At 40.6% G+C, this 269,240-nt stretch overlaps 1 protein-coding gene, 2 non-coding genes and 4 pseudogenes across 10 annotated transcripts; 2 read left to right on the top strand and 5 right to left on the bottom strand.

Moving 5' to 3' along the window:
- Nucleotides 1–8,893: 8,893 nt before the first annotated feature.
- Nucleotides 8,894–9,802, bottom strand: LOC101137846 (calponin-2-like; annotated as a pseudogene).
- Nucleotides 9,803–11,783: 1,981 nt separating this feature from the next.
- On the bottom strand, nt 11,784–11,890 carry LOC115935091 (U6 spliceosomal RNA). The gene has a single exon (XR_004070803.1). It is a non-coding gene; the product is annotated as a U6 spliceosomal RNA (small nuclear RNA).
- Nucleotides 11,891–21,434: 9,544 nt separating this feature from the next.
- On the bottom strand, nt 21,435–21,562 carry LOC115935167 (small nucleolar RNA SNORA40). Its single transcript, XR_004070867.1, has one exon. It is a non-coding gene; the product is annotated as a small nucleolar RNA SNORA40 (small nucleolar RNA).
- Nucleotides 21,563–55,116: 33,554 nt separating this feature from the next.
- On the top strand, nt 55,117–261,473 carry CDK19 (cyclin dependent kinase 19). Of its 8 annotated transcripts, XM_063707192.1 has the most exons (16): nt 55,559–55,648; nt 85,064–85,155; nt 96,748–96,809; nt 98,376–98,480; nt 124,499–124,574; nt 200,676–200,786; nt 203,641–203,781; nt 232,804–232,861; nt 239,354–239,485; nt 244,390–244,533; nt 244,690–244,759; nt 248,097–248,169; nt 248,546–248,643; nt 249,288–249,366; nt 250,084–250,350; nt 256,776–261,473. In XM_063707192.1, the coding sequence occupies exons 5-16, from the start codon at nt 124,551–124,553 to the stop codon at nt 256,905–256,907; spliced, it is 1,329 nt and encodes a 442-aa protein (XP_063563262.1). In that variant the 5' UTR covers nt 55,559–55,648; nt 85,064–85,155; nt 96,748–96,809; nt 98,376–98,480; nt 124,499–124,550; the 3' UTR covers nt 256,908–261,473. The 8 variants fall into 8 exon arrangements, with proteins under 8 accessions (XP_055247483.1, XP_030868265.1, XP_055247484.1 ...); XM_063707194.1 differs by lacking the exon at nt 85,064–85,155 and having other exon boundaries at nt 55,548–55,648; XM_055391510.1 differs by lacking the exon at nt 98,376–98,480.
- On the bottom strand, nt 147,502–147,604 carry LOC115935039 (uncharacterized; annotated as a pseudogene).
- LOC115935086 (uncharacterized) lies at nt 149,084–149,181 on the top strand (annotated as a pseudogene).
- On the bottom strand, nt 224,950–225,826 carry LOC101136641 (phosphoethanolamine/phosphocholine phosphatase-like; annotated as a pseudogene).
- Nucleotides 261,474–269,240: the final 7,767 nt, after the last annotated feature.

Below are 269,240 nucleotides of genomic sequence, written 5' to 3'. Positions count from 1 at the left end.
AGCCTGGTCAACATAGCCAGAACCATCTCTACAAACAATAAATAAATAAGAAAAGATGAACAATGAACTTAATGGAAATGGACAAGGCCATTTATAAGCAATGTGGTTGACCATTGTCCTAGCAAAATATGCCAATGTAATTTTCCATTAGTAATTACTCATTTTCATCAGTAATTAAATATTCAGTAAACAAAGAATTTGTAATGTGCTGTTTGCAGATTTTATGTGGTTCATGAACACTTTCATTATTTCAGTTTTAAAATATTTAACCAGACAGCCTCTATGAATGTTTTTAAATTTATTTTTTCTTTTGAAATTTTTTTAACTGTTTTTGAATTCTGCTTTTGTATTTACTTTTTGTTTTGTTTTGTTTTGAGTGAGAGTCTCACTCTGTTGCCCAGGCTGGAGTGCAGTAGCACGATCCTGGCTCACTGCAACCTCCACCTCCCTGGTTCAAGCAATTCTGGAGCTTCAGCTTCTGGAGTAGCTGGGACTGCAGGCACCTGCCAACATGCCTGGCTAATTTTTGTATTTTTAGTAGAGATGGGGTTTTGCCATGTTGACCAGGCTGGTCTCTAACTCCTGACCTCAAGTGATCCCCCCTCTCAGCCTCCCAAAGTGCTGGGATTACAGGTGTGAGCCACCACACTTGGCCTGTATTTACTTTTTATGTTATAATCTCAACTATACTTATTCTGTTATTTAAATGATTAAAAAACTAATTGGGCTAGCACAGTGGCTCATGCTTGTAGTCCCAGCTATTTGGGAAGCTGAGGCAGGAGGATTGCTCGGAACCCAGGAATTTGAGGTTACAGTGAGCTATGATTGAGCCACTGTACTCCAGCCTAGGCAAGAGAGCGAGAGAGTCTCTAAAAAAAAAAGAAAAAAAGAAAAGAAAAAGTAATTGTTTAGAAAGTGTTGTTGGGCCAGGCCCGGTGGCTCACGCCTGTAATCCCAGCACTTTGGGAGTCCGAGGTGGGCGGATCACGAGGTCAGGAGATCGAGACCATCCTGGCTAACATGGTGAAACCCCGTCTCTATTAAAAATACAAAAAATTAGCTGGGCATGATGTTGGGCGCGTGTAATCCCAGCTACTCGGGAGGCTGAGGCAGGAGAATAGCTTGAACCGGGGAGGAGGAGGTTGCAGTGAGCCAAGATTGCGCCATTGCACTCCAGCCTGGGCAACAAGAGCGAAACTCTGTCTCAAAAAAAAAAAAAAGAAAGTGTTGTTGGAGCTCAGAAACCGATACCACCATATATGGCTTGGTGAACTGAGGAAGTCTCAAAGTCTCTCTGACTTACACCCCTCCCTTCCCCCACCCTCTGAAAAACAGGAGTTCCTCTATCTTCCTAAGATCCAGACCATCAAAAAAAATTAATTTTTTTCTCCTCCCTGGAAGACCAGGAATGTAACTACACCTGAACATAGCTTTTCACAGGATCATGTACAGTTTAATCCCTGTTCCCTAATCCATTCATTCTCCCTAGTACCAGAATTATTTTCCCTACTTCCACAACCTGTTTTGCTAGCGTGGTCTGTAAACTTCTGAATCACAATGGGGGTGGGCGATGACTTGTGATTTTCCTCTTGTGCTCGTTGTGTACTTGTTAAATAAATTTGTATGCCTGCTCTTCCATTAAACTGCCTCATGACAGTGATTTTCAGTGAACCTTCAGAGGGCCAAGGGGAAAGCCCTCTTTTGATCCCTACAGTGTATAAAATATGAATTAAGGTGCATGTTAAAAAACCTTTACATTTCCATTTTATATTACATTTCCATTATTTTATGGAAATTGTAAAATAATCAGGAAATTATTTTCAGATATTTCCAAAAGCTGTATTTCCTGTAACCTTGATTATCTATTAAAACTTTAAAACAATCAATAAATGAACTAAAATTAATAAAACTTAAAATTAAAATTATGTAGATAAGGCTGAAGTTTTTTAATTTAATTTTTTGAAAATTTAATGAAGACCAGGCACGGTGGGTCACACCTGTAATCCCAGCACTTTGAGAGGCCGAGGCGGGCAGATCACCTGAGGTCAGGAGTTCGAGACCAGCCTGGCCAACATGGTGAAACCTCATCTCTACTGAAAATTCAAAAATTAGCTGGGCGTGGTGGCAGGCACCTGTAATCCCAGCTATTCAGGAGGCTGAGGCAGAGGAATTGTTTGAACCCAGGAGGTAGAGGTTGCAGTGAGCCGAGATTGCACCACTGCACTCTAGCCTGGGCAACAGAGTGAGACTCTATCTCAAACAAAAAAAAAAAAAAGAAAAAAAGAAAATTTAATGAAAGCTTATTAAACATTTTAATAGAATTAAACTATCTGCAATTCAGGCCAGGCTGAGTGGCTCACGCCTGTGATCCCAGCACTTTGGGAGGCTGAGGTGGATAGATCACCTGAGGTCAGGAGTTCAAGACCAGACTGGCCAACATGGTGAAACCCTGTGTCTGCTAAAAAAATCCAAAAATTAGCCAGGCATGGTGGCATACGCCTGTAATCCGAGCTACTCGGGAGGCTGAGGCAGGAGAATTGCTTGAACCTGGGAGGTGGAGGTTGCAGTGAGCCAAGATCACGCCACTGTGCTTCAGACTGGGTGACAGAGTGAGACTCAAGAAAATAAACAAACAAAAAAAACTATCTGCAATTCTAACATTCCATGTCCCTTTTGCTACAAATGTGAAGAATCAGTATCATACTTTGTTACATCTATACAAACATTTAAGAATAATATAAAATTGCTCAGTTTTGCAAAATGTTCCTCAGCTACCCATCTGAAATTTCATCCTAATTTGTGAGTATCTCTGGTGTCCTAAGAAAAGCAAGAAAATGCTTGACACTAGGAAAAGATACTCTATTAAGCCAAAAGCTATTGCATTCACACTGAGAGGAAGAACTTATTTGACAAGCTAATTATTTTGTCTTTTATCTGTTTCTGCTGTTTGGAATCCTCCCCACATTCCAAAGCAAGGTCTTTCTCCTACTTTAACAGCTGCAGAAACCATAAAGCTTTATGGCATTTGTATTCGGTTGCCTTTTGTTTTGTAGACATAGAGCAAGTGATGTGAAGTGTTTCCCTGGGGTCTAATAGGTGTTATTTCCAGGAGTGGATGTTTAAGTTTGTAAGTCATACAATGCCAGCCTGTATGCTGGATTCCAAGTAACAAAGGTATCTGTGTGTTATTTAATAAATGCATTTTGGCATTTATTTGTGACATGCAGGGTTAAGGGCAGGGGCCCCTCTTGCTAGGTCTAGGGGTGATGCTAGTCAGAGTTTACAAAATGAAGTCACAAAAACTCCCAACACTTCCCTAGTCTTTCTAGGCCACTGGTAGACAAAGTTAGAAAGTTAAGGGGTCCCATTAATCACTATTGTTGGGGTCCGACCCCATGATTGGGGTTTCACCAATCACTATCTCAAAACATCTGTCAGATTGAAATTTAAAAGCCCATGTTTTCTAAGGACAAATATTTATACAAATTCAATTACTGAGTTTACTGCTCATAGTAAGATTTTTTTGTATAAAACATTTATAATTTATTGGTGTTTTGGGGGAATTAGATGCTTCACCACTGTATTACAACTGAGCCATTATTTGTAGCTTCATCAACATTAACTGGTTCACTTTAATGACGCACTGAGGAATTAGTTCTTCCTGCAGAGATTTTTTTAAAAAGGACTTTTGAGAAGTGTGCAGGTTCCTTTTGTATATTTACAAAAGCTTTATTTACTCTTAATTTTTTTGTCATTTATAATGTTTATCTTCTTAAAATTAGTGGTAACTCAGGCTGGGTGTGGTGGCTCACACCTGTAATCCCAGCACTTTGGGAGGCCAAGGCGGGCGGATCACCTGAGATCAGGAGTTCAAGACCAGCCTGGCCCGTCTCTAATAAAAATACAAAATTAGCTGGACGTGGTGGCGCACACCTGTAATCCCACCTACTTGGGGGGCTGAGGCAGGAGAATCACCTGAACCCAGGAGGCGAAGGTTGCAGTGAGCAGAGATCACGCCATTGCACTCCAGCCTGGGCAACAAGAGCGAAACTCCGTCTCAAAAAAGAAAGATTAGTGGTAACTGGTTTTGCTTTGTTTTTGGCCTTCATGTTTTTTTGGTTGGCTATGTGAAATACATTCCTGGACTTCTGCCCTCTTTATTTGTTCTTGGCTATTGTCTCTCACCAGGCCTTCAATGAACTTCTTAAGCTCCAGGTGATGCCATTTGTTTCATGGTAAGTTTTTAAGTCAAGTGTTATGGGAAATAAGTTCTTTAGAATATGTAATTTATAAATTCTTGGAGAAATCAGCCCTACACACCCTACCTTCTCAAAGTCTAATGTGTAATTATAGAAAGCAGAATCAGGCTGGGCGCGGTGGCTCATGCCTGTAATCTCAGCACTTTGGAAGGCCGAGGCGGATGGATCACCTGAGGTCAGGAGTTCAAGACCAGCCTGGCCAATATGGTGAAACCCTGTCTCTACTAAAAATACAAAAATTGGCCAGGTGTGGTGGCAGGCGCCTGTGATCCCAGATACTCAGGAGGCTGAGACAGGAGAATTGCTTGAGCCCAGGAGGTGGAGGTTGTAATGAGCTGAGATGGTGCCTCTTCACTCCAGCCTGGGAGACAGAGCGAGACTCTGTCTGAAAAAAAAAAAAAAAAAAAGCAAGCAGAATCAGGTTTATGTTTCCCAGAGTTAGGAAGCTTCTACTTTGTAGAAGTGAAGTAGCCCTAAGTAAAAGACGTGTATCTACAATTGAGACTCATTCCAACTTAAAAAAACGAACTTGGGGGCCAGGCGTGGTGGCTCATGCCTGTAATCCCAGCACTTTGGGAGGCCAAGGCGGGCGGATCACGAGATCAGGAGATCGAGACCATCCTGGCTAACATAGTGAAACCCCGTCTCTACTAAAAATACAAAAAATTAGCCGGGCGTGGTGGTGGGTGCCTGTAGTCCCAGCTACTCCGGAGGCTGAGGCAGGAGAATGGCGTGAACGCGGGAGGCAGAGCTTGCAGTGAGCCGAGATCACGCCACTGCACTCCAGCCTGGGTGACAGAGTGAGACTATGTCTAAAAACAAACAAACAAAAACAAACAAAACAAAAACAAACAAACAAACAAAAACAAACAAACAAAAAACTGAACTTGGTTTTCCTATCGTGAGGACCACAAGTCCACAAGCCAAGAGTTTGCAATCAGTTTGTAATGCTTCAAGCTTAAATACTAATGTCAGATATTTGAGGAGAGCCTTCAACATTAAAGAGAGAGAAAGATAAATCAAAGTAAATAGGCCAAGTGCAGTGGCTCACGCCTGTAATCCGAGCAGTTTGGGAGGCCGAGGCAGGCAGATCACTTGAGGCCAGGTGTTCAAGACCAGGCTGGCCAACTTGGTGAAACCTCACCATCTCTACTAAAAATACAAAAATTAGCCAGGCGTGGTGATGCAAGCTGGTAATCCCAGCTACTTGGGAGGCTGAGGCATAAGAATTGCTTGAACCCAGGAGGTAGAGGTTGCAGTGAGCTCAGATCTCAACAGTGCACTCCAATCTGGGCAACAAAGCAAAACTCTGTCTCAAAAAAAAAAAAAAAAATAAGTAAATAGGCAAAAAAGGAAACCAGAGGAAACAGAAATAATGCAGGAAGTAGAAGGAAACTTCCAAGGATAAAAGACCATTATTATACCCCATACAAATAAGAGAAAGCACTCTATCCATTAAAAAAAAAAACAAAAACAGAACAATCACACAAAACCAGAACACTATGAATAAGGAGAATTCAGAGAACAAAAAAGAATGCTAGGAAATTAAAGCTAGGATTGCTGAGATTTTTTAAAAATTGGAGACTGGGCAACATAATGAGACTCTATCTCTACAATATAATAAAAAAATTAGTGAAGCATGGTGGCACCTGCCTGTAGTCTCAGCTACTCCTGGGAGAATCACTTGAACCTGGGAGGTGGAGGTTGCAGTGAGCCAAGATCATGCCACTGCACTCCAGCCGAGGTAACAAAGTGAGACTCCATCTCAAAAAAAAAAAAAAAAAAAAAAAAAAGATTTTAAATCTTTAATAGGTCACAATCAAAGAACAAAGAATCAGAATGCATTGAACTTCTCAACAGCAACATTGGAAGATTAAAGACAATGGAGCAACACCTTTAACATTTTGAGTAAAAATTATTACTTTATTTTTCATTTTGTTTTATTTAATCTTTTTTGTGTGTGTGTGATGGAGTCTTGCTCTGTTGCAAGAGCAAGTGGCTGGAGTGCAGTGGCACAGTCTTGGCTCACTGCAACCTCAGCCTCCCAGGTTCAAGCAATTCTCCTGCCTCAGCCTCCTGAGTAGCTGGGATCACAGGCATGTACCACCACGCCTGGTTATTTTTGGATTTTTAGTAAAGATGGGGTTTCACTGTGTTGGCCAGGCTGGTCTCGAGCTCCTCACCTCAGGTGATCCATCCACTTTGGCCCCCCCAAAGTGCTGGGATTACAGGCATGAGCCACCGTGCCTGGCCTATTTTATTGTATTTTATTTTATTATTTTATTTTTTGAGATGGAGTCTCACTCTGTTGCCCAGGCTGGAGTGCAGTGGCATGATCTCGGCTCAGTGCAACCTCTGCCTCCTGGGTTCAAGTGATCCTCCCACCTCAGCCTCCTGAGTAGCTGGGACCACAGGCACACACCACTACATCTGGCTAATTTTTTTTTTTTTTTTTTTGAGATGGAGTCTCACTCTGTCACCCAGGCTGGAGTGCAGTGGCATGATCTCGGCTCACTGCAAGCTCTGCCTCCCGGGTTCATGCCATTCTCCTGCCTCAGCCTCCCAAGTAGCTGGGACTACAGGCGCCCGCCACTACACCCGGCTAATTTTTTGTGTTTTTAGTAGAGACGAGGTTTCACCATGTTAGCCAGGATGGTCTCGATCTCCTGACCTTGTGATCCGCCCACCTTGGCCTCCCAAAGTGCTGAGATTACAGGTGTGAGCCAGCGCGCCCAACCCATCTGGCTAATTTTTGTGTTTTGTGTAGAGACTGGGTTTCACCATGTTGCATGAACTCCTGACCTCAAGTGATCCACCCGCCTTGACCTCCCAAAGTGCTGAGATTACAGGCCTGAGCCACTGTACCCGACCAGCCAATTAATAAAAGCAAGGGATCACCACAAATTTAAAAATCAGAAGTAAAATGTGATTGTTTTCTGTGTGTGTGTGTGTGTGTGTTTTGTTTTGTTTTTGTTTTTTTTCTGAGACGGAGTCTCGCTTTGTCACCCAGGCTGGAGTGCAGTGGCATGATCTTGGCTCACTGCAACCTCCACCTCCCGTGTTCAAGGGATTCTACTACCTCAGCCTCCCAAATAGCTGGGACTTACGGGCACACGCCACCAAGCCTGGCTCATTTTTGTATTTTTAGTAGAGACGGGGTTTCACCATGTTGGGCAGGTTGGTCGCGAACTCCTGACCTCGGGTGATCCTCCCACCTTGGCTTCCCAAAGTGCTGGGATTACAGGCGTGAGTCACCTTGCCCATTGTGTGTGTGTGTGTTTTTAATCACATAGAATGGTATTATAATTAGGGCAATAGAATGAAAATATTAAAGAATTATTTAACTTCTGTTTATGGCTTATTCTGCGCTCTTCTTATTTGAGAAAGATAAAAGCTGGAATAATTGGAACAATAAACTATGAGTATAAATATATTATCTCTCAGGATATATATATATCTTTTTCTTCTTACCAACAGAGGTTTTACTGCGTTTGGTCCACAGTCGTATTTCACATTATCTCATGGGGTAGGGCCCCTGGGTGGGGGTCCCTGTGCAGTACTCGGTGGGGCGTGTGGCCAGGGGAGATGGAGCAGTATAGCTGGTCAGGCCCAGAAGGGGAGAAGGAGGGCTGGAGGCTCCTTAAAACCTACTGAGGGGCTGGGCATGGTGGCTCATGCCTGTAATTCCAGCACTTGGGGAGGCCAAGGTGGGCGGATCACCGGAGGCCGGGAGTTTGAGACCAGCCTGGCCAACATGGTGAAACCCCATCTCTAATAAAAATACAAAAATTAGCCAGGCATGGTGGAGCACCTATAATCCCAGCTATTTGGGAGGCTGAAGCAGGAGAATCCCTTGAGCCAGGGAAGTGGAGGTGCAGTGAGCCAAGATCGCACCACTGCACTCCAGCCTGGGCAACAACAACAACAACATCAACAACAACAAAACCTACTGAGGCCACAGTGGAGGGGGTGGTTAGCATGGAGAAGGAGTCAGGCTTAGCCCCAACAACGCAGAATTCCACTTCCTTCTACGGGCCTCACTTTCCCCACCGGGCCCCAGGGCAGGTCTGAGGGTCTGAGGTCTGTTGGTTCTAGGGAAATGCAGCCACTTGGGAGCCTAAGATATTTAGCACTGTGGCCAGGCACCCTTTCCCAGGGCACTCATTTCCCAGCACCCTCTACACTGTCCCCGCCCCATTCCTCAGGAAAAAAAAAAAGTATTTTTCTTTTGTTAATACTTCCTGAAACTTTTGCGGGTACAGAAACCACAAACTGATTGGCTGACAAAATGGGGAAGAGACAAGGGAACCGGAAACCTTCGGGGACTGGGTCCCTCCAAACCCAGGTCTCTCGGCCCAGCACAGCTCGGCCCACAGCCTGGACGTGCCAGCAGGGACCTTTACCCTACACGTATGGGGATACGGCTTTGACCCCTTACCCCACAGCCTGGTAGCTCAGTCCTGCGAAGGACCAAGGCAAGGGGGAAAAAAGACCTCCCTGATGCCACACCGCCACTCACAGATCCTGCGTTGATTGGCAGCACTGAACAGGTTAAGAAAAAAAAAGATGAAAACACAGAAAAACCCAAAAACTCAGACGGGGAGACGATATGGGGAGAAAGCGTGCTGGGAGCCTCAGTAGCCAGCCTCCTCCTGGTTGTAAGGGGGATATTCAGGGACCTCCCCCGAGCCTGCGCGCCCGAGAGAGCCCTGTCGGCCACTGTGCCTTCTGGGCAGAACTTGGGGTCATATATCTGCCGGCCCAGGCCAAAGACCTGGCCGCTTTGCTTGGTGCCCTGCGTGTAGCCCATCTGCAGCGACATGGAGGAGTTATCACACTTGTCGGTTCCCAGCTTGGTGCCAACCGGGTCCGGGGAGCCGTCATGCCCACCTGGCTGGCACACTTGTTTGTACCCATCTGGAGGCTGATGGTTAAGTGGTCCATAGGGGGCAGGATGTGGTTCTTGGGGTCGTAGAGATGCCTCCTTGTGCTGTACGCGGTCATGCCCGACTGGCTGGTGCATTTGTTGGTGCCCATCTGCAGCCCGATGGTGCACTGGCCAGCCTTCATGGTGGCGTCGTCGAAGTTCGGCTCCTGCTTCTCCGAGTACTTAAGGCCGATGTCCACCCCGCTCTGCAGCCCCTTAGTCTTGGCCTTACTCACCAGGGCGAGAAGAGACACCTGCAGCTGCGTCATGTTCCCACTCTCAAACAGGTCGTTGGCATCGAACAGGTCCACGGTGTTCATGCCGTAGCTGACCATGGCCTTGATGAAATTGGAGAGGTTTTCTAGTTGGTGCCAGTTCTGCATGGAACGGTTGATCTTGGTGACTGAGCCCGGCTGTAGCTTGTTCATGAGTGTCCATAAGCTAATCCCGTCCTTCAGGCCCTTCTGGAAGTCGGGGCCGATGGAGAGGCTGGTGAGTCCCTCGATCCAGCTGCGGAGCTCTACCTCCTTCTGGGGGTTATATTTGCACAGGAGCCGGTTCTTGATCTCGGCTGACAGCCGTACGAGGGGTCCTTGTTGAACTGCGTGGAGCTCATGGCTGGCGCGCGCTGCGGCGGGATGGGATGGGACGGAACAGGACGGCCTGGCCGGCGCGGGGCTGGTACGCACTCCTCTCGGGATATTTTTATGTGGTCTGGGCATGGTGGCTCACAGTTGTAATCCCAGCACGTTGGGAGGCCAAGATGGGAGGATCACTAGAGTCCAGGAGTTTGAGACCAGCCTGGGCAACATAGCAAAACCATGTCTCTACCAAAAAGAAAAAAAATAATAAGTTATTGGGGCCTGGTGGCAAGCGCCTGTAGTCCCAGCTACTTGGGAGGCTGAGGGGGAAGGACAGCTTGAGTTCAGAAGTTCTAGGCTATAGTAAACTATGATCAGTCTACTGCATTCCAGCCTGGGTGACAGAGCGAGACCCTGTCTCCAATTCAATCAATCAATCTATAGTGATATATATGTATATATATACCATCTATATATATATACATCGTCTATATATATATACCATCTATATATATATACATCATCTATATATATACCATCTATATATATATACACCATCTATATATATATACCATCTGTATATATGTACCATCTCTATATATATGCCATCTATATATACCATCTATATAGATATACCATCTATATATATATACCATCTATATATAGATGGTATATATATAGCCATCAATATATATATCATCTATATATATATACCATCTATATATATACCATCTATATATATATACCATCTATATATATACCATCTATATATATATACCATCTCTATATATACCATCTATATATATATACCATCTATATATATATACCATCTATATATATATACCATCTATATATATACCATCTATATATATATACCATCTATATATATACCATCTATATATATATACCATCTATATATATATACCATCTATATATATATACCATCTATATATATATACCATCTATATATATATATATACCATCTATATATATATAACTTTTTTTTTGAGACAGAGTTTCACTCGTTGCCCAGGCTGGAGTGCAATGGCACAATCTCGGCTCTCCACAATCTCCACCTCCCCAGGTTCAAGCGATTTTCCTGTCTCAACCTCCCGAGTAGCTGGGATTATAGGCATGCACCACCACGCCCAGCTAATTTTGTATTTTTAGTAGAGACGGGGTTTATTCATGTTGGTCAGGCTGGTCTAGAACTCCCAACCTCAGGTGATCTGCCCCCTTGGCCTCCCAAAGTGTTGGGATTACAGGCATGAGCCACTGTGCCCGGCTATAGTGATATTTTTATGTGGAGCTGAAGAACAAAAGCTATTCTGTTATCTGGACATAGGTTTTAGTTGGTTATTTATTTATTTTTTTGAGACAGAGTCTCTCTTTGTTGCCCAGGCTGAAGTGCGGTGGCAACAATCTGTGCTCACCGCAACCTCCGCCTCCCAGGTTCAAGTGATTATCCTGCCTCAGCCTCCCGAGTAGCTGGGATTACAGGCGCCCGCCACTACACCCAACTAATTTTTGTATTTTTAGTAGAGATGGGGTTTCTCCATATTGGCCAGGCTGGTCTTGAACTCCTGACCTCAAGTGATCCACCTGCCTTGGCCTCCCAAAGTGCTAGGATTACAGGTGTGAGCCACTGTACCTGGCCAGACCACTCAAATTTTTAATAAACCAAGCTATATGTGCCACACACAAATCCTGCCTTTTTTGGAATAAGGAAAATTAGCTGATATGATCTGACCCTTCTTCCCTCCAGAGCCTGAATCTCCAACTTGAGAGATAGAGACTGAAAAAGTCCAACTTAGAAAGTCCATTTCAGCCTATTTGGTGTCGAGAAATTTGAGATACTAATTGTCTTCTCCCTACCCACTTCCCCATCTCAGAAAATCTTCCCTGCCACAGAGTCCTTGGCAGGGGCAGCTATGCTACTTACCGTTAGACCTTGTCTCCCTAGCCACAGCTGATGGGATCAGAGAACACCTAATCCATTCAGATGCTTTTCCCTCCCTTGACATGGGATGCCTCACAAATCTGGGTGTCATCCTTGCGTAGTGACTATGCTTATCTTCTCTGTATTGGTCCAGTTTTAGTATATGTGCTGCTTATACGAGCACCAATCCAATTATTTTGCTTGCTAATTTGAACCCAGAGACTTTGACTTTGAGTAACTAGCTCAGTGGAGGACACCAGAGCTGGAAAGTCAGGTAGTGTGAGGAGTGGCAGCCATTTTTTTGATGTATGCATGCTCATAAATGAGGAAATCCAGTCATCAGAGATAAGCCATAGCCTGGATGTGTCAACAGATGCAGCAACTGTACAATCCCAGAGAAAGGTGGAGAGAGTAGTGGTCTGACAACTTTGACATCTGTGACTTCTACTTGGGATCTGTGATCTTCCCCTCTGGATTTCTGATCATCCCCTTTTAATTAATTAATTTTTATTTATTTTTTGAGACAAGGTCTCGCTCTGTTGCCCAGGCTGGAGTGCAGTGGTGTAAGCATGGCTCAGTGCAACCTCAACCTCCCAGGCTCAATTAATCCTCCTACCGCAGCCTCTGGAGTAGCTGGGGCTACAGGCATGTGCCACCATGCTTGACTAATTTTTAATTATTTTTGGAGTTGGGGGTCTCGCTATGTTGCCAGGGCTGGTCTCCAACTCCTGGACTCAAGTGATCCACCCTCCTTGGCCTCTCAAAGTGTTGGGATTACAGGCATGCATCACTGCGCCTGGCTGATCATCCCCTTTTAAGTTGGGTTAGGATACCTTTCTTTTACTTGTAACCAAAGAATACCTGATGGAACAGTTTTTAAAAGTCCATTTTTGTCACTCTACCTTTTTGCACCTTTCTCTCAGCCTCCAGATCCTATGGATTCCCTGTAATCTGTATAAACTGGTCGGGAGCAGGGAAATAGGGAGAAGACATTTACTTGAAATGTCCTAGACAAGAGACACCTGCATCCTTCTAGATGCAGGAATTCAGGGGTTCTTCAAGCCACAGCCTGGCTTGCAGCAGTTTTGGCAGCCTTTGGAAGGCACCAGATGGTCAGCCAAGTGATACATAATCTATGTAACTTAATGCCATTTATTACTTTATAATTGTATCAAACTATAATTTGTAAGCAGATTTTGTTTAAAAGCTATTAACTATGTTTTTCTAATTGTTTTGGTATACTTTTATAAAACAAGGCTATTAAATCCTGGTTGCAGGTTCTTAACCATCAATTTTTTGGTAGATTTAATATATAGTATATAGTTACAGAATTTTAAGTACATGTCGAAATTTTCAGAAATTTCTCATTTATTTCTTTGATCTCAAGGTTCTTAAAAAGCTGACATAGGCCAGGCATGGTGGCTCATGCTTGTAATCCTAGCACTTGGGGAGACCAAGGCCAGAGGATCCAACAAGGCCAGGAGTTCAAGAACAGCCTGGACAATTCTCTCAAAAAAAAAAAAAAAGAGAGAGAGAACTTTAAGCCATGCAATTAGAGAATGTGAAGATAATCTACCCAAGTAGATATTTATAAATAAACCTAACCTTCTCATTTTCCACATAACTAGTTTAGCATTATTTATTTGAAATCCACAATTGTAGTTTTCAACTCGGCAAAATCTCATATATACTGTGTATTTAGCACTATGTAATAAGAAAGCAAAAAATCAGGATCCTTCAAATATTACATACATAAAATTTATGAAACTAGGAGTTGCTACATTTCAATATAAACTCAATTAACGAATTTTATTCCAGAGAATGTAAGAATTACAAACATTCGGCCGGGTGCGGTGGCTCACACCTGTAATTCCAGCACTTTGGGAGGCAGAGGCGGGTGGATCACCTGAGGTCAGGAGTTTGAGACCAGCCTGGCCAGCATAGTGAAACCCCGTCTCTACTAAAAATACAAAAATTAGCCGGGTGTGGTGGGGTGGGGGGGCGCCTATAATCCCAGCTACCTGGGAGGCTGAGGCAGGAGAATCACTTGGACCTGGGAGTCGGAGGTTGCAGTGAGCTGAGATTGCACCATTGCACTCCAGCCTGGGTGACAGAGCAAGACTCTGTCTCAAAAAAAAACAAAAAACAAAAAAAAGAATTACAGACATTTAAAGAGGATATTCTATTGTCACCAGTGTAAAAGTGATACCTTTTTTTTAATGGGCACATATCAGATATTTATGGGTACTTTGGTATCTGTTCATATTACAACACGTATACTTTTTGTTTTTTTTTTGGAGACAGAGTCTTGCTCTGTCACCCAGGCTGGAATGCAATGGCATGATCTTGGCTCACTGCAACCTCTGCATCCCAGGTTCAGGTGATTCTCCTGCCTCAGCCTCCCGAGTAGCTGGGATTACAGGCGCCCACCACCACGCCTGGCTAATTTTTAAATTTTTAGTAGAGACGGGGGTTTCACCATGTTGGCCAGGCTGGTCTCGAACTCCTGACCTCAGGTGATCCACCCACCTCGGCCTCCCAAAGTGCTGGGATTACAGATGTGAGCCACCGTGCCCAGCCACAACACATATACTTTTAAAGTAGCTTTTTAAAAATGACTTTATTCTGTGAAGTATGAAAAAAGAAAAAAAGAAAACATGATGTTTAATTCAATTCTGACATCATAAAAACATGCATTTATTTATAAGTATTGGTTATACTGTTTACAATTATTAAATACTTATAAAAGAAAGGTAGATGAAAAATAAAAATCATCATTTTGGATGAAAGGAAATAAATTATTTCTGCCTTGAGTGGTTAAAAATTCAAGTATGGGGGGGAGGGGGGAGGGATAGCATTAGGAGATATACCTAATGTAAATGACTAGTTAATGGGTGCAGCACACCAACATGGCACATGTATACATATGTAACAAACCTGCACGTTGTATACATGTACCCTAGAACTTAAAGTATAATAAAAAATATATATATATATATAAAAATTCAAGTATTGACCAGGCACGGTGGCTCACACCTGTAATCCCAGCACTTTGGGAGGCCAAGGCGGGTGGATCACCTGAGGTCAAGGGTTTGAGACCAGCCTGACCAGCGTGGTAAAACCCCGTCTCTACTAAAAATACAAAAATTAGCCAGGTGTGGTGGTGGGCTCTTGTAATGTCAGCTACTCCAGAGTCTGAGGCAGGAAAATCACTTGAACCCAGGAGGCGGAGGTTGCAGTGAGCCGAGATCACGCCATTGCACTTCAGCCTGGGCAACAAGAGCAAAACTCAGTCTCAAAAAAAAAAAAATTAAGTATTTTACTATGAATTTAATTACATATGACTATTTAATTATTATAATTACTACTTTAATTGATTAACCAATAGATATTTTGCAGCTTAATTTTTTAAAGAAAGCAATTATGTGAACAAGGTTTTGCAGTAATTTTAGCTTAGCTTTGTCCATATAGGCTAGTGTTTATGTATTTGCTTTATCCCCTCAGAATTATAATTATACCAAGGTGTTATATAGAAAGGAGTGATTCTCGCTTCAACCTGGGAGGCAGAGGTTGCAGTGAGCTGAGATCGCGCCACCGCACTCCAGCCTTGGCAAAAGAGCGAGACTCTGACTCAAAAAAGAAAGAAAGGGCTGAGCCTGGTGGCTCACTCCTGTAATCCCAGCACTTTGGGAGGCCGAGGCTGGTGGATCACCTGAGGTCAGGAGTTCAAGACCAGCCTGGCCAACATGGTGAAATCCCATCTCTACAAAAATACAAAAATTAGCTGGGCATAATGGCAGGTGCCTATAATCCCAGTTACTTGGGAGGCTGAGGCAGGAGAATCGTTTGAACCCGGGAGGCAGAGGTTGCAGTGAGCCAAGATCGTACCACTGCACTCCGGCCTTGGCGACAGAATGAGACTCCGTCTCAAAAAAAAAAAAAAAAAAAAAAAAAAGAAAGAAAGAAAGAAAAGAAAGGAGTGATTCTTTTATCCTTTGTACTCATTTGTTTTCCTTTTCATGCACCTTGCTGCCCTACATAAAAGTTAGTTGTAACTCATTTAAATTAAGGTCTTCAGTGTGAAGTAGTGTATTGCTTAACTGGGCAGGGCTGTAACCTGAAGTGTAAGAAGGGGAGTGTCCCCATTTCCCAACACAGGTCTTTAGCAATAAAGGTGTGGTACCACCAGTGATAAAGAATACTATTCTAGTTAAACGTGTTTGTGTTCTGCATCTTCCATTGTGCAGTATACTCTATTATTTATAAATTCTAATCCTTCAGTAAAGAAAAAAGTAAGAAAGAAAAACAAAAACCACCACCCAAAACCAAAAGCCATCTACAGGCTTTGAAAATTCCTGGACATAAAGCATCAGTCACTGGATTTTCCTTCACCCCTGCCAAGTTCCACCATCTCAGAGCAGGCTTCCCAACAAGAGCTGGGAGAGCAGGGCAGGGAAATGTTGCTAAGTGACATAGGGTTTAGTCGTGCGATGGAGTATTAGAGGACACTTGACATTGAGCCTTGTGCTACTTCACAGCCATTCCACAATATAATGGAAGAGCTGCAACATTACGTAGATAATGGAGGATTGTAGACAGAGTGGCAAAATAGAGAATTCCTAGCTTCAACTGTTAGTTCCGAAAGGTCAGGTAGTTTAAGAATGATGTGTTTAGGCTGGGCGCAGTTGCTGACACCTGTAAGCTGAGCACTTTGGGAGGCTGAGGCGAGAGGATCGCTTGAGATGAGGAGTTCAAGACCAGCCTGGCCAACATGGTGAAACCCTATCTCTACTAAAAATACAAAAATGGCCAGGTGCGGTGGCTCACGCCTGTAATCCCAGCCCTTTGGGAGGCCGAGGCAGGTGGATCATGAGGTCAAGAGATCCAGACCATTCTGGTCAACATGGTGAAACCCTGTCTCTACTAAAAAATACAAAAATTAGCTGGGCATGGTGGCTCGCGCCTGTAGTCCCAGCTACTCAGGAGGCTGAGGCAGGAGGGTCGCTTGAACCCGGGAAGTGGAGGTTGCAGCGAGCTGAGATTGCGCTACTGCACTCCAGCCTGGGCAACAGAGCGAGATTCCGTCTCAAAATAAAAAAAAAAAAACCTACAAACCCCAAAATTCGCTGCACGTGGTAGTGCACACCTGTAGTCTCAGCTATTCATGAGGCTGACGCAGGAGAATTGCTCGAACCCTAGACGTGGAGGTTGCAGGGAGCCAAGATGACACCACTGCACTCCAGCCTGAGCGACAGAGTGAGACTCTGTCTCAAAAAAAAAGAAAAAAAGAAAGAAAAGAAAAAATAGAAATGCTGTTGTATGCAGGCATACCTCAAATATATTGCAGAGTCAATTTCAGACCACTCCACAATAAAATGAATATTGCAATAAAGTGAGTCACACACACTAAAAAAAAAAAAAAAAAAAAAAAAAAAAAGATGTGTTTAATTAGCCAATGATGCAAGTTCAAAAAAAAGGGAAAGACTGATATGGCTGCTTATATCTCTAAATTTTTCATGTTAGTTCCTTCCGCACCCCAGAATTATCTTAGGTTTAGAACTACTTAATTAACTAATTAATGAATTAAAATGTTTGTTCATTCAGAAAAATATTCATTGAGTACCTATAAGGTAGAGTGTTGGGTCAAAGTATGAAAATTGACTCTTACACTGATATTGTGAGGTTTGCATACGAAGTTTGTTGTAAAAATGAAAAAGTATGGAGACCAAAGAGAGCAATTCTTTGTATTGATTATTGTTTTATTTTATTTCTAAGACAAGGCAAGAGAATGTGCCTTTATTAGATATGACTATGGGTTCCAAAACTGATGTTTCCCAGTTGTTGAAGGAGGTGACCAGGAAGTCTTAACATGAATAGCTACATAATATTAAGAATTCATATGGGCCGGGTGCAGTGGCTCACGCCTGTAATCCCAGCACTTTAAGAGGCTGAAACGGGTGGATCCTGAGGTCAGGAGTTCGAGAACAGCCTGGGCAACAAGGTGAAACCCTGTATCTACTAAAATACAAAAAATTAGCCGGACTTGGTGGCGTGTGCCTGTAGTCCCAGCTACTCGGGAGACTGAGGCAGGAGAATTGCTTGAACCCAGGAGGCAGAGGTTGCAGTGAGCCAAAATCGTGCCACTGCACTCCAGCCTGGGCGACAGAGAGAGACTCCTCAAAAAAAAAAAAAAAAAATTAGCCAGGCGTGGAGGTGCATGCCTATAGTCAGTAGGGAGGATCACCTGAGGCTGGGAGGTTGAGGATGCAGTGAGCCATGTTCCCACAACTGCACTCCAGCCTGGGTAACAAAGAGAGACTCTTTCGCAAAAAAAAAAAAAAAATCTCGTTATGTTACAGAAGATTGCTAGAGTTCTGTTTTAAACCAAAGCTCTTGATTTTACTTTAAATAATTCAATTTATGCACATTTTAAAAAGCGTATTGTTAAAGTGAGCTGCACTTGTTACTTATTTTTTGCATATGCATTCACTATTCTGTGTCTAGGATATCCTTTATTTTTCTCCTGGCAAATAATGTGTCTAAGATAAATGAACAATGATCTTTATTAAGCACTTAATTTATGCAAGCTGGGGTGATGTTAAACACTATGTGATTAGAACCAATTTTGAGGGCCAGGTGCAGTGGCTCACACTTGTAATCCCAGCACTTTGGGAGGCCAAGGTGGGCAAATCGCCTGAGGTCAGGAGTTTGAGACCAGCCTGGCCAACATGGAGAAAACCTGTCTCTACTAAAAATATAAAATTAGCGGGGCATGGTGGTGCATGCCTGTAATCCCAGCCACTCAGGAGGCTGAGTCAGGAGAATCGCTTGAACCCGGGAGGTGGAGGTTGCCGTGGGTGGAGATTGTGCCAATGGACTCCAGCCTGGGCGACAGAGTAACATTCCATATCAAAACGACAACAACAACAACAATGAAAACAACAACAACAAAAACAAACAAACAAAAAACCCCATAACTTTTCAAAAAAGTACTTATGGCTTGGCATGGTGGCTCACACCTGTAATCCCAATATTTTGGGAGGCCAAGTCAGGGCGATTGCTTGAGCCCAAGAGTTCAAGACCTGCCTGGGCAACACAATGAGACCCCTTCTTTATTAAAAAAGAAAAGAAAAGGCCGGGCGTGGTGGCTCATGCCTGTAATCTCAGCACTTTGGGAGGCCGAGGCAGATGGATCACCTGAGGTCAGGAGTTCAAGACCACCCTGGCCAACATGCTGAAACCTCGTCTCTACTAAAAAAATACAAAAATTAGCCGAGCATGGTGGCACACGCCTATAGTCCCAGCTACTCGGGAAGCTGAGGCAGGAGAATTGCTTGAACCCGGGAGGTGGAGGTTGCAGTGAACCAAGATTGCACCACTGCACTCCAGCCTGGGCGACAGAGCTGGACTCCATCTCAAAAAATAAAATAAAATAACTTCTAAATATTATATAACCTTTTATTAGTTATAATGATCATATATTACCTCTGTATTTCAAAAATCATTTCTGAATATTTAAATAATTAATCTCAAATAGAACTAGAACCAAGATGCCTTCTTTCCAAGTAATCACCACGCTCAGTCCTCAGTCTAGGCTTCAGTGAACTAATCAAGCAAATACTTAGAGCTACCTCCAGCTGCTCCGCTTTGAACATTAAACTCAGAATCTCTAGTCAAAGCCTTGTATTGGTAAAATTTGCCCAATTCAGTGTTACATTGCGTATTCCTTTAACACTTCAGTGCATTCCCACAAATTTCCTAGGTTCCTATTAATAACAACTTGCAAGATTTTGCAATTATTTTGGTATGTAAAGCCTTATCTACTTGGAACACATATTTTAATTTTCTCCCCAAGGCACTCTGGGAGTGAACTGGTTTATGGAGGCAGGCAGGGATGGTTGGGGTGGGTCTTCAGGAGAACAGGCATCCTCTTGCAAGGTTACTGCCTTTGGAAAGGTTTAAACAGGGAAGCCAGTTTTCTGAGACAGTGAAGGAGTTCTGTTTTCACTGGCAAGGGAGGGTCAAGGGAATTTGGGGGTATAAGATTCCCAGCTTCGCCTGAGTCCACCCAAATATTCCCAACGTCTAAGAGTTTACTTCCTTCCCAAAACCCTCATCTTAACATGAAAGACTTGATGAAGTTGTATGTTATGTTTTAATTCTATAATCTGCAAAATTAAATTTGGGGCTTTGTCTGTCAGGAAGTTGCAAGAAATCCGTTCTTTTTTTAGTTTAATTTTATTGTAAATTAATGATTTATGGTTGTATATATGAAGAGATAGGCTCTTTTAACGTTATTGTGGAACTTCTCTGGGTCTCTATTCTTTGAACTGAGAGTTCAACTCCCTGTCATTTTCTTATTCTTTTTTTTTTTTTTTTGACAGTGTTTTGCTCTGTCACCAGGCTAAAGTTCAGTGGCAAGATCACAGCTCACTGCAGCCTCAATCTCCCAGGCTCAAGCGATTCCCCCCGCCCCCCCTCAGTTTCCCAAGTAGCTGGGACTACAGGTGCACCACCATGCCTGGCTAATATTTTAAATTTTTTGTAGAGATAGGGTCTTGCCATGTTGCTCAGGCTGGTCTTGAACTCACGGGCTCAAGCAATCTTCTTGCCTTGGCCTCCCAAAGTGCTAGGATTGCAGGAGTTAGCCACTATGTTTGGCAACATTTTCTTATTCTTACTGAAATATTCTTCTATTCTCCAGTGCTCCTAGAAGAAATCATCTTGTCTTTTTGTTTGTTTGTTTTAGAAACAGTGTAAAGAGGTTTTTTTTAAAAAAAATTGTGTAAATGTAACATTAGGCTAAATTATTTAAAGTCAATAAATTTTTATTCAAGGAATTCCATGTTGTGATTTGTTCCACTGTCCATCAAGGTGACTTTAGATCCTCTAAAGAGCTGGATTCAAAAGATTGATCTTCAAGTTAGCCCTTTTTAATGAAACTAATGCTAATTTTAATTCAGTTGTCCTGTCAGCCCATAATTCTTTTATTTTGGTTTCTGACATCTTTTAATATGGATATACTGATGAAGACTTCAAAATTCACCAAGAATCTTTGGGATCTAATTTCTTCAGCCAATTTAAGGTCCTTTTTACTGTAGGTGGTGGATCTGCCTGGTTCTCAATTTGACACCCTCTCTTAACATGAATGAGTTCAAATCATATTTATTCCTAAGCGATCACACTCAAGAATAGTACAGATGTGTGGAATACGCCAATACCTTTAACTCCAGACACCATGTTCTCAAGATAAAAGCCTTTAAAACAAAAAGTCATTGTCTGTATCACGTCAACATGAAATTGGAATGCAAAATTAATACTGCTGAGGATATCCCTCATATCCCATGCTGTTTAACTATCTCTTCTACAGTTCTAGAATCAATCTTTTTTTATTAAGAGACAGGGTCTGTCTTTGTTACGCAGGCTGGAGTACAGTGGTGCCATCAAAGCTCAGTGCAGCCACCAACTCCTGGCTCAATCCTCTTGCCTTAGCCTCCCCTTCCTGAGTAGCTGCAACTACAGGTACATGCCCCAATATCCAGCTAATTTTTAAATTTTTGTGGAGATGAGGTGTTTGTTATGTTCTTGCCCAGGCTCGTCTTGAACTCCTGGCTTCAAGCAATACTCCCACTTTGGTGTGGAGATTGCAGGCTTTAGCCATTGTGCCTGGCCTGGGACCAACCTTTATGGCTATCAATACTCCATCAGTTAACTGTCTCAGGTATCATAATATCCATTCTGATATGTATCAAAACTCATACTGAGCAACGAGTTCTGGGTTGCAAAAGAGGATTTATTTTTTGCACCTTTCCATAAGTCTTTGTCCACAAATTAAACAAAAACATACGTAAGTGCAGTTTTGTTGTTGTTGTTGTTTTTTGCTAACACGGAGTCTCGCTCTGTCACCCAAGGTGGAGTGCAGTGGCATGATAGCTCACCGCAACCTCCGCCTCCCAGGTTCAACTGATTCTCCTGCCTCAGCCTTCCGAATAGCTGGGATTACAGGTGCTTGCCATCACACATGGCTAATTTTTGTATTTTTAGTAGAGACAGGATTTCACCATGTTGGCCAGGCTGGTCTCAAACCCCTGACCTCAAGTGACCCGCCTGCCTCAGCCTCCCAAAGTACTGGGATTATAGGCATGAGCCACCGAGCCCAGCTGAAATCATCTTGTCTTTGGCTATCTTTATTATCACATTAGACAAGTTCTTGAATTCTCAAAGCCTTGTCCTTTTCAAGCTCTTCATTCCAAACAAACACAGCTCATGTTTTCAGGAATCATAATGTCATCATCCCATGATGTAATGGTTACTTGTGTTGACTTCACAAGGCTATAGTACCCAGTTAATCAAAAACTAATTAAGGTGTGGCTGGAAGGAAATTTGCTGGCCGGGTGCGGTGGCTCATGCCTGTAATCCCAGCACTTTGGGAGGCTGAGGCAGGTGGATCACAAGGTCAGGAGTTTGAGGCCAGCCTGGCCAACATGGTGAAACCCTGTCTCTACTAAAAAAAAAATACAAAAATTAGCTGGGCATGGTGGTGTGCACCTGTAATCCCAGCTACTCAGGAGGCTAAGGCAGGAGAATTGCTCCAGACGGGGAGGTGGAGGTTGCAGTGAGCCAAGATTGTGCCACTGCACTCCAGCCTAGGTGACAGAGCAAGACTTCATCTCAAAAAAAAAAAAAAAAAAAAAAACAAAGGAAATTCGCTGAAGGAATTTTGTAGATAGGATAAGCATCTACAGTTGACTTTAAGTAAAGGAGATTATCATCCATTAATTATCTGGGTGGACCTTATTCAATCAGTTAAATAGCCTAAGAGCAAAATGGAAGTTTCCCTAAGAAAGAAGAAATTCTTTTTTTTTTTTGAGACGCAGTCTCGCTCTGTCACCCAGGCTGGAGTGCTGTGGCGCGATCTCGGCTCACTGCAAGCTCCGCCTCCCGGGTTCATGCCATTCTCCTGCCTCAGCCTCCCGAGTAGCTGGGACTACAGGTACCCACCACCATGCCCGGCTAATTTTTTCTATTTTTAGTAGAGAAGGGGTTTCACCGTGTTAGCCAGGATGGTCTCAATCTCCTGACCTTGTGATCCGCCTGCCTCGGCCTCCCAAAGTGCTGGGATTACAGGCGTGAGCCACTGTGCCCGATCTTTAGAAAGAAGAAATTCTAACCTTGGGCTACAGTTTTAGCTTCTGCCTGAGTTTCCAGCCTAAGAGCCTGCCCAAGATTTCAGACTTGCTTAGCCAGCCCCCACAATTATGAAAGGTAACAAACAATTCCTTGCAATAAATTTATAAACTTATACACACACACACACACACCACACACACACACACACACACACACTTCTAGTTCTTTTTCTGGTAGAATCCTAATTGATATGCATACCATGCATTCAGAGATAGCTACATAACTTGCTTGGTGCATTGCAAAGTGAAAAATGTAAGGACCTTGTATAAAAAGCAGAAAAAAATGCAATTAAGATACTAAAATATAAAGCATTGTTCTTTTTTTTTTTTTTTTTTTTTGAGACAGAGTCTTGCTCTGTTGCCCAGGCTGGAGTGCAGTGGCGCGATCTCAGCTCACTGTGACCTCTGCCTACTGAGTTCAAGCAATCCTCCTGCCTCAGCCTCCCAAGTAGCTGGGACTACAGGCACACGCCACCACACCCACCTAGTTTTTGTATTTTTAGTAGAGACGAGGTTTCACCATGTTGGCCAGGCCGGTCTTGAACTCTTGACCTTGTGATCCACCTGCCTCAGGCTTCCAAAGTGCTGGGATTACAGGTGTGAGCCACCACACCAAGCCTACTTGAGATAATTTTTCTAAAAAGATTTAACTGTACATTTACATCATTTCATGTAAGTCTGAATTTAATCATAAATGTTAATTTATACAATGGCATTTAATGTTTCCTCTGATAGTTTCTGTAACTTGTAGATGTCAGTCATATAAGAAATTAAAAGTGGCTTCATGTATATAATTCAGGATAGCTATTTATGCATTCTACTATATATTCAATTAAAAGGAAAAAATTAATTTTAGATTTGTCTTCCTCATTAATGTTTTTTTCACCTGAGTTCCACATGAAAAGTGTTCTTTTCTGTTAAATGTGACAATCTTTAAATTCAGTTTTTGTTGTTGTTGTTGTTGTTTGAGACAGTCTCACTCTGTCACCCAGGCTGGAGTGCAGTGGCGTGATCTCAGCTCACTGAAACCTCTGCCTCCTAGGTTCAAGTGATTCTCCTACCTCAGCCTCCCAAGTAGCTGGGATTACATGCGTGCACCACCACGCCGGCTAATTTTTGTATTTTTAGTAGAGATGGGGTTTCACCATGTTGGCCAGGCTGGTCTCGAACATCTGACCTTGTGATCCACCCTCCTTGGCCTCCCAAAGTGCTGGGATTACAGGCGTGAGCCATCATGCCCGGCCTAAAATCTGTTTTTATTTGTATGCCTGTGAATATTTTCTTTCAAATGTTGCAGCAGGTTTCAAAACTGGTGTATTAGTCAAGGTTCTCTATAGGGACAGAACTAATAGGATAAATGTATATATGAATAGGAGTTTATTAAGGAGTATTGACTCACACGATCACAAGGTGAAGTCCCACAGTAGGCTGTCTGCAAGCTGAGGAGCAAAGAAGCCCGCCCGAGTCCCAAAACCTGAAAAGTATGGAAGCCAACAGTGCAGCCTTCAGTCTCTGGCCTAAGGCCTGAGAACCCCTGGCAAATCGCTGGTGTAAGTCCAAGAGCTTAAATAGAGAAAATTATTAGGAGTTTAATGACCCAACAGCAGGGTATTAAACTCAGTATGAGTCCCTTTTGAGACTAAGGCCTGGTCTGTATGCCCATGAAGCCAGCCCTGCATGAATTGCTAATATACTCATTTCACCATGTTTATGCTATGTTAGGTAAGCAACTCAATCTCCAAATTCCCTTTTTGATAGTCTGTTTACTATGTAATTGGGTCATGGGAGCAGATCTCTCATGAATGGTCTAGCACCATTCCCTTAGTGATAGGCAAGTTCTGGTTGTTTAAATGTCTGTGGCATCGGGCCAGGTGTGGTGGCTCATGTCTGTAATCCCAACACTTTGAGAAGCCAAGACAGGTGGGTCGGTTGAGGTCAGGAGTTGGAGACCAGCCTGGCCAACATGGTGAAACCCCGTCTCTACTAAAAATACAAAAATTAGCCGGGCGTGGTGGCTCACGCCTGTAATCCCAGCTACTTGGGGGGCTGAGGCAGGAGACTCTCTTGAACCTGGGAGGCAGAAGTTGCAGTGAGCTGAGATCATGCCATTGCACTCCAGCCTGGGCGACAGAGTGAGACACCATATCAAAAAAAAAAAAAAAAAGGTCTGTGGCACCTCCCTCCTCACTGTCTCGTGCTTGCGCTTGCTCTCTCTCTCTCTCTCCATGTGATTTGCTGGCTTCCCATTTCACCTTCTGTGATGACTAGAAGCTTCGTGAAGCTCACCAGAAGCAGATGCAGGCACCACATTTCTTGTACTGTCTGCAGAACCTTGAGACAATGAAACATCTTTTCTTTATAAATTACCCAGCCTCAGGTATTTCTTTTTTCTTTCTTTCTTTCTTTTTTTTTTTTTTTTTTTTTTTTTTCTGAAATGCAGTTTTGCTCTTGTTGCCCAGGCTGCAGTGCAATGGTGTGATCTTGGCCTACTGCAACCTCTGCCTCCTGGGTTCAAGCCATTCTCCTGCCTCAGCCTCCTGAGTAGGTGGGATTACAGGCGCCTGCCACCATGCCCGGCTAATTTTTTATTTTTAGTAGAGACGGGGTTTCGCCATGTTGGCCAGGCTGGTCTCCAACTCCTAACCTCAGGTGATCCACCCGCTTTGGCCTCTATAGGCGTGAGCCACTGCGCCTGGCCTACGAATTTCTTTATAGCAATGCCAAAATGGCCTAACACAGTCAGTTGGGTGAAGATCGGGTTATCCAGAAAGTAGCTGTCAAGGACTTAGTAGTAAAGTAGACTTTTTTGGTGACAATGCTTGTGAAAGATGAGTGGTGAAACAGGAGTAGACAGGGACAGCCTTCAGATTTTGTCATTCTTTGAGAGACGAAGTAGCTTTCTTTTCTTTTTTTTTTTTTTGAGACAGAGTCTCACTCTGTCACTCAGGTGGTGCAATGGCGCGATCTCGGCTCACTGCAAGCTCCGCCTCCCGGGTTCACGCCATTCTCCAGCCTCAGCCTCCGGAGTAGCTGGTACTACAGGAGCCCACCACCATGCCCGGCTAATTTTTTGTGTTTTTAGTAGAGATGGGGTTTCACCGTGTTAGCCACGATGGTCTCGATCTCCTGACCTTGTGATCCGCCCACCTCGGCCTCCCAAAGTGCTGGGATTACAGGCGTGAGCCACCACACCCAGCCCAAAAGAAGCCTTCATCTAGATATCATAAAAATACTAAACTTGGCCAGGCAAGGTGGCTCATGCCTATAATCCCAGCACTTTAGGAGGCCAAGGCGGCAGGATCACCTGAGGTCAGAAGTTTGAGACCAGCGAGACCAACATGACAAAACCCCGTCTCTACTAAAAATACAAAAACTAGCCAGGCACTGTGGCACATGCCTGTAATCCCAGCTACTCAGTCAAAAAAAAAAAAAAAGAGAGATTATAATTCTCTTTCTTTCTTTCTTTCTTTTTTTTTGAAGTAGGGACAGGATCTTGCTGTGTTGGCTACACTGGTCTCAACCTCCTGGGCTCAAGTGATCCAACTTGGCCTCCTAAAGTGCTGGGATTACAGGCGTGAGCCACTGCACCTGGGATTCTTGTATAGGTGGATTACTGCTTATAGGAGGCAGGATAATGAATCCTTAAACATATCAATGTCCTAATCTTCAGAATCTGTAAATGTTAGGTTACACAGCTAAGGAGGATTTAGATTGCAGATGGAACTAAGAATGCTAATCAGCTGATTTTAGGGAGATTATCCTAGATTATCTGGGGAGGCCCAATATAATCCCAAAGGTCCTTAAAAGTGGAAAAGGGGCCGAGCTCTGTGGCTCACACCTGTAATCGCAACACTTTGGGAGGCCGAGGCAGGCAAATCGCTTGAGCTCATGAGTTTGAGACCAGCATGGCAACATGGCAAGACCCCATTGCTACAAAAAAAACTACAAAAATTAGCCAGGTGTGGTGGTGCACGCCTGTAGTCTGCTACTCAGGAGGCTGAGGTGGAAGGATCCACCTGAGCCCGGTAGGTGGAGGCTACAGTGAGCCAAGATGGCGCCACTGCACTCCAGCCTGGGTAATAGTGAGACCCTGTCTCAAAATAAATGAATAAATAAATATATTAAACATATTTATTTTATATTCTGTATCTAAAATTCTAGCATCTGAAGTTTTTGAAGCTGCTTCCAACTCATAGTACTTTATTTTCTTGTGTGTTTTTTGACTTTTTTTTTTTTTCAAGATGGAGTTTCACTCTTATCGCCCGGGCTGGAGTGCAGTGGGGCCATCTCAGCTCACTACAACCTCTGCCTCCTCGGTTCTAGCAATTCTCCTGCCTCAGCCTCCCGTGTAGCTGGGATTATAGGCCTGCACCACTGTGCCCAGCTAATTTTTTTGTATTTTTAGTAGAGGCGGGTTTCTCCATGTTGGCCAGGCTAGTCTCCAACTCCTGACCTCAGGGGATCCGCCCGCCCAGGCCTTCCAAAGTGCTGCGATTTCAGGCGTGAGCCACCATGCCCCAGCCATTTTTTGACCTTTGACTAAAAGCATATGTTTTTTAGACTTTTTTTTTTTTTTTGAGAGGGAGTCTCGCTTTGTCGCCCAGGCTGGAGTGCAGTGGCCTGATCTCGGCTCACTGCAACCTCTACCTCCCAGGTAGAAGCAATTCTCCTGCCTCAGCCTTCCGAGTAGCTGGGACTACAGGTGCCCACCACCATGCCCGGCTAATTTTTGTATTTTTAGTAGAGACGGGGTTTCACGATATTGTCCAGGCTGGTCTTGAACTCCTGACCTTGTGATCCATCCCCCTCAGCCTCCCAAATTGCTGGGATTACAGGTGTGAACCACCGCGCCCGGTGGTTTTTTGACTTTTGACTAAAAGTTTTGGTTCAATATCTGTGGGAATTGTTTGAGGTCTAGGTTGAAGGGTGTTCTTCCAGAGAGGATTTTCTTTTCCTTATACTAGCTGTCTAGGGCACTACCAACCTAACACCAACTTAATTTTCATCACAAAGTGTTTGGGACCACATAGACATTAAAAACTATGAAGGGTCTGAGATTCTACTCTGCCATGGTTAGCCTGCCACAGTTGCTTGAATGTTGGCAGAAAACTACTACTACTACTATTACTACTAAGCTACTCTTTGGTCAGAGACAAATGACAGTTTATTACTCAAAGCAATAGCAGTAGTCAGAGTGTCAGCATTTGTGTTGGTTCTCCAAGTCCCAAACACAAAGTGGGGCAGGTGACATCTGTATATGCAGAGGGTTGTGTTATAGGAAAGGATCCCCAAATTTAGGGAACAAGAATGTTTTATAATGGACATTAAGCCTGCTGCCTTTTTCTCCCCAGCATAGGTAGTCATTATCCCTGTCTTCCAATGCTGTAAGCATATCTGCCCCCTGGTCTGGAGGGATATACCATCTTTATCTTCCAAGCCTGCTTACTACACAACTTGGTAAAAACATAGTGTGGAACAAAGGCAGTTAGTGCTGCTGCTCACCAGATGGGCAGAAATGTGAGAGACTCATGAACACTCTCTTGTCTCCTATCAATAGGTAGTTTGAGTCTGGGCTATGAACCCAGGCTTGTATTTAAGCAAATGTTTTGCCGGGCTAGATGGCTCATGCATATAATCCCAGCACTTTGGGAGGCTGAGGCGGGAGGATCACTTGAGGTTAGAATTTCGAGACCAGCCTGGCCAACATGGTGAAAACCCATCTCTACTACAAATGCAAAAATTAGCCAGGCATGGTGGTGCACACCTGTAGTCCCAGCTACCTGGGAGGCCGAGGCAGGAGAATTGCTCAATCCCAGGAGGCAGAGGTTGCAGTGAGTTGAGATCATGCCACTGCACTCCAGCCTGGGGAACAGAGTGAGTCTCCATCTAAAAAATAAATAAATAAATACATACAATAAAACAAATAAATGTTTCATGTATTCTATCCAGCATTTTAATTTTCCTTTTTTTTTTTTTAATGGGGGCATGGGAAGTTTATTCTTTGTATCTAACACACCTGAATAAAGGAGGGAAGCAATTTTTATCCCTTACGCAGCTTGTCCCTGCTACTGTGTCTTGTCTCCATTGGCTGGAGCCAGACTGCACAATCTAAACTTAACTCGACTGGCCAGAAATTTAAAATTTTCTTAAATAGGTAGAGGCAATGGAGAACAAAGGAAAAGAGGAAATTGCTTACGAAAAGATTTAGAAAAGTAATAAAAATTCCCAAATAAGGAAGGGGCATAGGCTGCGAGCTGGGACATGCCCGTGAGCACGCCCAGCACAGACATCTTGGTTAAAGTACAAGGACATTGAATGTACTTATTCCCTTATATCTAACAGCTACATAGGTTAGGGCTTAACAAAGAATTATTAGCACAAAGCAAGGAGGCTTGAAGGAAGTTAGTCTTTAAAAGAAACTATCATTTATAACACTTAAGATTTATTATTTAACAAGAAGGGAAACTTTGAGGAGGAACTTTTTGCTTTCCACAGTGGAGAAACCCCGTCTCTACTAAAAATACAAAATTAGCTAGGCATGGTGGCAGATGCCTGTAATCCCAGCTACTTGGGAGGCTAAGGTAGGAGAATCACTTGAACCCAGGAGGTGGAGGTTGCGGTGAGCTGAGATCGTGCCATTGCACTCCAGCCTGGGCAATAAGAGTGAAACTCTGTCTCAAAAAATAAAAAAGTAGGATTCTTATTTTGCAGGATTGTTAAGGGAATAAAAGGAAACATTATAAAAGAGTGCCTATGACAGTGCCTGTGGTATAATGATATATAATAGATATTGGTTTTTATCCCACAGTCCCTGGTTCATAACTCCCATATTCCTTGTTATAGTTTTTGTTATAATGTTGAGTGTGTTGGGCAGGCCTCAGGAAATGGAATCTCTCTGCCCTCCTGCCCTCCTTTCACTTGCCCCCTGAAGTGGGACTCTAATCTCCCTCCACCCTCCCAACCCTTTCTGACTGTGGGTCTTAAGACCCTCACCAGAGAGGGCCCTGCTCTATACCCTGGGAGAGTGAATACTGACATCATGAAGTTTCCATAAAAACCCGAGAGGACTGGTTTCCTAGAGCTTCCCAGAGCTGAACTCCTGAATGTTCCTGAAGGGTGGCAGGCCTAGGGTGAGCATGGAAGCTCTGAGCCCCTTCCCCCACACCTAGCCCTATGCATCTCTTCATCTGTATCTTTTGGAATATCCTATATTTTATAATAAACCGGTAAACGTAAGTGTTCTGTGAGCTGCTCCAGCAAATTAATTGAACCCAAAGAGTGGGTTGTTGGAACCCCACCTTGAAGCCAGTCGATCAGAAGTTCCAAAGGCCTGGACTTGGGACTGGTGTGTGAAGGAGGTGGTGGTCTTGGGGACTGAGCCCCCAACCCCTGGGATCTGACACTATCTCCAGGTAGACAGTGTCGGAATTGAATTGGAGGACACCCAACTGGTTAATAAAATAAAATTGCCAAGAAAAAAGCAAATGTAACTCTGGAACTATTATGAACAACTTAGAGAATCCTGAGAACGGCCAGGTCAGTGGCTCACACCTGTAATCCCAGCTACTCGGGCGGCTGAGGCAGGAGATCACTTGAACCCAGGAGGTGGAGGTTGCAGTGAGCCGAGATTGCACCATTGCACTTCAGACTGGGCAACAAGAGGGAAACTCCATCTCAAAAAAAAAAAGAGAATCCTGAGAACTTACTTCCCATGTATAACAGCCTTATATGGGGGTGATATTAATTAATCCCAAAGCAGGCACATTTTTGTGGAAATGTCCCAGTTAACTGAAAAACCTCATTTCCCAGCCATGTTGGCTAAGTACATTCTTTTCCGAACCTGATAGCCTCCTTGATAAAGAACAAAAGGTTGAACAGTCCTCAGCATTTATTCAGGTGGCTCACCATAGCCTAAGCTCCAATTATAATTGTCTTCCTGCATTTCAGCCACTCTGGCAGCATGGCAGATTAGATACAAGGAATAAACTTCCCATGCCCCCACTAAAAAAAAGGAAAACTAAAATACTGGATAGAATACATAAAACATTTGTTTATTTTATTTATTTATTTATTTTTTAGATGGAGGCTCACTCTGTTCCCCAGGCTGGAGTGCAGTGGCATGATCTCGACTGACTGCAACCTCTGCCTCCTGGGATTGAGCGATTCTCCTGCCTTGGCCTCCCAGGTAGCTGGGACTACAGGTTCACACCACCACACCTGGCTAATTTTTGCATTTGTAGTAGAGACAGGTTTTCACCATGCTTGGTTTATGGGGAAAAGCACCTACACCTTTGGTCAGAAACGTGTGTTATTGTGGTATGAGAGTAAAGAAAAAACACGGATTGAAGGTTTTTCTTAAGCAATGCCTATCACATAGTAGGTAGGCAACAAATGTTAGTTGACTTTCTTTTCCCTTTTCACTCCTTGCCTAGAGAGAATAACTTTTTTTTCCTATCATTCAGTGTGTAGAAAACAGTGTTTTATAAATCCATGAGAAATGTCAGATATTAACATGGTTAACATTTGCACATGAATAGAAAATATACAAATCATAAGTTTCCTTGAAGGATGAAATACAGTTTATAATACTAGAGATATACAAAAAAAGTTTAAATTAAAACAGAAGTTAGGGGCCAGGCACGGTGGCTCATGCCTGTAATCCCAGCACTTTGGGAGGCTGAGGCTCGTGGATCACCTGAGGTCAAGAATTTGAGACCAGCCTGGCCAACGTGCTGAAACCCCATCTCTACTAAAATACAAAATTATCTGGGTGTGGTGGCAAGCACCTATAATCCCAGCTGCTTGGGAGGCTGAGGCAGAAGAATCCCTTGAACCCAGTAGACGGAGGTTTTGCTGTTTCACTCAGGCTGGAGTGCAATGATGCGACCTCAGCTCACTGCACCCTCAGCCCTCCAAGTTTAAGCGATTCTCCTGCCTCAGCCTCTTGAGTTGCTGGGATTACAGGCACCTGCCACCATGCCAGACCAATTTTTGTGTTTTCAGTAGAGTCAGGGTTTCACCATGTTGGCCAGGGTGGTCTGAAACTCCTGACCTCAGGTGACCCACCCACCTCAGCCTCCCAAAGTGCCAGGATTACAGGCGTGACCCACTGCTCCCCGCTGGAAAGTAGTTGTTAACATAATAAAAATACAACTTTTAAGAGGTCCCTGGTGCTTCATACTAGCAGACTTAATATAGATGGAAAACAGTTTGATTTGTTTTCTTCTTCTTTCATTACTAAAACCCAGAGTTTGATAAGCTCTATAGAAGTGGATTATCTCTAATTCTTAAAAACTTTTGGTTTTTTTTTTGAGATGGAGTCTCACTCTTGCCCAAGCTGGAATGCAGTGGCACAATCTCAGCTCACTGCAACCTCTACCTCCTGGGTTCAAGCGATTCTCCTGCCTCAGCCTCCCGCGTAGCTGGGACTATAGGCGCATGCCACCACACCCGGCTAATTTTTGTACTTTTAGTAGAGGCAGGGTTTCACCATGTTGGCCAGGCTGGTCTCGAACTCCTGACCTCAGGTAATCCACCCACCTCGGCCTCCCAAAGTGCTAGGATTACAGGTGTTAGCCACTGTGCCTGGCCAGAAAACTTTCATGTATCAGAGGATTTTTTTTTTTTTTTTTTTTTTGAGACGGAGTGTCGCTCTTGTTGCCCAGGTTTGGAGTGCAATGATACAATCTCTGCTCACTGCCACCTCTGCCTCCCAGGTTCAAGTTATTCTCCTGCCTCAGCCTCCTGAGTAGCTGGGATTACTGGTGTGTGCCACCACACCTAGCTAATTTTGTAGTTTTAGTAGAGACGGGGCTTCACCTTGTTGGTCAGGCTGGTCTTGAACTCCTGACCTCAAGTCATCCACCCACCTCTGCCTCCCAAAGTGCTGGGATTAGAGGTGTGAGCCAACGCCCCTAACCCAGAGGAATATATATATATATATATATATTTTTTTTTTTTTTCTGAGATGGAGTTTCGCTCTTGTCACCACGGCTGGAGTGCAATGGCACACACTTGGCTCACTGCAACCTCCGCCTCCTGAGTTCAAGTGATTTTCCTGCCTCAGACTCCTGAATAGTTGGGATTACAGGCACCTGCCATCACACTTGGCTAATTTTTGTATTTTTAATAGAGACAAGGTTTCATCATGTTGGCCAGGCTGGTCTTGAACTCCTGACCTCAGGTGATCCATCTGCCTCGGCCTCCCAAAGTACTGGGATTACAGGCATGAGCCACTGTGTCCATCCAAGAATATTTTATGTATCAATTATGAACCTGGTAAAACTTCAGCCAGAATTATTGTAACCTGTATAGAAAGCATGTAGACAACTGAAAGAAAATACTTTTCCTTTTTTTTTTTTTTTATTTTTTATTTTTAAATAGAGATGGGACTCTATGTTGCCCAGACTGATCTCGATCTCCTGGGCTCAAGTCATCCTCCTGCCTAGACCTCCCAAAGTGCTAGGATGACAGGTGTGAGTCTTTTTTTTTTTTTTTTTTTTTTTTTGAGACACTCTTGCTCTGTTTCTCAGACTGTACTGCAGTGGTGGTATCGACTGTAGTGCAGTGGTGGTATCACAGCTCACTGCAGCATCAAACTCCTGGGCTCAGGCAATCCTCTCATCTCAGCCTCTCAAGTAGTTAGGACTACAGGCACTTGCCACCACACCTGGCTAATTTTTTAGAAAAAATTTGTAGAGACAAGGTCTCATTATGTTGCCCAGGTTGGTCTCGAACTCTTGACCTCCAGCCATGTTCCCTTCTCAGCCTCTCAAAACATTGGGATTACAGGTGTGAGTCAAGGTGCCTAGCCTGAAAACATTATTTCATATCTATCAACAGAGACCAGCTCTTCACCAGCCTATAAATAATCTCAACTTGCTATTCCCACTAGGTTCATTTCCAGTAAAATAAATAAATACAAGTACATTAAAAAACCTAACAAAACAAACAACCTTGGTCAGGACAGAGAAAAGTACAAAAAGGTTTTCTTAACTAAAAACAAAAACAAAAACAAAAACAAAAAACAAAAAAACAAAACTTAAGCCAATTGTGTCTTACTTATGTTTTATTAAGATTTTAGAAAGAAAATATTAGCATAGAAGTTTCCTGTGAATTTCCTAAGAGCTTGAAACAAAAATAAATGATCAGAAATGTTTGGGAAATACTCTAAATGAAAATATTTTGTCAAATTTTTTATATTCCAGTATTTAGTGACTCTGTTATCTATATACTGTTGTGTAGTATTTTTTTTAACTTCACAATATAAATGAACATCTTTTTCCATCAACACAAACTAGATCTACAACATTCTGTTACATGGCTCCAGTGTAGCCCACTGAAAGGTTATATTATTATTTATTTATTTCTATTTTTTATGATAAAAACAGTCATAGCCAACATCATACATAAATTTTTTTAACACCTCCAAAGATGAGCATTGATTTTTTGTTGTTGTTCATGTATCTTTGCACACTTGTCTAATTACTTTCTTAAGACTTATCAAAGTGGAACTGTTAAGTCAAAAGGGGTATTTTTGTATTCCTATTGCCAGATTGCCTTCAGGAAAGATTATATTGGTTTATCTTCCCTTTGAGAATATATAACATTGTTCAATTTCCCAATCTTTAGTGAAAACCGAGCTAGCTTCAGTGATTCTTTTTTTTTTTTTGAGTCAAGGTCTTGGTCTGTTGCCCAGGCTGGAGTGCAGTGGTGCAATCACGGCTCCCTGCAGCCTCAGCCTTTCTGGGCTCAAGTGATCCTCCTGCCTCAGCCTCCCAAGTAGCTGGGACTGATTTTTTTTGGGGGGTGGGGTGGGGGGATGGAGTCTTGCTCTTGTTGCCCAGGCTGGAGTACAGTGGGATGATCTCGGCTCACTGCAACCTCTGCCTCCTGGGTTCAAGCGATTGTCCTGCCTCAGCCTCTTGAGTAGCTGGGATTACAGGTGCCTGCCACCATGCCCAGCTAATTTTTGTACTTTAATAGAGACATAATTTCACCATGTTGGCCAGGCTGGTCTCGAAGTCCTGACCTCAGGTGATCTGCCCGCCTTGGCCTCCCAAAGTGCTGGGATTACAAGCGTGAACCACTGTGCCCGGCCTGATTTTTTAAATAATAGAATTTGCCAAGATTTGGAAGATCTGCATGACTCAGTGAAACACAATATTTTCCAATGACAAATGTCTGATGTCTGATGCTACAAATTAAGAAAAAGATTCATTCAAAGTGTAGGATAGACCAACGGATTTTAAAGTAACTAAATATAAAAACTTCATTACTATAGTTTCAGATTCCACATTATAACTAACTTTTGGGAAACATAGCACTTGTTGAGTTTTTATGTAGTATCATATAATAGTATCCACAGGCCGGGTGCGGTGGCTCATGCCTGTAATCCCAGCACTTTGGGAGGCTGAGGCGGGCGGATCACGAGGTCAGGAGATTGAGACCATCCTGGCTAATACGGTGAAACCCCGTCTCTACTAAAAATACAAAAAATTAGCCGGGCATGGTGGCGGGCGCCTGTAGTCCCAGCTACTTGGGAGGCTGAGGCAGGAGAATGGTGTGAACCCAGGAGGCAGAACTTGCAGTGAGCCAAGATCGTGCCACTGCACTCCAGCCTGGGCGACAGAGTGAGACTCCATCTCAAAAAAAAAAAAAAATAGTATCCGCATAATTATCTGAAAAGGCTATTAAAATGCCCTTCCCTTTTCTAACTATAGATTTTTTTTTTTTTTTTGGACGGAGTCTCTCTCTGTCACCAGGCTGGAGTGCAGTGGGGCGATCTTGGCTCACTGCAACCTCCACCTCCTGGGTTGAAGTGATTCTCCTGCTTCAGCCTCCCAAGTAGCTGGGATTACAGGCACGCACCACCACACCCAGCTAATTTTTGTATTAGCTGGGGTTTCACCACGTTGGCCAGGATGGTCTTGATCTCTTGACCTTGTGATCTGCCCTCCTCGGCTTCCCAAAGTGCTAGGATTACAGACGTCTTGATCTCTTGACCTTGTGATCTCCCCTCCTCGGCCTCCCAAAGTGCTGGGATTACAGACGTGAGCCACAGTGCCTGGCCGCCAGATATTTTTTTGGTGGATACAGGGATCTCACTATGTTGCCCAAACTGATCTTGAACTCCTGAGCTCAAGCAATCTTCCTGCCTTGGCCTTCCAAAGTGCTGGGAATACAGGCATAAGCCCCCACACTCAGTGAGATTTAAAAAAATATATACTTAACCAAAACAACATATTCCAATAGAATGACTGCAGAAGCAGATAAGGAAATCTACCTGTAGTCTATACATTTGATATAGAGATGTAAAACAATGACACATTTCTTACTATTTTTATTTCTGTTTTGGAAAGCACAATTATTTTCATATAAACATGCTAGAATATTATTATTATTTTTTAGGAGATGAGGTTTTACTCTGTCACTCAGGCTGGAGTGCAGTGGCGTGATCATAGTTCACTGCAGCCTGGGACTCTGGGGCACAAGTGATCCTCCCACTTCAGCCTCCCAAAGTGCTGAGATTATAGGCATGAGTTATCATGTCTGGCCTTGTTATTTCTGAATAATTAATAATTAACAAAAAAGTTATCAACCAGCCTAGGCAACAAAGTGAGACTTCGTCTCTACAAAAAACCAGACAAATTGGCTGGGCATGGTGGCTGGCGCCTGTGGTCCCAGCTACACAGGAGGATTACTGAGCCCGGGAAGTCCAGGCTGCAGTAAGCCATGTTTGCATCACTGCACTCCAGCCTGGGTGACAGTCTAAAAAAAAAAAAAAATTGTTTTTCCTCGTACACGAAATACTGATAACTATAACCCACATAAGCAAGAGTTCTTACATTCCACAAGTCTTTGATATTTTATTTTTATTTATTATCATTATTTCTTTTCGTAGAGACAGGATCTCACTATGTTGCCCAGGCTGGTCTCGAACTCCTGAGCTCAAACAATCCTCCTCCCTCAGCCTCCCAAAGTGCTGGGATTATAGGCGTGAGCCTCTGTGCCCTGCCTTTATTCTTCAGCTTTTAAGAGGGTAAAGAAAAGCAAAGGCCAAAGAGTTTGAGAGGAGTTAGTCTACTATGTGAGTTTTGTTTTAAAAAACAATTTTAATTAATCAAATTAATTTTTATAAAAGTATATAGGTATATATGCTGAGTTATACTTATAGAGAAATAAATAATAAAGTCACTGAGAAGATTTTAAACTAAACTATTCCTGAGAATATTTAATAGGCACATTGCAATTCTTTCTCCAGACTTACTGATCATGGCTCCTAGTTTCCATTTCAGTTTAACTGGCTCTTGGAATTAGTCTACCTGAAGTGTTCTTTTTTTCCCCCTGGTACATACAATCATTTTTGTTTAATTTTTCTGGATGTATTTGCATCATCAAAACTAGTGCTATATCCCAATTCTATCACCACATTCTCTTGGCCATTGTAGAAGGTAAATCAAACAGAGGAGGAAAACACTCTGGACAACTGAAGCATTCTTTTATTTCACAAATTATGAATGTCTATGGAGTACTATAAATTGCTAGGCACTATGTATTTCTTGGTGAATGAAATAGACATAGCCTTTGCCTTTATACTGTGATTCTTGCTTCTGGTTAAAAATAGGTGGATCAGCCGGGCACGGTGGCTCACGCCTATAATCCCAGCACTTTGGGAGGACGAGGCAGGTGGATCACCTGAGGCCAGGAGTTTGAGACCAGCCTGGTCAACATGGCGAAACCCCATCTCTACTGAAAATACAAAAATTGGCCAGGCGTGGTGGTGGGCGCCTGTAATCCCAGCTACTTTGGAGGCTGAGGCAGGAGAATCACTTGAACCTGGGAGGCAGAAGTTGCAGTGAGCCGACATCGTGCCACTGCTCTCCAGCCTGGGTGACAGAGTGAGTCTCTGTCTCAAAAACAAAACAAAACCTAAAAAACAAAAAGTGGATGGAACAAACATTTCCTGTGTTTCTCAAGGTATCACTGAAATAGATTCAGAATTACAAAGAGGGGTAACCTAAGAGTGAGAACACTAGAGGATGAGCTTTTAAAAATTACTATTCTGACTGGTGATAAGTTAAAATTTAAAAAGTAAATAAAAAATAAAGACAAATTATGTCTATAACACTGCTGATAGGTTTGTAGTAGCGTATAGGCAGCTATAGGTCTTGTCTACAAGGTTGGAGAGATGCAGGTGGTTTGTCACAGGCCTCTGAGTTCTGGGGCTATCAGAGTTGGCACAGGAGGGAGTGCAGGAATAGACTTCAGAGTTGGGACATCAATTGAAGAATTGCATGTAGGCCAGGTGTGGTGGCTCATGCCTGTTATCTCAGCACAGTGGGAGGCTAAGGTGGGAGGATTACTTGAGTCCAGGAGTTTGAGACCAGCTTTGGAAACATAGTGAGACTTCATCTCTACAAAAAATTAAAAAATTAGCCAGGCATGGGCTGGGCACGGTGGCTCATGCCTGTAATCCCAGCACTTTGGGGAGCTAAAGCAGGTGGATCATGCGGTCAGGAGTTCAAGACCAGCCTGGCCAATATGGTAAAACCCTTTCTCTACTAAAAATACAAAAAAATTAGCCAGGTGTGGTGGCATGCGCCTGTAGTTCAGGAGGCTGAGGCAGAAGAATCACTTGAACCTGGGGAGGCGGAGGTTGCAGTGAGCCGAGATCCTGCCACTGCACTCCAGCCTGGGCGACAGAGAGAAACTCCATCTCAAAAAAAAAAAAAAAAAAAAAAAAAAAAAAAATTAGCCAGCCATGGTGGCTTGCACCTGTAGTCCCAGCTACTTGGGAGGCTGAGGTGGGAGGATCGCTTGAGCCTGGGAGTTTGAGGTTGCAGTCAGCTGTGATAATGCCATTGCACTTCAGCCTGGGTGACAAACTGTGACCCTGTCTAAAAAAAAATTAAATTAAATTAAAAAAAGAATTGCATATAAAACAGTTGATTTTCTCTTATCCACTCCATTTCCCCTATGGGAAAAGTGTTGTCAAAGCAAAGCCATTAGACATTTAGCATCAAGCTGAAAACAGGAGTGGTGTTGTAAGACGAGAAATGCTAAGGTTCCCAATGCAAACATTGGCTCCTCAGAGGAAAGTGAAAGATGGAACTGACAAGAGGCCTTAAGAATCAAAGAGGTCCAACCTTTGACTAATGAGAGTCCTCAAGGCTGGGCGTGGTGGTTCATGCCTATAATCCCGGCACTTCGGAAGGTGAAAGTGGGAGGATTGCTTGAGCCCAAGAGTTAGAGACCAGTCTGGGCAACATAGTGAGACCCTGTGTCTATAAACAAAAAATAATAAAAATACTTTTTTTTTTTTTTGAGACAGAGTCTTGCACTGTCGCCCAGGTTGGAGTACAATGCCACGATCTCCGCTCACTGCAATCTCTGCCTCCCTAGTTCAAGCCATTCTCCTGCCTCAGCCTCCTGAGTAGCTGGGATTACAGGTGCCTGCCACCACGCCTGGCTAATTTTTTGTATTTTTAGTAGAGATGGGGTTTCACTATGTTGGCCAGACTGGTCTTGAACTCCTGACCTCGTGATCTCCCCGCCTTGGCCTCCTGAAGTGTTGGGATTACAGGCGTGAACCACTGCACCTGGCCATAAAAATACATTTCAAAAAATAAAAATGACAGTCCTCAAAAGAGTTGCAAAATTGAGTAGTAAAGTAATGATCATGGAGAGAAAGAAAGTAAATATCAGAGAAAATAACAGAGCAAAACGAATTAAAAATACCCACACCCAGACACATGCTTGTGAAACATTAAGTCTCCAAGATTAAAGAATCCTCAGCCTGGGCAACATAGTGAAATGCCATCTCTACAAAAAAATTAAAAATAAAAATTAGCCAGGCATGGTGGTATGTGCCTGTACTCCCAGCTACTGGGGAGTCTGAGGTGGGAGAATTGCTTGAGCCCAAGAGGTCAAGGCTGCAACGAACTACCATCAGGCATTGATGACGCAGAGCAGATGAGCCCCAAACTGGGGCTTAGCCTGGGAGACTTCTTGTCTTTGCCCAGGAAAGAATTCGAGGGCAAGCTGGTGGTGTTAGACAGCAGCTTTTACTGAAGCGGTAGTGTATAGCAGCAGCAGAGGTACTGCTCCTTGCGGAACAGGGCTACCCCATAGACAGTGTGCCCAGAGTAGCAGCTCAGGGGCAGTTTTGCAGTCATATTTATACCCAGTTTTAATCACATGCAAATTAAGGGGCAGGTTATTTAGAAATTTTCAGAAAAGCAGTGGTAACTTCTGGGTATTGCCATGGCAATGGTAAACTGCCATTGTGCTGGTAGGCATGTCTTATGGAGGAATGCTTTTGGTACTTCTTCCCTGTTTCAGCCAGTCTTCCATCTGGTCTGGAGTTGAGTCCTGCCTCCGACCTGAGTGGCACTCCAGCTTGGGCAGCAAAGTGAGATCCTGTCTCGAAACAAACAAAAAATAGATCCTGGCCGGGCATGGTGGCTCATGCCTGTAATCCCAGCACTTTGGGAGGCTGAGGTGGGCGGATCATGAGGTCAGGCCACAAGACCATCCTGGCCAACATGGTGAAACCCCGTCTCTAATAAAAATATGAAAAAATTAGCTGGGTGTGGTGGCATGCCCCTGTAGTCCCAGCTACTCAGGAGGCTGAGGCAGGAGAATCACTTGAATCCAGGAGGTGGAGGTTGCAGTGAGCCGAGATCGCGCCACTGCACTCCAGCCTGGTGACAGAGCCAGACTCTGTCTCAAACAAACAAACAAACAAAAACAAAGATCCTTAACATTTCTATGGGAAAAATAGGACACTTAAAGTGAGGTTAAACAATTTACAACACGTCTGAGCCACTGAATGTTAGAAAATACTGGATTAAAGCCTTCAGCGTTCTGAGAAAAATTCATTTATTTTTTATTATTTATTTATTTATTTATTTATTTATTTATTTATTTATTTTTGAGACAGGGTCTCACTCTGTCATGCAGGCTAGAGTGCAGTGGCGCAATCATGACTCACCGTAGCCTCAACCTCCCAGGCTCAAGTGATTCTCCTACCTCAGCCTCTCAAGTAGCTGGGACTACAGGCTTGCGCCACCATGCCTGGTTAATTTTTAATTATTATTATTATTATTTTTTGAGACAGAGTCTCCCTCTGTCGCCCAGGCTGGAGTGCAGTGGCACAATCTCAGCTCACTGCAAGCTCTGCCTCCTGGGTTCACGCCATTCTCCTGCCTCAGCCTCCCGAGTAGCTGGGACTACAGGCACCTGCCACCGCGCCTGGCTAATTTTTTTGTATTTTTAGTAGAGACGTGTTAGCCAGGATGGTCTCGATCTCCTGACCTCGTGATCTGCCTGCCTCGGCCTCCCAAAGTGCTGGGATTACAGGCATGAGCCACCATGCCCGGCCGATGTCCGGTTAATTTTTTTTTTTTTGGTAGAGATAGAGTTTTGTCATGTTGCCCAGGCTGTTCTCGAAGTCCTGGGCTCAAGGGATCCACCTGCCTCAGCCTCCCAAAGTGTTGGGATTGCAGGTGTGAGCCACTGCACTCAGCTGAAAATTCATTTTTCACTTAGGATTCTATACTCAGGCCCGGCACAACTGTAAAGAGGTCGGCACAGGGGTTGTTTGTTTGAAACGGAGTTTTGCTCTTGTCGCCCAGGCTGGAGTGCAATGGTGTGATCTCGGCTCACTGCAACCTCCGCCTGTCAGGTTCAAATGATTCTCCTGCCTCAGCCTCCCAAGTAGCTGGGATTACAGGCACCTGCCACCATGCCTGGCTAATTTTTGTATTTTTAGTAGAGACAGGGTTTCACCATGTTGGCCAGGGTGGTCTCAAACTCCTGACTTTGTTATCTGCACGCCTTGGCCTCCCAAAGTGCTGGGATTACAGGCGTGAACCACCGCGCCCGGCCAGCACAGGGCTTTAACAGCAGGACAGATGAAAGGCACCCAACCTAGTTGAGGGGAGGTAAGAGAAGACTTCCTGAAGGAGATGATCCTGAGCTCACCTTAGACCATGAGCAAACAGCTTGGTAAATCTCTTCAGTAAATTTCCCTGATCTAGATTAGACTGTGGTAAGAGAAATTTTACCTCCAGATTCAAATTTGACTTCCACATTGCTCATAAACTTATGATGAAGGGCATAAGCATTTAAATATAGTCATAATTTTGCTTAGTATTCCCATCACATATGCAGTGAACCTGACTTGCAAGATTTGCAGCTCAGTTCTCCTCATGACTAATCCGTTGATGCTGGGCACACCCACCTTTCCTTTAGACTTGGACAAACTGTTAAAACCATCACATTTTTCTTTTATTGCAGGTTTCTTTTTCTTTTTCTTTTCTTTTCTTTCTTTCTTTATTTTTTTGAGACAGAGTTCCACTCTTGTTGGAGTGCAATGGCGTGATCTTAGCTCACTGCAACCTCTGCCTCTGGGTTGAAGCAATTCTCTCCTGCCTCAGCCTCCCGAGTAGGTGGAATTACAGGTGCCTGCCACCCATACCCGGCTAATTTTTGTATTTTTAGCAGAGACGGGGTTTCGCCATGTTGGCCAGGCTGGTCTTGAACTACTGGCCTCAAGTGATCTGCCCACCTTGGCCTCCCAAAGTTTTGGAATTATAGACGTGAGCCACCGGGCCTGGCCAGCCTCTCTTTTTTAAAATCATCCCATAGTTCACTTCAAAATCTCTTTTCTGAATAAAAATTAAAATGTCCAAGCTCTGTGAAATTAGCATCAGCTTGATAGTGGGTTAATCAACTTTGCTTTTGTTTTGTAGCTTATTGTGTTACTGTGTGTATTATACATTTGAAGACATTCAATATTTTTCCACACAGGATTTAGGAAAAAAATGACAGTAAAAACAATAAAAGTTCTTATAATCTGTTGACAGAAAACACTAACCTAATGTTTAAGAATGAAATTTGTCTAACATGTTATGCTTTCACCATCAGAGTAGAGTAATACCACTAAAAGATGGAGAGGGTGTATTTTAGCAACATTCTCGTAGTATTTTTTTTTTTTTTGAGATGGAGTTTTGCTTTTGTGGCCCAGGCTGGAGTGCAGTGGCACGATCTCAGCTCACTGCAACTTCCTCCTCCCAGGTTCAAGCGATTCTCCTGCCTCAACCTCCCAAGTAGCTGGGACTACAGGTGCCCCTCACCACGCCTGACTAGTTTTTGCATTTTTAGTAGAGACGGGGTTTCACCATGTTGGCCAGGCTGGTCTCAAACTCCTGACGCCAGGTGATCCACCCACCTCTGCCTCCCAAAGTGCTGGCATTACAGGCGTGAGCCACCACACCCGGCCTCTTGTAGTTAGACTCTCCTTTATAGAAAGAAAACATGAGGTCCCAGTGAAGTGGCTCATGCCTGTAATCTTAGCACTTTGGGAGGCTGAGGTGGGAGGATTGCTTGAGCCCAGGAGTTAGAAACAAGCTTGGGCAACACAGTGAAACCCACCTTAAAAAACAAACAAACAAAAAAACTGAAAAAAAAGAAAGAAAAATATGAATAAGAAAGTCCTGTCCATGGATATCAAAGATGCCCTCCAATTCCCACTGAATGGCTTTTTCAGGATGGCCCCTCATTCAGTAACAGAGTCAAAGTTTGGACACAGCTTTGGGTTAAATGCTGTTCCCGTAAAATTTATGTTTACCTGGAACCTGTGAATGTGACCTTTATTTTGAAATAGGCTATTTGCAGATGTACTCAAGTTAAAATGAGGTTATGCTGGACTAGTGAGGGCCCGAAATCCATTATGACTAGTGTCTGTGGAATGAGAAGAGGGAAGTTTGGGCCTGGTGCAGTGGCTCACGCCTGTAATCCCAGCACTCTGGGAGGCCGAGTCAGGTGGATCATCTGAGGTCAGGAGTTAGAGACAAGCCTGGCCAACATGGTGAAACCCTGTCGCTACAAAGAATACAAAAATTAGCCAGGTCTGGTGGTGGCAGGCACCTGTAATCCCAGCTACACAGGAGGCTGAGGCAGGAGAATCGCTTGAACCTGGGAGGTGGGGGTTGCAGTGAGCCGGGATTTCGCCACTGCACTCCAGCCTGGGCCAACAAGAGTGAAACTCCGTCTCACAAAAAAAAAAAAAAAAAAAAAAAAGAAAGAAAAGAAAAGGGAAGTTTGTTTACACAAATACAGAGGGAAGACGGCCATGTGGAGACAGAGATTTGAGTTATGCTGCCATAAAGCAAGGACTGCCGAGGCTTGCAGGCAACACCAGAACCTGGGAATCTGCACAGAAGGATTCTCCCCTGTGGGCTTCAGAGAGATCATGGCCCTCCAGACATCTTGATTTCAGACTTCTGGCCTCCAGGACTGTGAGTTAATCAGTTCCTGTTGTTTAAAGCCACCCAGTTTGTGGCAATTTGTCACAGCAGCCTGAGGAAACTGACACAGGCATCAATCAAGCTCTTCTCATACCCTATCAGAAGGAGGTGGGCAACCCTTCCTTAGTCTGGGCTGCATCCTCATCCTACAGAGAGAAGTTTGATTCTTTTTTTGGATGGTGTCTCCCTCTGTTGCCCAGGCTGGAGTGCAGTGGTGCAATCTCAGCTCACTGCAACCTCCACCTCCCGGGTTCAAGCGATTTTTTTTTTTTTTTTTTAATGAGACAGGGTCTCTGTTGCCCAGGCTGGAGTGCAGTAGTGTGATCATAGCTCCCTGCAGCCTCGAACTCCTAGGCTAAAGTGATCCTCCTACCTCAGCCTCCTGAGTAACTAGGATCACAGGGCCATTCACCATGCCTGTCTAATTTTATAATTTTTTTGTAGAGACGGGGTCTTACTGTGTTGCCCAGGCTGGTCTCAAACTCCCGTCTCAAGCAATTCTTCCACCTTAGTCTCCCAAAATGTTGGGATTACAGATGTGAGCCACTGTGCCTGTCTAGATGTCTGATTTTTAATCCCACTGCCTCCCAGTCCTACTCCTCAGCTGTCCTGACAGCAGCTCTGTACTAAGTAGACTAGAATCTGTTTTCTGAACACTCTTCAAGCCTAAATCATCCTTATTTAATGGAGCTTTGTTCTCAGACTTTTAATCAATGTTTAAGTAGTCTGAATATCACTCCTGGAAGAGTAACAGGTTTTTACTTGGCAGCAAATGCTCTGAAATCTGATTGACTAGATAACTGTTACTGGCAGATTAGAAAGCGCAAAGGCAAGGAAGCCCTCTTATACTTACTGAGGCAATGAACATGTCAATGGCAGTGGCAGTGGTACCTACACGTTCTCTGCATTTCATAAGCCCCGTGACTCTTGCATACATGGAGAAGGGGTAAAAATGACTATCAATCAAATATGGAAAAAAGAAAGCAGAGGTGGTTTAACATATACAAAGTAAGATTTAAGACAAAGAGGATGGAATGTTTCAGTGGGATCATTTGATCTTGATAAATGGCAAAATCGATACAATAGTCTCCTCTTATCCACAGCTTTGATTTCCATGGTTTCAATTAGTTACTAGTTACCCATAATACAGAACAATAAGATGTTAAGACAAAGAGAGAGATGAAGAGAAAGAGGACCACATTCATATAATTTCTGTTATACGACATTGTGATAATTGTATTTTATTATCAGTTACTGTTGTTTTTCTCTTAACTGTTCCTAATTTATCAATTAAACCTTATAATCATAGGTATGCATGTATAGGAAAAAGCAGTGTGTGTATATGTATTTGAAGTTCAGTACTATCTGGGCTTCAGGGGGTCTTGGTGTGTATCCCCCAAGGACAAGGGGGGACTACTATACTGGGCATTGCAGTCTTTGCCCTCTATAGTCTTACAGACCTGAGGTTAAATCCTATCACTGTCTAACCGTAAAACTACAAAATTATCCTCCTGGAGCCTCAGTTTTCATATAGGTAAAAAGGAGATAAAACATACCTTCCTCATAGGGCAGCTATGAGGCTTGTATTAGCTAACGTATGCCTAGGATTCAATAAAAGTTAGCTCTCATGTTCACTCTACTTACTTTCCAAGAAACATACCAAAGCCATTGTTTCTTTCCTCAAGCCCTTTGCCCTTACCTTCAGTGCTTTTTTTTGTTACCAAATCTTTATGCTCTTTATAAAATTTAATTTTTATTTTTTTGCCTTAAGCTATGATGTTTGAATGTTACCAAAAACTTTAAATCTATCATTTACTGAAATAATTTGGTTTCATTAAATAACTTTTTTAAAAACATACATTTTAAAAATTTCAATAGTTTTTAGGATACAAGTGGCTTTTGGTTACATTGGTGAATAGTATAGTGGAGATGTCTGAGATTTTAGTGCACTGGTCACCCAAGTAGTATGCATTGTACCCAATATGTCATTTTTTATCTCTTAATCCTCTCTCACCCTCCCTTTTCTGAGTCTCCAGTGTCCATTATATCACTCTGTATGCCTTTGTGTACCCATAGCTTAGCCCTACTTTTAAGTGGGAACATACAGTATTTTGATTTTCCATTCCTGAGTTACTTCACTTAGAATAATGGCCTCCAGCCCCATCCAAGTTTCCTCAAAAGACAGTATTTCATTCTTTTTTATGACTGAGTGGTATTCCATGGCGTATATATACCACCTTTTCCTTATCTATTCATTGGTTGGTTGATGGGCACTTAGGTTGGTTCCATATCTTTGTAATTGTGAATTGTGCTGTGATAGACATAGGCATGCAGGTGTCTTTTTGATATAATAACTTATTTTCCTTTGGATAGATACTCAGTACAGGAATCGTTGGATTGAATGGTACATCTACTTTTAGTTCTTTGAGAATTCTCCATACTGTTTTCCATAGAGGTTGTACTAATTTACATTCCCACCAGCAGTGTATAAGCATTCCCTTTTCACCACATTATTTTCATTATCTTGATTCTTCTAATCTGTGAGCATGAGATGTATTTCCATTTGTTTGTGTCATCTATGATTTATTTCAGCAATGTTTTGTAGTTCTGTTGTTGAGATCTCTCACTTCCTTGGTTAAATATATTCCTAGTTATTTTATTTTTTTCAGATATTGTAAAAGGGATTGAGTTCTTCTAGAAAAGAACTCAATAGGGAAAAGACACCCTATTAAATAGTTTAGTTTAGGCATTGAGTTCTTTTCTAAAACACATCTCTAGCTCTCAAGGAACTAGAGATACAAGAATAAACCAAACCTAAAGGTAACAGAAGAAAATTCTTTTTCTTGAGTTCTTGATTTGTTCTCAGCTTGATCATTGTTGCTGTATAGGACTGCTACTGATTTGTGTACATTTATTTTGTAGCCTGAGACTTCACTGAATTCATTTATCAAACTAGGAGTCTTTTGGAGTTTTCTAGGTATACAATCATATCAATAGCAAACAGAGATAGTCTGACTTTCTCTTTTCCAATTCGGATGCCTTTCATTCCTTTGTCTTGCCTGATGGATCTGGTTAGCACTTCCAGTACTACATTGAGTAGAAGAAGTGAAAGTGGGCATTCTTGTCTTGTTCCAGCTCTCAGGGGAAATGCTTTCAACTCTTCCCCATTCAGTGTGATGTTGGCTGTGGGTTTATCATATATGGCTTTTATTATTTTGAGGTATGTTCCTTCTATGCCTAGTTTTTTGAGGGTTTTTATCATAAAGGGATGTTGGATTTTAGAAAATGCTTCTTCTGCATCTATTGAGATAATTGTATGTTTTTTTTTTGAGACAGAGTTTTGCTCTTGTTGCCCAGGCTGGAGTGCAATGGTACAATCTCGGCTCGCCACAACCTCCACCTCCTGGGTTCAAGTGATTTTCCTGCCTCAGCCTCCTGAGTACTGGGATTACAGGCATGCGCCACTACGCCCAGCTAACTTTTGTATTTTTAGTAGAGACAGGGTTTCTCCATATTGGTCAGGCCGGTCTTGAACTCCCGACCTCCAGGTGATCTGCCTGCCTCAGCCTCCCAAAGTTCTGGGATTACAGGCATGAGCCACTGTGCCCAGTCTGGTTTTTGTTTTTAATTCTGTTTCTGTGGTGAATCACATCTATTGACTTGTGTATATTGAACCATTCCTGCATCCCTGGGCTGAAACCCACTTGGTCATGGAGAATTATCTTTTTGATGTGCTATTAGATTTAGTTTGCTATATGTTGTTGAGGATTTTTGCATCTATGTTCATCAGGGATATTTGTCTATAGATTTCATTTTTTTTTAAGTAGGATAAGATTTCTTTTTTTTTAAATGTCCTTTCCTGGCTTTGGTATCAGAGTGATACTGGCTTCATAGAATGAGTTGGGGAAGATTCCTCCTTTCACAATCTTTTGGAATTGGTTCAGTAGGATTGGTACCAAAAATGTCTGCTAGAGTTTGGCTGTGAATCTTTCTGGCCTGGGCTTTTTTTTTCTTGGCAATCTCACTGCTTTTATTGGTCTGTTCAGGATTTCTATTTCTTTCTCATTCAAGCTAGGAGTGTTGTATATTTCCAGGAATTTATCTATTTCCTCTAGGCTTTCTAGTTTGTGTGCACAGAGTTGTTCATAGTAGTCTCAAATGATCTTTTGTATTTCGGTGGTGTTAGTTGTAATGTCTCCATTTTCATTTCTAATTGAGCTTATTTGAATCTTCTATTTTCCTGGTTTTTTTTCTTTCTGCCCAGGCTACAGTGTAGTGGTGTGATCTCGGCTCACTGCCACCTTGGCCTCCCAAAGTGCTGGGATTACAGGAGTGAGCCACTGTGCCGGGCCTTCTCTCTTATTTTCTTGGTTATTCTAGCTAATGGAATATTGATTTTGTTTATGTTTTCAAGGAAACACCTTTCTGTTTCATTGATCTTTTGTATTTTTCTTTCAATTTCATTTAGTTCTGCTCTGATCTTTGTTATTTCTTCTCTTCTGCTAGCTTCGGGTTTGGTTTATTCTTGTATCTCTATTTCCTGGAGGTATGACGTTAGGTTGTCAATTTGTGACCTTTCAGACTTTTTGATGTAGGCATTTAGCACTAAAAACTTTCCTCTCAGAACTGCTTTTGCTGTATCCCAAAGGTTTTGATATTTGATAACTTATGTCACTATTATTCATTTCAAATAATTTTATTTTATTTTATTTTGAGACAAGGTCTCATTCCATTGCCCACACCCACCTTTCCTTTTAACTTGAACAAACTGTTAAAAGCATTACATTTTTCTTTTATTGCAGATTTTTTCTTTTCTTTCTTCTTCTTCTTTTTTTAGATGGAGTTTTGCTCGTCTCCCAGGCTGGAGTGCAACGGCATGATCTTGGCTCACTGCAACCTCTGCCTCCTGGGTTCAAGTGATTCTCCCGCCTCAGCCTCCCAAGTAGCTGGGATTACAGGTGCCCGCCACCACACTCGGCTAATTTTTGTGTTTTTAGTAGAGATGGCGTTTCACCATGTTGGCTAGGGTGGTCTCTTGGCCAGGCTGGTCTTGAACTCTTGACCTAGTGATCCACCCGCCTCGGCCTCCCAAAGTGCTGGGATTACAGGCGTGAGCCACTGTGCCCGGCTTGTCTCAGTGTGTTTATATGTAAATGGGAAAAATAGAACACGTTGGGTCTCAGAAAACAGAACTCCAAAATATGGCACTTTGGCATGTTGAACTAAAGAAGCAGCCTCCAGCTGCTGCCTCCATGCCGCCACCATTTCTCAATCCTCTGTTCCTCCCAAAGCACAGGATGAGGCTATTCTCTGAAGTTCTCTTATCTACATAGAAACTGAAACTGCTGTAGAAGAACACAACTTTTAATTCTCTCCCTGGAATTTCATTAACCAGCGAAGATTAAAACTCATATCACAAAGGAAGACACCGAAAATTAAACACCACAGTAGAGACCAGATGAACTTTGTCCCACACTATGTTCTGTTGTCTGGTCCCATTTAGTTTCTTATTTTATTTATTTATTTTTGAGACGGAGTCTTGCCCTGTTGCCCAGGCTGGAGTGCTGTGGCACGATCTCAGCTAACTGTAACCTCTGCCTCCCGGGTTCAAGTGATTCTCCTGCCTCAGCCTCCCAAGTAGTTGGGATTATAGGCATGCACCACCATGCCCTGCTAATTTTTGTATTTTTAGTAAAGATGGGGGTTTCACCGTGTTGGCCAGGCTGGTCTCCAGCTCTTGACTTCAAGTGATCTGCCCACCTTGGCATCCCAAAGTGCTGGGATTACAGGCATGAGCCACCACGCTTGGCCCATTTAGTTTCTAATGATAATCATTTACTAACCATTTTGTGAGCATTGGGCCCACTCATTTCCCCTAAAAACGATTTACTACCAGCCGGGTGTGGTAGCTCATGCCTGTAATCCCAGCACTTTGGGAGGCCAAGGCAGGCAGCTCACCTGGAGGTCGGGAGTTGGAGACCAGCCTGATGAACATGGAGAAACCCCATCTCTACTAAAAATACAAAATTAGGCGGGCATGCTAGTGCATGCCTATAATCCCAGCTACTTGGGAGGCTGAGGCAGGAGAATCGCTTGAACCTGGGAGGTGGAGGTTGTGGTGAGCCAAGATCGCACCATTGCACTCCAGCCTGGGCAACAAGAGCAAAAGTCCATCTCAAAAAAAAAAAAAAGAAAGAAAGAAAGAAAGAATTTGGGGTGCGTCCATAGAGTAAAGTGAAAGCAAGTTTACTGGAGAAGTAAACAAAAGAATGGCTACTCCATAGGCAGAGCAGAGGTTTGGGCTGCTCCACTGAGTATACTTATAGTTATTCTTGATTTCATGATAAACAAAGGGTGGATTATTCACAAGTTTTCTGGGAAAGACATGGGGATTTCCCAGAATTGAGGGCTTCTCCCCTTTTTAGACTCTACAGGGTAACTTCTCAAGTTGCTATGGCATTTGTAAACTGTCATGGCACTGGTAGGATGTCTACTATAATGCATGCTAATGCATTATAACTAACATATAATGGGCAACAAGGAGACCAGGGGTCAGTGAGTAGACCAGAGGTCACCATCCTGGTTTTGGTGGGTTTTGTCTAGCTTCTTTACTGCATCTTATCAGTGGAGTCTTTATGATCTGTATCTTGTGCAGGCTTCCTGTTTCACCATGTGACTAAAAACACCTAGCTTCCTGGGAATGCAGCACAGCAGGTCTCAGCCTTATTCTACCCTATTCAAGATGGAGTCACTGTGGTTCAAATGCCTGACAGTTATTTCTATCTTGATGCCCCCATAGGTACTTCCAATTCGACATGCCCCAACCAAGCATATCTTTCTCTCAAAAATTGCTCCCATTCCTGTGTTTCCTAACTTTCTGAAATTTCTACCATATTGCTGAAGTCAAAATTCTCAAAGTTATCTTGGATTCTTCCCTCTCCTTTAGTCCCACATTTAATTAATTACTAAGTCTTGTTAAATTTTACTCCTAAATAATTATAGTATGTGCTTTTTTCTTATAGTGCTGCTCTTCCGTGGTTCAGATCCTTGTTTTTTGTTTGTTAGTTTGTTTTGAAACAGAGTTTCGATCTTGTTGCCCAGGCTGGAATGCAATGGTGCAATCTTGGCTCACTGCAACCTCTGCCTCCCAGGTTCAAGTGATTCTCCTGCCTCAGCCTCCTGAGTAGATGGGATTACAGGCATGCGCCACCACGCCTGCCTCATTTTGTATTTGTAGTAGAGACGGGGTTTCTCCATGTTGGTTAGGCTGGTCTCAAACTCCTAGACTGAGGTGATCCGCCCACCTCGGCCTCCCAAAGTGGTGGGATTACAGCCATGAGCCACTGCACCCGGCCCAGATCCTTGTTTTTACCGTACTATTGCAATATCTTCTTTGCTAGTCTCACCTTCCTCCAATTGAACCTGAACACTTTTGTCAGAGAATTTGCTTAATACTCAGGGCTGATTATAGTTCTCCTTAGCTCAAAAGTGTGTAATAGCTTCCTATTGCCTACAGAATTGAGAAAAGAAAAAAACTTTCATTTGAGGAATGTGAGGCCTTTTAAATTATAAGGCACAGAGAGACATTAAAATAATACAGGAATTAGGCTCATGCCTATAATCCCAACACTTTGCGAGGCCGAGGTGGGCAGATCACTTGATGCCAGGAGTTCAAGACCAGCCTGGACAACATGGCAAAACCCTGTCTCTACTAAAAATACAATTAGTTAGGCTTGGTGGCGCATGCCTGTAATCCCAGCTACACAGGAGGCTGAGACAGGAGAATCACTAGAACCCAGGAGGCAGAGACTGCAGTGAGGTGAGATCGTGCCACAGCATTCCAGCCTGGGTGACAGAGCAAGACTCTGTCTCAAAATAAATAAATAAATAAATAAATAAATAAATAAATAAATAAATAAGATACTGGAATCAGGTGGTACTTTCCCCTTGAGCTATGTATTCATCTCCTGAAACTGCTTGCTATTGCCACAAGTAGCTACAAATTAATCCAATAATGCTGCACCAGATGCTATAACCCACACCCTATATCTTAACAATGTATAGATCATTCATTAATCAATGTTATTCCTGTAAACCAATGAGAATTCCTCACAAACAACTTTGAGCCCACTTCCTATCCCCCTTTTTTTGCCTTTAAAAATCTACTTGCAACTCCTCCTGATTGGAGTGTACATTCAGGGCAACTTGTATCTATACTCCTGGGTTGCAATTCTAAAGCTTGGCTCAAATAAACTCTCTACTTATATTAATTTTACCCCAGCTTTTTCCTTTTAGGTGGACAGAATAATGAAACCTAAAACCTCTCCTTGACATAAATAGCTTTTCATAATTTGACCTCTGCTTATCTGTTTAGTATTTTCTTATCCATTACTTTTTCCTGTCTTAATCTGTAATATTCAAACTAGTTGCATTTGTCAGAATATACGATGTTCTCTCATGATTTATGTACATGCTGTTCTGCCTGAAATAATTCCTTGTTTCTTGCTCTTCGACTTGTCCTTCAAGTAAAGTCTTACTCATGCTTTAAATTTTGGCTCTCACTCAGCAGATGGGGCTGGAGTGAAAAAAAAAATTTGGCTCAAACCTACCTACTTCATGAAGTCTACCCTGACTCACTTAGAACCCCGCCTATTCTATCAGTGCTCTTTTAAACCACAGTTTATTTTTAATTTGCTTGCATATTTGTTTTTTCAGGTTTACTTCCCCAATGGAAAAAGACTAATTTTTTTTCCTGCTATCTCCAGCAGTTATTATAGTGCATGGCAACAAGAGCAACTGAGATTTTTCTTGATTAAAGATACCATTTTTTTTTGAGTCGGGGTCTTGCTCTGTTGCCCAGGCTGGAGTGCAGTGGCGTGGTCTCAGCTCACTGCAACTTCTGCCTCCCGGGTTCAAGGGATTCTCCTGCCTCAGCCTCCCGAGTAAATGGGACTACAGACACATGCTACCACACCTGGCTAATTTTTGCGTTTTTAATAAGAGGCAGGGTTTCACTGTCTTGGCCAGGCTGGTCTTGAACTCCAGACCTCGTGATCCACCCGCCTCGGACTCCCAAAGTGCTGGGATTACAGGTGTGAGCCACTGCACCCAGCCTGAAGAGACTCTTAAGGTCTAAGGAAGTTTTCCAGGAGTGGGTGATGTAGCAAATAAGGTAAATCATTCCCCCTCCCACTAGTTTTCCAAGTTTCTTTCAAAACCTAGCAGGCAGTTCACTATTCTTTCCTTATCTACCACTTTGGGTAGAATTGACAATTCCCTTCTTTGTCCTCCTAATGAATGTGTTATGTCCTATCCTAGCACCAATCATGTTTAAGTGTGTATCCCAAGCATTTGGGACATTAGGCTCACCATTACAGGGGAGGAAACCCTCCTAGGTTCTTCAGCTGGTGTATAAACTAAATTGATACCAGTCAGGTTAACAGGAGAAAAAGTTTTAATTACGTATGTATGAACAAGAGTCCCACAAAATATGAGACTCAAAGAAGGGCCAGATGTTTGACACTTATATTACATCCTGACCTCAGAAAGGAAGTGGGGCCCGGCATGGCGGCACGGACCTGTAATCCCAGCTACTCAGGAGTCTGAGGCAGGAGGATCCTTGAGCTCAGGAGTTGGACGCCAGCCTGGGCAACACAGCAAGACCAGTCTCTTCAAAATAAAAGTGGGGTTTGGGGCTTCCAGGAGTGGTGGAGACAAGTTAAGAGACGATAAGAGGAGAAAATATAAGGTGAATAAAGGTTGACTTTTATGCAGATAAAAGTATCTCAGATGATACAAGTTGACTAGCAGCAGCTCTCTTTCTGGTAAGATTCCTTTAATTATGAAAATTTCCTTTAGAAATGTAAATTTCTCTTTACAAAGGAAGAGTTATTCTTTATTTTAGGCAGTAGTGGGATAAGTGAAGCATTTTCCTGTGGTGGCTGGATCTTAATTTATTTTGCTAAAAGACATCAATATGCCAGAGTGGCGTATTTTGGGGTGGCATATTCTGGACTCCTTCAGTTATAATCTGGGGTAGTGTGTCCTGAGCCCCAACACAATGAAATCAATCAACGTTCATCCTAACTAAAGGGGCTTTCTTAAACATTCTAGAACCTCACCATCATGCACAGACCATAAAAAATCCTTTACAATTCAACCCAAAGGATCGTAAACGCGGCTTCCTCCAGGCACTTTTAATTGTCCTTAGACAGATGGCCAAAGCCTGGTTATGGGAACCGCATATGCTAAGAGAAAGCTGACTACAGCGCCAAGAAAATGATGATTGGCTGCTGGGGCTCAGAAGTTGCATGTTCTCCTCTGGCCAAGGCAGGCTCTAGGAAACTGCTGAAGGTTCAGTTTTTGAAATACGGTTTTTGCATCGTAAAGAAAAAAGATCAACCTATCAGGAAGAACCGAGCACATCCAATCACCAATCAAGAGCGGGAAAGAAGCCAAAGCCTGGGGATACCCACGCACCAACGAGGACGTCATTCTCCAGCCCCCGCCAATGAGCAGCGGGACAGGGGGCGGGGCAATAGGCGGACCCATTGCCCTAGAAAACAAACAAGCTGCGGTACAACTGTCCTCACCAGCCCTCGGCTTCCGAGTCACTGCAGCCAACCCCTCAGCAAGGTGCTGATTTAATGCTTTCCATGCTCTCTGCGTGGGGCTAGTTACAGTGAAGTATCCCCTTCCCACTAGAGTAAGGCACTTCTTTCCAGTGCCTTCCCGAGAACCGCAGAAAGCACACTGGAACTTCGAGCTTTCTATCTTCACAGGAACCGGGAGCCGCGCGCTACCTGAGGGGGAGGGGCGGCCCTGGTACGCAGGCGCGCATGCTTGGCGGGGGGGGGGGGCGAGGCTGTGGCGGCCCGAGGTAACCTGGGAGCTGTATTTCTTACGCCGGCAAAACCGCCCAGGCCGCTGAGGCCTTCGTGACTTCATTTCCCAGGAGCCTCCGCGACCATGGGGCGGGCCAGTGAGTTCGCTAATGAGCTCGAGGAAGCCACGGCGCGGCCCACCAGGTTCCAAAACAAGGAAATGAAGGGGGGAGGCGGGACTGGGGGTGCCTGCGGGAGCCGCCGCCGCCGTCGCGGAGGAGGAGGAGGAAGAGGTGGAGGAGGTGGCTGCTGCGGCCGCCGAGGAGTCCCTTGCTGAAGGCGGACCGCGGAGCGGCGGGCGGCGGGCGGCGCGCGCGCGCGCTAGAGGCGGCTGTTGGAGAAGTGGAGCGGCGGTCGCGGGGGGAGGAGGAGGAGGGACTGAGCGGCGGCGGCCCCCGCGTCCCGTGCCTCTATGGGGGAAGCAGACAATGGATTATGATTTCAAGGCGAAGCTGGCGGCGGAGCGGGAGCGGGTGGAGGATTTGTTTGAGTACGAAGGGTGCAAAGTGGGACGCGGCACCTACGGTCACGTCTACAAGGCGAGGCGGAAAGATGGGTAAGAGCAGGGGCGGGAGGAGTAGGCTCGCTCGGCTCCTCGCCCTACCCGCGACCCGGCGGGATGGGTGGGTCGGATCCCAGTCGGGCCGTGCCCGAGGGGCGAGGCGGAGGGGGTCGCGGGGTTGCGTCCGGACACCGACTCCGAGGGGCGCCCGTTCCGCCCGCCTCCGCCGCGCGGCCCCGTCGCGTCCCTCGAACTCCCGCGGCGCAGCCCGGTCCGAGGCGTCGGTCCCGTCCCAGAGGGGCGCCCTCCGAGTGCTCGGAGACGGCGGGGGGACTCGAGTTGGGACCGTGGTGGAGGAGGAGTTTGTGGGGTCTGGTCTTTTGGGGGAACGCAGCGGGCAGGCAGAGCTCCGCTGCGGAGTTGCCGCTCCGGCCCTGGGTAGTGACGGTCGTTGTGGAACTTCCAATCGGCTGAGCGCCTCGCGGGGGCGGCGGTTTGAAACCTCGCCGGGGAGCCTGTCGGGCGAACGCGGCCTGGGGTCCTCGCCAGCCCCGCGGCTCTGACCCGCTGGGCACCGCCGCCCCCAGCAGCGATCTCCGCCCTTCGGGCTGGCCGGCCCGTTGGCCCCTCTATGCAGTCCTCCCATCCCTGTTGTATGCCCGGCGTCCCGGGTTTCTCATTCTCACATTCTGAATTGCGTACCTTCCCCCTTCGAAGGAGACCTGATGGGCTAGCTGCGTTTCGCAAGCGGCAACTTAAGAGTTGGCTAAATTCTCTGCTACCCACCCTTTACCTCGCAGCCCCTTGGGTATCTTGGGTATTATGTCCTCCACTCCATCCTCTGCCAGATGACTGTGGGCTGGGGCTTATGGAGTACCTATATTATCAAGAAGGGAATACGGAGTGACAGAGCTGGGCCTGAACCTTTGTTTTCCTAGGAGTTGAGGGAGAACTGTAGGAACACCTTGAGAAGCCTTTACTGGTTGTCCTCTTAAGAAGAGCTGGATAATGTACTGAGAATACCTGTCCTTCCTTGGTCCTGGAGGGCAGACAGCAGCTACAGCAGGACTGGTGGAACCAGCTTCCTGGCAGGAATTACCCTCCCCCAAAGCTAGGGACCCAGGAAGATGCCATGTCCAGCATAGACTTTAAAGAGAGTCAAACTCTACGGAAGAGGATTGTAACGGACCATTTCTGAATAAAGTGATGATCAGCCACAATGACATTAGTAAAATTTGAAGTGCCGCTTATCTTTGTGCGCGCTGTTATAATTTGATGTGGTTGGTATATGAACTCTAGGACTAAAGTACGTTGTGTGCGTATGCACTAACTTCATAAAACAACTCTATAAAGTTTTGTCATAAGGTATCGTGAAAATTGCAAAGTGCTGTCCAAGTGTAAAGGATTATTATTATTGCAGAATTTTTTTTTCTCTTGTAACTGAACAGGCCTTAAGGTACTCAGTTGTTTCTCATAATTCCTTTAATTACCAGGTGTCCTTGAATGCTTATCATGGAATGTGAGATACTATAATTAACATATTTTGGTTTTGGAATATCCACTCCACCTGTTATACTAGTGTTCTTGTGGGAATTTTATCAGATATATTTGGGGAAAGCACATCCAGTTTTCCTGTTTGGACATTGTTAATAAATCTGAGGTGGGTTTTTCCCATACTCCTCATGCTAACTTTGTGGTATACTTTTGGTTTTAAAAAATGTATCTTAGTGTTTTTTTTGTTAAAATAGCTTTCTTTTATTAGGGAACTTTTGAGAAGTTAAAAATTATGCTTCTGAATTGTATTTGAATAGTATGGGCTTACAACAAAAAACCAGATAATTCCTGCTTCTATTCTTTTTGAATATTTTTCCCCTCTAATAAAGTACTTCATTCGAATACACTTCCTTTTTGAGTGAAATTTGTTAATTAGAATTAATAAAGCTTCTTTACTAGAGTAAGATTAGTTTGTGTGTCTTCAAAATATAATGCTCTTTTTTTCTAAAAAAAACCTCAGGATCTGAAAGCATTAGTTTAAATCACTGTATTACGTATAAGAAAAACCGTAATAAAGGCTTTTTTCCTGGATGAAAGATCTGGTTGAGATTTGCAACTTTACAGTAAACACCCACGTCTCTTGTGGGTTGGTAGTGGGATTAGTTTTATGTTCATCGATACCAGCAATTTGAAAGAACATCTGTGTCCTTTGGGTTCATGTTAAATTTTTTTTTTTTTTTTTTACTGTTTTAAACTGTGGGCAGATTTGCATAGTAAAGGATTTTACACTCCGATCATGGTAGATTACAGTTTAGCTCTTTCTAGATTTTATTTTGGTTAACTCAGAAAATGCATAATGCTATTTTAGGGAGCCAGAAATCACATAGGTTACATTAAAGAGAAATGATTCTGGTATATATAATGTAGTATATAACCGAAACGTTGTTCAGGTCTTTAGAAGAAACATTAGAAGAAATAAAATATCATTAGAAAAGTTTAATACTACAGTTTGCAAAATGTTATTTCCCTTGAAGTATGACTTTAGGCAATATTAATTATATCACATAAATTTATAAGAGGCTGGAAATGCAAGATTTACATCTGAGTTTTTCACCTTTAATTAAAAATGTTCTCTGGGTCGGGTGCGGTGGCTCACGCCTGTAATCCCAGCACTTTGGGGGGCTGAGGCGGGCGGATCACGAGGTCAGGAGATCGAGACCATCCTGGTGAACATGGTGAAACCCCGTCTCTATTAAAAATACAAAGGAAGTTAGCCGGGCGTGGTGGCGGGTGCTTGCAGTCCCAGCTACTCGGGAGGCTGAGGCAGGACAATGGCGTGAACCCGGGAGGTGGAGCTTGCAGTGAGCCGAGATCCCGCCACTGCACTCCAGCCAGGGCGACAGAGCGAGACTCTGTCTCAAAAAAAAAAAAAAAAAAAAAAAGTTCTTTGTTCACCTTTTTGTTTTGCAGGAAGAGGCTTTTGACCCAACTCTCCTTTTTATTTAATATTTATACTTTTGAATATTTTTTGTAGAGACAGGGTCTTGCTCTGTTGCCAGAGCTAGTCTTGAACTACTGGGCTCAAGTGATCTTCCTGTCTCAGCCTCCCAAAATGCTGGGATTACAAGTGTGAGCCACCATGCTGGACCTCCAACTCTCTTTTACTTAAAAAAAAAAAAAATCCGATTTAAAAGTTGTTCTTTTTTTGTTTTTTCGTTTTACAGACAGGGTCTTGCTGTGTTGTTCAGGTTGGTCTTGAACTCCTGGCTTCCCAAAGTGCTGGCATTACAGGCTCATGCCACCGCACCCAGCCAAATGTTACTCTTCAAGAGAAACAAGTTCAGAATATTTCTGAACTTTTTAATACAAGCAAGAATTCATAAAATAAATTTTCTTCATTATTAAGAAGTCGCACATGACAATTTATGGTTACAAATTTCAAGACTGCATTTTTCCAGTTAGAAACATTTAAAAATTTGATCGACAAAGGAATATTGTTAAAAAGTTCTTTTGTTGGCCGGGTGCCGTGGCTCACACCTTTAATCCCAGCACTTTGGGAAGCCGAGGCAGGTGGATCACCTAAGACCAGGAGACCAGCCTGGCCAACAAGACGAAACCCCGTCTCTTCTAAAAATACAAAAATTAGCCGAGCGTGGTGCCGCGCATGGCTGACACAGCTTACAGAGTTTGTTTTGTCAGGGTTTCAAATGAGTGGTTGATGACTACATAACTTAATGTATGTCATGAAATTCTTCACAATGAGTACATGTAGATGCATATAGCTAATAGGTACAATGGTATTTGCCTGTGTTTGATGGGTTTTTCACTATCGGTTTGTAGTTAGATTATTGTATTTGCATTTTTGTTGGACACTTACAGAAGATTAAAGATTTGTCAGTATCATCAGAGGATTAGAACTTTCCAAAGTTTTAGATCATCTAGTTCAATTTCCTCTTTTTACAAATGAGAAACCTAGAGCTTTGAGAAGTTAACTGTCATGCTCATAGTGTCACAGCAGAGATAGCCTGTAATCCACATCTAACTCAAGAGTTCTTGCATTTTCCTTCCTAATACCATGGGAGGAAAAACAAAAAAAGGCCATCTTACCTCCAGTCTTGATAACTTACTGTATAAACTTTTTTCCATGCCAAAAGTGTATTTATACAAAAAAAAATATGGAAAAGGGAAATTATCACATATACAGGACATTTACAAAGTGGGAGTGCAGGACTGTAGATTCTACTACATGTAGCTGCTGCTTTTCTTTTTTCTTTTTTTTTTTTTTGAGATGGAGTTTGCTCTTGTTGCCCAGGCTGGAGTGCAATTGTGCGATCTCAGCTCACTGCAACCTCTGCCTCTTGGGTTCCAGCGATTGTCCTGCCTCAGCCTCCCGAGTAGCTGGGATTACAGGCATGCGCCACCACGCCTGGCTGATTTTGTATTTTTAATAGAGATGGGGTTTCTCCATGTTGGTTAGGCTGGTCTCGAACTCCCAACCTCAGGTGATCCACCTGCCTCGGCCTCCCAAAGTGCTGGGATTATAGGCGTGAGCCAACTTACCCGGCCATGCTGCTGCTTTTCATCTGTTTTTTTCTTCATCCTCACTGTCAACACTTTTGGCCATTATTTCTGATTTGGATAGTAGCTGATTGGTCTCTCACTATAGTCCAAGATCCAAATTGCTGCTAGTGTCATTTTCCTATAAAATCAATCATGTCATATCTCTTTTTGGAAAGCTATACGTTTGCTATGGCTTATACTATCAGATCCAATCTCATCTCTTTCTCTCCTCTCCTTGCATGATTCATACTTGAGACTTAGATCCAATTTTAATTCCGTAGTTTGTCATGTAAAGACATTTGCATTCAGACCCTGAAGTCTGTAGTCTTTATACCTGCCACCATTTCTTTTTTCCAGTTGCATTTAAGCTATATACTTCTGTAGCATTGAACTCGTATTTTCTGGTACTTAAGTCCTTTCATGTCTCATTTTCTTTGTTCTACATTCGCTCTAGAATGGTGTTGCTGTGCCATTCTTCCCTCCCCCTTTTCCCTTACCCTTACAAACCTGTCAAACTCATACTTCAATACCCAACTCAAATAGCTTTCCTCCTTGAAGCCTTCTCTTAATCACTTGGTGTACTCCTCAGCTGTGTTTCTACCCCTTTGTTCTTACATATGTAAAGTCACTGTAAGTGATACTAATATGCCTCATAAATTACTAGCTGCAAAAGGATCATCATTCTATGTCCAGTGCCTTGTACAGAGTTGGTCACATAATACACAAAATTATATTCAATTAAAAATGCCTTTAATTGGTAAAGATGCTCCACTGATTTTAAAAGCAGACCAAATTCCTTTAAAAACACAAGTTTATTTACTTTTCTTAAAAAACTATGTTTTCAGTAATTGCTTTGAAAGCCTGAAATACAGTAATGTTATATGAAATAGGTGGTTAGATGTAAATACTTCTAATGTATTTTTTCTAAGAAATGTACTGCTTTTCCAAACAGTTGATAAATTTCGTTTTTCATTTTTTTCCCTTGAGACTGTCTCACTCTATCACCAAGGCTGGAGTGCTGTTGTGTAGTCGTAGCTGACTGTAGCCTTGAACTCCTGGGCTCAAGTGATCCTCCTGCCTCAGGCCCCTGCGTAGCTAGGACCACAGATGCACGTGCTGGCTAATTTTTGTTGTCGTTTTGTAGAGACGAGGTCTCACTGTGTTCACTGTGTTGCCCAGGCTGGTCTCGAACTCCTGGGCTCCAGTGATCCTTATGCTTCAGCCTCCCAAAGTGCTGGGATTACAGACATGAGTCACGGTGCCCGGCCCATTTCTTTTTTTTTTTTGAGATGGATGGAGTTTTGCTGTCTCCCAGGCTGGAGTGCAGTGGCGCAATCTCGGCTCACTGCAAGCTGCGCCTCCTGGGTTCATGCCATTCTCCTGCCTCAGCCTCCCTAGTAGCTGGGACTACAGGCGCCCACCACCATGCCCGGCTAATTTTTTTTTTTTTGTATTTTTAGTAGAGATGGGGTTTCCCCGTGTTAGCCAGGATGGTCTAAATCTCCTGACCTCATGATCCACCCGCCTCGGCCTCCCAAAGTGCCGGGATTACAGGTGTGAGCCACCACGCCTGGCCCCATTTCTTTGAACAGATATTAGATATTGCTAAGGAAAATAGGCGTATTTTTGAGAAATAAATATTTTCTCTTAGGCCAGCTCTTTTAGAATTGCTAGACTAGTAATCTGTCTTCTGTGCTTTTACTAGCTATTTTATAGAGATGCTTAGAAAATACCAGTATTTAAATACATTTTAGGACAAATTTTGGTTTTATGGGTTTATGGTAAAAAATTAAGTATCTTTAACACTTAGTAAATGAAGTAGACATCTGTTTATGTTTAACTAGTTTGTCATTTTTGTAATGCAAGCCTTCAAAAACTTTTTGAGGCCTAAGGGAAATTAATGTGTTCTTTTTCAATGAAATTTGATAATCTAGAGCAGTGATCAGCAAACTTTTTCTGGCAGATACTAAATATTTTAGGCCTTTTGGGCTTTACTGTCTCTGGTGCAATTACTCAACTCTATTGTAGTGCCAAAGCATCGACAGATAATACGTAAACCAGTATGGATAAGGATGGCTGTGTTCCAGTAGACCTTTATTTATACAAATAAGCAGTTGGCTGAATTTAGTCTGCAGGCTATAGTTTGCTGACTCTTGGTGTAGAGCAGTGATGTCCAATAGAACTTTCTGCAGTGATCTGAAAATGTTTAGCATCCGTGCTGTCCAGTATGCTAGCCACAAGCCACACATAGGTATCGATTACTGGAATGTAGTTAGTGTGATTGAGAAACTAATTAGTAGCTATCACATTGGACTGTGTAGGTTTAGAGTCTTTGGATGAGTGGCTTAGCAACAAATAATTCTCTGATCCATCAGGTGACCTTTCAATAAAAATGTTTAAATCAGGGTGTGGATAAATAGGAAAACTGTTATGTCTTTTTTCAAGTTACAGGAGAAATATTAAGGCTGAAATAGCTTGATAAAGCAAACCAGTACTTGAAGAACTATCAATTTATGAATGGAATCAAGGATATTTAACTACTTTTTCAAAAAAGTATTTTATGGCCGGATGAGGTGGGAGGATTGCTTGAGCCCAGGAGTTTGAGGCTATAGTGAGCTATGATGATGCCATTGCACTTCAGCATGGGCAGCAGAACAAGACTCTCTTAAAAAAAAAAAAAAGTATTATAAAAAAAAGTTTGTAAATAGTATATGTGTGTAAAAATATACAATGTGGCTGGGCATGGTGGCTTATCCCTATAATCCCAGCTCTTTGGGGAGGCCGAGGTGGGCAGATCACTTGAGGCAAGGAGATCAAGGCCAGCCTTGCCAACAGCGAAAACTCCGTCTTTACTAAAAATACAAAAAATTAGCCGGGCGTGGTAGTACACACCTGTAATCCCAGCTACTCGGGAGGCTAAGGCACAATAATTGCTTGAACCTGGGAGGTGGAAGCTGCAGTGAGCTAATATTGCACCACTGCACTCCAGCCTGGGTGACAGAGTGAGACTCTGTTTCAATAAAACAAAAATAACAAAAAACCACCAGTGTAATGTAAGTCATCCCTTTCCCAGCCATTCTTTCCCTTTTTTAGGGGCAGTCATTCTTGGTTGTCCTTTAAGAGGATTTTCTTTTGGGGTATGTGCGTGTGTGTTAACGATGTCATTAAATATGACATGCTAGTGTGCTGCACACTTTTCTATTTTTAGATCATGGCTCACTGCAGCTTTGGCTGCCTGGGCTCAAGCAAGTCTGTCTCTTGGGCTCAAGCGATTGTTTCACCTCAGCCTCCTGAGTAACTGGGACTACAGATGTGGGCCATGCCCAACTTTTTTTTTTTTTTTTTTTTAATTATTTGTAGAGATGAGGTCTTGCTACGTCTCTCAGTCTGGTCTTGAACTCCTGGCCTCAAGTAATCCTCCTACCTTGATCTCCCAAAGTGCTGGGGTTACAGGCATAAGCCATCATGCCTGGCCCTATTTTTATTTTTGTTTTTATTTATTTAATGTATTTATTGAGACGGAGTCTTTCTCTGTCACCCAGGCTGGAGTGCAGTGGGAAGATCTTGGCTCACTGCAACCACCACCTCCCAGGTTCAAGCAATTTTCCTGCCTCAGCCTCCTGAGTAGCGGGGACCACAGGCACATACCACTATACCTGGCTAATTTTTTGTATTTTTAGTAGAGACGGTGTTCACCATGTTGGCCAGGCTGGTCTTGAACTCCTGACCTCAAGTGATCCATCTGCCTCAGCCTCCCAAAGTGCTGGGATTACAGGCATGAGCCACTGTGCTTGGCCCATATTTTAAATCTTAAACATTGCTTAAACATTATGACATATCTATATACAGAGATGCCTTGTTTCTCTTAATAGTTTTGTGTATCTCATTGTATTGACTTACATCATTGGCTGTCTCCAGTCTTGCTAGTACTAACACTGAAGTGAATATCCTAGTAAGCACAGCATTTTGTACCTATTAATGTGTCTGTAAGTTAAAGTCCTAGAAGCCGTTTACCTTTGGAAGTAATGGCTTGGAATGGTTTACTAATATGGTGATGTATAAGATAGAAATATCTGAAGACTGGAGATGGGGGGGGGTTGGCTAAGAATAAGGAAGTGAAATGTTAAGACAATAATAATTTTTTTTTTTTTTTTTTTTTTTTTTTTTGAGATGGAGTTTCACTCTTCTTGCCCAGGCTGTTGTGTGATGGCACGATCTTGGCTCACTGCAACCTCTGCCTCCCGGGTTTAAGCGATTCTCCTGCCTCAGCCTCCCAAGTAGCTGGGATTACAGGAATGTGCCACCATGCCCAGCTAATTTTGTATTTTTTAGTAGAAACAGGGTTTCATCATGTTGGCCGGGCTGGTCTCGAACTCTTGACCTCAGGTGATCTGCCCACCTCGGCCTCCCAAAGTGCTGGGATTACAAGCGTCAGCCACTGCACCCAGCTGACAGTGATAATTAACACATAAAAATGAGCTATAAATCATTTGTTAAAGGAAGTACAAGTTACTTTCTTTCTTTCTTTTTTTTTTTTTTTGAGAAGTGTTATCCAGGCTGGGGTACAGTGGCACGATCTTGGCTCACTGTACCTCTGCCTCCTGGGCTTAAGCTACTTTCTCATGGCTACTGTTTTAGGAGCATGGAAAAGGCATGTCTCTGAGTTTTACATAGGAAGAGTAGATCCATGGAAAGGTTTTTAATGCAATCTATGTCAGTGTTGATGAATTAAGTATTTTTATTTTTTAAAGTATATAAAATATAGTGTCCTACATTTTTAAACTTAATATGCTAGACAAATAAGTTCATATGTGGTGTTATAAATTGTGTACAGTTGACTGTTGGACAGCAGGAGTTTGAACTGCATGGGTCCACTTAAAACCTGCGTATATGAGGGCCAACTTTTTGTATAGGTGGGTTCTCCAGGGCCAACTGCAGGACCTGAGTATGTGTGGGTTTTGGTATATGCAGGGGTCCCGGAACCAACCCTTCAGGTATACTGAGGGACATCTATTTGTTTTGAAAAATTATTCTATAGTGCAGGGTTAGATGACAATATAGAAGATTTTAAAACAATATATTACAATTTGCAGTTTTCTTGGTGGTAAACTATTAGAGTATTTGGATGTTTAAAAACTAATGTGTTTTTTTAAAGATCAACTTGTTATAATGTTGTGACTATATAATATTAGTGCTACTTTGGGATTCTAAAACAAAAGGACAAGATGAACAACTACCATGACAATTTCTTTAAAACCAGTAGTATCTAGAACCATAAAGAAGTAGCAGACAAAGCTATTTAAAGTTTTTTGTCCATTTATAAATAGCCGATAGTCCAACACTTCCTGTAATAGCTGTTTTGAATGTGCACTGTACAGGATAAAAGAGAGTCTCAAGAGAGAAGACAGGATGTAATTCAGGATACAAGTGTGCAGCAGTAGTTATTTATTGAGGGTTTGAGTTCTTATCCAGAAGTGAGTGATCAAAGAGAAATAAAAACCTGTAAAGTCCTCAAATAACAGGTGTCTTTTTTTTTTTGTTTGTTTTGAGACGAAGTCTTGTTCTGTCGCCCAGGTTGGAGTGCAAGTGGCGCTATCTCGGCTCACTGCAAGCTCCGCCTCCCGGGTTCACGCCATTCTACTGCCTCAGCCTCCGGAGTAGCTGGGACTACAGACGCTCGCCGCCACGCCCGGCTAATTTTTTTTGTATTTTTAGTAGCGACGGGGTTTCACCGTGTTAGCCAGGATGGTCTCGTTCTCCTGACCTCGTGATCCGCCTGCCTCGGCCTCCCAAAGTGCTGGGATTACATGTGTGAGCCACCGCGCCCGGCAACAGGTCTTTATAAAATATCTTTAACTTGGCGGGGTGTGGTGGCTCACGCCTGTTATCCCAGCACTTTGGGAGGCCGAGGTGGGCGGATTACGAGGTCAGTTCGAGACCAGCCTGGCCAATATGGTGAAACCCCGTCTCTACTAAAAAATACAAAAATTAGCCCAGCGTGGTGGCACGCACCTGTAGTCCCAGCTACTCAGGGGTCTGAGGCAGGAGAATCGCTTGAACCTGGGAGGCAGAGGTTTCAGTGAGCCGAGATCACGCCATTGCACTCCAGCCTGGGCCACAGAGTAAGACTCCATCTCAAAAATAAAAAAGAAAAAAAAATCTTTAACTTGAACTATAATAAGTCTTGCTAAAGGAAAAATACACTCTTCTTATAGAGGCTTTAAACCTATTGTGTATTTTCTATTTAAAAACATTTTTTTCGGTGAGGGTTTGTGATGGATGATCTCAGTTACTAAGCTGAATGTGATTAGGGAATGGATTTATTTACCAAGTAGGCCAGTTAACTTTGTTTTGTTCTGTAGTTATAGAACAAAACCTATTCATGGCAAAGTGTTTTGCTGATATTTGTAGATATTTAAATTTGGACAGAAAGGTAAGTCCATGGTTTCTGGAAAACTCCCTCCCTCCGTCCCTTTCTCTCTTTCTCTCTTTTCTTTTCCTTTCATTCTGTATTTCTTTCTTTCTTCTCTTTCTTTTCTTGAGACAGGGTCTTGCTCTTATCACCCAGGCTGAAGTGAAAGTGGTGCAGTCACAGCTCGCTGTAGCCTGGACTTCCTGTGCTCAAATGATCCTCCCATCTCAGCCTCTTGAGTAGCTGGGACTACAGGCATGTTACCACCATGCCTGATTAGTTCTTGCATTTCTTGTAGAGACAATGGATTTTTCCATGTTGCCCAGACTGGTCTCGAACTCCTGGGCTCAAGCCATCTACCCGCTTTGGCCTCCCAAAGTGCTGGGATTACAAGTGTAAGCCACTGCACCCAACCTCAGTGTAGTTATTGTAATTGCATTTTAAGAGTGACTTAAACACTGAGTAAATCCTATTATTTTAGGATTTAGGTGCAAATTTAAAAAAGGACTTTTCTGTTTTCTGAAAGGTTTTATGTAATTTGCTTGTCTTACTTACAAAACCAGAATTCTATTAACTGATTTTTCAGCAATCTGTTGATCTTTGTTGTATATTTGTATCAAAGTGGAAATAATTTTATGCTATTAAAATTATGAAACAATGGTTACACATGGTAAAAAACTTAGTATACTTGTATATAAAATGAAAAGTAAAAGTCTAGGCTGGACGCGGTGGCTCACGCCTGTAATCCCAGCACTTTGGGAGGCCAAGGCGGGTGGATCACGAGGTCAGGAGATCGAGACCATCCTGGCTAACACAGTGAAACCCCGTCTCTACTAAAAATACGAAAAATGAGCCGGGCATGGTGGCAGGCTCCTGTAGTCCCAGCTACTCAGGAGGCTGAGGCAGGAGAATGGCGTGAACCTGGGAGGCGGAGGTTGCAGTGAGCCTAGATGGCGCCACTGCCCTCCAGCCTGGGCTACAGAGCAAGACTCTGTCTCAAAAGAAAAAAAAAAAAAGTCAAAGCCTTCCTTCTTACTGTCTGTGCCGGAGACCGTCCTTGTCACATCTCAGAGGTAACCAGTGTTAACCATTTCTGTTTAAGTTTTGCTGTTGCTTACTGTTGCTTACCATTATAACTTTAAATAATATGCATATAATTCTGCTTCTTGATTTATCAACTTTAGGCAGTTTTTGTTAAGTTTCCGTCAGAAAAGCTGAGCAATTTCGTGAAATCCTACAACCCCCTTTTGTTTTCTCATCCTAACCTTCAAATTTATTGCTTCTATTTTAATTTGTTTCTAGTAAATACTTTTATGGCTTTAAATTATAAACTTAAATTTCTTTTTCATTATGTATCAATTTAGATACTATCTCTGATGTCAATGTGAATTTTTTTTCTTCTTTTAAATTTTAGATTTGGGGATACATGTGCAGGTTTGTTACATGGGTAGGTTTGTTACATGGGTATATTGCATAATGCTGAGTTTGGGCTTCTATTGAACCCATCACCAAATAGTGAACATAGTACCCAGTAGGTAGCTTTTCAACCCTTTCCCCTCTGTTTTTCCCCTTTTGGAGTCCCCAGTGTCTATCGTTCCCATCTTTATGTCTGTGTGTACCCATTGTTTAGCTCCCACTTATAAGTGAGGACATGTGGTATTTAATTTTCTGTTTTCTTACTTATTTCACTTAGGATAATGGCCTCCAGCCCAACCCATGTTGCTGCAAAGGACATGATTTCATTCTTTTTTATGGCTGCATAGTATTCCGTGGTGTATATATACCACATTTTCTTTTTAACTGTTGATAGACACCCAGGAGGATTCCATGACTTTTCTGTTGTGAATAGTGTTATGATAAATATATGAGTGCAGGTGTCTTTTTGGTAGAATGATTTCTTTTCCTCTGGGTAGATACCTAGTAATGGGATTGCTGGGTCAAATGGTAATTCTAGTTTTGATTCTTTGAGGAATCTCCAAACTGCTTTCCACAGGGGCTGAACTAATTTATATTCCCACCAACTGTATATAAGCGTTCCCCTTTCTCCTCAACCTTGCCAACATCTCTTGCTTTTTATTTTTGATAATAGCAATTCTGACTGGTGTAAGATGGTATCTCACTGTGGTTTTAATTTGTGTTTCTCTGATGATTAGTGATGTTGAGCATTTTCTCCCATGTTTTTTCGCTACTTGTATGTCTTCTTTTGAGAAGTGTCCATTCATGTCCTTCGCTTACTTTTTAATAGGGTTGTCTTTTTCTTATTTAAAAAAATTTAAAATAACTTTAAGGTTGGGTGTGGTGGCTCATGCCTGTAATCCCAGCACTTTGGGAGGCCAAGGCAGGTGGATCACGAGATCAGGAGATCGAGACCATCCTGGCTAACACTGTGAAACCCTGTCTGTACTAAAAATACAAAAAATTAGCCGGGTGCAGTGGTAGGCACCTGTAGTCCCAGCTACTCGGGAGGCTGAGGCAGGAGAATGGTGTGAACCTGGGAGGCGGAGCTTGCAGTAAGCCGAGATGACGCCACTGCACTCTAGCTTGGGCGATAGTGCAAAACCCTGTCTCAAAAAAAAAAAAAAAAACACAAAAAAAACCCTGTAATTTATTTTACTTTTTTGAGACAGAGTTTTGCTCTGTCACTGAGGCTGGAGTGCAGTGGCATGATCATGGCTCAGTGCAGTCTCAATCTGCTGGGCCTAAGCAATTCTCCCACCTCAGCCTCTTGAGTAGCTGGGACCACAGGCGTACACCATTAAGCCTGGCTACTTTTTAAATTTTTTGTGGAGACAGGGTCTCACTATGTTGCCAAAGCTGGTCTTGAACTCCTGGGCTCAAGCAATCCTCCCACCTTGGCTTCCCAAAGTGCTGCCGATGATAGGTGTGAGCCAGCTCCTTCCCCCAGCCCCCAGCCAATATTGCATTCTTGGTTTGGTTCTCAGCTTGAATGTTATTGGTGTATAGAAATGCGATTGATTTTTTATATGTTGATTTTTTATCCTGAAACTGTACTGAAGTCGTTTATTGCGTCTTGGAGTCTTTTGAAGGAATCTTTAGGGTTTTCTAGGTACAGGATCATATTATCAGTAAATAGATAATTTGACTTCCTCTTTTCCTGTTTGGATGCCTTTCATTTCTCGCTCTTGCCTGATTGCTCTGGCTAGGGCTTCCAATACTGTATTGAATAGGGGTGGTGAGAGTGGGCATCCTTGTCTTGTTTCAGTTCTTGGGGGAATGCATCCAACTTTTGCTCTTTCAGTATGATGTTGGCTGTGGGTTTGTCATAGATGGCTCTTATTATTTTGAGCTATGTTCCTTCAGTGCCTTGTTTGTTGAGCATTTTTGTCATGAAGGGAATGTTAGATTTGTCACATGCTTTTTCTGTGCCAATTGAGATGATCGTGTGGTTTTTGTTTTTATTTCTGTTTATGTGGTGAATCACATTTCTTGATTTGTATGTGTTGAACCATCCTTGCATCCCAGGAATAAAGCCCACTTGATCGTAGTGAATTATCTTTTCAATGTGCTGCTGGATTTGGTTTGTATTTTGTTGAGGATTTTTGCATCTATGTTCATCAGGGATATTGGCCTGTAGTTTTCTTCGTTTGTTGTATCTTTGCCAGATTTTAGTATCAGGATGATACTGGTTTCGTAGAATAAATTAGGGAGGAATCCTCCCTCCTTGATTTTTTGGAATAGTTTCAGTAGGATTGGTACCAGCTCTTCTTTGTACGTCTGGCAGAATTCAACTGTGAATCCATCTGGTCCAGGGCTATTTTTGGTTGGTAGGCTTTTAATTACTGATTCCATTTCATAACTTGATATTGGTCTGTTCAGGGTTTCAGTTTCTTCCTGGTTCAATCTTTAGAGATTGTGTCTTTCTAACATGAATGTTAAAGGAAGTAATACACCTTTCCCCCTCTTTAATGCTACTTCCCAATTTTTAAAGTATAATGTTTGTAATAATGTTTGTAGTATTTTGGTGTATTCAATGCTCTTTTGTCCATGGGTTGATTCTAAAAAGTGAGCACTTAAGCATTCAACAGCATTAAAATACTATGATTTTAAAATTTATTTACTGCTGAGTAGATGAATATGTTGAGACTCGTGGAGAAGGAAATGTAATCTTTAGTGCAGTCAGCCCTCTCTATCTATGGGTTCTGCATCCACAGATTCAATCAACTGTGTGTTGAAAATATTCAAGGTCAGGTGCTGTGGCTCACACCTATAATTCCAGCACTTTGGGAGGTCTAGGCGAGTGGATTGCTTGAGCTCAGGAGTTCAAGGCCAGCCTAAGCAATATAGTGAGACTTCGTCTCTACAAAAAAGTAAACAAAAAAACTAGCTGGGTATAGTGGTGCATGCCTGTGGTCCTAGCTAACTTGGGGGCTGAGGTGGGAAGATCACTTGAGCTGGGGAGGTTGAGGCTGCAGTGAGCCGAGATTGTGCCATTGCCATTCAGACTTGGCAACAGAGTGAGACCCTGTCTCCAAAAAAAAAATTAGAAAAAACTCCAAAACAATAAAAAATAATGCAAATAAACCCAGCATAACTATTTATAAAGTATTTACATTGTATTAAGTATTATAAGTAATTTAGGGATGATTTAAAGTATACGAGAGGATACATATAGGTTATATGCAAATACTGTGCCATTTTATATCAGGGACTTGAGCATTCTTGGATTTTGGTTTGGAAGGAACTGAAACCAACCACATGGTCCGCATACTCCTCCCCACACCATACTGAGGGATGACTGTATTAAATAAGTGCTGCTTGAAACAGTGTTCCAGGTATTAAGGCCTAATTGTTGATGTTAATTTATTCTGCCTTCAAGTCTTCTGGGTCATATTCAGCTAGTAGTTTTTCTTTGTATTCTATGTGTGGTTTTTCTTGGATTCTTTTCTTTTGGTTGTTTTTAGATGAGGATTTTTTTTTTTTTTTTAAATACAGGGTTTTACTCTTAACACCCAGTTTGGAGTGCAGTGGCATGATCACAGCTCACTGCAACCTCGACCTCCTGGCTCAGGTGATTCTCCCACCTCAGCCTCCTGAGTAGCTAGGCTTAAAGGCACCCACTACCACGCCTGGTTAATTTTTGTATTTTTTTGTAGAGACAGGATTTTGCCATGCTGCCCAGGCTGGTCTTGAACTCTTGGGCTCAGGTGATCCGCCTGCCTCAGCCTCCCAAAGTACTAGGATTACAGGCGTGAGCCACCGTGCCTGGCTGAGGATGTCTTTTTAAGTAGCATTTTCATATAGGATGTGTAGATTTTCTGAGTTCTTGCATGTCTGATAATGTATTTTGTTCTCATACTTGATTGATAGTTTGGCTGAATTAATACTTAAATATTAAGAATTTTTTTTTTCCTCTCAGCATTCAAAACTATTGCTTCATGTCTTCTGGTATATCTTGTTGTTCCTGGGAAGTTTCTTTCTTTTTTTTTTTTTTTTTTCTGGAGACAGAGTCTCACTCTTGTCGCCCAGGCTGGAGTGCGACGTTGCAATCTTGGCTCACTGCAACCTCTGTCTCCCGGGTTCAAGGGATTCTCTTGCCCTCAGCCTCTTGAGTAGCTGGGATTACAGGTGCCTGCCATCATGCCCAGCTAATTTTTGTATTTAAGTAGAGATGGGGTTTCACCATGTTGGCCAGGCTGGTCTCAAACTCCTGAGCTCTGGTAATCCACTTGCCTCGGCCTCCTAAAGTGCTGGGATCACAGGCAGGAGCCATCATCCCTGGCCAGGAAGTTTCTTTTTTCAAACTTGTATTTTCCCTCTCCAGAATCTCTTAGGATTTTTTACTTTTTTTGTTTTCCTGATTTTTCTTTAATACAGTTGCCATCTTACATAATGTACTATTAAGTGCCTTCTTAATAGCTTCTAATCTACCCTTCTGTTACACTGGGTGGCATCCTGGGATGGAACTCTTGTTACCACTCATGTTTGTGGAGTACTGTTCTTTAGTACGGTACATCTGACTCATATGGTCAGGCCATATAATTCATGGGTAGTGGTATTAATTTCTATAACTGAATTAATGCACACATCCAAACCATATATATTTCTTTCTTTTTCTTTCTTTTTTTTTTTTTTTTTTTTGAGACGGAGTCTTGCTCTGTCGCCCAGGCTGGAGTGCAGTGGCGCAATCTCGGCTCACTGCAACCTCCGCCTCCCAGGTTCAAGTGATTCTCCTGCCTCAGCCTCCCGACTAGCTGGGATTATAGGCATGCACTACCACGCCTGGCTAATTTTTGTGTTTTTAGTAGAGATGGGGTTTCACCATGTTGGCCAGCCTGGTCTCGAACTTCTGACCTCAGGTGATCCACCTGTCTTGGCCTCCCAAAGTGTTGGGATTACAGGTGTGTGCCACTGTGCCCTGCCTATATATTTTTCAACTTAGAGTTCATACAAAGTCTGTTTCCTTTCTATAGTAGCTATTGCTTCAGATTGTGGTTTAAGAATCCAAGAAGTGGGGAGAATGTCTTTGTTTTCAATGCTGCTTTCTTCCTTTTTTCTTTTCTATCTTCCTTCCCTCCATTTTCTTTCTTCCGTTCATTTCCTTCTTTCTTTTTTTCTTTCTTAATAAGAGGTTAACAGAAATGGGTTATTCAGGAAATCAAAGTCTAGTAAATGTTCAAAACATGAGATCAGAGTAGTCACAAACTCTTCTTTGTAGTGATGTTAAATTACTGACAAATGTTTTTTGAAAACAGAAAAAGTCTTTTTTTTCTTTTTTTTTGAGACGAAGTCTCCCTCTGTCGCCTAGGCTGGAGTGCAGTGGCGCGATCTCGGTTCACTGCAACCTTTGCCTCCCAGGTTCAAGTGATTCTCCTGCCTCAGCCTCCCGAGTACCTGGGATTACAGGCACCTGCCACCGTGCCTGGCTAATTTTTGTATTTTTAGTAGACACAGGGTTTCACTGTCTTGGCCAGGCTGATCTTGAACTCCTGACCTCGTGATCCACCCACCTTGGCCTCCCAAAGTGGTGAGATTACAGGTGTGAGCCACCGTGCCCAGCCAAAAATCCAATTTCTTATTTCAATTTATGTGTTTTTGTTTTTTTTTTTTTTTTTTGAGATGGAGTTTTGCTCTGTTGCCTCGGCTGGAGTGCAGTGGCACAATCTTGGCTCACTGCAACCTCTGCCTCCTGGGTTCAAGCAATTCTCGTGCCTCAGTCTCCTGAGTAGCTGGGATTACAGGTGTGTGCCACCACGCCTGGCTAATTTTTTTGTATTTTTCGTAGAGACGGGATTTCACCATGTTGGCCAGGCTGTTCTCGAACTCCTGACCTCAAATGATCATCCACCTTGGCATCCCAAAGTGCTGGGATTACAGGCGTGAGCCACCATGCCTGGCCATATATGTATATTTTTTCTCACAGCTGAGGCAAAGATCAATTTATGTGTATTTTTATTTATTTATTTATTTATTTATTTATTTATTTATTTATTTGAAATGGTCTCACTATATTGCTCAGGTTGGGGTGCAGTGGTACGGTCTCAGCTCACCGCAACCTCAGCCTCCTGGGCTGAAGCCATCTTCTGATTTTAGCCTTCCGAGTAGCTGGAAGGTGCATGCCACCATGTCCAGCTAATTTTTGTAGTTTTTGTAGAGATGGGGGTGTCACCATGTTGTGTTGGCTGGTCTCAAACTCCTGAGGTCAAACAGTCCACCCACCTCAGCCTCCCAAAGTGCTAGGATTACAAGCATGTGCCACCACTCCCAGCCTGTATTTTTATTTATTTATTTATTTGTTTGTTTGTTTGACAGAATCTCACTCTGTTGCCAGGCTGGAGTGCAGTGGTACAATCTTGGCTCACTGCAGCCTCTGCCTCCTGGTTCTAGTGATTCTCCTCCCTCAGCCTCCCAAGTAGCTGGGACTACAGGCGTGCACCGCCATGCCCAGCTAATTTTTTGTATTTTTAGTAGAGACCGGGTTTCTCCATGTTGGCCAGGATGGTCTCGATCTCTTGACCTCATGATCTGCTTGTCTTGGCCTCCCAAAGTACTGGGATTACAGGCGTGAGCCACCGTGCCCAGCAGTCTGTATTTTATTTTTGAATAATTATATGTTGTTTGGACATAAGTAGTTACTAAATTACTTTACCTAATTATGTAATAAATGGAATCATTAGGTATTTCCTTTGACCTAGGGTCCTGTGAACAAATTACTAAGATACTAAGGGTTCTGTGAATGAGTTTAAGATCCTCTAACTGTAGATATGATCGGTGTTTATCTATATTATCAAATTTTTTTAAGAACTTGATTTTTAGTGGATGTTTATACTCATATGAATATGCAATGCTTTACTGAACTCTCTCTGCTTGTTGAACATTTAAGTTTTTCCTAATATTTTGATAATATGTGTAATACTAATAGCTGTTGTTGTGTCTAAATCTTGGTCCTTAATATCTAATTCTTTCCTTAAAATAGCGTCTTATAAGTTAATTTGCTGTGTCAAAGGGTATTAGTTGTTTAAGGCTCTTAGTATTTATAACCTAATTTTTTTCATACATAGTTTTCTCCACTACTACTAACAATATATAAAAAGTGCCTCTCATCTCAACCTCAGTGGCTGTGAATGTTCTTTATCACAATTTGACAGTTGAAATGGTTTCTGCTTTAGCATGATAGTAATTAGAGCTGTTTCTCTATGATTTTCCTACATCTGAGCTAAAGATCTTACCAGTCTTACAATTTACATCTTTCTTAGCTCCTAGGACCTGTAGTTCATGGTTGAGGTACCACCCCTCTTCCAACCTCACTAGTCTTTACCCATTTTATAGTTGGTAATTATTTTTGACTTACTAAAAAGCAGGAAGTTTATGCTGGGCATGGTGACTCACACTTGTAATCCCAGCACTTTGGGAGGCCAAGGTGTGTGGATTGCTTGAGTCCAGGAGTTCCAGACTAGCCTGTGCAACAAGGGGGAACCCTGTCTCTACAAAAAATACAAAAATTATCCAGGCATGGTGACATGCACCTGTAGTCACAGCTACTCAGGAGGCTGAGGTGGGAGAAACACCTGAGCCAGGGAAAGTTGAGGCTACAGTGAGCCGTGATCGCACCACTGCACTCAAGCTTTGGCGACAGACTGAGACCCTGTCACCAAAACAAAACAAGACAGCAGCAAGTTTTCCTTGGAATATTTTATATTTATCTAATCTTGTCATCCACATTTTTCTACTTTTATGTTAAAGATATGTTCTACAATATAATTTACCAGGAAGTTTTCTAGTCATCTTAGTTTCCTACTCTTAATTTTTATTGGAAGAATGGGTGATTTTTTTTTTTCACAGATATATATATTATTCTGAAAAGTAGTGAAGAATAAACAAAGTTTCATGTTGTGTTTTGGTGTAGAAATTGTTAAAAGCATTTTAAAAAATATCAGGCCAGGCGTGGTGGCTCACCCCTGTAATCCCAGCACTTTGGGAGGCTGAGGCGGGTGGATCACGAGGTCAGGAGATCGAGACCATCCTGGCTAAGACGGTGAAACCCTGTCTCTACTAAAAATACAAAAAAAATTAGCTGGACGTGGTGGCGGGCGCCTGTAGTCCCAGCTACTTGGAAGGCTGAGGCAGGAGAATCACTTGAACCCGGGAGGCAGAGGTGAGCCAAGATGACGTTACTGCACTCCAGCCTGGTGACAGAGTGAGATGCGTCTCAAAAAAAAAAAAAAAAAAAAAAAAAAGTTTCAAACTACTGGAGAGGGGAGAGTGCAAATCTAGCTGTCATTTAACACTGGGAAGAACGGGCCAGGCACGGTCGCTCACAGGTAATCCTAGCAATTTGGGAGGCCAAGGCGGGCGGATCACCTGAGGTCAGGAGTTCGAGACCAGCCTGACCAAATATGGTGAAAACCCATCTCTACTAAAAATACAAAAGTTAGCCAGGCGTGGTGGCGGACGCCCTTAGTCCCAGTTACTTGGGAGGCTGAGACAGGAGAATTGCTTGAACCCGGGAGGCAGAGGTTGCAGTGAGCTGAGATTGCGCCACTGCACTCCAGCCTGGGTGACAGAGCGAGACTCCATCTTAAAACAAACAAACAAACAAAAAAACTGGGAAGAACACAACTATGGTGTTTATCATGTGTGGATTTGTCATTCTGGCTTTGTGCAACAGAAAAACCAATATTGTACAAATAAGGTGTTTATTTTCCTCTTGTAATGAAAGGTCCAGAGATGGGGCATGCTGGGCTGGTGCAGTTGTGCCAGGATATTAACAAGTATTCACCTCCTTTCCTCTGTCTGTTCAGTGGTTTTTGTACATGTGGTCCCAAATGATTGTTATGCCTCCCGGTATTTCTTTCACATTCTAGACAGGAAGAAAGGGAAGGGGCAAAGGCTGAAAGGCAAAAGAGACTGTGCCAACCAAATGGTAAGCAAATGCCTTCTATGGATTAGAGGAACACAAGGGAAAACAGGTTGTGAATGGCTCTGGGGAAGCCAGTCAGTAATAGTCTCTGCCACAGTGTGGAACAAAGGGTTCAATGAAAGGTGGGAAAGAAATCTTTGAGTTAATGTTAAGCAGTTAAAACCCACATTCTTAATGATAAGTACAATTTATGAACTATAACTGTCTCCCACACTGTGTAAAGACTTTTCATAATCAACCAAAACACATTTTGTTGACTTTCATGTCCATATAAGTATAAAGACTTAACATTTAGGATAATTTTTTTTAAGCAAAGCCTTATAATGCTGATGTTGTCCTTATCTTTTTAGATAAGTGATAGGAAAACACCACAGAGAAATTTGGTATTTATAATAGTGAAGAGAACAGAGTCATATTAGATTTTACCTTTGCTCTAAGCCGATTAGCCAAGGCTCCTTGTTTAGTTTACTGTCACAAAGACATTTTCTTTTTCAGCATTTGAATAAACAGTATTTTTTGGGGACTAAATGATTTGAATAATGTTTATTCCCTCTTAACAAACTACTCATATTTTCCGTTCTCGGGGAAGGATTTTTGCTCCTGATTCCTAGTAAATATACATACAAAGGAAAAACAAACTGTGATGTACCAAAATCTTTTGAAAACCTATTTCAAATCTCAGCTAATAAATACTGTCTAGCAGTGGGATTTTGGTAGTTAAATAATCTCTCTGTATCTCAGTTTCCCCATCTGTAAGATCTGTTGGATGACAAAATACTCCTCACTGATTGTTGCGAGGAGTAATTGAGTCAAAATGTATAAAAGTCTCCAGCAAAGCATTTGTTTATTTATTCGCTAAATCTGTATAGAGGGGTTTCAATGATAAATTTCCCTGAAGGTTAAGTTAGTAAATAAAAAGGGTAGATATTGAGTAAAAATTATAGTCAGTTTTTTGAGAGTGAGGATTAATCTGGTTAGATTCAGCAGGAAGATAGAATTTTATCCACATCTGTAATGAATTGTTATAAAAAAGTGTTCGCCATGAATGTCCATCCCTCGCCTGTCGCGGCGGGTGGATCACCTGAGGTCAAGAGTTCGAGACCAGCCTGGCAACATGGCGAAACCCCGTCTCTACTAAAAATACCAAAATTAGCTGGGCATGGTGGCACGCGTCTGTAATCCTAGCTACTCGGGAGGCTGAGGCAAGAGAATCGCTTGAACCTGAGAGGCGGAGGTTGCAGTGAGCTGAGATTGCGCCACCGCAGTGAGCCGAGATTGTGCCACTGCACTCCTGCCTGGGTGACAGAGCAAGACAACAACAAAAAAAGTTTATTATATTAGGAAAGAAAAATTGGTTTGATGATGGGCTCTTTTACTTTAGCCTTGAAAATAAAGAAAAAAGGTAAAGGAGAAGACCTTATCTTTTCTCAAATTAAATTAAAAAAATAGATAAAGGGCCAGGCGCGGTGGCTCACGCCTGTAATCTCAGCACTTTGGGAGGCCGAGGTGGGTGGATCACGAGGTCAAGAGATCGAGACCATCCTGGCCAACATGGTGAAACCCCGTCTCTACTAAACATACAAAAATTAGCTGGACATAGTGGCACGTGCCTATAGTCCCAGCTACTTGGGAGGGTGAGTCAGGAGAATTGCTTGAACCTGGGAGGCAGAGGTTGCAGTGAGCTGAGATCATGCCACTGCACTCCAGCCTGGCAACAGAGTGGGACTCCGTCTCAAAAAAAAAAAAGTTTAAGAAAAAATTAGAAAACATGCTGGGTGGCTGGGCTTGGTGGCTTATGCCTGTAATCCCAGCACTTTGGGAGGCTGAGGTGGGAGGATTGCTTGAGGCCAGGAGTTCAAGATCAGCCTAGACAACATAACGAGACCCTATCTCTAAAAATAATAATAGTAATTATTATTATTTAAAAAACCAAGCTGGGCACAGTGTGTGTGCCTGCAGTCTCAGCTACTCAGAAGGCTGAGGCAGGAGGATCGCTTGAACCCAGGAGTTTGAATTCAGCCTGGGCGACATAGTGAGACCTTGTCTCTATAAAAAAAAAAAATTAGGAAACAAAGATAAGCAAAAAGAAGTAAAGTTATTCATAGATAACCATTATGAATGGTGTGGTATGTTTTTCTACACTTCTTTCTCAGGAAATACCTACTTTTCTCCAAAATGGGATCATATTCTACATACTTTTTAGTAGCCTGTATTTTACATTTTACAATATATAATGAATATTTTTTCCATTTTACTAAACCTTCTTTTCCAATAGTTGTGTTCTGTCCTGTTTTCCTAAAGAAAATCTATACCATTTACATCTACAACCCTTCCATCAATAATATCTTTAATTATATGCAGTTATTCTTGTGAGTATGGGTAAAAATCTGCTTTCTGACCTCCTTTCCTCCCAAAATCACTGTTCTACATTTTTCTTTTCTTTTACTTTTAAAATTTGATTCTATTTTTCTTTTTTTCCATGACAGATCAGAACCAGTGTTCTACATTTTTATTTAATTAATTAATTAATTAAATTTTTTTTTTTTTTTGAGACGGAGTCTCACTCTGTCGTCCAGGCTGGAGTGCAGTGGCGCGATCTCGGCTCACTGCAACCTCCACCTCCCGGGTTCATGCTATTCTCCTGCCTCAGCCTCCCAAGAAGCTGGGACTACAGGTGCCTGCCACCATGCCTGGCTAATTTTTTGTATTTTTAGTAGAGACGGGGTTTCACCGTGTTAGCCAGGTTGGTCTTGAACTCCTGACCTCGTGATCCACCTGCCTCAGCCTCCCAAAGTGCTGGGATTACAGGCGTGAGCCACCGCACCCGGCCCTTGTTCTACATTTTTAATAACTATAGTCTGTATACGTGTACCTTTATTTGTTTAACCATTTACTCTGTTGATTGATGCCTATTTATAACTTTTTATTATTATAAATAGCACTGTGATCAACAGATGTCCAGTTAAAACTTTGTTTTTCTGAAAGAGAGAACTTTCTAAAGTAGAAATATGTAGAGGGATAGGAAAGAGTATGTAAATCAAAATGTACTTTAATTTGTCATGATAATTACTATAAAATTTCAAAGTGAATCTGTGGATCAATTTCTTATTACTATATTGGTTTACATAAAGTAGGAGTTTTAATAACCTATATAATTTATTTTTTATTTTTTATTTTATTTTATTATTTTTTGAGACAGAGTCTTGCTCTGTCACCCAGGCTAGAGCGTAGTGGTGTGATCCTGGCTCACTGCAACCTCTGCCTCCCAGTTTCAAGTGTTTCTCATGCTTCAGCCTCCCCAGTAGCTGGGATTACAGGCACCTGCCACCACGCTGGGCTAATTTTTCTATTTTTAGTAGAGACGGGTTTTCTCCATGTTGGCCAGGCTGGTCTTGAACTCCAGACCTCAAGTGATTTACCTGCCTCCACCTCCCAAAGTGCTGGGATTACAGGCGTGAGCCACCATGCCCAGCCTAAGAACCTATATAATTAAAAACTTAAAAATCTCCTCTTGGATGTGCTTACGGGTAGCAGTATAAATACAACATAAGCGTTTAGAGCTATGTGGAATCTTATCTGGTTCAAATTGCTTGCCTCAGAAGAAGTCCAGAAATATACAATGCCTTCCTTAATATCACATAATATGTTTCAGCATCTGATATATTGGTGCTGAGTACATGAATAGCTATATATTGGTTTTTCTAACTCCTACCCCAACGTTTAAGTCTGTAACGGGATTTATAAAGATAATGAGAACTACAATTGCTCTTTGAACAAAATTTGAACTGTGCAGGTCCACTTATACCTGAACTTTTTCTGATAAGTATGTAGAAAAATTTTTTGGAGATTTGCAACAATTGGAATAAATTGGTAAATGAATTGCATTGCTTAGAAATATGGAAAAAATTAAGAAAAAATTAGGTGTGTCATAAATGTATAAAATGTATGTAGATACTAGTCTATTTTATCATTTACTACCATAAAATAGACACAAATCTATTATAAAAAGTTAAAATTTGGCCAGGCATGGTGACTCATTCCTGCAATCCCAGCACTTTGGGAGGCCAAGCTGGAAGAATTCCTTAAGCTGAGGAGTTTGAGACCAGCCTGAGCAACATGGTTAGACCCTGTCTAAAAATAAAGTTAAAATTTGGCTGGCATGGTGGCTCACGCCTGTAATCCCAGCACTTTGGGAGGCCGAGGCAGATTAATCACAAGGTGAAGAGATTGAGACCATCCTGGCCAACATGCTGAAACCCCGTCTCTACTAAAAATACAAAAATTAGCTGGGCGTGGTGGCGCATGCCTGTAGTCCTAGCTATTTGGGAGGCTGAGGCAGGAGAATCTCTTGAACCCAGGAGGTGGAGGTTGCAGTGAGCCAAGATTGTGCCAGTGCACTCCAGCCTGGTGACAGGGCAAGACTCTACTTAAAAAAAAAAAAGTTAAAATTTATCAAAACTTATGCACACAAACACTTAAAGACCACACATGATGCCATTTGCAGTCCAGAGAAATGTAAACAAATGTAAAGGTATAGTACTGAATCATAACTACATAAAATTCACTGTTGTACATACTGTACTACTTAATATAATAATTTCATAGCCAATTCTTCTTGCTATTGCTGTGAGCTCAAGTGTTGCAGATATATGCTTAAAATGCTATGTGATGCTAATCATCTCCACATAAGCAATTTGTCTCTCTGGTAAGTTGGATGTAGCAGTAAAAAGTGATCACTTGTGGTCCTTGTGTATTTTTCATCATGTTAAGTGGAATACTGTAAAGTTTGAATAACACCATGGCACCCATATGGAGTGCCACTAATCATGCCAGAAGTGCTCCCAAGAAGCAGAGAGAAGTCATGACATTAGAAAAAAAAAGTTCAGTTCCTTGATATGTACTGTAGATTGAAGTCTGCAGCTGCAGTTGCTCAACCATTTCAAGATAAATGAATACAGCATAAGGATCATAAAAAAAAAGAAAAAGAAATTTGTGAAGCCATTTCTCCAGCTATGCCAACAGGTGTAAAAACCTTGCACTTTTTGCTAAATAACTTTTTATCTTGTATTGAAAAGATACAGCTTCTCTGTGGGTGCAGGATTGCTATAAGAGAGGCATACCTATAGATTCTAATGTGATTTGAGAAAAAAAGAATGCATATGACACCTTGTAGCAAAAGAAAGGTGAAGGATCTAAAGCTGGAGAATTTTATGGCAGCCAAGGATGGTTTGATAATTTTGGAAAGAGATGGCTTTAAAATTGTCAGGATAGGCTGGATGTGGTGGCTCATGCCTAGAATCCCAGCACTTAGGGAACCTGAGGCAGGAGGATCTCTTGAGACCAGGAGTTTGAGACCAGCCTAGGCAACATAATGAGACCCTATCTCTTAAAAAAAAAAATTAGCCAGGCATGGTGATGCAAACCTGTAGTCCTAGATATTTGAGAAGCTGAGGCAGGAGGGTCACTTGATCCCAGGAGTTTGAGGTTATAGTGAGCTATAATCTTGCACCACTTCACTCCAGCCTGGGCAGCAGATCAAGAGCCTGTCTCAAAAACAAACAAACAACAACAAAAAAAACAAAAAACAGGCTGGGTGTGGTGGCTCACACCTGTAATCCCAGCAGTTTGGGAGGCTGAGGTGGGCAGATCACTTGAGGTCAGGAGTTCAAGACCAGCCTGACTAACATGATGAAACCCTGTCTCTACTAAAAATACAAAAATTAGCCAGGTATGGTGGCGCACGACTGTAATCCCAGCTACTCAGGAGGCTGAGACAGGAGAATCATTTGAACCCGGGAGGCAGAAGTTGCAGTGAGCCAAAATCACGCCACTGCACTCCAGCCTGGGCAACAGAGTGAGACTACGTCTCAAAACGAAACAAACAAACAAAAAAACCGCAAAACCCAGTCAAGATAACAGTAAATGCAGCAGATAAGTTCCCAGATGCCAGTAAGGAAATCATTGAATTATGGAAGCTCAAAACAATAAATTCCTGCCAGGTGTCATGGCTTATGCCTGTAAATCCCAGCACTTTGGCAGGCCAAGGCAGGAGGATCACTTGAGCCCAGGAGTTTGAGACCAGCTTGGGCAACATAGTCAGACCCTGTTGCTACAAAAAAATAAAATAAAATATGGTGGCACGTTACCTAGAGTCTCAGCTACTTGTGAGGCTGACGTTGGAGAATCCCTTAAGCCCAGGAGGTAGAGGCTACAGTGAGCTGTGATTGTTCCACTGCACTCCAGCCTGGGTGACAGAGTGAGACCTTGTTCCCCTCTCCAAAACAAAAAAACAAAAAAAAAAAACATTGAGGAGAATGGATATCTGCCTGAATAGGTTTTTGTTTGTTTGTTTGTTTGTTTTAGACAGAGCCTTGCTCTGTCACCCAAGCTGGAATGCAGTGGCACAATCTCCACTCACTGCAAACTCTGCCTCCCAGGTTCAAATGATTCTCCTGCCTCAGCCTCCCAAGTAGCTAGGATTACAAACATGCACCACCATGCCCAGCTAATTTTTATATTTTTAATAGAGACAGGGTTTCACCATGTTGGCCAAGGCTGGTCTCGAATTCCTGACTTCAAGTGATCCGCCTGTCTGGACCTCCCAAAGTGCTGGGGATTACAGGTGTGAGCCACCGTGCCTGGCCCTGAATAGGTTTTTAATGTGGACAAAAGGGCCTTATTCTGGAAAAAATGCCACAAGGAACATTAATTAGTAATGAAGCAAGCCCCAGGATTTAAGGCAAGAAGGGATAGAAGGATAGAATTCTACCATTGTGTGCAAATGCAGTTTGGGTTTATGATTAGGACTGCCCTTATCTATAAAGCTGCTAACCCCTGAGCCTTGGAAGGAAAAGATAAACACCAGCTGCCAGTCTTTTCATTTTACTAAAGAAAGTCTGGACAATGAGAACCCTTTTTCTTGATTGGTGCCATCAATGCTTTGTTCCCTAAGGAAGTACCTTGCCAATAAGGGACTGCCTTTCAAAGTTCTTTTGATATTAGACAATGCCGTGATCCCCCATAGCCCAATGAGTTCAACACTAAAGGTGTTGAAGTGATTTATTTGCCCCCAAACACATTTCTAATTTAGCCTGTAGATCAGTGGGTCATAAGACCTTTAAGGCTCATTACACGCGGTACCCTATGGAAAGGATTGTCTACATTATGAAAGAGAAACCCAATAGGGAGAACATCATGAAAGTCTAGAAGGATTGCACCATTTAAGATGCTGTTGTTACAGCCACAGAAGCCATCAAGCTCAAAACAATACATTCCTGCTGGAGAAAACAGTGCCCAGATGTTGTGCATGACTTCACAGGGTTTATGACAGAGCCAGTTAAGGAAATCATGAAGGAAATTGGGGGTATGGAAAAAAGATGGAGTGAAGGGTTTTAAAATACAGATCTGAGAGAATTAAAGACCTAATAGATGGCACACCAGAGGAATTAATAAATGACTTGATGGAGATGAGTGCTTCCGAACCAGTACCAGATGATGAGGAAAAAGACACACAAGAAGTAGTATCAGGAAACAAATTGATGTTAGACAAGCTGGCAAAATGGTTCTGATTATTTAGGCTGCTTTGGACTTCTTTTACAACATCTCATCTTCTGTGATACAGACACTGAAACTAAAGCAGACGGAAGAAGGAATGGTACCATACCAAAACATTGCTAGAGAAATGAAAAAGCAAAAAAGTCAGGCAGAAATTATGATGTATTTCTTTTTATTTTCCTTTCTTTTTTTTTTTTTTTGAGATGGAGTTTCGCTCTTGTTGCCCAGGGTGGAGTGCAATGGCTTCATCTCGACTCACGACAATCTCTGCCTCCCCGGTTCAAGCGATTCTTCTGCCTCAGGCTCCCGAGTAGTTGGGATTACAGGCATGTGCCAGCATGCCTGGCTGATTTTGTATTTTTAGTAGAGACGAGTTTTCTCTATGTTGGTCAGGCTGGTCGCCAACTCCCAAACTCAGGCGATCTGCCTGCCTCGGCCTCCCAAAGTACTGGGATTACAGGTGTGAGCCACCGCGCCCGGCCTATGATGTATTTCTATAAAGTTACACTAAGTGTGCCTGCCTCTTCTGTCTCCCCTTCTACCTCCTCCGCCTCTGCCATCCTTGAGACAGCAAGACCAACTCCCCTCTTTCTTCTCAGCCGACTCAATGTGAAGACAATGAGGATGAAGAACTTTATGATGATCCACTTCTACTAATGAATAGTAAATATATTTTGTCTTTCTTATGGTTTCCTTAGCATTTTCTTTTCTGTAGCTTACTTTATTGTAAGAATACAGTATATAATAAAAATAACATACAAAATATATGTTAATTGACTATTTATGTTATCGGTGAGGTTTCCAGTCAACAGTAGGCTATGAGTAGTTAAGTTTGTGGGAGTCAGAAGTTGCATGTGGGTTTTTGACTGTGTGTGGGGTAAGCGCCACTAAGCCCTGTGTTGTTCAAGGATCAACTGTTTGCCTGTGGAGCAAGCAATGATCTCTAATGAAGGGAGACTGATGAAGGCAAATTGGTTATCAAAAATTGTCAGAATGTACTTTTCTATAAACATTCTAGGATATTGACTGATTGATGAATTAGTGCATTTTCCATTAGTTAAATGTTTGTTTAGGGCCTTCTAGCCAGGGGCTTTTTTTTTTTTTTTTTTGACAATTCAGTGGTTTTTAGCATATGCACAGGATTGTATAATTATCACCATTATCTAATTTTAGAACATTTCATCACCACAAACACTCTGTACACATTAGCAGTCACTCCTCATTTCCCTGGTATCCTCTAATGAACTTTTTGTGGCTCGTCTATGGATTTGTTTATTCTGGACATTACATAAAAATGAAATCATACTATATATGTTATTGTGTGTCTTGCTGCTTTTACTCAGCATAATCAAAGTTCACCCATATTGTAGCATGTATGGGTATATCATTCTTTCAAATGACTGTGTGGATATATCACGTTGTATTTATCCATTCATCAACTGATGAACATTTGATTGTTTCCACTTTTAGGCTATTATGATTAATGCTGGTATGAATATTTTTGTAGAAGTTTTTGTTGGGCCATATGTTTTCAGTTCTCTTGGGTATATATCTAGGAGTGGAATTGCAGCATAATATGTTAGCTGTTGATGTTTAACCTTTGGAAGAACTACCAGCCTCTTTCCCAAAGCAACTGTACCATTTCACATTTCCACCTGAAATGTATGAGGGTTTCAGTTCTCTACATCCTTGTCAGCATATGGTATTGTCTATCTTTCTGATTTTAGTCATCCTTGTGGGTGTGAAGTGGTAGCTCACTGTGGTTTTGATTTGCAGTTCCCTAATAACTTATGATGTTGAGCATTTTTTCATGTGCTTAGTGACCATTGCATATATTCTTTGGAGAAATACCTATTCAAAGTCTTTGCTCATTTTAAAATTGGGTTGTATTTTTATTGTTGTAAGAGTTCTTTTTATATTCTTAACACTGTGCTCTTATGTGATGTATAATTTGCAAATATTTCTTGTTTTTTTGAGTTGCCTTTTCACTTTCTTTTTTTCCTTTCCTTTTTTTTTTTTTTTTTTGAGACGAAGTCTTGCTCTGTCACTCAAGCTGGAATGCAGTGGTGTGATCTTGGTTCGCTGCAGCCTCTGCCTCCCCGGCTCAAGCAATTCTCCTGCCTCAGCCTCCCGAGTAGCTGATATTACAGGTGTGCACCATCATGCCGGCTAATTTTTGTATTTTTAGTAGAGATGGGGTTTCACCATGTTGGCCAGGCTGGTCTCAAACTCCTGACCTCAGGTGATCCACCTGCTTTGGCCTCCCAAAATGCTGGGATAACAGGCATGAGCCACTGTGCCCAGCCTGCCTTTTCAATTTCTTGATGATTCACTTCTTTGGTTTTGTGATTCACTTTGAATCACAAAAGTTTTTAATTTTGATGAAGTCCAATCCATCTCTTTTTTTTCTTTCGTTGCTTGTGCTAAGAAACCACTGCTTGATCCAAGGTTGCAAAGATTTACTCCTTTGTTTTCTTCTTAGAGTTTTGTGGTTTAAGCTCTTATATTTAGGTCTGGAAGTGCTTTTTTTTTTTTTTTTTTTGAGACAGAATCTCGCTCTGTCACCCAGGCTGGAGAGCAATGGTGTGATCTCGGCTCATGGAAACCTCCACCTCCTGGGTTCATGCGATTCTCCTGCCTCAGCCTTTGGAGAAGCTGGGATTACAGGTGTGTGCCACCACGCTCAGCTAACTTTTGTATTTTTAGTAGAGATGGAATTTCATCATGTTGGCCAGGCTGGTCTCGAACTCCTGACCTCTAGTGATCTGCCTGCCTTGGCTTCCCAAAGTGCTGAAATTATAGGTGTGAGCCACAGCACCCAGCTCAGATATTCTTAGTGTTTTCAAATTTAGCTTTGTTGTGCTTTTACTTGATGTGGAAATTTGCAACACTTGAAGTAAAGCTATTACACTCCGAAAAGTTGTGCAGCAAATTTAACGAGGGTCCTTGCCCTATATTTGTCTGCTGTTCCTGCCCCTACCCAAAGTTAGTACTCTGCATTGTGCTGCCTCCTCCCATGTCATCTCTCAGGCTATGGATGCAAAGTGTCATTTTATTTTATCCTTTTAAAAACATCAGTTACCCTGACCAGAAGGAAAGAATTTAGTATGTTGGTATAATGGTGGGACTGTAGGCCGCAGACTGTAGGAATAGTGTGCTGCAGGTGAGCAAGTGAAACTTCATTCTTAGATTAATAATTTATGATAGCTATTAGTGGGAGATAGATTGCTTATATGGAACAGACTCAAGATTATTGTTTAGTCTATGCGGAGGAAGCAAAATGTATAAAATTGTGGAGGAAAGAACAACAGCAAGTCATTCAGGATGTCTAGAGCAAAAATCAGGATGGAGGTTGGAGATGTGTTTGAGAGAGAGGGAGAGCATGATAATGTGTGCCAGGCTATAGAATTTGGTTTTTAACCTGATGGAGAAAGGGAGTAATAGATTCCAAGTGGAATAAATTATTTTAGTTCCCAAAATGGAAATAGTGATTTTTTTTTTCTGATTGTAAAGGGAATACATGTTTGTCATAACACGCAAACAAGTAATAAAAAAATAGGCAGTGAAAAGTCCCTGTAATCCCATTCACTAGAGATAACCACTGCTTAACAGTTTGCTGTATAGTTTTACAGAGGAGAATTTTGTGATCAGTTTTGCAGCAGTGTGGTTGGTGGAAAGGACAAAAGTTGGATGACATTGGAAGTAGATGGCTGTTAGGTCCAAATAGGAATGACGAGGACCTGTTTCTTAGTGGTAGCTGTGGGGGTAGAAAAGGTGCAGAACTGGGGAAAAGTCCAAGGGATTTATTTAGGAGCTAGGATTCAGTGATCAGTTTGGCAACTGGGTGAAGGACTGATAAGTGGCCAGGATGAGAGTTGATTGGATTTCCCAGAACCTGGGACCAAACTGTGACATCATTTGAGCAGGCATAAAAGGGACAAATAGCAGTTGTTGCCAGCAGCATAATTTCAGAGTAGAAAGTCTGTCCTTTTGTTCTTATTTTCCTCCTGTGTTTCTGGGTTTATTTAGAAGGGGAGGGTACAAGTAAGAATTCAATTTTGTTTGGACAGATAAAAGCTATTATATCATGCCCTTTTCTCTAATTGTTTCTTTTATTAGTTGAGTATAGCAGGTTTCTTTGAGAAGTTGCTTCTGTTTTAGTGTGTAATTATAGCATGAGCTTTTAAGCTTCACAAAGTTTATCCTGGAATCTTTACATTTTTATTCTGGGGAATTGGGATTGCGGTGGGGTGAGGGAGCCACTTTGGCAAGTTATTGACAGAGATTCTTTGACTCTAAAGTAAGAGCTGATTGTATCTCTGAATAGGTTTTTTTTTTTTTCATTTGAGACAGGGTCTCACGTTGTCACCTAGGCAGTGACATGATCTTGGCTCACTGCAGCTTCCACCTCCTGAGCTCAAGCAATCCTCCCACCTCAGCCTCCTGAGTAGGTGGGACTACCAGGATGTGGCAACACGCCTGGATAATTTTTGTATTTTTTTGTAGAGATGGGGTTTCACAATGTTGCCCAGACTCGTCTTGAACTCCTGAGCTCATGCCATCTGCCTGTGTTGGCCTCCCAAAGTGCTAGGATTAGAGGTGTGAGCCACTGCACCCAGCCCGAATCGGGTCGTGCTTTCACCAAGTTCTGCTGTGTTTCTTATTACTGGGAACAGGCAACTGTCTGATATAGTTTGGATATTTGTCCCCTCCAAATCTCAGGTTGGAAATTGATCTCCGGTGTTGGAGGTGGGGCCAACTGGGAAGTGTTTGGGTCATGGGGGCAGATCCCTTATGACTGGCTTGGTGCTGTCCTAGGTAATGAGTGAATTCTTGCTCTATCGGTTCCCAGGGAGATCTGGTTGTTCAAAAAGAATCTGGGATATCCCTCCTCTCTTTCTTGCTCCTTCTGTTGCCATGTGACACACTGGCTCCCCTTCCCCTTGTGCCGTGATTGAAAGCTTCCTGAGGCCCTCGTCGGAAGCAGATGCTGGTGCCATGTTTCTTATATGGCCTGCAGAACCATGAGCCAAATAAAATTCTTTTCTTTATAAATTAGCCAGTTTGAGGTATTCCTTTATAGCAATGCAAAATGGACTAATACACTAATATCTCACACATTTTCTGTCCTTACAACTTTTTGGATGGTTAATCAAGATAATGTGCATAAAGAACTACATAATGCTATGTGGTAGGCACTAAAAGACACTGGCTTCTTCTGTCTTACCTAAGAACAAACTTGAGATTATAAAAAAATGAAAAGTTAAAATCTCTTTCTTGCAAGTTTCATTTTTCCTTTAAAAAATTTTAAAAGTATATCTAAATGCCACCTCCTGTCTGCTTTCTCATCTCTGGAAGATGGGAAATCTTCCAGAGATGAGAAATGTCCATGATACTCCTCCTTTGCACTCATAGTACCTTGGAACATTCTTCTTTCAAGCAGCTCATCATTCAGTATTTTAATTGTGCAGTACAATGCCTGGCACATAATTGATCCTCAGTAAATATTTGTTGTAGAGATGTCTTGAAATGAGATAAAATGTTCTCCATTGCCTTCTCTTGAACAGCTGAACAACCGTACTGAAAAAAATAGGTTTGTTTATCCATTCAGAAGCTTGGTTTGTTTTGGAAGAAAAATGGTATTTTGTAATTAGGAAGTTTAAGTATTACCAACTGTCTTAAAATAAATTTAAATAAAAAAATAAATTCTGATGTATTCTGATCGATACCTTGATAGAAGATTTTATTTGTGTTGTGATTTGAAATGAAGGCAACAGCGTGACTTTTTTTTTTTTTTTTTTTTTTTTTTGAGACAGAGTGTCACTCTATCACCAGGCTGGAGTGCAGTGGTGCGATTTTGGCTCACTGCAACCTCTGCCTCCCAGGTTCAAGTGATTCTCCTGCCTCAATCTCCCAAGCAGCTAGGATTACAGGTGCATGCCACCACGCCCGGCTAATTTTTGTATTTTTTTTTTTTTTTTGAGATGGAGTCTCACTCCGTCGCCCAGGCTGGAGTGCAGTGGCGCCACCTCTATTCACTGCAACCTCCATCTCCTGGGTTCAAGTGATTCTCCAGTCTCAGCTTCCTGAGTAGCTGGGATTACAGACATGTGCCACTACACCCAGCTAATTTTTATATTTTTAGTAGAGACGGGGTTTTGCCATGTTGGCCAGGATGGTCTCGATCTCTTGACCTTGTGATCTGCCTGCCTCGGCCTCCTGACGTGCTGGGATTACAGGTGTGAGCCATCGCGCCTGGCCTAATTTTTGTATTTTTGTAGAGGCAGGGTTTCACCATGTTGGCCAGGCTGGTCTCAGACTCCTGACCTCAAGTAATCTGCCCACCTCAGCCTCTCAAAGTGCTGGGATTACAGGTGTGAGCCACAGCGCCCAGCCTCCTTTAATTGCTTGAGAATATGAGATTTTAAAAAATTTATTTATTTATTGTAGAGATGGGGTCTTACTATTTTGCCCAGGCTGGCCTCAAACTCCTAAGTTCAAGTGATCCTCTTGCCTCAGCCTTCCAAAGTGCTGGGATTACAGGTGTGAGGCACTGTGCCCAGCCAAGGTCTTTGAAGTACTTAAGAATGACTGTTTCTCTGAACTTCATTTATTCATCTAACATTTATTGAGTCTTCTTTATGCCCTAGTCTAGACCTTGTGCTAAGGGCTATGGAAAGTCAAAGAGTTACAAATGGTTTCCTATCCTCAAGGCCTTTCACTTTAATGACAGAGGAAGACCAAAACGTCTCCACATTACATTATAGTTTCATAGGTAAGGTAAGCACAAAGGAACATTGTCCATTCATATTTGGTGCACGAGTTTGTTGTTTATGCCTGTGTATAGGGTGAGTGCAGCAGGAAAGCTTTTTGGAGGAGCTGAGACTTGAAGGATACATGGAGAAAGACTGGGGAAAGGCATTTATTCCCAGCAAAGTGTATATACCTGTGCAAAGGCAGGGTGGTATTAGAAGTCTATAATTGGTTCTTTATGGCTGGAGGTAAGGCTGCAGATACAAGCAGAGGTCAAAGGAATCATGAAAGATAAGGCATCATGTGCCAAGATAAGGATTTTGACGATTCTGATTTGTATTTTAGAAAGATCACTGATACAGCAGTGTAAAGGTGGGTATATTAGATTTAGGTTCACCTACAATACAAAACAGGTGGTCTCAACAAAATAGAGGTATATTTCTCACACTGAAGTCCAGTTTTGGTATGATGACTGTAGGATCATCAAAGACCTGAGTTCCTTCTGTCTGCTTGGCTGTCCCTTGGCACAGCTTCCATTACCCTTATTGTCCAGAATGACTGCTGGAGTGCCATCCACCATATTTGAACTACAGACACACTTCTAGCTAAGTTCCCTTTAAGTAGCTATCTTGGAAGTGTCTCATCCAGTGACTTCCACTTCTAGCTTATTGACTAGTCGTAGCAGCGAGGAAGGCTGGGAAATGTACACTTTTACCTGGATACATGCCACCCAGAATAAAACCATGGTCTGTTCCTAAGGAAGAAAAGGAGAATGGGTGTATACTAGGCAGCCAGTAGTGTTGCCACAAAGAGGATGGATAACGGAGGTAGGGAGAACAATTTAGTACAATTTACCCAAGTAGTAATACGTGTGATTGCTTACACAAGACTGGTTTAGTTAATAATGCAAGAATTGAAACTCTGTAGTAACTCTGAGTAAAAGCCATTCTGCTGGGAAACCTAGAAGACTCCAGTGGTTATTTTGATAACATAACTGTTTTAGTGGGGCAAAAATTGTACTTTAATTATTTTAACCTTTGAATTAAAAGACTTGCAATTAAACTTTTAGTAAAATTAAATCAGTACTAAAGAGAATTAATGTTTTTAAGAAAGACATTGATAGGAATTCCTTTTTTAAAAAAGTGTATAGTATGATTTTTAAAAACTATATGACAATATACATTAAACGTTTACAGTGGTTTTTTGGGAGATGAAATAATTTTATTTTTCTTTTTTGCAATTCCTTTTTTAGATTTTCTATACTTAGCACATGTTACTTTTTTAAAAATTGTGATAAAATAAACATAACAAGAAATTTACCATCTTAACTATTTTTAGGTATATAGTTCAGTGGCATTGAGTACATTCATATTGTTGTGCTACCGTCACCACCATCCATCCACAGACCTCTTTCATCTTACAAATCTGAAACTCTGGACCTATTAAAGAATAAGTGCCCATTCTCCCCTTCCCCCAGCACATGGCAACCACGTTCTGCTTTCTGTCTCTATGAATTTGACTACTGTACCTACCTCATGTACATGGGATCTATAGTGTTTGTCCTTTTGTGAGGGCTTATTTGACCTAGCATAATGCCTTCAAGCTTGTTGTAGCATGTGTCAGAATTTCCCTCCTTTTTATGGCTAATATTCTGTTACATGTATATGCTACCAATTGTTTATCCACTCATCCGTTAAGGGAAGCTTGGATTGCTTCCACATTTTGACTACTGTGAATAATGGTGCTACAAACATGGGTATAGAAGTATCTCCTTGAGTCCCTGCTTTTCGTTCTTTTGACTCCATACCCAGAAGTGGAACTGCTGGATCATATGGTTTAATTTTTTTGATGAACTGCTATACTATTTTCCATAGCAACTGCACCATTTTATGCTCCTGCCAACAGTACACAAGGGTTCCAGTTTTTCTACGTCCTCACCAACCCTTCTTATTTTATTTTTTAGTTTTTCCTTTTTTAGTTTTTTGATAGTAGCCATCATAAGGTATGAGGTCGTATCTTATTGTATTGAGATTTTAAAGTTTACAAAATGTTTGAGTGAGTTATGTAACCAAATGACAGCAAGTTTAAAAAACTGAAATACTTAGTCTTGCTACTCTTACACCAATATTATTTGTTATTCGGATATATTGATTTTAAATTTTAAGGCCTTTTGTTTTGAAAAAGTTCTAATTCTTCTTTTAGTTTCATATCAAACATTTCTCATTTTGTTACATATTTTATACAACATCATTTTAATTGGAATTTTTTGAGAAAATGTTGCATATGCTGAGGAATATATAGCATGATTGAATACTTGAGAACACATATAATTGTTTGGCTTCTTACATATAGATAGATGCCGGTTTGTATGATTTTAATTTCATAGGCTGGATGATGTGGTGACGAAGAACATGTTTCTGGGAGTTGTCTGGGTTTAACTTGCCACTTCTGGCTGCGTGCTTTTGGGCAAGTTTCTTAAATTCCCTGTGTCTCATTTCTTCATCTTTGAAGTATAATAGTACCTATCTCAGAGTTGTGAAGACCGAATGAGTTAGTGCTTGTACAACTCTTAGAACTGTGCCTGGCACATCAAACATTCTATGTAAGGCTTTGCTGCTATTATTGTTTTAATGGATGGGAATTTATCTCTTTGGTTTTCAGGATTATATGTAATATTCAAGTAGTCACTGTGTTTCAACATAGTATGTCAAATGCACTTAACTTAGAATGTCACAAGCACTGCTTTAGAGGAGGGTGCAGTCTAGAAGACTGTTTTGGGAATTAAGAGAAGATACAGCTGAGGCTGGGCATATTGCTAAATTAGTAATTTGATATAATCATCTCTTGGGGACTGTGCTCTTCTGGCTGCCATTTAGCTTTCACAACTAACTATTCTAGGCTTTTTTGGCCAGCTCAAACTTTTGATTGCTTCTTCAGGCTTCCTTACACAGATCCCCAGATTATTTGGCTGGGCAAAGAATATTTTTCTCTGGTTCTTTTTTTTTTTTTGAGACAGAGTTTCAGTCTTGTTGCCCAGGCTGGAGTGCAGTGGCGCGATCTCGGCTCACTGCAACCTCCACCTCCCAGGTTCAAGCGATTCGCCTGCCTCAGCCTCTTGAGCAGCCAGGATTACAGTTGCACGCCACTGTGCCCAGCTGATTTTTGTATTTTTAGTAGAGACGGGTTTTTGCCATGTTGGCCAGGCTGCTCTTGAACTCCCGACCTCAGGTGATCCACCTGCCTCAGTCTCGCAAAGTGCTGGGATTACAGGCATGAGCCACTGCGCCTGGCTATTTTCTCTGGTTCTTAGTTAACAACTTTTGTTAAGTCGCTAATTTAAATAGAATGCACTGGCTTAAATTTTTGCATAAAATAGCACTCTGTGATTTATAACATTTTTAAAAACCTTGTTTCACTGATATTCAGTATAAATCTGAGAGATGGTGAAGGTGTCCTCATTGAACAACTCTGGTTATACTGAGGGATTAAGTGCCTGCTGTCACAAAGCAATTAAATGAGCTACCTTGGATTTGAACTCAAGTCACCTGGCTTCAGGGCCAATGTTTTAAAATACTGTTTTTTCCTTGACGTGTCATCAGGTTTTAAGACAATACTTTATTCCTTCTTTCCTAATTATTTGATGATACTTTTAAAGATTTCTAAATATTCCATGAAGATAATATGCCTCTCTCTTTTAAATGTAACAGCTGATAAAATTTATCTGATTCATTTTTCTCATACATCAGCTATGTTTTGTAGTCTTTTATCCCTATTACCAGAAAAGAATGAAATAAAATCTGAGCTCTAAATATTTTACCTGATTAAATCCTTAATTTTTTACATGAATGTTTTCCGAAAAGCCTTTCATATTTCATGATTATTTTTATTTTGATATTGGAACAAGGTAGATTTCTCCCATACTGCCTAGCATATGTAGTACCTTGCTTATTTCAACATTACTGTCAGAATTAAATTAAATTTTGCCACTAGAATAGCTTTACAGTGCTACTTTCTCCTTTTTTCTTTTACATTGTCCTCTTCTAGGTCTGTTTTTAATTGCTTTTCTCCGATATTCCCAATAATTTCTGGTTCTAAGAAGAGAATGTACCTTGAGCTGCAGGGTTTGCCATTCTCTATTTTGTGAAGTATATTTTTCCACCTAATTTCTTTTATTTTTTCTTTTCTTTCTTTTTTTGAGATGGATTCTCGCCCTGTTGCCAGGCTGGAGTGTAGTGGTGTCATCTTGGCTCACTGCAACCTCCGCCTCCAGGGTTCAAGCAATTTTCCTGCCTCAGCCTCCCGAGTAGCTGGGACTACAGGCGCGTGCCACCACACCCAGCTAATTTTTGTATTTTAGTAGAGATGGGGTTTCACCATGTTGGCCGGGATGGTCTTGATCTCTTGACCTTGTGATCTGCCTGCCTCGGCCTCCCGAAGTGCTGTGATTACAGGTGTGAGCCACCGCGCCCAGCCTATTTTGTATTTCTTTTGAAATAGGGTCTTGCTCTGTCGCCCAGGCTGGAGTGTAGTGGTGTGATCAGGACTCACTACAGCCCCAACCTCCTGGACTCAGGTGATCCTCCCACCTCAGCCTCCCAAGTAGCTGGGACTACAGGTGTGCACTGCCATGTCCAGCTAGTTTTTGTATTTTTAGTAGAGATGGGGTTTCGCCCTGTTGTCCGTGCTGGTCTTGAACTCCTGAGCACAAGCAATCCACCGGCCTTGGCTTCCCAAAGTGATGGGATTACAGGCATGACCCACTGTGCCCAGCCTTTAATTTGTTTTATATTCTTTATATAATTGTCCCTTTATCTGTGGTTTTGCTTTCTGCTGTTTTAGTTACTGACTTGTGGTCTGAAAATATTAAATGGAAAATTCCAGAAATAAAGATTTCGTGTTTCAAATTGTACCCATTTTGAGTAGTGTGATGAAATCTTGTGCTGTCCAGCACTGTCCTCCTCTGTCCCTTTGGGGACATGAATCATCCTTTTGTCCAGTATATCTATGCTGTAGACACTACCTGTCACTTAGTAGCCATTTTAGTTATTAGATTAAAAAACAGTCTGTATAGGGTGTCTGGTACTATCCCAGATTTCAGGCAGCTACTGGGGGTCTTGGAACGTATCCCCCATGGATAAGGGGGGACTACTGCATATGTATTGGCTCTCACATAATTTAAAAAGTTGAATTGTTACTTTCAGTGTATATAAATTCATACTTTATTGCTGCATTAGTTTTTCCAATAGTATAAATTGGTTCTTTTGATAAGAATATAATTAGTTAAGGCTCAACTTTTGGTCTTTTCATACAATAAGCTGCCTTATGTATAATTAATTGTGAATGTTACCTATATATTGTTGATATGCTCATTGTCAAATCTAAAATCTGAGTTCCTTGGCAGATATGTAGACTTGTGATAGGCATTTGGCATTTTATGTTTTGGGCAGTGTAACTTTAAATCTACATAAACTTCTCTGCCTTTTGCCTCTGCTGTGTTCATAGATTCCAGGAGGGCTTCGTGTATGGACCTCAAGCGTTGGAGGTAGCAGACTTTTCAGCAGAAGGTAAAGCAGAGTATTGCCTTCTGGTGTCATTGTGTGTGTGTGCTGGGGTGGGTATGTGACAGGTGAGAGCTTTTCACAAGTGTAATCACTAAGTAATTTATAATGATGCATTAAATGATTCACTTTCATAAAATTTAAAACCAAGATAATACGCGTACAGTTGTATTCAGTATTACTAAAATTCATTAAAAAAAGTAAGATTTAGATAGAACTAAAGACTCTAAATTTCACTTGTTTGCCATTAAGAAATAGTAGGAGTGAGTAGGAAAACAGCATTAGTATAATGTATGCTATATACCATGTAATTTTCTCAGACCTAGCTTTACTCTGATTTCTTTGTGGGAACTTGTCCAAGTCATAATTCATATGCTGCTCCTTTTACTGAAAAATTGCTTCACAATAGAGGGGCAGCCTAATCCATGACTCATGACTGGAAGATAGGCATTCATGCTATAGGTCCCATTTGCCAGAAATGTTAGTTTCCAATATGCTAGTTACCTGTCTCTTGATAACTTGTTTTTTTTTTTTTTTTTGAGACAGAGTCTCGCTCTGTTGCCAGGCTGGAGTGCAGTGGTGCGATCTTGGCTCACTGCAACCTCCACCTCCTGGGTTCAAGTGATTCTCCTGCCTCAGCCTCCCAAGTAGCTGGAACTACAGACACGCACCATCACGCCCAGCTAATTTTTGTATTTTTATTAGAGTTGGGGTTTCACCATGTTGGCCAGGATGGTCTTGATCTCTTGACCTCGTGATCTGCCTATAGTTAGTTCTCATCCCACACACTTGTAAAATATGTTTTTATAGAGACCTTTTTTTTTTTTTTTTTAAGAGACGGGGTTTCCCCATGTTGCCCAGGCTGGCCTTGAGCCCCTGGGCTCAAGCAATCTGCCCGCCTTAGCCTCCCAAAGTGCTAAGATTATAGGCATTGGCCACCACGCCCTGCTATGGAGACCTTCTTAATGAGTCTCTTTTTTTTGGGGGGAGGGGGGGGACAGGGACTCACTATTTCCCAGCCTTGAGTGCAGTGGTGCCATCACAACTCATTGTGGCTTTGACCTCCCAGGCCTAAGCAATCCTCCCACTTCAGCCTCCCAAGTGGCTGGGACCACAGGCTCACGCCACCACACCTGACTACTTTTTAAGTTATTTGTAGAGACAGGGTCTTGCTTTATTGCCCAGGCTGGTCTGGAACTTGTGGCCTCAAACAACCCTCCTGCCTTGGCAGTTTTGTTTTTTTTTTTAGAAAGAGATCTATAGCAGCTAACAATGTACTCTTAGACATAAAGTTAGTAATGTGACTAGTTTTTAGATAGATTCTGAATGGGAATCAGAGGAATGGTTTTCTTAGGGGCTTCTGGAAATTATAGTTGTTTAGATACCAAGTAAGTGTGATATGGTTTGGCTCTGTGTCCCCACCCATATCTCCTCATCTTGAATTGTACTCCCATAATTCCCACATGTTGTGGGAGGGACTCGGTGGGAGATAATTTGAATTAAGGGGGCGGTTTCCCCCCTACTGCTCTCATGGTAGTGAATAAGTCTCATGAGATCTGATGGTTTTATCAGGGGTTTCCGTTTTTGGATCCTTCTCATTTTCTCTTGCTGCCGCCACGTAAGAAGTGCCTTTTGCCTCCCGCTGTAATACTGAGGCCTCCCCAGCCGTGTGGAACTGTAAGTCCAATTAAACCTCTTTTTCTTCCCAATCTCAGGTATGTCTTTATTAACAGCGTGAAAACAGACTGATATAGTAAGTTGGTACCAGTAGAGTGGGGCGCGGCTTAAAAGATACCTGAAAATGTGGAAGTGACTTTGGCAGAGGTTGGAACAGTTTGAAGGGCTCAGAAGAAGATAGGAAAATGTGGCGAAGTTTGGAACTTCCTAGAGACTTGTTGAGTGGCTTTGCCCAAAATGCTGATAGTGATAAGGACAAGGTCCAGGCTGAGGTGTTCTCAAATGGAGATGAGGAACTTGTTGGGAACTGGAGCAAAGGTGACTCTTGTTATGTTTTAGCAAAGAGACTGGTGGCATTTTGACCCTGCTCTAGAGATTTGTGGAACTTTGAACTTGAGAAAGATGATTTAGGGTATCTGGCGGAAGAAATTTCTAAGCAGCAAAGCATTCGAGAGGTGACTTGGATGTTGTTAAAGGCATTCAGTTTTACAAGGGAAGCAGAGCATAAGAGGTTGGAAAATTTGCAGCCTGACAATGTTATGGAAAAGAAAAACCCAGAAAATGGGAGCCAGCTGTAAAAATTTGCATAAGTAACGAGGAGCAGAATGTTAATTCCCAAGACAATGGGGAAAATGTCTCCAGAGCATGTCAGAGATCTTCAAGGCAGCCTCTCCCATCATAGGCCTGGAGGCCTAGGAGAAAATGGTTTTGTGGGCTGGGCTAGGGGTCCCTGTGCTGTATGAAGTCTAGGGACTTGGTGCCCTGCATCCCAGTCACTCCAGCTGTGACTAAAAGTGGCCAAAGTGCAGTTCAGGCTGTTGCTTCAGAGGTTGGAAGCCCCAAGCCTTGGCAGGTTCCATGTGGTGTTGAGCCTGTGGGTGCACAGAAGACAAGAACTGAGGTTTGGGAACCTCCGTCTAGATTTCAGAAGATGTATGGAAATGCTGGATGCCGAGGCAAAAGTTTGCTGCAGGGGCGAGGCCCTCATGGAGAGCCTCTGTTAGGGCAGTGCAGAAGGGAAATGTGGGGTTGGAGCCCCTACACAGAGCCCCTAGTGGGGCACAGGCTAGTGGAGCTGTGAGAAGACCTCCAGACCCCAGAATGGTAGATCCACTGACAGCTTGCACCATGCACCTGGAAAAGCTGCAGACACTCAACACCAGCCCGTGAAAGTAGCCAGGAGGGGGGCTATACCCTGCAAAGCCACAGGGTTGGAGCTGCCCAAGACCATGGGAACCCACTTCTCACATCAGTGTGACCTGGATGTGAGACCTCGAGTCAAAGGAGATCATTTTGGAGCTTTAAAATTTGACTGCTCTGCTGGATTTCGGATTTGCATGGGCCTGTAACCCCTTTGTTTTGGCCAGTTCCTCCCTTTGGAATGCCTGTATTTACCCAATTCCTGTACCCCATTGTATCTAGGAAGTGACTAGCTTGCTTTTGATTTTACAGGCTCATAGGTGGAAGGGACTTACCTTGTCTTGGATGAGACTTTGGACTGTGGACTTTTGGGTTAATGCTGAAATGAGTTAAGACTTTGAGGGACTCTTGGGAAGGCATGATTGGTTTTGAAATGTGAGGACATGAGATTTGGAGGGGTCAGGAGTGGAATGATATGGTTTGGCTCTGTGTCCCCACCCAAATCTCATCTTGAATTCTACAACCATAATTCCCACATGTTGTGGGATGGAGCCAGTGGGAGACAATTTGAATCATGGGAGCAGTTTCCCCCATACTATTCTTGTGGTAGTGAATAAGTCTCATGAGATCTGACGGTTTTATCAGGGGTTTCTGCTTTTGCATCCTTCTCATTTTCTCTTGCTACCGCCATGTAAGAAGTGCCTTTTGCCTCCTGCTATGATTCTGAGGCCTCCCCAGCCATGTGGAACTGTAAGTCCAATTAAACCTCTTTTTCTTCCCAATCTTGGGTATGTCTTTATCAGCAGCACGAAAACGGACTAATACAAAGTAGCTGCATATTATATCATATATTTAGGATATACACCTTATGTGAAGTTGGATAGTATGTATTTATGAAATCTCTACTGTGTGCCCAACACAGGAGCACACCATTTTACAATGAACCAAATTTCACTATTCTTTCACTTCCTCCTATTCAGAAAGCTGTTTTTCTTAACTAGAAGAGATAGGTGAATTTCAGGCTGTTTATTGGGGTAAGCTACAATTTTACTTCCCAAACCTTTTTGCCTTTATTTTACTTTTTTCAGTAGCTATTTTGAGGATATTTTCTCTTTACCAATAATAGGTTGGAAGCAATTTAAAGCCTTTCATACATTTGCAGGCTAGTTGGCCATTTTCATCACTGTTGAATTATGCATTTTTATATTTGTTTAGCTAATCTGAGTGTGGTGTATTTTGCTACCAGTTGAGAATCTCAATAGAGTATCTGTATCAAGACATAGGAAGACTCCTCACCCAGCTCCCAACTCCAACTCAGTTTCTATGAGAAAGATGAGATTAAATGGATGGTTATGAAAATATTAAAAAAATTAATTGACTATTTTCTTGAGCAGTTTTAGGTTTACAGAAAACCTGGAGTAGAAAGTAGAGTTCCCATATACCACCCCCTGCTCCCCAGTTTTCCCTGTTATTATTATTATTATTTTTTGAGATGGAATCTCACTCTCTCACCCAGGCTAGAGTGCAGTGGTGCCATCTCAGCTCACTGCAACCTCCAGCTCCCAGGTTCAAGCGATTCTCCTGCCTCAGCCTCCCTAGTAGCTGGGATTACAGGCATGTGCCACTATGCCCGGCTAATTTTTGTGTTTTTAGTAGAGACAGGGTTTCACCATGGTGGCCAGGCTGGTCTCGAACTCCGGACCTCAGATGATCCACCTGCCTCGGCCTCCCAAAGTGCTGAGATTACAGGTGTGAGCCACGGTGTCTGGCCAATTTTCCCTATTATTAACATCTTGCTTTACTGAGACACATTTGCTAAATTGATAATTCAGTATCGTTGCATTATTGTTAACTAAAGTTCATAGTTTACATTAGGGTTTTTTTTTTTTTTTTTTTGAGACGGAGTCTCTCTGTCACCCAGTCTGGAATGCAGTGGTACAATCTTGGCTTACTGCAACCTCTGCCTCCAGGGTTCAAGCAATTCTCCTGCCTCAGCCTCCCGAGTAGCTGAGACTACAGGCACGTGCCACCATGCCAGGCTAATTTTTCTGTATTTTTAGTAGAGATGGGGTTTCGTCATGTTGGCCAGGCTGGTCTCAAACTCCTGACCTCAGGTGATCCACCTGCCTTGGACCCCCAAAGTGCTAGGATTACAGGCTTGAGCCACCATGCCTGGCCTTCATTTGGGTTTGCTCTCTACACATTAGGTATATTCTATGGGTTTTGATAAATGTGTAATGATATGTATTTAACCATTACAGTATCATACAGAGTAGCTCACTGCCCTAAACATCACCTGTGCTACACCTTTTCATCCCTGGTTCCCTCCCTGCAAGCCCCTGACAACCACTGATCTTTTTCTGTCTCTACAGTTTTGCCTTTTCCAAAATGTCATAGAGTTGAGTATGTAGCTTTTTCAGGTTGGCTTCTTGCACTTTGTAATATGCATTTGAGAATCCTCCATGTCTTGTCATGGCTTGATAGCTCATTTCTTTTTAGTGCAGAATAATGTTCTATTTCTGGACATATCAAGTTTATCCATTCACCTACTGAAGGATATCTTGGTTGCTTCCAGCTTTTGGCAATTATGAGTAAAGCTGCTATAAACATTTGTATGCAGGTTTTTCTTTAGACATGTTTTCATCTTCTTTGGGTAAATACCAAGGAGTGCAATTGCTGGATCACATGGCATGAGCATGTTTAGTTTTGTAAGAAACTGCCAAACTGTCTTCCAAAGTGGCTGTACTACTTTGCATTCCCACCAGCAATGAACGAGCATTCCTATTGCTCCACATCCTTGTCAGCATTTGATGTTGTCAGTGTTTTGGATTTTAGCCATGCTAATGGGTGTGCAGTGGTGTGTTTTAATTTGCAACCTCTAATGACATGAGAGTTGAGCATCTTTTCATGTGTCCTATTTCCCATCTGCATTTCTTCTTTGGTGAGGTGTCTGTTCAGATCTTTTGCTTATTTTTTAATTGAGTTGTTTGTTTTCTTTTTCTTTTTGTTTTCTTTTCAGAGCTCCTCTCAAGAAAGGAGGGCTGTCTGTTTTCTTATTGTTGAGTTTTAAGAGTTCTTTGTTTATTTCTGATACCACTTCTTTATCAGATATTTGTTTTGCAATTATTTTCTCCCAGTCAATGGCTTGTATTTTTGCCTTCTTGAAAATATCTTTCACAAAGCAAAAGTTTTAGTTTTACTCAAGTCTAACTTCCCAAATTTAAAAAATATTTTTAATTGATATATAATGATTTTACGTATTTATGGGGTTACATGTGATACTCCAGCACATGTATACAATGTGTAATGATCAAATCAGGATAATTAGCATATTCATCACCTCAAACATTTATCATTTATTTGTGTTGGGAACATTCAAAATTCTCTCTTCTTGGCTGGGTGCTGTGGCTCACACCAGTAATCCCAGCACTTTGGGAGGCTGAGGAGCACGGATCACCTGAGGTCAGGAGTTCGAGACCAGCCTGGCCAACATGGTGAAGCCCTATCTCTACTAAAAATACAAAAAATTAGCCAGGCATGGTGACGTATGCCTGTAGTCCCAGTTACTTGGGAGGCTGAAGCGAGAGAATTGCTTGAACCTGGGAGGTGGAGGTTTTTGGCCAGGCTGGTCTCGAACTCCTGACCTCAGGTCATCTGCCCACCTCAGCCTCCCAAAGTGCTGGGTTTACAGGCTTGAGCCACTGCGCCTGGCCAATTATTATTAACTATAGTCACTCTTCTGTGCTATGGAACACCAGAACTTATTCCTCCTATCTGTGATTTTGTACCTGTTAACCAACCTCTCCTTTTCTCCCCATCCCCTGGCCCTTCCCAGCTTCTGATAACCACTGTTCTACTTGGTACTTCCATGAGGTTAACTTTTTTTTTTCCTATTTATTTATTTATTTATTTATTTTTGAAGCAGAGTCTCACTCTGTCGCCCAGGCTGGAGTGCAGTGGCACAATCTTGGCTCACTGCAACCTCCACCTTCTGGTTCAAATGATTCTCTTGTCTCAGCCTCCCGAGTAACTGGAACTAGAGACACGCACCACAATGCCCAGCTTATTTTGGAATTTTTAATAGAGACAAGGTTTCACCATGTTGGCCAGGCTGATCTCGAACTCCTGACCTTGGTGATCTGCCCACCTCGGCCTCCCAAAGTGCTGTGATTACAGGCGTGAGCCACCATGCCCAGCCTTATTTGTTTATTTTCTTAGAGACAGGGTCTCACTATATTGCCCAGGCTGGTCTGGAACTCCTGGGCTCAAGCAGTCTTCCTGCCTCAGCCTCCCAAAGTGCTGCGATTACAGGCATGAGCCATTGCACTAGGTAGGATCAACTTTTTGTACTCCTACACATAAGTGAAAACGTGGTATTTGTCTTTCTATACATTGCATATTTTACTTAAAATAATGCCCTGCAGGGTCAGTGATGCTGCAAATGACAGGATTTCTTTTTTCTTTCTTTTTTTTTGAGACAGAGTCTCGCTCTGTTGCCCAGGGTGGAGTCCAGTGGTGTGATCTGGGCTCACTGGAACCTCTGCCTCCCGGTTTCAAAGGATTCTCCTGCCTCAGCCTCCTGAGTAGCTTGGATTACAGGGGCCTGCCACCACACCCAGATAATTTCTTTTGTATTTTTAGTAGAGATGGGGTTTCACCACATTGGCCAGGGTGGTCCTGCACCCCTGATGTCAAGTGATCCGTCTGCCTTGGCCTCCCAAAGTGCTGGGATTACAGGTGTGAGCCACCATGCCTGGCCTGCAAATGACAGGATTTCAGTCATTTGTAGCTGAATAATTTTCCATTATATATTTGCCACATTTTCTTTATCCATTCATCTCTTGAAGGATGTTTAGGTTGATTCCTTATCTTCAGTATTGTGAATAGTGCTGCAATAAACATAGGAGTGCAGCTATCTCTTTGACATACTGATTCTCCTTCCTTTGGATATATACCAAGTAGTGGGATTGCTGGATCATATGGTATTTCTATTTTTAGTTTTTTGAGGAATGTTCATACTGTTTTCCATAATGGCTGTATTAATTTACATTCTCACCAACAGTATATAAGAGTTCCCCTTTCTCTGCCTCCTTGCCAACATTTGTTATTTTCTCTTTTTGATAATAGCCATTTTAAACTGGTGTGAGATGATATATATCATTGGGGTTTTGCATTTCTCTGATAATGAGTGATGTTGAACATTTTTCATATACCTGTTCGTCATTTGTATATCTTTCCTTGAGAAATGTCTATTCAGATCATTTACCTATTTTTTAATTGGATTTGGGTGTTAAATTGTTCAATTCTCCCCATGTTATATTTATATATATAATATTTCCTTCCCCTCCCCTCCTTGTCTTTTTTTTTTTTTGAGATGGAGTCTTGCTGTATCACCAGGCTGGAGTGCAGAGGTGTGATCTCGACTCACTGCAGCCTCCGCCTCTTGGGTTCTCAAGCGATTCTCCTGCCTCAGCCTCCCAAGTAGCTGGGACTACAGGCACGTGCCACCACACCCAGCTAAGTTTTTGTCTTTTTAGTAGAGACGGGGTTTCACCATGTTGTTGGGCAGGATGGTCTCAATCTCCTGACCTCGTGATCCACCCGCCTCGGCCTCCCAAAGTGCTGGAATTACAGGCGTGAGCCACCGCGTCTGACCTGTTCTCTTCTTTTTGTTGATATGGATTCTCACTCTGTCACCCAGGCTGGAGTGCAGTGGTGTGATCATAGCTAATTGCAGCCTCAACCTTCAGGGCTCAAGTGATCCTTCTTCCTAAAATGTCAAAAATTTTTAATTTTTTGTAGAGACATGGTCCTGCTATGTTGCCTAGGCTGGTCTCAAACTCCTGGATTCAAGCAATTCTCCCACTTCAGCCTTCCAAAGTGTTGAGATTATAGGCATGAGCCACCATGCCTGGCTCTTCTTATTTTCTTTAAAGTGCCTTTCACAGAGCCTAAGTTTTTCATTTTAGTCAAGTCCCACTTCCCAAATTAAAAAAAAAAAAAGAATTGTGTTTTAGTACTGTAAACCCAAGGTCATCTAGGTTTTCTTCTATGTTATCACCTAAAATTTTTACTTATTTATTTATTTATTTATTTATTTTTGAGATGGAGTTTTGCTCTGTTGCTCAGGCTGGTGTACAGTGGCACTATCTTGGCTCACTGCAACCTCTGACTCCTGAGTTCAAGCAATTCTCCTCCCTCAGCCTCCTGAGTAGCTGGGATTACAGGTGCCCGCCACCACACCCAGCAAATTTTTGTATTTTTAGTAGAGATGAGGTTTTGCCATGTTGGCCAGAGTGGTCTTGAACTTCCGACCTCAGGTGATCCACCTGCCTCGGCCTCCCAAAGTACTGGGATTGGAGGCGTGAGCCACCGTGTCCGGCCTTCTCTAAAAATTTTATAGTTTTCCATTTTATATTAAGTCAGCAGTCCATTTTGAGTTAATTTTTGTGCAGGGTGTAAGGTCTGTGTCTAGATTCTTTTTTTTAGCATATGCACGTCCAGTTGTCCAGTGCTAGAACTAGCACTGTATGTTGAAACAACTTCTTTCTCCATTGCTGTTCCTTGTTCCTTTGTCAACGAACATGTGAGTATATTTGTGTGAGTCTATTTCTGAGCTCTCTATTCTGTTCCATTGATCTATTTGTCTTTTCTGTCACCAATATCACACTGTCTTGATTACTGTGGCTTTATAATAAGTCTTGAAGTTGGGTAGTATCAGTCTTCCAACTTTGTTCTTCTCCTTCAATATTGCATTGGTTATTCTGGGTCTTTTGTCTTTCCCCATGAGCTTTAGAATCAGTTTGTCAATGTCCACAAAACAATTGGCTGGGATTTTGTTTGGGATTATGTTGTATCTATAGATTAAGTTAGAAAGAATTGAGCTCTTGACAATATTGAGTCTTCTTAGACTTATATGTGGAATATCTCTCCACTTATTTAGATCTTTTTTGATTTCTTTTATCACAGTTTTGTAGTTTAAGTTTTCCTTATATATATTTTATGCTTTTGTTAGATTTATACCTAATATTTCTTTTTTGGGTTGCTAATGTGAATGGTATTGTATTTGTAATTTCCAACTGCAATTTTTTATTGCTGGTATATAATAAAACAATTGACTTTTTATATTAATCTTGTACCCTGCAATCTTGCTATAATTGTTTATTAGTTCCAGGAGTTTTTTTTTTGTTGATTCTTTGGGATTTTCTTCATAGACAATTATGTCATCTGTGAACAAAGTTTTATTTTTTCCTTTCCAATCTGTATACCTCTTATTTCCTTTTCTTGTCTTATATTAGCTAAGACTTGCAGTCTATGTTGATTAAGAGTGGTGAGAGCAGGCTGGGCGTGGCGGCTCATGCCAGTAATCCCAGCACTTTGGGAGTCCGAGGCGGGCGGATCACCTGAGGTTGGGAGTTTGAGACCAGCCTGATCAACATGGAGAAACCCCTTCTGTACTAAAAATACAAAATTAGCAGGGTGTGGTGGCTTATGCCTGTAATCCCAGCTACTCGGGAGGCTGAGGCAGGAGAATCGCTTGAACCCGGGAGGCGGAGGCTGCAGTGAGTCGAGATCGCACCACTGCACTCCAGCCAGGTGATAGAGCAAGACTCCATCTCAAAAAAAAAAAAAAATAATAAGAGTGGTGAGAGCAGACATCTTTGCTTTGTTCCTGATTTTAGGGGGAACGTATTTAGTTTCTCTCCATGAATTATAATAATCTCAATAGATTATTCTATTTGGTAGTATAAAAATTGTCAAGTACTGCTTATATCAGATCATAGGAGCACTCCATTCTCCTCCCCTCCATTCCTTCACTTTGCCTTAACTTTTATGAGAAAGATGGGATTACATGGATGGTCATAAAAGTATTTTAAATTATGGGATTTAGGCAGTTTTAATATATAATACCTTCTATTTTCTTTAGTTTCTCTATTCTGAACTTCTGGAGGGCAAAGACTATACCTCAGTATATTGTTGCAAGCCTTGTAGTGCCCAGTATGTACTACAATGCCCTGTTGAATGTAAAACCTAATTCTAGACTCTTATTGTAAACCTCTATCTTATTTGAAAAGGCAGATAGCCAGTGAAGTCAGTCATCTAATCGGTTAATCAATTCATCAAATATTTGATTGTTAGCTCCAAGGTATTACATTGGCTACAAAGATACACATGATAATGATACTTCCTCTCTGGAAACTTATTCATATAGGAATAATTTCAAGTGCTGTGTTCCATTTTTACTGGTATGTATTTGTCAAAAACTCATATTCCTGTATCTCTTCCCAAGTATTCTAATTGAAATGTCTATGTGTGAACTTCTTCCATAGTCCCTAAAAGGTTTACAATTTTGTTGGAGGAACTGATATTAATGAACCTGTAATAGGTGCTGGACACTGTGCTAGGTGCTTTACGTATTCTGCCTTATCTCATTTATCTTCAAAGCTGTTGAATAAGGTAAATATTCTTAATTTACAGGTGCAAAAACTGATAATATGAAGGTATAAGTAACCCATTCGCTGTGTGACTTAGTGGGATAGGTATATGAGGTATATAAGTCCATAGCCCAAGTTCTTTATGTCACACACTATGGAAAAGTTACCATACAAAGTGGTATATGATGAATGCTACTTGTATAGTGCATACACATGCTTGGTGAATGCAGAGAAGAGAGTTTTGACCTCAGGCTAGGGTGTTCACAAAATTTCTGGAAAGCTTAATCTTGTCTGATAGGAGGAATAGGAGGAAAGAGAGATCAGGGAGATCAATCAGTGAGAAGAAGATGGAGGGCCAAAAACAGTGAATATTTTGTGATTGACAGTATACACATTTCTACTGTGGCAATAAAATACACTGGAACAAATTTTGTCTTTTATTTTCAATGAGGATCCTTCTTCTCCATTTTTCTCTTAAACAAAATAATTTTTCCCTAATTTGCTTGTGGGGTATTGGGTATGAGAAAGTAGATCACAGAACCTTTGCATAACTCCAGAGTTATCAGTCCCCAAATTCATCTTTTTCCATTGGATTAGCACAGTCAGGGCAGCAGTAATTGAGGGAGCAAAAGCCTGGGGGGAAAATGGAAGATCAAAGGAATCCTAAGAAAAGGATTTTCCTAGTGTCAAGTGTATTTTATTTATCCCTTCTCCATATCTCAGTTGGTTAAGTACCTCACAAATACCCATAAATATGTGAAAAGCTGTGGAGTTACAGAGGCTTGTAGGAGGCATCATTGCTTTCAATGAACTTAGTATTTAGTTGGAAAGACAAAAGTAAAGTGAAATAATTGGTAAACCACTGAGCATCCTTAAATGAAATTTAAATGAAAAACATCCTTAAATGATGTTTTTCAGGATTCTTTTCTCCTAGTCTCATGACTTCAATTTCTAAATACTTTCACATCTCTATCTCTAGTCCACGTCTCCTGTCTAAACTATACGTGTGTCCAGATGCCTTTTGGACATCTTGGTTTGGGCAATACCACAGTCTTCTCAACTTCAGCTTATTTAAAACTTGCCCAATCTGCTCTTCTTAACTCAGTGAATGGTATCACCATCACCCATTGCCCGAGCTAGACACTGGGAATCAAGTTCTTGCAGTTCTTTCTCTTGTTTCTTCACCACATGTTCTGTTGACACTGTTTCCTAATTACCTGTAAGATCCATCCACTTCTTTTTATTGCCTCTGCTACTATCCTAATTTAGACTATAGCCACCTCTCATTTAAATTATTTGCAAAGGCCTCTTAACCAGTTGCCTGTGCTATCTTCACACCTTCAGACTACAAAAATCACAGATTGTGTGCTGGGCAGGGTAGCATGTACCTGTGGTCCCTGCTACTCTGGAGGCTGAGGCAGGAGGATGACTTGAGCCAAGGCATTCGAGACCAGCCTGGGCAACAAAATGAGACCCCCTCGTATCAAAAAACAAACGAAAACACCAACCCAGATTGCTTAAAATCCTTACCTGTGTTCCTACTTGTTCTGCTTCATCTGGCCCTTCTTGCTTCTCCAGCTTTAACTTGCTTTCCCCTACTTGAAACCAGCCTTACTGAACTTCAGATGTATCGTGCTGTCTTGCCTGTGAGACTGGACAGGCATATTCCCCGTCTGAGAAGGGAAATAATCACTATAGCGATTAAAGCACAGACTCTTTAGCCAGACTACTTAAGTTTGAATTCTGGATTGCCACTTAATGAGCTTTGTGATATAGAGCGAGTTACTTAGTCTGCCTGCTTTCAGTTTCCTCATCTGTATAATGGGGATGGTTAATAGTACCTGATTCATAGCATGTTGTAGGGATTGTAAGAGTTTTGTATGCTTTGAGACAAGGTCTCGCCCTGTCGCCCAGGCTGGAGTACAATGATGTGATCATAGCTCACTGCAGCCTTGACCTCTCAGTTCAAGCTGTTCTCCCACCTCAGCCTCCCGAGTCACTGGGACTACAGGCATGTGCCACCATGTCCAACTCATTTTTGTATTTTTTTGTAGCGACAGGGTCTCATTGTGTTGCCCAGGCTAGTCTTGAACTCTTGGGCTCAAGTAATCCTCCCGCCTCAGCCTCTCAAAGTTTTGAATTAACAGGCATGAGCCACTGTGCCCAGCCTAAAAGAGTTAATATAGTTGAGGCTTTTTTTTTTTTTTTTTTTTTTGAGACAAAGCCTTGCTCTGTGGCCCAGGCTGGAATGCAGTGGCACAATCTTGGCTCTCTGCAAACTCCACCTCTCAAGTTCAAGTGATTCTTGTGCCTCAGCCTCCTGAGTAGCTGGGACTATAAGGCACGTGCCACCATGCCTGGCTAATTTTTGTAGTTTTAGTAGAGATGGAGTTTCACTATGTTGGCCAGGCTAGTCTCGAATTTCTGGCCTCAAGTGATCTGCCTGCCTCGGCCTCCCAAAGTGCTGGGATTACAAGTGTGATGCACCGCGCCTGGCCTAGTTGAGGCTTTTAGTCGGTCCCTGCCATATAGTAAGTACCATACAAGTGTAGCTATTATTATAAATCTTATTGTAAATGTGTTGTATTGGATAGTATTACTTTTTGTTTTAATGTTGATTTAATGGTAAATGGAAAAATGCTGTTGCCCTCCATAAGTTCCCAGTTGATTGGCTCATTATTGTTGGTATTTATTCTGCTTTGGCAGTAGCTTTCTTTTCCTAACTTCTTGTTTTTCAGCTTTTTAGTGACTAGAATTTGGTCTTGGGTTGGCATTTCTATGAAATGGATCATTTAACGAGGTCAGGTTAACCTGAGCTTTCATACAGACGAATTCAGGTCAATTTATATGGAAACTTTTAAAAGAAAATGATTATTATACAAGTAGTTAATATTCATTATAGAAAAATAAAAAAGTATAGATAAGCATAAAGAAGGAAATAAAATTATCTCCAGTGTTAATATTTTATTTTACTTATTTATTTATTTTTTATAGCTGGGTTTTGCTATAATGCCCAGGTTGGCCTTGAACTGCTGGGCTAGAGTGCAATGGTGCAATCATAGCTCACTGCAACTTCGAACTCCCAGGATCAAGCTATCCTACTGCTGCAGCCTCCTGAGTAGCTGGGACTGCAGGCATGAGCTACTATGCCTGGCTAATTTATATATATATATATATATATATATATATATATATATATATATATTTTTTTTTTTTTTTTTTTTTTTAAGACGGAGTCTCACTCTGTTGCCCAGGCTGGAGTGCCGTGGTGCCATCTCGGCTCACTGCATGCTCCACCTCCTGGGTTCACGCCATCCTCCTGCCTCAGCCTCATGAGTAGCTGGGACTACAGGCACCCGCCACCATGCCTGGCTAATTTTTTTTTTTGTATTTTTAGTAGAGATGGGGTTTCACCGTGTTAGCCAGAATGGTCTCGATCTCCTGACCTCGTGATCCGCCTGCCTTGGCCTCCCGAAGTGCTGGGATTATAGGCGTGAGCCACCATGCCCGGCCAAAATATTTTTTTAGTTTTTGTAGAGACAGGGTCTTGCTACGTTGACCAGGCTGGTCTCAAACTCCTGGGCTCAAGTGATCCTCCTGCCATGGCCTCCCTAAGTGCTAGGATTACAGGCATGGGCCATTATACCTGGCCCATCATTTTTTTTTTTTGAGTATTTATTTTTCATTGATATTTATATTTGAGATGATTTCATGAAGACTTAAATCTTAAAATGCACCTAAGGGGAGCAGATTTTTGATTCAGTACTGTCTGATCTGATGATCTAGCTCTATCTGATCTGACAGGGTGGGATTTAAGAATGGCAAAATATTTATATTTTTCTCCTTCCCTCCAGAAGGAGGTACTTGCTTTTAGGTGAATTTCTAGATATAATTACCTTTACAATAAAAATACTGATGTTTGATCATCACTGTCATTTTATTTTTCAGAATATATATATTTTTATCTTTGGAGTATAGTTAAAAGACAGTTTTCTAGATTTTCTTATTACTGTGAAAATATTTTTTAAAATGACCAAGACTAATGAACAAGTTTATTTTGGTAACATGTTTAGTTCCTACTGTTTGCAAAGTACTTAGTTAGCTCCTAGAGAATATACAGAAATGAGCAAGATAGTCTCCTTCCTCATTTGGGGATGGGGTAAGGGAGATGAATCAATTCTAACTAATTATAATAAAGTACGGTAAGGTCCTTGAGAGAGTATTGAACAAAGCGCTTGCTCTACTAGTGATGCTCTCACAAATGTCATTAACTGTTAAATTCGATGAGCTCTTTTCCATTCTCTCCTATTTGACCTTGCTTCTACATTTGACACTTTTGCCCACCTACCCTTTAGTGCTTGTTTCTTTGCTTCTGTACACCCCTTTCTTATTGTTTTTCATTGTTTTTCTCTTTAACTCCTTTTTGTTGTGGGGAGGTGGGGGACAGGGTCTTGCTCTGTAGGTCAGGCTGGAGTGTGGTAGCGCAAACATGACTCACTGCAGCCTCAACCTCTTGGGCTCAAGCGGTCCCCAACCTCAACATCCTGAGTAGCTGGGACCACAGGTGAGCACCACCATGCACAGCCAATTTTTAAATTTTTTTTAGAGATGGGGTCTTGCCACGTTGCCCAGGCTGGTCTCAAAACTCCTGGCCTCAAGCAATTCTCCCACCTTGGCCTCCTAAAGTGCTGGGATTACAGATGTGAGCCACCATACTTGGCCTTCTCTTTAACTCTTTAACTGCTGCTTATTAGTTATTTCTCTCTTCAATTTTGTTATTAAGAAAAGTTTTGTAAAAGCAGAAAAGTTTACTTTAGAACAGTGAACACCTACATTCAGCTGCCTTGAATGCCTAGATTCAATTGTTATTATCTTTCTATAAGTGCTTTATCTCTATGTACATATATGAATGGTTTTTAATGTACTTGAACAACCTGAAATTAATTTGCTGTTGTCATTACATGTCACACACAAATAGCTGAACCTATATCTCTTAAGAATAAGAACATTTGCGTGCATTGCCATACCATTATCCTATATTTGACAGTTAATAAAAATTAAAAAATAAAATTAACCATATCATAATAATATTATGTAAATTCTGGTTCATAATTAAATTTCCCCAGGTGTCCCACAAGTAAACTTTTATAGCTATTTTTATTTGAACCACAATTTAGTCAAGTATTTCATGCATAGTATTGTATTGTTATATGCTTTGAGTCTCTTTTCATCTAGGTTATCCTTTTTTATGGCTCTCCTTTTCTAAGGGGAGGGGAGTCAACCCAATTTTCTTAGCGTATCCCACATCCAGATTTGCTACTATCGGGGAATTTTAATAGTTTCCCTTTCTTCAGCCTTTTGTAGGATGGTGTTTACTGAAGAAGGGTGCCTGTGGCATGGGTGCTGTGAATGGGTTATGGGTCCTGTTAATTAATCCTCTAAATTCTTTGGCAACCAGTGGGGTTTAGGGCAGTGGAAGCCCATGGGTCCTTTTCTCTCTGCCTGTGTGTGGTTTTGTCTGTTTCTACCCTGGTGTCCAGAGTAGAAATAATAGCATTATGTGAGTGCCATCATGTGAAAGAGGTTTGGTTGCACTGACCACTATCTTTAGCCCTTTGGTTCTGTGTTCTTTCCCTTTGTGATCACAGTTACTTCTGTGGTTTTAACAGTCACCTCTGTGGAGATGTTCTCTTTTCTGAACTCCAGTTCTGTTATTTTCTTTCATTCATATTCTACTGCCTCTTCAGTTGCTACTTCAAAATCAACATGTCCAAAATGAATTTATTCTCTACTTCCAAACTAGCCCATTGTCAGTATTATTTTTTCTTTTTTGTAAATGGACTTAATTTCACTGAGACAACACTTTGACTAGAAATCTCAGTTACCTTCAGCTGTTCTTTTGGCTGTCTGCCCAAGAAACATATATATACACATACACACACACACATAAATATACACATACATATATACACAAACATGTGCACACATATGCATACATATTCATTAAATATTTCTTGAATGCCTACAATGTACCTAAATATATTTGGCCACAGTAGATAATTTTTTTTTTTTTTTAAGACAGTGTCTTGCCCAGGCTGGAGTGCAGTGGCGCAATCTTGGCTCACTGCAACCTCCACTTTCCTGGCTCAAGTGATCTTCCAGCCTCAGCCTCCTGAGTAGCTGGGACCAAGGGGCGAGCCACCACACCCAGCTCATTTTTGTACCTTTTTTTTTTTTTTTTGAGACAGAGTCTCGCTCTGTCTCCCAGGCTGGAATACAATGGTGCAATCTCGGCTCATTGCAACCTCTGCCTCCCGAGTTCAAGTGATTCTCCTGCCTTAGCCTCCTGAGTAGCTGAGACTACAGACACGCACCACCATGCCCAGCTAATTTTTGTATTTTTAGTAGAGACAGGGTTTCACTATGTTGGCCAGGCTGGTCTTGAACTTCTAACCTCAGGTGATGTGCCTGCCTCAGCTTCCTAAATTGCTGTGATTGCAGGCGTGTGCCACACCCAGCTAATTTCGTATTTTTAGTAGAGACAGAGTTTCACCATGTGGCCCAGGCTGGTCTTGAACTCCTGATCTCAGTGATCTGCCTGCCTTGTTCTCCCAAAGTGTTGGGATCATAGGCATGAGCCACCGCATCTTGCCATAATAGATATATTTTTTTTTCTCTGAAATGCCTCTTGAGTCCATTCCCTCCATTCTGACTACATTTACTCTAATATTGGCCCTCATCCACCCTCCTCAAACTTCTACATTGATCCCCCTGCCTCTAGCTTTAAATCTTCTGATCTACCCTGCATACTATCTACTTACTGAGAATACCTGTTTGAACATGTTTCTTTGCTGGAAAACCTCTGATGGCTTTCAGTAGTACAGGAAAAGTGCCAAGTTTTCTGCATACCATACAAAACTATGCTGATTCTGTCTGCTTTGCTCTTTTCTTGTGTTTTTTCACCTCTTGTATTCTAGCTGTATTTGTCTTTGGCTAATTGCTTGGATATAGCATGGATCTTAATCTTTGGACTTGGTCCACACATTTCTGGTGTCTATAAGGCCCTGTCCTTTCCTCCTTTGCTCAGTGAAATCCTGCTTATCTCTCGGGACCCACTCAAATGTTCCTTTGAAAATTATTTACCTGATAGCAGTCCCTGTCTATCCCCTCCACCACAACCAAGCCCTTCTATTCACTCATTATCTGATGTTCTTTGCATGTTTTTCTGTTATAGCATTTATTAGATTGTACCCTTTGCTTGTGTGTCTCTCTGTATAAAGACTCACAAGGGGTTAGGCATGGTGGCTCGCGCCTATAATCCCAGCACTTTGGGAGGTGAGGCAGGCGGGTCACCTGAGGTCAGGCGTTCGAGACCAGCCTGGCCAACATAGCGAAACCCCATCTCTACCAAAAATACAAAAATTAGCTGAGCATGGTGGTGCATGCCTGTAGTCCCAGCTACTTAGGAGGCTGAGGCAGCAGAATAGCTTGAACCTGGGAGGCGGAGGTTGTAGTGAGTTGAGATTGTGCCACTGCACTCCAGCCTGGGCAACAAGAGCGAAACTTCATCTCAAAAAAAAAAAAAAAAAAAAAAAAAAAGATTCACAAGGGAAGGGATCAGCTCTTTCTAAAACTCCATCTCAAAAAAAAAAAATTCACAAGGGAAGGGATCAGCTCTTTCTTCCTCCTGTTCCTGGAACCTAGCACAGTGCTTGACACATATTATGTGCTTAGTAAAATATTTCTGAAATAAATGCCTCACATCGCTTATTATATTACCTTCTGTAGCAAGTAAGTCTGACTTAAGATTCATGAATTCTCAAAGTAAGATAATGTTTTCTATAAAAAATCTAGTTTAGGCCGGGCAGGGTGGCTGACGCCTGTAATCCCAGCACTTTGGGAAGCCAAGGCGGGCGCATCACGAGGTCAGGAGATCGAGACCATCCTGGCCAACATGGTGAAACCCTGTTTCTACTAAAAATGCAAAAAAATTAGCTGGGCATGGTTGCGCGTGCCTGTAATCCCAGCTACTTGGGAGGCTGAGGCACGAGAATCGCTTGAACCCAGGAGGCAGAGGTAGCATTGAGCTGAGATTGAGCCACTGCACTCCAGCCTGGTGACAGAGTGAGACTCCGTCTTGGAAAAAAAAATTTAGTTTAACTAAATATTTACTAATGATTGCAGTCTATTAATGATTAATGTTTTAAGCCTAAGCCTTAAAAGTAATGCCTGAAGTCTTAAGCATTACTGCAGATACATTTTTTAAAAATTCATTTCCCAGCAATAAGAATTTGCCATTTTTAGGCCAGGTGCAATGTCTCAGGCCTGTAATCCCAACACTTTGTGAGGTGGAGATGGGAGGATTGCTTGAGCCCAGGAGTTTGAGATCAACCTGGGCAACATAGCGAGACCCTGTCTTAAAAAATAAAAAATAAATAATTAGCTGGGTGTGATGACGTGTGCCTGTAATCCCAGCTACTTGGGAGGCTGAGGCGGGAGGATTGCTTGAGCCTGGGAGGTTGAGGCTGCAGTGAGCCATGATTACACCACTGCACTCCAACCTGGGTGACAGAGCAAGACCCTGTCTAAAAAAAAAAAAAAGAATTTGCCAATTTTAGAAACAAATTAAGCATTAAGTATTGATGATATGTAGTAATATATTTACCAATGCAACATTAAACTTGAGATTTTAGAAGTGCACTGACAGTTCAAGTAGTTGTTGACTAAAAAGTAAGAAGCTTGGGGAAATATTATCAACATATCCTAATTAATAAGATTTGAAGCATTAGTGGACCACTGGTGAAGTATATTGATGTGCAAATTCAATTCAGTGAATTGTTGTTTTTCATTAAAACTCTCCAAGATATGGTTGCATACAAATGTCAACTAAATATGAACACCTTAAAAAAAAAGAAATTATACAATTAAGTCATCAATGAAAACATTATTCTAAGCCAAGCATTGTGGTTCACCCCTCTAATCCCAGCACTTTGGGAGGCCAAGGCAGGAGGATCTCTTGAGCCTAGGAGTTTGAGACCAGCCTGGGAAACATAGTGAGACCCCATCTCTACAAAAAAAAAAAAAAAAAAAAAAAAAAATCCAGGTGAGGTGGTGCACACCTATAGCCTCAGCTACTCTGAAGCTGAGGTGAGAGGATTGCTTGAGTCTGGGAGGTCGAGGCTGTAGTGAGCCATGATTGTGCTACTGCACTCCAATCTGAGTGACAGAGACCTTGTCTAAAAAAAAAAAGAAAAAATTAGTTGTTTTGAAAGATTTTTTTGGCCAAACTAATAGGGATTTCTAAAATTTTATAATTTTAGAGCTTTTAAAATACTAAATATTTATCTGACTTGGAATTCTAAATGAAGGAAATAGTATATAATGAAGATCATTTTTAAGAGAAAGATAACTAACTAGGTGTGGTGGCTCACGCCTGTAATCCTAGCACTTTGAGAGGCCAAGGTGGGCAGATTGCTTGAGCCCAGGAATTCGAGACCAGCCTGGGCAACGTGGCACAACCCTGTCTCTACAAAAAGTACAAAAAATTAGCCTGGTGTGGTGGAGCATGCCTGTAATTCCAGCTACTTGGGAGGCTGAGGTGGGAGGATCATCTGACCCCAGAGGTCGAGGCTGCAGTGAGTTGAGGTTGTACCACTGCCTTCCAGCCTGGGTGCCAGAGTGAAGCTCTGTCTAAACAAACAAACAAATAAAAAACCAAAAACAAACAAAAAAAACCTGAGATAACTAGTCAATCAGTTTGTAAGAAAAAGGAGTAGGCTAGGTCAGTGGCTCATACTTGTAATTCCAGTACTTTGGGAGGCCAGGCAGGAGGATTGCTTGAGGTCAAGAGTTTGGGACCAGCTTGGGCAACATAGTGAGACCCTGTCTCCATACATACACAAAAACAGGAGTAAATAAAGGTAGTCTTCTAAGAAATGAAAGCAAAGACATAATCAAACTGTTGTCACATTTTCACGTTGCGAGGGAATTCTTAAGTTGAATAAAGAAGAATAGTACTGTATTTTGGTGATGTTTAGAGATGGAATAGGTGAAATATTTGGTGGATGAAAGCATAATTTCTGAAGCACATTTTTGTCAGAAAAGGAAAGGAAAGCATAAAGAGGGTGCTAGTATTATCTGACATCATTCATTAATAAGAGGAAAACAAAATAATAGCAGTACCTTATGTTGGAAGATTTTAAATGTTTCAGAATTACTTTAAAAGACTATTATTCAAACTAGAAAAATTCTTGATATTAAAGTGTTACGACATTGAACTATTTATGAATGAAATGGAAAGATGTCTGGGATTTGTTTCAAAATAATTAAGAAAAGTGGAGGCAGTAGAAATAAGGCTGTCCACGAGTTGATAATTGTGGGATGGGTACATGCAGTATTACTGTCATCTATTTATTTATTTTTGAAAAATTTCATCATAAAAAATTTAAATATGTTATTATGTAATAAAGAATACTGTTTCCAAATAAGGGATCATTACTACTAGGCTGGCTGAATATTGGGCTCATGATGATACTGAATAATTCAGAATGATACCCATATGAAACAAGATGATCTTTTTTTTTTTTGTTATTTCAAATTTTTATTCCACATTGTGTTTTAAAATTATTTTTCCATGTTGTGGAAGCCTCCTTCTCGGCTAAGCCAAATCATCACATAATAAAGGAAAGGGATACAACATTGATTTATTTCATCATTCTTCTTGAAGAAAAAAATGGTTGGCTCAGATGTCATATGATTTGAAGAATGTCTTTTTTTTTTTAATCTGACCAATGGATGCACATCACATAGTTTGAAGAATGTCTTATTAGTAACACCTAGTTGTAAAAACTGGTAATAGTGTCTTATTTTAGATACTGTATTTCTGATGATTTCATGATTTGAATTCGACTCATAAGGTTTAGAAAAAGCAAACTTCATAGAATCGTTTGTCTTCTAAGGCAGTGGTCTCCAACCTTTTTGGGACCAGGGATGGGTTTCGTGGAAGACAGTTTTTCCACAGACCCAGCAGGATGGGGATGGTTTCGGGATGATTCAAGTGCATTACATTTATTTTGCACTTTATATGTGTTATTATTACACTGTAGTATATAATGAAATACAACTTACCATAATGTAGAATCAGCAGGAGTCCTGTGCTTGCTTTCCTGCAACTAGATGGTCCCATCTGGGGGTGATGGGAGACAGTGACAGAACATCAGGCATTAGATTCTTATAAGGAGCATGCAACCTGTCTCTTGCACGTGCAGTTCACAGTAGGTTTTGCACTCCTATGAGAATCTAATGCCGCCACTGATCTGACGGGAGGTGGAGCTCAGGTGGTAATGGGTGTGATGGAGAGTAGCTGTAAATACAGATGAAGCATTGCTTGCTCGCCCACCACTCACCTCCAGCTGTTCAGCCCCGTTCCTAACAGGCCACCAACCGGTAGGGATCTGTGGGCCAAGTGTTGAGGACCCTGTTCTAAGGGATATGAAAGAGAAGTATTGGGCTGGGTGTGGTGGCTCATGCCTGTAATCCCAGCACTTTGGGAGTTCAAGGTGGGTGGATCGCTTGAGGCCGGGAGTCGAGACCAGCCTGGCCAACATAGTGAAACCCTATTTCTACCAGAAATACAAAAATTAGCTGGGCGTGGTGGCATGCGCCTGTAATCCCAGCTACTCCAGAGGCCAAGGCAGGAGAATTGCTTGAACCAGGAAGCGGAGGTTGCAGTGAAGCCAAGATTGCACCACTGCACTCCAGCCTGGGTGACAGAGTGAGACTCTGTCTCAGAAAAGAAAAAGAGAAGTATCTTCAGAACTGTTTCCTTCCCTTCCTCCCTCCCTCCAGTTCTTTCCTGGGCACTCAAAAGTCTTCTTATCTATGTGCTACTTCCTCTAGGCAATATCATCACATCTATGGACTCAAACTTTTCAGTCTGAAACTCTGCTATAGTAGATCCTTAGTAAATAAATATCTTCAGGACATCTCCTTTTTGAACTTCTGAGATATTTTCATTTTTGGTTGGGGTTTCTTTCTATGTAAGGGAATCATTTATAAGCTACAGAATCTTCTGAGATCTGATATGAACCTTGTTCTCAGTGGCATCATCCTTGCATCAGCCAAGCTCAAAACCTCAGACTCATCTTTGACTCTTCCTTCTTAATCTTTTCTGTTCATTTGGTCCCATCAATTCCTCCTTTAAAATGACCATCACAGGTGTCCCTTCTTTTCTCCTGTCTTATTACCCCTCTGTCATGAAGAATTGGAAGAGCTGGTCTTAGCTCTGCCTCTGGCTGCTGGCCTAGTTTCTTCATCACTGAAGTGAACAGATTATACAGGATTGTCTTAGATCCCTTTCAGAGCTAACATTCTGTTCTACTCATCCAGGTTTTCACCTTCTCACACTTACATCACAGTAACTTCCTAATTGTTTTTCATTCCTTTAATCTTAGTCCTCTCTAATAAGATTAACCTTCATATGTAATTTTCATTGCTTTTAGGATAAAATCTTAGGTTTCCAGGTCTTCATTTAGGTCATGTCATCATTTCTTTGGTTAATGGTGTGATCATTTGGCTGGGCGCAGTGGCTCACGCCTATAATCCCAGCACTTTGGGAGGCCAAGGCGGGCAGATCACCAGGTCAGGAGTTCGAGACCAGCCTGGCCAACATGGTGAAACCTCATCTCTACTAAAAATACAAAAATTATCTGGGTGTGGTGGCGGGCACCTGTAGTCCCAGCTACTCTGGAGGCTGAGGCAGAAGAATGCTTGAACCTGGGAGGCGGAGGTTGCACTGAACTGATATCATGCCACTGCCTCCAGCCTGGGCAATAGAGCAAGACTCTGTCTCAAAAAAAAAAAAATAGTGTGGTCATTCATACGATGAGGCAAAATAATGATTTCTATTTTTTGCACAGATGTGTGCTTTTTATATTTTCTACTCTCTATAGAATTGTTTCCATCAAAAATTTTCCAGAGCCAGGAGGGCGCGGTGGTACAGGCCTGTAATCCTAGAACTTTGGGAGGCCGAGGTGGGCGGATCACTTGAGTTCAGGAGTTCGAGACCAGCCTGGCCAATATGGCGAAACCCCATCTTTACAAAAAATACAAAAATTACCTGGGTGTGTGGTGTGTGCCTGCAGTCCCAGCTACTTGGGAGGGTGAAGTGGGAGGATCATCTGAGCCCATGAAGTTGACACTGCAGTGAGCCCAGATCATGCTACTGTACTTCAGCCTGGGGGACACATTTGTCTCGAAAAAAAAAGGAACATAGTGTCTCAGATGGAAGACCTAATAGAATTGGTCTGTGTCAAATTTATTTGTTCTATTTTGTTACGTAATGTTCATGTCAAACAATTGTTTTCATTGTGACTGCTGAGAGTGAAGTTTTCATGGTGTTGCTACATGTTATAGACATATAGAAGAAACATCGTGATATTTAACAATTCTATATAGCATTTATCCATGTTTATAGTACAAATACATGTACTTTTAATTCTTCTGGATGCATTTAGTAAATTCCTCTGATTAATTTCAATATGCAGTTGCTCTAATCATACTATCTAATATACACGAAAATGTAGAAAACAGTTTCTCTGAAGGCTTTGGAATTGCTTTGTCTATCTTTCTGTTATTTAGAAATAAAAGTAATTTGGAAATGAAATAGTTTTAAGGAGGAACTAAGCTGCCTCTAAAAGCTGGATTGTCATAGCAGTGTAGGCTAGGCAGGTTCACCTGCTTTTCAGCTTTGTCATGTAAAAGAAAAAATTGTTCTTTTATGATATTTAATATTACATGTGCCTGAAACATCTAAGCTGTGAGGTATGAATTCCTCTACTTGGAGGAACTCCTGGAGAGGGGCACTCACGTGGGATGAGAGCAATAAAGCTTCCCTGTCTCATGTGCCTAATCATTGAAATATTTCTAGACGTTGTGTTAAAGGATGCATGTTTTGTCTTCAGACTAAGGTGTTGGCATATGCCCAAAGACTGGCATTCACGTAGTACAGTGCCAAGGAGTCCCATATGCCCTCTGGGACCTTGCAACTTCTTCATATGGTGAACCTTAGATATGCCGCATCATCACTTACCATCTGACAGTTAGTTTACAAAGAGAAATAGTAACGATATATGTACTTTCTTTCATTCTCAATTTAAATGTTGCAAATAAATCTTAAAATTGCAAATTTTTTAGTATTTTATTTTAACAGGTGGAAGTTATATTTAAACTTATTAAGTGAAATAATTACTGGGTTTGTTCCTTGTTCCTGTCCACATAATTTAGAGTAAAAGGCCTATGCTCAGTCTCTTCTGTTCAAGCTTTCAAATTCCTTTGACAGCCTGGATGTGAAATTCAAAAGCCATTAATTTGATGTGTTAATTTTGCACTTTTTGACTTACTGCAAAGATCTTATAGTTTCCATAGCAACTATAACCTATCCAGATTGTGTAATATTCTTTACAGTATTAAAAATAAAACTATGCAATTACATGAGCTTCTGGACTACTTTGTCTAGGGGAACTGAGGATTGAAATGTTTCTGTTGAAAAAATTATAGTTTCATGTGAAAAATTTTTTAGAAAGCTTTTATAATTTTGTTTCAAGAATACATCAAACTTAAATATTTAGCAATAGATACCTGATAGATAACTTAATTATTAAATGTATAAAATTTACATCGTAAGCATTGTGTTGAGCTTCTCAGGCACATGTGCTCTCACTCATGTACCCACAAATACATTTAAGGCACAGGAGGGACACTTGGCTTTGATTACATTCAATCACCTGCAGTTTATGCTTCTTAATGGCTTCTGAGTGGTCTGAAAAAGTCTAGTTTTATGTCTGGGCAAAAAACAGGATGGAGAAAAAGGAAAAAATGATCATTTAAACTTTCCTTATTTTTGACTTTGCTCTTTAAAACATGCCTGAGCTATCACTTTGAAAATACTAAAGATTGTTTTAGTAGGTATTCTCAGGGTATCAATTTATTTTGGCTTTTTAAAGGCAATATAATATTAGCACTAAAGTTAGTTGACATAACTTCCTATATCTTAACGTAACTGTTGTTAATTTTTTGTATTGCCTTCAACGTATTTGTAGATGTATATTTTTATATAGTATAATTTGTGTATTTTCTCAGTAGTATATGGTAAATATTTTCCACGTTTCTAATGACCTTCTAGCCATCATTTAAAAAATTGCATCATAGTCCGTCTTGTTGACATACCTAGTATGTTTTATTTGTCAAAATACTGTTTAATTATTTCCTGAATGCTATCTGTTGGAAGAAAAATGGATATAGTTTTCAAACTCATTGTGAGGGAAAGTAACCATAACTCAATTATTTGCTTGAAGATGATTGTGAAAATCTTCAAAAGGGATGTAAAATGGTGTTTTAAAATGTGGATTTTGAATAACATCCTAAACTGCTCTATCTGCAGGTAAACATAGAATGGGGAAAATGAGGAATAGCTAAGACAGATGTGGCACTACTTTGGCGCTATATTTGACAAAAACGTCATGACATGGTGATACTTTGCTGAGGCTCTAATATGATCAAAAGACAAAACTTGGAAGGCATGGATTTAACTTCTCTTATAAGAACAGCTCACAATATGAACTATAGTTATGACATTCAGCTGAGACCTTTGTGTGGCTGGTTCTGGTATCAGCACCCTTGAGAATGCTTACTGTACTTACTGTATTGTACTAGCTGCTTATCTCATACTATTAATATTTTAACAGAATGTTTCACTAGTTTTTGAACTGCTGTATTCTCTTGGTTAAGCAACTTAGTAACGTTGGGATTTCCCAGGATTCCTAATACTATGTCCATTGTTTGAAAAATCCACTTTAACTACTGGGTTTCTCCTAGTGTTCCTGAGAATGACATGTTGGTGGCTAGAGCTTTGAAATCTTTAAAACGCTTTTGATTGAGGTCCTTGGGCTTTTGAATGTCCCCATGCTAGGTGAGATACAGTGTGTTTTAGTGGTTTATCATTCCTATAAAGCTTCTTATACTATGAAATTACTTTAAATGAATCTGGGAGTTTATGTCTGTCAGTTTTTTATAGTGAATGTCTATAACAGAATGCTTTTGTTGACTCCAGATAATTAAGACAGGAGTGGAATTATCTTGCAATATGTTTGAGTTTATATTTATGCTTGTTTACTCTTTGAAACTAGTGCTGTGTTTAGTATCCTGTTCTGTTTCAATTTTGAATTTTGTGTTTTCGCTGTGTCTGATGTTTTCATTGTGACATGAATTTCTTTTGGTACTTCATATTTCTGTAGTTGAAATATTATCAAAAATAAGCAATACATGGTATAATGAGAGTGTTTACATATCACTGAGAAATTAAGTGCATTTCCATTGTTTTTGTAGTTATAATTTTGAATCTGAAAGTTATATATGGAAAAATGATGTTTTTTTGTTTATGTGCAGAAAAGATGAAAAGGAATATGCATTGAAGCAAATTGAAGGCACGGGAATATCCATGTCGGCTTGTAGAGAGATTGCAGTAAGTGGATACAAATACAGTTATTTATTTTATTATTGATATTGGGTGATGATTTATTTTAATATAAAAGAGTTTCATTAATATATATAATGAATGTTTATTTTACATATGTTTAAGAATATTTTATATAGAGTGAGAAAATCTGCATAAACTTTTTATTTTATTTTTAAATTTTGAGACAGGATCTCATTTTGTTGCCCAGGCTGGAGTCCACTGCAGCATGGACCTCCTAGGCTCAAGCGATCTTCCTGCCTTAGCCTCTCGAGTAGCTGGGATTACAGGCATGTGCCACCACACCTGGCTAATTTTTTAATTTTTTTGTAGAGAAGAGGTCTCCTTGTGTTGCCTAGGTTGGTCTCAAACTTCTGGGCTCAAATGATCCTCTCTCCTTGGCCTCCCAAATTGCTGGAATTAAAGGTGTGAGCCACCATGTGTAGCCCATAAACTTTTTAGTTACTTGAAAGTCATCTTTGAATATCCTCTTAATGATATTTAAGATTTGTGATCTCAGAAATACTGAACAAAATGATTTAATTTATTAAAATTGTGATGGAATTTTATTTTAATTAGTAATTTAATTAATGTCTGTTTTTCTGTAGCTTTAGGACTGATAAGGTCTTTATAGAGAAAGGGGTCATACTATTAAATCTTATTCATTTTAAATACTATTTCTGAAATATATAATATAGTGAGATGTTATTAGTCACCAGAAAATAAGACCATTTTAATAATAGGATAATCCCTTAAAGAAAATAGTTCCCTGTTTTGGTCTTTATGTATCATACTAGTACATTTAAGAAATGATTGTTCACAAGAATACTAAACATTTAATGAGTGTGTACTAGATACCAGGCTTACTAAATGGTTTCAAGTATTAATTCACTTAATTTTCACAACAATCTGTGAAATAAAATTTTAATATCCCCATTTTACAGATCAGAAAACAGAGGCAAAACTAATTATAGCTCAGAAGGCTTACTGTTATATTACCTTATTTTAGTTCTTCAGTAATGATTGCTAATTAGGGCTTTACCATAATATCACATCTATTAGAGATGTTTGTCTCTAAATTGTTAGATATTTATTTAAATAATCGTTACTTAATAATTGTTAAATAATTATATTGTCCATATCCATTAGGGATTTCTGTCTCTAATTTAATAACTATTACATATATTGCCCACAGTTCCATGTTTCTGCTTCACCTGCATGGAAACACTCCTTCATCGCTTTTAGTCATAAGAAGTGTGGTGCAAAGAACACATGGGGTGGGAAATCTCTAGACCTGGATGTCTGTCTGCCTTAGTAGCTAAGTAGTGATCAGTTCCAGTTTCATCTGTTAAATAAGGGAACTATTAGGTCTCTTCTAATCATACCTTCTTTAATTCTAGAATGGGAGCCTCTCCCTGGACTGTGCGTACTTTGAGGGGCAGACCTTGTCTTTTTATCTCTAGTTCCTACCATAGTGTCTGACATAGCAAGTGTGCCATAAATGTTTCTTGAATAAATAAATGAATGAACAGAATGAAAAAATTCTACCAGTGGTCCACGATTCTAAGTTTGTGTTACTTTTATTTTTAAATTTTTTTTTAGAGACAAGGTCTTGCTCTGCCACCCAGGCTGGAGTGCAGTGGCTTAATCATATCTCACTGTAACCTTGAACCCCTGGCCTCAAGCAATCCTGCCTTGGCCTCCCAAAGTGCTGGGATTGCAGGCGTGAGCCACCATGCTTGGACCTATGTTTGCTTTAGGATGCAAATTGTTTGAAAGAATTCTAATTTGGTGATTTTCCATTGATTATAAAGTGATATTTGTGGCTGGGCATGGTGGCTCACACTTATAATCCCAGCACTTTGGGAGGCTGAGGGGGGTGGATCACCTGAGGTCAGGAGTTCGAGACCAGCCTGACCAATATGGGGAAATCCCACCTCTACTGAAAATACAAAAATTAGCTGGGTGTGGTGGCATGCGCCTGTAGTCCCAGTTACTCGGGAGGCTGAGACAGGAGAATTGCTTGAACCTAGGAGGTTCAGTGAGCTGAGATTGTGCCACTGCACTCTAGCCTGGGTGAAAGAGCGAGACTCTGTCTCAAAAAAAAAAAAATGTGGGGAGGTATTTGTAATGTTTTACCAGATAAGCATTTGGTAAGTGATTTGTCATATTTTAAAATCCTTACATGTTATTATATCAACCAATATAAATATTATTGGTGGGCTATTTTTCTATGTTAGAGTACCATAATTTAGCACAGCATTTTCAGCCCTACCTTCCATGAATTAATTGGGCAAATAGCTGAAATTTTAGGTATTGATTAATAGGAAGTGATAACCCAATTATAAATGTCCTTTTTGAAACAGAGACTTCTATGTGCCAAGGAATCCATGGGCATGTGTGTCTTTATATAAATTTGGAATGTGATGGAGAAACTTAACTCTTAAAATCTGTTACAGCCTTCATTCTTTTTTTTTCGTAGGAGACAGAATCTCGCTCTGTCACCCAGGCTGGGTTGCAGTAGTGCAGTCTTGGCTCAGTGCAATTTCCGCCTTCTGGGTTCAAATGATTCTCCTGCCTCAGCCTCCCAAATAACTGGGATTACAGGCGTGCACCACCATGCCCAGCTCATTTTTTGTATTTTAGTAGAGACAGGGTTTCACCAAGTTGGCCAGGCTGGTCTTGAACACCTGACCTCAAGTGATCCACTCGCCACAACCTCCCAAAGTGCTGTAGTTACAGGCATGAGTCACCACTCTCAGCCATAGCCTTCATATTCTTATTGAGAGTTTGCCTAATAGAACTTTAGAAAGTGTGCAGTTTCTAGATTGAATAGCATTTTATCAGTACCCTAAATACTTAACCCCAACATGATAGGGATTTTCACACAAGTTTACCATGGATGGTATTGCACAGTGACTGTGCACATATGTCTTATACATTAAGCCCACTAACACAATTTTATAATTATTGTTTTATTGGGGGAACCAGCTCCTAATATTTCAACGTAAGTTCTTTCTATTTTCCGTAAGTGTTGGCCGGTCTGAGAAATAAAGAGAAAGAGTACAAAGAGAGGAATTTTACAGCTGGGCCTCTGGGGGTAACATCACATATCAGTAGGTCTGTGATGTCCCCTGAGCTGCAAAACCAGCAAGTTTTTATTAGGGATTTTAAAAGGGGAGGGGGTATACAGGGAGTAGGTCACAAAGATCGCATGCTTCAAAGGGCAATAAAGATCGCAAGGCAAGGGCAAAATTAGAATTACTGATGAGGGTCTATGTCCCGCTGTGCACGTATTGTCTTGATAAACATCTCAACAGAAAACAGGATTCGAGAGCAGAGATCTGGTCTAAACAAAATTTACTGGGCTGTAATTTCCCAATCCTAGTAAGCCTGAGGGTACTGCAGGAGCCCAGGTATTTCATTCCTTATCTCAACTGCATAAGACAGACACTCCCAGAGTGGCCGTTTATAGACCTCCCCACAGGAATGCATTCTTTCCCCAGGGTATTCCTTGCTGGGAAAAGATTTCAGCAATATCTCTCCTACTTGCACGTCCATTTATAGGCTCTCTGCAAGAAGAAAAATATGGCTCTATTCTGCCCGACCCCGCAGGCAGTCAGACCTTGTGGTTTTCTTCCCTTGTTCCCTGAAAATTGCTGTTATTCTGTTCTTTTTCAGGGTGCACTGATTTCATATTGTTCAAACACACGTTTTACAATCTATTTGTACAATAGTGGTCCTGAGGTGATGTACATTCTTGGCTTACGAAGATAATGGGATTAAGAGATTAAAGTACAGACAGACAAGAAATTATAAGAGTATTATTTGGGAACTGATAAATGTCCATGAAATCTTCACAATTATGTTCAGAGATTGCAGTAAAGACAGGTGTAATAAATTATAAAAGTATTAATTTTGGGGACTCATAAATGTCCATGAAATCTTCACAATTTATGTTCCTCTGCTGCGGCTCCAGCCGGTCCCTCCTTTTGGGGTCCCTGACTTCCCGCAACATTGTTTTATGTATTTGTCCTTTACATCATATTGAAGAAAAGAGTTACAGACAAAAATACATTTATGCTTTCTTTTCTCTTTACCTATGTCATTATTTTTACTGGTGTTCTTAATTTTTTGTGTGGATTTGAGCTACTGTATAGAGTCCTTTCATTTTAGCTGAAAGCCTCCTGTTAGTATTTTTTGTATATCAGGTATACCAGCAATGTATTCTTTCAGTTTTTGTATCTGGGAATGTCATAATTCTTTTTCTGTCTTACCCAGCTCTTCTTGAGTTTTGCAATATTAGTGTTGTTGGATGTAGAATTCTTGGTTGATAGTCTTTTTCTTTCACACTTTGCTGTGTCATCTCTGCTTTCTGGCCTTCGTGGTTTCTGATGAGAAATCAATTGTTAATCTTGAGAATCCCTTGTATATGAAGAGGGTTTTTATTTTTTTCCCTCTTGTTGATTTCAAGATTCTGTCTTTGTCTTTGGCTTTGACAGTTTGACTATGATGTGTCGGCTTTGACAGTTTGACTATGATGTGTCTTGGTGCGGCTCTCTGAGTTATCTTAGTTGGAGTTTGTTGAGCTCCTTGGATGTGCAGATTAATGTTTTTCTTCAAATTTGAGAAGTTTTCAGCCATCATTTCTTTTTTTTTTTAATTTATTTTATTTTATTTTGTTTGAGACAGGATCTCACTCTGTTGCCCAGGCTGGAGTGCAGTGGCATAATGATGCTCGCTGCAGCCTTGACCTGCTGGGCTTAAGCAATTTTACCACCTCAGCCACCCAAGTAGCTGGGACTGCAAGTATGCACCACCATGCTCAGCTAATTTTTTTTTTTTTAATTTTTTGTAAAGATGAGGTCTCACTATGTTGTCCAGGCTGATCTCAAACTCATAAGCTCAAGTGATCCTCCTGCCTCATCCTCTCAAAGTGCTAGGATTACATGTATGAACCGCTGCACCCCACCACAGTCATCATTTCTTCACATAATCTTTCTTTCCTTTCCTTTCTCTCTTCTCTTATTGTAGCTGTCATTATACATATGTTTATAGGCTTCACGGTGTCCCATGGATCTCTCTCCAAGGCTCTGTTCATTTATCATCATTCTTTTTGTTGGTCAGACTGGATACTCTTAATTGTCTGTCTTTAAGTTTTCTGATTCTTTCTTCTGCTGTTGAGCCCTTCTGGTGAAATTTTCATTTTAGTTATTATTTGTTTAGTTTTCCTGGTGGTGGAAGGACAGAGTATGTAAGGGAATTGAGAGTCAGAGAGGCTAAGAGGGACTGATAGATTGGGGAGAATGGAGGCAACACCATAAAGAGTAGATAGGGCTTGTTTTCTGTCATCTTCCTTCTACATACCATTATATTACCTAATGACTAGTATTTTGTAGTTCATATAGGCACACATAGCTGAGAGGATTTTAAGGCAGAAATAATTAGGAATGAACATTTCACTCATTACTTTAAAACTTGGGACTATGATTGCAGAATAACTGTTGAGGATATAGTGGGATGCTGGGAAAATAAGTTAAAGAGCTTGTAATCATGGAATAAACTTGGAAGAAGTACAAGTTTACAGAAAGGAAAAACGTTTAAGAATGAAATGTGTTATTACCTCGTCTCACTAAAAAAGAATGTCATGTCACGTTTTAATTTCATTTGAACCTTATTGACCAAAGGCTAATTATAACCTCATACCTTTGTACAGTGCTTTACACTTTACATTATGCCACAACAGGAAGTAATTCTGGGTGATTAAAATACCAGGATCATGTGACAGCATTTTTAGCCTGGGATTACAGGGAAGTTCTAATATAAACTCTATTACATTTGTGGCCTCTGTGATCTTAAGGTTGGTAGGTTGAAAACGTGGTAAATGCTATTAATTCAACCATTAATTTGTTTTGCGATTATGAGATTAAAATATGTTTGTCGTAAAATTAGCAGACAATATAGAAAAAGGCTGGTAAAAGTACCTGTTATGTCAACACTCAAAAGTAATCATTATTTTTTTTTTGTATATTCTTCTAGACTTTTTTCTTTGCAAAAATACAGAGAATTTTTCCCCCCACAAGAGCAGAGAGTCCATTAATTTTCATGAAATGTAATTTAATCTGGAATAATACAAATATAAATTTCAAATTTATTAATCATTCTAGTTTTGTAGGATATAAAGATTGTAAGATTATTACCCTTGAGTCTAGGTGTGGTGACCCCTACCTGTAATCCCAGCACTTTGGGAGACTCAGGTGGGATGATTGCTTGCGGCCAAGAGTTTGAGATCAGCCTGGACAATATTGTGAGACCCTGTCTCTATAATAATAATAATAATAATAATAATAATAATAATAATTAGCTGGGCATAGTGGCACTCACCTGTAGTCCTAGCTACCTGGGAGGCTGAGGTGGGAGGATTGCTTGAGTCCAGGAGTTAGAGGTTACAGTGAGTTACGATTGCACCACTACACTCCAGCCTGGGTGACAGAGTGAGAACCCCATCTCAAAAAAAAAATGTATATATATAAAATACAATAAAATATTATTACTCCTGAGTACTTCTAACAACATCGAGATATTTCCAAATGAAGTGAAGAGTGGCTGAAGGGAAAATTAGGGGGAAGTAGGGTGAAGGGCATTGGTTGAGGAGGTGTCTTAGTCTGTTTGGGCTGTCATAACAAAATACCATAGACTTGGTGGCTTATAAACACCTATTTCTAACAATTCTGGAGGCTGGGAAGTCCAGGATCAAGGCCCATTCAGTGTCTGGCCCGTTCAGTGTCTGGTAAGGGTCCGCTTCCTGGTTCACAGATGGACGGCTGTCTTCTTCACAGATGGACGGCCGTCTTCTCCCTATGTCTCCACATGGTGGAAAGCCAACCATTTCTCTCGGCTCTCTTACATAAGGGAACTAATTCCATTCATGAGGGCCCTGTCCTGGTGACCTAGTCATCTCCCAGAGGCCTCATGTCCTAATATCATCACTTTGGTTAGGGTTTAGGATTTCAACATACGAATTTGGGAGGGCAAGGGGCATAAACATTCAGTTTATTGAGGAGGGAAGAGAAATAGGGAAATACTGACTTCTTCAGACTGCTGCCTCCCTCAGCTCTGGCTTGGGTTGCTGATTAACTCCACTTCCTCATTCACCTCTGCTCAGTTCTTTCTCAGTGTATATATCCATCAGTATCCCAGCATTGATGTTTCTGTGGTGAGAGGCAGGATCAGCTGAAAGGGGCTGTCACCTGCAGTTCTTCCACATAGTGCCCAGGAGGCAGGGTGGAGTGGAGCAGCACTTTTCCTTCTTTCTTTCTTTTCCTCTCTTGTCACCATGGTGGTGTAGCAGGCTGCTTTGTAAACTTCAGTGGAATCCTTGGAACTTTCCTCTTGGCATAAAGGAATAAACCTTTGCTTTTTTAAATTTATGAAGTGGAATTGATAGAATGTATGTTTGCTGAGGATTCCTCTGAGAAAAACTCTAAAATGTCTATAAGCCAAGGCTCTAATTCTTTTTAATTTAATTTCTACCAAGCTTAAAATTATTTTATTAAATTATATGTATTGCAAGTTGAGAAATATCTATTTAGTTTTATTAAGATTATTTAATTACATTATCTCAGTTGTTTTTATGTTTTGTTTGGTTGTTTATTTATTTATTTTTGAGACAGTCTTGCTCTGTCACCCAGGCTGGAGTGCAGTGGCGCGATCTCAGCTCACAGCAACCTCTGCCTCCCAGGTTCAAGTGATTTTCCTGCCTCAGTCTCCTGAGTAGCTGGGGTTACAAGCATGTGCCACCATGCCTGGCTAATTTTTTTTTTTTGTATTTTTAGCAGAGATGGGGTTTCACCGTGTTGGCCAGGCTGGTCTCGAACTCCTGATCTCAAGTGATCTGGTCACCTTGGCCTTCCAAAGTGCTGTGATTACAGACATGAGCCACCACACCTGGCTTGTTTTTATGTTTTACACTGAGTGCAAGTTTCTTTTTCTTTTTAAATATGCGTGCAACTTCATGAAAGTATAGATTAGTGGAAATAGATGTGTGAATCAAGTATTTTACCTTTTCCGTGAAAGGGACAAAATCAAAGTTTAGTACTGAGATTTTTGTAAAAGACACTCAAAGTAGAAAAAATTTTTTTTTCAGACTTTTAACATGATGTTCTGTAACAGTTATTTTCTTTAAAATTTGGTGTGGTGTTAAGAGAGTAGAACTAAGTAAATTATATGTGAAATTTCCCTTGAGCAAGATCTGTTCTTTGGTGTGATCCTTGTGTTTTCCTTAAAAACAAACAAAAATTTTACTTTTGGAGTTGAAGACTCAGCATGGATATTTCCTTATGAAAAATGTGGGTTTTTTTCCTTGCAATATATGGTGATAGTTAATATTTTTCTCAAATATATATTTAGCTTCCTTGGCAAAATAAAGACTGTCTGCCAACTCCTATACTTAAAAATGAAATCTTGTAAGAGTTTGGGATTGGAGTTTGCTATTATTTTGGGAGGATTCTGGGAAACTAATACAAGGTCAGTGCCTAGGGAGGAACTACACTGTAGCATTTTTTATTCCTTTTAAGACCTGAAAAGGTACAAGGAGCCAGCCAGCAAATAGAACCTCCAGTCCTATCGTGTATCTGTCTGTCGTCTGCTCTACTATGCCTGTTAAGTCATGAGACTCTTGGAAGATGTGTGTGTGTGTGTGTGTATGTATACACCTATTGGACTATTTTTCAAGCTACTGTGTTTCCTATGAGAAGACTAAGTGACATATCTTTGTATTGTCAGAAGGTGATTTAAACACCCATTATTGCCAGTAATAGAAAAGAGGTGGGCCATACAGGTTTCTGGGGTTTTGTTCCTTCTCACTTTTGTGTTACTCACTTTTGTGAGAAGGAACAGTTTGAAAAAAGATATCAGCTTTGCTCATCAGTTTCTGATGTGTGTGTGTATTTGTGTGTGTGTTATGGTAAGGGAAGATGGGATGGTGTGGTTACACAAGTCATAGATGTAGCTGAAAACTTTTCCATTTCTGCCACCCTAAGGGAATAGACTAGTTAGCTGTTAGCACAACCTTTAGGCTCTTGTGGTAGCTGCAAATGCTTTCCTTCTTTGAAGAATTGGTGGCTTATGATGGAAAAGTTGGCTTTCTGCTGTGTCAGTATCCCTCCCTACTGAGTACATCAGTAGAGTTATTTTAGTTCTCCTAAAAATATAAAAATTATCCATTTAATATTCTTGCTGTAAGCAGTTAGATTTAATTGGCTATTAATTCCCTATTTTTAGTGTTTATTTTTCTCTTGAATAATATTGAAGCAAAGTTGTGCTAGTGATATAAATGCAGAGTGAAGAAAGACTGAAAATAAATCTGATACTGGTATGTGAGGGGCTTGGCTCAGAGTCCGAATATAAATGTGCAGTAAATGGTGCTGGTTTTTGTTGTTGGTATTATTATTGGTAATAACTTTTTCCTATTTAAACTCTAAGCAAAGAAAATAGCTTAACTTGTTTTCACTGTGGTCAAAGTAAGTTATTCTTAAGACCATAAATTTCATTTTAAAATGTGTTCTTATAGAAGATACCAAACTATAAAATTTAACATAAACTTAGTAATTCTAGATTAAAAATAGGAGATTGAAGTGATAAAACTAAAAAAAGATATATTTTTAAATATGCCTTTGGCTTCAGATTGTAATGTGGGAAAGAACTTGAACTTTGGATTCAGATAGACTTGGGGTTGTATCTGGATTCCACTATTATCCTGTACATCTTTGGCAAGTTACTATTAGTACCTGCACCCATTTGCTAGGTAGCAATAGAGATGAAGATTTATTTATTTATTTATTTTGAGATGGAATTTCGCTCTTGTTGCCCAGGCTGGAGTGCAATGGCGTGATCTTGGCTCACCTCAACCTCTGCTTCCTGGATTCAAGCGATTCTCCTGTCTCAGCCTCCCGAGTAGCTGGCATTACAGGCATGCGCCAGCACGCCCAGCTAATTTTGTATTTTTAGTAGAGACAGGGTTTCTCCATATTGGTCAGGCTGGTCTCGAACTCCCAACTTCAGGTGATCCACCTGCCTAGGCCTCCCAAAGTGCTGGGATTACAGGTGTGAACCACGCCTGGCTGAGATGAAGATTTTAAAGGGGAATCAGGTATGTTTTGATTTGCTAGTAAGGCTGGCACTGCTGAGGGAGTATGCCGTGCAGCAGTTCACAGGTTCCTCAGATTCTCAGAATCTCTTTCCTTGCTAAACTTTCCGGTCATTCTCAGCTCCACCCTCTAACTGCAGTATCAACTGAATCTCATGAAATGTTTCGGCGAAGCACTTCTTTCCAAGGATGTCAAAAATCTTCTGAGTTACCAGGAGGAAGTGGTTGCCTGCGAGGGCAGAGTCTTACTCTTGCATATATTTTAGTGATATATACTATATATAAACTCTTGGATTACAATATGGATGAGTTCTACTTTTATTCTAGTTTGTTCTTCAGGCTACTTATTCTGCTTAATTTCGGTTTGGAATTAAATATCTCAGTCTGTGCAACCTGTTTTTTAGTTTCTTGATTTAGAAGAATTATTAATCCCATAAGCAACTGTCAATAGAATGTATCTAATTCCTGTGAATCTTAGTTTCTTCATGTCTAAAATGGGGGATTTTTGGCATAGATTCACTATGACTTCATGAAATTTAGCTCAGAGTTTGTATCTGATATATTCACTATTGAATCCTTGGAATCTGTCTATACGGTGCTTGGAACAAAGTGGGCTGTTAATAAATTGTTAAATAAATGCAAGAATTTACTTGAAATTGTTATTTTAACAATATTAGTAACATTATAAGGGAGCGGTATTTGTTTTGAAAAAGTTTTTTTTTGTAGTAGAAGATTTTAAACTTTGTGTTCAGGCATATTCTTATTTGAAATATAAAATTAAAATTTGTGTGCTGGGCGTGGTGGCTGATGCCTGTAAACCCAGCACTTTGGGAGGCTGAGGCAAGAGGATCGCTTGAGCTCAGGAGTTTGAGACCAGCCTGGGCAAAATAGCAAGACCCAGTCTCATTAAAAAAAAAAAAAAAGAAGATTAAAAATTAAATTTTGTGGACTATTTATTATCTAAAATTTTTGATCCATTCTGATTTTCCTTTCCATAACCATGTATGATTTAATGAATAAGGGGTGGAAAATAATCATTTGAATATACATTACTTGAATAGGAATTTGAGGTCATTACTAATCAAGTAATTATTTGAATAATATTTACTATTGTACCAATTACTATTCAAGTAATTTAATTTTGCATTTAATATTTGAGTATCTGTTATAATCTAGGCATTGTGCTAAATGCTGAGGATGTAGTAGTGAATACAGTTTTTCCCTTTCCCTCAAGAAGTTTATAGTTTTGGAGGAGACAGACAAGAAAGCCATTTTCAACACTGTATAATCAATACTGTGACAAAGTTAAGCACAGTGTGCTGGAGAAGCATCCAGCTCATACTTGGCAGTCTGGGAAGACTCTTTGGGGATTTTGTGGTAGCATAAATTTGAAAGCCTAATAGGAGCTAGCCAGGTGGAGAAGGGAGAATGTAGAAGGACATTTGGTCTGAAACAGCATGGAGGAAAGCCCAGACATGAGAGAGAGAGAGAGAGAGAGAGAGAGCAGTGCTCACCCTCTTAGTTTTATCAATAGTATTTGAGGAGTTGACTGCTTTAATTCCTTTAAGCCTACCAAATTGTAGTTATTAAAACAGCAATGTGTAAATTTTTGTTGTGTTCCACAAGTAAAATTTTGGGGCTTACTTAACTGCTGCAACTAGGGTTACCCTCACTAATGTGTGGAGAATAGAGGTACTGTTAAAAGTTGATGAAATGGCTGGGCGTGGTGGCTCACGCCTGTAATCCCAGCACTTTGGGAGGCTGAGGCGGGTGGATCACTTGAGCTCAGGAGTTGGAGACCAGCCTGGGCAACATGGCGAAACCCCGTCTCTACTAAAAATACAAAAATTAGCCTGACGTGGTAGCAGGTGCCTGTAATCCCAGCTACTTCGCAGGCTGAGGCACGAGAATTGCTTGAACCTGGGAGGTGGAGGTTGCAGTGAGCCCCTGTCCTCCAGCCTGGGTGACAGAGGACGATTGTCTCAAAAAAACAAACAAAAACAAAAAAACCAAAGTTGGTGAAACAAAAACTTATATGAATAATAATTTTTAAAGTAAACAGTAGATTAAAAATGATCAAAAGGAGAGGAATGTTGGAAATGGAAGGTAAATGAGCTACAGTTTCATCCATTATATCAGAAAATCAATAATGCTTAAAGTTGGTAAGGCAAGAATAGTGGTATAAACACTTGAAGATAGAAAATACTCAAATAAAAACCAGAAAAAGTTAATAGTTGCATGTGGGAAAGGTGAAGTATGGGTCAGAGGATTATTTATTTGATTATAATCTCTGCTATGTTTTTTGTGTTTTAGCGATATATATAAAATATATTAAAATAATTTAATAATTAAACTGAACTAGATTTTAAAAATATACTATACCTCCACCAGAATGGCTAAAATGAAGAAGACTGATAATACCATTGTTAATGAAGTTATGGAGTAACTGGTACTGATGGAAGCATGAAACGGTATAGCCACTTGGGCAAAAAGTTTGCAGTTTCTGATGAATTTATACATATACCTATTGCATGATCCAGCAATTCCATTTTTAAGTAATTTGTACCCAAGAGAAATTAATGCACATGACTACAAAAAACTTGTACAAGGATGTTCATAACAGCTTTATTCATAATAGCCCCAAACAAGGGAAAATCCAAATGTTCAGCCATAGGAGAGTGGATCAATAATTTATGGTGTATCCATAGACTGCATTAATATTAAACTCTAAAAAAGAAAATTGATGTACTTAACAACATGGATGAATCTCAGAAACATTAATTTAAATAAAAGAAGCCAGATACAAAATAACACATATGGGTATGGTTTTATTTATATGAAATTTAACAGCAGACAGAAATACGTATTGTGATAGAAATCAGAATAGTGATTGCCTTGGGTGGGCAGGAGGGTTGAGTGGAAAGGAGTTCACAGAAACTTTACAGGGTAATGGAAATGTTGTATGTCTTCTGTTGCCCAGGCTGGAGTGCAGTGGCGCCATCTCAGCTCACTGCAACCTCCAGCTTCCTGGGTTCAAGCGATTCTCCTTTCTCAGCCTCCCAAGTAGCTGGGATTACAGGCATGCACCACCACACCTGGCTAATTTTTGTGTTTTTAATAGAGATGGGGTTTCACCGTGTTGGCCATGCTGGTCTCAAACTCCTGACCTCAAGTGATCCGCCTGCCTCGGCCCTCCACAAAGTGCTGGGATTACAGGTGTGAGCCACCCTTCCTGGCCAAAATGTTGTATATCTTGGTTGGTGGTTACACAGGTGTTTATATCTGTCAAAATTCAAGCTGGTCACTTAAGACTTGTGCATTTTGCTGTATGTAAATTATGCCACAATAAAATACTAGTAATATAAAAAATAGAAAATAAAGACTAGAGAGATTGGTTCTTTAAAGGAATGGGAAAAATCTAATATGGTTGCAAGGAATAGTTGAGGGTAGAAAGGTTAAAATGTTAGCCTGGGGCCATCTTGAATGACTTTTTTTCTTGCTTTGTTGCCCACGCTGGAGTGTAGTGGTGTAATCTCTGCTCACTGCAACCTCCGCCTCCCAGATTCAAGTGTTTCTTGTGTCTCCTGTGTTCAAGCGATTCTTGTGCTTCTTGTACCTCAGCTTCCTGAGTAGCTGGGAATACAGGCATGCACCACCATACCCAGCTAAATTTTTTTTGGTATTTTTAGTAGAGACAGGGTTTTGCGCCGTGACAGCCAGGCTAGTCTCAAATTCCTGACCTAAAGTGATCCACCTGCCTCCATCTCCGAAAGTGCTGGGATTACAGGCATGAGCTACCTACCGTGCCTGGCCCTACCTTGAATGACTTTGTAAAAATGGAGGAATTGGTGAGAAGTATTTGAGATTTAAGAGAGATTTAGGAAACAAACCTTTTAGTGATGATTTCTCTGTTAGCTAGATGGCGCAGTTTACTGAGCAAAAGAGCCAAGGTGGGTGGGATGGGGAGGGTTGGGTAAAAATGGTGACCTGAATTTCACAGATCTTATTACTTAGTTTTGGGAAAGATATAGAAGATTATATAATAGTAATATTACAACTAGAAATATAATAGTACTATCACCTTTCAAGGCATTATTATTGTGTAAATTATTGTGTGTCCCCTTTTGTTCCAGCCATTCGTTATCCCTTCTCATTTGTCTTTATGAAGAGATACATGATTTGCCATTCATAGTCTATACAAAATACAACTATTGAACATTGGATAGTCTATGCAAATAGGATAGAAAAATAGTTGAATGGTTTTATTCAAGAGAATGACTGTCAGTATAAGTCTCCATATTTAATTTTAATGGCCAGTCACGTAGTATTGAAATAGCCAGTTAGACTCTTTCGTGAGAGAGACTGGAAAAGACCCAGTGCTAGTATATTTTTCTTTTCTAAAAATTGAGATACAATTCACATACCGTAAAATCAGTCCTTTTAAGTTATATAATCCATTCATTTTTAGTGTTTTCACACGTCGTGCAACTATCACCACTATCTCATTCCAGAACATTTTCATCATCCCACAAAGAAACTCTGTACCCAGTAGTAGTCATTTCCCATTACCCCTTCCCTCCCCAACTCAGCCCTTGGCAACCACTAATCTAAATCTACTTTCTGCTTCTATGGATTTGCCTATCCAGTATTCTTTTTCAATTAGCCAGTCTCCAGCATCATCATAGCCAGTGATCCCACACAAGGTTGTGAAGATTGTTTTTCCTTGAGTCATTCTATAATCCAGTGATTTTCAGATTTTATGGCCCTACGTATCACCTGGGGATCTTGTTAAAATGCTAAAATGCAGATTCTCATTCAGCAGGCCTGGGAAAGAGCCTGATAATCTAAATTAATTTCTTTTCTTTTCTTTTTTCTTTTCTTTTCTTTTCTTTTCTTTTCTTTCTTCCTTCCTCCCTTCCTTTTCTTTCTCTTTCTTTCTTTCTTTTTTTTGTTTGAGATGGAGTTTCGCTCTTGTCGCCCAAGCTGGAGTGCAATGGTGCTATCTCAGCTCACTGCAACCTCTGCCTCCCAGGTTCAAATGATTCTCCTGCCTCAGCCTCCCAAGTAGCTGGGATTACAGGCATGCGCCACCATGCCCGGCTAATTTCTGTATTTTTTGTAGAGATGGGGTATCACCATGTTGGCCAGGCTGGCCTCGAACTCATGACCTCAGGTAATAGGCCTGCCTCGGCCTCCCAAAGTGCTGGGATTACAGGCGTGAGCCACTGTGCCCAGCCAATACTCTAAATTTCTTTATTTATTTTATTTTATTTTTATTTTATTATTTTATTTTTTTTATTGATCATTCTTGGGTGTTTCTCGCAGAGGGGGATTTGGCAGGGTCATAGGACAGTAGTGGAGGGAAGGTCAGCAGATAAACAAGTGAACAAAGTTCTCTGGTTTTCCTAGGCAGAGGACCCTGCGGCCTGCAGTGTTTGTGTCCCTGGGTACTTGAGATTAGGGAGTGGTGATGACTCTTAACTAGCATGCTGCCTTCAAGCATCTGGTTAACAAAGCACATCTTGCACCGCCCTTAATCCATTTAACCCTGAGTGGACACAGCACATGTTTCAGAGAGCACAGGGTTGGGGGTAAGGTCACAGATCAACAGGATCCCAAGGCAGAAGAATTTTTCTCAGTACAGAACAAGATGAAAAGTCTCCCATGTCTACTTCCTTCTACACAGACATGGCAACCATCCAATTTCTCAATCTTCTCCCCACCTTTCCCCCCTTTCCATTCCACAAAACCGCCATTGTCATCATGGCCCGTTCTCAATGAGCTGTTGGGTACACCTCCCAGACGGGGTGGTGGCTGGGCAGAGGGGCTCCTCACCTCCCAGTAGGGGCGGCCGGGCAGAGGCGCCCCTCACCTCCCGGACGGGGCGGCTGGCCGGGCGGGGGGCTGACCCCCCCACCTCCCTCCTGGACGGGGCGGCTGGCCTCTAAATTTCTAATAAGCTCTTAGGTAATGCTGATGCTGCTGGTCCAAAGGTGACACTTTGACTACTGAGGTTCAAAGATGCCTCAGAAGAAGAAGCAGAAATTTAATTACAAACATACATGAATTGTTGAATAGCAGCTGGTACTAATCTAGAAAAATTATTCCAATCTGTTGAGTTTGTTTAATAGTGTTTCTTTGTTAATTGCCTTTCAAAGTGATTACTTCTCCCCTACATCCTAACTATCTGCATGTTATGGGACAGTTTATGGGCTTATTTACATCCATAATTATGTTAGTGAAATCAAATAGTAAAGAAAGCTGAGTTAGAACCTGTTCCACAAGTATAACTTTGTTGTTTAAACTTCTTCTGATATTCAGCTCTAATTCCTTTTTGAAAGAAACTTTTCTACAGATTTTGTGTTAGATTACTGGTAGTCTCAAATGAGTTCTCTAACCATCCAATTCTGCATGGCTTCCTTGCATTGTCTTTGGGTTGATTAGGATTGCCAGGAAGTAAAATAGCCACTATAGCTACTTCCTTTTTCAAGTCATTCAAGTTAAGCTTAATGTAGAAAAACTTTGTGAGATTTCATTAAAATTCTTCCCTACTCTCCAATTGGAGTATAATAAATCCAATCAAGATAGGCTCTGGATTTGGCTGTTAGTACTCCAATGAAGGCAGAAATGGGGACATAGCAAACTACAGCAAGGCTTATTTTATACCAGTACACAGCCTTGCTTATAACAGTGGAGGTATGTAGCTATTTAGTCTTGGGCCATCTATTGCTCTCAGTCTGAGACCCAGTTATACAACCCAGTTGTATAACTCAATGGTTTAATATTTCCAAATTAAATAAAACTGAATTGGGTACAGTATTGTGCTCCTGTAGTCCTGGCTACTTGGGAGGCTAAGGCAGGAGGATTGCTTGAGCCCAGGAGTTTGAGGCTGCAGTGTGCTACATTTGTGCTTGTGAATAGACACTGCACTCTAGCCTGGGCAACATAGCAAGACCTAGTCTCAAAAAATAAAAATAAAAATAAAGGCTAGGCGCGGTGGCTCACGCCTGTAATCCCAGCACTTTGGGAGGCAGGTGGATCACTTGAGATCAGGCGTTCAAGCCAGTCTGGCCAACGTAGTGAAACCCCATCTCTACTAAAAAAAAAAAAAAAAATACAAAAATTAGCCGGGCCTGGTGGCATGTGCCTGTAGTCCCAGCTACTTGGGAGGCTGAGGCATGAGACTCACTTGAACCCGGGAGGCAGAGGTTGCAGTGAACTGAGATTGTGCCACTGCACTACAGCCTGGCTGGCAGAGCGATACTCTGTCTCAAAAATAAATAAATAAACAACAAAATAACATAAAATAAACTCCGTTTAATTTTTCCACTGTTCTTTATCTTAGTGTAAAAGTGTCTTAATATTTATCATGGTATGAGTACACAGTTTTTTTCAGTAACCTCTTGTCCAATAGAAGGTAGACATTTTAAATAATCAACATGTATTTATTTAGTTCTACAAGCAATGGTTTGGGGGAGCAAATTCAGTTAACGGTAAAAAGCATGGGTTTAGTGCCTGACAGATTTAGGTTCCTGTCCTAGCTCTTTTACTTACTAGGTCTGTGATCTTGTATAAATTACTAATCTCTTTTCACCTGTAAAAATAGGGAGAATAATAATTATTTATCTGTGGAAAGCACTTAACATAGTGCCTGGCATATAGGGTTCGTTAAATATTAGACTCTATTATTATTAATCATTCAGGAGGTATACATTGCCTATTCTATGTGCTAGGCACTGTAAGTCTTTCAGAAGAGATTGTTAATGAACAAATATTCACACGAATATTCACACAAGATGATAAGAGCTAAGGAAAAGCATAGTATCATGGCAGGATAACAAGAGAAAGATTATCTAACTTTAGGGCATCAAGGAGGATTTCCCCAAGAAAGTAACATTTGTGCAGAGATTTGAAGAATGAGTGGGAGCTAATTAGGCAGAGTAGAGGGAACATTGTGTATAAGCATGACGCAGCATGCCACATTTGAGAGTATAGGAAATGCTGGTGTGCCTGAAGTGATGAGTGAGGATGAAAGTGACCTGAGAGGGGAAGACCCCCTAACAGGGCCAGGTCACATGCAGCTGTGTGGGCTGTGTTAATGATCTTGGGTTTTAGCAGGGAAATGACACAGTCAAATTAGTTTTTTTTTTTTTTTTACCACTCTGACTATGGTATCAATAGATGAGAGTAAAGATGGAGGAGAAGATGTAGGGAGAGTAGTTAGAAAACCACTGCAGCAATCAGACTAGGGAAGATAGACAGAAGTGGAAAAAAACTTAGAGATTTTTCCTGAGGGCAGATGGGTAGAAATTGATGAATTGGATATAGGCAGCAAGGGAGAGAGGTGGCAAAGATTTCCGTTTTTTCTGGCTTTGGCAGCTAATTTGACTTCTAATAGATAGCATGTGCTCTTTCTCTCTCTCTCTTTTTTTTTTTTTTTTTTTTTTTTGAGATGGAGTCTTTCTCTGTCACCCAGGCTGGAGTGCAATGGTGCAATCTCAGCTCACTGCAACCTCCGCTTCCCAGGTTCAAGCAATTCTGCTGCCTTAGCCTCCTGAGTAGCTAGGATTACAGGTGCACGCCACCATGCCCGGCTAATTTTTGTATTTTTAGTAGAGACAGGGTTTCACCATGTTGCTCAGGCTGGTCTTGAACTCCTGACCTCGTGATCCCCCACCTTGGCCTCCCAAAGTGCTGGGATTACAGGTGTGAGCCACCGTGCCTGGCCTTTCTAATTTTTTTTTTTTTTTTGAGACAGAGTCTTGCTCAGTTGCCCAGGCTGCAGTGCAGTGGCGGGATAATAGCTCACTGCAGCCTCGATTTTCTGGCCTCCAATGATCCTCTTCAGTTTCCTGAGTAGCTGGGCTGGGACAATAGGGATTTACCACTATGCCTGGCTAATTTTCTTTCTTTTTTTTTTTTTTTAAGTAGAGATGAGGTCTCGGTATGTTGCCCAGGTTGGTCTCAAACTTCCGGGCTCAAGCAGTCTGCCCGCCTTGGCCTTCCAAAGTGCTGGGATTACAGGTGTCAGCTCCTGCACCTGGCCCAGTCGCTCTTCTTGAGAGAGGAATTCTAGAAGAGAACTAAGATGGAGAGGGCAGACAGAGATTTTCTTTTAAAAAAGACATCTTGAGTTTGAGATTCCATTGAAACATTTAAGAGGAGGAAGAGACAATTATGATCTCAGTAATGAAGAGGATTATACAAGAGCAATATATGACATGGTTCTTTCCATCGTGAACCTTATATGCTGGTCCAGAAGATAAGACACATTTTTGAATATAATTAATACTACAAGACTGTGATTGAAGGCATTCTGAAAGAGTAGGTACAGTAAGTGGAGTGAGGCCACTTTGGACATGGTGATCTCAAAGTTTCAAAGATAAGGAAATACTTAAGATGGACTTTAAAGGATTAGTAGTGTGGGAGGGAGGGAAAAGCACTCTAACAGTAAATGGAAAAATAGGTAGTTAGTGAAAGGGGTATGGCGAGGGTCTGGGTGGTTAGTTACTAGTTATAGAGCAATTTAGTATTCATCACAGCTCAACCAAGAATCTTTTGTATGTAATAATTTGACTTTTATAATGTGTTTTCATATATCTCATGAGAAATGGTCTTGTATAGCCTAATTCTGTCTTATGTCTCTGTCGTTCCTACTTATTGAAAAGTTCATATTATTGAAACCCAGTATTCTATTGTTGACCTATAATAAAACTATAAATATTATTCTCTGACAGAATGTTATGAAGATGTGCCACTGAATAATAGTTGTTCTTTCCAGCTTGATTATCTTAGAGGAAAAATGGCATGTGATTTAATTTATACGAGAGTACCTTGTAGACTTTATGGGATTATGAAAATGCAAAGTATTGTTATTAATCCTTCCATATATTCCATGTTACTCTTCAGAACTTAGAAGTAAATATTTTTTGCTCTGTAGCAAAATGACTGCAATCAGTGGACTTTTTTCCAGCACCTTTGTAAAGTCTGGAGTCTAAAAAGCCCAGCTCTCTGTAGGCCAGGTTCATTTTTGGAAGTGTGTAGTGATCTTTCTTTCCCACTCAATTGTGGTTTTGTTTGCTATTAACAAAAACATAGTTTTTTCGTTAACAGATAAAATTGTAAGTCCAAACCACTAGTTCAAAATATTTTTCTAAATTAATTAAGATTTAAGATCCCTCCACACCCTATTCACTTAGGTATCTATAACTGGGGCCATTTTCTAAATGGAACCTTTTCAGGCATTACTTGTATATCAATTATTACTTAATAATTCCCCCATTTTCTTTAGGCTTGAGTTGAAAGAACACTTATATTTGATTCAGATGGCTTTCTAGGACTATGAGTAGAGATAGTGTTTCAGAGTTTCAACACACATCAGTGTCCTTTCCTTTCTGATTTCTTGGGACAAGGACCTGGTAACATCTGTTTATTCTTACTCAAAATGCTTGCATTAATTTACCTTTGCTAATTATCTCCTAAAGTATTCCCTAATACGTTCCTTCCCATGTACAGAAAAAGTATGTGAAATGCTTTTGCTGCATGATTATAACATGATTATAACAGTTGCATCGTGAAATACTAGGATTATCTTTTTTTCCCAATCAGATGAGATAGTTTCCTTTCATTTTTCTTTACCTTATTATTCTTTGAAGCTACTGGTGTTTTAAAAATGGTATCAAAATGTTGTTCCCATAGCAACACCCTACTAGTTTCTTATGGAAAACATGGCATGTTTTACAAGTTGGATTGAAAAAAAAAGAAATGCTTTCTGAAAGAGTTTATTTATAAAATCAAGCCCATAGAACATAACTGTTTATTTCTTTAAGAAGCATTGTTAAGCAGAATGTAGCAAAGGATTTTACACTTTGATGTAAATAAAGTGTGTTTCCTATCTTGCTTATGTAAAAGTTTATCTTTGAATTTGTATTAAGTCAACATTTCCCCTCTCATAATTAGACTCGAACAATTTAAATAAAAAACTTAAGTACTGCCAAATTTTAGTGAAATAATTTCTAGGTTCTATTTAAAGGTGCTTATTATCTGTACCCAGAAGCTGATTGGCTGCTTATGAGACTGTTAGTGCAATGCCCATATTACCCTTGTGATGATTTCTCAGCCAATTAGGCTGCACGAGGGATGATGGATTTTGTTCAGGATCTGTTTCTCTCTCTCTCTCCCTGCCCCTCTCTCTCTGTCTACTGATTTTGTAAAATCAATGCTAAGATATTTTAAATCTTTTTGCATTTAAATTATATAAATTATGTTACCCATTTTATGCTGTTTCTTACTATCTGTGTTTAGTAATATTCAGTTTCATCTCAACATTTGAGTCATTTTTCTGAGAGGGTTTAGGGAAGATATTATATTTATAATTAAAATTATTAATCCCATGTTTTCCTCTTCTGTTTGCTTAGTTCTCTCTCACTAAATTTAGTTTAATTTCTATTACCTCAGTCTTTTGGGATTTTTTAACATCCAAAAGCATTATCTATTCCATATTCTAGTTTGGCTACTGTTCTCTATCCTTTGTTGCTGTGGTTTTTGAAAGCTACAGAGCCATAAGATATCCTTTGAAACTAACATAAATTATATTTTATGGAGATTAGAGATTTAATGTACTTTAGTTATTTGCTCATTCAACAAATTCCAGATGCTGGAGATATAATAGTGAAAAATGCATACAATAATAATTCTGTACTATTGGAGCTCACATAGTAGGTATCAGTTGGAGACACTTTGATTTTGCTTACTTGGCTGTATTCATTTCTATATTCATAGTGCCATTTTGAAAGACTCCAATAGCTGGTACCCTTCCCATATCTGTATAATTTAGAATTCTGAGTAATTTTGTATATTTCATTTTCCACCTAGGTGTTTATATATTAATACTTCTGATATTGCACTGTAGTTTTAGACATACTTAATTCCGGCACAGAAACAATAAAAAAAAAAGATCTTATCTAGCTATCTAATAAATTTAGAAGAGATCTTTTATGTAATAGTTGAAGACTCACCGTACTTGATTGCCAAGTCTTCTATGTTTTTTCTTTCAAAAAGCTTTTCAACTTTAGCTTTTTCATTTTTACTTTTAATGCGCCTTTATTATCTTGTTGTGCCTAAACTTTAGTGTCTGTTCTCCTTGCCTCTCTGCCAGCCTATCCTAAACAAAGCCACTGGACCGATCTCAAATTTTAGATACAGTTGTGTCACTATTCTGCTCCAGAACCTTTCCAGGTAGACCGAGAACCATACAGTAAAATTTGGGGAGGAAGATTGGACAGTCCACCTTGGTGTCCCTAAGGATGAGCAGGGCAGTGTGGTCAGTCATACTCCCTTACCACATTATGTACTTGTTTTGTTGGTATTTTTTTTTTTTAAGGTGGAGTTTCGCTCTTGTTGCTTAGGCTGCAGTGCAATGGTGTGATCTCAGCTCACTGCATCCTCCGCCTCCCGGGTTCAAGTGATTCTCCTGCCTCAGCCTTCCCAAGTAGCTGGGATTACAGGCATGCGCCCCACGCCTGGCTAATTTTTGTATTTTTAGTAGAGACAGGGTTTCTCCGTGTTGGTCAGGCTGGTCTCGAACTCCTGCCCTCAGGTGATCCACCCGCCTCGGCCTCCCAAAGTGCTGGGATTACAGGCATGGGCCACTGCGCCTGGCCCTATAATGGCTAGTTTTTAAAATTACTCTCTTTTAAACTAGTTTTTTTTTTTTTTTTAAGAATGTTGGTATGTTTTCCAGTCTTAGCTTGTGCAGTAAATCATTGCTATCAATTGTAGACCACATATAAAAGATATATTCAGTATTATTGCATTTTGTTAATCATTTTTTTCTAGATAACGGGAAGAGAATATTCTACACTTGATCTTAGCCAAAAGGCCGAGAAGCGATGAGAATATTCTAATACTCAGCAAGGGAAGAAACATCACAATTTGTATTAACAATTTAGCTAGCTAGCATTTGAGCCTGTGGGCATGGCTTTGTTCACATAATTTCTGTGAGACTTATTTAAGAGCTGAAGTATAAAAAGGCCTTTAATTGTCATTTGTGAAAATCAGGAGTGATTAGTGTAAGTTTGTTTTATTTAGAACTTTAGGTGGCGGACACGAGAAAATCCGTATGTAATTTTATTGCATTTACTTTGTTGGTGTTTTGTAGGTCAGGAACCTAGCATTGTTTAGACTAAAAAATATCCAATCTTAGAGATGGGGTTAACTTTTTCCCCTAATATATTTATTATTGTTAATACTGCTGTTTAACACTCATTCCAAAACTTAGTGGCGTGAAACACTCTTTTTATTATGCACATCGATTCTGCAAGTTGTGCCCTCTGAAAGGGCACAGTGGGGATAGATTTTTCTCAGCCATGTGGTGACTGGGATCTCAGTTGGGAAGACTGGAAAGTTGAGATTGACACACTTGACTCCTGGGGGCCAAAATAGTTTGATGGCTTTTTCACCAACATGTCTGGTACCTAGGCTAGGACTGTTGACCAGACTGCCTTCATGTGGACTTGCTTGTGTATAACCTGGTGGCCTCGAATGTTAAAGTGAACAAGGACAAATCTGCGTTTTTTGTTTTTTTTTTGACAAAGCCTTGAAAGCTGAGCATTGTGATTTCCACAGCATTCTATTGGTTACAAGTGCACACTCAGACGGAGGAGGGGAATTAGACTTCACCTCTTGCTGAGGGAGTTGACAAGGTTTTGGAAGAGCCTGTGGTACAAAGATACTGTTGTGACCACCTTTAGAAAAGACATTCTGTCACAATAGTTAAATAGTTGCCACTGTTGTTTGTTTTGAATATGTATTTTATAATAACATCAGAGATAGAAGATCAGGAATCCTTTTTTTTTTTGAGATAGGGTCTCACTCTGTCACCCAGGCTGTAGTACATTGGCACGATCATGGCTCACTGCCACCACAACCTCCCCAGACTCAGGTGATCCTCCCACCTCAGCCTCCTTAGTAGCTGGGACTACAGGCACGTGCCACCATGCCTAGCTAATTTTCGTAAGGACTGGGTCTCCTTATGTTGCCTAGGCTAGGAATTCTTTATCTTATTCCAGGACTTTGAGGAGAGGTCTGTAAACTGAAATTTGACAGTATTTTTTTAGAAAGTATTTTTTAAATGTATTTTCCTATTAATTTGAAAATTAAATATTTAAAACTTTTTTTTTTAAACAAAGATGAGATCTCACTATATTGCCTAGGCTGGCCTCAAACTCCTGAGTTCAACTGATCCTCCTGCCTTGGCCTCCCAAAGTGCTAGGATTACAAGCATGAGCCACCGTACCCGGCCAAAACATTTTTTTTAAGTCAGAATTGCTTAGGAATTTGTTTCCCATCTCTTACTTTAAATAAGTATAGGGTGCTTACTTTGGCAGCACTAAAATTGGAACGATACAGAGATTAGCATGGCCCCTGTGCAAAGATGACATGCAAATTTGTGAAGAGTTCCATATTTTTAAAAAATAATAAAATTTTAAAAACTCCACAAGTGTAAGGTATTGTGGATTGCTAGCATATCCATTTAGATTATGTGCAGTTTTAATTATTGCTTTATGTGAAGACTGTATAAAACAGTTTTCCGTTGAGAGGAATCATTTAAAATTTGCCATGTCATATGTTATTTATGCAGGTTCTAGTTTAAATCTAAAAAAATCCTATACATACACAGATAAGAGAAATTATAAGAAGAAAAGAAAAAGTAGGATAAACTTGTGTGTCCTTTGATCTTACTCTTTTTTTTTTGAGATGGAGTCTCACTCTGTTGCCCAGGCTGGAGCACAGTGGCGTGATCTCGGCTCACTGCAACCTCTGTCTCCCTGGTTCAAGTGATTGTCCGGCCTCGGCCTCCCGAGTTGCTGGGATTACAGGCGCGCACCACCACGCCTGGCTAATTTTTGTATTTTTTGTAGAGACGAGGTTTCACCATGTTGGTCAGGCTGATCTCAAATCCTTGATTTGTGATCTGCCTGCCTCGGCCTCCAAAAGTGCTGGGATTACAGGCGTGAGCTGCCATGCCTGGCCTGATCTTACTCTTAAGAATGAATGTGCAAGGAAACACAAGTCATGTTTTTCTTATCTGGCAAGGGTTTTATTAATGGAAGCAAGAGGCCAACAAAGCTGAAGAAACCCTTTTATGTGCCTAGCCAGAAACTATTGGGCCTTGGGAATCCTTTTATCTGGTAAGAAGGTGACTTAATTTGAAAAGGCTGGGAACCTTACCTAAACTTGAATTTGCGCCCCCACAAAAGTTATCTTAGAAAATCTTGCAAGCAAAAGAAGTGATATGGTTGGAGAGGCCTTGGTGAAGTCCTCCAAACTCTGGATGGTTTGTGGTTGGGTGCAGGGGAACAATGAAGGCCTCTAACATATGATATTACTCCTCTAGAATTGTTGACTTTTTTATTTCCTTGGAGTCTCTCAAATCAAGGTTTTATTAATTAATTAATTAATTTCTATTTTTATTTTTTGAGACAGTCTCACTCTGTCCCCCAGACTGGAGTGCAGTGGTGCAGTCTTGGCTCACTGCAACCTCTGCCTCCCAGGTTCAAGCGATTCTCCTGCCTCAGCCTCCTGAGTAGCTGGGACTACAGGTGCCTGTCACCACGACCAGCTAATTTTTTTGTATTTTTAGTAGAGTCGGGGTTTCACCATGTTGGTCAGGCTGGTGTCAAACTGCTGACCTCAGGTGATCCGCCCACCTTGGTCTCCCAAAGTGCTGGGATTACAGGTGTGGGCCACCACGCCTGACCCCAAATCAAGGTTTTACAGGAATTGGCAACTGTGACATTTGACGTGTATAGCATGTAACCAAATGAAATTTTTTTTTTTTTTTTTGAGACAGAGTCTTGCTCTGTTGTTCAGGCTGGAGTGCCAGTCGTGTGATCTCAGCTCTCTGCAGCCTCTGCTTCCCGGGTTCAAGCGATTCTCCTGTCTCAGCCTCCCAAGTAGCTGGGACTACAGGTGTGCACCACCACACCCTGCTAAGTTTTGTACTTTTATTAGAGACAGGGTTTCACCATGTTGGCCAGACTGGTCTCGAACTCCTGACCTCAGGTAATCTGCCTGCCTTGGCCTCCCAAAGTGTTGGGATTACAGACATGAGCCACCCTTGCCTGGCCCAAATGAAATTCTGATGTATCTTAGTGAAGCTAGCTTCTCTTTTTTTGTTGTTTAACAGCATGCTAATGCCATCAAATAATTACTGTTTTGTGAACACATTTTGGAAACTGGAAAGACCATTGAGACATAAAACAGTGAAAGGTGGCTTGCCAGCAAAACTGATTGAGTACCTGACAGCACATCTGGTTTTGCTGCTTTGGTGAAGGGAGAAGCTCCACGAGCCACTATGAATCATTGCTTTTACATTGGCATCAAAGACTCTGCCAAAGATCATGAAAGAAGTCTTGTCTAAGGTCTCTAAAGTCACATTTTAACCTAGTCAGGGCTTTGAATCACCGCCTTGTCAAGAACTTCTCTTGAGAAATAGGAGAGGATTATGAGGTTATTTTCTATTGCAGAGAAGTTCACTGATTCTGTAAAGAACAAGTATCAAAGCACTGGGAATTCTGGTTCTCTTTGCTGCTACATGACTTCATGAATCAGGGTTTTCAGAACACTTGGGGCAATCAGTTGGATTGTTAAACCCACTGCCATGGCAGAGCACAGTGGCTCCTGCCTGTAATCCCAGCATTTTGGGAGGCCGAAGCGGGGAGCGGATCACAAGGTCAGGAGTTCAAGACCAACCTGACCAACATGGTGAAACGCCGTCTCTACAAAAAAACAAAAATTAGCTGGGCATGGTGGCGCATGCCTGTAATCCCAGCTACTCAGGAGGCTGAGGCAGGAGAATTGCTTGAACCTGGGAGGCGGAAGTTGCAGTGAGCCCAGATTGCGCCACTGCACCCCAGCCTGTGTGACAGAGTGAGACTCTGTCTCAAAACAAAACAAAAAAACCATACTGCTTACTATTCTAACTCTTTATTTAAGAGAAACAGTAGCAGCTTTCTAATTGAAATAGGTTTTTGTGGAATCTGTTTTTATTTTCCTTTAACTGTATTATCTTTTCTAGTCTAAGCATCTTTTTTACATTGGGAGAGTTTAATCTGTTTACATGAATGTATTTATTCATATGTTTAGATTTATTTATTTATTTTTTGAGTTGGGGTCTCACCCTGTCACCCAGGCTGGAGTACAGTGGTAAGATCATGGCTTACTGCAGCTTCCATCTCCCATGCTAAAGTGCTCCCCTCACCTCAGCTTCCCACATAGCTGGGACTGCAGGCATAGGCATAGTGGGACCCTGTCTCTACCAAAAATTTAAAAATTAGCTACCATGCCTGGTTGTTTTTAAAATTTTTTGTAGAGACAGGGTTTACTGTGTTGCACAGGCTGGTCTCAAACTCCTGGGCTCAAGTGATCTTCCTACCTCAGCCTCCCAAAGTGTTAGGATTATAGGCATGGGCTACTGCACCTGGCCTAGAATTATTTCTGCTATCTTGTGGTGTTTTTTGTCTCATGTTTTCCCCCCACCTTCTTTTCTGACTTGTGTAACATTAATTGAATTTTTCTTATTTCTTTTTTCTCCCTGAACTAATGATTTGAAAATGACTTATACTCTTTCTAATTTAGTAGTTACGCTTGCATTTTTACATACATATTTGACTTAAATATTCGAGTCCTCCCAGCTTCTGCCAGAGTAGTGCAAGGACTTTAGAACTCTTTACCTCAGATCTTTCCCTCCTGCTATTTCTTTCTATTATTTTAGCTCTACCTTGTTTTCACTTAACTGCTCCACACTCTACCCCAACTTTATATATTTTAGTTCCTTTACAGTCAGGGCTTATTTGGATTGACGTATATGATTTTGCTTTTTTGCATATACTCCTTATTTTGGTATATCTTTTAGTGATTCAGCAACTATCTGTGAATGGCAAATTTTTTCACTTGTTGCCTGAAAATGTCTTTATTTTGCCCTCATTTTAAAAAATATAATTTAGCTTGATAAAGAATTAGAAGGGTTTTTTTTTTTTTTTTTTTTTTGGACTTTGAAGATTTCTCCATGGTTCTCTGGCTTTGGTTATTGCTGATATGATGTCAGCCATCAGTGTAATAGTCTTGCCTTTCTAGGTAAATTTTTCTCTCTGTGTGTGATTTTAAGGTTTTCTCTTTGCTTTTGTTCTACACACTATACACAACACAATCCCAGGACATACAACAAGCTTCCTTACTGCCTCCCCAGGCCAGGCCAGTTGATAGAGTTTTCCTAATCTTGTTTTCACTGACATAGTAGCTCTTCCTAGGGCTCTGGACTCTGCGGGAGGCTAATTCCACACCTCAAATATATACACCTAAGGCGTCATCATCTGTTTTTGAGTGGCGGTTTAGACCCCCAGCTTCTAGGGCCTATAACCAAATTTCAAATCCTCCTGGGCTTTATACATCAGCCCACTGCATTATTTTGGCTTTCATTTGTTCCTGGTACCTGGTGTCTTAGTCCATTTGGGCTGCTCCAACAAAACACTTTGGACTGGGTAACTTACAGGCAACAGAAATTTGGGGTCAAGATCAAGGTGCCGGCAGATTGGGTGTCTGGTGAGGGCTTGCTCTCTGCATCATAAATGGAGCCTTCTTATGGTGGCCTCACGTGGCAGAAGGGACAAACAGGCTCCTTTAGGCCCCCTTTACAAAGGCACTAATCTCTGTAATCCCAGCACTTTGGGAGGCCGAGGCGGGCGGATCACCTGAGGTCGGGAGTTTGAGATCAGCGTGACCAAAATGGAGAAACCCCATCTCTACTAAAAATGCAAAATTAGCTGGGCATGGTGGTACATGCCTGTAATCCCAGCTACTTGGGAGGCTGAGGCAGGAGAATTGCTTGAACCCGGGAGGCAGAGGTTGCGGTGAGCCAAGATCGTGCCCTTGCATTCCAGCCTGGGCAACAAGAGCAAAACTCCACCTGAAAACAAAACAAAACAAAACAAGGCACTAATCTCATTCATGAGGATGCCACCTTCTGAACTTAATCACCCCCGAAAGGCCCCACTTCTTAATAAAACCATAGTAACCAGGAATTTTCGTTTTTGACTTTTCACATGTACTGTTTAAAATGTGTTTAATGAGGGAAATAAAGAAAATGAGACAGTCTTGAAAAGATGAGTCATAATGGAATTAGAGACCTTTGAAACATGGATAATTTATTTCTCTATCTCATGAGATTTCTGGAGCGTTAGTATAAATGTATATACTACAAATGTATGTACTACCTGTCAGTTGAAATATATAATATATCTACAGCTCTAAGGGCTCATTGACTGATTGTCTGCTTTATTCCATAAAAAGATTTAAAGTGGTATTTTGAGATATATATATCAAAATATATCAATGTATATACAGAGGCCCAAGTATATCATTCATAAGGGATATATACATATGTATCTATATATGTGATATATAGATGTATATCATATAAGCACTCCTGTATAAAAAAATAAAGCGAGCCACAAAACTCATACGTTCTATTTATTCATTTATTTATTATTTATTTTTGAGATAGAGTCTTGCTCTGTTGCCCAGGCTGAAGTGCAGTGGCATGATCTCAGCCCCAGCCTGTGCCTCCCGGATTCCAGTGATTCTCCTGCCTCAGCCTCCAGAGTAGCTGGGACTACAGGCACATGCCACCATGCCCGGCTAATTTTTGTATTTTTAGTAGAGACGAGGTTTCACTGTGTTGGCCAGGGTGGTCTCGAACTCCTGACCTCGTGATCCGTCCACCTCGGCCTCCCAAAGTGCTGGGATTGTAGGCGTGAGCCACTGCACCCTGCCACATTCTATTTATTAAAAGTGTCAATCACTGGACCACTGGATCACTGGACCAATATATATATTTATCGATATATGGATATACAGAGAAGAATATATACAGAGTAGAGATACACGTAGATCTCTTTCTCTCTCTTTGTTCTCTATATATCTATATCTATATATCCCTTATGAAATTACCTGAGCACTGTTTCATGTTTAACTTGAGGAATTTTTCAAAGCCTGGGACTATTCTAGGCATGTTCAGATAATGTTTGAATATTCTAGAAAGATTCTTTAATACTTCTATAATCTTTCTGTAGAAAGATTCTTTGCCATGATCTAAGACAGTGGTTTTCAAAGTGTGGGTCCCAAGTCCTCAGCACCAGCATCACCTGGGATCATACAGTGTGTACTGTTCCTAAGTCATTTGTTAGGTTTTTTTTTCTTTGTTACGATTTTTCAATTAAAGTTTGATAAAATATTTGAACTCATAGGTGGTCCAGTGATTAATACTTTTAATAAATAGAAAGTATGAGTTTTGTGGCTTGCTTTTTTTATATATAGGAGTGCTTATTAATTCTACAGTGTAATATCATGCTACATACTCTAATAAAAATTATGTATGTGTTTGTATATTTATGTTTTCCTTATACTTGAGCATCCTTCATTTTTAAAAGAACATTTTTTAAAGTTAAATGTTAGATATGGAATTAAAGAAATATGTTATATCTTTAAATTAATTATCTTATTTTAAAAATAATCTGCCTACCCTAAGCTCAGAAGAGAAATTATAATATTAGTTATGTGGTTCCTCTTAATGAGCCTCATGGATTTAAAACATAATTAGCATTGTTACACTTCCTTCCAGACAGAAAATGCATGCCTTGTTAGTAAATGTAGTATGCTTTTGTTCATGAAGAATGCCATTAAGTAGTGCCATACTATTTTAGGGTGCTTATAAAAGAAGGATGTTTTCTATCTGTTACTTAAATCATATAAAAATGTTTTGAAATGCAAACTGCTTGATGTTTTAGGATTCAGAGACTTTGATGATCATTTACAAAAAGTTTCTGCCAAAGATGGCAGGGTGTGATGGCTCACGCCTGTAATCCCAGCACTTTGGGAGGCCGAGGCAGGTGGATCATGTGAGGTCCACGAGTTTGAGACCAGCCTGACCAACATGGCAAAACCCCATCCCTACTAAAAATACAAAAGTTAGCCAGGTGTGTGGCGCACGCCTGTATCTCAAGTACTCGGGGGGCTGAGGCAGGAGAATCGCTTGAAGCTGGGAGGCGGAGGTTGCAGTGGGCCAAGATGCCCCGCAACACTACAGCCTGGGCAACAGAGCGACTAGTCTCAAAAAAAAAAGTTTCTGCCAAAGAACTGAATACACAAAATGAATGACAGAGTAGTTAGTACCATTGTAAAGACATTAAAGACTCATTTTCTGTCTGATTCTTAAGTATTTAAACAAAGCCCCATATAGCGCCTTGAATATAGGAGTGTTCAGAAAATGTTGGTTGAGTTTAAATGACCAAGTTATTTTTGACCCTGTTAGTCTATTAGCATAATATTGTCTTTTTCACTTAATGATTAAGCTACTTTTAGATATGTTAGGTATCATGAGCTGGTCCTCAGTGTCCTAGAGAGCATTATAAGATGTAAATTCAGAGGAGGGTGAGGAAATGTTAAACGTTAGCAAAATGTGGCTAAAACCAGTCTACAGACTTGAAGAATTCAAGAAAAGGTGATTGCCTAATAATTTAAAAATGAATATTCACAAAAAAGAAACCCCATTAAAAACCGGGCAAGGGACTTGAAAAGACATTTTTCGGCCAGGCATGGTGGCTCACGCCTGTAATTCCAGCACTTTGGGAGGCCGAGGCAGGCAGACAACCTGAGGTCAGGAGTTCAAGACCAGCCTGGACAACATGGTGAAATCCCGTTTCTACTAAAAATACAGAAATTAGCCGGGCGTGGTGGCACATGCCTGTAATCCCAGCTACTTGGGAGGCTGAGGCAGGAGAATTGCTTGCACCTGAGAGGCAGAGGTTGCAGTGAGCCGAGGTTGTGCCACTGTGCTCTAGCCTGGGCGACAGAGTGAGACTCCATCTCAAAAAATTAAAAAAAAAAAAAAAGAAAAGAAAAGACATTTTTCCAAAGAAGATATATGAATCACCTTTAAGCACATGAAAAGATGCTCAACATCATTAATTATTAGGAAAAGAAATGCAAATCAAAGCCACAAGATACTACTTCACACCCATTAGAATGGTAATAATAATAACAAAAGGGAAATAACAACTATTGGTGAGGATTTAGAGACATTGGACCCCTCATCCATTGCTGTTGGGAATGTAAAATGGTACAGCCACTGTAGAAAACATTTTGGTGGTTCCTCAAAAAGTTACCATATGACCCAGCAGTTCCACTTCTAGGTGTCTACCCAAGAGAATTGAAAACAGATGTTGAAACAAAAACTTGTATGTGAATGTTTATAGCAGCATTATTCACAATAACAAAACATTAGAAATAACTGTCATATCCATCAGCTGATGAATGGATAAACAAAATGTGCTATATCCATATAAGGGAATATTATTCAGCCATACTGGCCACACATGGATGAACCTTGAGAACATTATGTGAAGTGAAAGAACCCAGACACCAAGAGCTATATATTGGATAGTTTCATTTATATGAAATGTCCAGAATAAGCAAATCCACAGACATAGCAGATTATTGGTTGCCAGGGGCTGGGGTGAAGGGAGAATGGGGAGTTGTTGCTTAATGGATATGCTGTTTCTTTTTGGGGGTGATAAAAATGTTCTGGAATTATATAATTGTGATTCTTACACAACGTTGGGAATATACTGGAAGTCACTGAATTCCATACTTTAAAATGGTGAAGTTTATGTTATGTGAAATTTTACCTCAGTAAAAAGAAAGAATACTCAGTAAGGTTTTCTTCAAGACAAATTTTTTTAAGTTTAAAACATTTAAAATTTTTTGTAGAGATTGGGGTCTTGCCATGTTGCCCAGGATGGTCTTGAACTCCTACCCTCAAGCAATCCTCCTGCCTCAACCTCCCAAATGCTAGGATTACAGGCCTGAGTGCCCAGCCTATAATTCTTTTCTTAGTAAAATATTACCAAAGTAAAAAATTTTAAACTAAAGGGAATTTTATTTCAATATTGTTGTTTTGTGCTTAGAAAAATTACAAAACGTTATGTTTGGTGAAAATATATAGAAATCAGCCTGGGCAACATAGTAGACCCCATCTCTACAAAAAATGAAAATATTAGCTGGGTGTGGTAGTAGTCCTAGCTACTCAGGAGACTGAGACAAGAGGATCACTTGAGCCCAGGAATTTTTTTTTTTTTTTTTTTTTTTTGAGACAAGAGGATCACTTGAGCCCAGGATTTTTTTTTTTTTTTTTTTTTTTTGAGACAGAGTCTCTCTCTGTCACCCAGGCTGGAGTGCAGTGGCGCAATCTCAGCTCCCTGCAAGCTCCGCCTCCCGGGTTCACGCCATTGTCCTGCCTCAGCCTCCACAGGCATGCAACATCATACCCAGCTAGGAGTTTTGCTAGTTACAAAGAACCCTAGGATAAATCACCACAAGGTAGTCTCATGCAGGGTATTTTATTGTGCCTAGTATGTTGCCTTTTTTTTTTTTTTTTTTTTTTGAGATGGGATCTCACTCTGTCATCAGGCTAGAGTGCAGTGGCACGATCTTGGCTCACCGCAACCTCCAACTCCCTGGTTCAAGCGAGTCTCCTGTGTCAGCCTCCCAAGTAGCTGGGATTACGGGCACGCGCCACCACGCCCAGCTAATTTTTGTATTTTTAGTAGAGACGGGGTTTCACCATGTTGGCCAATCTCCTGACCTCATGATCTGCCTGCCTCAGCCTCCCAAAGTGCTGGGATTACAGGTGTGAGCCGCCACACCCGGCCATATGTTGCTTTTTAACTGTGATGAACAGTATGTCTCAAACTGTTTACACTTTCCCTGCCATCTTATTCTGAATCTACTTAACTTCTTACCGTTAGTTTCATACATGCCTTTCTGACCTGAAACTTTATTCTGTTCTATTGGCACTAATTTTTGACTCCCTTTAGCTAACCTACTCCTTTAATGACACGGTTTCTAGCCACTGTGGATAAATATCCTGTTTATCCTGCTTCGCCACACTCCTGCTGGCTTCCCTAGATCTTTTTACGTTTCAGCATCTCTGCATCCTCTGCCTTAGCAAGGAAACCTGGGCTTCAAGAACCCCAAAGACAAGAGTGAAGTGGGATGGGGAATGAGAATGAGATCTAATAAGGCAAAGGCCCAGACTTCTTTTGTGAAATCCACTAGAAGAGAAATTGTCCATAGCAGTTAGTATTATAGTTCCATAGAAGTCTGCTTTTTCTAAAGATCAAACATTATTTAATGCTGATTCAGTATCTTTATCTAGTAAATTGATGTTTCTATCCAACGTAGAACATATAGACTATCTTGAGGGTGGTGTTTCTTTCCCAAATTATGTTCCATAGAGTATTAGTACCTGGAAATGCGAAAAGAAGCTCTGCTTTGGAAGAGAGGAGAAGATTCTATGCTCAAATATATTTAGCAAAGTTTGCTTACCTGTTCTTGGAGGCCCATAACACCTTAGCCTGTTAAGTGCTGTATTACTTACTCAGTCAAGAAACCTGTTGGAGTCAGCATTTCCCAAACTTATTTGAACTCAGAACTTTTCTTACAGGAGGAGTAGCCTGTCTGTTAATGGCCTACATAACATCATTTGGGGAGACACTGTCCTAGAGCATTGTAAATTTTTGTCACTGCAGTTAAATAAGTAGCCAATCTTACTAGCTAGTACCAAAAACTACCTGAAGTTCATTGTAATTTATTTATTTATTTTTTGAGACGGAGTCTCGTGGTGTCACCCAGGCTGGAGTGCAGTGGCGCAACCTCTGCTCACTACAACCTCCGCCCCCCAGCCTGGGTTCAGGCAATTCTCCTGCCTCAGCCTCCCAAGTAGCTAGGACTGCAGGCACCCGCCACCATGCCCGGTTAATTTTTGTATTTTTAGTAGAGACAGGGTTTTGCCATGTTGGCCAGGCTGGTCTCAAACTCCTGACCTCAGGTGATCCACCCGCCTTGGCCTCCCAAAGTGCTGGGATTGCAGGCGTGAGCCACTGTGCCCAACCCATTGTAATCTATTTACTATTCATGTTATATATTAGTTCATATATAAATTCTCCATCAAGGTAGACCTGATATTTTCCTTTTACTTACAAGTGTCATATTGTTGTCTTCCAGTGATTTTTTTTTTCTTTTTGCTACACAAAAATATTTCTTGAGGTTTGAATAAAGCACTAGGACATTCCTGGTTTTAATTGATATGTAAATTTGTTTACCTCTTTTAAAACTGTTGTATGTAAGAGTACATTTGTTGATCCTGGTATAAAATGTAAGACTTAAATAATTCAAATACCCTTTTGAAATCCAAATAATGTCTTCATTTACTAAGGATATTGTCAAGCCAAGCTCTTCTTTAAGAAAGTAATTAGCTTTAAATGTTGAAGGTATAATTAATAAATAAGCACAATTTATTTCTTTGTTAACCCCTCTCTACAGAAAATAGCTGACATTCAGTGTCTAGCCATTCTTAACAAAGAAATATGTAGACATTAATATTTTATATCACAATATATTCCTAAGAAACCTATTGTAGGTATCATTCCTCTTTTCATTAGGTTTTATTAGTGTACGATTTTGGCTTTCTCATATACTTGAATTTTTTTTCTCCATAAAATAACTCATTTATTACATTGCTTTTCTTGCTTTTGAGAACTTTATAGTTTTTAATGGATGTCTCTAATATTCATAAATGATTGTAAGCTCTTATAGACGATATGAGATTAGATCAGTTGTGGCTAACCCCTCTGCCCCTTTTGTTGTTTTTTACATGCAATATATGAATCTAATGCAGAAATGAAGTCTGTAGCCTTGTAGATTAGATTCCCCTTGTGTCTTCTACGGGAGGGAGGATATGGTCTGAATGTTTGTGTCCCTCCAAAATTCATATGTTGATATCTTAGCCTTCAAGGTGATGATATTAGGAGGTGAAGCCTTTGGGAGATGATTAAGTCACTACAGCTCCACACTCATGAATGAGATTGGTGCCGTTATAAACAGGACCACAGAAAGACCCTTTCCCATTCCACCATGTGAGGTTACAGTGAGAAGATGGCAGTCTCTGAGGAAGTGGCCCTCACCAGACAGCAAATCTCCTGGTGCCTTGATCTTGGACTTCCTGATCTACAGAAATGTGAGAAATAAATTTCTTTTGTTTATAAGCTAACCCTTCTATGGTAATTTGCCATAGCAGCCCAAACAGACTGAGACAAAGGGTATTATTATATTTCCATTTACGCTTGCTATGTCTTTTGACTGATGATCCCAGGTTCTTTCATAGTTGTTTCTATGTGTTTGGCTCCTGATCCTTTAGACAAGTCAGCCAATTCTGGCAGTGATAGAACATAATGGTTTCAGAGCCTCTCCCACATAAGACAAAAATGACTCCCCGGTGAGTTGCTGCAGAGCCAGAACAGATCTTCTCTCACATGAGTCTTGACACTTCGACAAAGCATGAAGTGAAGGCTCATATAACAAAACTGTGTTTGGTTGAGTTGGCTTCAAGATTATTTTGTTATAAATGACTACTTTTCTATTGCTTTTACTTTTTCTAGTCATGAGCCGCCTTTCTTCTTAAATGGTGTTTAGTACTTTGCATTGTTATGTGTGATCTACCAGTTATATACCATACTTTCAATTCTGTATATATTTTGTTGACCGAAAAGAGGGAGTTTGAGTATGAAATTATAATTGATACTATAGTCTTTTTTGTGATGATAAATTTCTAAAGTCAAACCTATTTATTAGCTTGGGAAAATAATACATAGTGATATTCAGATGTGTCACTAACACATAGATGATTTGTGTATAAGAAGTTTTATTTTATTAGGTTAGATTCTACCCTTGTATATATATTTTGATGGTGTGTAAACATTTCAAGAATACTACGGCTTCTTAAAGTAGGGTTTCTAGCATGATTGTGAATTAGAATTACATTAGAATTTCTATTTTTTAGTCTTTGTTCATTCCGTAATTACATGTGGGTTGTTATTTATTATCTTGCAAATGTAATTGGAAAATACATTTTTCCTTTCTACCTCAAAGAAATTGCATTTCCATGACTAAAGATCCTGTAGAAAGTCTGTTTGCTATTTACATAATAAATTTGTAACAGTTTGCTATTTCTTGCTTATTACATTGTGACCCTTAACTAAGGCAAACCTTTCTTTTTTTTTTTTTTAATTATACTTTAAGTTCTGGAGTACATGTGTAGAATGTGCAGGTTTGTTACATAGGTATACATGTGCCATGGTGGTTTGCTGCACCCATCAACTCGTCATCTACATTAGGTATTTCTCCTAATGCCATCCCTCCCCCAGCCCTCCACCCCTCAATAGGTGTTACTTCTGAGGCTTCTGTTCTGTTCCATTCATCTGTATATCACACTCTGTTGAACAGGAGTGATGAGAGAGGGCATCCTTGCCTTGTGCCGGTTTCCAAAGGGAATGCTTCCAGTTTTCAGTATGATATTGGCTGTGGGTTTGTTATAAATAGCTCTTATTATTTTGAGATACCATCAATACCTATTATTTTGAGGTTCCATCAATACCTAGTTTATTGAGGTTTTTAGTATGAAGGCCTTTTCTGCATCTATTGAGATAATAATGTGGTTTTTGTCATTGGTTCTGTTTATGTGATAGATTACATTTATTGATTTGCATATGTTGAACCAGCCTTGCATCCCAAGGATGAAGCCGACTTGATCATGGTAGATAAGCTTTGGATAAGCTTTTTGATGTGCTGCTGGATTCGGTTAGGCAAACCTTTTGTAGGTGCTTATTTCTTAAGCAGATTTCAAATGGAAAAGTAAAGAGAGCCAGTTGAGATATCAAGTTGTTATTTAAAACCATTTGAAATGCCTATAAGCTTTAAAAGCTTTTACTTCTTAGTCCAAGGTGGTGAGTCATCTTTCACCCTCTTACCAGTTTTTTGTTGAAACACCCAAATGATAGAATGCAGAAGAATTTACATCACCCTTGCAAAATTAAAAAAAGTTTTCACTCACAGTGTCATGTTGAAGAGCTTTGGTACAAAACAGTAAAGTAAGAGTAGAGGGAAGATACACATCAGCCTGCCCATTGTTAGCCAACACACTTGAGGGAAACTTGCTTAGAGGTTGGTCGGAGAGCCTGCCCTTCCATACAAACCTAGTAACATATGCAGGCTGGGAGCTGGGGCTGGAAACAAGAGTAGGAACAATGATGTCTGCAGGTAAAATCTCTGTAGGTAAAATCTCTATTCTCCTAGCCTAGGTGGAGCTATAGGGGGAGGGAACCAGCTCTCCAGTGCACATCCTATGTGCTGCAGCTGCAGGGTTAGCAGAAATCACTGTAGAGGGTGGCCTTCAGGAGTAGGAGGATAGAGAGGGGCTCCAATATCAGGCTGAAGTGGGAGGCCATGCCCCAAGACATGGTCTGGAACAGTGTGGACCAGCACCGTTGAATAGAACTCTTGGCAATGAGGAAAGTATCTGTACTGTCCAGTGTGGTGGTCACTAGTCACAAGGGCTTTTGAACACTTGAAATGTAGCTAGAAACTGAATCAGTACCAAAAGCCTGAAAAGAGCACTTTCCTCTTTTGGGAGTGCTTTTTATCTTAAGGAGTTAATCATGCAGATGTACACACTATTCATTATAGCATTGTTTATAATATTAAAAAACATACTATAATATTAGAGTAACATAAACATACTATTTATTTATTTTTGAGTCAGAGTCTCACCCTGTCACCCAGGCTGGAGTGCAGTGGCATGATCTCGTCTCACTGCAGCCTCTGCCTCCTGGGTTCAAGAGATTCACCTGCCTCAGCCTCCCGAGTAGCTGGGACTACAGGTGCCTGCCACCATGTCCAGCTAATTTTTGTATTTTTAGTAGACATGGGGTTTCACCATGTTGGCCAAGCTGCTCTCAAACTCCTGACCTCAGGTGATTCACCCGCCTCAGCTTCCCAAAGTGTTGGGATTACAGGCATGAGCTGCTGCGCCTGGCTGAAATATACTATTTAAAGCAATTTCATACCCTGGCAGTGGAGTACTATGCAGCTGTTAAAACTGCTGTTGTAGATAGGTATTTGTTGACAGAAAAGTTGTTTACAATATGCTAAGTGAAAAAGGGCTGGTTACAAAACTATGTGGTTAGTGTGTTCCCATTTTTTAGTGAAAATATTATATGTTTGTTTGCATATACAGATAGATGATATGATCTGTATCCTGGTAAAACACATCTTTGGATACAGGTATCCAGGTATCCAAAGATGTGTTTTAATGCCTGTTCTGCCATTTATTGGCTGTGTACTTAGCCTTTCAGCCTTCTCAGTTTTTTTGTTTTGTTTTGTTTGTTTTTGAGACAGAGGCTCCCTCTGTCACTCAGGCTGGAGTGCAGTGGTAAGATCTTGGCTCACTGTAGCCTCTGCCTTCCGGGTTCCAGTGGTTCTCTTGCCTCAACCTCCCACGTAGCTGAGATTACAGGCATGTGTGACTACGCCTGGCTAATTTTTGTATTTTTAGTAGAGACGGGGTTTCACCATCGTCTCTACTAAAAGATTGTCATTGTTTGGCCAGGCTGGTCTCAAACTCCTGACCTCAGGTGATCGGTCCGCCTTGGCTTCCCAAAGTGCTAGGATTACAGGTGTGAGCCACCGTGCCCGGCTGCCTTCTCAGTTTTTTTTTTTTTTTTTTTTTTACTGTAAAAGAGAGATGTAAAAATAATGTCTTCTGGCCAGAACTGCCATCTTCCACTTTGCCAAATTGACAAAGGGAAAGAGGAGTAGCACTGCTATATTTTCTTTAAAAATATAGTCTTTTAGGAAACGTGGAGTTATTCCTTTGGCCACATACATGTGAATCTACAAGAAAGGTGATATTGTAGACATCAAGGGTATGGGTACTGTTCAAAAATTTCAAACAGGAGTGTCCCACAATGTTACTCTGGCAAAACTGGAAGAGTCTATCAACAGTGTTACCCAGTGGGCCAGGCGCGGTGGCTCACGCTTGTAATCCCAGCACTTTGGGAGGCCGAGGCAGGCGGATCACAAGGTCAGGAGATCAAGACCATCCTGGCTAACATGGTGAAACCCTGTCTCCACTAAAAATAGAAAAATCAGCTGGGCGTGGTGGCGGGCGCTTGTAATCCCAGCTACTTAGGAGGCTGAGGCAGGAGAATGGCATGAACCTGGGAGGCGGAGCTTGCAGTGAGCCGAGATCACGCCACTGCACTCCAGCATGGGCGACAGAGCCAGACTCTGTCTCAAAAAAAAAAACAAAAAAAAACAAAACAGTGTTACCCAGCATGCTGTTGACATTGTTGTAAACAACAGGTTGGCTGGGCATGCACGGTGGCTCACTCCTGTAATCCTAGCACTTTGAGAGGCTGAGGCGGGTGGATCACCTGAGGTTAGGAGTTTGAGAGCAGCCTGGCCAACATGGTGAAACCCTGTCTCTCCTAAAAATACAAAAATTAGCTGGGTGTGGTGGCGGGCGCCTGTAATCCCAACTACTCGGGAGGCTGACACAGAAGAATCACATCAACCCAGGAGGCAGAGGTTGCAGTGAGCAGAGATCACGCCATTGCACTCCAGCCTGGGTGACAGCGAGACTCCGTCTCAAAAACAAACAAACAAACAAACAAGAAAACAAAACAGGTTAAGGTCCAGATTCTTTTTATTATTATAATTTTTATTTTTTATTATACTTTAAGTTCTGGGATACATGTGCAGAACGTGCAGGTTTGTTACATAGGTATACATGTGCCATGGTGGTTTGCTGCACCCGTCAACACGTCATCTACATCTGGTATTTCTCCTAATGCTATCCCTGCTCCCTACACCTGACAAGCCCCAGTGTGTGATGTTCCCCTCCCTGTGGCTATATGTTCTCATTGTTCAACTCCCACTTATGAGTGGGAACATGTGGCATTTGGTTTCTGTTCCTGTGTTAATTTGCTGAGATATTTCTCTTAATACTGAAATTGTTATCTGTTTCCGCTTCTGGGAGGAAGGTAATCTTTCTTGGTTTTCATAACAATATCCTCTCCTGAGAGAAGGATGCTTCGCTTCTATGAACATAACTTCGGAGTCTGTGTAATCCTGTGCCTTAAATATCTCTTTTTCAGACGCTTATAATGTTTTTATTTTCCAAAAGAGCTCTCTCCTGAATGCCCTTCCCATTTGCTCCCTTACAATGCTTCTGGGCAATCTCTTCTCTATGTTTATGACTCCCAAGTTCTTTACCTGCAGTTGAGCACTCTCTCCTGAGCTTCAGATCCAGATAACCAGGATCACTAACTGTATGCCCCATGAACATCTTGAGCTCATCACATCTGATACTAAAATCTACATTTCTGGCCAGGCGCAGTGGCTCACGCCTGTAATCCCACACTTACGGAGGCCGAGGCAGGCGGATCACCTGAGGTTGGGAGTTTGAGACCAGCCTGACCAACATGGAGAAACCCCGTCTCTACTAAAAATACAAAATTAGCCGGGCGTGGTGGCGCATGCCTGTAATCCCAGGTATTCGGGAGGCTGAGGCAGGAGAATTGCTTGAACCTGGTAGGCAGAGGCTGCGGTGAGCTGAGATGGTGCCATTGCTCCAGCCTGGGTGACGAGAGTGAAACTCCATCTCCAAAAAAAAAAAAAAAAAAAAATCTACATTTCTTCACACCTTAAACCTGTAATGCTTTTCCTTATCTCTAAATTGTACCACCATCTTTTTGGTTGCTTGTACCATCCTGGGTCATTTTCCCTCAGCCTATCAATTACTAAATCCTATTCACTCTTTCTTGCCCTCTTTTTATCTAACCCCTCCTTTCTATTTTTATTGCCATTGCCCATGCCAGGTCCTATTCTCCCTCCCTCCATCTCCCTCTCATTGCTTCCAGAATTAGCCTTGGCCTATGATCCCACAGTCCTGGGGCACGTGTAGATTACCTAAATCTATTTAGTTGTAGGACACATGCCCTGAACAACTTTTGACTTCTGGGTTATATGAGAATTTAAAAAGATAACTAAAAAGATTTGTTGATATTGACTGCATTCATAACATGGAATGACTTTACACTTTACCAAATAGTTAATATAAGTGTATGTAAAAATAGGTTATGTATAAAAAAGATAAATAATGGAAGAGATCATTTGCTGACTTCCAGATGAGTGGTATAGATAATCCCCATAGGGATTTGGAAGAGTGAGAGATCATTAAGCGTAATGGATTTAATGAATGGAAAGGAACAAAGGAAGTAAAAAGCAGACAAGGGTTGGTGGGGAGGAGGGGTGGAGAGTTGGATAAAAGGGAGAAAAAGATAATGTAAGTAGTAAAGATACATGACATTGGGGTTCATGAAATTAAAAAAAGATAGGGCTTCCCAGGGCTGCTCTGACTGCAAAATACACAGTACATGGTTTGGTTGCCGTGTTAATGAAAATAAAGTCTTTTGATTTCATACTCCACTAGTCCTTTAATTTTACTTAATTATTGACTGAACTATGTTCCCCATCCTGGCTAGTCATTTTGGAGTTATCTGTCTTGACCAAACAGGAGATTGGGCAATAGATTGTGTTGTAATCAGAACAAACACATCCTTTGACACCAAAAACAACAACTTAAAATGCATGCCCTGATTATTGTTGTATGTATATTTGAACTATGTGGTCTTCTGTCAATATTCTGGAATTTTCAGATAGCCTAGCATTTTAAAAATTTATTATTTTGGTGACCTCTTCATAGGTAAACACTCTAACTTTAATTTCAATCTTATCTATTCCAAAGACATGAATGTGTATAATTTATAATGTGGGACTATTCTAAATATATGTATATAGGTTCATTTTTAATTTTTATTTTTTAGAAACAGGGTCTTGCTCTGTCACTGAGGCTAGAGTGCAGTGGTGTGATCATAGCTCACTGCAGCCTTGAACTTCTGGGTTCAAGCAATCCTCCCACTTCAGCCTCCCGAGTTGCTGGGACTACAGGTGCATGCCACCATACCAGGCTAATTTAAAATTTTTTTGTAGAGACAAGGTCTCCCTGTGTTGCCGAGGCTGGTTTTTAATGCCTGGGCTCAAGTAGTCCTCCTTATTTGGCCTGGTAAAGTGCTGGGACTAGATGTGTGAACCACTGTGCCTGGCAGGTTCATTTTTTCAATTTCATTCAAATCAGTGTATGTTGTATAGCTGTCCTTTTAGAGTTTTGTCTCTGAATTTTCAGAAATTATGTATTTTCTCCATTATCATTTCAATTAATAGCATTTTTTGAAATTGGTCATACTAAGAATTAACATATAAAAACTCCATTTAACATAAAATCATTCTTGGTTTTGAAATATTAATTATAACATAATTAATATATTTCCCTAAGCACCCTATTCAAAGTACTACTAACATAATATCTTAGAGCAGTGGTTTTCAAACTTTGAGTCAGCTTGCCTATTCTTAGTCTGGCTCTTTCTTGCTCATAATCTATGATGTGCACTGGTGTTTTCAATTATTTTCTATTTTAGTCCAGTTCAGGTTATTTCACTTGCCGGGGGTAGGGTGGGGGAAATGCTGGTTTCAACTGAATAGATGGATTTCATGATTCACTAATGGGTCATAAGCTGCAGTTTGAAAAACAATACCTTAGAGTAGACTTTTACAAAAAATAATTTGAAAAATACAGAGCAACATAAAGTAGCAAACCAAATTTGATTCACCAGTTAACTCCTGTTGACATTTCAGAAATAGAAATATATGCATAATAAGAATTCAAACAATATCACAATTGCTATTTGTTATATTAATACAGAAAGATACAAAATGAAAAATGGTAAACCTTTGTCTTCTTTAACACCTGGTCATTCTGCACAAAAGTAGCTAGTAAAAATGGCTTCTTATAATGACGTTTTTTGTGCATGTACCACTACATATGTATCTTTTAAAACTACCAAAGAGATAGATATATATATATTCTTTTCCATCTTTATCACTTAATATTATGTCTTAGTGATCTTTCCATATCGACAATACAGATCTTATTTTTTTAACCCCCCAAGTCAAAGGTCATTTTTTAAATTTATTTTTATTTTTGGTCAGAGTCTTTCTCTGTCTCCCAGGCTAAAGTGCAGTGATGCGATCACGGCTCACTGCAGCCTCAAACTTCTGGGCCCAAGCAATCTTCCCATTTTAGCCTCTCAAGTTGACTAGGACTACAGGTACATGCCAACACGCTTGGTTAATATTTTTAATTTTAATTTTTTTTTTTTGGTAGAGCTGGGGTTTTACTCTGTTGCCCGGGCTGCAGTGCAGTGGCACAGTCACAACTCTGTAGCCTCAACCACCCAGGCTCAAGCAGTTGTCCAGCCTCAGCCTCCTGAGTAGCTAAGACTACAGGTATGAGCAACCATGCCCAGCTAATTAATTTTTTATATTTTGTAGAGATGAGGTCTCACTGTGTTGTCCAGTCTGGTCTCAAAATCCTGGGCTCAAACAGTCCTCCTGCCTTTGCCTCCCAAAGTGCTGGAATTACAGGCATGAGCCACCTGGCCTCTTATTTATTTTTATTTTTATTTTTTTGAGACAGAATCTTGCTCAGTCACCCAGGCTGGAGTATAGTAGAACGATCTCGGCTCACTGCAACCTCCACCTGCTGGGTTCAAGTGATTCTTCTGCCTCAGCCTCCCGAGTAGCTGGGACTACAGGTGTGCGCCACCATGCCTGGCTAATTTTTGTATTTTTAGTAGAGATGAGGTTTCACTGTGTTAGCCAAGCTGGTCTCGAACTCCTGACCTTGTGATCCACCCGCCCTGGCCTCCCAAAGTGCTGGGATTACAGGCGTGAGCCACTGTGCCTGGCCCATCCACCTGGCCTCTTATTGCATTCTTTTTAATGGCTATATAATATTCCATTGTAGGGATGGACTTTAATTTCTTCAACCAGTTCCTTATTGATGCTGTCTAGATGCTATCAAGCTTTAAAATTTTTCCCAATCTAATCAGTGAAAAATATGTCTCCATTGCTTCAATTTGCATTCTTCAGTTGAGATAGTCATATTGTTAGATAATTTTTGACTATTTTAATTTATATTTATTTTTGTGAAATGTCTGTTCGTATTCTCTGCGCATTGGACTCTGAAGGGTTTTCCATTTTTGTTTTTTTTTTTTTGAGACAGAGTCTCGCTCTGTTGCCCAGGCTGGAGTGCAGTGGTGCAATCTCGGCTCACAGCAGCCTCCGCTTCCCGGGTTCACGCCATTCTCCTGCCTCAGTTTCCCAAGTAGCTATAACTACTGGCGCCCGCCACCATGCTCGGCTAATTTTTTTTTTTTTTTTGTATTTTTAGTAGAGATGGGGTTTCACTGTGTTAGCCAGGATGGTCTCAATCTCCTGACCTCGTGATCCGCCCACCTTGGCCTCCCAAAGTGCTGGGATTACAGGCTTGAGCCACCACGCCCGGCTCCATTTTTCTTTTTCTTTTTTTTAACAACGGGTAATTAATTAATTAATTAATTTTTTTTTTTTTGAGATGGAGTCTCACTCTGTCACCCAGGCTAGAGTGCAGTGGCACGATCTCGGCTCACTGCAACCTCCGCCTCTCAGGTTCGAGGAATTCTCCTGCCTCAGCCTCCCCAGTAGCTGGGACTACAGGCGCCTGCCACCACGCCTGGCTAATTTTTTATTTTTAGTAGAGATGGGGTTTCACCATCTTGGCCAGGCTGGTCTTGAGCTCCTGACCTTGTGATCCATCCACCTTGGCCTCCCAAAGTGCTGGGATTACAGGCATGAGCCACCGCGCCCGGCCAATTAATTTATTAAAATAGTTGACTTAAACATCTGCATTGGTGACTTCAGAATCAATTCCTGGCACAACACTGATGGAAATAATCTGCTTGACAGTCTTGGAAGGACTGTGCAAGTCAATGAGTCACTTTTGGATTCTCATCTGGAAACCATCCCAGTGTCTTAGAACTTTCACCACAAGGAGTTTTTCTTGTAGTGATTTTCAGAGTCTTGGTAGGCATACAGACTGGTCCTTTTACTTGAGATTTTTAAACTTTTTGCCTGTGATCAAGTCAGCACACACCTTCTCCAGAGGTTTTATTCTAATTCCATGAACCACCGCCCCTGGCTCCACAGCTGTTTTTCTGGTATATTTAAAGGCCATGGATGTGGCACAGCTTCCTTACTGACCTGTTCCTCAGTGAGAGTGAACAGCATTGAGTCATGAGCGGGAGTGGCAGACCAGAGCTCTCCAGCACCTGTGACCACATCTTTCTCAAAAAAAAAGCTGAATTTTATAAGCTCTATAAGCTAGCAGTCCCCAACCTTTTTGGCACCAGGGACTGGTTTTGTGGAGACAATTTTTTCACATACCGGGGTTCGGGGGATGCTTTCTGGATGATTCAAGCACATTACATTTATTATGCACTTTATTTCTATTATTACTACATTGTAATATATAGTGAAATAATTATACATCTCACCATAGTGTGTAATCAGTGGGAACCCTGAACTTGTTTTCCTGCAACGAGATGATTCTATCTGGGGGTACTGGGAGACAGTGACAGATCATCAAGCATTAGATTCTCATAAAGAGTGCACAGCCCACATCCCTTGCACATGCAGTTCATAGTGGGGTTCGTGGTCCTATGAGAATCTAATGCTGCTACTTATCTGACAGGAGATAGAGCTCAGGTGGTAAAGTGAGCAATGGGGAGCAGCTGTAAATACAGATGAAGCTTCGCTTACTTACCTGCTGCCCACCTCCTGCTGTGTGGCTTGTTCCTAACAGGCCATGAGCCAGTATGGGTCCATGGCCCAGGGGTTGGGGACCCCTGCTGTAAGTCAGCAAATTAGCCGTCTACTTTCTTACGACTTGATGATTTCCAAACATTTTGTTAGCTTTTTGACTTTGTTCAGGATGTATTTTCTGTACAAGATAGTTCTGTAGTCAAATTTATTGACCCTTTTCTTGTGTATTATATTTTTAATATTTTAAAAATTTGAATAGTTTGTGGGGTACAGGTAGTTTTTGGTTACATGGATGAATTATATAGTGGTGAATTTTGAGATTTTTAGTGCACCTCATACCCGAGTAGTGTACATTATAACCAATATATAGTTCTTTTTTATCTCCTTCCACCCTCCCTTCTTCTGAATCTCCAATATCCATTATACCACTTTGAATACTTTTGTGTATCCATAGCTTAGCTCCCACCATATGGTATTTGGTTTGCCATTCCTGAGTTATTTCACTTAAAATAATGGCCTCCAGCTTCATCCATGCTTTTTTTTTTTTTTTTTTTTTGAGACGAAGTCTTACTCTCTTGCCCGGGCTGGAATGAAGTGGCGTGATCTTGGCTCACTGCAACCTCCGCCTCCTGTGTTCAAGCAGTTCTCCTGCCTTGGCCTCCCATGTAGCTAGGATTACAGACATGCACCATCACAACCAGCTAATTTTTGTATTTTTAGTAGAGAGGGTTTCACCATGTTGTCGAGGCTGGTCTTGAACTCCTGACCTCAGGTGATCCACCTGCCTTGGCCTCCCAGAGTGCTGGGATTACAGGCGTGAGCCACTGCGCCCAGCCCCAAGTTTCTGAAAAGACATTATTTCATTCTTTTTTATGACTGAGTAGTATTTCATGGTGTATATATACCACTTTTTTTTTTTTTTTTTTTTTTTTTTGAGGCAGGGTCTCACTTTGTCACCCAGGCTGGAGTGCAGTGGCATGAACATGGCTCACTGCAGCCTCGACCTCCTGGGCCCAAGCAATCCTCCTACCTCAACCCCCTAACATACAGGTATGTGCCACTATGCCTGGCTAATTTTTTACAGAGATGGGGTTTTATCATCTTGCCCAGGTCAGTCCTGAGCTCCGGAAATCTGCCCACCTTGGCTTCCCAAAGTGCTGGGATTTCAGGTGTGAGCCACTGCACCTGGCTATACCGCATTTTCTTTATCCACTCATTGGTTAATGAGCACTTAGGTTGGTTCCATATCTTTGCAGTTGTGGATTGTGCTGTGATAAACATATGTATGCAGCTGCCTTTGATATAATGACTTCTTTTTCTTTGGGTAGACACCTGGTAGTGGGATTGCTGGATTGAATGGTGGATCTATGCTTAGTTCTTTAAGAATTTTCCATACTGTTTTCCATAGAGGTTGTACTCATTTACATTCCAACCAGCAGTGTTAAGTATTCCCTTTTCACCATATCCACACCAACATCTATTGTTTTTTGGCTTTCTTAATGGCCATTCTTGCAGAAGTAAGGTGGAATCTCATTGTGGTTTTCATTTTCATTTCCCTGATGATTAGTGATATTGAGCATTTTTTTCATATATTTGTTGGCCATTTGTATATCTTCTTTTGAGAAATGTCTGTCATTTGCCCACTTTTTGATGGAATTATTTGTTTTTTTTTTTTCTTGCTGATTTGTTTGAGTTCCTTGTAGATTCTGGATATTAGTCCTTTGTTGGATGCATAGTTTGCAAATATTTTCTCCCATTCTGTGGGTTGTTTACTCATGATTATTTCTTTTGCTGTGCAGGAACTTGTTAGTTTAATTAGGTCCCATTTGTTTATTTTTGCTTTTTTTACATTTGCTTTTCGGCTTTTAGTCATGAATTCTTTGCCTTTTCCAATGTCCAGAAGGGTTTTTTTTAAGGTTATCTTCTATAATTTTTATGGTTTCATGCCTTAGAGTTAAGTCTTTGATCCATCTTCAGTTGATTTCTGTATAAGGTAAGAGATGAGGATCCAGTTTCATCTTCTACCTGTGGCTTGTGAATTATCCCAGCACTTTTTGTTGAATAGGGTGTCCTTTCCCCACTTTATATTTTTGTTTGCTTTGTCGAAGATCAGTTGACTGTATTTGGCTTTATTTCTGGGTTCTCTATTCTGTTCTGTTGGTCTGTGTGCCTATTTTTATGCCAGTACCATGCTGTTCTGGTAACTATAGCCTTGTAGTATAGTTTGAAATTGGGTAATGTGATGCCTCCAGCTTTGTTCTTTTTGCCTAGTCTTGCTTTGGCTATGTGGGCTCTTTTTTCATTCCATATTAATTTTAGGATTGCTTTTTTTTTTTTAGTTCTGTGAAGAATGATGACGGTACTTTCATGGGAATTGCATTGAATTTATGGATTGCTTTTAGCAATATGGTCATCTACACAATATTGATTCTACCCACCCATAAGCAGGGGATGTGTTTCCATTTGTTCATGTCATCTATGACTTCTTTCAGCAGCGTTTTGTAGTTTTCCTTGTGGAGAGCTTTCACCTCCTTGGTTAGGTATATTTCTCCCTTGGTTAGCTATATTCCTAAGTATTTTTATTTTTTTTTTTGCAGCTGTTATAAAAGGGGTTGAGTTCTTGCTTTCATTCTCAGCTTGGTCACTGTTGGTGCATAGCAGTGCTACTAACTTGTGTACATTGATCTTGTAATTTGAAACTTTATTGAATTTATTTTTTATTTTTATTTTTATTTATTTAATTTATTTATTTTGAGACAGAGTTTTGCACTTGTTGCCCGGGCTGGAGTGCAATGGCTCAATCTCGGCTCACTGTAATCTCCGCCTCCCGGGTTCAAGCAATTCTCCTGCCTCAGCCTCCTGAGTAGCCGGGATTATGGGCGCCCACCACCATGCCCAGCTTATTGTTTGTATTTTTTTTTTTTTTTTTGAGATGGAGTCTCGCTCTGTCACTCAGGCTGGAGTGCAGTGATCTCAGTTCACTGCAACCTCCACCTCCTGGATTCAAGCAATTCTCCTGCCTCAGCCTCTCGAGTAGCTGGGATTACAGGTGCTCACCACCACGCCTGGCTAATTTTTGTATTTTTAGAAGAGACGGGGTTTCGCCATGTTGCCCAGGCTGGTCTCAAATTCCCGGCCTCAAGTGATCCTCCCCACCCTCGGCCTGCCAAAGTGCTGGGATTACAGGCATGATCCCCTGCGCCTGACAATTTTTTGTATCTTTAGTAGAGGCGAGGTTTTGCCATGTTGGCCAGGCTGGTCTCGAACTCCTGGCCTCAGGTGATCCGCCTGCCTCAGGTTCCCAAAGTGCTGGGATTACAGACGTGAGCCACCACACCTGGCCTAGTGAATTTATCAGATCTGGGTGCTTTTTTGATGCATCTTTAGGGTTTTCTAGGTATACAATCATATCAGCAAGCAGCGACACTTTGACCTCCTTTTTACCAATGTGGATGCCCTTTCTTTCTTTCTCTTGTCTGATTGCTCTGGCTAGGACTTCGAATACTGTGTTGAATAGAAGTGGGGAAAGCGGGCATCCTTGTCGTGTTCCAGTTTTCAGCGGAAATGCTTTCAACTTTTCCTCATTCAGTATCATGTTGCCTGTGGGTTTGCCATAGATGCCTTTTATTACCTTAAGCTATGTTCCTTCTATGCTGATTTTGTTGGTGGTTTTAATCCTAAAGGGATACTGGATTTTTTCAAATGCTTTTTCTGCATCTATTGACATGATCATATCATTTTTGTTTTTAACTATGATTATGTGATGTATCACATTTATTGACTTGCATATGTTAAACCATCCCTGTATCACTGTTATGAACCCACTTGATCATGGTGTGTTATCTTTTCGATATGCTGTTAGATTTGGTTAGCTAGTATTTTGTTGAGGATGTTTGCATTTATGTTCATCAGGAATATTGGTCAGTGGTTTTCTTTTTTCAATATATCCTTTCTTGGTTTTGATATTAGAGTGATATTGGCTTCATAGAATGATTTAGGGACGATTTCCTCTTTGTCTATCTTTTGGAATAGTTTCAGTAAGATTGGTACCAATTCTTCTTTGAATGTCTGTTAGAATTCAGCTGTGAATCCATCTGGTCCTGGACTTTTTTTGTTGGTAGTTTTTTTTTTAATTACTATTTTAATCTCAGTACTTGTTATTGGTCTGTTCAGAGTTTCTATTTCTTCCCAATTTAATCTAGGAGGGTTGTATATTTTCAGGAATTTACCCATATCCTCTAGGTTTTCTGCTTTGTGTGCATAAAGGTGTTCATAGTAGCCTTGAATAATCTTTTGTATTTCTGTGGTATCGGTTGTAATATCTCCAGTTTCATTTCTAATTGAGCTTATTTCGATCTTCTCTCTTCTTTTCTTGGTTAATCTTGCTAATGGTCTATCAATTTTGTTTATCTTTTCAAAGAACCAGTTGTTTCATTGATCTATTGTAAATTTTTTTGTTTCAATTTTATTTAGTTCTGTTCTAATCTTTATTTGTTTTCTTCTGCTAACTTTGGGTTTAGTTTGTCCTTGTTTCTCTAGCTCCTCGAGGTGTGACTTTAGGTTGTCAGTTTGTGATTTTTTCAGACATTTTTAGGCATTTAATGCTATGAACGTCCCTTTTAGCAGTGCTTTTTCTGTATCCCAGAGGTTTTGCTAGATTGTGTCACTATTATCGTTCAGTTGAAAGAATTTTTAAATTTTCATCTTGATTTCATTGTTGACCCAAAGGTCATTCAGGAGCAGATTATTTAATTTCCATGTAATTGTATAGTTTTGAGGCTTCCTTTTGGAGTTAATTTCCAATTTCCTTTCTCCTTTCCTTTCTTCTTTCCTTTCCCCTTTCCCCTTTCCCCTTTCCCCTTTCTCCTTTCCTTGTCCTACTCTCTGGCTCAGACTGGAGTGCAGTGGCGCCATCTCAGTTCACTGCAACCTCTGCGTCCTGGGTTAAAGTGATTCTTCTGCCTCAGCCTCCTGAGTAGCTAAGATTACAGGCACCTGCCACCATGCTTGGCTAATTTTTCTGTTTTTAGTAGAGATGGGGTTTTCCCATGTTGGCCAGGCTAGTCTCGAACTCCTGACCTCAGGTGATCTGCCTGCCTTGGCCTCCCAAAGTGCTGGGATTACAGCCATAAGCCACCATGCCCAGCCAATTTCCAATTTTATTTTACTGTGTTCTGAGAGAGTGCTTGATATAATTTCGATTTCCTTAAATTTACTGACACTTTTTTGGGGCCTATCATATGGTCTGTCTTGGAGAATGTTCCGTGTGCTAATGAAAAGAACGTATTCTCCGCAGTTGTTGGGTAGAATGTTCTGTAAATATCTGTTAAGTCCATTTGTTCTAGGGTATAGTTAAAGTCCCTTGTTTCTTTGTTGACTTTCTGTCTTGTCTAGTGCTGTCAGTGGAGTATTGAGGTCCCCCACTATTATTGTGTTGCCATCTATCTCATTTCTTAGGTCTAGTAGTAATTTTATAAATTTGGGAGCTCCAGTGTTAGGTGCATATATCTTTAGGATTGTGATACTTTTCTGTTGGACCAATCCTTTTATCATTATATAATGTCCCTCTTTGTCTTTTTAAACTGTTGTTGCTTTAAAGTCTGTGTTGTCTGATATAAGAATAGCTATTCCTGCTGGCTTCTAGTTTCCTTTTGCATGGAAACATAGTTTCCTTTTGCATGGAAACATAGTTTCCTTTTGCATATCTTTTTCTACGGCTTTACTTAAGCTTATGTGAGGCCTTATGTGTTAGGTGAGGCTCTTGAAGACAGCAGATACTTGGTTGGTGGATTTTTATGCATTCTGTCATCCTGTATCTTTTAAGTGGAGCATTTCAGCCATTTACATTCAACATTAGTATGGAGATGTGAGTTACTGTTCCATTCATCATGCTAGTTGTTGCCTGAACACCTTGTTTTTTTTTTTTTTTCATTGTGTTATTGTTTTATAGGCCCTGTGAGATTTATGCTATAAGGAGGTTCTATTTTGGTGTATTTTGAGGTTTTTGTTTCAAGATTTAGAACTACTCCTATTACCATTTATTGTAGTGCTTGCTTGGTAGTGGCGAATTCACTCAGTAATTGCTTGTTTGAAAAATACTTTATCTCCCCTTCATTTATGGATAAATATTCAGGTTTCTCAGGCTATGGGTGGGGCCATTGAGCTCCCAAGCATTTATGTCTTTTGTCTTCAGCTACTTGGGCAGGTAGAGAAAAACCATCAGGTGGGGGCAGGGTTAGGTGGGTCTGAGCTCAGGGCAGGACTTGCTGTGGCCAGTATGGGGGACGGGGTGGTTCTTAAGCCAATGGGATTATGTTCCAAGGGGAATTATGGCTGCCTCTGTTGTGTCATTCAGGTCACCAGGGAAGTAGGGGAAAGCCAGCAATGACACGCTTCACCTAGCTCCCACACAGCCAGCAAGGCCAACCTCATTCCTGTTGTGCCCCACTAACAGCACCAAGTTTATATCCAGGCAGCCAGCCTACAGGGCTGCACTCTCATCCCAGGGCATAACTCCACTGAGAAAGCAAGCAGGGCTTTCCAGCCTTGCCCCTTCCCACCTGCTGGAGACCGGGAGTGCCTGCAGGGCTCTTTCCACTGCTTCTTCTACTTTTATATTTTGCTTAGCTCACTAAATCCATTTCAGCTCTAGGTAAAGCTAAATCCTTCTCCCATGAGCTGGATTTTCAGGTTCCCCAGTGAGGATATGTGTTCGGAGGCAGACTTTTCCCTCTCTCACACTTTTGGAACTGCAGTGGCCAGCTGCTTCTTTCAAAGGGTCTGTGAAATATTTCAGTTTTCCTGGTACGCTCCTGCAGTGAGTGGTTCTTGGAGCAAAAGTTCACAGTGTGAGTCTCCACACGCTGTTCTGTCTGTCCAAGTGGGAGTTCCACATTAGTCCTGTCTCCTATCCGTCAGATTTTAACGCTTTTGCTCACTTTTGCTTTACATTTGTATGGAATATCTTTTTTCACCCCTTTACCTTGGGTTTATTATTATTATTATTATTTTTTGAGATGGAGTCTTGCTTTGTTGCCCAGGCTGGAGTGCAGTGGCGTGATCCTGGCTCATTGCAACCTCCGCCTCCCGGGTTCAAGTGATTCTCCTGCCTCAGCCTCCCAAGTAGCTGGGATTACAGGTGCCCACCAACATGTCTGGCTAATGTTTGTATTTTTAGTAGAGGCAGGGTTTTGCCATGTTGGCCAGGCTGGTCTCAAACTCTTGACCTCAGGTGATCCACCCACTTTGGCCTCTCAAAGTGCTGGGATTACAGGCGTGAGCCACTGCGCCCAGTCTCATGTTAACTTTAGAGAGCCTGTTGACCGACTATATGCCTTTATGATGACCTTTTTGCAATGAATTTTCCAGGAGTTCTTTGTGCTTCTTATATTTGTATATCTTAATCTCTAGCCAAAGGCCAGGAAGTTTTCCTCAATTATTCCCTCAGATAAGTTTTCCAAACTTTTTATTGTCTCTTCTCCCTCAGGAACACCAGTTATTTTTAGCTTTGCCTATTTTACATAATCTCATATTTCTTGGAGACTTTGTTCATTTTTCAAATTCTTTTTTTTTTTTCTTTCGTGATTGGGTTAGTTCAAAAGCCTTAGCTTCGAGCCTGAAATTCTTTCTTCTACTTGTTCTAGTCTATTGTTAAAACTTTCTACTACATTACATTTTGTAATTCTGTAAGAGTGTCTTTCTTTCTTTTTTTTTTTTTTGAGACGGAGTCTCACTCTCTCACCAGGCTGGAGTGCAGTGGCATGATCTCAGCTCACTGCAGCCTCCACCTCCCGGGTTCAAGCGATTCTCCTGCCTCAGCCTCACTGGTACCTGGGACTACAGGCGCTCACCACCATGCCCAGCTAATTTTTGTATTTTTAGTAGAGACTGGGTTTCATCATATTGGCCAGGATGGTCTTGATCTCTTGACCTTGTGATCTGCCCGTCTTGGCCTCCCGAAGTGCTGGGATTACAGGCGTGAGCACCGCGCCCAGCCAGTGTGTCTTTCATTTCCAGAAGTTCTGATTGATTTTTCTTTCTTTTTTTTTTTAAATAGAGATGGGGGGCCGGGCACAGTGGCTCACGCCTGTAATCTCAACATTTTGGGAGGCCGAGGCGGGTGGATCACAAGGTCAGGAGTTCAAGACCAGCCTGACCAACATGGTGAAACCCCGTCTCTACTAAAAATACAAAAATAAGCCCGGCATGGTGGCATGTGCCTGTAATCCCAGCTACTCAGGAGGCTGAGGCAGGAGAATCACTTGAACTCAGGAGGCGGAGGTTGCAATGAGCCAAGATCATGCCATTGTACTCCAACCTGGGCGACAGAGTGAGACTCCATCTCAAAATAAAAAGAAAAAAAAATAATAATAAAATAAAATAAAAATGAGGTTTTCTCATGTTGTCCAGGTGGGTCTTAAACTCCTGAGGTCAGGTGAACCAGGAGCCTGCCTTGACCTCCCAAAGTTCTGGGATTACATGTGTAAGCCACTGCACCTGGCCTAGGTTTTCTTTCTCTTTTTTTTTGAGATGGAGTCTTGCACTGTCGCCCGGGCTGGGGTGCAATGGCATGATCTCAGCTCACTGCAACCTCCACCTCCTGGGTTCAAGCGATTCTCTTGCCTCAGCCTCCTGAACAGCTGGAATTACAGGTGCCTGCCACCACACCCGGCTAATTTTTTGTATTTTTAGTAGAGACGCGTTTTCAGTATGTTGGCCAGGCTGGTCTCGAACTCCTGACTTCATGATCTGCCCGCCTTGGCCTCCCAAAGTGCTGGGATTACAGGTGTGAGCCACCCCATCTGGCCTCGGGTTTTCTTTAAGATGTCTATCTCTTAGAAAATTTTTCATTCATATCCTGGATTTTTTTTAAAAAAAATTCTTCATGTTGGTTTTCACATTTCTCTGGAATCTCCTTGAGTGGCTTAATAATTAACCTTTTGGATTCTTTATCTGATATTTCGAATATTTCATCTTGGTTTGGATCCATTGCTGGAGGGCTAGTGTAATCTTTTGTGGATGTTGTTGAGCTCTGTTTTATCATATTACCAGAATTATTTTTCTGGTTCCTTGTCATTTGGGTAAACTATCTTTGCTAATTATTCTTGAATTTATTTTTTATTTGACTTTTTATAAAATTTCTTTTTCCCTTCCTTAAGGATGTGACTTTAATGTTTATAGTTTATTGTAGCCTAATTTGGCTTTTGGTATTTTCAGGGGTGATGACTCTATATGAGTTCCGTCGTTATAGAGAGTCTTTGATGACTGTCTCAGATGCTGGTTGTAGTAGCAATGTGCTCAGTGTGTGAGCAAATTCATTGTCTCCTATAGGGTTGGAATGGCAGTGGTCTCTTGAAGCTTATCTTATTCCTTTGTGGTATGGACTTACTTATTTATTTTTTCCCCAGTATTTTATTTACTAGGGTGACTATTTTAAGCTTCAGGCCAGTAGGGGAGGTGTCCTTGGGTAGAAACCCATTGTGCTTAAGCAGTTGGGTAAATGCAATAGCCAATGATGGGCAGAAGTCACAGCCTTGACAGAGGTGGCTGGGGAAGCTTTCAGTGGAATGCACTGAGGTCTTACGGGGGAAAGGTGGGAGCCATCTCAGCTCCCCTGCCAGGTCAGCAGGGAAGCTGTCTATCTCCTAGACCCACTTCTGACCCAGTAGTCCGGCTATTTATCAGATGGGCGCTTCTTCATCTGCAGGAATGTTGATGTTCTGAGTAGAGAGGAGTTGTGACTCTACCTCTTATGCAAGCCTGAACCTGGCGGATACTCCTCCTGTGGGGATGCAGTCACCATGAAGTGTTCCAGAAAGGCTGTCTATAGGTGCACACATACTGAGCTCCTGTGGGAGAAGCCCTAACTGTCTGCAGTGTTGAACGAGGGGGAATAGAAGTCCCCTTCTCCAAGACCCTTCTTGAGCACCAGGGCCACCTGACTGTTGGGGTAGAGCTGCAGACTTTCCCCACTGAGCCCAGCACTGCAACTATGCCTCTGCTGAAAGAAATTTACCACTAGTGGAAAGATCTGGGACTCAAAGCCTGCTGTCGCAATGATTTTGTCCCACGGGATGTTCCTTTGATATGGTGCACTTCCCCTTCCCCTGGGAGTAGGAGTCCCTGAGAGCCAGATTACTGTGAATGCTGTTGCTCCTGTGGGTCTAGCTGCCCAGTGGGGCTGCCACACTCCAGGCTGGTGCTGCAGAATGTCTGCAAATAATCCAGTGATGTGACCTGTCCTCAAGTCTTTCAGCAGTGGGTACCAGCACCAAGTCTGATGAGGGTGGCCGGGGAGTGACGCAGACTCTTGAGATTCCTTAGATACAGATAGCCTTAGTATGTTGGCTTTCTCAAATGCTGATTGTAATAGTAATGAACCTGTCATGTGGGCAGATTCAGGACCTCCTGGTTAGGCAGAGTGGCACAGGCAGTGGTGATGCACAAGTTTTTTCCTTCCTGGCCACAATGTCAATGTTATTCTACCTGGAGATGCTTTAATGGACTGTGTTGATTGGCCTCTAGCCAGGAAGTGACGCTTGCAAGAGAGCACCACCTGTGGTAGTAGTGGTGGGATTTTTACTTGCCTTGTGTTACCCAGGGGAGGTACTCTGATTTCTCAGGTGATGGGTGGGGCCAAAAAGCTCCCAGAAGTTTTTTGTCTTTTGTGTTAAGCTACCAGGGTGGGTGGAGGGGCAAAGCCAGGTGGGGGCTCAGTCAGGTAGGTCTGTGGTCTGATTCCCTGCATGCAGGGAAAGCAGTGGCCTCTGTGGGAGTCAGGAGGTGGTTCTCTGGCCTCTGGGGTAATGTTCCAGAGAGGAACATAGCTGCCTCTGCTGCACAGAAGAGTTCATGCAGGGAGTGGGGAGTAGTATGCGGCAGTAAGCCCCACCCAGTTCCCATGCACTTGGCAAGGCAGATCTGACACCTACCATATTCTGCTAGCAGTAATGAGCTAAGTTCAGGCTGTGTATGCTCAGAACTCAAAACTGCCCCAGGGTATAAGCCTTACCTGGAGATAGCAACTGCCCCTCCCAGTCTGCTGGCAAAGCTAGGGCACCCAGCTCCTGCACTCATGGCTGCAGCACACTTCCCACTCGTCGCCTAGTTCTGGCCAAGGGAGTTTGTCCCCACTTGAGGTTATATTGTGAAATTCAGCTGAGGGCTTCTTTCAACCAGCAGCCACTGCCTGAGTTAGCTGGCCGACTTCCACGAGGTCCCCTGTGAGGTAGAATGGCTTCCCTCAGTCTGCATTGGAGAATGCATGCAAGGCTCTTCCCACTGCTGCTCCTACCTTTCTATTCCTCACCACTCCCTAAATCAGCTCCTGTGCTGGGTGGGGTTAAGGCCCTTCTCTGTGGCCTGGATTTCCAGGTTCCCTGGTGGGGATGTATATCTTGGAGGCAGTCTCTCCCCTTCTCACACTCAGGAGACTTACAGTTTTTTGCCTGGTTCACAGTGTAGGCTGCAGCCTGACACTTCTTTCAAAGGGTCTGTGGATTTTTTCAGGTTTCCTAAGTTCCTGCGTTGCTTCTCAGAAAAAAGTTCCCAGAGTGAGTCTCTACACACTATTTTGTCTTTCCTAGTGGGAGAGGCATGCTAACACTGCCTCCAATCTGCCATCTTGGGAAAAAAAACTTCCCTGCATTTTATATATATATATATATATATATATATATATATAGTTTTTTGTCTTTTTGGACATGGAGTCTTGCTCTGTTGCCCAGGCTGGAGTACAGTGGCACGACTCCGGCTCCCAGGTTCAGGTGATTCACGCCCGGCTAATTTTTTTATTTTTAGTAGAGATGAGGTTTCGCCATGTTAGCCAGGCTGGTCTCGGACTCCTGACCTCAAGTGATCTGCCCACCTTGGCCTCCCAAAGTGCTGGGATTACAGGCATGAGCCACCATGCCCGGCCTTCCCTGTGTATTTTATTTAAAAGAACCTTTCCCCGTTGTGGGTGTTTGTTTGAAGTGTATGGAAGTATGTGACCAGAACTTACGCTGGAGAACATTTCAGAGAGGAGAGTGTATGTGAGATTTGACCCCTCCCTGCAAAAAATATGTACATAATTTATTTTCAAGCAGCTTTGAATAGACAGTAAATATCAAAGCTTAGAAATTCAAGGAAAGCTTACTTTCAGATTAATGTTGTCCTTATGTGCACTGCAAAACACAAAATTATCGAAAGTTATGGTGTTACTTATTCTTCATTATTATAATTTAGTGATTTCTAGATTCTTTTTCTAGTCATTGTTTAACATTTTCATAAAAGCCACACATGTAATAATATAGCTCTTTTAAAAAATTAAAGTTGTCACTCTTAGTGGAAATACCATTTTTAGGATTTATTGATTAAAATTAGTAAATGCTTAGGATAAAAGAAATCATTTATTTCATTGTGGAAGCTCATCCCCCTCTGTGTTTTCTCATAACACGTACCCAGTTTTCTTAGCAGAGTGGGAAGGAAGTGGCATTTTTGTTTAATGGAAACAATACAGTAACTATTTCCTGGACTGTATTTGGGTCAGATCATTTACCTGCTTTCCTTATTACTACTGTTAAAATTCCTGTGAGGTCTTCAGGAACTACAAATGGATAATTTGTCTGAGCCTTGACTTCACTGTGTTTATCTTCTCTAGAAGCATAGTGATCTAAAATACATTGAATCATTGGTACTGGTAATTTAGCCATTAATAGTTAAAACCCTTGGCTGTAATTTGTTAAAGTTAGTACCATTTCTTGTGTCTGGGGTGGGGTGTCTGACCACTGATAATGCCCAATGTCCTGAAAAGTGGAACTTTCAACATGTGTTAGGTAAGTTCCATCAGAAAGCTGACCTCCTCCTCTCCCTTCAGATCCTCAGCCAGTGCCATCTGGGAGGTAGAGAAAGGTATGAATTCTAGGGGGCTTTACCTGATAGCTTGTTTAGTAAAAGCAGAAAATGCAAACTATATATTTTATTTTTAATTAATTAATTTTAAATGTAGATATGAGGTCTCACCATGTTTCCCAGGCTGGTCTTGAATGCCTGGGCTCAAGCAATCCTCCTGCCTTGGCCTCCCAAAGTGCTGGGATTACAGGCACGAGCCACCGCACCTGGCCGAAACTATGTATTTTAGAAGTGTAAGTTATAAAGATATGGGTTAGGTGTAAAACCAAATAGCCCAAGTTTGCACTGACATAAAACTAAGGTTTACTATGGCCACATAGGATAAAATTACACTTTATTATGCTTAATTGATCAAATGTCAATTTCAGATTATTTTTCAAACCTATGATTATTTCCTTGAGAAATCTAATTTTTTTTGAATATTTTTGTAGGTGCTTGATAATGGCAGTTTTGAAAATAATATTTTCTCAATATGGAATAAATTTCATTTAACCAACGTGTTTGAAAACCAATTCATGTACTGTTACTTTCATTTACTCATCTAAAATTTCTTGAGTGTCTACTTTGTGTTAGGTCCTGTGCTAGATGATTTTATTAATATTCATATGGAAAGATAAGAGATACACACTATCATGTAGTGATGGAAATCTGCCATAGCAAATTTAGAATAAAGTAGGGATTTTATCTGATGTTTGCACCCAGAAGATGAATAGTTAAGGAGTTCTTTTAGTGTCTGTGTATTCATGATATAATGAAAATAACTGCCAGCACTCATTTCTGCTGATTAATGCTCAAATTCTCAATTTCCTCTTCTTTCCAATAAGGCACACTTCCTAAGGAGCATCTTTTCTGACTTTCGTGACTAGGTTAGGTTTCCTACATATGCACTCTGTATTTTTCCTTAATAGCCTCACCGTAACTGTAATTTAAAAATTGTCCATTTTGTCTCCTCTTCAGTTCCTTTTAGGCTGTAAAGTCCCCAAGGCTCTCAGTGCCTCAAATATGCTTGGCACTCAAATGTTTTCTAATGGTAGATTTTTAGACTTTTTTTTCCCATTGCTATCTGTTGGGTATTTTCCATCATGCTTCTGCCTCATTCCCATGTCCCAGGGCAAGGCTTCATGGGACGTAATGGGCAGAATTCTGTGCAGTGACGACTTAGAAGCCAATTCATGATGATTGCATATGGAGCATCCTGAAGGTAAAGGCCATACATATGCCAGTTACGATACTCCCTTTTGCAGGGGAAAGCCCACTTGTCCTTAACTTGATCTTAGTCACCTGCCATATTTTTGGTTAAAATCTTTACAGTATAGTTTTAGCTTGAGCCTCAGGTCCTCCAAAAGAAATTATTTACAGGAAAAATAGTTTTAACCTTTGGGGTGAATAGCTTTGAATGGTCTATTTAGGAGTTTTAACTTTGAAGCCATCTAAAATTTCGAAGTAGGAGAGTTAACAATTTATCAGACTTTTTATCTTAGGAAGATATTCTGATGTCAATGCATAGAGTATATTAGAAGAGATAGGAGATGGATTATCACTTAGCCAACATTTGTTGAAAATCTACATGTGTTTGGCTTGTGCAAGACAATGGAAATGTATAGATGGAAGACACAGTCCCTGCATCTTACAATCAGTTAGGGGGAGACAATTATACTATGTCATAACTTTATTTAATTAGCAGTGTGTTAAGGGTAATTCAGTATGGATGGGAACATAGAAGAGACACTTCAGAAGAAGAATTTCAGGGAAGGCCTCTTAGAAGAAGTGATAAATGAGTTCTTTCTAAAAAGTAAGTAGGCATTTATCAGGCAAAGAAGATAGGAAATATGTTTCTGTACCTTTCTAGGCGGAGAGAAGAGCACCTGTGTATATACTAGTTAAGGGTTTATTTTAATTATTAAGGTGAGAATTAATGAATGATATTTAAGAAGCAGAGTATGTAGCACTTGGTGAGTGAACACTGGTTATAAGGTTTTCTTTTCTTTTTTTTGAGACAGAGTTTCGCTGTGTCGCCCAGGCTGGAATGCAGTGGCACAATCTTGGCTCACTGCAACCTCTGCCTCCTAGGTTCAAGAGATTCTCCTGCCTCAGCCTCTTGGGTAGCTGGGACTACAGGCACAAGCCACCATGCCTGGTAATTTTTGTATTTTTAGTAGAGATGGGGTTTCGCCATGTTGGCCAGCCTGGTCTCTAACTCCTGACCTCAGGTGATCCACCTGCCTCAGCCTCCCAAAGTGCTGGGATTACAGGTGTGAGCCACTGTGCCCAGCTGATGATAAGGTTTTCAGCCTGCCTTGATGATTGGGAAATGTTGGCATCATTGCAGGTATAGTGAACACACTAGGAGGTAAAGTTGGGCAAGTGATACTCAGTTTTGGATCTGTGGATTTTGAGTTACAGTGGGATATTCTCTTGGTTGTATTGTATGATGCATCTTGGGAAATTGATGTCAGTTTAGAAGTGACATTAGGGCTAGAGACTGAGATTTGGGATTCTCCATAGAAGGAGCAGCTAAAGCTCAGGTCCATGGGTAAGATGTTAAGAAAAACTGTGGAAGGGAGAAGGACAAGAAAACTAGGGACAGAATTTGGAGAATAAGTCGATACTTTTTTCTTTTAAGCCAGAATCTAAATAAGGAATTTTAGGTTAGTTTCACCCACGTCCCCTACCCCTTATTCCCCACCCCCCCCACCCGACCATTCTATTTCAGGGAGAGAAAAGGATAAATAAGAAGGACATAAACATTTGTTAGTAGTTGATTATCGAAATCCCAAGGGACTGAAAGACTGCCTAGGGTCTTATAGCAATGCAAAATCAACAACAACAACAAAAATAAATAAAGAAGACTACATAGAGTCAAATGCAAATTTCATTTTGTTTAATTGTCAAGGTAGGAAGGTTTTTGACAAGGAGGGTTGCAAGCAAAAGTTTACTTAATGAATCAGTAAATGAGTTAGAATACCCCTCAGAATTCCAGGTAATTAAGATTTTACTTTGTAAACTCTTTGTTTTAGTTTGTATCTGTTTCATTTTTCATATTTAAATTGTGTATATTCAGAGTGCCCTTGATTTATAAGAAGTATATCCAATTTTCTCATGTGGGATATGTTAATAAAAGATTAAGGCTGGGCATGGTGGCTCACGCCTGTATTCTCGGCACTTTGGGAGGCTGAGGCAGGTGGATCACCTGAGGTCAGGAATTTGAGACTAGCCTGGCCAACATGGTGAAACCCCATCTCCACTAAAAAAAAAAAAAAAAATACAAAAAATTAGCTAGACATGGTGGCATGTGTCTGTGATCCCAGCTACTCGGGAGGCTGAGGCAGGAGAATCACTTCAACCCGGGAAGTGGAGGTTGCAGTGAGCTGAGATCACGCCACTGTACTCCAGCCTGGCAACAGAGTGAGACTCTGTCTCCAAAAAAAAAAAAAAAAAAAAGATTAAATACTTACACTAAAAAAGAATAGGTATGCTCTCATAGTCAAGGAGATGTGAATTTCTTATTTATCGCAAAGCTTGCTTGGTTTCAGATATCTCTCTTAGACCAAGTACATGCAGAATTTAAAAGTCAGAGAGAAAATGAAACCAGATTGTTGAAAAATGGGAAGGGAAATAACTTTCATATAGCCATTTTATTATTATAGAAACTACTAAGTGGGTGTTTCATGGACTTTGGCAAGGAAATGCTGTGGCATTTTCCAACTCAGCCTCACTCACTAAGTATCTCTGATGTCAAAGCTAACCGGAGTGGTTAGCATTGAAATTTTCACTTAAGTACAACAATGACAACAGCCACTGTTTATCAAGAACAATGCCAGGCATTCTACGTGGATTATCTGATTTACTCTTCATAACATTCTTGCAAATAGTGGTGGTTAAAAATGATAATAAAAGCTATAATTTGTCAAATGCTTAATTTGTTCCAAGCATTGTGCTATGTACTTTTTTTTTTTTTTTTTTGGAGACAGTCTTGCTCTGTTGCCCAGGCTGGAGTGCAGTGGCACCATCTTGACTCACTGCAACCTCCGCCTCCTGGGTTCAAGTGATTCTCCTGCCTCAGCCTCCCGAGTAGCTGGGTCTACAGGCGCCCACCACCATGCCTGGCTAATTTTTGTATTTTTAGTAGAGATTGGGTTTCACCATATTGGCCAGGCTGGTCTCGAACTCCTGACCTCAGGTGATCCACCTGCCTTGGCCTCCCAGAGTGCCAGGATTAGAGGTGTGAGCTACCGTGCCTGGCCCACTGTGCTATGTATTTAATCTATTTATATTAATTTATTCTTTGTGGAAACTGTTTATGTTTGTAAGTAGACATCTTCTTCTTCTATGAGATTCAGAAGAGTTAAGCAACTTGCCTTATGTCTTAACTGCTGCTAGTAAGACAGGATTCCAACTCAGCCTCTGATTCTAAAACCTATATTTTTTGCATTTTACTTACTGCCTCACTGTCATTTCAACTGGGTGGCAATAGGGAACATTGACCTCCCTGGAGCTTATGACTGGTAACCAGGAAGTGTCACTGAAGTAAAATGAAGCAGAAGATTTAGGGCCACCTTGAACCAGAGCTGTGTTAGTCTGTACAGACCCCTTTTCAGAGTATGAGTGCCACCTGCTGGAAGGTTATGATGAATCTCATGTGTTTATAAAGAGCAGCTTCCAAAAGGCCTGTCGTAGGTGTGAAAGTGTCAACTTTCAAATACTAATTCTTAAATTACAGTTTTAGGAGTATTGGAACATTTTGGAATTAGGCAAATCTCCTATTTGCCATAAAACACACTACTTCATTTACCTTCAGTTCTTTGGGAAGGGGAAAGAGGTGTTAAGACATTTTAAAAAATGATACTCAGTGCTTTCTAAAATAAAGTCGGTGATACTGTTCTCACCGAGGGGAAAGATTGATGGTCAAATGAATCACACTGTTACTTAAAAGAGATCAAAAAAGAATAGAAAATTGGATTTACTTTGAGATAAGTGAGTAATTGAAGTATAAGAGGATCTTTCCATTCAGAATACCCTTGAAAAAGGAGTCAGGGACCCATGGGGGCATCATAGACTTGGAGAACAGAAAGTGAAAAGGGAAGAAAGATGTATAGATAAAAATACGAATGGATTCTGGAATTTTTAGTCTAGTACAGACTCTAAATTGAGTCAGGATCTAGAGAAAGTTTAGAATTCTAACTGTAGATTATTTTACATTTAGGACAGTGAAAAGTGGACACTTTAAAAATAGCTACTTACATGCTTTGAAAGGAGCTCAGATAAAATATTGGCATGTTCATTGAACATTCTTCATTAGGCTCCAGTGGGATCATGTTACTATGCTGTGAGTATCTGGCATGGAAGATGTTATCATATAATATGAGACACAGGAAAATAATGGTCTACTTAATTGCTGTTTAAGTATGATTACACATATTTGTAGTTGTATGATGTCATGTTGAACAAACATTTGTTAGACAAGAGATTAAAGTCCGTTGGTAAAATCTGATTTTGCCAAGAGATGGGGAAAGTACAAGTATGGCCATCTCCTTCTTTCACTGTGTCCCTTCTCAGATAACCACGTAAAAAGAAGCTGAGATAGTATGATAGTGTCTTATTTTGGTAGGTGGATTTCTGGAAAGTTCTGTCTTTTGGTGTGTGTATGTATTTGTTTTTAAATTATAAGAGTAATGCTCATTGAAGAAAACTTGTAAAATAGAAAAAATAGAAATATAAATTATGCATAATCTCACACCCAGAAATAACTATTGTTAATGTTTTGGCATATTTCTGTTTGTTTTTTGTTTTTTTGAGACAGAGTCTCACTCTGGCGCCCAGGCTGAAGTGCAGTGGTGCGATCTTGGCTCACTGCAACCTCTGTCTCCCGGGTTCAAGCGATTGTCCTGCCTTAGTCTCTCGAGTAGCTGGGACTACAGGCGTGTGGTACCACACTCGGCTGATTTTTGTATTTTTAGTAGAGATGGGGTTTCATCGTGTTGGCCAGGCCAGTCTTGAACTCCTGACCTCAAGACATCAAGTGATCTGCCTGCTTCGGCCTCCCAGACTGCTGGTGTGAGCCACCACGCCCAGCCCATTTTCTGTTATTTATATCTCTTTATATTTTATTTTATTTATTTATTTATTTTGAGACAGAGTCTCACTCTGTTGCCCAGGCTGGAGTGCAGTGGGACGATCTCTGCTCACTGCAACCTCTGCTTCCCAGGTTCAAGTGATTCTCCTGCCTCAGCCTCCTGAGTAGCTGGGATTACAGGCATATACCACCACATGTGGCTAATTTTTGTATTTTTAGTAGAGACGGGGTTTTGCCATGTTGTCCAGGCTGGCCTCGAGCTCCTGGCTTCAAGTGATCTGTCCACCTTGGCCTCCCAAAGTGCTGGGATAACAGGTGTGAGCCACTGCACCCAGCCTGTGGTCCTTTTACATTATATCACAACGTTATAGTCTTTCCTCGAGTAATTAAAATATTTTAGTATATATATTTGAGGCTACAATATGTGGCTATTTACCATAATTTACTTATCAGTTTTCTTATTATTGAACATTTAGGTTGTTTACTGTTGTTGTTCATTTGTTTCTTTCAGTAAACAGCAGTAGAAAAGTTAACTTCTTTGTTTTTTTCAGTAAATAGAGGTAGTGAATACACTCTTGTGTGATGTTTATCTAGAGCCTAGCATTTTCTTAGTAAACTGGCCTTGGACATAACTACTAATAAGGTTAATATCTGCTTCACTTGTGTTCCCCTGTGTCCCCTGTTCCTTTGTGTTATTTTCTTTAGGATTTTGTAGCACTTATTGTGCTCACAGCCCTTTCAGGAAACACCCTCATAGCACTCCTTTGCTCTTCGAATTATACACCAGGTTAAAGATCCCATCCTGAGATATTCAGAGCTGTGTTGCTGCTCTTTACCTCAAGCCAGCACTCTTATTCTTCTGGTAGAGTAGGTGCTAATTTAAAGAAGTCTTCCTTTTTAAGCCTAAAGTAAATGGAGCTTGTGGAGGGTTAGCGTCCCTGGAATAATTATTTTAGATATTGTCTATTCAATTTGTTGAAAACAAAATCATTTAAAACACCTTTTGAAAAAGAATAACTTATGAAAGGGTAGCAAAGTTTTATTAGGTTACAGGCCATTACTAGTTATTTTGTGAGTAAGAACCAGTTAAGTTCAGTAGATTTAATTTATTTGACAAATATTTATTGAATGCTTATTATGTGCTAGGTACCATTTTATGCATTGGAGATATAAAGTCAACAAAACCTTTGCCTTCATGGAGCTTATATGTTAGTGGAGAGAGACAGATAATAAATAACATATAAACAGTTTCATGTCCATTTAATAGCTTCATGTCAGACAATAAACAGCTTCTTGTCAGTTTAAGTGACATATTTCTGTACAATGAGTATTAAATGATTGTTTTCAAAAAAGGTAAAATTATGACTGTTATACAGGTATAAGATGAACACATTTTAATGATTTTATTTAACTTTCTTTCTTTAAAAAATTTTTTTATGTTTTTAGAGACAGTTTTGCTCTTGTTGCTCAGGCTGGAGTGCAATGGTGTGATCTTGGCTCACTGCAACCTCCGCCTCCCAGGTTCAAGGGATTCTCCTGCCTCGGCCTCCTGAGTAGCTGGGATTATAGGCACCCACCACCACGCCTGGCTAATTTTTGTATTTTAGTAGAGATGGTGTTTCACCATGTTGGCCAGTCTGGTCTCAAACTCGTGACCTCAGGTGATCTGCCCTCTTTGGCCTCCCAAAGTGCTGGGATTACAGGCATGAGCCACTGTACCTGGACTTTTTTTTTTTTTTTTTTTTTTTAAGAGACAGGGTCTCACTCTGTCACCCAGGCTGGAGGGCAGTGGTACGATCATAACTCACTGCAGCCTTGAACTCGTGGGCTTAAGCAGTCCTCGCACCTCAGCCTCCCTAGTAGCTGGGACTACAGGCCTGCACCACCATGCCTGGATAATTTAATTTAATTTTTTTTTTTGTAGAGATAGGGCTCTTGCTGTGTGACCAGACTAGTCTCAAACTCCTGGCCTTAAGTGGTCCTCCTGCCTTGGCCTCCCAAAGTGCTGGAATTACAAGTGTGAGCCACTACATCCAGCTTATTTAACTTTTTGAATGAAGGAACCAAGCTGGTATTATAGCCCATTCAAAGGAGAAACTTTAAAACAGGTACATGTACAGATCAGGAATATTGAAATGGATATGCAAATTGAGGCAAAACCAGCTTCTTCCACTATTGGGGAGGGAAGTCAGTGAACCTCTACCGGACAGCACAGAATTTGTATGCTTATAGTTGAGAATTATTCTGCATCATTATCAGTTATGTGTAATGTACAGAGTTGTAAAATAGCTTCTCTAGAATCAGAATCAGGTAACTGAAAGGATGTGCCCCTAACAATGCATTTTTTTCTATTGAATTACAAATAATTTTTCTACCTGAGTTACTAGAAAGCTTTTGATTTTCTACAGTTTCTTTAGAATTGTAGTTAAGGGATATAGAGTTATGGTATGTTTGAAAGTGTTAGTACTTGCAGAAAGATAAAGTGCAGAATGGTGGTTACGATTTTAAATAGAAAGACTAGGGAAGACTCACTGAGGAGGAGATATTTGGGAAAAGAGTTAAAGTAGATGAGGTTTTTGCCTGAATAACTGCAATGATGGAGTTGCTATTAACTGAGGCGGGGGAAGAGCAGTGGGAATAGAGGTACTGGAGGTACTGGAATAGAGGGTAGTGGAGGTAGAGAGCGCAACCTCAGTTTTGGCTTTTAGACATTCAAATGGAGCTCTTGAGGCAGTTGGATACACATAGCTGGTGTTCAGGGGAGATGGGTGGACTAGAGGTAAACATTTGGGAGTTAATGCATATGGGTGACATTTAAAGCCCGCAGACTAGATGAGATCACTTAAAGAGCTCTTTCAATGTGTCAGGCATTGTGCTAGTCCCTAGGAATATAGAAATAAATTTTAAAATGTCTTTCTGGGCTAGTGTGGTGGCTCACACCTGGAATCCTAACATGTTGGGAGGCCGAGGCAGGAGGATCACTTGAAGCCAGAAGCTCAAGACTAGCCTGGACAACAAAGTGATACCCCATTTCTACAAAAAAATAAAAAAATCAGCTGGGCATGGTGGCTCACACCTGTAGTCTCAGCTACTGAAGCTAAGGCAGGAGGATGGCTTGAGCCCAGGAGTTTGAGGCTGCAGTGAGCTATGATCGTACCACTGTACTCCAGCCTAGGAGACAAAGTGAGATCTTGTCTCAAAATAAATAAGTTAGTAAGTAAAAATTGTCTTTGTCTTCAAGAACCTTATGGTCTAATGCAGGAGGAGGGCAGGGGAGAGATGCAAACAGTTAAAACATTGAAAGATACTCTAATATAATTCAGTGAGGCCAAATCTGAGAGTCATGAAACATGTACAGAAGGTAATCAAAGGGTGGTACCTTTTCTAACAGCTGGCTTCTCCACTGACCCATTTACCCTACCATGTTGCCAGTGATACTAGAGAACCTCAATGGTGACACTTTTTCTTCTTCTTCTTTTTTTTTTTTTTTTTATGTTGAGACAGAGTCTCTCTCTGCTGCCCAGGCTGGAGTGCAGTGGGGCGATCTCGGCTCACTGCAAGCTCCGCCTCCCAGGTTCATGCCATTCTCCTGCCTCAGCCTCCGGAGTAGCTGGGACTACAGGTGCCCACCACCACGCCCAGCTAATTTTTTTTGTATTTTTAATAGAGACGGGGTTTCACCATGTTAGCCAGAATGGTCTCGATCTCCTGACCTCGTGATCCACCTGCCTTGGCCTCCCAAAGTGCTGGGATTACAGGCATGAGCCACCGCGCCCGGCCAATGGTGACACGTCTGCATGGCTTACAAGGCTCCTTTTATATGGTCTTTGCCTCATCTCTTGCTTTGATTCCTTAGACCTGTTCATAGTGACAGATGATCAGGTAAGGATTTTTGAAATATCACTCCTGGCTGCAGAGTGAAAGGTGAATTAGAAGAAGTAACAAAATAGATATAGGTAACATTAGTTTGCTATTTCTTTGCCTCAGTCGGCCTTCATGTTGATATTTAGTGACTTATAGAAACCCATAGGGTAGAAAAAGCATAAGAGGTACACAGAAATAGAAAGTGCATATTGACGCTCTAGAAAATGCAAATTTGGGGATTAGGGAAGAATTTCTAGTAAATGCATGTAGTTGTAAACTTTACACTTTTCCCTCTTACACAGGCAGACTTTAGAGATATTGCAAGTTTGGTTCCAGACCACTGCAGTAAAGCAAATATTGTAATAAAGCAAGTCACTCAAAGTTTTTCATTTCCCAGTGAAGTCATATTTATTATACTATAGTTTACAGTATAAACATACACTGCTATAAGTGTCCAGTAGCATTATGTATAAAAATGTATATATCTTAATTAAAAAATACATTATTGCTAAAAGGTGCTAATGATTATCTAAGCCTTCAGTGAGTCATAATCTTTTTGCTGGTGGATGGTCTTGCCTCAGTATTGATGGCTGCTAACTGATCAGAGTGGTGGTTGCCGAAGGCTGGGGTGGCAGTTTCTTAAAATAAGACAATAATACAGTTTGCTGCATCAATGAACTCTTCCTTTCTTGAAAGATTTCTCTGTAACATGCAATGCTATTTGATAGCATTTTACCCATATTAGAACTTCTTTCAAAATTTGAGTCAGTCCTCTCAAACCCTGCCACTACTTTACCAACTAAGTTTATGTAATATTCCAAATTATTTGTTGTTATTTCAGTGGTGTTTACAGCATCTTCACCAGGAGTAGATTCCGTCTTAAGAAATCACTTTCTTTGCCCATCCGTAAGAAGCAGCTCCTTATCCAAACCTGTTTGATCATGAGATGGCAGCAATTCAGTTAATCCTCAAGCTCTACTTCTAATTGTTGTTCTCTTGTTATTGCTACCACATCTCATTTACTTCCTCCACTGATACCTTGAACTCCTCAAAATTATCCATGAGGGTTGAAATCAACTTTTTCCACATTCCTGTTAATGTTGATGCCTTGACCTCCTTGAAGGAATAATGAATGTTTTTAATGGCATCTAGAATGGTGAATCCTCTCTGCAAGGTTTTCAATTTACTTTGCCCAGATCCATCCGAGAAATCACAATCTATGGCAGCTATAGCTTCATGAAATGTATTTGTTAAAGAATAAGACTTGGAAGTCAAAATGGCTTCTTGATTCGCGGGCTGCAGAATGGATGTTATGTTAGCAAACATGAAAGCAGCATTAATCTCCTTGTACATCTCAATCAGAGCTTTTGGGTGACCAGGTGCATTGTTAATGAGCAGTAATCTTTTGAAAGGAATCTTTTTTCTAGGTAGTCAGTCCGAATAGTGGGCTTAAAATGTTCGGTACGCCATGCTGTCAACAGATGCACTGTCATCTAGGCTTTGTTGTTACATTTATGGAGCACAGGTAGAGTAGATTTAGCATAATTCTTTTTTTGTTGTTGTTGTTTTTGAGATGGAGTCTCATTCTTGTTGCCCAGGCTGGAGTGCAATGGCACGATCTTGGCTCACCACAACTTCCGCCTCCCAGGTTCAAGTGATTCTCCTGCCTCAGCCTCCTGAGTAGCTGGGATTACAGGCATGTGCCACCACAGCCGGCTAGTTTTGTATTTTTCGTAGAGGCAGGATTTCTCCATGTTGGTCAGGCTGGTCTCGAACTCCCGACCTCAGGTGATTCACCTGCCTCGGCCTCTCAAAGTGCTGGGATTACAGGCGTGAGCCACTGTACCCGGCCATTTAGCATAATTCTTAAGGGTCCTAGGATTTTCAGAATGGTAAATGAGCATTGGCTTCAACTTCAAATCACCAGTTGTGTTAAACCCTAGTAAGATAGCCTGTCCTTTGAAGCTTTGAAACCAGGCGTTGACTTCTCTCTAGCTATGAAAGTCCTACATGGCATCTGTTTCCAATAGAATTCTCTTTTGTCTACATTGAACATCTGTTGTTTAGTGTAGCCATCTTCATCAATGATCTTAGCTAGATCTTTTGGATAGCTTCCTGTATCACCTTGCACTTTTATGTTATAGAGGTGACTTCTCTCCTTAAGCCTCATGAACCAACCTCTGTTAGCTTCAGCCTTTTCTTCTGCAGCTTCCCCACCTCTCTCAGCCTTCATACATTGAAGAGAATTAGGGCCTTGTTCTGGATTAGGCTTTGTCTTTTTTTTTTTTTTTTTTTTTGAGACAGAGTCTCGCTGTGTCGCCCGGGCTGGAGTACACTGGCGTAATCTCAGCTCACTGCAACCTCCGCCTCCTGGGTTCAAGTGATTCTCCTGCCTCAGCCTCTCGAGTAGCTGGCATTACAGGTACCTGCCACTACACCCAGCTAATTTTTTCTATTTTTAGTAGAGACGGGGTTTCACCATGTTGGTCGGGCTGGTCTTGAACTCCTGACCTCGTGATCCACCTACTTTGGCCTCCCAAAGTGCTGGGATTATAGGCGTGAGCCACCTCGCCCAGCCAGCTTTGTCTTAAGGTAATGTTGCAGCTAGTTTAATCTTCTATCCAGATCACTAAAACTTTCTCCCTATCCACAATAAGGCTGTTTTGCTTTCTTATCTTTGTGTGTTCAACAGAGTAGAACTTTTAATTTCCTTCAAGAACTTTTTCTTTGCATTCACAACTTGGCTAACTGGTGCAAGAGGCCTAGCTTTCAGCCTGTTTGAACTTTCAGTGTGCCTTCCTCAGTAAGCTCAATCATTCTAGCTTTTGATTTAAAGCAAGAGATATGTGAGATTCTTCCTTTCACTTGAACAGTTGGAGGCCATTGTAGTTTTATTAGTTGGCCTGATTTCAATATTACTGTTTCTCAGACAATAGAGAGGCCCGAAGAGAGGGAGAAAGATGGGGGAACAGCTGGTGGATGAGGCAATCAGAATACACACAACATTTATAGATTAAGTTTGCCGTCTTATGTGGGCAATTTGTGATGCTTCAAAACAATTACAATAGTAACATGAAAGATCACTGATCACAGATCACTGTAACAGATATAATACTGAAAAAGTTTTAAATGTTGTAAGAATTACCAAAATGTGACACAGAGACATTAAGTGAGCTTCATGCTGTTGGAAAAATGGTGCCAGTAGACTTGGTTGATGAAGGGTTGCCACAAACCTTCTACTTGGGAAAAACACAGTATCTGTGAAGCAACGAAGTAACTATCTGTATGACATATGGAAAGGAGACCTAGGCCAGGCACAGTGGTTTACACCTTGTAATCCCAGCACTTTGGGAGGCTGAAGTGGGAGGATTGCTTAAGGCCAGGAGTTCGAGACCAGCCTGGACAACATAGTGAGACTCTATCTCTACAAAAAAAGTTTTTTTTACAAAAATGACCTATATGGTGGTTCCTCAAAAAATTAAACATAGAATTACCATAGGATCTAGCAATTTCACTTCTGGGTATATATACAAAGGAATTGAAAGTGGGGATTCAAATAGTTATTTATACACCAATATATAGAGAACATTATTCATAATAACCAAAAGGTAGAAACACCCTAAATGTCTATTGAGGGGCAAATGGACAAACGAAATGTGGTCTATACATACGATGTAATAGTATTCAGCTTTAAATAGGAATGAAATTCTCATACATGCTACAACACAAATGAACCTTGAAGACATTATATTATGTGAAAAAAAGGCAGACACTGTATTGTTCCACTTATATGAGCTACATACCAAGAACAGTCAAATTCATAGAGACATAAATTAGATAATGGTTATCAGGAGCTGGGGGTAGGGGGCAACCTGGAGATATTATTTAATGGTATAGATTTTCATTTTGGGATGAAAAAGTTCTGGAAATACACAGTGATGATGGTTGTACTTAATCCCATTGAACTAGTATAAGTAGTGGGATTAAGTAAATATACTAAGTATATCTAGTATACTTAAAAATGGTTGAAATAGTAAATTTTATATTATGTATATATTTTACCACATTAAAAGAGGTGATCTAGAAATACCATGCTACTGTAAAAAAGAACAAGAAATATTATTTTTATTTCTTTTAAAAAATTTTTCTTTTATGCCAAATCACTTCTCACCTGAAGGAAGTATTTCTAATATTGATATTGTCCTAATATTAAGAGATTTCCAAGATAGAGTAAGGGTAAAAAAACAAACAAAGTGCAGAGCAGTGTGTATATTATGCTATCTTTTGTGTAAACAATGGAGGATAAAATATATATTCATATTTGTTTTTATTTGCATCAAGAAACATGCAAGGAAAATAAGCAATTAATAAAAGTTGTTACCTCCAGGGAAGCAAGAGGAGTGGTAGTGAAACATTTCAATATATATCCTTGTATATACTTTGATTTTTGAACCATATGAATGTATTATCTAGTCAAAACAATTTTTTTAACAGAGGACTTAAAATGAATTTATTCTAGTGGGATCAACAATTGGAAGTCACAGAGAATGTAGTTTTTTAGAAGTGTTGATTAAATATTGCTACTGTGACAACCACTTTCCCAGACAAGCGAGGTCCAGGAATCAGGGATCTGTGCCAATGTTGGGTGTTTCAAGAGCCTGGTTTAGATGCAGAAGTGGAGTTCTACTTTCCCATCTACTTCAGGCTGCAAAGAAAACATATTTTGCATAGGTAATAAAGGCAGACTCTCTACGTTCATCAATATCAAGGAGTCAGAAAGAAGGAGACAGTCATTGTGCCTGGGGTGAAGTCTCTTACCACAGTGTAAGTGCTTCAAGGCTGGCCATAGCAATGGGGTCATTAAAAACAGGGTTTGCCAGAGCCAGAGACCCTGAAGTGTTCAAAATGGCAAACTCTCTAGATTTTGGGAGGCCAAGGTGGGCAGATCACTTGAGGTCAGCAGTTCAAGACCAGCCTGGCCAACATGGTAAAACCCTATCTCTACTAAAAATACAAAAATTAGCCAGGCGTGGTGGTGCGCACCTGTAATCCCAGCTACTCAGGAGGTTGAGGCAGAAGAATCGCTTGAACCTTGGAGGCGGAGGTTGCAGTGAGCTGAGATTGTGCCATTGCATTCCAGCCTGGGCAACAGAGCAAGACACTGTCTAAAAAAAAAAGTTACTGAAGTTATTAGAATGGGTAAGCAGTTTATTTTTCTCTGCCTCATTGATCTATTTATATGTCTGTCTTCCTTACCACATTGTGGGAATTGAAGACATGAACTTTAGCTGTAGTGGAAAAAGCATGGACTTTGCAATCAGGCAGATCTATTTAAGTCCAAACCCCTTCTCTTTCTAGCTATTTGACTTTGGTCATGTTATTTTTATCACACTGAGCCTTGGGTTCTGTGTGCATCATAAAATTGTTCTAAAGATTAAGTGAGAGAAAAACATTTGTATATAATCATCTTGCACATATAAAATATTCAAGGGAAGTTTTGTCTTTCCCTTTTTGCATCTTTCACAGAGCTTTACATTTAAAAGGTATTCAAAATATTTATTAAATTGAATATGTTTCTCTTTACCTGTGAAATCTGAACCCTGTTTAAGGACAGCCTGAGGCAGGCATATTTCTAAGGCTTTTACCTTGAGCAATAATGTCATTGTTGCTAAATATTTTATCAAGCAGCTGTCTGTTATGTGCAAAGTGCTGTTTCTGCTTGCTGCTCTGGTCTATCTTTCCTGCATATCGTCAGAGTCCAGCTTAAAGCTTTTACTTTGTGAAGTCCTATTTCTTTTTTTCTGTTTACAGGACCTGTTCTCAACTTCAGTTTTTATAAGTGGGCATGACAGTCATTCCCTTATACTCACTACTCTTCAAAAAAAAACCCTCAACCACGTACTCTAGGGATGGATAAGTACAGGGATTGTTAAATATCTTTCCTTGTTTTGTCGCCTGTTTCTTGAGCACCAATACAGTGCTAGGGTAGATATAAGCAGTATTAATACATGATTCCTGCCTCCCAAGGAACAGTTTCTTTAGTAAAAAAGATATGCATGTACAAAAATGTAATTAATTATTTAATGATATGATATTACTTTTGTTTGCTGTTTTACATTTTACCATTTAAAATCCTATTTTTAAAAACACATTCCTGCTTGCAGTCTCTGACAAGAAAGAAAGTAAAACAAAACAAAACAAATATACCTAAGCACATAGAAAAAGGATTGGAAAGATATGCACCAAGATGTTGACAGAGCTTATCTCTGAATGGCGGTATTTTGGGTGGTATTTTTTTCTTTCATTTTGCTTACCTGGATTCTCTAGATTTTCAGAAATTTCGTTTTGAAGTTATAAGACATTCATCATTTCCCCCTCCTTGCTAACACAACAGTGACCCCTCTCTTTCTTTTGCATTCAGCTTTTGCGAGAATTGAAGCACCCTAATGTGATTGCATTGCAGAAGGTGTTCCTTTCTCACAGTGACAGGAAGGTGTGGCTGCTGTTTGATTATGCAGAGCATGACTTGTGGGTAAGTATAATCTCACTGTATTTCTAGGATTATTTTATATAGGTATGGAGCATATTTATATAAAATACATATTGTTAATGCACAGAAAGGAAAGCTTGCTCTGTTAGCCATATTTCAAAGTCAATATAAACATAAATGTTGATTTTGAAGAATTTAAGCAATAAACTCACATTTTACTGAGAAGATAGTATTTGTAATATTTAGAAATTTTACTTCAGAAAGATTTTAATGAATGGGAGACTATACTTTTTTTGGCCCGGGGGGGACGAACGGGGAAGGGAGTTTCGCTCTTGTTGCCCAGGCTGGAGTGCAGTGGCACGATCTTGGCTCACCGCACCCTCTGCCTCCCAGGTTCAAGCGATTCTCCTGCCTCAGCCTCTTTAGTAGCTGGGATTATAGGCATGCACCACCATGCCTGGCTAATTTTGTATTTTTAGTAGAGACGGGGTTTCTCCATGTTGGTCAGGCTGGTCTCGAACTCCCAACCTGAGGTAATCTGCTCACCTCGGCCTCCCAAAGTGCTGGGATTACAGGCGTGAGCCACCATGCCTGGCGGGAGACTATACTTTTATGCAAGTAATTAATGGCAGTTTACTAATATGTATAGTGAAGATTGCTTTAAGGATGTTTTTATCAACGTGTGAAAGAAGCAAAAAATTCTAATTCCTATCTTTTCAAATTAGGAATCAGAACATTTAAACACTTTATCTGAGGAACTGCTAAAAGTAACAAACTTCAAATCTGGCACTAAGTTAAAATTATGGATAATTAATTTAGCACCACTATGCCTGGCTAATTTTTCAAAAATGTTTTATAGAGACAAGGTCTTGCCATCTTGCACAAGCTGGTCTTGAACTCCTGGGCTCAAGTGATTTTCCTACTTTGGCCTCTCAAACTGTTGAGATTATAGGCATGAGCCATCGCACCCAGCCTTTTTTGTTTGTTTGTTTGTTTGAGACAGGGTCTCGCTCTATCACCCAGGCTGGAGTGCAATGGCACAGTTATGGTTCACTGCAGCTTTGACCTCCTGGGCTCAAGCGATCCTCCTGCCTCAGCCTCCCAAGTAGCTGGCACCACAGGTGCATGACCACACCTGACTAATAAATTTTGATTTAATATAATGTGGTTTTTCATCTATATAAGTTATAAATCTGTTGAGGAATAACTTTAGCAGACTCAGGTCTTAAAGAAACTTTCGGAGTGTATGCTATTATAGCAGATATGGACAAGAATTTCCAGTGTGTTTTTTTTTCAATTCTTTTCATGGATATTCACAGACATTGTATTTTCTCCATTTTTCTATATTCCCCTATATGTCAACCAAGGCTTACTTGACAGTGTATGTACTTTACTTTGAACATCAGTGGGGTGATGAAAGAAGATGATGTAGTACATTGGAATAGTCAGATCCTGTAGAACTGTACTGTCCAATACCATATTTCAAAATAAATATAATGATAAATGTTGATTTTAAAGAACTTAAGCAATAAACTGACATTTTACTGAGAAGATAGTATTTGTAATATTTAGAAAATTCACTTCAGAAGTATCTGAAGTGCACACATTGATTTTACCTGTTTCTTTTTTTTTTTTTTTTTTGAAACGGAGTTTCACTTTTGTTGTCCAGGATGGAGTGCAGTGATACAATCTCAGCTCACTGCAACCTCCGCCTTCTGGGTTCAAGTGATTCTCCTGCCTCAGCCTCCTGTGTAGCTGGGATTACAGGCATACACCACTACGCCCAGCTAATTTTGTATTTTTAGTAGAGACGGGGTTTCACCATGTTGGTCAGGCTGGCCTTGAACTCCTCACCTCAGGTGATCCACCTGCCTCGGCCTCCCAAAGTGCTGGGATTACAGGTGTGAGCCACCACACCCAGCCTCTTTTTTAATGTAGCTGTTAAAAAGTGGAAAGTTATACATGTGGCTCCCAGTATATTTCTACTGGAAATCACTGCTATAGTATAAACTCTAATTTTCTATTATTTCTTAAAATCAAATCAACGTTATTACTGAACAGTTTATAAAAATAAAAAAGCTGTATAAATAGCTTAATAATTTTACATACCATTTGGTCATCTTAAAGTTACTGGAGCACTATTGACAATTTCATCAGTATTGTTTGCATAGGATTTTGATGGTCCTCAGTGTCCATTTTATGTTTTGGACAGAGGCAGGTGTGGGATAGGAATGGAGGTGGAGATGGGAGCACTGCGGGGGCAGGTAGCATTTTTTCCCTTTCAGTACAATGTTTTTATAACCCACAATATAACGTGGATATAAAAATTTGAATATGGTGACCCAGTTGTATTTATTTCAATGGGATTGAATTTCCTATTTTTTTCTCTCTTCCTTTTTAGCAATTTCATATTTAACATTAACTCCCAGGAATATATTCTAATTTATTCTGTGCCAAAGATGAAACTTTTCCAATAATTCAAATATACACCTGATCAGTGATGTTACCCAAGTGTACTAAGTGCTAACTTTTTATAGAAAGTGAAGATTTACAGTTTTTCTTTCTTTTTTAAATCTTTCATTCTGTCAGTAAAGAATATAATACTCTTCTTCGGCAGCTCTTTCAATATCAGTCCTTTTTACCTTTTGGTCCTATTTAATGAAAATCTTAATGGTTTCAGTAAATTTAGTCATTGTAACCCCTCATTAACATGGTCACAGTCACCCTCAAAATAGATTGTTTTGGTTGAACTTATTATTCAAATTATTTTTCTTTGTGTCATTATTGGCCTTTAATAAGTAATTTTAAAATATAGAGCATTTGTTACAGCATTGATTGTGTTTTATTGTCATAGATATTAGCAAAGACTATATTATTATGTTTTTTTAATTTTTAGCATATTATTAAGTTTCACCGTGCATCAAAAGCAAATAAAAAGCCCATGCAGTTGCCAAGATCTATGGTTAAATCCTTACTTTACCAGATTCTTGATGGTATCCATTACCTCCATGCAAATTGGGTGCTTCACAGAGACTTGGTAAGTATTTTTCTTTTAAATTCATCAATACGTTTTTCCCTACTCTTTTAAAAAATATATTTTCTCCTTGGTACCATTATAATAAAACATTAATTATAGAAAAACTTGAAAATATACATAAGCAAAAAAGAAGATAAAAATCACCCATAAACCTATAATAAAAATATTAACACTATTTAACATTTGGTGGGTATCATTCCATTATATTTATGCATAGCTGTAAAATATCAGTGTGATTTTGAACAAATGATTACTGTACAATTTTAATGGAGTAGTCACATGTGAAGCATGCACATTTCAATCCAATTTGTTCTTCATATTATTGCTCATCATTAGTAAAAACGTAATTAATACTGAGTTCTCATTTTTCTTTCCCTTAAGATCTAAACTGAAATAATGACATTGCATCTAGTAAAAAGAATGTTATCAATATTAATAAACAAATGAGTAAATCAATCTAACAGGTGGTATATACTTATTAGGCAAATTAGCTGCAAGTTAGTGTTTGATTTTACTTTTTTTTATTCAGTATACATGTAACCATTATTTACTGATATCAAATTATATTGCTAGGTATTCATCTTCACGTTGTTATTTTAGTTTATGTTGATGCAAGTTTCTTTTGTTTGTTCTTAAGAAGATATGGTTATGGAATAGCTGTAATCCTCATTTTCTCCTCAGTTTATGTTGGAGGTTTTATTTTGGCCCCACAACGTGATTTCATGATCTTTTGTTTCTTAGGCTTTTGAGAATTCTGGGGATATGGTAGGGATACATCTAGGTAAATTCCATTTTATTAACTGATGAGCAGTGTTTATTGACGAAAGGATCTAGTTAGTATCCGTTGGGACCTTGTCAGTCAGGGCTACTCATCTGACTTGACCATTCTTGCTGTGATATTGTATAAATTGGGGTTAAATGATAGTGACCACAGAAGATGCATTTACCATATTAATGGAAGCATTTCTCCTTATAATTTTTTTTTTTTTTTTTTTTTTTTTTTTTGAGACAGAGTCTCTCTCTGTCGCCCAGCCTGGAGTGCAGTGGCGCCATCTTGGCTCACTGCAACCTCTGCCTCCTGGGTTCAAGCAATTCTCTGCCTCAGTCTCCCGATTAACTGGGATTACAGGCACCCACCACTATGCTGGGCTAATTTTTTTTTTTTTTTTGTATTTTTTAGTAGAGACGGGGTTTCACCATCTTGGCCAGGCTGGTCTTGAACTCCTGACCTCGTGATCCACCCTCCTCGGCTTCCCAAAGTGCTGGGATTACACGTGTGAGCCATCGTGCCCAGCCTCTCATAATTTTTAACTGTAAGATTCTTTGAGGCTTCCATGTGTCCACTTTACTATTAGCTATGAATCAGCATGTTTTAAAATGATTATTGGGCTGGGTGTGGTGGCTCATGCCTGTAGTCCCAGTCCCAGCACTTTGGAAGGCCGAGGTGGGTGGATCACTTGAGCTCAGGACTTCGAGACCGGCCTGGGCAACATGGCAAAACCCCATCTCTAACAAAAAATAGAAAAATTAGCTGGGCGTGGTGTGCTTCTGTGGTCCTCGCTGTTTGGAAGGCTGAGGTGGGAGGATGACTTGAGCCTGGGAGGTGGAGGTTGCAGTGAGCTGAGATCACTGCACACTCTGCCTGGGCAACTGAGCCAGACCGTATCTCAAAACAAACAAACAAAAAGATTATTGGGTACATGATGTTGTTCTAGATCATGAGAAGAACTCCTTCATAAACGGGCTTTTAGATTTTAATCTGCTGTGCACTTAATGAAACTTATGCAGGTTATATTTTTGAGGTTATGTTCATGTTTGAATCATTGATCAGAATCTTTTATTGAAGATTAATTTATCTGAGCTCCTCTCTCTTTTTCATAAAATTCTGTATTTTGTTCTAAACAGCATAGCTTAACATATTTTATTCATGATATTGTCACCTGAATGTCCACTGATACCAAAATTTAGTATGCCCAGGACTCAGTTTCCTCCCATTCGGATTTGCTGCTGCTTTAGTGTCCTCTCTTTTGGTTATGGCACCACCCTCTTCCTAGCCTAGAAATTTATTTTACCTCTTTGCAGACCCTTCTTTGCACTCCACATTCAGAACTTGTCAAGTTCTTTCGGTGTTGTCTCTAAAATATGCCTTGCACTCATCTATTTTCATCTCTAGTCCTCATTCCTAGTTCAGGCTTTTATTACCTCTTTCTTGCATTGTGATACTAGCCTCTATACTTGTCTGTTGTCAACAATCTGTTTCCCTTCCAATCCACTTTCTACCTTCTGACTAATTACTCAGCTCCTGCTCAAGAACTTTGAAATAGTTCCTCATTGCTTACAGACTAAAACTCTACTTCCTTATTTGGCTTTCAGAGTTTTACCAATTATAGCTTTAACTGCCTTTAAAATTTTTCTCTATCCCTGTCATCTGTCATGTATACTTTACTACTGAACTATTGAGTGTTCCCTGTCTCCTCCTGGGATTTCCTGCCTTAATGGCCTTTATTTCCCCTATCTTAAAACCCCTTATCCCTGTCTCAACATATTCAAATACTATCTGTCTTTCAGGGCCCAACACAAATGTTAATTAAAACTTACCCTCGGCCGGGCGCGGTGGCTCACGCCTGTAATCCCAGCACTTTGGGAGGCCGAGGCGGGCGGATCACGAGGTCAGGAGATCGAGACCAAGGTGAAACCCTGTCTCTACTAAAAATACAAAAAGTTAGCCGGGCGTAGTGGCGGGCGCCTGTAGTCCCAGCTACTTGGGAGGCTGAGGCAGGAGAATGGCGTGAACCCGGGAGGCAGAGCTTGCAGTGAGCCGAGATCGCGCCACTGCAGTCCAGCCTGGGTGACAGAGCGAGACTCCGTCTCAAAAAAAAAAAAAACAAAAAAAAAACAAAAAAACTTACCCTCATATCCATGTCTACTTGGAACCAATCTCTTCTTGTTGTTGGTTCCTGTTGTACTGCATCTTTACTTCTCTTACGGCATTTATCTGTTAGTATTATAGCAGTTTTAGAGATCTCTTAGAACATCTCGTAGCCTGTGAACTTCTTGAGAGAGCAAGATCTATGTCTGACTCTTTTTGTACACTACTGCCCCTGTACACAATAGGTGTTGAGGAAGTATTTCCTCAGTGAATGAGTATCAGGGAGAATAGTACTGACATTTTGGGGATCAGGCATTTGAATACACTATCCTCAATGAACATTTTTTGTTTTCTTGTATGTGTAAAGCACAGAGGGATGGGAACAACACAAATATGACCATGTCAAACACCTTCTTCTCAAGGAGCCTTGAAGAAATATGACATACACACAAACAATTATACTATAAGATAGATGAGAGAGAATGTGATTGTAGCTACATGAGAAGTACAGACTGAATCTATGCAAGGCCAGAAGAGCTTCTGAGTAGGGGATAAAGGTAATTTTGAAAGAGCAGGTTGCATTTGAGCTGGACTTTGAAGGATGACTAGAATTTAAATAGAGACTTGGGTGATGAGGGTAACCTAAGGGAGTTTTAGATGTAAAACTTCTGAGGTAAAGAAGCACTTGGATTATCTCAGAAAGGATGTGCAGTTCTGGTTGGCTCAAATATGGATAAGCTGAATTGCAGTAATGTGAGGTCGTGCTCAGAAGATATGGGTTGGAGCCTACTAGAGTTAACAGAGTTTTTGGGGTCTTTTTGTTTGTTTAAGTACTGACAGTTTGTGAGCAACAGAATGATTTTTTCCCCCACTAGAAAAACCACCACTGATTATTATTACCTCATCAATGGCATGAACACAATGTTGAAAATGCATTCTGAATATGGTTCTTACGTAGTATAGCACTGGTTTATATTTTACCCACACATTTACTGAATGCCTCCAACTCCTCAAGTGAGTAACTCTAATAAGATTTGAAATTTTGAACTGACTGGGCATGGTGGCTCATGCTTGTAATTTCAGCATGTTCGGAGGCCAAGGCAGGAGGATCACTTGAGCCCAGGAATTCAAGAGTAGCCTGAGCAACATAGTGAGACCCCATCACTACAAAAAATAAAAAATTAACTGGGTGTGGTGGTGCATACCTGTAGTTTCAGCTACTGAGGAGGCTGAAGTGGGAGGACTGCTTTAGCCCAGGAGGTCAAGGCTGCAGTGAGCCGCGATTGTGCCACTGCGCTCCACTCCAGCCTTGGGCAACAAATTGAGACCCTGTCTGAAGAAAAAGAAAAAGAAACTTTGAACCAACAGGAATCTAGTCTGTGATAGCCTCTTCAATTCTTGATTCACTAATCTTGAGTCCTGATATCTGTGCCATATTGTCATGGTTTTGCCAAAGTACTTTCAGGAGTAGATTTAAACTGTATGCTTGCTTTATAAATACATTCTGTAGTAGATACAGAAATATAAAGTATATGAAATATGAATATGGTCTTAAAAAGAGGATGATGGAGACATTTGAAAAATTATGTTTTGTGACCTTAAGAGTTGCTGTTGTAGTCAATGACTAGTTTTGTTTTTCTTAATGCTTCATTTTCTATTGCTGTAAGAAATTTGGCTTGACACTATTTGATAGTCACAACTGAGTGCTCACCATCTCTAAATTTCATTTGATGTGAGAAACCTGGAAAATCCGTATAATGAAATGTGTTAGAGTAAATATAAATTTACAGTATAATATAAAAAATTTAAAGTAAATAAAAGCCAGTGTTTTGGACATCACACACAGAGGCATTACGTCATCATAAAGGTTGTTGTTTTTCATTATGATTGATTTTATATCTGAGTCAATATTTTAATTATGTCGTTCGAATCCTAGAATTTAATACAGAAATAGAGAATGTAAATAAAGTCACCAAAAATAACTTAAAATGAAGAATTGCTTTAAAAGGAAAGGAGAAAGAGAGCTAAATATGTTCATCTTGGCTGAGAGACAGTGAAGTAGAGGCATAAGTCTATAAATATTTGGAACTTGTAAACACCAAGGGAGAAAAGATGTATTTTAATTTTATAGCAGGATATAGCTAAGAGTAAGAAAATGAAATATAGGATGACTCATTTTTATGGGATTACTATTTTGGTAGATTGGAAGAATGCCAAGATATAGTTTATCTCTTTTTCAAAATTATGAGCTTCTTGAGAGCAAGGTTCATATCTCAATAATTTTTGTAGTCCCAGCATTGGCATATTGTTTGTGCTCATGAGTTACTTGAATTGGATTTCAGCAAGGCATCTGGCAATTTCACATTATTCTTTAGCAATGATAGAGAAATGCCAGCTAAATGATAATATTATTAAGTGGATTTATGACTCCTTCATTTCAGAATCTTGCTACTAGATCAGTGATATAAATTGAACTATCAGTTAGACTATTTCTTTTTCATTATCATATCCCAGAACCTAGTACACAATAAGCACAAAGTCTTTATTGAATGAAGGATTTGAATGAATGCTTTAGGGTCCCAACCTTAGGTCTGTCTTTTAAAAAATATGTGTGGAGGCCAGGTGCGGTGGCTCATGCATGTAATCCCAGCACTTCAGGAGGCCAAGGCGGGTGGATCACCTGAGGTCAGGAGTTTGAGACCAGCCTGGACAATATGGTGAAATCCCGTCTCTACTAAAAATACAAAAATTAGCTGGGTGTGGTGGCACATGCCTGTAATCTCAGCTACTCGGGAGGCTGAGGCAGGAGAATCGCTTGAACCTGGGAGGCAGAGATTGCAGTGAGCCCAGATCATGCCACTGTACTCCAGCCTAGGCAATAGAGTGAGACTCAGTCCCCCCCACCCCCCAAAAAATTAAAATACAAATAAATAAATAAAATGTGTGGAGTTTCCATCCAAAAGCTCTTTTCACATTAGTGGGTGAATTTGCAGTCTTTTGAAGTCTGTGGGCACAAATAAGTATATGATCTGCAAACATGGTACAGTATATCAAAATTTTGTGAGATCCAGTTGAGAGAGAAAATAATTTTGTATCCAGGAATCTTTTGGCTTTTATTGTTAATTAACAGCTATTAAAATGTCTAGTAGCTGTTACTTCTGTCACAGAACTAAAAACTTATTCTATTAGAGGTCTATCAGAATGAAGTAACAAAAAACCTTGCCAATACTTTGAGTCAGATATGATTTCTTCATTTGATTAAAGGAAATGATGCAAACTGGGTAGGGTGGCACATACCTGTAGTCCCAGCTACTCCAAAGGCTGAGGTGGGAAGATTGCTTGAGGCCAGTGGTACAAGGCTGTAGTGTGCTGTTTGTATCTGTGAATAGCCACTATACACCTGTCTGGCAACATAGTGAGACCCCATCTCTAAATAAGTAAATAAAATAAAATAAAAAAGAAATGTTGCAATAGATATTCTAGTTGCAGAGGAAAGTACAGATATTCCCCAATTTTTCATAGAATTACATCTCATTAGAACTATCATAAGTTGAAAATATTATAAGGCAAAAGTATGTTTTTAACTTCTAGTATCTTCAACATACAATGGGCTTATCCAGAAGTAACCTCTTTGTAAGTTAAGGAGCATACTGAATGTGTATTGCTTTTGCACCATCCTAAAGTCGAAAGATCAATACATTGATCCATTGTAAGTTCAGTGATTTTCAGAATTCAAAATATGTTTCCTAATTTTCCCCATTGAAAGTTGGGAACCATCTATATATTATATGACTTTGGATATTTTTTCATACTTATTAGAAGCAAGTTATTAGGTATAGTCCACACTCAAGGAGAGGAGTTTACACAATAGTGTGTATACCAGGAGGTGGGAAAGATTGGAAACTATTTCTGAAGCTACCTATTGATAGGGACAGGAGGCAGGGAAATTCTGGGCAGAATAGGGTGGGTCCCTGGTGAAGTTCCTACCCTCAAGCCTAAAGGCCTGATACTGTGGCCCAAAGTGAGAACTTACATCCCTGTTTTCCCACTTGAATGTTGCCTTTTCCAAAACCACCCATGACTTGCCCTGCTCCCCATCCTGTGCCCATAAAAACCTCAGGCTCAGCCGGCAGAGAGGAGAAGCAGCTGGAGGTTGGAGACTGGTTGCATATTGGAGATAAGCAGCTTGTCTTCAGAAGGACAGCTTGATGGTGTAGCTTTGGAGAAGAGTCTAGTTGGAGATGGCTGGACTTTGGGGGAAGATTAGGTTCCTGCTCCATACCCTTTTCAGCTCCCCTTCCTGCTGAGAGCCACTTTTATTGGCAATCAAATCCCCTACATTTACCATCTTCAGTTTGCCCAGGTGACCTCATTCCTCCTGGATGCTGGACAAGAACTCAGGTGCCACGAGTGCAGGTGCAAAAGGCTGTCACACCAACCCTCCACTGAGCTGTTAACACTTAAGCTGTCTACAGATGGCAAAGCTAAAAGGGCACTGTACCATTCCTTCTGTGGCTTAAGGGGTCATGGGTACACCCCTTAGACACTGCCATGGGCCCCGCACGGAGTTTTGCTCCTGCTGGCACCCAAAAGTACTCGCCCCAGCTCCTGTACCCACTCGCCTGCATGCTTCCCCTCCTGAGAGCAGGTCAAGTGAGTGGAGTTTGCCCCTGCTGGCACCCGTGCACTCCAGTTCCAGCCTGCGAAAGGGTCAGGGAAATATTCTGTTTCACTATCAGAGTTGAGGAAGGTTTTAAATGATATTTGGGGCTAGCTGTGATGGCACATGCCTGCAGTCCCAGCTACTCAAGAGGATAAGGTGGGAAGATACCTTGAGCCCAGGAGTTCCAGTCCAATTTGCATAACATAGACCCTGTCTCTAAAAAACAAAACAGAGCAAAAATTAAATGATACCTGGATCCTGTTATTGTCATTTTTTATTTAGTGGAAATGCAATGAAGAAAATGCAAAAAGTCCCCACCTTTCATATATAATTTTTTCATGTGTAAAAGTTACATGGATGGTATGATCTAGCGGCGGTTCTGGTTGGAAAGAGCTAAAAAATAGTTATAATGTACTAGTTATCTCTTCCCTTTTAGAAACATTGTTCAGTGATTTTCAGAATTCAAAATATGTTTCCTAATTTTCCCCTCCTCTCCTCTCCCCTTCGCTTCTTCCCCTCCGTGCTGTGGAAACACAGATTTAATCCACTTAAGTTCAGAGGATATATTCAATTGAGGTCCAGAATTTATCACTTTGAACATACCTAGACATTTCCATCTTTTTATGCAGTCTGAGGCCTGTGCTTATCACTAGTATTAGTACTTTCTTATTTCTATATTCTACTCTTTTGTGTAAAGCAGAGGCAAAAATGCGAATAAAATTTTAAATAATGGCAAAACCTTGTTTTCCAAGGCTGGTATTTCTGCTGAATTGTAACAGCTAGCCAAGAGGCATTGAAAGGACACTATGCAGAAACATGAAAAAGACCTTTAGCTGAAGAGAGTGAAGATATCTCTGTATGAAAGTCTAATACTATGTATGCAAAAGTCAAAGACCACCCTCTGTTTTCACTCAGCTGTAAGAAAAATGCTGTACTGTTCATCTTTCTGAACATTTGATTAAAATAAGTGCTTAGAAATCTCTGCATGCAGCATAGCTTCTCTTCATAAGTTGTCTGACAAGGAGATACAGCAGGTCTTTAATTTTGTCTCTGCTAAATAGGGCCTGATAAGGCAAAACCCTTAAAATCTTACTGTAACCATTATGCCAGCATTTTGCAGGCATTGAATATCGTTCTCTAGAGTTTTAGCCTTACTTAGTCCTTAAGATATAGAAACTTTGAGAACCTACACTTTAAAAAATTATTTCTAAGATTTTGATCCTTAAGCCTTAGTTTACTCATCTGTAAAATGGGGAATACTGAGAAGTAATTTATATGGTTGTTGACCCTCAGTTCCACCAAAGTTCCTGAATGTAGCTCCAGAGTTCCTGAATATCTCATTTTCTTCCTGCAGAAGCTTCTGTGCATTCTTTCTTGATCCTGCCAGTAATCCAAAGATGCCCTTTCTTTAACCTCTTTTTCCCCCCAGAATGCCTGTTGTCTCATACTCTTCCTAGCCCCTTCAGCTTTACAAAGCAGAGATCTAGTGTCAATATGTGAAATATGCCTCCTGGTGTTAAAACAAAAAAAGTAGGCTGTGTTTTATCCTGTTTATATTTAAATATTACAAATATTTTTGCCAAGTCTTCATATTTAAAATATGGAAGTTTTTAAAAAGCTTGATTAAATGAGATCACAATTAGCAACTGCTTCAAATGTACTTTTCATTCTTCCTTCTTGAATGATATATTACTAAGAGAGGCTTTGGAGGTAGCAATTCCATGCTAGTCAAATGACTTAATTATTTGTTATTTTTATTTGATTTATCAGTTAACATTCTACTTAAAGAGGATTATGACAAGAAGTAGTATTTCTTTTAATATGACTTAATCATTCTGATTTCTTTTAAAATGCATAGTTAGCAATCAAAAAGCAAAGTATGGCCAGGATATCTTCTGACCTGCTATTTTAGGTGATTTTGGACAATTGCAAATCTTGTCATGCTGAAGAATCATACTAGTGTTCCTGCCAGTGACCTCTGGTTCCTAAGAAGTTCCTTAAAGCTGAGTCCTTGATAGTCTAGGGCTTAGCCATTCATGTCTGCAGTCTGGAGGCCTTTGATGGTAGTGATGCCATCCATGCTCCTGTCTTGCTGCCTCTACACAGGCCTTGTGAAGATCAGACACAATGTTTCTTACAGTGCTCTGGATATGGTGACACACACCTTACATGTGTAAGAAGGTAATATTGATGTGTTTTCTAGACATGGGCTATGATTTTTCTTTTTGGCATGACAGTTTTTTTCATCATCTGAGTTCATAGCCCTGTAGTTGGAGCTTTCAACAGAGTCCTGCACATCTATCTGTCAGTGTGAATTAATGCTTCACCAGTTATTCCATAGTGAGAGGGTACACACCAAGAATCCCACTTCCAAGAGGGCCAGCTTGCAAGGAGCCATGGTTTGACTCACAGTGACATATAAACTCTCTTAAGGTTTAACGCAGGGTCAGGGCTCATTTGATAATCACTGACTTAAGCATAAAGTTTTAGTGGCCTGTGCTGACAAACACATGTATTAAGAAGACTATTTACCAAACTAACTTCAAGGTCACTAAGAGGGTCTAATTAAGATACATCCCACATTGATAGCAATGGCAGGAACTAGTTGAGAACCAAAGGCTACAGACAGAGCCCCAGTACTTTGAGGCCTTTGGCTATTACTGAAGAATCAATTTAGGCATGCTATTTTATTAAATTAATTTTATTGAGGTGGAATTTATATACAGTAAGGTATACCCATTTTAATTACAAATTGATGAGTTTTGATAAATGTATACCTGGGCAATTAACACCACAGGTATTCTATTAGACTAGCAACATAGATACCTTATAAGAATAAGGGAATCTTGCATGCAAGGACTGATGATTCATTTTACCAAGAGATTACATATGATAGTTATTTTGTGGGATCATATTCTCAACTAAGCACACATCAGGTAGAAGTCTTCTATAGGGAGGGCCATAATCAGTTAAGTACTGTTCATTTTCCCAGGGTGCTGTGGCTCTCACAACTCTGGCTTGGAGTGCATCTCTGAGAGAACTGGGTTTTCATCTGGACCTGCTACTCTCTGCACAGAGTGAACTTGGTCAAGTTGTAGGTCTTTCTCTTCTCTAGGCCTCTCTTTCTTCATCAGTAGAACAAGAGGGCTCAGTCTGAGAATTTCTATCTCTGACGTTCTTAATTTCTCATGATAATAAGACCAAATTATTTGATCTGGATGTGGGTATTCCAAACATAAATAGAAAGCTACTCTCTACCAGTGTTGCTTCTCTAAGGATGAATTGTACTCGTTAATGAACAGGAATAAATCCAAATACCTTTGTAGCATTATTCCTACCATGGATGTTAATGTGGAATATATCGTGATTATACTCGCATAATGACCTTTAAGTTAGTTAGGTAAATAGCCTTCTACATACATGTATTTGTTTTGCATTGAACTTTTTATAATGGTTGCTTTTTATTGGCTCTTGTTAGAGAAAAGAAAACCTTATCTCTGTTGTCCAGGCCAGTAACTACTCCTGAAAGACAAAGAAACACATTGTTAACGGTTGGCAGTGCTGGGTTGGCAAGCATTGTTTACTGTGAATACTGAAGTTTGATTAACATAGGTGTTATATTACAGATACTGTTAAACCAGTTCAAGCTAAAATGAAATTAGTCATAGCATTTAATATTACAGGTTTCTCCTGATTTACAGATAGCCTACATATAGTTGTAAATACATAATTTCAAACTGGAAAGGCATTTTCATTAGAAATAACATTTTAAACAGTAGTTAGAGTCTCTGAATAGAAAGACCTATTTAGCCTATAGTGTACCTAAAGTTATGACACTAATGTAATTATGGAACCTAATTGTCATTTTTAGCTATTTATTTATAACTGGATTTCTGTGGGGGGAAGTAGTGGTTTACAGACAAAATACAGAATATTTGCATTACAAACATATTTGGCTTCTTAATATGTACCAGATAGTATGCTGGGTACTGGGAATACAGAGTTAATAAATACAATCCCTTCCCCCAACGAGTACATGGTGGGGAAGAGCCAACAAACATAATCATAAAGCAACAAGGTTTACAAAAGAAATTATGAGGTGCATTCAAGGATGAGCTAAGCATAAGGTACTAAGTACCTTGGATAATTCATACTGAGCTGAATAGGAAAGGATTCATAGAAATTGGTAAGATGAAGAGAGGTGGGTGGGGGGAGCATTCCAGGCAGAGGAGTATGAATAAGGGCATAGAGAAGAAAGTACAAGCACTTTATATTACTGGGACAAGGCAAGAAGTAGTAAAAGAAGAGGCAGGAGAAAGAGGACCAGATTATGGTGGATCTTAGCTGTCCTGTTTAGAAGTGTGGATTTTTCCTGTGTCCAGTTTCCTGAGCTGGTCAGGTTTTTGTTAAAGAAAGACCACTCAGACAGGGCTATGGAGAGTTGGTTTGAGGACATAGGGATAGTAGCCTTATCAGGTGGTTGAAGTCAGCTGGTGGAGAAATAAGGAAGGCTTGAACTATGACAGAGGTGATCCAAATTGAGAGGAGGGGAGATAGTTGACAAAAATGTAGGATGTAAGTAGTCAGATCTGAGGATTGGTTAGATTTGAGGGAGAAAGGAGAGCGTCAATGCAAGTTCAGACTTCTGTTTTGTTGACTTTGTGACTGAGAAAGGATTAACCAAAAAAAGAGGAGTTTTGACAGGGAAAAGTAAAAATTTAGTTTGGACAAGTTGAGTTTGAGGTGACTGTGGTAATGGCTACTGTCAACATATCTCTGAGATATATGGAAAGTTAGAGACCTAGAGGTATAGATTTGGGTGCCGTTAGCATAGAGAGGATTTTTATTTTTATTTATCTATTTTTTTTTGAGATGGAGTCTTGCTCTGTTGCCCAGGCTAGAGTGCAGTGGTGCGATCTCGGCTCACCACAACCTCTGCCTCCTGGGTTCAAGCAATTCTCCTGCCTCAGCCTCCCAAGTAGCTAGGACTACAGGTGCGTGCCACCATGCCTGACTGATTTTTGTATTTTTAGTAGAGACAGGGTTTCACTATATTGGCCAAGCTGGTCTCGAACTCCTGACCTCGTGATCCACCCACCTCAGCCTCCCAAAGTGCTGGGATTACAGGCGTGAGCTACTGTGCCTGGCCTATCGAGGATTTTTGAAACCCCAGAATAAAGTAAAATAATAACTTTTAAAAACCCTTATTCAGAAGTGAGCTTGGCATGTTTTGGAGTATTTATTCTAGTTTCCTTCAACTTCAACTTCTTTTCTTTCTTTCTTTCTTTTTTTTTTTTTTTTTTTTTGGAGACAGAGTTTTGTTCTTATTGCCCAGGCTGGAATGCAATGGCATGATCTTGGCTCACCATAACCTCCACCTCCCAGGTTCAAGTGATTCTCCTGCCTTAGCCTCCCGAGTAGCTGGGATTACAGGCATGCGCCACCATGCACGGCTAATTTTTTGTATTTTTAGTAGAGGTGGGTTTTCTCCATGTTGGTCAGGCTGGTCTCGAACTCCTGACCTCAGGTCATCTGCCCGCCTTGGCCTCCCAATGTTCTGGGATTACAGGCATGAGCCACTGCACGCAGCCATCTTCTTTTCAAATTGGGAACTTGCCTCTCAGAGGACACTTATACCTTACCCCATAGCTGGATGGATTATGAGTACAAACTACTGGCAATTTAGCTCATTCACTTATTTGTTTACTCATGCAACAAATATGTATTAAACACAGTATGTACCTAGTTCTCAGCAGACATATAAAGTTGTGACAGGATGACTCTCCCTGCCTTCTAGGAAGTTGCAACCACAATGATCAGATTCTCCATATTTTAAATCATCTACTATCTAATCAATGAAGTTGTTTTAAGGGGTAAGCAGTTATGATGGACTAATGCTATTAGCAAATAACTGCTTAAGAAAAAAAGAAGAAAAAGGCATAGATTTTACTTTTAGGTAGTTCTTTGCCCTATTTGTTACAGTGCAGAATCTTATTTGTTCAGGGTAAACAATGAACAACAGTGTAAAGAAAGGAGCATGAACTGAGGGTTTTTTCCTGGGAATGTATGTTTGTATCAAATGTGAGGAAAGTTGTGTCACCACTAACAATATTTAAATAAAAGTATAGTTGTAGCCATTAATATCAAGCCGGCACTGTTCATTGTTTCAGAAACTACTCCAATTGATATTCTGATTGTCTCTGTTCCTATTATTCAGGATTGTAGACAATTGTGTTTGTCTTTTTCTCTCTTTATTGGTACTGATAAGAGTCATATTATGAGTTTCATATTTTTGTCCCAAATGGGGTGGGAGAAAGCAAATGTAGTAGAAAGATTGTGTATCTTTAGGCTGTGCTACTCATAATGTGCCAATTAACTGAAATATATTTAACCCTGTGAAAAAATTGATTCTATAGAAGGAAAAAGCAAATCTGGAGTACATGTAAAGTATCATGAATATAAATTAAAGCATTAAGTAAATTCTGCTAAAATGCAGATATTTCAGGAGTAGCTTCTGAGTAATCATATTACTTATCACATTATTTCCCTGACTTTTGCCTTTAAAATACAATTTAACTAAAATGAACCCTGGGCATTGGTTTATCTATCTGATTTTATTGCCGATAACTTAAATGTGAGGCATCCAACTCTTGCCATTTCTACTGTTTCTATGGTAACCAAAGTGTGCAAACCCAGCAGTATCACTTTCTTTCACAGCTGGCATTTTGTGTTCACAGTAAGAAGAGGAGTTTTAGTAAAGCATAGTCTGTGTTACTTGGGATGTAACTAGGTCAGAACAATTTTGGTATCCTTTCTTCATCCTTTTAGGTTTTTTATGTGGGTGAAGGTGTGTATGCGTGAACTGTAGTTTCCTTTTTTTTAAAAAAGAGCATATACTTTCACTAAAATTAATCACCATTAGTCTTTTGAAAATTAAGCATAACATCTGCAAACACAACTTAATATAGAATCTTGAGGATTGGATGGAGTTGCCCTGAGACTTGACCCCATAGCCTTGTATACCCTTGAATATTTCCATTAAGAAAGATGAAATGATGGATGTGAAATGCTTTGAAAAATTAAACACACTTTGATGGTGATTATATTGTTCATTTTGTTATCATTCATATTTTGAAACATCAAGTATCTTGAGACCTTAACATTTATTTACTTGTTCTAAAGGGAACAGGCAATCCCAGTAAAGAAATGCACATTTGAAAATGACTTCCCTCTGCAATTCCAGGTCTTAACTTGACTACAGGAGCCCTTCTCTGTGGTTACTGCCCAAGCTCTAGGTTCTGTCCTCAAACTGTGCAAAAGAGCTCATAAGCTACTACTCCCTTAAACGATGTCACTGCCTCTGCCCTCATCTCAGACTTTACATGGAGAGTCCACACTTAGAGCTTCCATAGGCTTCAAGTATGTTAGATCAAAGGTATTCTCTACTAACTTCAGTACTAGAAAAGAGATATTCCTCTTTTCTCTCTCTGTGTCTTCATTCCATTGTGTTGCTCATATTCTGTTTCGACATAGTGTGACTGCAAGAACTTCTATCAAGAGATAGCTGAGTGATCTAAAACCACCTTCCTGTACTACTTGCATTCAGCAGCTTATAATCTATGTTCATTTCTTACATGAAGCAATTTTTGCTCTCAGATCTCATACTTCGTAGTGTTTTTATCTTACTATCTTTATTTTTAAAGGGTTTAAGCTCAAACTTAAGGAATGAAAAATAATAAAAAAATAAGATAGCTTATTTGATAATTTTATAATTAAAAAAATTGTTATGTCCCCTAGAGATCCCATTCTCACTAAGGCTTTCAAAAATGTACTCTAAAATCTGCCTTTACCTTTTCCCCATTTATTTGGATCTCATTTACTGTGTCTGGCTTCTGTAAATGCACAGAAATTATTTTTTTGGAATCACCTATGACCCAATTGTCCATTCCAAAAGCCTTCTCAGCTTTCATTATGTTGCACCTGATGGCTACTTTCATTATGTTGCACCTGATGGCTACTTTTTAGGTTCTCTTAGCTTCGAGAACCCTGTGCTATCTAGGTTTTCTTACCTTTGTTTTCTTTTTTAGCTTATTTATTTATTTTTTACTTTCTTGGTTTTCTTACCTTTGATGTTCCTTCACAGGATCTTTCTCTTTTTTCTTTGTTTTTGTTTTTGTTGTTGTTGTTTGTTTGTTTGTTTTTTGAGACAGGATCTCACTCTGTTGCCCAGGCTGGAATGCAATGGCGTGATCTCAGCTCACTGCAACCTCCACGTCCTGGGTTCAAGTGATTCTCCCTTCACAGAATCTTTCATTGACTCTTGTTCCTTCAACTCCCTTTATTCTCCTTTGCTTGCTTGCTTTATTTATTTATTTATTATTTCTTTCTTAGACTGAAGAAGCTAAGAAATGCTAAATGAACTAAAACTGTAGTTAAAAATCTTTCTGAGAAAACATCAACCCCAGATGATCTTAGAGGCAGGTTCTCAAAATTTTCAGCTGATTGTTTTCATATTATTCAAACATTGTCAAATAATAGAGAAAGAGGGAATGCTCCAAACATATTCTAGAAAGCCAGTATAATCTTGATAGCAAAAGCAGACAAAGCATGAAAAATAAAAATTTCAGGTCAACCTCACCTATGAGTGTAGTTGTAAAAATATTAAAATACTAGTAAACCAAATCCAGGAATACGAATGTATTTTTTTTAGAGATGGGGTTTTCACCATGTTGCCCAGCCTGGTTTCAAACTCCTGAGCGCAAGCAATCTGCCCTTCTCGGCCTCCCAAAGTACTGGGATTACAGAGTTGCGCCATCGTGCCTGGCCTATTTTTTATTATATGTTTTAAAATGCCATTTCTCTAATTATAAGCAATACCAAAATAGACAAAAGCAAACATTAGAGAAATATTTAGTGTACTAGAAGTGATAGTCTCTTCAAATCCTCTGCCATCAGAAATTGGGCAGGAGGAAGATAGTTAGACAGACAGATACATAGATAGGTGTTAGACGGATAGGTAGATAGATAGATAGTAGATCTATTTCAACTATTTAAAAATTATGGATAAGACAGAAGATAATATAACAAGTGATGATAATTCTAGTCGTGTAAAACCCGAAGTCTCTCCAAGTTATGTGATTCTGTATAATTGACAACCCCCTTCCCAACCCTTTGCCTGAGCTCTTGATTTCCTGTCCTTATTCTCCTGTTCTTACATTGACCTCTTTGCTCTTTCTCTCATTAGCCAGTCTGCTCGCTCACCCAAGTTTTTCCTAACCACTCTAAACACCATGACCTTGACCTTGACCTTGCCCTCCTGCAAACCTTGTAGCAGTAGCAGTCCTCCCCAACTGCCAAAGCACAGGCCAGAAGGTGCCCAAGAACCTGCCCAATTCTGGTACTAAAATGACTTGGATGAAAACAGAACCATTTGAAACAGCAAGCAAGCCCTTCCTTGGGTTTCCTCTCTTTATAATTACTATTGCTGTGTCACTCTATTTTTCCTGACCCGTTCTATTCTCCTTAGTCTTGTCTCCAGATATCCCCCGTTTTGCTTTGGGCCTTCCAGCTTGCTCCTCCCTCTGCCAGGACTGCCCTTCCCTTAGACACCTAGCTGACTCAGGTGTTATCCCAAATGTTATCTTCTCAAAGAGGCTTTCTCCAAAGAATTTAAAATAATGCTTAAATAATGCTGACAATTATACCCTCCCATCCCACTCCCAACAATGCCTGTCCCCATGCCTTGCTTTATTTTTTGTCTTTGTTATTATATGATACATATACAAGAATATTTGAAATATTTGTGGATGTTACAAAGCATAAAAATACAGTGAACTGTTGAGAACCTGTCACTTTACCCAGTAAGTGGAAGATTACCAGTAGCATGCTTATGTTTATGTTTCCCCCATTTTATCCTCCTGGCTCCTCCCAAGAGGTAACATATATCCTGGATTTTGAATCTATTACTTTCTTCTACTTAAAGATAGATTTATCACATTTTTATAAATGTCTAAACAGTATATTCTTTAGCTTTGTCTGGTTTTAAGCTTTATGAAATGGCATCCTGTTCTATATAGTCTTAAATCTTGCTTTCTTTTCACCCAACATAATGCTTCTAAGATTTGAACATGGTTTTACATTTATTTGTAATTCAGTGATTTTTTTATTGCTGTTTTAAAATTCATTGTGTGACTCTACCACAATTTTTTTAAAAAATTGTAATCTGGCATTTTTAAAAATGGAATTACTGATTCAAAGGCTATATACAGTTGTTCCTTTTGCAAGGTCATGCCAAATTGTTTTCCAAAGAAGTTGTACCAACAACTATTCTGCCACCAGCTATGTACTGGAATTCTGACTGACCTACTTCCTATTCAGTAGTTCTAAATTTTGAACCCATCTAGTAGGTATAAAATGGTATGTTATTGTGATCTTAATTTATATTTCCCTCATTATTGATGAGGTTGAACATTTTTTAATATGTGTATTGGTTAAACATGTCTGTACTTTAGTTAAATGCCTGTTCAGACATTTTGCCCATTTTTCTATTTTGTTGTTTTTCATATTGACTTGTAGGAGTTCTTTATTTTGGATACTAAATCTTTGTTGCTTATATGTGTTGCATATATTTCTGCCAGTTTGTGCTTTGTCATTTATTTTCTTTATCTTTTGATAATTGGAAGTTATTTTAATACTGCCAAATTTATCAGTCTTTTCTTTTATTATTAGGGTTTTTTTGGTATCTTGTTTAAGAAATTCTTCCCTTACTTAGGATCAAGATGTTCTATATTTTTTTCCAAAAGTTTTAAAGTTTTGCTTTTTCACATTTACTTTTTTAATCTGCCTAAAATTGATGTGTTTATGGTATAAGGTGAAGATTCATTTAATTGATTTTTTCCACATTTAGATAACTTGTTGTACCAACACCATTTATTGAACAGATCCTCCTTTCTCTACTGATCTCAGGTTTCCTTTGTCTTGGTATCATGATTCCATTGAGGGTCTCTGCTCTATCCCACTGATCAATTTATTCCATAGGAACAAAATCCCTGATGGGATTTTGATGGAAATTACTGTAAATGGAATTTACAAATAAGTATGGGGAGAATTGATTTTTTTTTTACTGTATCGAATCTTCTTATCTATATATATGGGTTAATTTATTTAAGACTTTCAAAATGTCATTTAAGATAAGGTTTCGGCCAGGCACAGTGGCCCGTGCCTGTAATCCCAGCACTTTGGGAGGCCGAGTGGATCACGAGGTCAGGAGTTCGAGACCAGCCTGACCAACATGGTGAAACCCCGTCTCTACTAAAAATACAAAAAATGAGCCAGGCATGGCGGGCACCTGTAGTCCCAGCTACTTGGGAGGCTGAAGCAGGAGAATGGCGTGAACCCGGGAGGCAGAGCTTGCAGTGAGCCGAGATCGCGCCACTGCATTCCAGCCTGGGCGACAGAGCAAGACTCCGTCTCAAAACAAAACAAAACAAAAAAACAAAAATTAGCCAGGTGTGGTGGCACATGCCTGTAATCCCAGCTACTCAGGAGGCTGAGGCAGGAGAATCGCTTGAACCTGGAAGGCAGAGGTTGTAGTCAGCCAAGATCGTGCCACTGCACTCCAGCCTGGGCAACAGAGCGAGACTCCTTCTCAAAAAAAAAAAAAAAAAAAAGATTTCATGGTGTTCTGCATACCAATCTTGTACATTCTTTGATATATTTATTCTTAGGCATTGTATGGTTTTTCTTGCTATAGAAGTGTTACCTTTGAAAAATTATATTTCCTAGCTCTTTTTTTCCTGGTATATAGAAAAACAATTGACTCTTTCATATTATTCAGTTAGCCAGACATCTTGCTAAGCTCTGTTACTATTGCCAACAATTTGTCTGTAAATACTTTGGTTTTCTATGTAGATAATTATAGCATCTGCAAATAACAATACTTTTGTTTCTGCCCTTCAATCTATATACCTTTAATTATTGTTTTATAGTACCGGGTTTATATTACAATGTTGATTTTAGAAGTAGTGATAGTAGGCATCCTTGTATTATTTCTGATTTTAAAGGAAATACTTCTAATGTTTCCTTCTTAGTTTTTAGTGTGTGCCTGTTGTCAGGTTAAGGTAGATTTTTTCTAGCCTAATTTGCTGAAAATTGTTATCATGAATGGGTGTTAAATTCTATCAGCTGTTTTTTTTCCCCAGCATCTATCAAGATGATTTTATAATTTTCTTCTTTAGTCTGTTCATATGGTGATAAACTTCCATAGATTTTCTCATATTAAGCCATCTGGATGGATTTGGTTTACTAATATTGTTTAATATTTTTACAACTATATTCATGAGTAAGGTTGGCCTGAAGTTTTTCTTTTTCATTCTTTGGTTTTGCAACCAACATTATATTGACCTTCTAGAATATGTTTGGAGCATTTAATCTTTTTCTGTTATTTGACAGTGTTTGAATCATATTGAAACAATCTGTTGAAAATTTTGAGAACTCCCCTCTAAGATCATCTGTGGTTGGTGTTTTCTCAGAAAGATTTTTAACTACAGTTTTAGTTTATTTAGCATTTCTTAGTTTCTTCAGTTTTTCTAATTCATTGTGAATCAATTTGTAGGTTACATTTTTGACTTTACATTTTCAAATTAATAGATATGAAGTTATTCATGGGATTTTTAGATTTTTCTGTCCTCTGCTGGATCTAATGTAGTTTATTTGCACTTTCTCTCTTCTTGCTCCAGTCGTCCCAAAGGCTTCATAATTCTCTCTGGTTCATGGATTTCTACCCTTTATCTTCCCTCCCCCCAACCCCCCTTCACAACTCCTTTGTAGTTCTAAAACACCAGAGGAAGGAGGGGCTTGGGTTTCGCTGGTTCTGCTTAAACACATCATGGCTTTCTGTTCCATTGCTGGGGGATTTTGGTGAAGTCCCTGGTCTCTTGCTGCATAGACAAGGCTGGGGTGCAAGGAGAGAGACACCGTCGCATGCTTCGAGGTTACTGGCCGGCCGGACCCCAGCTGGACGGTGCGCTACCTCTTACCACCACCAGGAGGCGGTTGTTCCCTCTGGCTTTTCCTTTGGGGGTGTTAGAGGGGAGTGCAGGGGTCCGGAGGCAGGAGGGTGCAGACAGCGCAGAAATAGTGTCGGGTCGTGGTGGGTGAAGCAAGATCGCGAAGGCCTGGGGCATAGGTGGAGACCCTCCTCCGTCTCTGTGGGGAGTCCTTGCGGCCACGAGGATTTCAGGATCCTGGGTTCCCTCCAGAAAAGACTGGAGGCGGGCGGTCACGCGGCCTGAGGCAACAGTTACAGCAGTGGGAGATTTTCCTTCTCTCACCTGCCGGGGAGCCGCTTCGTCCCACTTGGGAGGACCAGGAAACACTGCTGCCTTCCAAGGTTTGCCCGCCACCCCACGATGAGTCAGACGCCAGAACTCAACCGTGCGCAGTGGAACAGGGGAGGCAGCCGAGGTGGGTTAACTGCATCGATAGGGATGATGAACGAGATTCCAGAAATTCCCAGAGGGACATATAGCAAAGCCAAAGGGAAAAGGGAGTAGTAAAACTAACTTTGTCTTTTCCGAATCCCCCCTCCCCCTCCCCTCCGCCGTTGGGCTGGTTGACCCCCTGCAGGTGGCCGTACTCAGCACGACTTAAGCACCTGTTGCAGGTGGAGGCGCACGTCGGTTTCCCAGGGCACCACGCTGGCACAGAACGAGCTGGGCTCCGCCTTCTGGGCCTCAGGGATGAGGCGGTGCATGGGGTAGCTGCGGCGCGGGAAGGCCATGTCGCCGCCCGCCAGCAGCCCGGGCAGAAGTCGTTGGCGCTGTCGCCCACATGGAAGAGGCACTCGAAGTGCATGCCGTCGTGGGCCCGTTCGCGCAGGTAGTCGCTGAGCACCTTGTGCTTGCACATGTTGGCGGGGCAGCACACGCAACTATGTGTGTGGAACGGCCACAGAGCCAGCAGCCCCTGCGCGTCGGACCCCGACGAGTTGCTGAGGACGCCGAGGAACAGGCTGTGGTGGCCGGTGGCGCGCTGCGTGCTCTCCATGCCGAAGGTGTTAGCATCAGAGATGAGAATCACCTCGAAGCAGGTGCCTTGCTTAGCCACAAACTGCAGCAGGTCGCCCATGCCTGGCAACAAAGGGAGAGCTTCGTAGATGGCACGCAGGTCCCGCGACCGCACACCCTGCTTGCCCAGGTACTTGAAGACGCGCTGCATGAGCTCGTTGTAGAAGCCCTCGCGGTCGGTGGCTCGCAGACTCTCCTGCAGCTGCTTTCCCGGCACAGTTCGCAGGACTGAGTCGCCGCTGTTTTCGTCCACGATAGTCTCTTCGAAATCGAAGGTCAGGAGGAAGCGCGGCGCGCCGTGCGCGGCCATCCCTCCGTCTCTAGATAGGCACCAGAGGCCAGAAACTGGAAAACAGCCGCTCATTGTCCATGCATCACCGTGGACACCACCTGTAGGGACTCTGTTGGCCTCCAGCCGTCGTCAAGAGTTCGGAAATTGGAGGGGACAAAGTGTCTTATCCACCCCTGGATTTCTGGGCTCCGGCTTGTGAGTCCCTGTAGTCCCGAGGGTCTGAGGATGATGTGCATCTGAACGGTCCCCTCCACTTGCCCCCCCATCCTACCCTTTATCTTTCTACTTCTACTTTCTTTTGGTTTATTCTGTTGAACTTTTCTCTTTCTCTATTTTTTAAACTTCTTGAGCACATAACTCATTATTCTCAGCCTTTTTCTCTTCCTAACATAAATATTTAAGGCTATACATTTTCCTTATAAGTACTGTATTAGATGTCTTCCACAAAGTTTTTGTAGATAGTATTTTCATTATTTCAATTCTGAGTATTTTAAACTTTTTATGGTTTCTCCTTTTACTCTTGAGTAATTTAGAAATATTTAAAAATTTTCAAATATGTAGAGTTTTAATTGTATTGTGGTTAGAGAACATAGTCTGTTTGATAAAAAATTTCTTGAAATTTCTTGAGACCTGCTAGTATATGATCAGTATTTGTAAATGTTCCATGTGTGCTTGAGAAAAATGTGTACTCTCTAATTACTGGATAGAAAGTTGTGTATATGCTCTCTAGATCATCCTAGTTAATTGTATCCTTTGGATAGTCTATATTTTACTAATCTTTTGTCTGTTTGACATATGAATAATTGAGGAAAGTATGTTATCATTGACCTTTTTACTCCCTGAAGTTATATTTATTTTGCTTCATATATATATATTTTTAAGTACATAACAGGTTTAGGATTATTGCCTCTTCCTGGTGAATTGAACTTTGTATCACTATATAGTGATCATCTCTACCCCTAATTTTTTTTGAAATTTTTTAATTTTTACAGACACATAGTAGATTCCTGTCCTTTATCTTCCCCCCTGCCTCCCCTCCCCCTGGCCCCCTTCACCTCCTCTGTAGTTCTAAAACACCAGAGGAAGGAGGGACTTGGGTTTCACTGGTTCTGCTTAAAAACATCATGCCTTTCTGTTCCATGGTCGGGGGCAAGAAGTGTGCCGAGGTTCCAGCCTGCGAGGGACTGGATGTATAGTAGATGTGTATATTTATGGGTTACATGAGATATTTTGATAAAGGCATGCAATGTGTAATAATCACAAGAGGGTAAATGGGGTATCCATCACCTCAAGCATTTATCCTTTGTGTTACAAACAATCCAATTATACTCTTTTAGTTATTTTTAAAAGCACAATTAGTATTGACTGTAGTCACCCTGTTGTGCTATCAAATACTACTTCTTATTTATTCTTTCTATTTTTTGTGCCCATTACATCCCCACTTCCTCCTCTCTCCTGCCCCTACTACCCTTCCCAGCCTCTGGTAACCATATTTCTACTCTCTATCTCCATAAAGTCAATTTAAAAAAAAATTTTTTTTTTTTTGAGGTGAAGTCTCGCTCTGTCACCCAGGCTGGAGTGCAGTGGCCTCGTCTTGGCGAACTGCAACCTCCGCCTCTGGGGTTAAAGCAATTCTCCTGCCTCAGCCTCCCAAGTAGCTGGGACTACAGGCACGGGCCATCATGCCCGGCTAATTTTTGTATTTTCAGTAGAGACAGGGTTTCACCGTGTTGGCCAGGCTGGTCTCAAACTCCTGACCTTGTGATCTGCCCGCCTTGGCCTCCCAAAGTGCTGGGATTACAGGTATGAGCCACTGCGCCTGGCCAATTGTTTTAATTTTTAAAAGTTTAATTTTTAATAATTTTTAATTAAATTAAATTAACTTAATTTTTAATTAATTTAATTAAAATTTTAAATTTTAATAGTGGGATGGGGTCTCACTATGTTGCCCAGGCTGGTCTTGAAATCCTGGGTTCAGGTGATCCTCCTGCCTCAGCTTTGCAAAGTGCTGGGATCACTGTCCTGTCTTGGCTTTGCCTATAGAATAAATTCCAATTTCTTTAATGTGGTATTTTATTCCCAAGATAGTTTTCCAGTTGCATTTCTACACCAAACATTCACTGCTCTTGTCACATCAAAATATGTATAAACTCTCAACATGCCATGTCTGTGTTTTTATGTGACTGTGTCCTTACCTGTAGGGTTCCATGAGCCTGAAAACTTTTTTGTTGTTGTTGTTGTTTATGCTTATCAAAATCTTAGTTATCCTTAGCTATAACCCCAAAATCTTAGTATCCCTTTTTTATTTATTGAGCCACTTCATCCAGCCAATTGTTTTAATTTTTAGCTCCCACAAATAAGTGAGAACATACGAAGTTTGTCTTTCTATGCCTGGTTTATTTAATTTAATGTGATGATCTCCAGTTCTATCCTAATAATGTTTTTATGTTAAAAGCTATTTTATCTGATGTTATCATAGTTGACTCAGCTTTCCTTTGGCAGTTTGCCTAATGTATCTTTTAACATCCTTTTACTTTCAGCTTTTATGGTTCTTACCTTTAGGTGGACCTCTTTTAAATAGCATGGATTTTGTTTTTAATCCACTATGGAAATACCTGTGTCTTTTAGCTGGAAAATGTATTGTTTTACTTGTCAGGCCTAAGTTGGTAAGTGTTTCCTCCAGAAGGGGTTTGCTTTGGCTGCTACTGGTAGCATCTAGGTTTCCTTTAGTGCCCTTGAAGGTCTTAGTGATTGTGGGGTAGCAGGCTCAGCTTCCTTACCTTGCTGGTGACCCAAGGCTCAGTGTCCTTGCTGAAGTGCATTATTGGCAGCTGCTCTCAGGCCTACCTTGCCTTTCCCTAACTCTCCAGCCACAAGGATACCTTATTTGGAGTGAGGGTAAAGTTTGTTATCTCTTGTGCAATCTGGGATGCTTCAAGGAATATTTCCTTTCTTTTTCCTTTTTCTCTCTCTTCCCTCTCCTCTGCTGTCTCTCTCCCTCTTCCCCCTTTCCTTCTCCCTTCTCCTCTACCCTCCTTTCCCCTTCCTGACTCCTCCCCTCCCCTCCCCTCCTATCAAAGACAGGGTTTCTCCCAGCCTGGCCTTGAACTCCTGGGCTCAGGCAATCCTCCCACCTCAGCCTCTGGAGTAACTGGGATTACAGGTGTGGACCACCATGCCTGGTTTGTTTCTTATATAGCATATAGCTGTTCTGTTAAGGGGAGGGTCTCTCAGAGCACCTAGTCAGCCATAATAGCAGATTTGACAATCTTTTGTATTCTCTTTTTGTTTTCTTTTCCATGGTACTTATCAGTATATGATATGTTGTATACTTATTTATTTATTGCCTTTCTCTTCTCACTAGACTGTAAGCTCCACGAGGGCAAGGATTTTTCCTGTTTTTGTTTTCTGCTGCTTCTGTAGCATCTAAATCACTGCCTGTTGCTTAGTTTGTGATCAAACAATATTTGTTGAATGAATGAGGGTTGAGAAGATAGTGTGAAAAGGCAATGCCAAGTCTTGAACCCCCCTTTTTTTTTTTTTTTTTTTTGAAACAGAGTCTCACTCTGTCGCCTAGGCTGGAGTGCAGTGGCACAATCTGAGCTCACTGCAACCTCCGCTTTCCCGCTTTCCGGGTTCAAGCGATTCTCCTGCCTCAGCCTCCTGAGTAGCTGAGATTACAGGTGCACACCACCACGCCCAGCTAATTTTTGTATTTTTAGTAGAGACGGGGTTTCACCATGTTGGTCAGGCTGGTCTCGAACTCCTGACCTCGTGATCCACCCACCTCGGCCTCCCAAAGTGCTGAGATTACAGGCGTGAGCCACCATGCCCAGCCTCCAATTTCCTTAATCTGGTATTTTATTCCCAAAGTTGTTTTCCAGTTGCATTTCTACACCAAACATTCACTGCTCTTGTCACATCAAAATATGTCTAGGCTATCAATATGCCATGTCTGTGTTTTTATGTCCTTACCTGTAGGGTTCCATGAGCCTGAAAACTCTTTATTTTTGTTGTTTATGCTTATCCAAATCTTAGTTATCCTCACTTAAAGTCATCCAGAGTCATCTTCCTAAAGACTATTCTGATGTTCAATGAAAAGAATCATTCATTCCATGCAATTTTTCTTTCTATATTGATAATTTTCATAATCTGCCCTCTGCCTTGTCCTTCCTTCCTTCCTTCCTTCCTTCCTTCCTTTCTTTCCCTTTCCTCCTTTCCTCTCCTTTCTTTTTTTCTTTTTCTTTTTTTTTTTTTGATGGAGTCTCACTCTGTTGCCCAGGCTAGAGTACAGTGGCACGATCTCAGCTCAGTGCAACATTCACCTCCTGGGTTCAAGCGATTCCTGCCTCAGCCTCCCAAGTAGCTGGGACTACAGGTGCCTGCCACCATGCCTGGCTAATTTTTGTATTTTTAGTAGAGATGGGGTTTCACCATGTTGACCAGGCCCGTCTTGAGCTCCTGACCTCAGGTGATCCACGTGCCTCGGCCTTCCAAAGTGCCTGGGATTACAGGTGTCAGCCGCTGCACCCAGCCTCTTCCTTGTAGTCTTAAAAGCTGTCTGTCTTTTCCTCCTGGATTTAAGCTCCTTAAAGTCAAGATCTTCATGTTTTATTTCCTGTTGTTTCCTAAAGGCCTGAAGTACAACACTTTTTACATAATGGACCTTTAATAAATAGTTTTTTCTTTCTAGTATGGGGAACCAATCTCATCTCATATGGTGAACCAATCTTTTTCTTTTTCTTTCTAGTATGGTGAACCAATCTCATCTCAGGTATCACACTCTGGTGATAATAACTTTCAAATCCAAATCTTCCTCTTCTCACTCCTCTGGCTAGTATGACTTAGGCATCTCACATTTCTCAAACTTTTTCATTTTATTTAATATTTTTTGAGACGGGGTCTCACTCTGTTGCCCAGGCTTGAGTGCAGTGGCACGCTCACAGCTCACTGTAGCCTCGACCTCCTGGGCTCAAGCAGTCCTCTCACCTCAGCCTCCCAAGTAGCTGGGACCACAGGCATGTGCCACCATGCCTGGATAATGTTTTTTTAATTTATTTTTTATAGAGACAGGGTCTCTCCATGTTGCTTAGGCTGGTCTCAAACTCCTGGGCTTAAACGATCCTCCTGCTTCGACTTCCCAAAGTGCTGGGATTACAGGTTTGAGCCACCATGCCTAACCATTTTTCAAACTCAATATGTTGTCGCCTTCTCTTTATTGTTCCTTATTTTTAAACCATTACCTCTTATAACTTTTCTGTGTCCATGAAAGGCACCATTATTCTTCCAGTCACGTAAACTTAAAACCTTGGTAAAATCTTTACCACCGTTTTTCTTAATCTTTTAGCTTAAGCCAGTCACAAAGTCCTGTTAATTTTCTCCTCTAAAATGCTTCTCAACTCCATACCTCCCTCGCCATTTCTGCTGACAAGACATTGGACAGAGCTCTTACCACCTCACATCCAATTCCACTCCCTCATCCTTTCCTGTAAACTCGCTGACTGTAATATAACGGTCTGATTACTTCACTTGGCATTTAAGACTATCCAGAGTCTAGGTTCATCCTACTACCCTCAACATGAGCCCTTTTCAGACTTTTTTTTTTTTTTTTGTGACAGGGTCTTGCTCTGTCACCCAGCCTGGAGTGCAGTGGCATAATCATGGCTCACAGTAGTACCCTGGTAGCCTCAATCTGCTAGACTCAAGCAATCCTTCCGCCTCAGCCTCCTGAGTAGCGGGGACTCCAGGTGCATGCCACCACACTAGGCTATTTTAAAAAATTATTTGTAGAAACGGAATCTTACTATTTTGTGTTTTGCCCAGGCTGGCCTTGAACTCCTAGACTCAGGTGATTCTCCCACCTCGGTCTCCCAAAGTCCTAGGATAACAGGTGTGAGCCACTGCACCTGGCCCAAGTCAGACTTCTGCGTCTTATGCGTACCTGGTCATATCCTTTTTCCACTTCCTATGGTGTCCTTGCCCTTCCTCTACTCTGCCATGATGGTTCCTGTTCATTTTCATATCCGTCTAATGGACACCATTCCCACTTCCATCCCCAGTGAGCATTTCCCTTAACAGTGGAATCTTTAATTCATCACTTCCTCCTTTGAATTAGTTTTTTAAGTGCTTTTTGTTTTCATTGAAACATTTTTAACAATCAGCAAATTGAAAGGGATCTTTAAAGTAATCCAGTTTAATCTTGAACACAAAACCTCAGTCTTCTCTATAACTCATACATAGCACTAGCTTCTAATATTATACAATCCTTCTTAGTTTTCTTTCTACTTATGTGGTAAGCGTCTGGAGGTTAGGAACTTGGTTTTTACTGTGCTTTTGTTTTCCCTCTTAAAGATTGGCATGGTTCTTTATCCTTAGAAGATACTAAAAATGCATTCGTTGATTAAATAAATGAATCCAGTAAGTTAATAACACATACATTTTCCTTCAAAGACTGTACAAAGGAGACTCACTCTCTCCCCCTTCCAAAGCCTATCTCAACAGTTTCTCTGTTTCCAAGTGTCTACAGATAAGGGTGACTGAAATATGGTAGATACATTTGCAGCCTACTCTTTTCTTTTTATAGTTCTGTATTAGCCTTGGTTTTTATTTTCCTACATCTTGAAATTATATTTGGAATTTCCTACTTTTGCATGTATGATAGCTGATGCATGAATTTTAATAGAGTTGTTGAATGCTGATCATGTTTTTCTATGGTAGTTTAGAAATATTTAGGAAGGAATATTCCATTCAACTTGTTCATATGAAGGCGATTATGTTGTGGTTTGAAATTTTATATAAAATTTTTCAAGCACATAAACTGTGCAGGTTTAAAAATTATTAGTTTTTTCTACGGGATGAATCTATTTAGAAATGATAGCTTTAATTGCTTTGTAATTATTTGTATGATATAATTTTGAAAATAAGGTGTGTTTCCATAGCAAGGATGTTTATATAAAGTTAGTGCTGACTTCAATTATGTCAAATGCTTTAACTATGTAGAGGGTGCTTAATATTTGATTTACTTTTGATGAAAATACAGAAATGATTTTTTATATGATAAGAACTTTTCTCCATTTTAGAGCATGTCAAAAGAATAAACATGGTAATTTGAATGCTCTATTTTTATTTCTAGAAACCAGCAAATATCCTAGTAATGGGAGAAGGTCCTGAGAGGGGGAGAGTCAAAATAGGTAGGTAATTATTCCTAAAATAATTTATTTAAAAACTGAAGTTAACTGCAAAGATGGTTTCCCTTTTTAATGCCCTTATTTAGGTAGTTAATTTTAAAATTACTTTCTCATTATTTTTAGAAAAGATATTGGAAAATGTAGATAGATAGTCTACAAAACTCCTAGGTTTTTTCCCAAAATTAGATTCTTTAGTTCTAAGTTGAGGCATCACTGGAAATTGACAAGCTAGTTCACAAAAGCATTCATTCCCGTACAGTAACCCAAGCATGTGTTTATGTCACCACCACTGTCCTGCACAGCCACCTTAAATATAATCCTCTAAATCTCACTTTTGTTTCAGGTTTGCCAACTATTCTCTTCCTGAATATTTTCCTCCCCACCCTGAGCGAATATATTTAAACCTTAACAGGTTCTCCCTACTTCACCACACCTGGCCTGCATGTCTTGCACCAAGTACTAACATATCTTTTCCAAATGGATATATATGTTTACAGACTCTCTTAGCTGCCTCTCTTAGATTGAGGCACTGGCAGGATTCTTATTTGTATATTAAGATTTCCTTTATAATCCTGAATGTTCTAAAAAAAAAATCAGCATCATTTATACCTATTACATATTTGGGGAGAAGATGAGCTAAGAAATGCTTTATTCTAATTTCTTTTTTTGAGACGGAGTCTCGCTCTGTTGCCCAGGCTGGAGTGCAATGGCGCGATCTTGGCTCACTGCAACCTCCGCCTCCTGGGTTCAAGCAATTCTCCCTGCCTCAGTCTCCCAAGTAGCTGGGACTACAGGCTCCCGCCACCATGCCTGGCTAATTTTTTTGTGTATTTAGTAGAGATGGGGTTTCACCATGTTGGCCAGGCTGGTCTCGAACACCTGACCTCAGGTGATCTGCCTGCCTTGGCTTCCCGAAGTGCTGGGATTACAGGCATGAGCCACCACGCTAGGCTTATTCTGGTTTCTTTTACTAGAAATTATATTTATTGAAAGTTGAATGCTTTTTAGAAATATGTTAAAATAAAATGTGTTAATCAGCCTGGTTTCTTTGCTATTAGAATATACCATGCTAAAGGTGATGCAAAATTGTACTCACTTGACCCACTACAAATTCATGCTGCCCTATTTCAAGCCCACCCTGCTGTTTAGTTTTCTACTTTTTCAGTTAACTCCCTAGCCCAGTTGCTAAAGAAGCTGTTCTAAACCAACTTCCTTTTCTTTTAACACCTCTATCCTAAGTTTGCTGAGATTATCAGATTCATTCAAAAGTTTGTTGATGTTAATTAAGTAGCTGGTAGCTTTCCTTCTCTTCCCTCCCCCACTTCCACCATAATTTCTCACTTGTCTGTTTTTATTTTATTCTTGCACTCCTTTTCTTAGAGGCATTTATTGAGTTCCTACTTTTTGCCAGATACAGGCGAAAGGGAGATAAAGGATGGTCCCTTCTGTGAGAGACAGTAAAATGAACAGTTTACTATACATTGCAATATGTACTTTCATGTTACTGCATTTATTTTACACAATCACCCTCTGAAAATAAGGAAGACAAGATTTAGAGAGGTTGTAGCTTCCTCAGCCTGTCAAAGCTAGAACTTGAATTCCAAGTCCTGAGGCTCTTTCCCTACAAACATCCCTGCCTAGTGATATCAGAGCTGTCTGGTGTGATCTCACTGACCTCTACTCTTTGGCTGTACAGCCCTGCCCTTGAGAAAGCCTCTGTGAAAGAGAGACTTTCCTTTCCTAAGTCCTATCTACTAGTGCCCTTCCTAGCTTCTAAATGTCTTCCTACCTCATAGTACAATATTGCTATTTCCCCTTCTCAAGTTTCTCTTTTTCACCTTTAAACCTTCATCGTCCTTTTCCCAATTTAAAATACATCTTATATCCATCTTGTTTTTCTTTAGCACTTGCTCTATTCATTTCCCTTTTTGTTCCTCTACTTTTAGAACACATGATGTTCACTCTTTGGTTCCACTTACTCTAATTTGTTATAACCTGGCCTCTAATTCCATCCCTCTATCAAAAGTCCTCTCTAAAAGGACACCTGTGACCTCTACTTTACCAAATCAAGTGGCCTGTATTAATCGCCTTTCTCCTTTACTGCAGTAAACCATTTGTTCTTCTGACAGTCCTGGCTTTGAGGGTGTCTTCTCCGTTGGTCTATATGGCATACCATAATTCCATTTTTCTGCCTCCCACTTTTGCTGTGACTTTGCCTTCTATTCATTCTTGCCTCTTACTTCTACTAACCTATTGTTTCAAGGCACTGGCTTAGGACATGGCTTCCCTCTAAAATTACTTCTTTAGGAAATTGATAAGTTGTGGCCTCAGGATCATGGATTTATGAAAATGATGCTAAGATCTTGATACCAGAGCCTAATCTCTCACCCTAGCCGAAGTCTTTATTTCTATTTGGATATCTTGTGGTAACTTATCCTCCATTGTCCCAAACCAAATTCATCATCATCATCTTGTATTCCCCTTGTTTGTACCATTCGTCACATTTCTCCCAGTCACCCAAATCTAATTTGTTCTCTTAGTACTCCTTAGCAAAATTCTGTACTCTGGCCAGGCCAGTTAGTTAACTTACTATTAAGAGTTTTAAGATTGTAATTCTGCCAAGATTAGGGATAAAACTAGGGTTAAAAGTAAGTAATAATTAATGATAAAGATCTAATGGACAATCAAGATAGTTTATTAAATAGATTTTAAATTTTGTTTTAGTAGCCACTATTGTTTTTTAAACATTAGTAATACTGATGCCTATGCCTAATGCTTTGATACAGTGTTGTTTTTTGCTTAAAAGAAAAGGATAGTTGGGCTGGGCACAGTGGCTCATGCCTATAATCCCAGCACTTTGGGAGGCCAAGGCGGGCAGATCATGAGGTCAAGAGATCGAGACCATCTGGCCAACATGGTGAAACCCCGTCTCTGCTAAAAATACAAAAATTAGCTGGGCGTGGTGGTGCGTGCCTGTAATCCCAGCTACTCGGGAGGCTGAGGCAGGAGAAGTGCTTGAACCCGGGAGGCGGAGGTTGCAGTGAGCCGAGATACTGCCACTGCACTCCAGCCTGGGCGACAGAGCAAGACTCCATATGGGAGGCGGTGGGGGAGGGGGAGTGGGTAAGAAAAGGATACTTGCATGGAAAACACATTTTGCCCTTTGCTGTATCTGAGCCTTCCCATTCTCAGCAACCTAAAAACTTCCCAGGTCTTACCTAAAATGCTTATTGCCTTCCTCTTTTGCTATTCAAAATAATCATCCTGCAGGATCCAGCCCAAGTCCCACTTTCAATTTAGTCTGCTTTTACAAATGTTTATTATACATTGTTCCAGATAACATAATAAAGGAGAAATAGACCTTCCCCCAGGGGACTTAGCATCTAGTAGAAACCGGTGACAACTTCCTTTATTCTCACAGTACTTATCACTTTTTTGCTTCTACTCTGTATATTTTGTCATCTCACCTTCCTGTAAGCTCCTTAGTGGTAGACCTTGTTTGTTGCTGCTTTTCATTTGATACTAATTAGCACTCACACCAGAATTTTACTAACCTTATCTGTGAACTGGAACAATTTCATCCATGTGTAATTTTAGAAAGTCAACTGTTATAGTAATCTTTAGACTAATTACCTTTTGTCTAAATTAGTATTTATTTGAAAAGTAGTTTGAAACTCTTTTAAAGTTCATAAAATAGATGGGAATTGTTTTTAAAAGTATGTATTTTTTCCTTCTGGCCTTGATTGCATCTGCGAGTGAATAGATGAGGCTTAGGTAAAACTGAGGAGGTAGAGAATAAGGGGAGAAATATTGGCTTTAGCTGACTTCACTTTAGAATGTTTTTCAATGGATGAAACAGCATTCCATCATATTACTTTGTCATCAACAACAATTGGCATCTATTAAATATATAAAACAGTGCCTTGAATATTGTGTAATATTGTAGAATAATAGGTGTAATATTGGTAGAATGAATTTGAATATTTTTGTTTGCTGTAGGGAAATGTAGTTTAAAAAGAGTAGGTATCAGCACAGGCTTCCTTTGGATTGCTTTAGTTTTTAAGAGCTGGATACTCCAAAGCATGCTCAAAAAAGTCTTACAAATTATTCAAAATCCAAAGAAACAAAATCACTACAGGCCAGGCTCAGTGGCTCATGCCTGTAATCCCAGCCCTTTGGGAGGCTGAGGCAGGCAGATCACTTGAGGTCAGGAGTTCATGACCAGCCTGGCCAACATGGTGAAACCCCATCTCTACTAAAAATACAAAAATTAGCCAGGCATGGTGGTGGCGCACCTGTAATCCCATCTACTCGAGAGGCTGAGGCAGGAGAATCGCTTGAACCTAGGAGGTAGAGGTTGCAGGGAGCCGAGATGGCGCCACAGCACTCCAGCCTGGGCAACAGAGCGAGACTCCATCTCAAAACAAAAACACAACAAGACAAAGACCCGAAATTTCTATAAATTAAAAAGATTTTTTGCCTGTTCTGCTTATGTAAATGTAAATTAAAATTTTAATATGTTATACCGTAGCACATTAGTTTTAGATTAAATGACATTCTGTGGTTGAAAGTTTTATGTGCATTTATGCATTTTATAGTTCATTGGGGCCCCTTATACAATCAAAATTTGTTATGTATATTATGTATTCAAATTATAGAGGCTTATTCTTGTGACTTTGCCTTTGTGACTTGCAATTATCATATGTATAATTTGTTGGATGTCAGATTTAGTAGTTAAGGAGGTAACTCCTAAATTATAACATGGTTTTTGTTTGAGTACTGGCATCTTTATTTACTATCCCTGTGACCACAGGCAAGTCATTTAACTGCTTTGGGCCTTAGATTCTTCATCTCTGAAATAGGGAGCAAAATACTGATTAAACCAGTGTTCTTATGAGGATTCAATGAGGTGAAATATGATGTATATGAAAGCCATTTGTAAACTGCAAAAGACTTTGTAGATAAAAGGTGTTGGTTATTTATGATATCTTAAGAAAATTAGTTTCCAGGATCTTATTGCAGTAGTAATTTTTTTTATTACTTTTATATACCCCCAATATTTCAATTGATTAGCTTTGGTTTAGACCTTTGTTAAGTGCCAAATTATAACAAATTATCTTTTATGTGTTCTGTGTGTGCTCTTGAAAACATGCATGTGATGTGCTGATTACCATTCAGCAACTGGCTCTCTGGAGCAAAAAATGTCCCAATTTGTAGCATTTGCTGTTTTCCATGTTGTAGATACTCCTACCATAGCCAATTCCAAATCACCAGTATGCTGTCATTGAATGCAGAATTGGGAAAAGATATGTATATATCAGCTCTTGTGAGTTTGTTGGATCTGGCTGCAGCACACACTGAACTAAGACGTAGTCAGGTTTTGTTTGTTTGTTTGTTTGTTTTGAGACAGTCTTGCTCTGTCTCTTGTTTGTTTGTTTTGAGACAGAGTCTTGCTCTGTCACCCAGGCTGGAGTGCAGTGGCACGAACTCGGCTCACTGCAACCTCTGCCTCCTGGGTTCAAGTGATTCTCCTGCCTCAGCCTCCCTAGTGGCTGGGACTACAGGTGTGCGCCACCACGCTCAGCTAATTTTTGTATTTTTAGTAGAGACTGGGTTTCACCATGTTGGCCGGGATGGTCTTGATCTCTTGACCTCATGATCCACCTGCCTCGGCCTCCCAAAGTGCTGGAATTACAGGCGTGAGCCACTGCTCCTGGCCATAGTCAGTTTTTAAATGTATAAGCATACAGAAGTCATCATTAATCAAGGATACTTTTGAACTATTTTAGATTTCAAAAACACTTAAGAATGTTTTTGTAACTCTCTGAAAGCCAGGAATCTGAAGTCAGACCTGGATTCTAATTCTCCCTCTGCACTTACTAGCTGTGTGACCTTAGGCAAATCAGAATATCTTTTTTGGGGGACAGGGGATGGAGTCTCACTCTGTCGCCCAGGCTGGAGTACAGTGGTGTGATCTCAGCTCACTGCAGCCTCCGCCTCCCGGGTTCAAGCGATTTTCCTGCCTCAGCCTCCCAAGTAGCTGGGATTACAGGTGCGCACCACCATGCCCAGCTAATTTTTGTATTTTTAGTAGAGATGGTGTTTCACCATGTTGTGCAGGCTGGTCTCTAACTCTTGACATTAGGTGATCCGCCCACCTCGGCCTCCCAGAGTGCTGGGATTATAGGTGTGAGCCACCCCACCAGCCCAGAATATCTTTAAGCTTCAATTTCTTCATCAGTAAAACAGGCACAATAATAGTATGTCCTTCTGATGGTAGATAATAAAGGTAAATGAAGTTAATTCCTTTCTGGTACTTGGTGTAGACCTCTGGTTAAAAAGGGAGGAAAAGGATTGCTTTATAAGGTCAGCAGCTATTGTTGTCAACCTTGCATGGTTCTAATAGCATGTCAAACTGAATTTTACACTTGATCTTAGCCAAAAGGACGAGAAACAATCAAACTGAATTTTATGTTAATTTATTTTATTTTTTAGCTGACATGGGTTTTGCCAGATTATTCAATTCTCCTCTAAAGCCACTAGCAGATTTGGATCCAGTAGTTGTGACATTTTGGTATCGGGCTCCAGAACTTTTGCTTGGTGCAAGGCATTATACAAAGGCCATTGGTAAGTTGGTCTAGGCCATTGGTAAGTTGGTCTAAAATGATTTACTATCTTGTCATCTAACGATCATAAATATAAAATGGTATAATAATAAAGCTACTTGATGAAAACCATTTTATACATTTTTGTAAAAGTCCTATTGTCTTCTATATTCCTAGATTTCTGGTAGATTTAGATTCTTAACTGCATAGGAGAATATGGTTATTTTAAAAGAAGAAAACATTTTCTTTCAGAGAATAGAGGTATCAGTATCTGATCCTGTTGAGTTGCTACGGGAACAATAACATGCACATTTTATTTTGTACTTAGTAGCTGTTGATCAGAAGAACTGGAGAGAAGTTTAGAATTGTTTTCTTCACAAAATGAAAAACAAAAACAGGAGTAGTGCAGTATTGGAAAGAACCCCTTCTATTTGGGGAAAAGTTAGTCACATTGTTTCCTAAGCAAGAAGCAATATAACTAATCTTTCTCTCTTGCCATTACAGTTATGAGAATGGCAGTTTCTCCATTAAGGTAGGAAATAGAGTCTGGGTAGATTAGCTGTGCTCAGCGTCTTGCCATCTCATCAAGTTAAAAAAACTGAGTAAGAAAATCTGTTATAAACACACTCTGTAAAATTTAAAGTCTGCCTCAGAACAGTGGCTTCAGAGATTTGCTACCTGGTGACTGCAGTATCCTCAGACGGCCCAGCTGTGAATGGAGGGAGTCAGTAGGAGCTGGCCCTCCTCAAACCTAGAGATTTCTTTAAAGGAAGGAAAAGGAGAGAGTAGGGGAGTGTACATTGTAGCTGTTAGGAGGGCTAGTTCTACAAGGTATCCAAATTTCCTAAGTGTATTTCTTTAAATTTTCCTTTTATTGAATTTTCTGTTTATTGGCATTAGTCTCATATCAGTTTTGGCTACCTTTAGCTGCTTTTGTTGAATTCTATTTAATAAAGGCACTGCAAGTATAAAATTATTAAAAATAGACAAGCACAATCCTTTCTCTGCTAAACAAGCTTATGAAAAACCTGGTGATACCCAAAGAGCTACAAAGGAAACTCTCACACTTGGAAAGATTAGACTGATAATTAGCCTACTCATGGGTTAAAAAAGAACACAAAAATTAAAATATAGTAAGTCCTCATTCATCAAGACGTCTGATTTCTGCAAAACTCAGACACCAGAACACATTTAGATTTTGTCCAGAGACACAGACTCTAGCACAGTGCTGCAATATTGTAAGTTATTGATAAATACTGCTGAATAGTTTTGTTAAATTAGTGAAAAAGCCTCTCAGTAAACTGGTGTTTGACAGTAGAGGAATGTGAGAGTGACATAAAACCCTTACCTGTGCAGCTGGGCCTCTGGTAAGGCAGCAGATCAGAGGCTTCCAAGGCCAGGCTGTCATCAGTGGGCAGTGGCAGCCGTCTGCAAAAGGTGAGGGAAGAACTACAGACAGCAAGTGGAAGGGATGGAGTGGCCCTGTGATCCTGCCTGTGTACATTCCAACCAGTGACTTTTACTATGGAGCTGTATTTTTGAGACTTTTAGAATCATAAGTTTGTTTTTTCTGTCATTTAGGTCTCTCCTTACCCACTATTGAAAACAGTCAAATCCCTTAGACAACCTCAGAAGGAACCAGAGGATAGGAAGAGACTGAAAGTAAGCCAGGGAAGGGAAGAGTGTTAGTTGAAAGTAAAAGGTGATGCCTTAGAACAGGTTAATGACAGATAACCCAGGACACGAGGAAGGGAGAAGAGGATGCAATCTCCATAGAAATCCATATACCTTAGACTTAATCCAAACACTAGGACAGTCTAGATCTAGAAGGGAGATTTCCTTTAGGAAAAGGCACATTCAGTCAAAACCTTCTGTTAAGCTAAATGACTTCCCACCAATGTCTGTCCCACTCTCAGAGAAGCTAACACAGCGGGTCCATGCCCTTAGGTAGGTGATTCTGTTGTGCGGGACCCATGTACTTTGAGAGCCCACACTTTGAGAAGCACAGTTTTATGAATATTTTCTGATTTACTTTTCTCTTGTTGAAATGAAAATAGATGCTTTTTTTTAAATAAATGAAATCGGATATGAATTGAAAACCAATTATACTTCTTATTTCCTCAGGGTAAGGAAAAATGAAATTGAATTTTAACCAGCTTGCAACTCACTTGCTTGGTAAATGAAATTTACCGCTTAAAGATAAAAACATAATCACTAATTTCTAATTTTAGTCAATTCCCAATTATCCATTCTGGATAGAAGGTAGGAGAAAGTTAAGACAGAAAGAAAGAATAATCCCCAAATCAGTTATCTTAGGGCTTCAAATATGTTAATAGCAGACATTTATAAGTACATACTTGTTCACTTTTTCGTACTCTTCTCCATACATGGTCCATGTTAGAAATGAGTACTTAGGGCCGGGCAAGGTGCCTCATGCCTGTAATCCCAGCACTTTGGGAGGCCAAGGCAGGTGGATCACTTGAGGTCAGGAGTTAAGACCAGCCTGGCCAACATGGTGAATCCCCGTCTCTACCAAAAATACAAAAATTAGCCAGGCATGGTGGTGTGTGCCTATAATCCCAGCTACTCAGGAGGCTGAGGTGAGAGAACCCCTTGAACCCGGGAGGCATTTGATATCAGTGGAGGTTTGTGGGGTGACAGTTGGGGAGGAGAGTGGCAGTGATGATGACAAGCAGTGTTGGGGCAGGTGTGTTTATGGGTGTGTCAGGAGAACAAATCATTGATAGAGGAAAGAAACCTGAGAAGTAGCTACAGATGGTACAGGAGCCAGATGGCCTTTTGAAATTATAGGCTAATATGAGGCAGAAAACCTTTGAATTTACTGCCACCTGCTATCTGAGGTTTCTTATGTTAGCAGTTCACTGGGAACTCAAGACCCTGGCTCTTGTCCTTTGAATGGAGGACAAACCAGGAATTGGCATGACCAGGCACATGCAGTAGTAGTCCTGGTATACTGCATAGTAGAGGTGGTAATGAGGAAGAGAGATGGGACCATCAGAGGCAGCCGTATCGGGGGAAGAGTGACCACCAGTATGACATGGGAGAGAGAAAAGAATTCAGAAATGGATGCTGAGCAGTATTATTACTCTACTCTGTAGTGATGGATGTTCATGATGATGATGACCTTGCTGCATCATTAAGGAGGATTACATTTTTTATAGCCTTTTATGGTGGCAGGCAATGGTGTAATTAAAAAATGGTTGTCGAAGGAATATGTTTCCATTATCCAGAAGGCTAAATTATGTGGAAGGAAACTGTACCTGAATGTGGTCAAATAAGTAAGGCATTACTGCATGGATTTTTCCATTTGGCAATTTGTTTTAGGAGAGAGCATTCTGATGCATCTTCTAGCTAATGGATATACAGTAGTCTCCACTTATCTGCTGGGAATATGTCCCAAGACCCCCCCAGGGGATGCCTGAAACTGCAGATAGCACCGAACCCTGTATATACTATGTTTTTTTGATCTGATAACCCAGACGACCACTAAGTGACTAACCAGTGGGTAGTGAGTGTACAGTGTGGATGAACAGAGGGATGATTCATATCCCAGGAAGATGGAGAGCATAGCATGAGATTTCATCACACTGCTCAGAATGGTACACAATTTAAAACTTATAAATTGTTTATTCTGGAATTTTCCATTTAATATTTTCGAACTGCAGTGGTTGACTGCAGGTAACTGAAACTGGGGGGCAAAAACTTAGATGAGGAAGGAATAGTGTAATTAACCTTTTTCCTTGTATAGCTTATCGCAGAATGTGATTCACATATTTAATAGGCTACTAAACACAGTACTTTTTTATGCTATACCATAGTTTTTTTGTTTGTTTTTTCCAAGATGGTGTTTCACTCTGTCACCCAGGCTGGAGTACGGTGGCGTGATCTTGGCTCACTGCAACCTCTACCCCCGGGGTTCAAGAGATTCTTCTGCATCTGCCTCCTCAGTAGCTGGGACTACAGGCGTGTGCCACCACACCCGGCTAATTTTTTGTATTTTTAATAGAGACAGGGTTTCACCATGTTGGTCAGGATGGTCTCGAACTCCTGACCTCAAGTGATCCGTTCATCTCAGCCTCCCAAAGTACTTGGAATACAGGCATGAACCACTGCACCCAGCCTCCCCAGTTCTTTTATATGGTCTATACTGTCTGTCTAGACTCAAAACTTATAAATTCTACTCTATCATTATACATTGGATGGCTTTAAAAGAATTACATCACCATGTCTGATGATGATATTGTTTCAGTATATCAGATCTGTGTATTATGCCTGGTATTAGATTATCAATTGAATACTTTAATGATTAAATTATTAACAGTGGTTAGACATGGTAAGACCTTGTCTCTACAAAACAATTTTTTAAAAAATTAGCCAGGTACAAGTAGCACACACCCATAGTCTGAACTACTCTGGAGGCTGAGGCAGGAGGATTGCTTGAGCCCAGGAGGTCAAGGCTTCAGGGAGCCATGGTTACACCACTGTACTCCAGCCTGGGTGACAGAGACCCTAAAAACAACAACAAGAAAAGTGGTTAGAAAGACCTTTGCCTAAATCTAAAGAATTTGTTGCTTGCTAAATTGACTGTCCCCATTTATTGTCATCAGAAAATTTACAAGTAAATGTTTTTTATTACTTGGCTTTCAATTTGTTACATGATGATATAGCTATTTCATGTCATGTATATATATATATACACATACACACACATATATATACATACCTATATATGCACACATACCCACACATATGTCAAAATACAAAGTACAATAATGTTTTCTTAATGCACTTATTGTAGTTTGTATATTGATTTACTGAAAAGTATTTTTATAAGTAGGCTGGGATTATATCTAGGAATTATAACCAAGGAAATATATACAAAAACTTATGTTTCTTCCTTCCCAGATATATGGGCAATAGGTTGTATATTTGCTGAATTGTTGACTTCGGAACCTATTTTTCACTGTCGTCAGGAAGATATAAAAACAAGCAATCCCTTTCATCATGATCAACTGGATCGGATATTTAGTGTCATGGGGTTTCCTGCAGGTAATTTATTTTCCTTTTTAAAGTCATATTTTGAGTCATATTTCAAAATCATTTCTTCTCAAAAGCATATTTTAATGTATATTTATAAACTAACATAATTAGGAGATTTTAAATTAACACATTATTTTCTATAACAATATTTAATTTTTTTGTAAGATAAAGACTGGGAAGATATTAGAAAGATGCCAGAATATCCCACACTTCAAAAAGACTTTAGAAGAACAACGTAAGTAATTCCACACAGTCTTAGTCTTTTTGTGCTGCTATAAAAAAATACCTTAGACTGGGTAATTTATAAACAACAGGAATTTGTTTTCTCCCAGTCCTTGAGGCTGGAAAGTCCAAGGTCAAGGCACTGGCATGTTTGGAATCCCATGAAGGTTGCTTTCTGCTTCCAGGGTGGCACCTTGTTGCTGTGTCCTCACATAGGTAGAAGGGCAAAAAGGGGCAGATGCTGTGTGATGCCTCTTTTACAAGGCATTAATCCCACTCCTGAAAGCAAAGCCCTCAATTCTGGAATGCCTTATCTTCTAATACTGTTGCATTGAGAATTAAGTTTCAACATGAATTTTGGAGGGGACATAAACATTCAAACCATAGTGTACATTAATTATAGGTAGTAATTTCAATGAGAATAGTTAAATTAATCTTTTTAAAAAACAGATGTAGATTGTTATTTAAACTAGAAACTGAGATTTTAGCATATTAATTATGCCTGTGATTTAAAGAAGATATTCCAGATACTGTTAACATATATAGTTCAGGTTTAGGCTGCAGTATTAAAAACTTTTAAGAATTTAAGGGTCAATAGGTAGTTTATATCTGCTATGTTTTAGCATGAATAAAGTTCTCAGTTCTAGGCCACAGTTGTGGTTTTATCTTTATCTGAGTAATGACTGGTGACTGACATGCTGGACTAGGAAACCTGGAAGGCTGGCAGAAGGAAGAACACGTGGCCTGGAATATGAATAAAACAAACTGATGAAGGCATTTACTTTGAGCAGAAATGAGATTAAGGGTGATGGCATGTGAGGTGTTTGTTATAAATATGCACACTTACCGAAAATTGTGGAAGAGCTTCTCTATGGGCAACTTACCAGGAAAATTTCAGGACAGGATGGCTTATAGGAACAAAAGCAGACATCATAAAGAGAAATAGAGAATGGCATTGATCATTTCTAACCCCTTTTTCTCACAGTCCTTGGTGGGGTCCTTTGCCTGTATCCATCTCTTAAGGACAGTGCTGGTATCAAGGTTCTATCCTGAGCTCTTTTCTCACTCTAGGTATTTTCCCAGTCAGACTCTATGATTTTGATGGCCACAATTTACCATCAATTATGTGGATAACTCCTAATATTTATCTTACTCAGTTCACCTTTCCAAGTTTCAAAATCATTTATCTAATTGCCTTATGGAATCCCAACCTGAATGTTCTATAAATTCTTCAAACATTCAAAACCAAACTAGTTATTTTCATTTAACATTTTATTGTTCCCTTGTTGGCAAGGGTACAATAAAATGGACATTCTGGCCAGGCACAGTGGCTCACTCACGCCTGTAATCCTCACACTTTGGGAGGCTGAGGTGGGAAGATCTCTTGAGCCCAGGAGTTTGAGACTAGCCTGGGCAATATAGTTAGACCCTATCTCTATTTTTATTAAAAAAAAATTATTACTCATATGCTACTGGTGAGGATGAGTACTTCTCAAACTTCAGTGTACCTACAAATCACCTGGAGACCTTGTTAAAAATGTAGATTCTGAGTCAGAATCAGGGGTGAGGACTGAGAACCTTCATTTCTAATGCAAGCTCTCAGGTGATGCTCAGGTTGCTGGTAAAAGCTACATTTGTGTAGCGAGATTCTAGAGCACCTAAAAAAGGCTTTAAAATATGCATGCCCTTTGACCTGATAATTCCTGGAATTTATCCTGTGGAAGTAATCAGAGCTGCCACAAATAGATGAGTACTTATTATATACCAGGGTGGTGCTAAATCCTTTACCTACATTTTTTCATATGATCTTCCTAGCAAATCTATAGGGTAGGCATAATTATAATTTCCACTTTTCAGATTCAGAACCTAAGGCTTTCTTAGAGGTTAACTAACTTGCCCAAGATCACACAATTGGTGAATGACAATCAGGGTCTAGTAGGGGTCTCTGAGTCTCACCTGCTAGGCAGTGTTGGCTCCCTGCCATGCACATCAGATTTAGCTACAAGGACTTGTATGCCACAGCTATTATGAAACAAGTAATACCCGTACCAGTAGGAGATAGGCAGCCACTCAAAATAATAAGTTTGAAGATTATTTGACAAGAGAAAATGTTTATGAAACAATATTGAATAAAAAGCTAAGACAATTTTTTAGTAGAATTCCAATTTTATAAAAACAAAGCAAAAATTCCTGTGTTTATACCATATATGTATATGCCACACACACACAAAACACCAAAGGGACATTATAAAAATTTTGTCAGTGGTTTTTTTGTCACTGAGTGGCTTGATTGTGAGTGATTTTAATTTTCTTCCTTATACTTTCTATATTCTGTAATTCTTTTTATCATGAACATATATTACCTATTTTTAGACCTTTTAATTTGAAATATTTCATATGTAGGAAAGAATATATAATGAAAAAATATCTAGTATATTTAGAATAATAAAATGAATACCTCTTTGCTCACCTCTGAACCTAAGAATTAGAACATCACTAAGATTACTAAAGTACCCTGTGTGCCCCACCTCCCTATCCACATCCCTCCCAGAGGGTAGACTCTGAGTGTTCTGCATTTGGGTTTATCATCCCCACAGTTTTTATTATAGTTCTAGTCCACATGTTTATGTACCTTTAAAAGTTATTGTTCAGTTTATTGTCTTTCAACTTTTTATAAATGGTAACATATTATGTATTTTCTTCTGCAACTTGCTTTTTCTCCTCACTGAACCTTGCATATTCATTTTTACTGTTGTATAACATTCCATTCTGTGAATGTATAAAAATGTACCCATTTTTCAGTTGATGGACATTTGGATTGTCTATATATATATACACACACACATATATATATATACGTATATATATGTATATATGTATGTATGTGTATATATGTATATATATGTGTATATATATGTGTGTGTATATATATGTGTATATGTGTGTGTATGTATATATATGTGTATATATATATATATTGGCCATTACTAAAAGGCTAAGAACATTTTTATCCCTGTATCCTGATACGCATGTACAAAATCATCTCTTTGACTCAGGTATGTGCCTAGAAATGGAGTTGCTAGGTCATAAGCTATACACATTTTCAACAGTAATGGTTAATGCATAACTGTTTTCCAAAGGGATTGTAACAGTATAAACTCTCATGTTGTGTGTGACAGTTCCTATTTCTTCACACATTTGCTAATATTTGGTAATGTGTTCCTTCTTATTCAGAAAAAACAATGACTTAAACACATACCTTATAGGAAAGCCAATCTTGGAGCTTATCATTAAAAAATATCAATTGGATGAGTGTTCCCAGTGATGTGTGACTGTGCGTGTCCTTGCAGGTATGCCAACAGTAGCCTCATAAAGTACATGGAGAAGCACAAGGTCAAGCCTGACAGCAAAGTGTTCCTCTTGGTAGGTGCTTCTCTCCCAGACTAAAATCTGATTCTCAGCACAAATCTCGCCTTCTATTTACTCAGCTATTCCTCCTCTTTAGAAACAAAGGAAATTAGTGGATGCTGGGGTAAAATTAAGTATTTTTTTGTTGAGATGTCACCCTGTCTTTTAGCCTTCACTTTAAATGATTTATCAGCAGAAAATGAACTTTATAAGGGCTTTAATGCTGATGATTTCTGCCAATTTCACATAAAAGTATGTAGTATGCATAATCTGCAGTGAGCTACACAAAATGTATTTTATATTAATCCTGTTACACAGTAATACAAAAGACAAGGTGTTGACTTGTAAATAACCTTTTCATGTGCTGTACATTTCCTGTGTGTCACTCTAGCTTCAGAAACTCCTGACCATGGATCCAACCAAGAGAATTACCTCGGAGCAAGCTCTGCAGGATCCCTATTTTCAGGAGGACCCTTTGCCAACATTAGAGTATGTATCCCGTCTTTTCTGTGTCCTTTGCTCCAGGCTGAGGAGGCCGCATGGTGGTTCAAAGCAAGGGAAGCACTTGCTACTGAAGTATTTAACTTTTTCAGTGATACCACCTAAAGACTGCTCAAGAGCAAGCTTCCACATTTTGAAACAGGCAAAGCTGTAGAGAGGGATGAATGAAAACAAGTATTTTAGGAACGACCACTTGTCAGTTTTACAGATGAAAACTAAAGCTGATAACAGATAAGACCTTTACAGACCAATTGGCCAGATCAGAAATTCAGCCAAACCAGTAGGCAACAGAAGTTAATCTTTCAGAGCATGTCCACTGCACTACAAAACCTCTCTACTCCTTCATCCTTCTTAACCCCAAGTATAAACTTTGTGTTTTCATCTATAAGAGGTGCAGTTTTTCTTGTTAAGGCAGATACAAATTAAGTTATTTTTGGCACTAATGAAGTTAGTATAGAGAAACTTCTGTGTCCTATATGTCAACTAGCTAGCAGCAGTCAAGATTTGAACACTAGCCTCAGATGAAGAGTAGGAAATAAGTGAAGAAAAACAAATTGGAATTTTAAATTAACAAGGTAATGATATTACAGATTTTAGATCATGATATGTTTTTTCTTTTTAATGATTTTTAGTGTATTTGCCGGCTGCCAGATTCCATACCCCAAACGAGAATTCCTTAATGAAGATGATCCTGAAGAAAAAGGTGACAAGGTATAAACTGCATGGTATACTTTCACTTCCAAAGAGCAAGGGAGGCAAAAAGATAGTTTAGGTATCGTTCCATAATTCCTATACATTTAACCACCTTTTCTAATATTTAATTAAATTTGAATGTATCTTATTTTCTGTGGAAGTTTGGGGATTGTAAAGGTACCTTGAAGTTTGAAGTATGACCAGCTCACAGATACCTGAGCTTCCTGTGTGTGTTACAGCCAGTTCTACTCCCGGATTCCCACTTCTTGCTCTTTCTGTTTGTTTGGTGTCACTACCACCCCTTTATGCAGGCTGGCTTTTGCTAGCATCACTCTGTTCTTTCCTCTTAACTGGATATATTGGCTCACTCTCCAGACCGCTCTGCCTTTCCAGAATCACGATTGAAAAGATTTCTTCTAGCTGTTTTAATGAGCTATAAGAAATGTATTTCTAATGTGCCTGTGGCCTTCAGTGAGATGTCTGTGACTGATTTGGAGGATCACTGTGCAGTCTAAATGAACTTCAGGGAAAGAGCCCTGTTTGGGGCTCAGCGCCTTGCCCTTTGGGAACACTGTGTTCCCTGGCTGCTCCATTCTCCAGTCCTCCCCATCACTCTAGTGTCCCACATAGATTGCTCCCCCAGGTTGGTCAGCAGCCACATATGCATATCAAATAATTAAAGAAAGCTCCTGTTAATTTGGTTTCATACCAAGCTTGCTTTTTTCCCCTTAAAAGAATCAGCAACAGCAGCAGAACCAGCATCAGCAGCCCACAGCCCCTCCACAGCAGGCAGCAGCCCCTCCACAGGCGCCCCCGCCACAGCAGAACAGCACCCAGACCAACGGGACCGCAGGTGGGGCTGGGGCCGGGGTCGGGGGCACCGGAGCAGGGTTGCAGCACAGCCAGGACTCCAGCCTGAACCAGGTGCCTCCAAACAAGAAGCCACGGCTAGGGCCTTCAGGCGCAAACTCAGGTGGACCTGTGATGCCCTCGGATTATCAGGTACTCCCTGAATGTCTAATGTTCATATGCTTTATGAAGTGGGGAAAAGATTTATCCTAGATCCTTTTAGAGTTAAGTAACACTTAACTCTTACATTTGACTGTGCAATCCTGTTTCTAGGGCATTCTATGAAGAGGAAGATTTTCATCATATTTCATGTAATTGTAAGATATCTCGTATTCTGACTTGTTTATCCTGACACCCTGAGGAGAGGAAGGTAGGGAGGCCAGTGCCCCCATCCTTAAAGAAAATTTCGTCATTTTACCCTTATAGCTTCCTTAGCAGTTTTGGTGTATCAGAAAAAGATACGTAGATACGCAGTTGAAAAGGGAAGGGGAGTGGTGTCTTACTTTGGACAAAATTAATTGCATTCTTTAGAAAGATATGCTCTTTCTGGGAGGAAGTAGCTACATAGATAAAGGAGAGAAGGGGGCTAAGACTGAGGCTTCTCCGAAATAACTGTTAAGTCTCATTAGAAATAATTTTGAGACTAGAAAATACTTTTTGTTATTCAGATAAAAAGAGAACACCAATTGCAGTACTAATTCAGGAAATTAAAGGAGCTAAGTCTAAGGATTGGTATTTGGAGAGAGGTAAAAATACCCATTGTGATAACCATAGGAAATTTTGAAAAAAAAATTTTTTTTCAAGGTAGTAACAAGTTAAGAAACCATCTAAGAAGAAGGGAAAACTTAAGTTTTTTGTTTGTTTGTTTTTTTGTTTGTTTTGTTTTAAGTTTAGAACCACAGTCCCTCCGGGAACTCTTGCAGATGAGTGCATAGGATAGAGATAATAGAAAACAAAACCTCTGGCAAGGGAACCATAAACTCACTGATAAGGAACTGCAATAAAGAGAAACTTTAACAAGAAAGACATAACAAATAGCTGCATAAACTGCCTTCACATTTTGAATAGCTCAACAAACTAATGTGTTTCCACACAACTACTTCTCTGAAAAACTTCTCTTCAGAATATCCCTGCAAGCAGAAGAGTACAGAATACTTCCACTTGGTTCCAATTAAACAAATTGAGGCTTCAGTTTGATCTACTAAAAACAGCTTGCTAGCTGGGTAGTAGCATGAGCATATTTGAATTTTGTTATAAAATCTGTTTCCCCTCCATTATATGAGCAACAAATGCTTAACTATATACTGGTTCATCTTTGTGTGTCTGATTGAATTATATTAACCTGTGTTAAAAAACAATAATAATTTGCCTAAACACTTGTTAAAGTTGGTAAGGCAGACTTTATTCAAGGTGGGGCCATGTTAGTGCATAAAGGGACCACTGCAACAGGGGCTGGCAGTTGGGGAGGAAGACTGGACTCAATTCAGACTCCCACATGACAAGTGGAGAGGTATAGCCAAAGAGCAGGGTGGGGATCAGTGGATGGAAAGTTACCAAGAGGAAACATCCAGGATAAAAGGTCTCTGGCTAAACTGACTGCATAGTATTAGGCTGAAGGGAGGCCTGGGTAATAAGCTCTTAAAGGTGGGGGATTTTTGCCAAGCCAACTTAGCAAGATTCTTGCTCTAACAGGATTCTCCAAGGACAGAGGAAAGCCCAAGGTCAGGCCTAGTCAAGCAGAAGACTCACAGAGCTCCCTCCAACACGACCCTGTAAAACTTCCCTCCAGCCTCTTTGCAGACAACACCTCCTCTACTGTGCTGCCCCAGGCAACAACATGTTTTCATACCTTCTGTAATAAACCTGCCTTTCTTTACCCAAAACCATCTTGGTTAAAACCTTGACTGCCTGAGAGCAGCCTGACTGCAGTTGCTGTCAAAGGAAAGGTCTTTGTCACCCAATTGTAGTCAATTATAGACAGATTACTGTATTTCTTTTTTTCCCCCAAATTCAAAAATTCTTTGAAATGCTTTTCTATGTCCATATTGTTCTGTTGACTTAAAAATAAACCTTTCATAGCTGAGTCCCGATGTCTGTGGAAAAAATAATAAACCTTCCAACATATCTATTAAATGAATAGATACAGCTATTTAGTTGGAGAGACTGGCATGAGGGGCAGTCAGGTGTCCCATTACACAGAACTTGCAACTCATACACCATCTAGGGGCCAAGGGAAAAACTTTCCTTTCACCCTCTGAAAGTTCGCTGAAAAATCAACTCACAAAAGGCAGGTTAATTGGAGAAAATGTCATGGGTGCGACTAGCTAGGGCCAGTGTCTCAGGCAGTCAAGGTTTTTACTAAGACAGTTCTGGGTAAAGAAAGGCAGATTTATTACAGAATGTATGAAAACATGTTGTTGCAACAGACAGCATAGCAGAGGAGGGGCTGTCTGCAAAGAGCAGGGGCTGGAAGGAAGTTTTACAGGGTCTTGTGGGAGGGAGCTATGTGCCAAATGAGGTCATTGTGCCCACCAGTTGTTTGTGACTAGCAGTGTCTCAGAACAATTGTTCATTGTTTTTCCCCACCTGGAGCCCCTTCCTCCTTGTTGCTTACTTATCAGGACAGAAAGGCATACAACTTTGATACCAGTGAGCTGAGGGAGGTCCCCAGATGCTGGTGGGACCTCAACCCCACCCTGTGTCCAGGCTCCTAACACCATCGGGAGAAGGAATTAAAGGATGAATCAAAAATAGCAAAAATATGGAGATTTATTGCAGAGGGAAAAGTACACGACTCAAGAAAGGGGAGTGTGGGTATACGCAAGAGAGAATCTGGCTGGGGACAGTGGCTCATGCCTGTAATCCCAACACTTTGGGAGGCTGAGGCGGGTGGATCACCTGAGGTCAGGAGTTCAAGACCATCCTGGCCAACATGGCAAAACCTCATCTCTACTAAAAATATAAAAATTAGCTGGTTGTGATGGTACAAGCCTGTAATCCCAACTACTTGGGAGGCTGAGGCAGGATAATTGCTTGAACCTGGGTGGCAAAGGTGCAGTGAGCCGAGATCGCGGCACTGCACTCCAGCCTGGGTGACAGAGTGAGACTCCATCTGAAAAAAAAAAATGAATAGAGAGCCATGCAGTCTGGTTTGGGTTTCTATCTTTATGGGTTTCGTTAACCAAAGGGTGGAATATTCATGAAAATTCCTGGAAAAAGGTGGAGATTTCTTGGAACTGTGGTGCCACCCATTTTTATGCCAAATATGGATGTTCTTGGAACTGTCATGGTGCTGGTGAGTGTGTGATTTAGAATGTTAATGAGCATATAATGATGTCCTAGGTTTTTAAGCAGAAATTCAAAGTGTGTTTCATGTAGTCTTTTTTTTTTTTTTTTTTTGAGACAGAGTCTCACTGTGTCACCCAGGCTGGAGTGCGGTGACGTGATCTTGGCTCACTACAACCTCCACCTCCTGGGTTCAAGTGATTCTCATGCCTCAGCCTCCCAAGTAGCTGAGACTACAGGCATGTACCACCACTCCCGGCTAATTTGTGTGTGTGTGTGTGTGTGTGTGTGTGTGTGTGTGTATATAAATAATTTTTTAATTATTATTATTTTTTTAAGTAAAGACAGGGTTTCGCCATGTTGGTCAGGCTGGTCTCAAACTCCTGACCTCAAGTCATCCACCTTCCTTGGCCTCCTAAAGTGTTGGGACTACAGGCGTGAGCCATTGTGCCCGGCCAGAAATTGTCCATTTTTATGGTTTAGGGTCAACAAAGTGTGGACAGCCATGTAGAAACATGATTGGACAGAAGGGGTATGATCTGATGCTAATAGACTGCGGGGGAAACCCAACATGGCCCGTCTAGGTTCCTGTTGGTCTCTCTAAGCGTGCATTCCTGCCTCTGGGTGTGGGGCAGGACCCCCTCTGGGACAGGAGTCTCATGACCTGCAGTCAGACAGGGTATGCCAGATCATTTCTTTATGGCCAGTTTTTACACAGAAAGGTGGGGGGAAGTTAGAGTAATATTTTTAGGTTTCACAGCTGGTGTTGGGGAAGTGGGGTTCTGGTTTCTATGGCTTGCCTTAGGGAAGGGGAATTCTAGTTTCTATGGCTGGCTCTGGGGAGAATGGGACTGTGAGACAAGAGGGCACGAAAAGGTCAGAGAAAAACTTTTGCTCCTGAGGCCTTCATTTTGGGGTATTGTTTTCTGCGCCCCAACAGTTCCATTAGTAGAGTTTCAAGGCTTTTGAGCTGCTTCATCAATGTATTGTAAGCAAGTACAATTAGCGCTTTGAAAAGCGGGACATTGGCTTATTTTCTGTCTAAAACACCCCTTGTCATTAAAAAAGCTATGTTACAGCACATTAGATTCTTACATGTTTACATTATATTTTATGGCAAAATTGCCCCAAATAACATATGAGTTGAAAGAACATTTTTCATAATAAACTTCAAAATAAAACACGTATTTAAAATTTGGAATTTTTAAAGACTTCTGTAACCAATGTAACTATTCAGTTGTGCAACTTAGGAAGGGGCAAAACTGAGTTTTGTTTTTTTTTTTTTTTTTGAGATGGAGTCTCCCTCTGTCGCCCAGGCTAGAGTGCAGTGGCGCCAATCTTGACTCACTACAACTTCTGACTCCTGGGTTCAAGCGATTCTCCTGCCTCAGCCTCCCGAGTAGCTGGAACTACAGGGACCCACCACCATGCCTGGCTAATTTTTGTATTTTTAGTAGAGATGGGGTTTCACCATGTTGGCCAGACTGGTCTTGAACTCCTGACCTCAGGTGATCTGCCCAGCTCAGCCTCCCAAAGTGCTGGGATTACAGGTGTGAGCCACTGTGCCCAGCCACAACTGAGTTGTTTTTAACCAAAACTACCTTGTGCCCTGTTATCTTGGACCAGATATTCCAAGTCCAGTTTGGCAGCCTTTGAGCACTGAGCAGGAGGACCTTGCTGATCTGTTCTTTCCTAAACCCCCAGTGCCACCTCAAGATAATTTACACGTTTAACTCAAAGTGTAACCGCCCGACAGGTTCTTCTTGCTCGCTGCCCAGATAGAGCCAATTTATCAAGACAGGAATTTCAATAGAGAAAGTTTAATACACATAGGGCCCGCTAAATGGGACATCAGAGTTTTATTATCAGCCTCCTCAAAATTTGGAGGCTAGGATTTTTCAAAGATACTTTGGTGGGCAGGGGTCTAGGGAATGACTACTGCTGCTTGGTTGGGGATGCAATCAAAGGGGTGTGAAAAATGGTCTTCCTGTGCTGAGTCCACTTCTGGGTGGGGGCCACAGGACTGGTTGAGTCATGAGTCTCAGTCTGGGTGGAGTCATCCGAAATGCAAAAGTCTGAAAAGCCTTCTGAAAAGGTTGACAATAGTGATGTTATTTACAGGAGTAATTGGGGAGTAGCCAATTGACCTCCAGAACAATGACTGGTAATTGTTTAACTGCACCTACATCTTAGCAGAATTCAGGCCTCTCTCATAATCCTAAACTTGTGGCCTTTTAGTAGTTTTATAAAGGCAGTTTAGTTTTGGGATGGGCTATTGTCATTTAAACTATAAACTAAATTTCTCCCAAAGTTAGCTTGGCCAATGCCCAGCAATGACCAAGAACAGTTTGGAGGTTAAAGGCAAGATGGAGTGGGTTAAATCAGATCTCTTTCACTGTCAAAATTTTCTTGCTGTTTAATTTTTGCTACGGAAGTTTCAAAAGTAATAGCTTTATTACATATATTCTTTCCCACTTTGCTTACAAGAAAAACCAGCCTTCTGAATATAGCCAAAGATAACTACTTCCAGCTATGCTTATCTCTTACATACTGTTCTTATTCTATAGATGATTTTTCCTTTTACACATTTTTTTTGTATTTGCGTTAGGTACTATGAAGATGAAGGTTTCATTTAATGTAATAAAAATACATTGAATTGAAATGCATTTTTCTGTCTTCTCTTGAAGACAATCATATGTGAAAATTGCTTTATTCTAAATGTTACCTGAAGTTTATAAAACCCACATGTTGCTGCCGCACCCCACCTAATCTTGCCTTACTTTGTCTCATAGGTAGAACTCCTGATACCCCTAGCTTCTACCTCTGAAAACCCTTTGCTCTAAAATAATGACTTCTTAATCACAGCTTTGTTATTTATAATGGGAAAAATAATAGCATGTCAGTATACATTGTGAATACTATTGATTTCAGTATGCCAAATTGATTATTCTTGTTTGCACATCTCAGTTATGCAAAGGATTGTTACACCCCAGAATTGGAATAAAGAGAAATGGGTCCGCTGAAATTTCCCCTTTTCGTTTCTTTCCAGTGTAGCTTATCTCCCACAAAAATCTAGCCAAATTTCATGCCTGCCAGAATGTGTGGTTACAGTGGTGGCAGGCTGTGATTTCAAATAAGCAAAATGTGTTAACAACTTAAGTTAGCTGTCAGCTATGTGTGTCTGAACCAGGAACCTAATGATGAAAACGGCTTATATCTCTATCCTACTGTGATGAGCATCTTGAGTCATCCTCTTCCTCCATCAGTAATTCCCTTTTCCTGTTTCCTTCTAGCACTCCAGTTCTCGCCTGAATTACCAAAGCAGCGTTCAGGGATCCTCTCAGTCCCAGAGCACACTTGGCTACTCTTCCTCGTCTCAGCAGAGCTCACAGTACCACCCATCTCACCAGGCCCACCGGTACTGACCAGCTCCCGTTGGGCCAGGCCAGCCCAGCCCAGAGCACAGGCTCCAGCAATATGTCTGCATTGAAAAGAACCAAAAAAATGCAAACTATGATGCCATTTAAAACTCATACACGTGGGAGGAAAACCTTATATACTGAGCATTTTGCAGGACTGATAGCTCTTCTTTATTGACTTAAAGAAGATTCTTGTGAAGTTTCCCCAGCACCCCTTCCCTGCATGTGTTCCATTGTGACTTCTCTGATAAAGCGTCTGATCTAATCCCAGCACTTCTGTAACCTTCAGCATTTCTTTGAAGGATTTCCTGGTGCACCTTTCTCATGCTGTAGCAATCACTATGGTTTATCTTTTCAAAGCTCTTTTAATAGGATTTTAATGTTTTAGAAACAGGATTCCAGTGGTGTATAGTTTTATACTTCATGAACTGATTTAGCAACACAGGTAAAAATGCACCTTTTAAAGCACTACGTTTTCACAGACAATAACTGTTCTGCTCATGGAAGTCTTAAACAGAAACTGTTACTGTCCCAAAGTACTTTACTATTACGTTCGTATTTATCTAGTTTCAGGGAAGGTCTAATAAAAAGACAAGCGGTGGGACAGAGGGAACCTACAACCAAAAACTGCCTAGATCTTTGCAGTTATGTGCTTTATGCCATGAAGAACTGAAGTATGTGGTGATTTTTATAGAATCATTCATATGGAACTGAGTTCCCAGCATCATCTTATTCTGAATAGCATTCAGTAATTAAGAATTACAATTTTAACCTTCATGTAGCTAAGTCTACCTTAAAAAGGGTTTCAAGAGCTTTGATGAAATACAGTCTCGATGGCCCACACCAAAACGCTGAAGAGAGTAACAACTGCACTAGGATTTCTTTAAGGAGTAATTTTGATCAAAAGACGTGTTACTTCCCTTTGAAGGAAAAGTTTTTAGTGTGTATTGTACATAAAGTCGGCTTCTCTAAAGAACCATTGGTTTCTTCACATCTGGGTCTGCGTGAGTAACTTTCCTGCATAATCAAGGTTACTCAAGTAGAAGCCTGAAAATTAATCTGCTTTTAAAATAAAGAGCAGTGTTCTCCATTCGTATTTGTATTAGATATAGAGTGACTATTTTTAAAGCATGTTAAAAATTTAGGTTTTATTCATGTTTAAAGTATGTATTATGTATGCATAATTTTGCTGTTGTTACTGAAACTTACTTCTATCAAGAATCTTTTTCATTGCACTGAATGATTTCTTTTGCCCCTAGGAGAAAACTTAATAATTGTGCCTAAAAACTATGGGCGGATAGTATAAGACTATACTAGACAAAGTGAATATTTGCATTTCCATTATCTATGAATTAGTGGCTGAGTTCTTTCTTAGCTGCTTTAAGGAGCCCCTCACTCCCCAGAGTCAAAAGGAAATGTAAAAACTTAGAGCTCCCATTGTAATGTAAGGGGCAAGAAATTTGTGTTCTTCTGAATGCTACTAGCAGCACCAGCCTTGTTTTAAATGTTTTCTTGAGCTAGAAGAAATAGCTGATTATTGTATATGCAAATTACATGCATTTTTAAAAACTATTCTTTCTGAACTTATCTACCTGGTTATGATACTCTGGGTCCATACACAAGTAAAATAAGATTAGACAGAAGCCAGTATACATTTTGCACTATTGATGTGATACTGTAGCCAGCCAGGACCTTACTGATCTCAGCATAATAATGCTCACTAATAATGAAGTCTGCATAGTGACACTCATCAAGACTGAAGATGAAGCAGGTTACATGCTCCATTGGAAGGAGTTTCTGATAGTCTCCTGCTGTTTTACCCCTTCCATTTTTAAAAATAGGAAATTAGCAGCCCTCTGCATAATGTGGCTGCCTATATGCAGTTTTATCCTGTGCCCTAAAGCCTCACTGTCCAGAGCTGTTGGTCATCAGATGCTCATTGCACCCTCACCATGTGCCTGGTGCCCTGCTGGGTAGAGAACACAGAGGACAGGGCATACTTCTTGTCCTTAAGGAGCTTGTGATCTGTGACAGTAAGCCCTCCTGGGATGTCTGTGCCATGTGGTTGACTTACAAGTGAAACTGTCTTATAATATGAAGGTCTTTTTGTTTACTTCTAAACCCACTTGGGTAGTTACTATCCCCAAATTTGTTCTGTAAATAATATTATGGAAGGGTTTCTATGTCAGTCTACCTTAGAGAAAGCCAGTGATTCGATATCACAAAAGGCATCGACGTATCTTTGAAATGTTCACAGCAGCCTTTTAACAACAACTGGGTGGTCCTTGTAGGCAGAACATACTCTCCTAAGTGGTTGTAGGAAATTGCAAGGAAAATAGAAGCTCTGTTCTTGCTCTCAAGGAGATTACCTTTAATAAAAGAAGACAAACCCAGATAGATATGTAAACCAAAATACTATGCCCCTTAATACTTTATAAGCAGCATTGTTAAATAGTTCTTATGCTTATACATTCACAGAACTACCCCGTTTTCCTTGTATATAATGACTTTTGCTGGCAGAACTGAAATATAAACTGTAAGGGGATTTCGTCAGTTGCTCCCAGTATACAATATCCTCCAGGACATAGCCAGGAATCTCCGTTCTACACATGACTGAGTTCCTATCCCTGCACTGGTACTGGCTCTTTTCTCCTCTTTCCTTGCCTCAGGGTTAGTGCTACCCACTGATTCCCTTTACCCTTAGTAATAATTTTGGATCATTTTCTTTCCTTTAAAGGGGAACAAAGCCTTTTTTTTTTTGAGATGGAGTGTTGCTCTGTCACCCAAGCTGGAGTGCAGTGGCACGATCTTGGCTCACTCCAACCTCCACCTTCCAGGTTCAAGTGATTCTCCTGCCTCAGCCTCCCGAGTAGCTGGGACTACAGGCACGCACCACCACGTCTGGCTAATTTTTGTATTTTTAGTAGAGATGGGGTTTCACCCTATTGGTCAGGCTGGTCTTGAACTCCTCACCTCAGGTGATCCGCCTGCCTCGGCCTCCCGAAGTGCTGGGATTATAGGTGTGAGCCACCGCACCCGGTTGGGAACAAAGCCTTTTTAACACACGTAAGCGCCCTCAAACCGTGGGACCTCTAAAGAGACCTTTGAAGCTTTTTGAGGGCAGACTTTACCTTTGTGGTCCCCAAATGACTGCATTTCTCTTTGAAATTTATTAGATACTGTTATGTCCCCCAAGGGTACAGGAGGGGCATCCCTCAGCCTATGGGAACACCCAAACTAGGAGGGGTTATTGACAGGAAGGAATGAATCCAAGTGAAGGCTTTCTGCTCTTCGTGTTACAAACCAGTTGCAGAGTTAGCTTTCTGGGGAGGTGTGTGTTTGTGAAAGGAATTCAAGTGTTGCAGGACAGATGAGCTCAAGGTAAGGTAGCTTTGGCAGCAGGGCTGATACTATGAGGCTGAAACAATCCTTGTGATGAAGTAGACAGATCATGCAGTGACATACAAAGACCAAGGATTATGTATATTTTTATATCTCTGTGGTTTTGAAACTTTAGTACTTAGAATTTTGGCCTTCTGCACTACTCTTTTGCTCTTACGAACATAATGGACTCTTAAGAATGGAAAGGGATGACATTTACCTATGTGGTGCTGCCTCATTCCTGGTGAAGGAACTGCTACTTGTTCTCTATGCCTCTAAAATGATGCTGTTTTCTCTGCTAAAGGTAAAAGAAAAGAAAAAAATAGTTGGAAAATAAGACATGCAACTTGATGTGCTTTTGAGTAAATTTATGCAGCAGAAACTATACAATGAAGGAAGAATTCTATGGAAATTACAAATCCAAAACTCTGTGATGATGTCTTCCTAGGGAGTAGAGAAAGGCAGTGAAATGGCAGTTAGACCAACAGAGGCTTGAAGGATTCAAGTACAAGTAATATTTTGTATAAAACATAGCAGTTTAGGTCCCCATAATCCTCAAAAATAGTCACAAATATAACAAAGTTCATTGTTTTAGGGTTTTTAAAAAATGTGTTGTACCTAAGGCCATACTTACTCTTCTATGCTATCACTGCAAAGGGGTGATATGTGTGTATTATATGAAAAAAAAACCCTTAATGCACTGTTATCTCCTAAATATTTAGTAAATTAATACTATTTAATTTTTGTAAAGATTTGTCTGTGTAGACACTAAAAGTATTACACAAAATCTGGACTGAAGGTGTCCTTTTTAACAACAATTTAAAGTACTTTTTATATATGTTATGTAGTATATCCTTTCTAAACTGCCTAGTTTGTATATTCCTATAATTCCTATTTGTGAAGTGTACCTGTTCTTGTCTCTTTTTTCAGTCATTTTCTGCACGCATCCCCCTTTATATGGTTATAGAGATGACTGTAGCTTTTCGTGCTCCACTGCGAGTTTTGTGCTCTGAGCCGCTGCACCCCAGCGAGGCCTGCTCCATGGAGTGCAGGGCGAGCTACTGCTTTGGAGCGAGGGTTTCCTGCTTTTGAGTTGACCTGACTTCCTTCTTGAAATGACTGTTAAAACTAAAATAAATTACATTGCATTTATTTTATATTCTTGGTTGAAATAAAATTTAATTGACTTTGCTTCTGTGTGGATTTTTTAAATATAAAAAAATCTTATAATAAGGTTTAGTGGCTGGACACAGTGGCTCACGCCTGTAATCTCAGCACTTCGGGAGGCTGAGGTAGAAGGATTGCTTGAGGCCAGGAGTTGGAGACCTGACTGGACAACATAGTGAGACCCCATCTAGCATTAAAATTTTATCTGTGTGCCTAGAAGCTTTTATAATTACACTTTTCCTGCAGAGATACGAAGTCTTTCTGTGAGTTCTAATATGTTATTTTGTTCAGGATGCTATGATGTCATAATACTGCAAAGCAAGCAAGGCTTGCAAATACCTCATAAGTAAAATTGCAGGGTTTTATACATCTTTAGGAGAAATATCTTTCTAAAAAAATGTAAATGAGAATTAGAAAAGACTAATAAGCATTTTGTGGATGGGGTTGGATTGGGAGTTTCTTGTTTTATAAGAGCACTCTGTGGTACCTGGCTGTTCCTTCTATAATTTGTTTGATGAATCTTCTATGGTTGTTACTCCAATATCCAAAGGCATCACAGAGTGAACTGAACAATGTTTAAGTGGCATAAATACAGAGCTTTCATTTCTATTTAAAATAATCACATCCCACTTGGCTGCTTCTCTTTTTGGCACAGATTTCATACTCAGTGCTGTGCTATTTGTAGGATAGATCTTCTGGAAAACTGTTCATTGGCCTCGGCTGCGTTTCTCACCAGCCATCTGGGTAAGACAAAGCAGATGACTGGACAAACCCTTTACCACTCCTGGGAGAACTGGAAAGGTGATGTCCATCACCTTAGCCGACTGTAAATTCTTGGGAACAGGGCCTGAGTTTTATTCCCCTCTTGCCCAGCAGCTGTCAAGATGCCCAACACAGAGCAGATGCTTAATATGGTAAGTCATAGCATCACTTGTACACTTGCATAGAATTCCTGGGTCATGTTAATATTTGTTTATGGATAAGGATGAACATAATTTTGTTCCATGGATAATAAAAATACTAGAAACAGGCATCACTTTTTTTTTCTTTTGGATAGATGGCATCTGTGTTGTCCAGGCTGAAGTGCAGTGGCTATTCACAGGTGTGATCATAACACTTTGTGGCCTCAAACTCCTGGCCTCGCTGGATCCTCCTTCCTCAGCCTCCCAGGCACAGGCCACTATGCCTGGCTTGCTTGCTTGCTTGCTTGCTTTTTTTTTTTTTTTTTTTTTTTTAAGACAGGGTCTTTTGTTCTGTCACCCCGGCTGGAGTGCAGTGGCCTGATCATAGCTCACTGCAGCCTCAACCTTCTGGGCTCAAGCAATCCTCTCACCTCAGCCCCCCTAGTAACTGGGATCCAGGTGTATGCCACCACACCTGGTTATTTTTAAAAATTTTTTATAGAGATGGAGTCTCCCTTAAAAGTGTTAGGATATAGGTGTGAGCCACTGCACTCGGCCTGGTTCGCTTTCTTAAAATAGGTTTATTTCTATGTTTGACTGCAGAGTCATAATAAAATTCACCCCAAAGGGACAAACAAACAATTCAAATTGCATTTGAACAAAAGAAGTAAGGCCAGGTGTTGTGACTCACACCATTTGTAATCCCAACACTTTGGGAGGCCGAGGTGGGAGGATCACTCGGACCCAGGAGTTTGAGCTCAGCCTGGGCAACATTGTGAGATCCCATCTCTGCAAAAAATAAAAAAAAATTAGCCAGGCATGGTGGCACATACCTGTAGTCCCAGCTACTTGGGAGGCTAGGGTGAGAGAGTCACTTGAGCCTGGGAGGTTGAGGCTGTAGTGAGCTGTAATCGCACTACTGTACTCCAGCCTGGGCAACAAAATGAGGCCCTGTCTTATTAAAAAAAAAAAAAAAAAAAAAGATAAATTAGCCATACTTGCCACTCTTCTTTAGAAGCCATCTTTTTTTTTTTTTTTTTTTTGGAGACAAGTGTCTCACTCTGTGGCCTAGGCTGGAGTGCAGTGGTGCAATCTTGGCTCACTGCAACCTCTGCCTCCCGGGTTCAAGCAATTCTCCTGCCTCAGCCTTTCGAGTAGCTGGGACTACAGGCATGTACCACCAAGCCCGGCTAATTTTTTTGTATTTTAGTAGAGACAGGGTTTCACCACGTTGCCCCCAGGGTGGTCTCCAACTCCTGAGCTCAGGCAATCCACCCACCTCGGCCTCTCAAAGTGCTAGGATTACAGGTCTGAGCCACCACACTCGGCCAGAAGCCATCTTTCTTTGGGCTACCTAGAGGTAGGCATTTTAAAGCCTTGTATAGCATCATTTTATCTAGTAGGCAGTAGGAAATCAGCTTGGACAAGCAACATACAAACCTAAAAGGAAATTTTGTTTATCTAAATGAGAGAATATAGTATCGGGGAAAGAAATGAAAATGTTGACTTAAAACGTCAAAATGTATCTCTTCAGCACATTCTTTGCTGCACAAGCTTTTTCAAAAAGTGCTGCTGAGTTCGCACGATGAAGCTGCTGTGGACTGAATATTTGTGTTTTCTCCAAATTCGCACGAAGCCCTAACCCCCCATGCGTCTATATTTGGAGATAGGGCCTTTACAGAGGTAAGTAGGGTTAATAAGGGTAGGGCCCTGAGCTGACAGGATTGGTGCCCTTATAAGAAGACACCCCAGGGAGCTCGTTCCCTCTCCCCTCTTCCCTCGGGGACACAACAAAAAGGTGGGCATCTTCAAGCCAGGAAGACAGGCCTCACCAGAAGCGGATTCTGCCAGACCAAATCTTGGAAGTTTCCAGCCTTCAGAACTGTGAGAAAGTAAATTTCTGTTGTTTAAGCCACCCAGTCTATAGTATTCTGTCATGGCAGCCCGAGCTGACTGATGTGGATGCTCATCTTACCTTTTAGCTAGCAAAACCAGTTACCCTTGTGATATGGTTTGGCTCTGTGTCCCCACCCAAATCTCATGTTGAATTACAATCCCCAGTGTTAAGGGACAGACCTGGTGGGAGGTGATTGGGTGGAGGGGACAGATTTCCCCCTTGCTGTTCTCGTGATAGTGAGTTCTCACGAGATCTGTTCGTTTGAAACTGTGTAGCACTTCCCCCTTTGATCTCTTCCTCCTGCTCCAGCCATGTGGGACGCGTTTGCTTCCCCTTCACCTTCCACTGTGATTGTATTTCCTGAGGCATCTCCAGAAACAGAAGGCTGTACAGCATGAAAAACCATGAGCTGATTAAACCTCTTTTCTTTATAAATTACCGTGTCTCAGGTATGTATAGGAGTGTGAGAATGGAGTAATACACCTTGCTTGGTCTCTGACTTCTCTCCCTCCTCTATAGAGGTCAGTTGTCCCTGAACTGGTAAGACAGTCCTTACCTTCTGTTTCCTGTCTTTTCCAACATGGTTTTTGCTGACTTAATTTTAACTGAATTCTGAACCCCTCTTTCCTACCAATCTGGTGTGAATTCAAAGGGTCTCCAAGAGTCTCCTGCCCAAAGATTATCCTCACATTTGAACAGGTACATGCACCTACTACACACACTGAGCTTTCCTCTTTGGTTGCAAGATTAACCTACATTAATTCAAACTTGTAGGCCTTAAGTTATAAATCAGATGGTGCCAGATTTCACTGAATTCAGCTGCAGATGCCGTGTTTGGGTTGTAAACGTCTGATTAAATTTTTCTTTTTTCTCTATTGATATATTTTATAAGTAGTAAAATGCACAGATCTTAAGTGTACAGTTCAAAGAATTTTGATGAATGTGCACACCCATATAACCAAAATCCAAATCAAGAAATAGAGTCTTTTCATTACCATCCCCTCAAATTCCTCCATTCTCATTTGTAGTCAATACCTCCTCACCCACAGAGGCAACCACTGTTCTGATGTCTACCATCGTATTTTAATGTTGCCTTTTTAGAATTTCATACAAATGGAAACATATAGTTTATACTCATTTTGTCTAGGTTCTTTTGTACAAAATGTTGTTTTCAACAGTTATCTATGTTGAGTATATTAGTGATTTGTTTCTTTTTATTGCTGTATAATATTCCATTACATAAATATACCACAATTTGTTTAGTCATTTATCTGTTACTGGACATTTGGGTTGTCTCCAGTTTGGGGCTATTATGAATAAAGCTGCTGTGAACATTTTTGTATAAATTTTGTGGACAAATGTTTCCATTTCTCTTGGGTATACTTAGAATTGTTGAGTTATAGGACAGCTGTATATTTCATCTTTAAAAAATGTCTAGCATTTTCCAATATTATTATTGTATCCTTTTATAGTCTACGAGCAGTGCATAAGAATTTCAATTGTTTTACATTTTTAATAACATTTAATGTTGTCAGTGTTTTTAATTTCAGCAATTCAGATGGGTCTGTAGTGGTATGTCGTTATAGCTTTAATTTACATTTCCCAACTAACTAATGAGGTTGAGCACTTTTCCACGTGCTTTTTGGCCCTTTGTATTATCTTTTTTTTCTGTAGTGTCTAAGACTTTTTCCACTTTTAAAAGTTTTATTATTGATTTGTAAGCATTCTTTATATGTTTTGAATATAAGTCCTATGTCAGATGCATGCAGCATAAAATTTTTTTATTGTTTTAATAATGTCAATTTTAACATCAAAATGTTAATTTTGATGAGGTAGAGTTCATCCCTTTTTTCTGTGTCTGTGTGTATTCTGAGAAACCCTTGACTATCATATGAAGATACCTTTACTTTCTTCTAGATTTATGGTTTTAGCATTTTTGTTTAGGTCTCAGGTCCATTTCGAAATAATTTTTGTGTAATATGTGAGGTGGAGGTCAGGGATCAGTTTTTTCATATGAATACTCAGTTATCCAGCTACTATTTGATAAAAAGACATTCCTTTCTGCATTAGCCCATTTTTGCGTTACTATAAAGGAAAACCTGAGACTGGGTAATTTATAAAGAAAAGAGGTTTAATCGGCTCATGGTTCTGCAGGCCATACAAGCATGGCACCAACATCTGCTCAGTTTCTGGTGAGGGCCTCAGGAAGCTTACAATCATGGCGGAAGGCAAAGTGGGAGCAGGCACATTACATGGCGAGAGTGGGAGCAAGAAAGAAAGGAGGGAGATCCCAGGCTTTTAAACAACCAGGTCTCACATGAACTCACTTATCACCATGGGGATGGTGCTAAGTCATTCATGAGGGATTGGTCCCCATGATCCAATCTCCTCCCACCAGGTCCCACCTCCAACACTGGGAATCACATTTCAACATGAGATTTGGAGGAGACAAATACCCAAACTATGTCATTTTGCCTCACTGAATTGCATTTGTGTCTTTGTTGAAAAATCAATTGACTGTATGTGTGTGAATCTATTTGCGGACTTCTTACTCTGTTCCATTTAACTGTTGTCTATCCTAAGCCACTATTATTATTATTATTATTATTATTATTATTATTATTATTATTATTATTTTTGAGACAAGCTCTCACTCTGTTGCCCAGGCTGGAGTGCAGTGGTGTGATCACAGCTCACTGCAGCCTCAACTTCCCAGGCTCAAGTGATCCTCTCACCTCAGCCTCTGAAGTAGCTGTGACTACAGGCATGTGCCACCACACCCAGCTAATTTTATTTTATTTTTTGTAGAGATGAAGTCTTGCCATGTTCCTCAGCCTGATTTGAAACTCCTGGGCTCAAGTGAACCTTCTGCCTCGGCCTCCCAAACTGTTGGGATTACAACCATGAGCCACCACGTCTGGCCTCACTATTTTAAGTATTGGAATTTTAAAATAAGTCTTAACACAAGATAGGGTAAGCTTTATAACTTTGTTCTTATTTGCAGGATTATTTTGGTTACTCTAGAGTCTACATGTTTCCATATACATTTTAAAATCAGCTTGTCAGTTTCTACAAATAAAACCTGCTATGTTTTGATTGGAATTTCCTTGTATCTATAAATCAACTTGGAGAGAACTGGTATCTTAATAATACAGAGTTTCCTGGTCCATGAACATGATGTATCTCTCCATTTATTTAGGTCTTCTTCAATGTTTCTTAGCAATGTTTTGCAAATTTCAGTGTAGAGGTCTGCAGATCTTTTGTTAAATTTATTCCTAGATGTCGATGCTACTAGAAATGGCACTTTTAAAATTTCGTTTTCTACTTATTTGTTGCCAGTAAATAGAAATACAATCGTTTTTTGCATTTTGCCTTTATAGCCTGCAACCTTGCTAAATTCACTGTTCTAGAAGTGTTTATGTGTGTGTGAGGAAGGACTCCTTTAGTTTTCTACATACACAAACAGGTCATCTGTGAAAAAAGACACTGGTACTTCTCCCTTTCCAATCTGTATAACTTTTATTTATTTATTTATTTATTTTCCCTAAATGCATGGGCTAGTACTCCTAATACAATATCAAAAGAATTGGTATGAGTGAATACCTTGTAATGGTCTGAATCTTGGAGGGAAAGTGTTTCATATTTCACCATTAGGTATGGTGTTCGATAAAAGTTTTTTGGTCGGGCGAGGTGGCTCACACCTGTAATCCCAGCACTTTGGGAGGCCAAGGCGGGTGGATCACAAGGTCAGGAGTTCGAGACTAGCCTGGCCAACATGGTGAAACCCCGTCTCTACTAAAAATACAAAAATTGGCTGGGCATGGTGGCAGGTGCCTGTAATCCCAGCTACTCGGGAGGCTGAGGCAGAAGAATCGTTTGAACCCGGGAGGTGGAGGTTGCAGTGAGCCGAGATTGTGCCATTGCACTTTAGCCTGGGTGACAGGATGAGGCTGAAAAAAAAAAAAAATTCATAGATGCCCTTTATTGAATTGAATAAGTTTTTTTCTACTCCTATTTTGATAAGAGTTATCATCATGAACTGATGCTAACTTTTGTTAAATGTCTTTTCTACATATGAAATCATCATGACTTTTTTCTCCTTTATGTTGTTAATGTAATGAATCACATTGATTTTTGAATGCTGGAAGAACCTTGCATTCATTCCTGGGAGAAACACAGAGGATAAGGCAATGGTAAGGTGGAGGCAGAGATTGGAATGATGAGACCACAAGGCAAGGAATGCCTTCATCTATGTTGTAATATAAATATTTCTCATAAGATATATACATAGATATGAAATTACCAACTGAAAGGCAATGAGCACCTTTAATTATGATAACATTTATGGAGCTAACATTTATTGAGCACTTCTGATATGCACTTTATATATATTAATTCATTTCATTCTCACAAGTGTATGAAGTAGACACTATTATTATCCCCATTTCTTAAAAATTTATTTCAATTATTTTTTGTTTTTAGAGATGGGGTTCTTGCTATTGCCCAGGTTATCCCCATTTAAAAATTTTTAAATTATTATTATTATTATTATTATTGTTTTTAGAGATGGGGGTCTTGCCCCTGTTGCCAAGGCTGGAGTACAGTGGGATGATCACAGTTCACTGCAACCTCGAATTCCTGGGCACGAGTTATCCTCCTATCTCAGTCTCCCAAGTAGCTAGGACTGCAGGTGTGTGCCACCAGGCCTGGCTACTTTTTTTTTTTTTTTTAATACTTTTAAGTTCTCAGGTACATGTGCACAAAGTGCAGGTTTGTTACATATGTATACATGTGCCATGTTGGTGTGCTGCACCCATTAACTCGTCATTTACATAAGGTATATCTCCCAATGCTATCCCTCCCCCTCCCCCCACCCGACAACAGGCCCCGGTGTGTGATGTTCCCCTTCCTGTGTTCAAGTGTTCTCATTGTTCAATTCCCACCTATAAGTGAGAACATGCGGTGTTTGGTATTTTGTCCTTGCAATAGTTT

This window comes from Gorilla gorilla, chromosome 5 (genome assembly GCF_029281585.2).
Source record: "Gorilla gorilla gorilla isolate KB3781 chromosome 5, NHGRI_mGorGor1-v2.1_pri, whole genome shotgun sequence".
NCBI lineage: Eukaryota > Metazoa > Chordata > Mammalia > Primates > Hominidae > Gorilla > Gorilla gorilla.
This window is presented reverse-complemented; position numbering and strand designations above follow the sequence as displayed.

Bases quoted from the DNA above. Each gene is read 5' to 3' on its own strand.
- CDK19 (XM_031012405.3), top strand. From the start codon at position 55,521: ATGGATTATGATTTCAAGGCGAAGCTGGCGGCGGAGCGGGAGCGGGTG. The intron at 239,486-244,389 runs GTAAGTTGGTCT...CTTCCTTCCCAG, and splicing joins GCATTATACAAAGGCCATTG to ATATATGGGCAATAGGTTGT. The intron at 248,170-248,545 runs GTAGGTGCTTCT...GTGTCACTCTAG, and splicing joins ACAGCAAAGTGTTCCTCTTG to CTTCAGAAACTCCTGACCAT.